Genomic DNA, 276,463 nt, shown 5'->3' with positions numbered 1-276,463 from the left:
CCATGAACCTCAGATACTGAGAGGAGAGTGAACAACTGTCCAGGAGTTAAAGTCAGCAGCAAACGCCAAAGTGTGTTGGAGCATTAATTGGCCCCACGGAGGGCCATTCCAGAGCAAGCCTCCCCATGGGTCTGTTAGAGCAGAGGGAAATATTTGACACAGTTATGATTTACAGTGATTAAAAATTTATTAGTGATTTAAGGTAGATCAAGAGGTGGAATTTTAGCAGCACTTAATCATTAACCAATTTAGAGGTTTGCAAAGTGATTTAACAAAATAATTGAACAGCTACTTAGCTACAGATTCGAAGATGGGAAGATTCACACTAATGTACTATAGAGTATTCCAAATCAATACATATACATATGGGCAAGAGCACATATCTCAAGATAATACGTAATACCTAAGGAAAGCATATAAGTGCGCATGCACACACCCCCACACACAGACAGAGGTCTTGGATTCCAGGAATCAGGAATTTCATAATAGCATATTAGCTATAATGCTCATAATTTCATAATGGCTCTAACGAGCCAACAGGTACTGCTTTTAACTCCTACGTGTACATGGACAAACAGCAGAATAAAACCTCCATAAATCTAATGTGTATATCACAAACACATAGGTGGAGGGGTGAGTGGGAGAGAGGCTAGCCTATATTCACAATTTCCCTTTCCCGAGTTTAGGATAAATACAATGCATCAGTGTTCCTCAAGGGGCAGTAGTTGAGGCTCGACTAGTCTGGCCTTCCAGTCCTCGAGGTATCAGCCTGAGCGGTGTCCCCACTCAGGGGAGATACTGGCCACAGCCCACTGCGATCCAGAAGAGCTCAAAGGGTCTTTACTAGAATCGCTACTTTTAGGATCTGAGAGAATTGACTTTTGTCAGATACTTTTCCACTCTGGACCAGCTCAGACAATGCAACGTTCCAGTACTTTCCCCTGGTTACACAAGCCCAGAACTTGCAAGGACTTGGGGTCCTGGTGTGCCCCAGCTCTGTGTCCACAACCATATGTTGTGAGTAGTGATGGATTGTAGTTATTATCTTCAAAGGGTAGGAGCCACGGGGACCAGGCACACTATTGTGTTCTGGTCTGTCGCTCTCCGCCTTTTCTTTCTTTCAGGGTACACCATTGTGTATCGTTCTGGTCCAGTGTGTTATTTTGTGGCTCAGGTGGGGAGGAAATCACGCCACGTACCAAGTGGCCTGGAAAGAGAGGGGGTTCCCCACCACAATCTGCCCTGTGACTAACGTTAATTTTCCTCGGCCGTAGAGCTGCTGTTTTGTTGCCTCTTGTCTCTATGCCTATAAACATGGAATGCCTCAGTCCAAGTAGAATTTGAGGGAGACTTTTTGTTTGGTTAGTTCCTCAGTGTTTTGTTAAATGTGGTTAAGTGGCATTATATACACGGGGATATTTTCACAGGAATGCAGTTTGTTTAGCCATCTTCCAAACTGCAATGTATAAGACAATATTTAACAAAAAGCATAATATAACAGCAGTCAGTAAGATCACGATAGGCTGTAACACCGGGTTTAGTATTCCAGTTGCTGTTGGAGACCATCCAAACAGGACTTCCCACCAGTGGTGTTCTTGTCCTCCTTTGACACTTTTTAACACTCAGTGTATTTCTTCAACATCTCTGTAGCCTGTGATAATAGTTTTTTATCCAGTCTCTCTTGTTCACTGTGGAAGGTTGATTAAATCCGGGTGGTGAAGGAGCTGTTTGATTATACTTAGACTCATTCTGATAGGTGTGGGCTGTAGCTGGTGATATATCATGTAATCAAAAGACAAATCATCATGAATAGTTATTGGTACAGAGAAAACAAAATCACAACCAACAATTATGAACAGGTTGCATACACATAAGTTCAGCTGATTGGTTATCACCCTCTACAACTACCTGAAAGGAGGTTTTAGAGAGATGGGAGCTGACCTCTTCTCCCTGGCGACAAGCGATAGGACAAGAGGAAATGGGTTCAAGTTATGTCAGGGCAGGTTTAGATTAGATGTTAGGAAGCATTTTTTCACTGAAAGGGTTATTAAACATTGGAATAAGCTGCCCAGAGAGGTGGTGGATTCACCATCCCTGGAGGTGTTTAAGAAAAGGGTAGATGAGGTGCTTAGGGACATGGTTTAGGAGTGGTGGTGTTTTTATCAGGGTAGGTTAATGGTTGGACTTGATGATCTTAAAGGTCCCTTCCAACCTCACTGATTCTATGATTCTATGATTCTATGATTTTTAGTAATCTTTCTACAGGGGGGGGATGTTGGAGTCCCTCCTGGCACCAGCTGTGGTGCAGCCGCGGAACCCTGGGGTGCTCCCCATGGGAAATGTTAAAGAAATAGAGACCAACGTTTTATCCCTGGTGCTATGGTTCCTCCTCCCATCCCGCGGCTGGGACTGTGCCCCCCTCAGTGCCCGACCCAGTGGGACAGGCTGGCACTGCTGGCACCCACCAACCTGGGGGGGTGGGGGTGTTGGGGGAGCTGGGTGGGCTGGAGAAAGGGAGGAAGCACCTCTTGAAACCAGCTCGGCCCTCTCCAGCCACAAAACCCTCCCCAGAGGCACCAGAGGGGACCCCCAGATCCTTGAAGGGCTGCCCCAGACACCCTCTGGCCTGCAAGAGTCCCCCCCAGGACCCCATAAGGGCAGCCCAGGACCCCTTACAGTCAGCCCGGTGGCATCCCAAATCTGGGTTCTTTACCTGCTGGGCAAGCCAGTAACACACAGAGCAGAGGTATTTCTAAGTTTATGCCATTAATCGCAGAAATGGGTGCTTGTCCCAAAACAGGAGCGCTCACACCTTAGTTCCAAAAGTCTCCACTTTTACACATTGATTATTACATATTCAAACAATTAATACATAGTCACTATTATTCCCTCTAATGATTGGGTAAATGAGTAAATGAGCGTGCAGACTCTGTCTTCTTTTTCCTTCTTTTTAATAGGTGGTATCATTTGGGGAGGTGGTCAATGAGCCGGTGGTCACCATCTCCCCCCGGACGGAACCACCTTTTACCTGCTTTTCCTCTGATCTTGGCAGTTCCAAGCGGGTTTCTGGGTTTGCTGACTAGGCCTACAGTTCGTCGCTCTCTTGATAGGAATACCCTGCTTACCAACAGTGCTACACTGTCTGCTGGGTAGTTCCTTAACTGAATCATAGAGAAATCGTGTCTACTAAATATTTCCCTATATTGAGATTAGGTAAATAACTAGCGTTGGGGCAGTATAGAGGACTTGAGCAGCAGCAGGTTTCCTTTGTTGCTTCAATTACAGTTTACATTTAATTATCCTGGTTTATGTCGATTTTACTACAACAATTCCCCCCCCTTGAGACTTACCCAAGTCTTTCTGTACTTCAGTGAGCCTCATTTCCTAATACACATACTAATACATAAGCTTGAGATGATTGCTTGATAACGATGCTCTTAAGACATCCAAACAAAACACAAACAAAAATCACTACAATCACAAAAATGATTGGGTTTCGCAATAGGCTTTGCAGCCATCTGGTCCGGGCAAACTCAAAGCCAAGCAAGATCTCGTTCAACCATCCGACTTCTATTGCCTCTTGTAGATTTCTGCCATCCAAGCAGGAGGCAAATTAATTTTTCCTATCTTCTCTTTTGACTGATTCCCTGTCCAATCCATACACCAAGGAGTAGATTGCACATAATGCCTTTCTCTGTGTTCAAATTCCCTGCTCCAAAGGAGAGTTTGCTGTCTTTGGTAAAGGCAGACATGCTGTAATTGAACCCATGTTAGGGATTTTACTACAGCACCAGGACACCGCAGCGGACACGCAGTGTCCTCAAGGGCCCGTCCAGCACAAACCAGGAAACCATAAAGGGACCCACAGCACCATCAGGGGAACCCCAGACCCGAAGATGCCTCTGTTTTGGGTAGCGCTTCCAGGAGATGCGGTTTCTCAGCCCCAGCCTGAGAAGCGAGCTGCACCAGCCAGTGAGAACCATGCTGTTGTGGGTTTGCAACCACCGGTCCCCATGTGCCACCCTGTTTGGGGTGTCAAACTCGGATTCCAAAGCCACAGGCACAGATGCCGGCAGCCAGCTGCCTGCTCGCAAGGACCCATGCGCCAGCGCCCCGTCTCAGAGCAGCTACGACATCCTTCTGGGGAAGGACGCCATGAAGAGAACCCGGAGATACACCAGCAACTGGAAAACTACATCCTGGAGCCCCTCTGCAAGCGCAGCACCAGCCGCTGCACTGGTGGCAGAACAATGAGCATCGCTTCCCGGCAACGGGGCGGCTGAGCCAGCAGTACCTCGCCATCTCCGCCACCGCCCTCCTGCCAGACCAGGCCTTCGCTGCCAGGGAAGGTGCCCTGGAGCATGGGCGCACCGTCCTGGTGCCAGAGAATCTGGTCCAGATTCTGTTTATGTGTCAGAACTTTGAGGTTTTTGAAGCCGTACGGAACAGCAGCAAGACTTGCAGCAGGAATCCACACGTGGAGCCCTTCTGTGGGGCAGCGGTGGTTTAAATCCACCTACGGGGCTTTTGGACCTGTATTTCAATACCGTGCTGGGTATTTTCCCCAAATTCCCACCTTTTGGCATCGCTTTGGCAGCACCTGCAGCGAGGAGCGGGCTTAGGGAGTAGGTGTGAACACACCGCCGCTTCTTTGATTTTCAGGTTTTTTTATGAACAAGTGATGAGGAGCAAAAGGAGAATGTGCTGTTAATGTTAATTACCTAATCTAACTCTACTAAACATGTTTATACTTAAGCTCCCGGGTTTCCTTGTTTTACCCAATTCCCTTTCCCAGGTGGGGAGGGCTCATCAGGTGATAGAATGACAATAAATTGTTATGGGTGTCTCCAGCCATAACAGCACCACCAACCAAGCGGAACAAGTTTTAATTGCTTAAATTATTTACGGCACAAACAGCAAGAGCAGTCCCAGAACTTTTACATTCACCAACCCAATTTAATAAGTTAAAGACATAAAATTTGCAGTTCATTGCATGCTGTTGATTGCATGCTCTTGATTGCAGAAGCAAGGGCAGTCACAATTATGCCATGGGGGGTGATGATGTTGTTGTTCCTCCTCCTCCTCCGATTGCGCTTCCTCCTCCTGGGAGGTGCCTTCTTCCTCCATGGTTGCCGGAAGCAGCTCTGTGGCATCCCATGGCAAGCTGAGCAGCTATCTGCCTCGCTGCGCCGGCTGCTCCCTGGCAGGCAGATGCGCTTGTGCTCCACGCCGTTCTCTCGTGGGCTTACAGCCATGCGCTGTGTGCCGTTGATCGTGGAAGCGAGGTCACTCGCACCTGTGCCATGAGGAGTGATGTTCCTCCTCCGCTGCTTGCGCTTTCTCCTCCTGGCAGGTGCCTTCCTCCTCCCTGGTGGCAGGGAGTGGCTCTGTGGCGTCCCATGCCAAAGTGGACGGCCATCTGCCTCACTGCTCTGGCTGTTCCCTGGCAGGCAGATGCGCTTGGGCTCCACGCCATCTTCTGGTGAGCTTATGGTCAGGCGCTCCATGCCTCTGATTATAATATCGAGGTCAGCCGCGCTTGTGTCATCTCCTGGTGAGCTTATGGTCAGGCGCTCCATGCCTCTGATTATAATATCGAGGTCATCCGCGCTTGTGCCATCAGGAGTGGTGTGCCGCCTCTGCTCATTGAGCTTCCTCCTCCTGGGATGAGCCTGCCTCCTCTGCGGTTGCGGGGAGTGGCTCTGCGGCGTTCCACACAAAGGTGGGCAGCCATGCGCCTCGCTGCTCCAGCTCCTCTTCCTTCCAAGCATGCTTGGCATCCGAGGGCCTGGAAGCTCGGCAAACTGTGGGCCAGCTGCAGGGACCCCTGCTTTTATAGGTCCCCAAGAACAGGCAGTGTGAGGTGGCTGATGACATCAGGAAGCCATTGTGATGTTGATTGGGACTGTGGCTGATGCGTGTGGCCAACTATGGTATGTTTGGGCGGGGGGGAGCTGTGGCCTGAAACATGCCCAAATGTGGGAAGAGGAGGAGGGTCGAGGGGGCCGAAAGCCTCTTTCCTGGGGCTCGCTCCTGCCCGCCATGTTGCTTGCCCGAGAGAAAGGCCACCCCTTGGGCATAGGGACCGCCTTCCAGCTCCCCTCATGAGCCCTGGGCTCCAGCTCTCTCCTCATCCCGTGGCTGGGGTCTCAACAACATGGTGGCAACAGTGTTCCAGGAGGGCTGGGGGTCCTCAGTGCCCTCCCACCGACCCAGTACCCTGCAAGTGGCAAAGCCCCCCGTGCTTGATAGTGGCTCTTCATCTGAAGTAGGTGTCTGGGTGGTAGTGCGACAGGCCGCCTTCCACAAGGTTGTGGCTGTCGCTGCCCATCTGGGGAAGGCAGGACAGCTCACCTTTGAAGAACCACAGAAGCATAGAGGTTGGTAGAGACGCTTGGAGGTCTTCAGTCCAAGCTTCTGCTCAGAGCAGCCACAGCTGGATCCCATTGCTTGGGACTTAGTTCAGTCATGTTTGGGTACCCTCAAGGACAGGCTTTACAACCCCTCTGGGCCCTTGTGCTGTGTCTGAGGAGCCTCATGGTGACAATCTTTTCCTTTTTGTCTAGCTGGGATTTCTTCTGGGCCTAGTGCCACTTGTTCAGCTGTAGTCACCAGTTGGGTCCACCACGAGCCTCCTCTTCTTGATGCAGACCAGAGGCAGCTCCCTCTGCCTGCCTCTTGTGTGCTCCTCACCATCCCAAAGGCTTTGAGCTGGGCCCACAGCAAGTCTTTTCTTGGGCTGTGGAAACCAGGAGGGGGACAGAAGAGTCCAGATGAAGTTTCCCAAGTGCCAAAGAAGAGAGGAGGCATTTCAATTGCATTTTCTGGTGTCGTTTAATTGTCTGGGTTTTTTTTTAATGGATTATTGCCCAGTCTTCTTCCATGTTGTCAGTCACTTCTGTTGCTCTTTTCCTTAAAATGTGTTCCTGTAAGGCACTGGGGCATTTGGATACAATGAAGGAAGTCTGTCCCTTTGTGTCCTTTGCCATTGATTTGTGAGGAGAAGAGCAAGGGGGAAGGAAGAGGAGGACAATCAGCAAACGGTTGCGGTAGCTCAAGAAATCCCTTAACTTGAAGCTGTTATCCAGCAACCTAATCAAACCAAGACCTCTTCCCATTGCAGTTTCTCTCATGAGACCTGTGCTGTGCTTTTTATCGTCTGGACTCTAAGTAGCTATAGATTTTATTAATATTTTTCCAGCTCCCCTGGTGATGAGTTTGCAAAGAGAGTGACAGTTCCCTGTTCATGCAGATTGATTTCTGAGGTGTATTGGGGTAAGGACAGTTTTCCAGCCTATTTGGAGCCAAGTGTTGAATCTGACTGGGGCCAGTAGGTGGAGGGAGGTCATTCTCCCCCTCTACTCTGCACTGGTGAGGCCACAACTGGAATAATGTGTCCAGTTCTGGGCTCCCCACTTCAAGAGAGATGGGGAACTACCGGAGCGAGTCCAGCGAAGGGCAACTAAGATGATTAAGGGATTGGAGCATCTCCCTTATGAGGAAAGGCTGAGAGAGCTGGGACTCTTTGGCCTGGAGAAGAGAAGGCTGAGGGGAGACCTTCTTATTGCTTCTAAGTATCTAAAGGGTGGGTTGAAGGAGGATGGAGCCAGACTCTTTTCAGTGGTTCCCAGTGACAGGGCAACGGGCACAAGTTGGAAGTTCCATTCAAATACAAGAAAAAACCTTCTTTAAGGTTAGGGTGATCGAGCACTGGATCAGGCTGCCCAGGGAGGTTGTGGAGTCCCCTTCTCTGGAGATCTTCAAGACCCGCCTGGATGCAGTCCTGAGTCATGTGCTCTAGGCAATCTTGCTTTAGCTGGGGAGCTGGACTAGATGATCTCTAGAGGTCCCTTCCAACTCTGAAAATTTCATGATTCCTGAAAACCAAACCTTACTCCTATCAGAAGAACACTAAAGCCTAAAACTAAGACCTAAAAGATGGCTAACGAAGACCTAAAACATACATGGGACTATCACCTAAGGGGGAAACGCTATTAAATACGATAACTATTTCTCTGCTGTTTGCTTCTTCTGGGTCTTTCTGGAGTGGGGGCGACCTCGTGGTGGTGGATCCTCTGCAGAGCTCAGGTGCTGCCCCCATGCTAGAGGTCGGTGGGGTTTTCTAAACAGAGTAAATTGACCTTGTTGGTGGTCTGAGATGACAGTTGCCCAGTTGCCAGCTGGAGGAGGTCACCATCTGGGCTTCTCTCGGCTTCACCTCCCTTTAAAAGTGCTGCTGGGGCCTTCCAATCGTCCCACAGGCGATGGCATTTCATGTGAGCGTTCCTCCCATTGACCTTCCCAAACACCCTGGAAGGGAGAAAACAAATGGGAATTTTTAATTTCTTTTTTTAGTTTCTTAGACCACGTTTCATTAGTTTTATTTTGTGAGTTTCTGCTGTGTTTTGCTGCGTGGTCCTACACAGTTTCTGCCGGTACCCCTGGCTGGGTGGGACCTTGCTGGTTAAACAAGAGAGATTGTTGGGGATTAAAATAGGAGAATTAACGGTGTGATTGCTTAAAATTATGGTGGATTGAAACTTGAGCAGCTTTGCTGGGCATGAGTGATGTTGCTTGGCACGAGTGACTGCAGCATGAAAGCCCTCGGGCTGCAAACCACAAAAAGGAACTTTAGTGGAACCTCTTCTTAGTGAAAATAGAGAAATGCTGGGATTCTTCCACAACCGGATGAAGCGGAGCAAGCCTGTAATTCGAGGAAAGGGCCTTGAAAGAGAGAGAGAAACCGTTCCAGCTGAAGTCAGCAGGAGACAGAGGAGACCCAAGTGCGGATTAGATGGGAGGAGGATGAAACTGCACGAGTAGAAACAATCCCCACTGCATTGTCGCTCCAATCAGCGCAGAGGAAAAGCGGCTATTAAAAATATTGCTGGGACAAAAAGTCGGTGCATGCAGAACACAGAGGTGCCTGAACACCTCAGGGAATAGACCTTCTAAGGCACTGGAAGACAAGCGACAGGGCACTCTCTTCGGAGATACCCAGCTCAGCTGGAACAAAGCCACTCTGGGGCAGAGACGGGGCTCTGGACTCTCCTTCCCAGTTGGAGGCTGAGGCTGGATACAGCCACACCGAGACTCCTCTCCCAGAGGAGGTGAGAAAGCAAAGGGGGTCTGGTCCGAACCTCGCGACTCAGCGGGAGGGTCTCCCCACGTCAGAAAACACAGAGGTTTGGGTTTAAAGTCAAACAAAACCGCCAAAATTCTGCGGGGCAGGGGGAACCCTCCAGCTGCCCTTAGCTCCGCTCCCCCTGGGCACCTTTGAAAGTTTCCATCGGTTTGAGCCCAAAGCAGCAGGTTTCAAGAAGAAAAACGACCAGCTAACCTTCCACACTCTCTGCAGGGAAACAGCCACATCGCCGGCGCCTCCACCCCAGCACGGAGAGTCATGGGGACAGCGGGAGGGACTGCCCGTGCTGCGGGGCGTCTTTTCACAACTCCTCTGCTTTTTCTTGGTGTTTTCCTTCGGCCCGAGCCGGTGCCTCTTCTTCGGGCTGCATGCAGCCTGTAAAGCAGACAGCCTTTAGTTATTTCTCCTTCTCCTCAGCAAGGGGGACAGCTAAAGTGAACAACTAGCTTGAAACATCCCCAAATGGCCACGGCAGTGAGGGATTTATTTTTGTGCTGGGTGTAACGCGTTCTGTCAGTGCCAGCCTGCCCTGCTGAACTCCTCTGAACACGAAACAGTTAAAAAAACACTGAAATTCAACAGGGAGGAGGGGGTGCAAAGACAGACCTTGAAAGAAAAACCGTATAATTCCTACTGTCCTCAGTGGAACAGCACTATCCTCCACAGAAGTCCGTACAATGGGTTTAAAGTGTAGAAGTACTGAGCACTGAAGTGACGTGGTTACCCAATTTCTACCACTAGAAAAAAAAAATAATTCTGTGAACCTAATTCCTGTTTCCTGGGAAGGAACATTTTGGCAACCCCTGTGCACAGCCGTGTGACAAGCAATTCCTTTTATGAAGCACTGGGATGTTACGGAACATCCCCGAAAATCATCATCAGCAAGTTTAACGCAAATGGGATTATTTCCAAGAGCCCGGGACGATAGCTTCATCGAGGAACGACATCTCGCACCAACCCCCGGCAGTTTTTCTACCTTCTCTTCAGCTTCTTCAACCTCCTCCTTGTTTCCCTTCAGCTTTTCTTCTGTCCATTCAGCTTGACCGTTTGCAAATGCGACACGTTTTTTCCAGGCGTAGTAGTATTCGACACACTGGGACACAGTCTTCGTCTGAATCTATTGGGAGAAAAACAGAAGTGATCGATGAGGGAAAGACTGCAGGAAAACATTTAGGGCACAGACCCACAACAAATCTGTCGAGTGCTGTTTGTCTGTCCCCCCTTGTCTCTGGTTCTCACAGCACAAAGAATGGGAGAGATCAAGCAGAAAATGAGCCTCCTTCTTCTGAAAGGGCTGTAAAGAAGCCATGGGAGGGCAGAATTGTACGTTTCACACTGGTGGTCCGCGGAACGTGTCAGTATTCTTTTAGTATTTCTGGTATTTTGCACCAGAGAGATGAAATATTCTGTGGTAATTACACATTAGGGCACATTATGTCTTGTACCAGTGTCTTTTTAGCGTGAAGCGCATCCCAAGAACAGGATTCCAACCCACTATTCAAAAGACGACTTTTCTGGGTTAAAACTCCCCTCCACGCTAACAACCCGAGACCCGCCTCGGTCTAACGGCTTTACCTTCTTCTGTATCAGGTGCAAATGCTTCTGTTGTACAGAAAAGGCCTCTTTAAACAACTGCTCCTCGAGAGGCGTCCAAGTGTCTGCCCCTGGGAAGAAACAGAGACGTGGAAACGATTAGACCACTCACCCTGTGCCAAAACCCCACCAGAACAGATTAAAAAGACTGTTTTCCCCAACCCAAAGAACACAGACCATCACTCGCACCTTTTTAAAAATCACTTCTTTCAATCAGAACAAAGGGAACGGCAGTACCCACTCGCATTCCCGGAGAAGGAACAAGCTCTGCTTCCAGTTTACCTGCATAATGATAATCAGCCAGGGGATGGGATTCAGGTCGCTGGGGTGCCCCAGACTGCAACATCTCCAGACCCTCCTGCGGGAGTTCAGACTTCGATTCCCCCTCAGGAGGGGCCAAAAGGTCAACTCTTCAGCCCACTGTGGGAAGACGGTGCTCAGTCGATGCTCAGCAACAGCGCGTCGGGGTCACCTCCCCACATGGGAGTTGATGGGAATATTTCCTCAATCCACACTGATGTGTTTTAAGAAACCAGAACCTGTGGACATCTCTGGGAACCAAGCTGTGGCACCCCACCAGCCACCACCTCCAGGAGAAGACTGCTCGCTGCTGGAGTCCTTTTGGGCTCGTCCCTGCTGCAGGCAGAGCCTCCTCGTGCAGATGCAGCAGACGCCGAGTCCTCTGCCGCAGCTCAGCGGTGTGAAATCCCTTCTTCAAAGAAGAGGGAGCAAAGCAGACCCGCTCGGGGCTTCACCGGGGTCAGGCTGGAGGCGTTTGCTCAGCAAGGAGCGCCCAGGGACGGTGCAGTTGTCAAGCACAGGACGTTTCTCCGGGGCAGACCTCGGGTTTTAGCGAATATTCCTTCATTCCCAGCACTGGGAGTAGGAGGACTTCTGTTCTCCAAATTGTCACAGAATTGACAAGAGACAAAACAAGCTCTTATTGATACATGGGGTCTGTCACCCCACGAGACCTTAACTCTGCCTCTTTAGCAAAGAGATTCGAGCCTGCAGAACAGAAAACTCAGGAGCGACTCCCAGCTCACCCCAGTAACAAAGGCTGTCCTAGACCGGTAGGAATTCAAAAACAGCTGCTTCTTACCAGAGCTTCATGCAGGCGGTGCAAGGCATGCTCGAGGTTGGCTCTTTCCCCCAGCACGATCTTGGAGCAGGTATCCGGGTTTGTTTCGATGTCTCCCCAGGGCTTCCACACCAGCGACGCTCCCTCTTCCTCCTCTTCCAAGCGGGATCTCTCCTGCAGGTCTGGGATCTCCGCCTGAAAGTTGCTGCTCATGTTGACGTATCTGAAATCGATAAGGCAGAGGAGGTGAGGAAGGCAAGTTGGGAACAGCACGATAGCACGCACCTGCTTCGAAGGAAGGGACGCGTCAGGTACGGCAGTTTTTTCTCAGCAGAGCATCACCAACTGCCCTCTAACAACTCCCACAGCCCCGTCTTGGCACCAACAGCATTACCGTGATGCCCTTCGAGCCCTTTTGTGCCCCATCAGGCAAGAAAATTGGGTATTTCTTCCTCAAAACCTGATCGAAATGGCAAGATCTACTACGAGACTGACGGCCAGCAGCAGAAGAGCTGTGACCGCAGGCCAAAATGAGCGTCAGAATGTTGTGTAGAACGCGGGAGTCCGGCAAACAGCATCATGAGGCCAGCCTGAGTGGCAAGCCCAGCCTGGACTAGCACTGGCCATTTCTGGCCAGCACGGGGGGATCCTCTGGCCAACAAAAACCCTCCGTTACCCTCAGCAGTGCTTTGGGGCAGTGGGAGAACTGGCCGAGGCATGGGGAGAAGGACAACAGCAACAATGAAGGCCGGCCGAGCCCCAGCACCAAACCAACATCACACCTGCTCCTCAGCCCTGTTTCCCCAGGGTTTGCGGTTATTCTGACCGTTGGGCCAGAACTCACGGCCCAACGTGGATTTTAGGGTTATCCTTCATCGGCCAAAACCCAAAGTCCCCGTCCATTCTGCCCGAAAGATAGATAAAAAAAAATCCGCTTAAGATAAAAATCATTCTGCTGAGACCATCCTTTAGCCTCACGGCACTCACCATCGCACACCACCCCCTATTCTCTTGGAATTTCCCTGCTTTCAATGAAATTGCTCACTGGACATGTAAGCTGTGGAGATAGACCCTCCGGATCTCCTGGCACAGCTGCCCCGCACCCTGCTCAGAGTCGGCCCCGCAGAGATTGAGCCGTTTGGGGCTTTTTCCAAGCCAAAGCCAGGAGCGGAGCAAAACCCCGGTGGGCTGTTTCCATCCCCTCTGCTACAATAGCAATCCCAAAGGAGAAAGGCACATCCTTTTTCACTTTTCCAGACTTTCATTGGAAGGCAGGAGCCTCTGAACAAAACAGTGCAATCACCGTCAACCACGCTCACATTCCTGCGTAGAGCTCACTGCCTGTCTAGCAGGGAAATCTCTGCCCCTCATTTAGCGGCAAAAGGTGGGAACTGGAGAAAAATCCCCAACGGGACATCAATCCCCGGCGTTATCATGATGCAGCCTGAAATAAGAGAGGTGGTTAAGATCCCTCCTCCTTTGAGCGGCTACGTGAATTGTCGGTTCTTTACCTCCACAGGGAACTTCTGGCCTTTTATTGTCATAGTGTGTGACCAGAACAAGCCCCGCCATTCCTCATTCCATCCTTAAAAGCCTTCAGTGTTTCACTCAGGTTACCTCCCTGTCCCGCTTCCGTCCCTCAACAATTCTTAGGAGGGAGACTCAGAAATTAGGTCTTGTGGTTCTCATTGAAACACCCATTAATTCATACAACCAAAAGCTAGGCAAATGAAAAGGCTATGTTAAATCTCAGCCCTGAGGGAAAAGAAATGTGCCTGACGAGGGGCTAAAAGGCGCTATGGCAGACCACCCCCCCCCCTCCAAACTGCAGTTTTCTCTAGAAAACTGATGAGTTTTCTTCCTCTGCGGCCTTAGCGAGGCTGTAGATTTTTCCACCCTGCAGGGAAAGAAACAATCCTCAGAAGCAGATGTTATTCTGCCTGCAAGGAAAGCTTTAAAATAGGCATTCTGCCTTTAAGAAAAGAAAAATAAAGGGAACATCTGAGTTGGTTTCTCCAGGAAAATAACACTTTGCACTTGCACAGCAAAGCAACGCTCATTAACCAATCTCATAAAGCTTCGCAGGCATTAAGAAACACCTGCGTGCACCCTGTAAGCACACGTGTAAAGAGGAATCGCCATTTCCACACCGCAACTATATCAAACCGCATTATTTCCCTCACAAGCCACGATGGAAACGGGCCACGCTCCCATTCCTCAGCTCACGACCTCTGGCAATGCCGGGATCATGCCGACCCTCAGCCGCTGCGGGCATCAGTTCTTCCAACCACCCGCTGCAGGGTCAGCGACAGGAATCTGGGAGCAGGAAGGGGATTGTACCACCCAGGCTCCCCAAAATCCCCCGCAGTTACGAGGAATGCAAATCTTAGGCTCCCCTAAGCCACCAGATTTCACATCGTGACCGCCACAGTAACACCAGAGCAGTTTTTAAGCAGCACTGACAGGGTTTAATCTCCGCACCTGAGAAAGTCCCTGTCCTGAGGGCTGCCGGTCCCCTCGGCCCAATGCAGGAGGCAGCAGCAAACCCCTGTGGAGAGGGCAAGAGGCGCTTGGAAGAGTGACATCCAGCTAATAACCAAAAAGCACTTAAACCAACCCCAAACTTTGGAGATATTTAGTCCCCGAGCCAGACGCAGCATGTTGCTCAGTAAGGCACACTTCCACAACTACCCTTAATTAACCGTGACCTCCAGAGCCTCATCTCTGAAGGCAAGAAAGTCGTTTAGTTGACTCTTGACGTCCCTTTCTGTCCCACAGGCAATGAGACACCAAGTATTTCCACTTGTGAGCGCAGTTCCCCTTCCACGGGCACCGAGCTCGCTCTGCAGCTTTGGATTGCCACCGACCTTCAATGTAACAAATTCTACCATTCTTCCACCCCTCTTTCTTGGGAAAAGACAGAGGGAACGAGACAACTCCAAACCGCTCTCTTTTATTTGATTTGCAGTGATCTGACAACCCCAGCCCTTCCCGCTGCCTTAGGCTTTGGGAAACAATTCAAGGGTCCTCAGCCACGAGTAAGGAACGAGATGGTCCTCAGCCACGAGTAAGGAACGAGATGGTCCTCAGCCACGAGTAAGGAACGAGATGGTATTCATGGGCGAATCAGTAGAAACAGCAGCCCCGATCATTAGGAGAAAGTCTCATTTTTCAGTCATGGATTTTCACAGGTTTTGTTTTCAGGCCACCCAAACAGGGCGCGCTTTTATAGCCATCAGCAATTAAGTTCTCTGTCCCCTCCAGAAAAGCCTTTTCCTAAAGGCGCTCTCCTTCCAAGGGCAGACCCACAAAAAGAAGCCCATACTGCCTAATCCATTTCACAGAGCATTTCAAATGCAAACAACAATTAAACAGGATGTATTTTCCCCGCTTCAGGGAAAGCCAGTAATACAGACCTTTGCAACATATTTAGCAAATCTATCATTTTAATGCCTTTGCATTTCCCACTCCCAGCTGGAGAGCAGGTTGCAAGGACTCATAACAAAAAACAAACCAACAGAACATATTCCTGTCTAGGGTGTAATTTTATGATAGAGAAGTTCCTGCAAAACAGAGGTGTTATGATTCTTAGGCCCTTAGGACCAGTTCCATGGGGCTTCGCTTGACCTGGAGCAGAACTCGAGGGCGTGAGGACAACGAGCCCCCTAAACAAAACCTAAAAAAAGGAAAAGTACAATAAGATTTGCTGTTCCTCACCCACAAAACCCTAACCACTACAACTGGCCCTTTCACAACCGTGCCTGATCGCAGAAGAAAACTGAAACATCCCAATTCCCGGTTCAAACACAAGGCGTGGAGCTGCCCAGACCCCACGTGTGGGCTGGGGAGACAGGACCTCTTCTTCTCAAAACCCGCAGGAAGAGAAAGGGCAGGAGTGTTTTCCTTAACACTCTGTTTGCTTAAACAACAGAGACACGACTTCTTTTGGATTGCCGGTGACAGTAACTGTCTGCAAAGCCCGTGCGAATACTACAGACGTCAGTAATGCAGCTCGGTTACAAATGCGCTAAGCTATAAAGCCACTCTGTAGAGATCTCTAAGTGTCCCGGGGAAGTGTTCGAATCTTACCCAGGAGCGCCCTTCTGGGGGGAAGAGAGGCTCAGGCCGCCGACGGGTACCTGAGGCCCGGGCAGGCTGTGAGGGACACCTCCTCCACTGGTTCACCACGGGGTCTTCCCTCGCCGTGCCATTGGCCAGGGCTGAGCCAATCAGCGGAGCCGGTGTTGGGCTGTCAGTCACAGCCATCCGGGGGCGGGGCCGAGGGGCCTGAGGAGGGGAGGGCCTGAGGGGGGGGAGGGGTGTGTGGGATATGTGGCTGTGAGTGCTGCTGGACTTTGAGCTGGAATTGCTTGCTGTGTAGGCGAATGGTGCCTTAATGTAATTTTGTGCATATAGGCAGGACCATGAGAGTGCTACTGTGCAGTCCCCAAGTTGGTGGGTGTCTGCTTTTCTGTGTGTTTGTGACTGACCTTTCTTGTTTCTTTGAGTCAGGAAAACCTTGATATGTACTCTGGATGGAAGAAAGAAATACAAAGAACTGAGAAAGACAGTTCTGGCAGTCAAAGGGGGAGTGCAGGTTAGTTCTGGTTTTAAATTGTCTCAACTGTCTTGTAGCTACAAGCCTTGTCTTAAATGAGTGAAACAAGTTGAATCACGGGGTATTTTTCATGCCTGCGCAATTCTGTATTGGAATCACGGAGTTTTCAGAGTTGGAAGGGACCTCTAGAGATCATCCAGTCCAACTCCCCTGCTAAAGCAGGATTGCCCAGAGCACATTACTCAGGACTGCATCCAGGCGGGTCTTGAAGATCTCCAGAGAAGGGGTCTCCAGAACCTCCCTTGGCAGCCTGTTCCAGGGCTCTGTCACCCTCACCGTAAAGAAGTTTTTCCGTGTATTTGAACGGAACTTCCTGTGTTCTAACTTGTGCCCATTACCCCTCGTCCTGTCACTGGGAACCATTGAAAAGAGTCTGGCTCCATCCTCCTTCAACCCACCCTTTGGATACTCATATGCCATAATAAGGTCTCCCCTCAGCCTTCTCTTCTCCAGGCTAAAGAGTCCCAGCTCTCTCAGCCTTTCCTCATACGGGAGATGCTTCAATCCCTTCATCATCTTAGTTGCCCTTCGCTGGACTCACTCCAGCAGTTCCCTGTCCCTCTTGAGCTGGGGAGCCCAAAACTGGACACAGTATTCCAGTTGTGGCCTCACCAGTGCAGAGTAGAGGGGGAGAATGACCTCCTTTGACCTACTGGCCACACTCTTCCCTATGCAGCCCAGGATTCCATTGGCCTTTTTGGCGACAAGGGCACATTGCTGGGTCATGGATAATTTACTGTCTACTAGGACCCCCAGATCCTTCTCCTCAGAGCTACTTCCCAGCAGGTCTGCCCCTAACCTATGCTGGTGCTTTACATTCTTCCTCCCCAGGTGCAGGACCTTGCACTTGGTTTTGTTGAACCTCATTAGGTTCTTCTCTGCCCAGCTCTCCAGTCTCTCCAGGTCACGCTGGATGGCAGCACGGCCCTCTGGGGTGTCAGCCACTCCACCCAGTTTGGTATCATCAGCAAACTTGCTGAGGATACACTCTGTCCCCTCATCCAGGTCATTAATGAATATATTAAACAAAATTGGACCGAGTATTGACCCCTGGGGGACACTACTGGTCACAGGCCTCCAACTAGACTCTGTGCCACTGATCACAACCCTCTGAGTTCTGCCCCGCAGCCAGCTCTCAATCCACCTCACTGTCACCTCATCTAGCCCATACTTCCTCAGCTTCCCAATGAGGATGTTGTGGGAGACAGTGTGAAAAGCCTTGCTAAAGTCAAGGTAGATGACATCTACGACTCTCCCCTCATCCAGCCAACCACTTATAACATCATAGAAAGCTATCAGATTGGCCAAGCATGATTTACCCTTGGTAGATCCATGTTGACCACTTCCAATAACTTCCTGTTCCTCAGCGTGTTTGGAGATGACATCCAGAATGAGTCGCTCCATTACTTTCCCAGGGACAGAGGTGAGACTAACTGGTCTGTAGTTCCCTGGGTCCTCCTTGCCTTTTTTGAAGATCGGAGTGATGTCAGCCTTCCTCCAGTCCTCAGGCACCTCTCCTTTTCCCCATGACCTTTCAAAGACGATGGAGAGTGGTCTAGCAATAACATCTGCCAGCTCTCTCAGCACTCGCGGGTGCATCTAGTCAGGGCCTATGCACTTATGAATGTCCAGCTTGGCCAAGTGGTCTTTGACCCGGTCCTCCTCAACTGAGGGAAAATCTTCCTCTCTCCAGACCTTCTCCTTTGCCTTCAGAGTATGGGATTTGTGAGGGACAGCTTTAGCAGTGAAGACCGAAGAAAAGAAGGCATTCAGGAACTCTGCCTTCTCTGTGTCTTCCACCACTAGGGCACCTGTCTCATTCACCAGTGGGCCTACATTTTCCATAATCTTCCTTTTTCTATTAATATACTGAAAGAATCTCTTCTTATTGTCTTTAACTGCAGTGGCCAAGCTGAGTTCTGATTGAGCTTTGGCCCTTCTCATTTTCCCCCTACATAGCTTTGTTATATCTTGATAGTCCTCATAAGTTGCCAACCCCCTTTTCCAGAGAATGTAAACTTTCCTTTTTTTCCTGAGGTCCAGCCAAAGCTCTCTATTTAGCCAGGCTGGTCTTCTTCCCCATCTGCTTGTTTTTCGAGACACGGGGATGGCCTTCTCCTGTGCTTCTAAGAGCACCTGCTTGAAGTATGCCCAGCCTTCCTGGGCACCTTTGCTCTTCAAAACTGCCTCCTGAGGGACACTCTCGACCATTCTCCTAAAGAGTCTAAAGTCTGCCCTTCAGAAATCCAAGGTGGCAGTTCTGCTGGCTCCCCGCCTTACTTCATCAAGCCACAGCCACTTTACCAGCCACAGGCATGGCCTCTGGGCCTGTCCTGTAGGGAGGTCAGAGCAGGTCTTCAGAAGAAATAGGGTGCTTTTCTAAAACGCTGGTGAGAGAGAGGGCAACAGCTGCTGTAGGCAGGTGGGAATCCACAGGGCCGGGCAGTGCCCCTGGGGATGAAGAACAGGGATGTTGGTGCAGGCGCAGCGTGACCACCGTCATGGCCTTGAGCAGCACGTCGGGAATTCTCGGGCCGCAAGGGGCGCGAGAGCAGCTCCTCCCGAGCGAGTGTGGAGATGGGCAGGGGAGAGGACAGGGCTGTTTGTTCTTGCTGTGAGCAGGGGACAGTGGGTGGAAGCTGCTCTGTGGACGTACAGTGTAGAGCTGCCATCTTGGTACTCGGTGGGAAGTCCCATGAGGAAGGAGGCTGCGTCAAGAAAGGCCATATGAACTCCATGTGTGCAGTGACAGAAACAGCTTCAGGGTGCTGAGGCCACCGCTAGTTGTGATTAAGGCGGTGAGTGAGATGGTCCTTGTGGGCGTTTTCTGAGTGGCTCAATGTCGTGGTTTAGGCCTTAATCCACTACTGGTGACCTGGGGAACCCAAGATGGGACCGACAGATGCTCCCCTCTACCCCTCTTCAAAGAGAGAGGCAGAGGAGGAAAAAGAGACTTAGGAGTTTAGAAGGAACTAAACTACTTTAATGAAATATTAATAATAAAATAAAAAGCAATAATGAAAAATATATACAAAACTGTATCAAGCTCCCGAGATGACAATCGCAACACCGGCTGGCACTGGGGCAGTCCCAGGCTGGACTCAGTGACGGACGGGAACTGGATTCCGGAAATGGATTACGGATGGGGATCACAGGCAGACGAACATAGTCCTCCTCAGACGTCGGCCATTGAAGGAAGAGCCCGTGACCCTTTGATCCCTCAGCTTTTATACTGAGCATGAGGTAGATGGGATGGAATACCCTGTTGATCAGTTTTGGGTCACCTGTTCTGTCCACTCCTCCCTACAGGTGGGACCCGACTATGCTTTTCCGCTTCTGACCCTCTGACAGGGCAAATAACAAAGTTGGTTGGCCTTGGCTGTTATAGCAATAAGTGTAAGCAGGAGCCTCTCTGCATACCGTGCCTGGGCATCAGCTATAAACAATTGGCCTTATCATTCTGAGAGAGTGAACTGTCTGCACAATATGCAGTTAACTTCAGGAGTTAGAAGAGGCCCCGCTAAGAAGCGAAGTAACTAAACAGAATTGGTTCTGTTTTACCTCAAACCAGGACACTCAGAATGGGGCACGACTGCTCATAGGGACAGAAAATGCTGTGGCAGTGGTTGAGCTGCTCAGATCTCGACAGTCCTACTCTTGTAGTTTTCCGTTCTCCTTAAAAGAGCGGGTGTGTGCTTTTTCACTTGTGCTGGGCAGTGATTAAAAAAGAAAAAAAAAACAAAAACTCTTGAAACTTCCTGTGAAATTAGGGGTGGCTGAGACACATCACATTTCTCACCTCTTTCACTAACTATGCTGCTTTCTCTGAAACTTGTTTGTATCCTTATTCTAAATGGTTTGGCTTCAGTGGAGCCAGGACACCCTAAGATCCAGTTTTGGGGCCAGTTGTCTCTTGTCAGGCAGAGGTGTCCACGTTGACATCTGTGAGTGATGGTTTGGAGGGGTTTCAGACCGGTGGTAATGACAGTATAATCGTCTGATTATTACTGGTTTAGTCTGAGGGTAGGAGGGAAACAAAGATTTGTGGAGGAAAAGATACTTTGTGTCAGCTGTCAGCTTTCTTTGCAACACAGTGTTTGTGGGTCGCTGACAAGAGGCTCCTGGAGGTGTTGGCTGAGATTCTGTAATGGGAAATCTTTTGTTCTGGGACTGAAGCCCAAATCGCCCTCTCATGGTGTGCGACTACGTAAGCTCTTCTTAAAAGGGAAGATCCTTGCGGTAGCGGGAGAGCCTGTTTGGCAGGTGTGGTAGTTTGGGGACAGAGTCGCATTGTGGGCTGGGCATTGGGGGGTGGGGGCTGTTTGTGCCCCGAGCCCTTGGCCCGGTGCTCACAGCTGGAACAGGCTCTGCAAAATCCTGCTGGAAGGAGCTAGATGAGGGACTTTTGGCTGAGCTGGGGGAGAGGAAGAACCCCTGGAGCGGCCTGGGGACCTGCGGCAAAGCTGCCTTCAAATCAGCTCTTCCCAGGAGGCACTGAGTGCTGTGGTTCTCCTTCAGGAAGCACGGTACGCACCAAGCACAGCCAGAGCTGTTGCTGTGCCAAGAGAAGACTTCCCGCCATGCTGGGGCTGATGGTGACAGTTCCCACCAGCTGTGCATCTCAGGCAGGTGCTGGTAAGATGCCACAGAGGGGGCAACCGCCTGGCTGTCACTTCTCTTGCAGGTTTAAGAGCAGAAGGGAGACAGGATGAGAGGGTGCATGAGGTGCAAAAGCTCATCAGACAGCTGGCGCAGTAATGATGAGAGCAGAAGGAGATGCAGGTGATGTGGCTGGGACAATGCTTCTGTGGTACCATCTGCCACACAAACACAGCGACAGCTGGAGCTGTTGGGATGTCATGGAGCGGGTGAGAAAGGTGCCTGGGAGAGGGCAGAGCCTGGGGAAGTGGGAGACAGAAATGGAGAGGGAGATGGAGGGGCAAAATCTTGGGGGTTGGCAGTAAGGGTGCTCCTGCTGTGCAGGTGCTTGTGAGGTCACTGGTGGCTGAGCAGGATTTAAGGCAGGAGAAGGCCCTGGTTTGTGCAGCTGCTTGTGCTGCCACAGCTGGGCGAGTAGGTGATAGTGTAGAAGGTCACACCTGGCTTGTTCATGTGCTTGTGCTGTCCCATGTGCCTGAAGAGGTGCCTGCCTGAGGGCAGGAGCAGGACCTGGCTTGCGCAGCTGCTTGTAATGTCATCTGTGTTTGAGTAGGTGTTAGGGCAGGAGAAGCCTCTGGCTCGTTGTTTCAGGAATTACGCAGCCGCCAGCGAGACTGTGGTAGGAATTATGTGTGTGCCACCCCAACAGGGCTCAGCCCCAGGTTGCCCCTCGCAGAAGATGAGTCGCCAGTTCGCTGAGTAACTCGGTGGTTTATTTACCCGACACACAGAGCAGTTCGAGCTGTTGCCTCCAGGGAGGGACCCCTACTGCAGATTGCGCACCCCAATTATACCCTTACAGACAGATTCCCCAGAAAATACCGCCCATCACCCAATGCCCAAGTGCAATCGCTTCATTCTGGTTGGTGGTCTCTTGATTTCTTATTGGTTTTCTGGGTTGCTGGGTGGCCGCCTTCTGAAGTTACCTCATTCTCTCAGAATTGTCTCCTTGCTCCTTTTGCAGAAGGAATCACTGATGTTCCCTTCCTCAGCTGGGGTCAAAGGCTTCTTTCCAGCAGTGTCATTTCTCCTTCCAGGAAAGCAGCTGGGCATGAGAATTGCCTTGCAACGTGTCCCATCGTCAGGCAGGACACTTGGACAGTGCCAGGGAGGGATCTCCTTTACCCCTGTGGAGGGAAGGGATTCAGCTGAGTCAATTGAGGCACCTCCTCTGGTGTTTTCAGTCCTGGGGACAGGAGGGGACTCGGTTCCCTCCCATGCACACTACATATACATCAAAGGAGGTGGGATTCCTCTTGCCTCAGCTCCGGTGTGCACAACACAGCCGCCCTGGTGGGAGCTCCTTGTCTGGGCTCTGCTGCTAATGACTGGAGGTGGAGGGCAGTGGTGAGCTGCTCAGACACAAACACCTGGTGACATGGGAGGTACTGAGTTGGTCCAGGGTACGTGCAGGTAACCGCAAGCTCTAAGGGAGCAACTCTGAGAGATGGAGCAACATCTGGGGTCATCTCCGTGGAGGTTGTTGGGAAATTCCTTTGTCCAACTGAGATGACAACAGATGCCAAAATTTAGAGCAACTGCACCTTTTGCTACTCATTATGTTCAGGGCTCCATCACGCATAACAGTCACTTGGAAGGACAAATGCCATAGCCTTCAAGAGACCTTCCCCCAACACCTTGCTCTATCTTTCCCCAACTTTTATTGCTGAGCACGACGTTCTATGGCGTGGGATATCCTTTTGGTCAGTTGGGGTCAGCTGTCCCGTCTGTGTCCTCTCCCAGCTTCTTGTCCACCCCCAGGCTAGTTACTGGTGGGTCAGCATGAGAGGCAGAGAAGGCCTTGCTGCTGTGCAAGCCCTGTTCATCAACAGCTAAAACTGCGTTGTGTTATCAGGACTGTTTTGGTCACGGATCCAAAACAGGGCACCATTTGGGCTGCTGTGGAGCAAACTAACTCCGTCCCAGGCAAAAGCAGTGCTGTAAAGCCCATCCTACTCCTGCCGCAGCAGCCACACGCAGCGGAGAGGAGTGTTGGAGCACGCTGGAGGGGCCGATGCACCCCAGAGGGCTTTGGTGCCCTCTCTCGTAACTTCGATGCACAGAAGTCTATGGGACTGGATGGGCTACACCCAAGAGTGCTGAAAGAGTTGGCAGACGTGCTCGCCAAACCGCTTTCCATGATTTACAGGAAGTCATGGCTAATTGGGGAGGTCCCAATGGACCGGAGGGTGGCAAATGTAACACCCATCTATAGGAAAGGCAAAAAGGAGGATCCAGGTAACTACAGACCTGTCAGTCTAACCTCGATACCAGGGAGGTTACCTCGAGTATTGTGTCCAGTTTTGGGCACCTCAATACAAGAGAGATACCGAGGTGCTGGAGGGAGTGCAGAGGAGGGCAACGAAGCTGGTGAAGGGCCTAGCAAACAAATCATACGAAGAGCGGTTGAAGGAGCTGGGTCTGTTTAGTTTGAGGAGGAGGAGGCTGAGGGGAGACCTCATCACTCTCTACAACTATTTGAAAGGGCACTGTAGAGAGGTTGGTGCTGGTCTCTTCTCACAGGTAATTAATGACAGAACAAGAGGGAATGGCTTCAAGCTCCAACAGGGTAGAGTTAGACTGAACATTAGGAAAGAATTTTTCACAGCAAGAGTGGTCGGGCATTGGAATAGACTGCCCAGGGAGGTGGTTGAGTCACCATCCCTGGATGTGTTTAAGAGACGTTTAGATGTGGTGTTGGGGGATATGGTGTAGGGGAGAACTTTGTAGAGTAGGGTAGATGGTTGGACTCGATGATCCCAAGGGTCTCTTCCAACCTAGACAATTCTGTGATTCTATGATTCTAAGCAGAAAAGCATAGAGGTGTCGCACCTGTGGGGAGGAGCGGGCAGGACAGGTGACCCAAAACTGACCAATGACGTATTCCATTCAAGGAAGCTGCTTTACACTGACTGGCAAAAATAATTTCAGAACTGTCTGAAAGTCTCTCGTAACAGTGGCTTTCCAGTTTCGCTAACTGGCAATACTAGGAAGCCTCTGCACTCCTACAAAAATGATACTCAAGTTCTGAATTAGTTTAGTTTTTAAGAGTTGTCTTCATATGTAGCATTCTTTTTGGCTATTTTATTCCTTTTTCTATGTGTGTTTATTTCATGCCTCTGTAAATTACTCTGTATTACACCCCACAAGTTTGAATGAACATTTCCAACTTTGTCAGCCCCAGCAGAAGCGGTCTCTTGAGCGAGGGGGTGGAATGTGGGAAAGTAACAGAAGATTGGTGAGGAGGACTGCTCAAGTGCCGCGCACCTGGGGTGCTGGACAACACATCTGTCACACTAATTGTTGTTCAGCCCCATGTGTGCTCTCAAGTGGAATATCCGCACTTAGATACCGTGAGCCTGGGATGGGCTCAGGGACACCTTATCTGGCATACAGGAGATCACTGCTTTGGTGTTGAAGAAGATCAAAGCGCACTGGAAAGCTATGCCTGCTTGAACCCTTGAAAAGCAGGCGAGAACAGCGAGTTGGAGCTCACGCTGCTGCTAACAAGGACTTTCTCCTGCCCTGTGGCGCCTGCATCCCCTGCTTGTGTCCCTCTGCCCGGGCGTTGCTGCGGAGACTCCCCGATTCGCGAGGTATTGAGATCACATTTGTTCTTTGTCTTTCATCCGTGGTCTTGTGGTCGTTCCTGCGTCCTGCCCGAGTCGGCTCACACAGAAGCCTTTTGATTGTATCCCTTTCCTTAACGTGTGACCAATGCTGTATTATTGATCATTTTTATTAATCTTTCCACGGGGGGGGGCGTTGCAGTCCCTCCTGGCACCAGCTGTGGTGCAGCCGCGGAACCCTGGGGTACCCCCCATGGGAAATGTTAAAGAAATAGAGACCAACGTTTTATCCCTGGTGCTGTGGTTCCTCCTCCCGTCCCGCGGCTGGGGCTGTGCCCCCCTCAGTGCCCGACCCAGTGGGACAGGCTGGCACTGCTGGCACCCACCAGCCTGGGGGGGTGGCTGTGTCAGGGGAGCTGGGTGGGCTGGAGAAAGGGAGGAAGCACCTCTTGAAACCAGCTGGTCCCTCTCCAGCCACAAAACCCTCCCCAGAGGCACCAGAGGGGACCCCCAGATCCTTGAAGGGCTGCCCCAGACTCCCTCTGGTCTGCAAGAGTCCCCCCCAGGACCCCATAAGCGCTGCCCAGGACCCCTTACGGACACCCCACTGTCCTCCCAAATCTGGGTTCTTTACCTGCTGGGCAAGCCAGTAAAACACACAGAGCAGAGGTATTTCTAAGTTTATGCCATTAATCGCAGAAATGGGTGCTTGTCCCAAAACGGGAGCGCTCACACCTTAGTTCCAAAAATCTCCACTTTTACACATTGATTATTACATATTCAAACAATTAATACATATTCACTGTCATTCCCTCTAATGATTGGTTGAGTTTTCTTTGCTTCCCACGTAAATGAGTGTGCAGACTCTGTCTTCTTTTTCCACTCTTATGTTTTTAATAAGTGGTATCGTTTGGGGAGGTGGTCAATGAGTCGGTGGTCACCATCTCCCCCCGGCCGGAACCACTTTTTACCTCCTTTTCCTCTGATCTTGGCAGTTCCAAGCGGGTTTCTGGGTTTGCTGACCAGGCCTACAGTTTGTCGCTCTCTTGATAGGAATGCCCTGCTTACCAACAGTGCTACACTGTCTGCTGGGTAGTTCCTTAACTGAATCATAGAGAAATCGTGTCTACTAATTATTTCTCTATTTTGAGATTAGGTAAATAAATAGAGTTGGGGCAGTATCTAGGGCTTGAGCAGCAGCAGGTTTCCTTTGTTGCTTCAATTACATTTTACATTTAATTTTCCTGGTTTATGTCGATTTTACTACAACAATTCCCCCCCTTTGAGACTTAGCCAAGTCTTTCTGTACTTCAGTGAGCCTCATTTCCTATCCCGTATCACTAATACATAAGGTTGAGATAATTGCTTGTTAACGATACTCTTAAGACATCTAAACAAAACACAAACAAAAATCACTACGATCACAAAAATGATTGGGTTTCACAATAGGCTTTGCAGCCATCCGGTCCGGGCAAACTCAAAGCCAAGCAAGATCTCGTTCAACCATCCGACTTCTATTGCCTCTCGTAGATTTCTGCCATCCAAGCAGGAGGCAAATTAATTTTTCCTATCTTCTCTTTTGACTGATTCCCTGTCCAATCCATACACCAAGGAGTAGATTGCACGTAATGCCATTCTCCGTGTTCCGCAGTCTTCCACACTGAAGGGAACTGCATTCCCCAAGGGAATCGATCACATGGTCCTGTTTGCTTAACCAATACAGGTTGCTGGGTCTCGTTAATATGCCAACACCAATTTTCAGAATCATTCCCCAGAACCTTCCATTTCCCTAATCCAAATCCCCTTTCCTTTTTCAAATTAAATCTTAATCTTCCAGTTCCATTCATGAAGATGGTTTCAAAGGTCCAATTCAAAGCGAGGGTTCAAATTCCCTGCTCCAAAGGAGAGTTTGCTGTCTTTGGTAAAGGCAGACATGCTGTAATTGAACCCATGTTGGGGATTTTACTACAGCACCAGGACACCACAGCGGACACAAGGGCCCGTCCAGCACAAACCAGGACACCATAAAGGGACCCACAGCACCATCAGGGGAACCCCAGACCTGAAGCAGCCTCTGTTTTAGGCAGCGCTTCCAGGAGATGCGGTTTCTCAGCCCCAGCCTGAGAAACGAGCTGCACAAGCCAGTGAGAACCATGCTGTTGTGAGTTTGTAACCGCCAGTCCCCATCTGCCACCCAGTTTGGGGTGCCAAACTCGGATTCCAAGGCCGCGGGCGCAGCCAGCTGCCTGCTCGCAAGGACCCATGCGCTAGCTCCCCGTCTCAGAGCAGCTACGACATCCTTTTGGGGAAGGATGCCATGGAGAGAACCCCGAGGTCCACCAGCAACTGGAAAACTACACCCTGGAGCCCCTCTGCAAGCGCAGCACCAGCCCCCGCACTGGTGGCAGAACAATGAGCATCGCTTCCCGGCCACGGGGCGGCTGAGCCGGTAGTACCTCGCCATCCCCATCCACCGTCCTGCTTCCAGACCAGGCCTTCGCTGCCCGGGAAAGTGCCCTGGAGCATCGGCATGCCATCCTGGTGCTGGAGAATCTGGTCCAGATTCTCTTTATGCGTCAGAACTTTGAGGGTTTGGAAGCCGTACGGAACAGCAGCAAGACTTGCATCAGGAATCCACACATGGAGCCCTTCTGTGGGGCAGCGGTGGTTTAAATCCACCTACGGGGCTTTTGGACCTGTATTTCAATACCGTGCCGGGTATTTTCCCCAAACTCCCGCGTCTTGGCATAGCTTTGGCAGTACCAGCAGCAAGGAGCGGGCTTAGGGAGGAGGTGTGAACACAATGCCGCTTCTTTGATTTTCAGGTTTTTTACGTACAAGTGATGAGGAGCAAAAGGAGAATGTGCTGTTAATGTTAATTACCTAATCTAACTCTACTAAACATGTTTATACTTCAGGTCCCGGGTTTCCTTGTTTTACCCAATTCCCTTTCCCAGGTGGGGAGGGCTCATCGGGTGATAGAATGATTGCCTAAATGAAAAAAATTATGGGTCTCTCCAACTATAACAGCACCACCAACCAAGTGGAACGAGTTTTAATTGCTTAAATGATTTACAGCACAAACAGCAAGAGCAGTCCCAGAACTTTTACATTCACCAACCCAATTTAGTAAGTTAAGGAGTAAACATATAAAATGTGTTGCTGTCGATTGCATGCTGTTGATCACATGCTGTTGATTGCAGATGCAAGAGCACTCGCATGCCGCGATTGAGAGACGGGGAGACAGCTTGATGCAAGCAAGGTTCCGATTTATTGCTCTTAGCGATAGTTTTTTATACAGTCATACTTAGTCGTGTCTTTTACTGATTGGTCTAAACACATAATTACCTTATGCATATTGCAAAAGCTAGGCTCATGATTGGTTAGTCGCCAGGCAAACAGTTATGCTTACTCTTCTCTTTTTCTCTGCTTCTCCCTCATTCTTCTTTATCACAAGCATCCCGTTTTTGTCTAACTGTCCCAACAAGGACATGCTGTCCTTGTTTCTGATTGGTGATTAACAACTCAGGTCAGCTCTTTTGCACTTTTCCAAGGCCTGTGGTCGAGTTCCATCTTGTCCGCTTCTGTCAGGCGCGTTATGCTAGATACATATCTCAAGTCACTTCCTACACTCGCACTCATGCCATGTATGGTGATGTTGCTCCTCCTCCTCCTCCTCCGATTGCGCTTCCTCCTCCTGGGAGGCGCCTTCCTCCTCCATGGTTGCCGGAAGCGGCTCTGTGGCATCCCATGCCAAGCTGAGCAGCTATCCGCCTCGCTGCGCCGGCTGCTCCCTGGCAGGCAGATGCGCTTGGGCTCCACGCCGTTCTCTCGTGGGCTTGAATTCTAGTCTCTTGAATTCTCTGTTTAGAAAACGCTTTAGTTGTGCTTATCTTTCAATTTGTTTTCTGGCAAAAACATTTCTTCCACGGTTATGCCTTGTGGGAGTTAAAGCTCATCGGTGGCAGCTTGTACGTGGCATACAGTTGAGGAGCGTGTTTTGGTTTAAGGGTAAATCTTATCAGTTTCGTTCTGTTCGTTCAAAACTCGGAAGAATCCCTCTTTGCCTTTGTGCCGCCCGGTCTCTAAGGAAAGCAGTGGGCGCTGGTGCAAAGGAGCTGTAACCTCCAGCTGCAGAGTGCGGTGGAGACGGGTGATGGGAGGCAGAGGGAGGCGAGTCCCAGGTGGCTGAGGAGAGACATGGTGGGGTTGGGGAGGTGTGGAGCCAGGGTGTCCCTGCTGTGTCAGACCTCCGGGGACAGCTTCTCTGACCAGTCCCACCTCGGGGGGCGGAGCCTCGTAAGCACAGACCCCGCCCCCTCTGCCCTTCCCCCCCCAATCATGGTACTTCCACCGGGGGGTGGGTCCAAGCGTGGCCCCGCCCCCTCCTCCTCCTTCCCCCCTCCCCCATTCGGGTGGGGGTCATGGGGTGGGGTATGGGATTGGGGGGGTGGGGGGTAATTTTTGGAGGTGTATTTGGGTGGGGGATGGGTTTTGGGGGTGGGGGATGTGCTTGCGGGGGATCACGGGTTTCCCTCCATGGGATTTTTTTTGCCCTGTTCCAAGACCCCTCCCCCTGCCCCCATCCTGGGCAGTCTGGAACGGCCAAATCCGTGTCCCGGGGGAGGGGAGGGGAGAGGGGGTGAAGGGCGGGGAGGGGGGAATGTGGGGCCGCTGAGGGGACGGGGAGGGGGGGAAATAGTAAAATAAAGTAAAATAAATAGAATAGGATAGAATAAAATAAAAGTATAATAAAGTAAAATAGAATTAAATTAAAGTAAAATAAAGAATAAAATGACATAGAATAAAATAACAAAGAAAAATAAAATACCATAAAATACGGTAAAAGAAAATACAATAAAGAAAATAAAATAAAGAAAAATAATGAATATAATAAAATAAAGAAAAAGAAAAAAATAAGTAAAATAAAGTAAAATAATGTAAAATAAAATTATACAAGAAAATAAGGTAAAAGAAAATAAAGTACAAGAAAATAAAGGAGAATAAAGTAAAATAATATAAAGTAAAAGAAAATAAAGTAAAACGTAAAATCAAATATAAAGTAAAATAAAGTAATAAAATAAAATAAAATAAAAGAAAGAAAAATAAAATTAATAGAGCAAAATAAAATAACATAAAATAAAATACCATAAAGGAAAAAACAAAATAAACGAAAGAGATAAAATAATACAATAGGATGAGATACAATAACGCAGCAGCACCCGCCCCACTCGTGGCACTACTTTTATTCTCGGCCACTGCAGTGATTGGGGGATTTGACAGGATGGACCTTCCAAGGTCCCCTCCCACCCAAACCAGTCTTTGGGTCCATGACTGGAAGTGTCTGAGGTCAGGTTGGATGGGGCTGCAACCAACCCCGTCTACTGGAACCCAAACCACCCAGAAATCCAATCCAAACTGTTCTTTGGGTCCGGTTGGAGGTGTTCAAGGTCAGGTTGGATGGAGCTGGGACCAACCTGGTCTACTGGAAGGTGTCCCTGCCAATGATGGGGAGGTTGGACTGGATGGACCTTCAAAGGTCCCCTTCAACACAAACCGTTCTGTGGGTCTATGACTGGAAGTGTCCAGCGTAAGGCTGGATGAGACTGGGACCAACCTTCTCTACTGGTTCCCAAACCTTCCAGCCCAAAAATCCAACTCAACCAACCCAAACCTTCTATGAGTCTGATTGGAGGGGTTCAAGGTCAGACTGGATGGGGCTGGGACCAACCTGGTCTGTTGGAACCCAAACCACCCAAAAATCCAACTCAACCAATGCAAACCATTCTGTGGGTCTGAGTGGATGTATCCAAGGTCCGGTTGGATGGGGCGTTGAGTAACCTGCTCTACTGGAAGATGTCCCTGCCAATGACAGGGGAGGTTGGACGAGATGGACCTTCAAATGTCCCCTCCAAGCCAAACCAGTCTGTGGGTCCATGACTGGAAGGTCCGAGGTCAGGCTGGTTGGGGCTTGGAGCATCCTGAGCTGCTTGAAGCTCTCCCTGCTAATGGCCACCCCACCAGAGGGCAGCAGGTTGGCGGTTGCCGTGTCACCACGGTCAGTCAATCAGCGATGAACATGTCACCCTGATGTCACAAGGGGTGCATGACACACCCACTCAGAGCAGGGGGTATAAAAGGGCCCACCGGGTGGTGGGTCCCACACTTTGGAGGAACGTCCATAAGACAACCTCCAACATGGCTGTTGCCACCAAGAACCGACCCACCAGCATGAGGCGGACCAAGATGGACTTCTGGGATGGGATGGAGCACACCTTTGCTATGTCCAGCGTCACCGCTGAAGGTACGGCCAACTGCAGCCACCTCTCCGGCAGCCAAGACTCAAGGGCTTGTCACCATTTTGGAGCCAGCCATGACACTTGGCGTCTGCCACTGCGTCGCGGCTCAAGGGGGAGATGTTTGGGGTGGACCTGAGAGCTGGTGGAGATGGGGCCTGACCTGGTTCTTCTTTGTTTTTTCAGAGCGAACGGCCGTCTGGGATGCAGTGGCTGGCTACATTCAAGACCAACTCCTGCTCCACAAGGTGGTGCAACACCCGCGTCCTCCTCATCCACCATGAGGGGTGGTGGGATCCCCCTGGGGCGTGGCCTGCTCTCACCCTTCAACTCCTCAGAAAACAGGAACCTCACCCCGTCGTCCCCCCTGACAGCCAAACGGGGCCTGTGCAATGTTGGTGTCACCTCTGGTAGGGCTGATCCTGGTCACTGGAGACCCCCTGGGATGTCCTTGTCCTGGTTCTGCCCAAACTCCAGTGCTGTTTTTTTCTCCTGAGGAGGGGAAGGACTCAACATCTCCTCCCCAAAGTTCTCCCCACCGCCCAGCTCATGCCTCCGAACAGTTGGAGAGGGCAGGATCCAGCCTGAAGCACCATCCCTGGATGGGGGAGGTCACTTCCAGATCTTCCCTCTGGCCAATCCTCACCCTCCCACCCTTCTCGTCCACTTGCAGGGCGTCCGAATTCCCACCCTCGGCTCCTTCAGCACTGTCCCCGAACGCGTCCAGGTCGGAGATGAAACCCTGACTATCCAGAAACCAGTGTTCCACCTGGCCAGGAACCTTGCCGTTGTCCACAACCTGATGGACAACAAGGACTACCTGCCCGGTAAGATGGCTGACTGCACGGTCATCTTCTCTGAAGCAACTCCAAAGTCCAAAAATTGAGTGGTTTGAGTTTTTTTGGGGCAATGCAATGATTGTGACGCACAAGCTGTAGGACACAGGCCACCGGGTGAGCATCTCCATCCTTCTGTGGTTTTTCCAGGCAACAAGGAGCTGGAGTCCCTCAAGTACTCCAAGGTGGCCGTGGCAGCCGCTGTGTCCCGGCAGAAAGTGGTGGACTGCATCCAAGGCACCACGACCCTCCTCTCACACTGCCTGGGGAAGGGGGAGAATGTGGCCCTCATCCTGAGGGAGGTGGGGGTGCTCCTCATTGAAGGCACGAAGGTGCGCATGAAGTTCTACCACGACTTTCTGGAGAGGCTGTCTGGGAAGGAGAACTTGAAGAAGGTTGCCTTCAAGGTGAGCGTTTCGGTTTCTCTGTGGCGCGTGCGGTCCCACGGCAGTGTTCCGGCACTGCTTGTGTGGGGTCCCTCAGGACACGTTCAGCCACTCGGTCCAGGTGAGAGTTATGGTCCTGCCAACACTTGCTGCCTCGAGCTCCTCCAACACTGAGTGCCTCAGCCATGTGGAGGATGTCCCGCCATCTTTGGCCTCCTCCAACATGGGGTGCTTCAACCACGTTGAAGATGTCCTGCCATCTTTGGCCTCCTCCAGTGTGGAGTGTTTCAACCACGTTGAGGGATGTCCTGCCATCTTTGGGCTCCTCCAACACTGAGACCCTCAACCACATTGAGGATGTCCTGCTGTCTTTGGCATCCTCCACTGTGGAGTGCTTCAACCACGTTGAGGATGTCCTGAATCTTTGTGTTCCTCCATTGCAGGTCCCCCATCTGCTGGACATGATTGTGTCCCCAGTGGTACCCGTGGCCTCACTGAGTTTCTCCGGCCATGTCATCCTCTTTCCCAAGTGAGTACGTTGGCGGCTGTAGCCGCTCTTTGATGCCAATGCCCAAGATAGCATCTCCTCCTTGTGCTACCATGGGTGTCCTCCTCTGGGGACACCAGGCGGCGACTCTTGATGATGTCCCCAGGCCGCAGTCACTCCCATAAGGCGGCTCTGAGGGGAAAGACAGAGGAATTTGGGTGACATTTCTTCTCGTGGTGGCCTGGACTTCTTTGCTGAGCGACTCCATTTCCCAGGCCTGTCCTTGGGGATGGGGTGTGGTAGACTTGGGAAGACAATGGCCTTCATGGCAATGCCATACCCTGCCTGCGGGCAGGTGGCCGCAGCAAGTGGCAAGTGCTGGTGGTGCCATGGGTCATGTGGGTGCCTTCTCCTTCTTTCCAGATTTGTGATGGAGTGTGTGCCCAAACACCCACCCAGGGCTCTCCTCAAGACCTCAAGACAAGTCCCTGGTGAGGACGAGCAGATGAGAAAAGACAGTTTGCCACCTCTTCAGCAAGGTGGGAAAGGTAAAGCAGCTCCCAGCTCCTCTCCATGGGACGGGCAACTAACTTATGCCATCTTGTGGGGAATTGGCTGACGCTGAGCGCCAAAAGGCTCCAACTTGTCCCAAAGCTTCAGGCCAACTCCTGAGGGCCTTTTGTCCTAACGATTCGTTGGCGTCACCAAAACAGAGCCCCGGGGTGGGATGTGCCCAAGGGTACGGTGGGAGGATGGTGGGCCAAGGCCTTCTCCCCCTCTTCCCCTCAGAAATGACACCTACCCCCAAAAAATTAGTCCCTGTCCCCTCCCCGGCATCACCCGGCTCCTCCTTCCTGACCATGATGATGAAATCAGAAATTGGAAATGGTGCTGGTGTTGGGGAGGACACGATGGGGCTGCGAGAGGGGCAGAATGTCCACCCCTCGGACATTTTGGGAAGAGGCCTGAGCACCCCCTGCGTCACAGCGATGCTCTTCTGAGGAGGTGTCTCCTTTCTGGTTCCAGTGGGGTTTCCTGGTTTTCCCTTTCCTGCTGGTTCCGAGCCTGACTCAAACCGAAACGTCACAGTTCAGGGAAATCTCAGGGCCACAGAAGAGGAAGAGGACAAGGTCTCTGGCCAGGTGAGGCTGAAGGCTCAGGGCGGGCGGCCGCACGGGGCCATTTTACCCGGAGAGGTGGGAGATGCCCCATCCCCGGAGACGTTCCAGGCCAGGTTGGATGGGGCTTTGAGCAACCTGATCTGGCTGAAGACCTCCCTGCTCATGGCATGGGTGTTGGACTACGTGGACCTTCAAAGGTCCCTTCCCACCCAAACCGTTCCATCAGCCTGACTGGAGGTGTTCAAGGTCAGGTTGGATGGGGCTGGAACCAACCTGGTCTACTGGAAGGTGGCCCTGCCGATGACGGCGGGGGATGTTGGACTACATGGACCTCTAAATGTCCCTTCCAACCCAAACCATTCCATGATTTTCTGACCCAGCAAGAGCCCATTCCCCAGCCCTGAACACTCCTTGGCCATCACCACCCAACAGTGGTGAAGGCAGCACCTGGAGGGGTGGGATGGGGCTGGCTGGGAACACCCCCGTTTCACAGGGCTGGTTGTTCTCCAGCTCTTCAGGAGAGCCCCAGCGTGGTCTGGGGACATGGGGACAGCTGTGTGTCAGATGAGGGTCCCGGCACAGGGGGTTTCCTCAGCCGACCTGCTGGTGGCTATGTGAGGAGGCACATGGCTCATGGGGAGGGGCAGAAAGCGGCCCCAAACCCATTGCATCCTCAGGTAGACCTCTCCCTTTGTGTCCTTCCAGGTGGCGGTTGGTGGTCCCAAGGGTCTCCTCCGCCACAAACCAGCCTGTGACCAGCCAACCCAAGGGCAAAGCCATGCCCAAAGGACAAGCACAGAAGCAGAGCCAAGAGCAGTCAGCAAAAACTCAGCACTACGGAGGAGGAAGAACAAGAGAAAGAGGAGGAGAAGGAGGAAGAGAAGGAGAAGGAGGAAGAGAAGGAGGAGAAAGAGGAGGACAAGGAAGAGGAGGAGGAGAAGGAGGAAGAGAAGGAGGAAGAGAAAGAGGAGAAAGAGGAGGAGAAGGAGAAGGACGAGGAGAAGAAGGAAGAGAAGAAGGAGGAAGAGAAGGAGAAGGAATAGTGGAGAAAAACCTCACCAAACGCGCAGCGCTGAAGGCGGTGAAGGCCAAGTCCTCCCATCCTCAGGAAGCCTCGGCCTTCATAACGCCTGTAATAGCTGTATTATCAGCAACGAGCTCCGAGTCAGCCTGCTCGAGGAGCCCACCTACGGGGCCCTCCAACGGCCACCACAGAGCCTGAGGCAGCAAAACCAGCAAAGCTGTCCCTCCATGGACACCCCTGGTTTGGTCCAGCCGGTGGGCGAGGGGACCACCTCCAGGCCATTGTCTGGCGCTGAAGACCACTTTGGTGCTCCCTTGGCCGTAGAGGCCACGGTTGGTCATCATGAAGGAGATGAATAAAGAGATGTTGTGAAAGAACATTGACCACCTCCCTCAACAAGCCTCCCCAACTCTTGGAGCACAGGGCAGAGGGCGGCTGCAACAAGGAGCTAGTGGTGGCAGTGATGCTGGCGGTTGGCAAAAGCACCTTCCCTGATGACCCCGACAGCTTTGCCTGCTCCACCTCCTTTAACAAAGTCCAGGACTTCTTGGAGCCTAGGGTGGAGGGTGACTGCTCCAAGGACTGCCTGGTGCAAGCAATGCTTGGAGATAATGACCCTTTCTGGGGAGTGCCAGACACCCCCTTGCAGGACCCCAAGGGGAAGCAGGGTGGGGTGGCGGCAGACCTTCCCACCTGGCTGACACCGAGTCCTTTGGAGACTTCCAAGAGGAGCTCTGCGGAGAGTTCAGAGAAGACTTTAAAGGACAGTCCTGTGAAGAGTCCCTGGAAGGATCCCCTGAAGGGTCCTCCAGAGAGTCCCCTGCTGAGAACCCTCCGTCACCTGCTGCCAAGAACCCTGGCCAGACCCCCGGCTGTCCCCCAGCACTGGCCACCCCGCATGGCCCAACTGTTGAAGGAGCCGCTGAGGAGGCAGCCCCGTGAGGTTTTGACCTGCTCGCTGCTGCCACCAGCCATTGTCTCCTGCCAGGCTGTGCCTAGATCGGGAGAGGTGGGTGGCAAGCAGGCCAAGCGCCCCACGCCACACGGCACCCCCAGGACTCAAGAGACCTCCCCATGGGACAACATCCCACCCAAGAAGAGGAAGAAGACGGTGGTGTGCCAGGTGGAAAAACACTCCAAACCCCTGTGGGAGGGGACACCGGAGCAGGACGGTGCCGCAGTGGGCAGCAGCAGGCAGCACATGGGCAGCAACAAGCAGAGGGCATCTGATGGCAACACCATGGCCACCAAGCGACCCAGAACCCTGAGGGATGCAGGGGGGCAAAGTGCCCCCCCCCCCCCAGCCGCTCTTCATGGGCTGATAGAGAAGGCATGGAGCACGGATCCCCACCGCATGTGACCCGCACTCACCCACTCCAGCCCCAGACCTCTCCCACATCTCTCTCTCTTTCTTAATTCATTAAAGGTTTGATGTTTGGTTCACAGTGTGTCTGCCTGCGGTCATTCCTGCAGTGGGAGGCGTGGGGGTGAACGCAGCCCATGCCACATGTGTTCATCTTACACTCCACCTCTTCATCTGAGTATATGAGGAATCCCCCGAGATTGTGGGTGGAGACTTTTAATCAGAAGCTTAATTCCCGGACTCAGGGCAAACAAGCTAGAAAGAGCTCTCAGAAATCTCTCCGCTACCATGGAAGGCACAGACAATGGCACAGCAGACGCCACTGTAGCCTTGCAACAGGAACACTCTTCTTTAGCTTTGAGAGCAGAAGAACATCATCTAGTATTCGATATGCTTACCCTGCAACAAGGAGGCAGATTTTCACTTTCTGAGCAGTTTCGTGCAAAAAATGTCAATGAGCATTTGCAAAAAATGTCAATGGAAACTCTTATTATTGTAATATTCTTGATCCTGTTACTAAGTTTTGTTTGGATTGTGATTAAGTGTTGCTTTGCCTTATGCCATAGAACCAAACGATCGAACACAGACAGTGATTAATCTCACGTTTGCCCCTCGCTTGGGAAAGTCCTCCTCCTCCTCCACCATCTCTCCCTTCACACCCAGCCATTTCGCACGTGTAGATGCCAGAGAGGCTCACAGCCTCTCCCTGCAGGGCTGTCACTCAACCACTGGATCACGCCATTACCCATGCCATCAGGCGGGGAGTGTGGCGACACGCACTTGGTACGACCTTGGGTATGGCATGGGACAGTGGAAAGCGCTTACATACCGTGCTTGCGCTGCTCACCGTAGCTGCACGGACCCACTCGCACACAGAAACTGGTGACCATCCCCGTAGAACTACTTGTGGATCACCAACCCTTTTGAGACACATCCAGCTGTGTACGTAAAGAACATGTCTTGGTCAACCAGTTGACCATAACAAGACTGAACAGAGAAGGGGCAATCCCATAAGAAAGGCACCCCAACGCTGACTCCGGGCAGCTCTTGTTGCCTGGTCCACAGCTACTGCCCAGCGAAGGAGATACCCTTACATTATGATGGAGAATATGAATAATCAACAGTTTCCCCGACTGTTGCTCAAAAGTGGGTAAGTTTAATTGTTAACACCGTTGTATGTTGCCTACATGGCAAGTGAGGTTTCCCCTTCTCACTTTCACTCATGCCTAGATTGTTTGAGCTCCGCTCAGTCTTAATTATATTGATTGTGAACTTATATTACTATAATAAGGTTATCAGACTTGGTCCATAGACCATTGCTGTTTTATCGCCCGATACCCAAAGAACCCTTGCTGTGTGACAGGCATCCACCTCTCTTGGAAGTCGCAAGCAGTAGCTCCCAGTGTTTGGCAAAGAAAGCTGGCAATGCCAGGGCAATCCCAGAGCACAGTGACACCTGGTCATTCAGGTTAAGCTGATGGGGAGAAGGACCAGAAAGCAGACTTTGGCCTCTTCAGGGATCTGCTTGATGCAGCACAGTGGGATAAAGCCCTGGAAGGAAGAGGGACCCAAGACAGCTGGCTTATATGCAAGGACGACCTCCACCAAGCTCAGGAGCGATGCGTCCTGACAAAGAGGGTGTCAGGCAAAAAACACCTGGAGGCCTGCATGGATGAACAAGGAGCTCCTGGACAATCTCAAACAGGAAAAGGGAGCCTGCAGAGGGTGGAAACAAGGCCAGGTAGCCTGGGAGGTATACAGAGAAATTGTCTGAGCAGCCAGGGATCAGGTTAGGCAAGCTAAAGCCCAGATAGAGGTAAATCTGGCCCAGGGTGTCAGGGGCAACAAGAAAGCCTTCTATAGGTATATATGGGAGGCGAAAGGAAGACTGGGGAAAACGTGGGCCCACTCCAGAAGGGAACGGGAGACCTGGCCACCCGGGACATGGAGAAGGCTGAGATACTCAACAACTTTCTTGCCTCAGTCTTCACTGAGAGGGGCTCTGATCACACTGCCCAAGTTGCAGAAGGCAAAGGCAGGGACTGGGAGAATGAGGAACCACCCACCGCAGGAGAAGACCAGGTTCGAGACCAGCTGAGGAACCTGAAGGTGCACAAGTCCATGGGACCTGATGAAATTCATCCATGGGTCCTGAGGAACTGGCAGATGGAGTTGCTAAGCCACTATCCATCATATTGGAGAAGTCGTGGCAGTGTGGTGAAGTTCCCACTGACTGGAAAAGGGGAAACATAACCCCCATTTTTAAAAAGGGTAGAAAAGAAGACCCGGGGAACTACAGGCTGGTCAGTCTCACCTCTGTGCCTGGCAAGATCATGGAGCAGATCCTCCTGGAAACTCTGCTAAGGCACACGGAAAATAAGGAGGTGATTGGTGACAGCCAACACGGCTCCACTAAGGGAAAATCCTGCCTGACAAATTTGGTGGCTTTCTATGACAGCGTTACAGCATTGGTGGATCAGGGGAGAGCAATACGTCATCTACCTGGACTTGTGCAAAGCATTTGACACTGTCCCACATGACATCCTTGTTTCAAAATGGGACAGACATGGATTTGACCAATGGACAGAGGATAAGGAACTGGATGGACAGTCACAATTCAAAGAGTTGCAGTCCACAGCTCCATGTCCAAGTAGCGAGCAGTGATGAGCGCTGTTCCTCAGGGGTCAGTACTGGGACTAGTACAGTTTAACATCTTTGTCAGTGACATGGATGGTGGGATCACATGAACCTTCAGCAAGTTTTACGACCACAGCAAGTTGTGTGGAGTGGACAACACACTGGAGGGCAGAGATGCCATCCAGAGGGACCTGGACAGGCTGGAGAGGTGGGCCTGTGCAAACCTCATGAAGTTCAACAAGGCCAAGTGCAAGGACCCGCACGACGGTCAGGGCAATTCAAGCACAAAGAGACACTGGGCAGAGAACGGATTGAGAGCAGCCCTGAGGAGAAGTACTTGGGGGTGTTGGTGGATGAGAAGCTCAGCACAAGCCAGCAATGGGCACTTACAGCCCAGAAGGCCAACCGCATCCTGGGCTGCATCAAAAGAATCATGGCCAGCAGATCAAGGGAGGTGATTCTGCCCCTCTACTCTGCTCTCATGAGACCCCACATGGACTCTTTGGAGACTTCAGCTTTGGAGCCCTAAACATGGACATCGACCTCTTGGAGCAAGTCCAGAGGAGGGCACGAAGATGATCCGAGGGCTGGAGCACCTCTCCTGTGAGGACACACTGAGAGAGTTGGGCTTGTTCAACCTGGGGAAGAGAAGGCTCCAGGGAGACCTTATAGCAGCCTTCCAGTATCTGAAGGGCGCCTACAAGAAGGCTGGAAAAGGACTTTTGACAAGGGCATGTACTGACAGGATGAGGGGGAATGGCTTCAAACTAGAAGAGGGGAGATTTAGACTAGATATTAGGAAGAAATTTTGCACTCTGAGGGTGGTGAGGCACTGGCCCAGGTTGCCCAGAGAAGCTGTGGCTGCCCCATCCCTGGAGGTGTTCAATGCCAGGTTGGATGGGGCTTTGAGCAACCTGGTCTAGTAGAAGGTGTCCCGGCCCATGGTAGGGAGTAGGAAGTACTTGATCTTTAAGGTTTCTCCAACCTAAACTGTTCTAAGATTCTCTGACGATAAGGAAGAGGCGAGACAAAAAGGAGGACGAGCCCCGGTGTGATAAACTCAGTATCGTTTGTTCACCAAACCTAAAAACTTACATTTCCACAAGAAGGCAACTGCTTAACAAGAGGTGGCAAGATGGCCAACATTTTACTGTGTAAACAAGATATGCATGATTGTGCAAGCAAGACTAAGCCGCAAGGTGAAGTTATGTAGACAAAGTATAATAAATTGTGAAAAAACTTGAAGGAAAGAAACCTTCACCCCAAGACCACTGGCAATACTAGTGTTTAAGATATTAATTTGTGTAATTTTAAAGGTGTTTGTTTAGTACTGCCAGAGTTTTAGAGATACCTATAGCACTTAGATAAATATTTTGAGAAAGTGTTAGATGAAGAATCCTTATAGAATTTACTAACTCTTTAGAAAAAGGGGGGGACTGAGTCAAAGATATAGTACTAATTAACTAGTAGTAATTCATAACCTAAAAGACAGGCCTGATAAAAAATGGACGAAGCAAGAAGTCTTGAGGCATTGCCAAGGACAGCTCCTGATAACGAATAAGAGAAGGCCTTGAAAGGCGGCTGAAACCAACCCTGCGGTCTGGACAGAGACAAAAAAAGGAAAAACTGAGTCTGCGTGGGGATGAAAGGTTACTTGAAGTGATGAAGAAGAATTTGCAGCCTTCATCCTCAAGACCCTCAGCGACCACCACCACAAAGCATTGCGCAAGCGCAGTTAGGAGGAGTTTATGAAAATGACTTCTTAAAGCTAATTTTAATACGAAGCGGGGATAGGTTATGCATATGTATAGCCGTATTAAGAGATCTTATGATTATGTAAAAAGTACCATATATATATTTGAGAAGGCCGCTGCATTGGGTGCGCGCCGTCGGTGGAGTGAGACTCCCGGGCCGCCCAGCGCTGTTTTGCTTGCTGCCGCTTGCTAATAAATACTCCAAATTTTAATTGACTCTGTCTCACGTCAATTTTGTGAGATCAACATATAACAACGGCCAAGCTGAGATTGGGGGGGGGGGGGCGGGGGGGGGAGTTTGCCCCATGGCTGTGATGAGGAGAGAAGGGGTGGGTGGGGAGTGGGGGGTGTGGTGTGGGGGTTTTTTGGGGGGTGGTGGTTTTTTGCCAGGCGCAGCTTTACCCAGTGGCTCGGGGAGGTGTTGGCATCAGGAAGCCTGTGCTAAAGCGGGGTGGGGGCCTCGCCGCAGTTGGTTAGCAGAGCCAAAGTGGTTACTAATGGTTATTAATGGTGCACTAATTACGCCCGTGTAACTGGGAAGCTCAGATGCCCCCTAACCACCCCCCCGCCAGTGCTTCTCTAGCCAGGCGAGCGCCGGGCGTCCCCCCCGCAGGAGAGGAGCGCACCTCCGGGGTGGGTGGAAGGGCGTCACCCAACGGGGAGAGGACCAAGATGTGGCTTGGGTGTCCCTTGGGGTGGCCAGGTGGCGGGGTAGGGCTGCCACGATGAGGGACACCCCCACGCCTTTCTCCATGGCTCCCACAGCTCTGCTCCCTCCCTCCCTCCCTCCCACCCATCCAGTGCCACCGGAGAGGTGGTGTCCCCCCTCCCGGGGTGGGCATGGGCTGGTGCCACCCCATCTAACACCTCAACGCACCAAAGCACCTCACTGGGGGAGGGACCCTGTGCCTGGTAGCCCCGTGCGCCCCAGCACTGTAAGGATGGGGCTGAGCCCCCACCACGGCCACCCTGTGCAAACCAAAGACCCCCACACAGGCCCCCCCACCCCCATTCCCCATGGCACTGCGAGGATGCACAGCCGAGGGGGACGGGGAGGGCTCTCTCCATCCCACAGCCTCCCCCTTCCTCCTCCCTCGCCTCCCGACGCTATCCCTTTCGTTGGACTAACACAGGCAGAGAGAGAGAGAAAGAGAGGTTTTATTATTCTTCTTTTTTTTTTTTAATTTTTTATTTCCTAAAAGCCACCGGTTTTTCATCCCAGGCATGGCCAGAGGAGCTCGCCCAGCGTTGAGGGGGGGAGGTTGGGCTGCAGCGCACAGCGCAGCGGCTCGTCAGTTTTTAGAATTAATGTAACCCTAACGAAACTAACGGCAATTTTTAAGTTTTGTAAGGATTTTAATTAATTATTTATTTATTTAATTTCAGAGGGGCCCGGGGCGGGAGGGGGACATTTGTTTTTTAGCAAAAGCCGGCTTTTCTAGAGGTTAAAGGAAAGGCTGTGCTCGGCTGTAAATGCTCCCCTCCAGCGTCCTGGATGGGGGGACGGATCTCCGAGGGGCCAGCTGTATCCTTGGAGGATTCCCCATTTGTCTCCGCAGACCCCGCGGTTTATATTTCCTGACTCGGTGAGGGTGCAGGATTATGCCCGAGTGGATTACACTGTCTGGGATATTTCCCTCTGGTGGTGCCATAGCGAAGTCTCTGTTGCCAATTTGTGATGTCCGGCACTCAACATCACGGGAATAGTGGTGGGATGGGACTCGGGGCATTTTGTTTGTTAAGGGCCATTTGGTTTTGGTTGTTCTGTGCCATCTGGAGATAAGCCCGGGCTGAGCTGTTTTGCAGCTCCCCCCAAGTTCTCTCTGCACAGCCAAGGCACGGCAGGGATGGAGCTGAGTGGGATGGCAGCTCCCTGCCTCTCACCTCTGGTGCTCTGAAACCGGCTTGGCTGGCTGCTCCCACACAGTGTGTTACTGGCTTGCCCAGCAGGTAAAGAACCCAGATTTGGGACGCCACTGGGGTGTCCGTAAGGGGTCCTGGGCGGCCCTTATGGGGTCCTGGGGGGGACTCTTGCAGGCCAGAGGGAGTCTGGGGCAGCCCTTCAAGGATCTGGGGGTCCCCTCTGGTGCCTCTGGGGAGGCTTTTGTGGCTGGAGAGGGCCGAGCTGGTTTCAAGAGGTGCTTCCTCCCTTTCTCCAGCCCACCCAGCTCCCCCGACACCACCACCACCACCCCCCCAGGTTGGTGGGTGCCCGCAGTGCCAGCCTGTCCCACTGGGTCGGGCACTGAGGGGGGCACAGCCCCAGCCGCGGGATGGCAGGATGAACCACAGCACCAGGGATAGAGACCAACATTTTATTTCTTTAACATTTCCCACGGCGGGCACCCCAGGGTTGCGCGGCTGCACCCTGCAGCCTGTGCTTGCTGGCCAACTCGCAGGACTGCAGCAGCCTGTTGAGGAGCAGCTTCTCTTCTCAGAGCTCCCTCTACGACATCCTGGAGGCCTGGCCCAGTGCAGCAACAGAGCTAGTGGTGCTCACACACTCAGGACACCCCCGCTCTCCCATGGCTGCTGGTGGAGCAGTGGGGAAACCGGGGCCGGTCCTGGGCCAGGAGCCTCCACGGGAGCTGCCAGCAGGGACCGAGAAAGAGTGGGTTCCCAGGCAGGGGACGGGACTGAGTGTGGAAGCATACGCTGTGGAGCTCTGAGCTGCTGCGTGGTGCCAGGTCTATCCAACGTCAGGCAGTACGTTCACAGGAGACGTCACCGCTGACAACTCTTCCGAGGCAGTGGGGCCATTTCTGTAGTCGTAGCCTGCCTGGAGAAAGAGCCCCACGGAGACAATAGTCTGCTGAGCAGCAAGGGAGCAGAGTCGCTGACTCTCAACCAAGGACTGAAGTACAGCAACACACTCTATTGCCTTCCCCCTTCGCCCGCTGCCTCCCACAGTTGAGAAGAAACCAACCAGGGAGCTCCAAATGAGGGGACCCCTCCCCCACTCCCCCAAATCTGCTCAACACCCCCAAACCTCCCTCAAGACACGGGACTCCTCCCACACACCTCCACTCCCCACACCGACAACCCTGCCTCCCCCCCAAAGCTCCAAAAAGCAGCAGTCCTTAGGGCAGACTCCTTAAGCTGACTCCACACCTACGGCTCCCCGTCGGCTCTGGGGGAGACAAGGGGGCCCCGGGGGTGTCCGTGGGCTTTAAGGGGGTCCCAGGGCTGCCCACGGGCTCCCAGCAATGCCCGTGCCCACCACCCACCCCCGCTTCAGGGGGCCCAGCGCTGACACCCCCCGACCCATCTCGGGGGTACCTGGGGGGACTCGGCCGTGGGCTGGAGGCGGACGAAGGGGGCACGGCCGGGCTGACCTGCCGGGGGGGGCTGAGAGCGGAGCCCAGAGTGGAGCCAAGCGCCCGGACAGGCCGGCCCCGGGCACCCTGCGCTGCGGCCGGGGCTGCCGCCACCTGCGGGGAGCGAGCGGGGGGTGAGGGGGCGGCAGCGGGGGACGGGGGGGGACGGGGGGACGGACGACGGGGGTCTGAATCGGCCCTGTTCTCCCTGGGGACCCCCCACTCGGCTCTGCCCCCCCCCAAAAGGCCCAGACCGCCCCCCGAGGCCCCCAGCCCGGTCCCGCCACCCTACAAACCCCCCCAACTGGCCCCGGAGACCTCCGTACCGCTCCTGCCGCCGCCGCCGCCGCCGCCGCCGCCGCCGCCGCCGCCGCCGCCGCCGCCGCCAGCCCACCCCGCTCCCGCCCCCGCCCCCCTCGGCCCCGGTCCCCCCGTCTCTCCCGGTACCGAACGCCGCAGCTCCCGACCGCCGACGCACACCGGAAACCTTCTCCTTCGCGTCCGCCCACCCGCGCATGCGCTGAGGGGCAGATCCGGGCCACGCCCCCCAACGTCGCCGCGGCAACGGCGGGCGAGAGGGGCGGGGCCGCGCCGAGGAGAACGAGGCCCCCTCAGCCCCGCACCACCGCTTCTTTCCGCCCCGGGCACTGCGAGGCCGAAACCAGCGCAGCCCTCCCCCAAATGCGCCGGGACCCCCCTAAACCAGCCCAATCCTCCGCAAAATGAGCCGGGACTCCCTGAAATCAGCTCAGCCCTCACCAAAATGAGCCACACATCCGTCTGCAGAGCTCCGCCAGCCCCTCCGGCGGACATCACGGGGGTGGGGGGAAAGAAAACAACCAGAAAGGTACTGAAAACAACGTGGAGACGGTGCTTAGAGATCCTTCTGAGAGGCAAAACCCGGCCTTTGTTCTCATTTTTGAACACGGGGTTTCGCAGTGCTTCGCGGGCAGTGGTTATCCAGGGGCATCAGCTATCCCGGGAAGCGAAAGTTCCCATCCCATGTGGCAAAAGTCCACTCGCATGAATAACTTAGACAAAACCAGCCCACAAAAGGGCAAGAGGCACCTTTGGTCACCCTTTGCTTGAAGCTTCGCTAAAACTGTATCCTCAGATTGGCCCTGTCCTGCAGTTTCTTTCCCAGAGTTTTGCCCCAAACCCACGCTTCTAGCCCCGCTCCCCAAGCCCTCCCTCGGGGCCCACCACCTTTCCCCAGCCCAGCCTGTCCTTAAAGCTTTTCTTTCCACACACAGCCCTTTCCACTCACCTCCCTCCGGGGCCTCCTCTCTCACAGGCACCTCACAGCCCTGCAAACCTCCTCTCCTTCACCTCTCCCACTCACGAAAACCCATTCCCCCCTCACAAACACCCATTCCCCTCACTCCCCCCTCACACGCTCACTCCCACACCCCCAACCCTTCCCCCCACCATTCTCCCCTCCCCCCTCGACCCTTCTCTTCTCTTCTCTTCTCTTCTCTTCTCTTCTCTTCTCTTCTCTTCTCTTCTCTTCTCTTCTCTTCTCTTCTCTTCTCTTCTCTTCTCTTCTCTTCTCTTCTCTTCTCTTCTCTTCTCTTCTCTCTCTCTTCTCTTCTCTTCTCTTCTTTCTTCTCCTACCCCTCTCTCTGCCCGTGGGCAGCCCTGGGACCCCTTTAAAGCCCACGGAGACCCCCGGGGCCCCCTTGTCTCCCCCAGAGCCGACGGGGGAGCCGTAGCTATGGAGTCAGCTTAAGGAGTCTGCCCTAAGGACTGCTGCTTTTTGGAGCGTTGGGGGAGGGGGAGGGTTGTCGGTGTGGGGAGTGGAGGTGTGTGGGTCCCTTCTGCCAAAGTGCAGTGAGAACCACGTTCACTGAACCCCCGTTCTACATGGACAGGGTCAGTTGGATGTATAGGACCAAGTTGTTGGAATAACCTCAGCTCTTTTATTAGCAATTCCAAGGCATTGGTATGTTGGTCAATCCATTCCCAGGATTTTCCCTTCCTGAGCAAATCATCAAGGGGCGAGCAATGATGGAAAGGCCAGGGGTGTGTTTACGCCAACAGCTTAAAGTTCCTAGAACTTGCTGTAACTCCTTCACACTGGGTGGATTCTGCCCCTGTTCTGTTTTTTTTAGGGTATCTTGAGGGACCGAAGCAGCTCCTTTAATCCACCAGAGCCCCGGGAATTGCACTTCCTGCGCCGGTCCTTGACACTTGGTGGGGAAAGGCCCCCGTTTCAGATCTGACCTTGGGGGATGAAACCAGGCTTGGGTCTAGTGGGAGGTGTCCCTGCCCATGGAGGGGGGTGGAACTCGATGATCTTCAAGGTCCCTTCCAACCCAAACTGTTCTGTGAGTCTGTGATGGTGTCTGTCCAGCTGATGAGCTCCCACCTGAGTTTCACTCGGCGGAAAGCAGCAGCCGGTGCTTGGGTACGCAAAGGCTTCTTTTACATTTTTCCTCTTCTTTGTTTCTTAACTTTTTCAACTCAAACCAAAGGTGTCGGAAAGGGCGGCCCCGTGGGCAGAGAAATCATTCCTCCCTGCGAGATGGGCTGTGGCACCACGGGGCCATCTCACCTGAAAGGAGGAAACCCACAGGTCACTCCTTTGGGCCAAAGAGTGGAAAAAATAGAAAAGAGAAACAGCAACAACAACACACACACAGACACACACACACACATAAATCCCAACCACCAAACCAGCCCCTCGCTGAAGGCGTAAGGTGGGAAATACTGCAACAACTGTATTTTTTGCAACAGCCCCACTTAAAAAATGCTGTAATGATTCATAATGACCCACCCAACTAAAACCAGGAGTAGCAGTGACCTACCCGTCAGCTTTTAGCATCTTGCTAACCAGCTTAAAGGCACCGGTGAGAAGAGTTTAGCCACAACCAGCTCGAAGGAGAAAAAGAGGATCTTGCTTTTAGGGGAACGGCTGTCTTTGCAGAAGGTAAGTGCCCCCGCGGCTCGACCGCCCCTTCAAACCTCGATTTCTCTGGCTCAGTTTTCTCTGTAACTGCTCCCACAGCACCGCGGATCCTGCAGCTTTCCCTAAATCGTAATAAAACCTTCCCTAAATCCGGCAGCCGGTTTCTGACGTCTCCAACGCCTCCGAGCATCGCATGGGGATCCCGCACGCCGCTGGTCCCCCGGGATTTCCAGGCTCTGACCCCTGGCTTGGCTCAGGTGCCCTCTTTTTTCACTCAGTTCCTCAAGTTTTAGGTAAAAGGGCACTGGGGCTGCGCCTGCCTGACCCCACAGACCTGTGCCAGAGGGGGGGTTGAAAGAAATGAATAAAAAAAATACTATATGAAAGATAACTAGAATCTCTTTGGATTTAATGTAATGCTAATTAACTATTGCAAATGGGCAAAAATATACCCCCAAGAATGTAGGGAGGAAGAAATGCTCAATTTCTGTTGTGCGCCGGCCCCTCCCTCCCCCCAGTCCCCTTTCTGAGCTCCCTGAGCACCCCACGGTCTGGCAGAGGGGACACGTGTGACACTGCTGTCCCCTCCCTCCTGCAACACAGAGCTCATTGCAATTACTTGCACAGAGAAACAACAAAAATTATATAAAAAAAAATAAATTTAAAAACCCAAATTAAAGAAAACAACAAAATTTAAACCGCCCAAATTTAATAACCCAAATTAAAAAAAAAAACAACAAAATTTAAAAACCAAAACATAGTTAAGTCATTAAATTTTTCAAACCCCCAAACCCACTAATTTCAGCCCTTTCCCCAGTCAGCTGGTTCCCGACCCCCACCCCAGGCAAATGGGCTTTCCCCCAAAAAACAGTGCTGCCCACTCCCCCGCGCCCCCAAAAAAAGCTCCACAGCCCCCTCCGCCTCCTCCCCACCCTCCCAAAGACACGGCAGCGGCGCAGTGAGACAAACGAGAGGTTTATTCCATTCTTTTTCCCATTACGTTCAATGGGCAACAAGAGAAAAAGGGCCGACAGTCCCGGCTCTGGCAGGGGGAACCCCTCAGTCCACAGTGACGCTCCACCGATGGGACCCACGCGACGGCGACAGGGATTTGTGTCATTTGTGTTCCACAGAATGAACCCAAAATAAATTAAAAAAACCCAATGAAACAAAAAAACTAAAACCAAACACAAAACCACACAAAGATTCAAAGTGATAACTAACACAGATTCGCTTGGGGGATTCCCCCACCCCCCACCCCCAGTTTGATTTACAACACGGAGCGTTTCCAAACTAGGTCATCGCTTACAATAAAATAAATATATTTCAGCATCTGCGCAACAAAAATAATTGCTGTATTTCTACATGTAGCGCACTGGGGGGGGGGGGGGGAATTAAAATAATTAAAAAAAACCCACCCTTTTTTATTACCTTTTTACATTACATACACACACACCCCGCTTAAGGATCTCTTTTATGCGTATCATTTTAGGAAACTTCTTTCGAGGGGCCCCCGGGGGACGTGAGGAGCTGTTTGAAGGCACCGAAGCGCACAGCAGCCCCCGTCCCGCCTCGCTGGGAAGGGGCTTTGCTGCCAACTAAAGCATTGCGGGTCACTGCAGGGATATCTCTTTTGATTCCTAAAGTGACTCCAGCAGCAGCTTTGAGAGGGATTTTTTCCTCCCGACTCCTCCCCGTAAAATTCTCCTCTGCACAGGGAAATATTAAATCCTCCCAAAATACGGAGCCGGCCGTGGGATCACGGGGCACGAAGGGGGGACAGGCGCAGCACTGTGTCCCACAGTCAGCCCGGGGGGTTACAGCCGCCTTTTAGGTGGCTCAGAGTCACGTTGTTAACCAAGGCCTCAGCTTTCATTTAATTCAAAATAAATACATAAATATATAAATAAATAAAAAATCTCACCCTGTAAGCAGCAAAAAGCCCCGAGCTTCGAATGCAGAAGAGGGCCGCGCCAGGGAAATCTGCTTTGCTTTTTAAGTAAGGACTTTTGGAGGCAGCCGCCAAGGTTTTGTGGCCCCCGGGGAGGGGGGAGATGCAGAGCCGGACTCAGCCCGCTCTGCCCCAAAACCGGCCGCGTTTTCCCTCCAGGGTGATTTTCTTCCTTTCTGTCTCTGCGAGAGTGATGCCCGGCCCGTGCCGAAAACAATCCCAGGCTCTGGCCCCTGTCCCGGCCAGGAGGGAGTGAAGCTCAGCCCCACTCCCTCCTTTTACAGAGAGCAAAACAAAATGGAAAAAAAAACCCAAATTGTCCTATATTAGAAGTGTATAATTCCATTTTAAGGGCAGGGCAGCAATAGGGCTGGTACCACAGCCCCCAGTCCCACAGCCACTGCGGGTCACCAGCGTAACGATTAAATTAAAGTTTCTTTTGGGAAGGGGGGAGAGACGGGGACTCTCCTGCGCCGGGACCTTTCCCCTCCGGGGAGGCAGAGCCGGAGCAGCGAGCACGGTCCTGCCCGGAGGGCAGCGTGGAGGGGACGCGCACGGGCATCCCGGAGGAACAGCAGCAAGGAAACCCGGCGCTGCACCTTTCCCTTCCTCCGAGCCTTTTTCTTTTCCTCTTTTTAAGGGCTCAACCAGTTTCTTCCCCCTGCGACTGTCACCGTGGGGCACTGGCACCAGCCGCTTTGCAAAACCCCATGCCGTAAAAGCCGCCTGATTTTGGCCCTGTTTGGGGATGCGCTGCTTCCATCCTTACAGAGCAAACTGATAGATGATTTGTTTTTCTCCCCCCTCCCCATTTAGCAAGAAGCACCAACGTGCCATTGTTGTTTTGGGTCGGTTTGCTGCAGAAAAAGGCTCCCGCAGGAGACGGGATAAGCCGATGGCAGGAGGGTCCCTGCACCCATCCCACCGCTGCTGGTGGAGGGCGGCAAGGGGACCTTTTCTTCGGGGTTGTCCTCTCCTCCCGGGCTCCGCAGCCCCACACCGCAGCCCAACGACCCCCCCGAGATGGGAAGAGAGCACGAGAACCATCTCTGCTCAACAGCTTCTTCCTGCAAAGGGGCAGGAAAAAGGAGGAGGAAAAGGCACCTTCCCACTTGCCTCCGGGCTCATCCCACCCTGCGAGAGAGACGCGGCTTTGCGAGGAGAGGGGAGGAGGAAAAAACACCACAGAGAGAGAGCCAGGGAAGGAAAAGGAAGGAAAGCGGAGGGGCAGCCCGGGGACACAGAGCCCCAGGTCTCGCCTGGCCGCTCCCGCCACCACCCGGCGGATTGGAGGGGTTTGATCTGAAGCGCTGCCTTATATTAATTTAACAGCCGGGGGAGGAGAAGGCGCCATTTCTGCCTTTTGCAGCTTCCAGGCTGACGGCAGAGCTGAAACAAGAAAAATAATTATAATAAAAACAAACAAACAAAAATTCCAAAAAAACCCCAATGTAAAACTGGAGCGCAGGGAGCAAATGCTTTTCCTTCGCCTCGGCCCAACCGCTCGGGCGCTCCGCGCTGCCCCGCCACGGAGGGCATCCCTCTCCTGCCAGGGAGAGACAGAAGGGCGAACTGAAGGCAGGACCCCAAACCAGACCCGAAAACCTGGTCGCGATGAAGAAGAAAGTGGAGAATGCGTCACACACAACAGAAACATTCAGAGTTTATTTTTGGGGAACAAGAAAAAAAAGAGAAACAGAAGAGGAGGAGTGAGATATTAAAAAAATAGCACTGAACGATGAAGCGGCAGCAGTCCCTCTACCGCTACAAAACGGCAACAACCCACACACGAACACACGGAGGCGGAACACCACCGAACTCCCACTGACTGTCATGTGCACCTCAGTTTGCTGCTCTGGAGAGAGGGAATGCCTGAAGCACACCAAGGACAGCTGAAACCATCGCCGTGGCTTAAAGGGGAATCCTCCAACTGGAAAACAAAATAAAAGCGGTTTCTGCCCATGTCTGCGTGGGCACATCCCTGTGTCACGTTCTCACGCCTCTCCTTCAAAGTCAAGATTCCTAAACATGAAAACTGGAGTTGGGGGGAGGGAGGAGAGAGAAAAGGAGGGAGAGCGTCATCAGTGGGGCTGTTGCCCCGCTCGTGGGACCGCGCCGGCAGAGAGGAGCTGGTTCGTGTGCCGCAGCCCTCGCCGCTTGCTCGGCATTGCCGGCAAAAAAAAAAAAAAAAGCCGTAGGCACGTGCCACCGCTCGCAAAGGAGCACGGCCACGTTCCCACGCGATCCTTTACCTCTTTCCTCCCCAGATTCAGACTGTTTCCGTGCTCATAGTGAGAGCCTTCCACACGGGTGTTTTTGATATCTCATCCGAGATATTAATCTCCGAAGGATCAGTCCTGCAATAAATATTTGAGACAGCAATCTGTGACTGTGGGAACTGACGCCACCCAGCGCATCAGCACCAGCAAGAGGAACGGGGGGGAGGAGAACCAAAGCTGCGCATAAGCACAGCGGGTTGGGCGGGAGGAGGAGGTTTGGAAGGCGAGCCGGAGAGCCGCAGAGCTACAGCTCTGTGCAAAGGCTCTGCACAGAATCCCAGACTGGTCAGGGCTGGAAGGGCCCTCTGGAGCTCACCCAGTCCCACCCCCGCCAGAGCAGGGGCACCTACAGCAGTGGCACAGGACACCTCCAGGCGGGTTTGGAATGGCTCCCGAGTGGGAGACTCCCCCACCTCTCTGGGCAGCCTGTGCCAGCGCTCTGCCGCCCCCACAGGAAAGATGTCCCTCCTCATGTTTAGGTGGAACTTCCAGTGCCCAAGTTTGTGCCCATTACCTCTTGTCCTGTCACTGGGCACCACTGAGAAAAGACTGTTCCCGTCCCCCTGGCGCCCCCCCCTTTAAGTATTGATAAGATCCCCCCTCAGTCTTCTATTCTCCAGACTAAAAAGCCCCAATTCCCTCAGCCTTTCCTCATAAGAAAGATGCTCCGGTCCCCTCATCATCTCCGTAGCCCTTTGCTGGGCCCTCTCCAGCAGTTCCCTCTCCTTCTTGACCTGGGGAGCCCAGAACTGGACACAGCGCTCCTGATGTGGCCTCACCAGGGCAGAGCAGAGGGGGAGGATGACCTCCCTCCACCTGCTGGCCACACTCTTCTTGATGCACCCCAGATGCCATTGGCTTTCTTGGCCACCAGGGCACACTGCTGGCTCATGGCCACCCTGTTGTCCCCCAGGACTCCCAGGTCCCTTTCACAGAGCTGCTCTCCAGCAGGTCAGCCCCCAACCTGTACTGGTGCAGGGGGTTATTCCCCCCCATATGCAGTACCCCACACTTGCTCTTGTTGAACTTCATGAGGTTCCTCTCCACCCAACTCTCCAGCCTGGCCAGGTCACACTGGATGGCGGCACAGCCTTGCGGTGTGTCAGCCACCCCTCCCAGTGCTGTGTCACCAGCAAACTCGCTGGTGGTACCCTCCATCCCTTCATCCAGGTCACTCATGAAGATATTGAACTCTTGCTGGTGTCTAGCCCTGGAGTGGGCTCCTTAAGCCACCGCGGGGACAGACCAGGCCTGCAGCTCCTCAGTTTACGGTAGACCCTCCTCCTTAAAAGTCACCCATGAAGCGTGTTTTAGGGGGTCAAACGTGAGTTGTGCAGCCATTCTGCTCGGAGCCAGAGCCTTGCCATCACCTCCTGCAGCCCTGCCCGTAAATTTGCTCTTCCCTCCAAGCTGAGTGCATGGCGCTGGGATGCTCAGCAAAGATAAACGTGGAGAAAATTCTGCCAACCCCCTTCAGGCTAATCTTGCCGGGGGTCCTGCTGCTTGGTGGGGCTTTACCTGTCGCTGCTTGGCTTTGGGATATCCGCGCTGCTGGTCTTGCCCAGCTGCAGCCGAACGGAGTTTGCAGCAGCAGCTTCCATCATCTCCTGGGAGTCCTGACATAAAAAGGGACAAATCAAAGTTCTCTGTCTATGATCGAAGTGGAGATAAACTAAACACCCAGCAAAACCCACGTGCTGCCCTCTCCTTCTGACCTTCTGTTAGCGCAGCCGGGGAAAGACCTTTCACTCCAAACATTTTGGGGGGGGGGGGGGGGTTAAAACCACCCTTATGAGCAACTCTTTCCATCATGATTATAATATTTATTATAGATGGCTCCTTTAAAAATTATACCGTTAGTCAAGTGTTAAGCTCACTGCTAATTTAGGAAAAAAAGATTATGATGCAGGATCCAGGCTGTCAGGATCTATTTCTATTAAGTTTGGATTTTCCCCCAGTATTTCAAGAGAAGCTGTGACAGAAAGAGTCAATCTCAGAGCCCGAGGGAGACACCCACCCCCGAGCACCCAGCAAGCATCACCTCTTCTTCTTTGCCTTCATTTTTGGCATCGGCCAACTTCTTCCTGCTTTCTGGCATAAGGTCATCCAAAAAGCTGAGCTCCCGCTTTGAGAAGCAGAAGTCCATCACTTTCCGGACAAACACGAGAGCCAAAACCTTCACAAAATAAGAGGGAAGAGGGGGTGAGGTGTGAGATGATGCTACGTCTCACTCCGATGCTGCAAACGTCCCGCTGCTGAGCGGCACCGGCTCTTACCATCATGGGAAAGATGATGGCAACACGGGACACCTTGATGGCCCAGAGCAGGACGAGGCAGATGAGCTGGATCACGGTGAAGAAATGCACCTTCCGCAAGGGAACGTGCCGCAGGTAGATGAAATCCGGCTGGTGTTTTGCCGGCATCCAAAAGAGCTTCAAGCGATCGAAGAACTGCAAAATAAAAGCGGAAAAGTTACCCCTTGGGGCTGCGGAAAGTTTCCGGCCCTGTTGGCACGTGGAAGGAGTTTTGCGTGCAGTGAGAAATCCTGGATCCCACTTTGTTCCTCCTGGGAGCAGCACCCGTTTTCCCTTTGCTCCATCTATAAACCAGTGTGTCCATGAGAGCTGCCCACCAAATTGCAATTATTCCATGTCCTTCTATTATAGAATCACAGAAGGGTTTAGGTTGGAAGGGACCTCGAAGATCATCCAGTCCCACCCCCTGCCCTGGGCAGGGACACCTCCCACCAGCCCAGGTTGCTCCAAGCCCCATCCAACCTGGCCTTGAACACCTCCAGGCATGGGGCAGCCACAGATTCTCAGGGCAACCTGCGCTGGTGCCTCACCACCCTCACAGGGAAAAATTTCTCCCTGATATCTCATCTCAATCTGCCCTCTGTCAGTGTCAAACCATCCCCCCTCGTCCCCTTGCTCCCCTCCCTCATCCAGAGTCGCTCCCCAACTCTCCTGGAGCCCCTTTAGGCACTGGACTCCCCAGAGACTTCTCTTCTCCAGGCTGAACGCCCCCAACTCTCCCAGCCTGTCCTCCCAGCAGAGGGGCTCCAGCCCTCGCAGCAGCTCCGGGGCCTCCTCTGGCCCCGCTCCACCAGGTCCATGTCTCTCCTGTGCTGCAGCCCCTGAGCTGGAGGCAGCACTGCAGGGGGTCTCCCCAGAGCAGAGCACAGCAGAGGGCACAATCCCCCCTCGCCCTGCCGGCCACACTGCTGATGCAGCCCAGGATGCAGTCGGCCTTCTGGGCTGCGATCGCGCATTGCCGGCTCACGGTGAGCTTCTCATCAGTCCGCACCCCCAGGTCCTTCTCCTCATACCATCTCCCCCTCCCCCTCCCTGTTCTTCTATAAAAGTATATGTTTAATATATTCTATTCTTCTGTTTGTTATTTGGCATTTCTCAGCCCACTCAATCCCCCAGTGAGGATTCCCACCGGCAGTAGAAATCGCCTTCGCTTTGCACTGAATTCCCCCATTTTCACCACACCAAACAGTGCCCTGTCCCAAACCGTGACGCAGAGCGCGCTGAACTTGCCTGGTCCTCCCGCCCTACGTACCTCCTGTGCCCCCACCAATCTTTTCATTATACAAAATACTTTCACTGCCTGCTTTTGGGGAGGTTTTCTCCCACACCACTGCTTTTTTCCTGCGTCTCTGGAGATGACACAGCAGGGAGCTGCACGCTGTAAGAGTCCGTACCTGAATCCCTCTGAGCGACGACACACCCATGTAGAGAAAGACACCATAAAGCACAGGCATGGGTATAAACTGAGAAATTAAAAAAAAAGAATGCAATAATTTATTTTTTTAATTGCTTTTTCAGTATTACTGCTCTCTTCTAGAGGCACTGCCTAAAATTGCCTAAAGCTTTCCAGTTTCCACAGGGTTAGAGATGTGTCACCTCTTAACCCGTAGAGGTTTTGTGCGTGCGAGTGAGTGAGTGAATGCACTGCTTTAGGCTGAGCTTCTGAGTTACGTTTCATTAGAATAATCCCGTTTTCCTGAAAGGTTGGAGGAAAATAGGTCATTTCACCCATGAAACTGTACGCCACGTTCTGTGACGGCAGAAGAACATTTCTACACATTTTTGTGGCAACACGCAAAAGCGAAGTGCCTCCTTTTAGCCTAGAGCTGAGGTGACTTTGTGGGAGGAGCACACAAGGAAGCCCACGGGGATGATTTTGGTGTGTTTAGCTACTGGGAACGGCTGTTGGGAGGCATTTGGGGGAGCCAATTGCATCCCATAAGGTGCTGCCTGCTTGAAAGAGAGCAGTGTACTGGTCTGAATCCGCTTCATCGTAACCCATAAACACAGGTGGGCCTGAGAGACACCTGGGAATTAAAGCAGTTGTCCTGCTCGCTTGTCTCGAGGACACCAAACTGGGGTGTGAAGGGCTGGAAAGGGTAACTAAGGCTGGTTCCCACCGTGGGCCAAGCCTCAAGGTTTGGGATCGCCTCCTCCTCTGCTCCACACCTACTCAGGCCTGGAGGGAGGGGATGGTTTTTGTCAAACCTCCAAAAAGCTCACGCTTGTTGGGCGTTTTGCATTTTCCTCTTACCTTTAACACCGAAGTGAAGAAGACAGAGCAGCCCATGAGCACAAAGATCATCAAGCCGGTGACTCTCTGCTCTCGTATCCCCAGAAACTTGGGTTGTTCTCCTGGAGCTGAGCAGCCAGACTCCACTTTGAGGCTATTCACGTGGGTGATGGACAGGACAGTCGCAGCCACAAACCAGGGCAGCCCCATCACGGAGCACACCCCGAGCATCACGGCCACCATGAAAAGGTCCAGGTGGTACCCGCATCCTTTCTGTGGGCAGCAAAACAAGGAACAGAGCATCCCACAGCACAAGAGCGATGACAACATCGCGACTCAGACTCAAACCCTACTTGGGCGCAAGTCACCCTCTTGAAAATTTAAGAGAAGAATTGGCAAAAATAAGGATGGATCCGGTCTTTGCGCAAGCACCTTGCATGAAAATCTGGCAGGGGTTCAGACCAAGTGGATTTGGGAGGTTTGTGCAATAGCTACTTCTCAAACAAACAAAAAGACTATTTTCATTCATAAAGAAAGTTCTACTGTTTGCAAGCAAGATGTGACCCTGAGTTATCCCTGGCAGTGCATCAAAACAGTTCGTTCCCCCAGCTCCTGCTGGCGTTTTGAAACAAAAACACGCTTCTGTAGTGCTTGAAAATTAATTTGTTCCTCCAAAAGATTGCTCATCTGAACTCCCCTCGTTTGCTCCCTGTGACATCACTAATCCAGCAGAGCATCCTGCCACACAGCCTGACATTGTCCCAAACCAACGCCTTCACAAAGCACTTGGCATAGGAGCTTCTCCCCACACCTGCAGCCCAGAGTGGGGTGGGGATGGGGTCAGCTCTTGCAGCCCCTTACCTTCAGCTTGTGCTCCTTCCTGTTGACAATGACAGACGTGATCTGCTGGTCCATGAATATCAAGATGGTGCAGAGCAGAGCTGGGATGGGCGCGGCCAACACCGTCCACCAAGGGTTGGGCCCTATGGGGTTGACCAACCACCCGCGGTCGTCTCTGGTAGGCTGCAACAAAGCCAAAACACACATCAGGATCAACTCCCAGCCCAGCCACTTCACTGGCTTTGATTTTCCTCTCCATCGCTGTGCCGCCTCATCTCCTGGCCCTGCCTTCGTGTCACCCTCTCCTACCGGGTTCAGCAGTGCCAGCGTCCTCATCGCAAGCACCTATAGATACTTCTGTAGGTATCAAGTTTTGGGGCTGGCTTCTTCTTTCCAGAAGGAAACGATGCACTCGGAGGTGGAAGAGGAGATGGTAACACCACCAGCATCTCCAGGCTCAGCCCTGTCCTGTCCCAGCATCACCTTGTGGCATCCCCAAGAGCTGAAAGTGGCTCCACACCAAAACACCCCATTACCTTGAACATGTGGGGGACGTGGAGCTTCGGCGACGGGATCCCAACCAGGAAGTCAATGAGCACTATGACGACGATGGTGAGGAAGACACCAAAGTCACTTACTGTGGACCGTACCTGGGGCAAGAAAGCAGAGCTGAAAGGGACAGCACAAACGGGGCCATATTGTGAGATGGAAAAGTTAAAGACATCAACAGCATTAAGGCTGGTTAACAAATTCCCACCACTCTGAGAAGATGCAGCCAAATCCCTCGGTTAGATACTGTTGCTGTGTTTGTACCTGCGAGATCTGGTGTCAGGCAATAAAAAAAGTTTAATTAGGTGGAAAAGGGTGGTTTAAATTCAAACCCTAAAAAAAAGCCAATAACTTAAAAAATAAGGAAACAGACATCTGCCACTACAGCTGCACTCACAGCTACAATGGGAATAAGGCACTGAAGCATCATTTACTCCTCAAAAGGAAGAAACAGTGTCTTTTGTGTCTTTTTCTATGGCAGTTCCTCATTTGAATCAACTTTCCCCTTGGGCACACCAGGTGAAAAAAAAACACAAACAAAAAAACAACAGACAACCAACTTTGGAAGACCCGATTTCCCACTGCCTGGGCAAAAAACTGCTCCGGGGCAGGTCGAGAGGCAGGTGGGAAACGCTACGATCGTTTTGCACTCCTGGAAATGAGTGAGGGACATCCAAGTTTGGCCTTCAAGGTCCAATATTTCCCAGTTTGACCAAGTGGTGGCAAACACTGCTTAGTGCTCCAGGAAAGCCATTTTGGGAAATGAGTGTGGAGACTGCTGCTGGCCACCATCTTCTACCTACTCTGGTCGGGAAGTAACGGCTGGTTTTAAACTTCTTCAATAAGCCCGACAGGACAAAGGTGGAGAAGAAGAGGATGCAGCACCAGAAGAGGACATCGGGCGTGTAGGGGCCATCGGGTCCACAGGCAGGTCCACGAAACTCTCCATGCAAATACCGACATTCCTGGGGAAACAGAGCATCAGGACACAAAGGTAGTGCACATGCGTCAAGGAAACCTCGGATAACTAGGGAGTTTGGAGGATCTTGCTCCAAGATCTGTGACCTCGGGACTGCTGCAGCTAGCGGAGATTTATATTTAACGATCAACAGCAGCTGAATAAGTGACACATGGAACTACACAGACAGCGGAGAGAGGAGATGTGATGGGACACCGTACCACAGACCTATGGCACATCCTCTGCTTGAACAGCAGGTAACCGTGGCTGAAGAAGACACCAGAGGGGAAGGAAACACTGGAAACTCTTGGGGACGGGGAAGGAGGGAACGGGGAAGGAGGGCTAAGACAACAGCGACAGGAAAGGAGAAGAGACAAATTGTCCCTTCCCAGGGTCGGGCTCACAGGACACGGCCAAGGGGGGTGAAGATGTCCATAAGAGCGTCCCACCCTGTGCCTGAGCTCTGCTTGCAGCAACAATGGCCCAAGGGGCTGCTCAGACATGCAAGTTTATGCACGTACCTTCAGACAGCGCTGAGTAAGAAAGCAAGGCCTGGAGTTACTAGGAACCAATTAAGGAAGCTAATTACAGCCTTCAAGCATGAACTGAAGTCCTCCAACTTCTCCAATAACCAAAGCACCCACTGAACCTTGCTCCCAGACAGAACCGCTGTCCTGAGGATAACAGTTATTGCCCACCATGTCGGGGATGAGGTGGACTCTCCTTCCCAGGCCCAAGGGGGTTAAACCCAAACCTTAGACTGAAGTAACAACTTTTCAGAGCAGCACTGGCACAGTTGGAAGCCCATCATCACCTGAAGGGCTCTGAGCTTTGCACCAGGCCAGTGCCCCTGGACCCCGCGGCCGCGACACGAGGAAGCAGTGACTCGGGGCACTTACAGTCACCGTGAGGTTCTCCCAGGTGATGCCAGACACATTGATCTTGTTGCTCTCCCAGAACTGCAGGGTTTCGTTGCTGGGATGGGTCGGTGCCTCACACTTACAGCTGGGAGGAGAGAAGCCAAGACGGGGGTGAGGGGAAGGCGATGGAGGTGCAGCCCTGAGCTCCTGCCAAGGGGCAGCGGCGTTTTAGGAGGAAGAAACCCACTAGGAGATGGTGAGGAAGTCCAGCTTGCTGTGCGTGTGCACAGGGTAGGTCACTCGCAGGTGACTCAGCTTCTCCAGAGCCTCGTAGATGAAGATGATGCAGATGAGGGAGGCGAAGGCTTCTTCGGTGAAGCGGGTGATGTAGCACACCAAAGAGCTAGCATCGGTGGCCACCAGCACTATGCAGAAGAAGGCGGTCCACAGCCCGATGCATGCCCGGAGAGAGAGATAGGAGAGCGCATAGTCCCTGGGAAAGCAAAAGAAAACGCAGGGTGGAGAGGGCAGCAAGAGGCTCCGAGCCGTGCCTTCCTTCGGGGAAAGTCGGCAGCAATTCAGGAGCGTGTCAAGGCTGCGGATGGTAAATGCAGTTTCCGCGTCCTACGACAGACAGCCTCGGGGCTGCGGCGCAGGGTGTGGGCCCGCAGGAGGAGAGGCCAATTATTTAATTATCCTTATTTAACAATTACCTTGTGTTAATGCCTAGGAGGCTAATTGAGGTCAGGTCCCTGTTGTGGAAGGTGGTATTCTCCCACATCACCCCAATGCCCTAACAGCGAAACCGGCTGGGTTTGCACCCAGTTACCTGCTGCCAGCAAGTTGGGGCTTCAGAATAAATTTAATTGCAATAAGGGGGGTTAATCTCCCATCACAGTTGCCACAACAAAAAGACTGTCATGGAAAATATCCATTTTGCCTGAAAAGCTCCTGCTTTCTCAAAAATCATCAAAACATTGGACCAGAAAACTCTTTGGATATGTGGGTAAAATATATTTCCACTTCCAGCAAAAATCATGCAAAAAAGTGCCCGAGTTTGTACTGAGAGGAAAGCAAATCTTCCCTCATTCCCAAACCAGAGTCATTTGTCTCATCTTCCCTGTGCAGTCCATCTCGGGCATCCACATCCTTGTGGTTTCTCCTCCTCCTGCTCTTTCACTTTAACCCTAAAAACCCCGAACCACCCATCCATCCTTCAGAGACCGAGGGCTCCTGCACCGTCACATACTAAAGCAGCAGCGCGTGATGTCTGTGACACAGAAGACAACTTAAATCTACCAACTACCACTAAGAAAAACATCCTTTCTCCATCCCTGCCTTCTTCCAAAGGCGCTCGCAGCACCTGGCCGCAGCAGCCAGCCTTACTTGCAGAATTTGTAGAGGATCTTCTCGAACACGAGGACGGGGCCGGTGCTGCCGAGGATGGTGAGAGGTTGGCCAGCAAAGAGGGAATACACCACGCCGGTCATGGATGCGCCCAGCAGCGACTCCATGGCACTCTGTCCGGGGAAGAGAGGCAGCAGTGAGTAATTAAATTATTAGGGGGAAAAACACAAGTGCAAATTCACTGCAGCAAGGACTTTTGCATTAGTTTTGTCCTCCCCTGTGCCACCCAACAGAGAGAGGTGCTCACTATGTGGCCGTCGGTCGCCTCCCCCAGCAGTCCCCCGAAGGTGATGATGGGGGACATGCAGGCACAGTAGAGGAACAGGAAGGACGCCAGACACTGCAGGCTCAGACCATCCCGAAAGTCACTCCAGAACCAGGGGGCTTTTCGTTTCACATCCCGGATCAAACCTCCAAAGAGCCTGGAGGAAGGAAAAAAAAAAATAAACCATTTTTGTGGAAGACCGCATTAAGTTTTCTTGGCTGAGGAAGGACAATCACAAGCACAGAGTAACTTCTGTTGCTAAAAAGAAGTCTCCTTCTCCCATTTTAGCCCCAGTAGAAACTGAGGCATACAAAAAACCCCTCCAACAAAAAGAAAAAGAGACCAAACCTGAGAGCCCGTCCCCTCTTATTGCAACAGTCCCTCACTTTGAGAAGCAGCAGAGCTCTACCTGGAGGTACTTACACATCTGCTTCCACCCCAAAGCAAGAAAACCTGTGTGCAACCATGCTGCGGCTGAGCCCAGCTGCCCAAACCTCCCACCCACCCAGCCCAGGGGACCAAGCTGGGAACCTGGAGCCCCTTCACTGACCCAGTTCACCCCAAAACTCTGCTAGAAGGGAGGTGCGCACTCAGATGTTAGGGGCAAACAGAAAAACACCCCACCAAACTATTTCAGTTCACACCTTCCTGTCCGCTCCAGTTCAGGACCGCTGTGTTTCTCCGGCTTGCTGTGAGAAGCGCTGTCATCGAGAGCTTCTGGCACCTTCCTTTTTTCCTGTTAAAATGGAAATAAGATAAAGATATGTCTTTGCAGCCACTGGCTTGTTTTGCTTTTTGGGCTGGGTACGTGACCTGTGAATTTGGGCCCCTGAGCAGCACCCCCAGCCGTGCTGCCCTCCTGCCCGTCCCCATCGTGCCTCCTTCTGCCGCAGCACCCACCTGCGAAGGGACGTTTTTCGGGGGCTCAATTCGGATGGAGGGATCCCACTCTCCTGGCGGCAAAACCATGACCTGATCCAGAAACTCATCGATGCCAGCCACCAGGTCAGCCCGGTTCTTGGCTTTATAGGCAACGTCGTGGAAAACCTGCCGTAGGAGACAACCTGGTGAGAGGATGACCCATCTCGGATGTCCTAACCAGTGCAATAAGCTCTTGGCTAAATGCAAGGTCATTTCCCCCAAATCGCTTGTTGGATTGAAATGGCAGGAAATATTCCCCCAAAGGAAAAATCTGTGCATCACAGTATTTGTAACCATCTCCACCAGGCTCCCGTCCCCCATGGCACACCACAGCCTTCTGCTTCAAGAGGAGAAGTTTCACTGGCCCTGGCAATGCCACCACTGGGGACAGCGTGCTGGGGACCCTGGGGAGAAGGATGAGGCACGGGCTGCAGCCCAGGTGGGATTTTAGCCTCCTGCAGGCAGCTAACAGGGACAGCAAACCCTCTTCCTCACTACTACAGAGACAGGGAGAGGTGAAGCCCCCAAAAAATGACCCAGAGATATCTCTTATCTCGTCACACCTCATCCGTCATGATAGTAGCCATGGACCTGCCGATCTCATGGTACTGATGGGCTTTTCCTCCTGGTCCAAGCAAAACAAACAGGAACCTAGGCAAGAAAACCAAAATGAGAGAGAAGAACATGGCCTCACTCAAAGGGCGCCCAAGGAAATCCCTGGGAGCTCCCAGCCCAGAGCGTGGCTCCAGGGGGGATGTGTAGGCTCACTGACTCCAGTGATGAATTTGAAACGCATCAAAACCAAATGCAAATTTGAGTTTGGGGCCAACTTTCATTAAAATTGGCCAATGGGTTTAAAAGCTCCAGCAGGGAAGGGAGAAATGAAAGCACGGAGATGTGGGTGGGAGAAACGTGCTTGCTCTCACTGGCTGTGTTCCCCTGGGACGCCCAACTGATGCGTGCAATTTGGTGTTTTGTTGTGGTGGTTATTTTTTAAATAAAAACTTTGCACTTCTCGTTCAGACCTCGTTGGGATGGGAACTTCCGTCATGCCCGAGAGGAGGACAGCCGGGCTCAGGCGGACAAATGCCACGATGGGCTGGCGAAGGAAATCCAGCTCTCCTACGAGCACGTTGCACGCTTCAGCCCCGGTGGGAATTTTCTTCATGAAGCGCAGCTCCGCCTGGGCACGACAAGGGATTTTCAGCCATTACCCCAAAAGCAAAGCCCACCGCACTCTGCAGAACACTCTGCAGCCAAGTTTGCAAGAGCAAATCTGGCCTAAAGGCATAAGAAAGCTACGAGTGTCTCACCTTGCTTAGATCCATCGCATGGCTGTCATGGTTCACCCCATTTTTAGCTTCTGCAGTGGTGGGAGATGGATGAGGAGTGAGTGTTTGGGTTGGGAGGAGAAAGAAAGACACTGAGAAAGACAGGCAAGGAGCAATCGGGACACTTCTCCTTTGCCGGGAGAAGTCTAATGGGGCCAAAGCCCTGCAGAAACCTTCACCTGGTGCCAAAGCCTGGCAGAAACCCTCACCGGGTACCAAACCCTGCAGGAACCCTCACCTGGCTTGCCGAGGGGATGCACGTCTAACTGCTTCTTGCTCATGTCAGCAAACGAGCAGACGATGGGGAGAAGGTTGTTTCTTTTCTTCTCGTTCTGATGGTGATGCTTCTTCAAAAGCACTTCTCGAACTTTCGCCCGCGTGCGCTCATCAAACTCCGTGGACTGCTCTTGCTGGCCCAGGATCATATCTGGAGATGGCAACGGGAAACGAAGCCATCAGAGCAGAAAGTCCCCAAGCCCCGACCCCTCAAGCCCCCGGCGAAGGCTGCGCCACGCAGGATACCCTAACGTGGGCTCAGCCTTGCTTAGCAAGACGTTTTAATGCAGTTCAGCCTTTGCAGCCAAAGGAAGAATTCTCTTTTGCTAAAAGCCATCATCAAAGTGCTTATTCATCACTCCGCTCAGATAATTATTCCCCATCCTAGATAATGTGATTTTTTTGCCAGATCTGGCGTTTCTAGACAGACTTTCTTGACTCGACACATGTCAACAAATTATAAGCAATCTCTAGCACAGACTTTCCCAGAGTTTCCTTTGCCCATCGACTGCAATTTGCCAAGCCCAGGGAGAAACGTGCTAAGAACGGCTCCGACTTCTCCAGCTCTTGCAAGGGCTGAATGGAGACCTGCCAGTCAAAGATAATTTCTCCAAAGCCGCTTTTTCAATTAACTTCAATTATCTTCCCCACAGAAATATGCTGCTTGGTCACCTGCCAGATAAACTCTGCCTTTAAAGCTCTTAAATCCTGGATGTTAAGGCAATAGGAAAAAAAAAAACCAAGAACGGGAAGAAACAGCTTGTAGTAAGTAGCTTATTTAAGGAGGTTCAGCTCTTAGGCAGACTCCGTGTTCCTGAGAGCAGCCTGCCAAGCCCTGACACTCCTTTCTGGCAAGAGAATATTCTCTAATCGCCTCTCTGACCCCACAAATTGCTTTCAAAAGGCTCCCATACTGGGAGAAAAAGCTGATGTGACTGTTGTACACCCAGTCTACATCCAAAAAGCAACCCACGATTTAAAAACACAGTGGAGGTTCTGGAAAAGGACGTGCCATTGGGGCAGGGTTTGATACAGGAGTGAAGGGCACCATGGCAAATTGAGCTCGGCCGTTCCCAGCGGGTCGCAGTGTGCTCAGTACCTGCGATCTCTTCGATGCTGTTGGCACAAACATCCAGCAGCACCATCCCGTTGCTGATGGAGCTCCGCAGCTCGAAGAGGCTGTGCAAGGACAGCGTGGCCACGTAGGGCTTGCTCCAGCGCTCGCCACCATCTTCCACGTCCTCCTCAAACTTCAGCCACCTGCGGACATCGGGCACGATCAGCCCCGTTGCAAGAAAACAGCCTCAGCTCTGCAACCCCTTTGGTGCAGCTACGGGGCGGCAAGAGGAGAAGGCTCCGCGCATCGGCACCTGCAGCTGCAAAGCTTCACGTCCCAGAGAGCGGAAGGCAGAGCCCACGGCCGCCACCGCAGCCAGCGGCAGGGATTTACCTTGCCGTTTCCTTCCACTCGGCATCTTCACCCGCCTTCAGGAAGATCTCATCCAGCTCAGTGAACAAGTGGTGGGGAACATGCTGCTCGTCCTCCTCGGTGCTGAGGATGAACTGCACCCGCTGGGATGGGGTGTCTGGGGGCAGAAGATAAATCCCGTTACCACACCTGCATTCGACCCGTCACGCTCATACGCAAAGTGGCCATCGATCGGCACCAGTTCAGCCCTAAATATTGGGCTGGCCCCTCTCCCCCGGGTCTGGCCGGGCTTGCACAGAGCCACGGAGAAGGAGAAGCATCTATTGCACCTCTGCATAAGGACGGGCCACTTTCCTTCCCCACGTTTCCATTTTTAATGGCAGGATCCCTCTAAGGAAGACCAGCCTCAATCCATTATGCCTTCAACTGCCTCCCAAATAATGCCACTTTCCCTCAGAAGAACAGCAAACCACACAAATCAGCCACACGGACCTGCTTGCAGAGGATCCCGGCACCCACACAGCCCCGAGAAGGCTCGTGAACGCTGCGGCGGGACTTACAGTGGTAGCCCTGCTCCATCGGGGCACAGTCCTTCTCCCGTTCCTTCTTCCGATGCTTCTGGCGGTGGGGTCGGTGGTGCCGGTGGCACCGGTGGCTTTGCCTCACCAGCGGCATCCGCACGCCCACGGACAGGGTGCGGTGGCCTGCGAAAAAAGCAGTGTTCACATCACTCTCGATATTGTGGAGACGGTTGACACCGCTGCCACGATTAAACCAGCACAGCCATCCCAGGAGGAAACACCAACTTCTCTTCATTTTAGTTTCACTGCATCCCTGAATGTCAGAGACATCCTTTTTTCCAAGCCTGTTTAACTTTGCAACAATAGAGCAACAACAAGCGATGGCTCCGGGTCACCTAAAAGTGCCCTGAAAATATCAACCCTTGTCTAAAATTCCAGCTTTGGCTGGACAACACTCAGACCTGCTCATTAAGCAGCGACAGAAGGTAATTATTTTTAAAATCTTTGTATGGCACAAGGCAACAAGAGGAGATCCAATCAGTCCTGTGATAATGAAGTCTGGAACAAAAAAAAAAAGAAAATCACAGCCCTGTGTCTGCAGCCATCAACTTATTCTCCTGACCTCTCCAAGCCAAGAGCAGCCTCTGAGAAAACAAGCTGGGAACTACCCAGCTCTGTGGCCAACGCTCACACCGCAGATGCCATGGGGGCTTTTTCCCCTCTGTCTAAAAGCCATAATATTAAAACAATGTGAAAATAACTGTGCTTGTTTATTTGCAGGTGATGCATACGCTGAGCACAGGACGCGGCAGGGAGTTAGCGTGACGGGAAAACGCGTGGGGCTGGTGGCACCTCTCCCGACTCACCTTCCAGCTCCTCCTTCTCATAGTGAATAGTGACAGCGGTGCTCGTTCTTCCCTGGTCAATCACCGCCTCCTCGTCGTGTCTCTGTTTAGTGAGGAGAAGAAGATACAAGTTGGGGCCGGGTGAGGAGAGCTCCCTTACGTCCTCCCAGTCATCACCCATCCCTGCGGCCACGCGAGCCCAAGAGCATCACACCTCTGTGTGTCTCCTCCTCCAGGCACAGCCCTAAAAACACGGACTTGGAGGTTTTTATTCCCATACCCAAATAAAACCACCTGTAATGTCACCTGTATTGTATATACCGTGAGTCTGGAAGGATTTACTAAAAGGGGAGACAGTTGAGTGTTTCAAACCAAAACCAAACCTCCTGCTTCGTTCTTGTGGTTCCTTTCAAAAAACTAAAATAGGGATTTCCAAACTGGGGGTGGGGTGGGGGAACCCAACCCCACACTTTTGAACACAGCCAGTTTCATTCTCCAAAAGTGATACCTGCAGGACTCACTAGATGGCACTTTGCCACAGGACATGGCCACCATCAACCTCCAAAGGCCCTCAAGAACCTGCAAGGGTGAAGCTTCGTCTTCAGCCCAACCAGGCTCGGGCTTCTCTTGCTGCAAGCCCGCTTTCCACACAAAACTGCGTTTTTCTCCTCAAAAGAAAAGCCAAAGGCTAACAGCTAATGCCCTCCTTGGCTGAAATACCACTGCCAGTGCTGCACGAAGAGCATCTGTGCCTTAAAAGCCAAAGGAGAATTACAGGCGTTCTCTTCTCCCCTTGTCCCTGGGCTGGGGAAGGGCATCACCGGGATCACCACACTCAAAGAAATAAAAACCCAACCACGTCTCACACTCGAGTCGCAACTGCAACTTTGAAAGGGCCTCCAGGAAACCCTTCTCTTTAGAGAAGAGCAAAACACCAGAAATCTGCTTTTTATCCCCCAAATCCCTGCTTCGACTGAATGGCATCACCTGCCGCCGCGCAGCAGCGACACTCGGGAAGCTCACACCTCCCGCTCACCAGCCAATTTAACGAGCAAAAGGAACAAACGTTCTCATCTGGGAATGAGCTTTTTCTGGCCCCCGAGTACTAATTTCAAAGCTGACTTGCTGTGACCTCCCCGCCACCTCCCGGCACTCGCCCGCGTCACCCGGCAGCCGGATTATGACGCGCCTGTGGCTTTCCCGTCCTCTCTCCCACGCCGATCTCCACCACCCTCCGTCCCTTCTTAGCAATGCGTCTACTCCCCTCCAGATTTACCGGAAAAAAAACTCAAAAACCCAAACCCCATCCTCAGAAAAGGCACGGGACAAAAGGGGCTTAATCAAATCGCTTTAAATGGCAATTTTAGTAAAATCATTACTTAAGTAAAACACCAATTTGAATTAAATCACAATTTAAGTAAAATCGCCACCGAAATAAAACCCCAATTTGAATTAAATCACTGTTTAAATTAAATCGCAACTTAGATACAATCACAATTGAAATAAAATCGCAATTTAAATACAACGGCGAGCTTGAGTGTGTTACAGGGGTGTCAGAGTGGGAATAAACGGAGCGATTTGGGCATCACAGCTCCCCAAATCCCCCCCGAGCAACATGGGGAAAGTCTGCTTCTCTCTCAGAAACCATTTTGGCTCCGTGCTCCCACCCACGATGCTAAACCTGCCCCCGGCAGGGCACAAAGCATCGTCCCCCCGCATCCTTCCCTGCTCTGGCGACATGCCAGTGGGATTTTGGGAAGTCTCCCCCCCTTTTTGGGGGATGCGCAGACCCTCGGCACAGCCCTCCCACCTGTAACTCTTCCAGAAGTGTCATTTTGGGACGCTCCTCCTGCTTCATCCTCAAGTCGGTCACTGGTTTTGGGGGATAACTGAGCCTCCAGATCAATCAGAGGACCAAACCCTCCGACTGCAGCCCAGTGACTCCCAGTCTGCACCATCTCCAGCACATAAACAGCGACCGTTGCTGGGATCGGAATGTTCAGGGTGACCCCGGCAGTTATTTAAAGCCATACACCCCAATACTGATCCCGCTTGGAAAACTTAGCGGATGGGGAGAAACCTGCTCTGTTTTGAGGAAAAACTATCCAGAATAGAGAAAAGGGGTGGAAACGCTGCATCTCGGCAGGGCAAAAGGTGTTACACAGTGTTTGGGTGTATTTGAAAGCCCAAACTGCCAAAAGACCACGTGAGGCACAAACCATTGGGGAAATGCCCGTTATGGGGCAGCCCTGATTTTCATCAACATTTCCTGCATCAAATCAGGGTGTTTCAGGGAGGTCTCCCTTCGGCACAGCCTCCGTCCCTTCGCTGCTTCCATAAACCCTCGTTAGCCAGACCAAGTCCTACGCCGTACGGAAATGTCCAGGGAAGCCCCATGTTTTACTCTCCTCGCTTCCGCCAGCTATCTCCAGCCCTACTTTATGTTCCGAGCGGAGCTAATCCCTCATTTCCAGCCTACAGATTCATTTGCTGTCATGAACTTCCTCCCCGGCGCTGCTCAGCACAAAGGTTGACAGCCCCGGCTCGCCCTGAAAGGCGACACGGGGTGTAAAATAACACAGCGAAGGAGGGTGACAATGAGGTCTAATCCGTTAAAATCCCATCGGGATCCAAGCTCAGATCTCTGCTGCTTTTTTATTATTTAGTATTAAAGCTTCAGGCGCAAATACAGGAGAAAGAAGCCAAGCGGGTCCGTGGCAAGACACTCCGAGAATCCCATCGCCCTTCCCCAGTTGTTGCAGCAGAAATCGCGGCAAACCTCGCACAGAGATGCCACCGAAGGAAACGGTGCCACTCAAAACCCTCTTTTTCCCGATTAAGACACCCAAATGGACTCAGAAAGGTTATTTCATTGAGGAAATCGCTGGAGGATTTAAGGATTTAATAAGTCTATGGGATCTGTGGATGCGTGGGCTTGGGATGGGACGGAGCAGGACGGAGAGATGCCTCCAGAAAGCGAATTATCCCATCCCAGGATGGGTACCAGCACTCACAGACACTTCGCCTTCCCTCTTTGTCCTTCTCCGCTGCTGCCAGGCGCCTGGAAAACATCAAATCATCGAAACTGGGCTGGGAAAGGGGATGGCAAGCTCACTTTTGACTTTCGGAGCAGAGAGTGTTGTTCCCTCTCAAGAAAACTTCTCCAAATTATTATTTTGCTGCAGGTTTTTTTTTGTCCCAGCAGGAGAGAGAGGGACTTTTGACTGTCCTGCCTCAGTTTACCTGTCTCAGTGCAACTCCTCCAGTTAGAAAGAAAAATCTTTCCCTGGGGAAGCTTTGGTGTAATTGAGGATGAGGAAAAGCACAAAGCAGAGGTTCAGGTCCGGCTTTGAGTCCTCCCGGTGCCAGGGGAGGCCAAAAGCATCGCACGAGCAGGCAAACTTCCCATCTCAGCCCCCTCATTCCGTCACTCACAAGCTGGACTGGCCACCAGCAGCAGGAGGGAGGATTGATGTAATTAATCTCGCGCAAAGTGTAATTAATAACACTGATCCCAGTGTTATAAGGGGATGAGGGGCCAAACTGGGGGAGCTGCTCTAGTGGTGGAGCAGGAGACCCCCCTCCTCGCCCCTCTCCATCTCCATCCTACCCAGACGAAGCCACCGGTCCTGTGGCTCCCTCCTTTGCTATCGTGGGGATCAGCACCATCCCCTGCAGGGACCCCTCCGGCTCCTGAGCCAGGATTTGGGCTGTGACGGGGACTGGACCCGGGAGAGGACACATCTCCAGAGCCCCAAAGTGGGGCTGTGAGGGGGGGACACACGCAGGTCACAGCTGAGCATCACCAGGACGTGACCGTCTTCCCTTGCTGGCAGAGACGCAAATTCCTCTCAGTCTTTCCCGTGAGCTGTAATTTCAGGGCAGATTAATTAATTCCCCACCTCTCGTTTGCCCCCGAGAGCACCTCCTGCAGCTGGGTCCCATGGGTGCAGCGGGGGGGCGGACAGGCCCTCCCCCGGGCCAAGGAGATGCAGAAAGAGGGGGGGACCACCCAGCCACCTCCTGCCTGCACCCCAACACCGGGCGCATCCGTGCAAGCGCCCGGTGGGACAATAGCTGAGGTGACCAGGTGGCATGGGGCTCTGTGGGGACAGTGGCCTTTGTCCCCCTGCTCTGAAGGGCCACAGCATCACCAGGGGGTCACATCGAGATGCGGAGGAGGGGGGGTCTGGTGGGGAGACCCCCAACAGGCATTGCCCAGGTGCCTTCCTCCCCTCCTCACATCCCTCCCGCACCCAACTTGGGTACCCCTCGCCTCCCCCTTTGAGCCCCCACCCCTCTGCCTTGCAGATGCCTTGCTGATGCCTTACACCCCCTTTCAGCGGCCTGCTGTCCCCCCTCCTTGCACACCCCCAGCACCCTATTTTAGACACCTACCACCCTCCTTACCCCCTCCAACCTTGCAGATGCCCTTCACTCCCCTTTCCATGGCCCTCACAGCCCCTTGCAGATGCTTTGCCTCCCCCATTCACCCCCACCCCCTGCTCCCAACATGTTTCCCCCCAGCCATGAGAAATGCCGCAGTGAGCAGCCATGGAGCATTCTCCAGCCACACCGTCGGCATGGCCCGCCCGGGGGTACCAGGCATCGCCCTCCCTGCCCTGGTGCCGCTGCCCCCCACCTGACAGCTGAGGATCCCATCAGCCCGTTGCTGCTGGTGGGCATGGCGGGGCTGGGGGGGAGATAATTGCTTGATAACGATACTCTTAAGACATCCAAACAAAACACAAACAAAAATCACTACGATCACAAAAATGAGTAGGTTTCACAATAGGCTTTGCAGCTGTCAGCTCAGGGCAAACTCAAAGCCATGCAAGATTTTGTTCAACCATCCGACTTCTATTGCCTCTCGTAGATTTCTGCCATCCAAGTAGAAAACAAATTAATTTTTCTTATTTTCTCTTTTGACTGATTCCCTGTCCAATCAATACACCAAGGAGGAGATCGCGTGTAATGCCATTCTCCGTGTTCTGCCGTCTTCCAAACTGAAGGGAACTGCATTCGAGAAAGTGCTCGAAAGCCCAGCAGTTATCGCCTCTGTTTTGGACCCGCGCTTCAAGGAGATGCAGTTTCTCAGCCCCAGCCTGAGAAGCGAGTTGCACCAGCCAGTGAGAACCACGCTGTTGTGGGTTTGCAACCACCAGTCCCCATCTGCCACCCAGTCTGGGGTGCCAAACTCAGATTCCAAAGCCACGGGCGCAGATGCTGGCAGCCAGCTGCCTGCTCGCAAGGACCCATGCGCCAGCGCCCCGTCTCAGAGTAGCTACGACATCCTTCTGGGGTAGGACCCGATGGAGAGCATGCCCGAGATCCACCAGCAACTGGAAAACTACATCCTGGAGCCCCTCTGCAAGCACAGCGCCAGCTGGTGGAAGAAGAACGAGCATCGCTTCCCGGCCGTGGGGCGGCTGAGCCGGCAGTACCTCGCCATCCCCGCCACCGCCCTCCTGCCAGACCAGGCCTTCGCTGCTGGGGAAAGCGCCCTGGAGCATTGGTGCACTGTCCTGGTGCCAGAGAATCTGGTCCAAATTCTGTTCTTGCATCCACATTCTGATTTTTTAGAATCAATGTGAAACAGCAACAAGACTTGGAACAGGAACTGGCACGTGGAGCCCTTCCCTGGGTCAGTGGGGGGTTAAATCGACCCGCGGGGTTTTGGACACCACAGTTAGATAGGGTGCCGGGTATTTTTCCCAAACTCCTGCCTTTTTGGCATCGCTTGGGCAGCACCGGCAGTGAGGAGCAGGCTTAGGGAAGAGGTGTGAACACGCCGATGCCTCTTCTGACTTTTAGGGTAGTTTTTTTATAAATACAAGTGATGGGAAACAAAAGGAGAATGTTCGTACCCGCTCTGCAAAGCGGGCGCTTTGGGGAAAGAAGTTTACCATAGCCCAGACCTGAAGATCAATACTTTAAAGACAAAACAGAACCAAAATACAGATTTGCTTCAACCGGGCGGGAATATTCAGCCACACAAAAAAAAAAAAAACAAAACCAAAAAAAAACAAAAAACAAAAAAACAAAAAAAAAAAACAAAAAAAAAAACCACAAAACCAAAGCCATGAAAATCAGGTGGCCTGGCAACGAAAAGTAAACCTTTTCTCCCTCCCGGTACACCGCCAGCAGAGACCAGCCCCCTTCTTTAGATGTCATTCCCTGAACTAACCCAACCACCATTGTCACTGCCAAACGCTGCGTTATTTGTGCAAACAAACACCGATGGGCGCTACAGCGCAGCACGAAAGGCCAACGCCGACTCTGGCAAATAACCAAGAGGCCTCGCAGACATCCAATGCCTTCACCCGCCCCAATCCTGCTGCCGGCTTTGTCATGGCAGTGCCGCTGCGCTCTCCAGTGGGAAAACCAACCCGGGAACAGCACTGTGTGGCGCAGGCCCAGGTTCTCCTTTGCTTCGCACCACCAACCGCACAGAACGGGTTTTGACGGCTTCGATTATTTCTGGCTCAAACCCAGCAAGAGCAGCCCCAGGACTTGAACGTTCAACAGCTCAATTTAATAAATTGAGGAGAACACATAAAAAAAAAACCTTACTCCTCTCAGAAGAACAACAAACCTTACTCCTATCAGAACAACACTAAAGCCTAAAACTAAGAGCTAAAAGATGCCTAACTAAGACCGAAAATCTACACATCACTATCACCTAAGGGGGAAACACTATTAAATACAATACCTTATTCTCTGCTGTTCTTATCTTCTGGGTCTTTCTGGAGCGGGGGTGACCTCGTGGTGGTGGACCCTCCGCAGAGCTCAGGCGCTGCTGGAGGCGAGAGATGGTGGGTGGGGTTTTCTTAGTGGTGGAAAGGGACCTGGTTGCTGGGCTGCACCGGCAGTTGCCCACTTGCCAACGGGAGGAGGTCACCCTCTGGGCTTCTGCCGGCTTCGCCGCCCTTTGAAGACGTCTCCAGGGCCTTCCGATCCTCCCGTGGGCGATGGTATTTCACATGCGCGTTCCTCCCGTTGACTGTCCCAAACACCCTGGAAGGGAAAAAACAAACGGGGATTTTTAACTCCTTTTCTAAGAAAAAAAAATTTGTTAGACGACGTTTCATTACTTCTAATTTTGTGAGTTTCTTGTGCGTTTTGCTGCGTGGTGCCACACAGTCTCTGCCGGTACCCCCGGCTGGGTGGGACCTCGTTGGTTAAACACGGCAGATCATTGGGGATTAAAATAGGAGAATTAACATCACGATGGATCAAAATCGGGTCGGACTGAAACTCGAGTGGCTCTGCGTGGCACGAGCAATGTCGCTTGGCACGAGTGACTGCAGCGCGGGAGAACTCGGGCCGCAAACCGCAAGAAGGAACTTCAGTGGAACCTTTTTCTCAGCCAAACAAAGGAGAAACGCTGGGATTCTCGCCCAAGGAGATGAACTGCCCCAGGCCTGTAATGGGAGGAAAGGGCCTTCAAAGAGAGAGAGAGAAACCGTTGTGGCTGCAGTCAGCGGGAGACGGAGGAGCCCCGAGTGCAGGGGAGACGGGAGGAGGATGGAACTGAGCAGGAACAATCCCGACAGGTTCGTTGCTCCAACAGGCGCAGAGGAAAAGCGGCTATTAAACAAATGGTCGTGACAACACGTGGCCATGTGCGGCATGGGACAGGTGCCCCAACACCTCAGGGAAGAGACCGTGAGGCGTTCAAAGGCACAGGAAAACACAGCGGTTTCAGCTAAAAGTCCAACAAAAGCAGCAGGTGGCGGCGGGACAGTGGGAATCCTCCAGCTGCCCTTAGTTCTGCTCCCCCCCAGCCATCTCGGAGAGTTTCCATCTGTTTGAGCCCAAAGCAGTGAGTTTCAAGAAGAAAAAGCGAGCAGCTCACCTTCCACACTGCCCGCAGGGAAACCCAGCTGCATCGCCTGCGCCTCCAACCCCGCGCGGAGCGTCCCCGGGATGGCGGGAGGGACTGCCTGTGCCACGGGGTGTCTTTTCGCTGCTCTTCTGCTTCTTGGTGGGCCCAAGCCGGCGCCTCTTCTTTGGGCTGCAACCAGCCTGTAAACCAGACAGCTTGTGCTCATTTCTCCTGCTCCTCAGCAAGGGGGACAGCTAAAGCGAAAAACTGGCTGGAAACATCCCCAAACGGCCCAGGCAGTGAGGGGTTTATTTGTGTGCTGGGTGGAACGCGTTCTATCAGCCCCAGCCTGCCCCGCTGAGCTCCTCCGAACGCTAAAACAGCCAAAACAATGCTGAAATTTGACGGGGAGGATGGGGTGCAAAGACAGATGGTGAAAGAAAAACCATATTATTTCTACTGTCCTCAGCAGAACAGTAGAATTACAGAGAACTGAAGTGACATGCTTACCCAGTGGCTGCCATCAAAAAAAAACCCTAAATAATATGTATTTCTGTGAGCCACATCTCTGCTTCCTGGCAAGGAACATTTTGGCAAGACCCACACAGAGGCGGATCACCGGCAGTTCCTGTGACGGAGCACTGGGACGTCATGAAACATCCCCGAAAATCATCAGAAGCAAGTTTAATGCGAAGGGGATTGTTTCCCAGAGCCCGAGACAATGCGTCCATGGGGCATCTCGCACCCACCCCCGGCAGTTCTCTTACCTTCTCTTCAGCCGCCTCCACCTCATCCGTGCCTCGCTGGAGCCTTTTGGCTGTCTGTCCTGGTCGGGTGGCGCCAAACCTGACGTGTTTTTTCCAGGTGTAGTAATATTCCACACACTGGGACACGGTCTTCGTCTGAATCTGTCAGGAAAAAAACAGAAGCGATCGATGAGGGAAATACTGCAGGAAAACACTGAAGGCACAGACCCACAACAAATCTATCCAGTGCTCTTTGTCTGTCCCCCCCTCTGTCTGCAGTCAGCAGACAATGAACAGGTGAGATCAGGCCGAAAACGAGCCCCCTTCTTCTGAAAGGGCCGTAAAGAAGCCTTGGGAGGGCAGAACTATACGTTATACGCTGATGGTCAGCGGAATGTGTCATTATTCTTTTAATATTTCCCATATTTTGTACCGGAGAGATTCAATTTCTTTGGTAATTACACATTAGGAAAATTATGTTTCGTACCGGTGTCTTTTTAGCATGAAGCTGCATCCCAAGGACAGGATTCCGACACGCCGTTCAAAAGATGACTTTTCTGGGTTAAAACTCCCCTCCACACTAACAACCCGCAACCCGCCTTGGTCTAACGGCTTTACCTTCTTCTGGATCAGGTGGAAATTCTTCTTATGCACATAAAAAGCCTCTTTAAACAACTGCTCCTCCAGGGGCGTCCAAGTGTCTGAGCCTGGGAAGAAACAGCCACGTGCAAATGATTAGACCACTCGCAGCCTACCTGAAATCCGCACAAGTTATTCATCACACATCCACATCTCTCCTCCTGTGGAAAGTGATTAGCCAATGCCGCAGGGAGTTCGTTAGCACGAGCAGTTATGGCTGCCAGCAGAGCTGCCGTGAAGCCGGCATGCAAAAGGAGGAGCGTACAGCAGCGTGGGGCATCACTGTACAGGACAGCAGTGGGCTGGAACACAGGGACAAGGCACTCCCCATGCCAAAAGACCCCCGGAACAGATTAAAACAACTATTTTCCCTGCCCCGAAGAACATGAACCGTTGCTCGCACGTTTTTAAAAATCACTTCTTTCAATCAGAACAAAGGGAACGGCAGTACCCGCTCGCATTCCTGGAGAAGCAACAAGCTCTGCTTCCACTTTACCTGCGTAATGATAATCAGCCAGGGGATGGGATTCAGGTCGCTGAGGTCGACTGCAACATCTCCAGACCCTCCTGCAGGAGTTCAGAGAACAAGACTTAGATTCCCCCTCAGGAGGGACCTCAACTCTTCAGCCCACTGTAGGAAGACGGTGCTCAGTCGATGCTCAGCAACAGCGCGTCGGGGTCACCTCCGCCCACGGCAGTCGATGGGAATATTTCCTCAATCCACACTGATGTGTTTTAAGAAACCAGAACCCGCGCAGATCTCCGGGGACCAAGCTGTGGCACCCCAACGGCCACTGCTTGCTGCTGGAGTCCTTCTGGGCTCGTCCCCGCTGCAGGCAGAGCTGCCTGCAGGAGTAGGAGGACTTCTATTCTCCAAATTGTCAGAATTGACAAGAGACAGAACAAGCTCTTATTGATACACAGGGTCTGTCATCCCACAAGACCTTAATGCAGACGGCGGCCAACAGGCAGCACGCAAGAACTCTGCCCCTTTAGCAAAGGGATTCGAGCCTGCGGAACAGAAAACTCAGGAGCGACTCCCAGCTCACCCCAGTAATTAAGTCTGTCCTACTCCAGCAGGAATTCGAAAATAGCTGCTTCTTACCAGGGCTTCATGCAGGCAGTGCAAGGCGTGCTCCAGGTTGCCTCTTCCCCCCGGCACCACATTGGAGCAGGCGAAATTGAGCAGATTTGTCACTAGAAATGCAACAAAAACCAACAGAAAGTCAGTTCCCATCAAGAAAGAGGAAAAGGTACGATACAAGGCCGAGGGCAAACAGAGCACACAGACTGGAGACCCAGAAAAGCCACTGCAAAAAAGGCAGGTTATCCACTATCGCTCTCTCTCCCTTCAGAGCAGCTTTGGGACCAGAAGCTCCAGAGACAGATCTCCCCTCTACCGAGGTCGCTGCAGTTGAGGTGGGACAGCTACAAACACCCCTGACCGTCTCTCCCAGAGGACGCGACTGAGAGTGCCACCAGTTATCTGTTCACTGTCCCATCAGATCTGAGCACCCTCAGGTGCTACCAGCCACGAAGGCAGTCAAGGAAAGGAGGGAGAGGGTCCCAACGGACAAACAGCTGCTGTGAAAACGTGCAGTTTTCGACCCTTAGTATCTCGGGGGGGAACTGACAAGAAAAGCGTTAAGAGAAACCTCTGTCCTTTGTTTCCAGGTTCGTTGCGATGTCTCCCCAGGGCTTCCACACTAGCGACGCTCCCTCCTCCTCCTCTTCCAACCGGGATCTGTCCTGCAGGTCTGGGATCTCGGCCTGAAAGTCGCTGCCAATGTTGACATGACTGAAATTGTTAAGGCAGAGGAGGTGAGAAAGCAGAGCTGGGAACAGCACGATAGCACGCACCCGCTTCGAAGGAGGGGACGTGTCAGGTACGGCAGTTATTTCCCAGCACAGCATCACCAACTGCCCTCTGACAACTCCCACAGCCCCTTCTCGCCACCAACAGCATTACCGTTCCACCACGTGAGCCCTTTTGCGCCCCATCGGGCAAGAAAATTGCCGCTTCCTTCCTCAAAAGCCTGAGCAAACTCGCAAAGTTCACTCCGAGACCGACAGCCAGCAGCAGAAGAGCTGCAACGGTGGGCCAAGACCACCGTCGGAATGTTGTGTAGAAGGCGGGAGGCCGGCAACCGGCATCATGAGGTCAGCCTGAGTGGCAAGCCCAGCCTGGGCTAGCTCTGGCCATTTCTGGCCAGCACAGGGGTATACTCCAGGCAAAAATAACCCTCCATGACCCTCCGCAGTGCTGTGGGGCAGTGGGAGAAGTGGCCGATCCACAGGGAGAAGGTCAACGGCAACAGCGACGGCTGGCAGAGCCCCGGCGCCGAACCAACCACGCACCCGCTCCTCAGCCCCCTTTCCCAGGGTCTGCGGTTATTCTGACCGCTGGGCCGGAGCTCACGGCCCAATGCGGATTTTAGAGTTGACCTTCATCGGCCTAAACACAAAGTCCCCGGCCATTCTGCCCAAAAGATATATGAAAAAACCCGCTCACGGTAAAAATCATCAAGACCATCCTTTAGCCTTCCTCGCCACCCTCATCATTGCACCACTCCCCATTCTCCCAGAACTTCCCTCTTTTCGGGGAAATCTCTCACTGGACACGGAAGGTGTGGAGATGGACCCTCCGGATCTCCTGGCACAGCTGCCCCTCACCTGGGTCACAGTCGGCCCCACAGGGATTGAGCCATTTCGGGCTTTTTCCAAGCCAAAGCCAGGAGCGGAGCAAAAGCCCGGTGGGCTGTTTCCATCCCCTCTGACACAAAAGCAATCCCAAAGGAGAAAGGCACATCCTTTTTCACTTTTCCAGACTTTCTTTGGAAGGCAGGAGTCTTTTAACAATATAGTTTAATCACAGTCAACGTTAGATCTGCACTCACATTCCCTCTGTAGAGCTCACTGCCTGTCTAGCTGGAAAATCTCTGCCGCTCAATTAGCCGCAAAAGATGGGAACTGGAGAAAAATCCCCAGCGGGACATCAATCCCCGGCGTTATCAGGATACAGCCTGAAATAAGAGAGGTGGTTAAGATCCCTTCTCCTTCCAGCGACTACGTGAATTGCACCCATTGACAAATATGTACAAATATTTGTTTCAAAGTTACAGACGTCACTTTTTAATTGCGACACCAAAAAGGAATGACCTGCATTAAAAGTTCCAGGAGCGTTTTCTTCCCATACCGTGCTGGAATTTCTGAAAAATCCTGTTTCCTGCACAGAAAATCGCATCATTTGTGGATAACAAATGGCAAACTCAGCGTTTGGGGAAGGTGAGCTCCAAAGTGCTGAGGATCCATCTCTCCATTCACAGGAGGAAGATAGCAAAGGCAGTCAAAGCTTCCCAGCACAGCATCCTTACTGCCTGCCTGTTCCTATAGCCCAGGAGATCCTCGGAGCCTTCCCACAGGGAAAGGGAGGAGGGGGCTGACCACTAAGGCCGGCTGGACTGGGTAACGATTGTCACCATATTCATTTCTTGCCAAAGAACAATAAGATTCATCCATCTAACAATATAGCAGGTCCCTTCCCTGCCATGGTTCCAGCGCTGGAGGAAAGGTGCCTCTCCCGAGGCTGCATTGGGATGGCAGTGCTGCACAGAAGGACAGAGATTTTTAAATCTCTTTTTTTCCTTCCAGGGAAAAACTTGCTTTCTCATTCAGTAAAGGACAAGCTCCCCAGGCCGGGCAGGAAGGCGGCACAGCCACAATTTACTTACAGAGAAAGGACCAGAGGGGTGTGCGGTCCCTGTGCCCAAGGAAAGCGGCCATTGCCAAAGCAGAGGGAAGGACGTGTCTCATCTTCAGCAGAGAGAACCGAGTCACAGACTCACTCTAAAAGAAAAAAGCATTAACCACAAAATTAGCTAATGGCTTCCCAAACCTAAACTCAGGGCCTGTCTCTGTGGTTATAATGCAGTAACGGTCTTAACAGGCAGGCAGCTCACCAGGAATGAGATGGAGAGTGACCCCCGTATTCCCCTGGAAACCCTTCGATGAGGCAAATCCCTGAACACCCTCCCAGATTGTCGGTTCTTTACCTCCACGAGGAACTTGTGGCCTTTTATTGTCATATTGGGTGACCAGAACAAGCCCTGCCATTCCTTATTCCAGCCTTAACAGCCTTCAGCGTTTCACTCCGGTCACCTCCCTGTCCCACTTCCGTCCCTGCACAGTTTTTAAGACGGCAACTGAGAAATTAGGACTTGTGGTTCCCATTGAAACACCCATTAATTCATACAACCAAAAGCTAGGCAAATGAAAAGGCCATGTTAAACCTCAGCCCCCCCCAGGGAAAAGAAATGCGCCTGACGAGGTGCTAAAAGGCACTCTGGCAAACCACCCCCCTCTCCAAACTGCAGTTTGCTCCAGGAAACTGACAAGTTTTCTTCCTCTGCGGCCTTAGCCAGGCTATAGAATTTTCCCACCCTGCAGGGAAAGAAACAATCCTCAAAAGCAGATGTCATTCTGCCTGCAAGGAAAGCTTTAAAATAGGCATTCTGCCTTTAAAAAAAGAAAAATAAAGGGAACATCTGAGCTGGTTTCTCCATGAAAATAACACTTTGCACTTGCGCAGCAAAGCAACGCTCATTAACCAATCTCGTAAATCTTCGCAGGCATTAAGAAACACTCCAAGTAACACACGTGTGCGCACCCTGTAAGCACACGTGCAAAGAGGAATCCCCGTTTACGCACCCCGGCTATATCAAACCGCACTATTTCCCTCACAAGCTGTGATGGAAATGGGCCACGCTCCCATTCCTCAGCTCCAGAGCTCTGTCGATGCCGGGATCATGCCGACCCTCAGCTGCTGCGGGCATCAGCTCTGCTAACACCCCGCTGACGGGTCAGCGACAGGAATCTGGGAGCAGGAAGGGGATTGTACCACCCAGGCTCCCCAAAATCCCCCGCACTTAAGAGGAATGCAAATCTCAGGCTCCCCTAAGCCAACACATTTCTCACTGTGACCGCCGCACTAACACCCAGAGCAGTTTTTAAGCAGCACACACTGGGTTTAACCTCTGCACTTGAGAAAGTCCCTGTCCTGAAGGCTGCCAGTCCCCTCGGCCCAATGCAGGAGGCAGCAGCAAACCCCTCCAGACAGGGCAAGAGGTGCTTGGAAGAGTGACATCCAGCTAATAACCAAAGAGCACTTAAACCAACCCCAAACTTTGGAGACATTTAGTCTCGGGCCGGCAGCAGCATGTTGCTCAGTAAGGCACGCTTCCACGACTCCCCTCAATTAACCGTCACCTCCAGAGCGCGACCTCTGAAGGTGAGAAGTTCCTTTAGGTTGACTCTTGACGTCCCTTTCCCTCCCACAGGCAACGAGACCCCAAGTATTGCCACTTGAGAGTGCGGTTCCCCTTCCACGGGCACCCAGCTCGCTCTGCACTTTTGGATTATCACCGACCTCTGCGCCAGCTCCACCAAGAAGCCAGGTGAGAGGCTCCGAATCACGTTACTAAAGATCCCAAGGCTTGACCTTGTTCCATTTATTTCTAAACCTTTGGCCCTGGATTAATGAGTTCATTGTTTTCAGGGCGTTCCAGACGTAAGCGCTGAGTACTGTTATTGGTGAATCCAGAACTGTCAACAGTGATAAAAAACAGAGTGCAGGAAGACAGTAAGGCCTCCGAGTCCCAAACTCAAATAACAGATGGCTAAAAGGGAAGGAGGAGCATACAGACATACTTGAATCCTGCTGAAAATAGTCAGCCACGGCCAACAGGAGCCGAGGAGGCAGTGGCCGTGGCCACCTGGCTCGGGGGAGCCGCGCAGCTCAGCACGTATTTCGAGAGCTTTTCAGAACAAGTAATAAAAGCTTGACAGCAGCAGGGAGTGCGGGAGTCGTGGCAGCAGTTGCATCGATAGGCAATCTGTGCAACACTTCCTAAAACAGGGGCTGCCCACAATCAGAAGTTGACTCTTTGGTACAAACTCCCTCCACACCAGTCATCACACAGGGGAAAAAAAACAACCAAGCTATTGTAGGGCTCAGTATTACCCATTTCTCTGCAGCTGGACAGAAATACACACTTCTGCGGCTTTTCCCACACTGGAAAATTCAAAGCACCCAAACAGGGCGCGCTTTTATAGCCATCAGCAATTAAGTTCTCTGTCCCCTCCAGAAAAGCCTTTTCCTAAAGGCGCTCTCCTCCCAAGGGCAGACCCACAAAAAGAAGCCCTCTCTGCTTAATCCATTTCACAGAGAATTTCAAATGCAAACAAGAATTAAACAGGACGTCTTTTCCCCGCTTCAGGAAAAGCCACTAATATAGACCTCGGCAACATATTTAGCAAATCTATCATTGTAATGCCTTTGCATTGCCCATTTCCACCTGGAGAGCAGGCTGAAAGGACTCTTATAAAAAAACCCAAACCAACCACAAAACATATTCCTGTCTAGGGGGTAATTTTATGAAACGATTTGAACACCTTAACGATTTGAACATCTTTTTACAGGTACAAGGCAACAAGAAACATTCTCGAGGTGAAAAAAAAACCAAACCACCTATTCACCTCTTTACCCCAAAGATCTTTTCACCACACGGATTCCACCACCAATACACAGCTGCTAAATATCCCCGGCTGCTGCCGATCCGTAAGAAACCCTTCAAAATACAAGAGAATGCCAAGTCTGGCGCGCTGACGGTGCTGCCAGGGCTGTGAGTCGGAGCCCCTAAGGACGGAGTCGCAGCCCCTGAGGTTGAAATCAGCCCCACACAGGCACAACCCGGGGTTTTAAGCCTCGCTACAAACCAGCCCCCCGCTTTTCAAGAAAAACAGGGAGATTCACCTCAAAATAAACCACGTTCTCGACGCCGAAGGGGCGCTGGTCCATGGCCGCCGCCGCCCTTAGGGCCAGTTCCATGGGGCTTCGCTTGACCTGGAGCAGAACTCGCGGGCGTGAGGACAACGAGCCCCCTACACAAAATCTGAAAAAAAGGAAAAGTTCAATAAGATTTGCTGTTACTCACCCACCAAAGCCTAACCACTACAACTGGCCCTTTCACAACCATGCCTGATCGCAGAAGAAAACTGAAATATCCCAATTCCCGCTTCAAACACAAGGCGTGGAGCTGCCCAGACCCTACGTGTGGGCTGGGAAGACAGGGGGCTCTACTCAAAACCCGCAGGAAGAGAAAGGGCAGGAGTGTTTTCCCAGCCCTGGAAGAGCTGTGGGGAGAAGGTGGGAGGGAGGAAAAGGCTGCCCAGGAGTGGGGTAGGGGGAAGGAGAGGGCTCCATCCATGGGGGAAACGCCCTTCCTGGCCACACAGGCGGCTGTGGGACCACCCTGGGGATGGATTTGGGGGCTCTCCCTGAGGGAAACACTGCTCCCAGCCATGCAGAAGGCTGTGGGACCACCCTGGGGATAAGTTTGGGGATGAGGGGGGATCTATCCCTGAGGGAATCACTGCTCCCAGCCATGCAGGAGGCTGTAGGGCAATGACAGAGATGGATTTGGGGGCTCTTCCTGAGGGAAATCCCATTCCCGGACACACAGGAGGCTGTGGGGCCGCCCAGGGGACAGATTTGGGGGCTCTCCCTGAGGAGAGCCTGTGGGGAGGAGGGAGGCGGGGGCCGCCCCAGGGCCGGGGCCACTCCTGGAAGGGGAGGGGGGGGATCTCCAGCCGCCCACGCGGGGCTGCCCGAAGCCTGAGGAGATGAAAAGAAGAGGAAAAAAAATTCCCTCCCCGCCATCGCCTCTCACAGCCCCGGCCCTCCCCGCCGCGCCTCATGGCGGCTGTGTGCGGTGTCACCTGAGCGGGGGGCGGGGGCTGAAGCAGGAAAAGGCGAGAGGGGGAGGGAAGGGCCATTTTGAATGGGAGGAGAGGGGAAGGGGGGGCGAAAGATGGGGGGAGGGGGAGGGGGAGGGGAGGAGAGAGGATGGTGGGGGGTGTGGGAGCGAGTGTGTGAGGGGAATAGGTGTTGTGTGAGGGGGGAGCGAGGGGGGAATGGGTTTTCGTGAGAGGGAGGTTTGCAGGGCTGTGAGGTGCCTGTGAGAGAGGAGGCCCCGGAGGGAGGTGAGTGGAAAGGGCTGTGTGTGGAAAGAAAAGCTTTAAGGACAGGCTGGGCTGGGGAAAGGTGGTGGGCCCCGAGGGAGGGCTTGGGGAGCGGGGCTAGAAGCGTGGGTTTGGGGCAAAACTCTGGGAAAGAAACTGCAGGACAGGGCCAATCTGAGTATACAGTTTTAGCGAAGCTTCAAGCAAAGGGTGACCAAAGGTGCCTCTTGTCCTTTTGTGGGCTGGTTTTGTCTGAGTTATTCATGCGAGTGGATTTTTGCCACACGGGATGGGAACGTTCGCTTCCCGGGATAGCTGATGCCCCTGGATAACCACTGCCCGCGAAGCACTGCGAAACCCCGTGTTCAAAAACGAGGATAAAGCCCGGGTTTTGCCTCTCAGAAGGATCTCTAAGCACCGTCTCCACGTTATTTTCAGTACCTTTCTGGTTGTTTTCTTTCCCCCCATCCCCGCGATGTCCGTCGGGGGGGCTGGCGGAGCTCTGCAGACGGCTGTCCGGCTCATTTTGGGGAAGGCTGGGCTGGTTTCGGGGGGTCCCGGCGCATTTGGGGAAGCGCTGGGCTGGTTTCGGCCTCGCACTGCCCGAGGCGGAGAGAAGCGGTGGTGCGGTGATGAGGGCGGGGGCGGTGCTGGGGGGCGTGGCCCGGGTTTGCCCTTCGGCGCATGCGCGGTGGGCGGACGCGAAGGGGAGCACTTCCGGTGTGCGTCAGCGGTCAGGAGCTGCGATGGTCGGTACCGGGGGAGACGGTACCCGGTCGGACCGGGGCCGAGGGGGGCGGGAGCGGGAGCGGGAGCGGGAGCGTGCGCGGGCGGGGCGGCGGCGGCGGCGGCGGCGGCGGCGGCGGCGGCAGCGGCGGCAGCGGCAGCGGCAGGAGCGGAGGTGTCCAGGGCCAGTTCGGGGGATTTGTGGGGTGTCGGGACCGGGCTGGGGGGCTCGGGGGGTGGGCTGGGCCTGTTTGGGGGGGGCAGAGCTGACTGGGGGGTCCCCGGAGGGAACAGGGCCGATTCAGGCCCCCCGTCCCCCGCTGCCCCCCCTCACCCCCCGCTCGCTCCCCGCAGGTGGCGGCAGCCCCGGCCGCAGCGCAGGGTGCCCGGGGCCGGCCTGGCCGGGCGCTTGGCTCCGCTCTGGGCTCCGCTCTCAGCTCCCCCTGGCCGGTCAGCCCGGCCGTGCCCCCTTGGCCCGCCTCCAGCCCACGGCGGAGCCCCCCCAGGTACCCCCGAGATGGGGTGGGGGGTGTCAGCGCTGGGCCCCCTGAAGCGGGGGTGGGTGGTGGGCACGGGCATTGCTGGGAGCCCGTGGGCAGCCCTGGGACCCCCTTAAAGCCCACGGAGAGCCCCGGGGCCCCCTTGTCTCCCCCAGAGCCGACGGGGAGCCGTAGGTGTGGAGTCAGCTTAAGGAGTCTGCCCTAAGGACTGCTGCTTTTTGGAGCTTTGGGGGGGAGGCAGGGTTGTCGGTGTGGGGAGTGGAGATGTGTGGGAGGAGTCCCGTGTCTTTGGGGAGCTTTGGGGGTGTTGGGCAGATTTGGGGGAGTGGGGGAGGGGTCCCCTCACTTGGAGCTCCCTGGTGACTGTGGGAGGCAGCGGGCGAAGGGGGAAGGCAATAGAGTGAGTTGCTGTACTTCAGTCCTTGGTTGAGAGTCAGCGACTCTGCTCCCTTGCTGCTCAGCAGACTATTAGCTCCGTGGGGCTGTTTCTCCAGGCAGGCTACGACTACAGAAACGGCCCCACTTCCTCGGAAGAGTTGTTAGCGGTGACATCTCCTGTGAACGTACTGCCTGACGTTGGATAGACCTGGCACCACGCAGCAGCTCAGAGCTCCACAGCGTATGCTTCCACACTCAGTTCCGTCCCCTACCTGGGAACCCACTCTTTCTCGGTCCCTGCTGGCAGCTCCTGTGGAGGCTCCTGGCCAAGGACCGGCCCCAGTTTCCCCACTGCCCCACCAGCAGCCATGGGAGAGCGGGGGTGTCCTGAGTGTGTGAGCACCACTGGCTCTGTTGCTGCACTGGGCCAGGCCTCCAGGAAGTGGTAGAGGGATCTCTGGGGAGAGGAGCTGCTCCTCAACAGGCTGCTGCAGTCCTCCGAGTTGGCCAGCGAGCACAGGCTGCAGGGGCTCTTGGGGTGGCCCTCGGGGGGCCCAGGAGCCCGGGGGGTGCCTGGACCAGAAGGAGGTGTCCCCACTGATAGGACCTATAGGCAGCAGAGGAGGGCAGGGGGACCTGGGGGCTTGGGGGGGGGGGCAGGGGGTAGAGAGAGGCATCACTGCTCAGATGGTATATGGTTGGCAGGGAGCCCAGTGGGTGCTGCCTCCTCGGTTGCCCTGCAGAGGAGGAGAGAGAAGAGAGCCCGCTATACCCTGTCTCCTCTATCGGGGCCCGTGGGCAGCACCCCCTCCTCAGCAGGCGGGCATGGCTGCCCAGCGCAGGCAGGGCAGGGCACAGGCTGAGGGTCTGGGGCAGGATCTGGGGGTCTCCCCCACACTCCCTGCTTCTCCTGTGTTGACTTGAGTTCCGTTCCTTCATCCGCTAGCTGAGAAGCTGCTGAGGGAGGGGACGGAGTCCTCCTCCCATCCCGCGGCTGGGGCTGTGCCCCCCTCAGTGCCCGACCCAGTGGGACAGGCTGGCACTGCGGGCACCCACCAACCTGGGGGGGTGGTGGTGTCGGGGGAGCTGGGTGGGCTGGAAAAAGGGAGGAAGCACCTCTTGAAACCAGCTCGGCCCTCTCCAGCCACAAAAGCCTCCCCAGAGGCACCAGAGGGGACCCCCAGATCCTTGAAAAACTGCCCCAGACTCCCTCTGGCCTGCAAGAGTCCCCCCCAGGACCCCTTACGGACACCCCAGTGGCGTCCCAAATCTGGGTTCTTTACCTGCTGGGCAAGCCAGTAACACACTGTGTGGGAGCAGCCAGCCAAGCCGGTTTCAGAGCACCAGAGGTGAGAGGCAGGGAGCTGCCATCCCACTCAGCTCCATCCCCGCCGTGCCGTGGCTGTGCAGAGAGAACTTGGGGGGAGCTGCAAAACAGCTCAGCCCGGGCTTATCTCCAGATGGCACAGAACAACCAAAACCAAATGGCCCTTAACAAACAAAATGCCCCGAGTCCCATCCCACCACTCTTCCCGTGACGTTGAGCGCCGGACATCACAAATTGGCAACAGAGACTTCGCTATGGCACCACCAGAGGGAAATATCCCAGACAGTGTAATCCACTCGGGCATAATCCTGCACCCTCACCGAGTCAGGAAATATAAACCGCGGGGTCTGGGGAGACAAATGGGGAATCCTCCAAGGATACAGCTGGCCCCTCGGAGATCCGTCCCCCCCATCCAGGACGCTGTACAGGGTGACTTCCCCGGGATGGAGCGACCTCACCTGAGAGAGAGAGGGTAAGTGACTAAGAAACACCCGTACGGTATAGGGCATGCGATTGAGTTTGTGACTGGTGCACTCTTCTAAGGCATTAATATCTAGCGCCCTTGTGGTTTGTGTTGGTACTTGTCGGGGGCATTTGTAGCTCGCAATAGTGGATCCCGCTAATTGCTTCTAAACCGCAATAGTGTAATCGCCATCGCGCACACAGAACTTGCAATAGTGACGTATTGGGCCCGTGACCGAAGTCCAAAGACATTATTAATTTGAACCTCTCAGTGAAGCCCTTTTTCCCGTTTCGTCACACTCCCCGAGCCACTGGGTAAAGCGACACCTGGCAAAAAAAACACCACCACCTCAAAAAAACCACCACCACCCCAAAAAAACCCCACACGGCACCCCCCACTCCCACCCACCCCTTCTCCCCCCATCAGAGCCATGGGGCAAACTCCCACCACCACCACCCCCCAATCCCAGCTCGGCTGTGAACCCCCCGAAGACACTGGAACGAGAGCAACGGAGAGCAAACTCAGGCTCGTGTGAGTTTGGTTTTTGATGTTGTCGTTGGGTGGGTTTTGGTTGGTTTTTTCACAGAACGCTTTGCAGTGTGGTGTCACAGCCCTCGGGGCCGGCGCTGGCACCGCCACCTCACCCCCGGTTCTCGTCCCTCGTCTTGCCCGAGGGCTTTCACCCCTTTCCTTGCTTGGTTTGGTTGTTTTTTTTTTTTCCTTTCTACCTTTCTTTTTTTTTATATTTGGGGTTTTTGTTTCCTTTTCCTTTTTTTTTCTCTTCCCCCCCCCTTTTTTCCTTTTCCCTTTTTTCCTTTTCCCTTTTTTCCTTTTCCCTTTTTTCCTTTTCCCTTTTTTCCTTTTCCCTTTTTTCCTTTTCCCTTTTTTCCTTTTCCCTTTTTTCCTTTTCCCTTTTTTCCTTTTCCCTTTTTTCCTTTTCCCTTTTTTCCTTTTCCCTTTTTTCCTTTTCCCTTTTTTCCTTTTCCCTTTTTTCCTTTTCCCTTTTTTCCTTTTCCCTTTTTTCCTTTTCCCTTTTTTCCTTTTCCCTTTTTTCCTTTTCCCTTTTTTCCTTTTCCCTTTTTTCCTTTTCCCTTTTTTCCTTTTCCCTTTTTTCCTTTTCCCTTTTTTCCTTTTCCCTTTTTTCCTTTTCCCTTTTTTCCTTTTCCCTTTTTTCCTTTTCCCTTTTTTCCTTTTCCCTTTTTTCCTTTTCCCTTTTTTCCTTTTCCCTTTTTTCCTTTTCCCTTTTTTCCTTTTCCCTTTTTTCCTTTTCCCTTTTTTCCTTTTCCCTTTTTTCCTTTTCCCTTTTTTCCTTTTCCCTTTTTTCTTTTTCCCCCTTTTTTCTTCCCCCCTTTTATCTCTTTTTCTCTTTGTTCTTCTTTCCCCTCTTTTTTTTTCTCCCCCCATTTTTTTCTTTTGCTTTTTTTCTTTTTCTCTCTTTAAGCATCGCTCAAGCTTTCTCCGAAGGAACGGCCCCTGGCTCTCAGCCAGCAGAAGGAGACTATGGAAGAGCTCTGGCACCCGTGGGATTGCTTTCCTTCTCCCGCCTCGCACTCAGTAGAGAGCGTGTTTTCCAAGTCTTTTTTTTTTTTTTATTAAGAAAATAAACAAAAATAATGCTCCAGCTGTCAGTTTTGTAAGGCACAAAAAATCTCTAAAAGGAACAGAAGCGCAATGTGCTGAGGTATGAAAGCCTGAGGTAGTTTTTGTGTGTGGATGTGTGTGTGTCATCGGGGGTTGGGGGTTGTGTGTGTGTTACTTTTGAAACTAAAAAAAAAAATTAATATTTTTGCTAGTGTTGGGTTTTTTTTTCCCCCAGCCCTGGGCTGACAACCTCTTGGAAATCTGTTTTCCCCCCTGCCCCTCTTACCCCCTTCTCTCCTTGCAACTGGGATCTTTCCGCAAAGCGTTTACGGCCGAGCACGGCCTTTCCTTTAACCTCTAGAAAAGCCGGCTTGTGCTAAAAAACAAACATCCCCCTCCCGCCCCCACCCCCTCTGAAATGAAATAAATAAATAAATAAATAAAAATTTAAAGTCCTTACAAAACTTAAAAATCACCATTTGTTTCGTTATCGTTACATTAATTCTAAAAACTGATGAGCCGCTGTGCTGTGCGCTGCAGCCCAACCTCCCCCCCTCAATGCTGGGCGAGCTCCTCTGGCCATGCCTGGGATGAAAACCGGTGGCTTTTAGGAAATAAAAAATTAAAAAAAAAAAAAGAATAATAAAACCTCTCTCTCTCTCTCTGCCTCTGTTAGTCCAACTAAAGGGACAGCGTCGGGAGGCGAGGGAGGAGGAAGGGGGAGGCTGTGGGATGGAGAGAGCCCTCCCCGTCCCCCTCGGCTGTGCATCCTCGCAGCGCCGCGGGGAATGGGGGTGGGGGGGGTCTGTGTGGGGGTCTTTGGTTTGCACAGGGTGGCCGTGGTGGGGGCTCAGCCCCATCCTTACAGTGCTGGGGAGCACGGGGCTACCAGGCACAGGGTCCCTCCCCCAGTGAGGTGCTTTGGTGCGTTGAGGTGTTAGATGGGGTGGCACAGCCCCTGCCCGCCCCGGGAGGGGGGACACCACCTCTCCGGTGGCACTGGATGGGTGGGAGGGAGGGAGGGAGGGAGGGAGCAGAGCTGTGGGAGCCATGGAGAAAGGCGTGGGGGTGTCCCTCATCATGGCAGCCCCCAGCAGCCCTACCCCGCCACCCGGCCACCCCAAGGGACACCCAAGCCCCATCTTGGTCCTCTCCCCGTTGGGTGACGCCCTTCCACCCACCCCGGAGGTGCGCTCCTCTCCTGCGGGGGGGACGCCCGGCGCTCGCCTGGCTAGAGAAGCACCGGGGGGGTGGGGTGGTTAGGGGGCATCTGAGCTTCCCCATTACACGGGCCTAATTACTGTGCTGTTGAAACCCCCACACCACATCCCCCACTCCCCACCCACCCATTCTCCCCCCATCACAGCCATGGGGCAAACTCCCACCACCACCACCCCCCAATCTCAGCTCGGCCGTGACCCCCCCGAGACACTGGAAAGAGCGCAACGGAGAGCGAGCTCAGGCTCGTGTGAGCTGCAGAGATTTCTCTTTGGGTTTTGATGTTGTCGTTGGGTGGGATTTGGTTGGGGTTTTTTCACAGAACACTTTGCAGTAGAGGACAAAAACGTGGTGTCGCAGCCCCCGGGGCCGCCGCTGGCACCGCCACCTCCCCCCACGGCCCCCCCCCCCCCTCCCCCGGCTCCTGTCCCTCCTCCTGCCCCGCGGCTGTTCCCACTTTCCTTCCTTGGTTTGTTTGTTTTTTTTTCTTTTCTACCTTTGTTTTTTAATATGTGGGGTTTTCTTCTTTCTCCCTTTTGTTTTTCGCTTCCCCCTCCTTTTTTCTCTTTTTTCCCTTTTTTTCTTTTTCCCTTTTTTTTGCCTTTTCCCCCTTTTTTCTGTTTCTCCTTTTCCCCGTTTTACTTTTTCTCTTTTTTTACTTTTTTCCTCTTTTTCCTCTTTGTTCTTTTTCCCTTTGTTTCTTTCCTTATCTCCCTTTTTTCTCTGTTTCTCCCTTTTCCCCCGTTTTCACTTTTCTTATTTTTTCACTTTTTTCCCCTTTTTTTCTCTTTTTTCCCCCTTTTTTTTTTCCCACTTCCCCCCCCTCCCCCCCCCGCTTTTTTTTTTTTCCTCTCTTTAAACAAGCTCTCTCCCGAAGGAGCGGCCCCTGGCTCTCTGCTGGCAGAAGGAGCCTACGGAAGAGCTCTGGCACTGACACGGGCAGGAACACCCACTCACACATCGCAACACAGCAGTTAGTTTGGCAACACCCCCACCCCCTGTCACAAGTGAGACCTGCTCAGACAAAAGGCTCCTGAGTGAGGGCACTGGGGCAGCCCCACCTTAGAAGCAGCAGAGGAGCAGAGCCGTCCGGAGCCATCAAGAGCACAGGAAGGGCTATTCAGGGCCTCATTGTCTGCGCCGAGTGACCGTCTGCTGAGAACCGCTCTGGCGGCTCAGAGCTCAGCCCCAGCAGCAGTCTGGAGCCAACGGGGAAAAGTACACTGGGAGGAAGACTGGCAGCCTTCCTCCACAACGCCCCGGAGAGAATGACCACAGTGCTGCCTATCCCCATCGCTTTTCCTACTCGGTTCTTTTTTTATTAGAAAATTAATAAAAAAACCTCCAACTCTCAGGTTTCCAAGGCATACAAAATCTCTAAAAGGGAGACACAAGCGTGAGGTGCTGAGGTACCCAAACCTGCCCACGTTAGTCCAACGAAAGGGAGAGCGTCAGGAGGCGAGGGAGGAGGAAGGGGGAGGCTGTGGGATGGAGAGAGCCCTCCCCGTACCCCTCGGCTGTGCATCCTCGCAGCGCCGCGGGCAATGGGGGGCTGTGTGTTTGGGGGGGTCTTTGGTTTGCTCCCCTGACCTGCTGGGGGTGTGGGAGGGGGGCTGGGGAGGGGGGGAGGGAGATGTCCGGCGGCGGGGTTACATTCATCGGGCGGTGCTGGGCGGCACGACAGGAGCATCACTTGCTGTGCTGCGAGGCCGGGGCTCCCGGAGCGTGTTTCTGCTCCTGCTGCTTCACCTGCTGGAGCATTTCCCTCATCTTGCGCTGTGCAGTCTTGGGGAGGAGAGGGGAAAAGCAAGAGGTGGGGGTCAGGGCACCGCTTCTCCCACCACCAACCACTCCCGAGCCCCCACTGAGCATCTCGCCGCTCCCAACTTGTCACTCTGGACAAGCTGTAATTAATTTCGTCGTGGTGGTGGTGGTGTGTGTTTGGGTTTTTTTTTGTTAATTTTTTGTTTTGTTTTGTTCTTTTTTTTTTTTTAACTTGTGCTTCACTCCTCGAGAGAGCCTGAATTTTTGGGGGGCCACCGTTCCGCTGAAGTGGACAGGAGACAAGGTTATGGAAGATGCACCCAGGTGGGATGTGGGTGGCCTTGCCGGCACCAGGGAGTCCATTCACACCCTGGGTGCTGCTCTGCACGGCATTCAAAACACCCATTTTTAGCTCAATGAAGCCAATCTTCAACTTCAGCGCTCGCACAGCCGGGGGGAGTTACCGAAACACCTTCAGTGCCTCTTGGGGGCACAGGGACCATCCAAAAGAAGAGCGGCAGGATGCTCAGGTGGTGCTGGGCTCAGCCACCCCACGCCTTTCCTCAGTGGACGAAAGCGGCCGGGGAATATCGGGTAAAGCCATGGCCAAACGGTACCTGACTGGCAAAGAAATGCCCAATGATTTTAACGATGACCTCCTCGTTCTCGTCCGGGGTTTGGTCTTGTGGCACAAGGACTTCCGCACTGGTTAAGATTTGCAGTTCGTTCACCTGGAGCAAATCACAAGAGGGTTTTGTTGTGGAAGAGCCAAAATCCTCTGCTGCAGCTGTCACCACAGCACCAGGCACCCTGTGTGGGCCCCCCTTCCTTGGGACCAACGAGAAACACCACCAGGACATGGGGGCTGAGGGTCAAGACGTTGCTGAAACCACTGTGCACCCGGGATTTGTCCCCCTGGGGTGGGCAGGGGTGATGGCTGATGCCCAACTCTGCATCCCCGGGGCACCACCACCTACAATCTTGACACCTTTGCCTATCACACGGCTGGCAGCGAAGGAAGGCACCTTGATGTGGGCTTCAAGCTTCACTTCTTCTTTCGCGTTAAAGAAGATTTCCTCTTTCAGCTTCCAAAATATTCACCCTTGGGCCTGGGGAGGAGACGGACAGGGAGGAAAACCATCAGGCAGCGCCCGTTCTGCCTCTCTATCCCCAAAGGAGACGATGTCCCCACGTCCAGCAGCATCAAAACCATTGTACCCAGCAAAGAGCTCCCCCGGCACTGAGGGAGGCCAAGCCAGGCTGGCAGCACCGTGGTGACCACAGGGACGCCCACGACTTGTCCCTTACTGTCCCTCCCACCCACAGCCCCCACCCAGAGCACCCTGAACTGAGCCTCGGACGGCCCCGTGATGATGACCATCCGCTCACTGCCCTCGGGACCTTCTGCCGGGGCGATCTGGGGAGGGATGGGGGAGAGGGAGCATGAGCGCGGCCTCCACTTCGGCAAGACCTTCCCTCTGTGGCATTTCCCCCCCAGTGCAGGGCAACCGCCCCATGCAGGAGCATCCCCTCCCACCCGAGCCGGGCTGATAACCGGGGTGCTGCAGACCTGGCCTTCTACTAATGACAGGCCGGAGAGGTGGGCCCATGCCAACCTCATCAAGTTCAACCAGGCCAAGTGCAATGTCCTGCTCCTGGGTCGGGGCAATCCCAAGCCCAAATCCAGGCTGGGCGGAGAATGGATGGAGAGCAGCCCTGGGGAGAAGGACCTGGGGGTGCCGATTGATGAGAAGCTCAACATGAGATGGCAACACATGATCACGAGATGTGGGGACTGAGGCAAAAGAAGGGTTAAGTGGGGTAGAACTAATCGGGAGGAATAAGCAGCTGCAGCACTGTTCTGGCAGACCACGAAGTTGTGTGAAGCTCCTCCCGAGATAAGGAGGTGCTGCTCACAGGGAAGAGAGATTCCCTTTTCGGTGGGAAGGTGATCTTTTGGAGTACGCGATGGTGTAAACAAGTACAGTAGGAAATTACTGCCTTGGTAGAAAGGTATGTAAAGAGCACGCTTGCTTAATACAGCGGATTCCGGTTTCGATCCTGCATATCGCAGTCCGCGCGTTCCCATCGCCACACGCCCCCTCCCCCGCGGGCCGCCCCCCGGCCCCGGCAGCGCCCCGCTCCGCCCGCCCGCCCCCGCCCTGGGCAGGAGCTCCCCGAGCCCGCGCCGCCCCACCGGAGCGCAGCGGGACGAGCAGCTGCAGCGCCCGGTGCCGCGGGGCCGGTTCCTGCGCGCCGTCACCCGCGGCGGGAGGAGCCGCACCGCGCCCGCGGGCACCGGCGGGGCTCGGCTCCGCTCGGATGGGGTCGGCTCCGCTCGGCGGGGGTCGGATGGGGTCGGCGGGGGTCGGATTTGTTCGGCCCATCACTGCCCCAGTGGTGGGAGGGGAGAAGGGAACCCCCCCTCTTTGCCAGCACCGCCTCCTCCCCACAGTGTCCCCCAAAGAAGGCTCTGAACTCGGGGCGATGCCAACGCGGGGGGGGACTGCAGTCTCTGCCCTCCCGCACCCACTCCGAGGGGATCTTCCGCTCTCGGACCATCTCCTGCTCCCGCTGCGGGGAGTTCCTGCTCTGGATGGATCCAGCCGGTTATGGAGGTACCGAGGGAAGTTGGACTCTCGCGTCCGCTACGGGGAGGTCAGAGCTGGGAAGCGCTCCGTACCCCGGCAGCAGCGGGGGGGGTCGAGCTGAGCAGGGAGGTGTTGGCCGGGCAGGAGGAACTGCTGCGCCGTCCCTGTCTCCCTCCAGAAGGACAGCGGCAAGAGAGGAGTGTGGGAGGAGGAGGTGGCGGGGGCAGAAGAGGAGGGGGAAGGGGAGCCGAACGCGGAGGAGCTGCGGGAGAAGAGCTGGACCATGGGGCTGTCCTGCCCCCCGCTGCCGGGCACGGGGGTCTGGGGGCACCGAGGGCTGGAGCTGTGCTCCGCAGGGCTGTGCTGGCCCCCAGGTGCGGTTTTAATGTTGAATTTCTCTGTAAATGACTGGCTTGTAGAAGGCAGGTGTAGATTTGGGGAGGGGGGAAGCAGGAGCTGTGGCCGTGGGGGGGTGCATGCAGCTGAGGGGGTGGAGCTGTGACCTTGCTGGGCAGGAAGGACCACGGACCCGTCCGTATCTGATCCCTGCAGCCCCCCCGGCTGTCCCCCTGCAGCTCTAGGGGAAGGGGCTGCCAGCGTCGGACAGGCGGCTCCTGCTCCTGCCCCCCTCCGGGGGAAACGGGTCACCGGGGCTGCGGGCAGAGCCCCTCCTGTGCTCCCCGGGGGCTCTCGGGACAACGCCAAGGTGCCGTCAGGGGCGACCTCCTCTTGCAGTAGCAGCGGGGGGGGCAATGCCGCCCGAACCAAGGTGCCTGCCTGTGTCAGGTTCTGCAGGCAGCCTGTGGGCAGGGACGGTGCCCGGAGGGGGCTGGGGGGACCCCGCGCTCTTCCCACATGCCCGCAGCAGGGCAAGCAGCCCCAGGACCCTCCAGCTCCCCACGAGCGCTGGGGGATGTGCCTGTCCCCACCATGGCACCGCTACGGGGAAACAACATCCAGTGAGACATTGCAACATGGCAAAATGCATAGCGAGAGTCGTAGCTGAGAGGCTCCTGAATGGTGACCCTGGGGCAGCTCTACCTTGGAAGTGGCAGAAAGCAGAGCCATCTGGAGCCATAGAGCAGCGGCTTTGGCAACCAGTTAAGGACAGTTGACCAAAACAATACAGTGATTAAAAAGGAGTCAACGACTCCCAGAGGATTCTGAAGGACCACCGAGAGACTATAATGCGCATACCGGGGTGGGTAGTAGCTTATGGTAATGAGTTCCCGGAAAAGTAATGAACATGTTAATCATTTCCCCGAAACCTTGTGAATGTGTATATATGGCATGTCTATAAGGTGTATAACTAACCCTTTACGGTGTGCGAGTTTGGAGGAGCGATCCCCCTTGCACCCAGCGCTGCAATAGACATAGCTGCTTTGTAACTCTGCGTGAGTTGTGGAGTTTGTTTCCGCACGTCAGCACTGCAGGGCTCAAGGATGGGGACAACCCCGTCCCCCGTCCCCCATCCCCCGTCCCCTGTCCCCTCCATTCTGCCCGCAGGGAGCAGCCCCAGGCAGGGATGCTGAGCACGGGGGTTTCTTGACAGGCCTGGGGCTGGCAGCGGTGACACGTGGCTGTAGGACATGTCCCACCCAGGCAGGGGTGCAACTCCTTCTGGGGGCAGCATGTCACTCAGAGCTGGGGGGGACTTGGATGGTCTCGGGCAGAGCGAGTGTTACCCCAGCCTGCCACCATGGCCCTTTGCAGCTCCGGTGGTACCTGGGCAGGGACGGGACGGGCTGGCCTGAGGCTGGAGCACCCCAGGGTGATGCCCCCCCACCACAGAGCATCCTCAGACCAATGGGCGCTGTGGGGATGGTGGGGCAGGGCTGGATAAAGGATGCGGGGCCAGGGCAGGGCCAGGGCCATCACCTGTAGCTGTAGCCAAGGGGAAGCCGAAGTCCTTTTGGGGTGGAGGTGGTGGAAGGAGTAGCGAGGGCGGCACTCGCTGTCGGACAGGTCCAGGTTGCAGTTCCAGCTGATGGTCACACTGATCACCCAGTCCTGCAGCAGGGACCAGCAGACCTCGCACAGTGCCAGCACGCTGCGGGCACAGCATCCCAACGGGCACGGCACCACCATGGTCACAGCATCTCCAGGGGCACGGCATCCCCATGGGTACAGCACCTACGTCCCTGCAGGCACAGAATCTCCACAGACATGGCAATCCCCCAGGCACAGCACCCCAGTGGGCATGGCAACCCCCACGGGCATGGCATCCCTGCGGGCACAGCATGTCCACGGGTGTGGCATCCCTGGGGGCATGGCAGCATCCCCCCGACCCACACTGCTCTCGCCCGGCCACGAGCACAGCCCCATCCTCGCCCTCCCCAGCAGGACGGGGCTGGGTTGCCACAGGCGTTGGGCCACAGGCCCTTGCCAGGGACGCCGTTGGCACTGCCTGCTGGCCCAAGAGTGCCCGGGAAGGGGCTTCCCAGAGGAGCTGGCCGGGCAGCAAGGAGCAGGTCCCAAAGGACGGGAAGACGCTGGGGACGGGCAGGGGGGCAGAGAGCGGGGGAAGGATGGAACAGCGTGGAGTGCCTCTCCTGGGGGGGACTTGTCTGCTCCCGCAGGTGCAGAGGGCAGGGAGGGCCCTGCGGGGACGCTGCGCTGCTCGGCCACCCGCCCCCCATCCCCGGCAGAGGCGGGAGGGAGTCCCGGGGAGGCGGCACTGCCTCGCTCCGGCCGCGCCTGCCGCCTGCTCCCCCCGCCCGGCTCGGCCCGGCTCTGCCCGCACGGCTGGCTGGATCGGCTGGGCTGGGCTGGGCTGGGCTGGGCCGGGCTCGGCTCGGCTCGAGTGGGCTGCGACCCTGCGGGCCCGGGCCGGGCCGTGCGGCGGGAGCCCCGGCGGAGCGGCGGGGCAGGTGTGGGCGCGGAGGGGGCCGGGGGTCCCGGTGGGTGCGTGCGGGGGCTGCGGGCAGGGGGCGTGTGGGCCTCGCTCCGCGGAGGCTGCGGAGGCCGCGGCGGGGCCCGAGGGCAGAAGCGCGGGGCCGGCGGGCCCGTGAGCGGGTCCCCGCGGGAGCGGGCAGCGGCGCAGCCGTCGGGCGTCCCCCGGGCGCGGCCCCGCCGCTGCCCGCTGCTGCCGGGGGTCTGGCGGGGCGGCCGTCGGCGGGCAGCGGGGGTGCGGAGAGGGGCCGGGCTGCGGCCGCTGGCTGCGCTCCCCCCGGTGCCGGCGGCGACGGGGACGGGGACGGGGAGGGGCCCGGGGAGAGGCGGGCTGGCGGCGGGGCAGAGGCTGCGGGGCTCCCCCGGGGCACAGGGTCGGGCCCGGGCCGGTGGAGACGCTCTCGGGCTGCGGCCGGGACAGACGAGGCACAGCCGGCGGCTCTGGCAGAGGAGACGGAGGCTCCGCTTCGATTGCCCGCTCCGTCCTGAGGCAGCATGGCGCCTGCAGCCTGTGCAAGCAGGCCGTGCCCGGCCCAGGGCAGAAGACCCCCGGGGGGCTCGTGCAGGGAGGTCCCGGAGGTGCCCCTGCCAAGCTGGCACAGGGAGGAGAGGCGGAGGGATGGAGGGCACCGCTGGACTCCCGCTCCTGCCAGGACAGGGAACCGCTGGCCACAACTGGCCCCGAGGAGCCCTGGCAAGGGGCCGTGCTCGGGGCTGCAGAGGAAGGCGAAAGACCCCCGGGGGCCCGTGCCAGTGTGCCCCGGGGGAAAAATTCCTTCCTGACCCCAAAAGTGGCGATCGGCTGTTCCCTGAGCACTCGAACAAGACCTTTTGCGAGGCCTCCAGGGCAGCGGTGGCTCCAGGGGACATGTGCACTGCCCAACCCCTCCTCTGCTTCCACTGGGGGCACCTCAGGGCCATCCCAGCATGGAAAACTGACATGGTTTTCTCTACCAAAACACTCTTTTTCTATGAAAATGTATCCTCCAGGGTCCACCCAAGACTCCTCCCAGGCAACTCCTCCAGGCTTTTGATCACTGCTTTAGGGACCTGAGCTCCCAGGAAGCAAACCCAGACTCGTCCAGGGAAGATACCCGAGATGATTTTTCTCCTTGGACAATGCTCCATCCTCTGGGATGCATCCGAGACTCCACCCAGGTATGCCTGTGAGTCTTTTTTTTCCAGTGTTTAAGTGACCTGTGATCCCGGGTAGCAACCCCAGAATCCTCCAGGGAAGATACCCAAGATGATTTTTCTCCTTGGAAAATGCTCCATTCTCTGGGATGCATCCAAGACTCCTCGCAATTATATGTCTGAGTGTTTTTTCTGGTGGTTTAGGGCCCTGTGATCCCAGGTAGCAAGCCCAGACTCCTCCAGGGAAGATACCCGAGATGATTTTTCTCTCTTGACAGTGGTCCATCCTACGGGATCTACCCAGAACTCCTCCCAGGCGTCTTCCGCAGAGTTTTCTGCAATGCTTTAGGGCCCTGTGATCCCGGGTAGCAACCCCAGACTCCTCTAGGGAAGATACCCGAGATGATTTTTCTCCTTGGACAAAGCTCCATCCTCTGGGAAGTATCCGAGACTCCTTGCAGGTATGTCCCTGAGTGTTTATTCCGGTGTTTTGGGGCCCTGTGATCCCGGGTAGCAACCCCAGACTCCTCCAGGGAAGATACCCGAAATGATTTTTCTCCTTGGACAATGCTCTATACTCTGGGATGCATCCGAGACTTGTCGCAGCTATGTCCCTGAGTCTTTTTTCTCACGGTTTATGGTTCTGTCATCCCGGGTAGCAACCCCAGACTCCTCCAGGGAAGACACCCAAGATGATTTTTCTCTCTTGACAGTGGTCCATCCTGCGGGATCTACCCAGAACTCCTCCCAGGCGTCTCCCACAGACATTTTTCCTGTGGTTTGGGTCCCTGTAATCCCGAGTAGCAACCCCAGAGTCCTCCAGGGATGATAACCCGAGATGATTTTTCTCCTTGGACAATGCTCCATCCTCTGGGAAGCATCCGAGACTCCTTGCAGGTATGTCCCTGAGTGTTTATTCCGGTGTTTTGGGGTACTGTGATCCCGGGTAGCAACCCCAGACTCCTCCAGGGAAGATACCCGAGATGATTTTTCTCCTTGGACAATGCTCCATCTTCTGGGATGCATCTGAGATTCCTCCCAGGCGTCTCCCACAGACATTTTTCCTGTGGTTTGGGTCCCTGTGATCCCGGTTAGCAACCCCAGACTCCTCCAGGGAAGATACCCGAGATGATTTTTCTCCTTGGACAATGCTCCATCCTCTGGGAAGCATCCGAGACTCCTTGCAGGTATGTCCCTGAGTCTTTATTCCGTTGGTTTAGCGCCCTGTGATCCCGGGTAGCAACCCCAGACTCCTCCAGGGAAGATACCCGAGATGATTTTTCTACTTGGACAATGCTCCATCTTCTGGGATGCATCTGAGATTCCTCCCAGGCGTCTCCCGCAGACATTTTTCCTGTGGTTTGGGTCCCTGTCATCCCAGGTAGCAACCCCAGACTCCTCCAGGGAAGATACCTGAGATGATTTTTGTAATTGGACAAAGCTCCATCTTCTGGGATGCATCCGAGACGTGTCGCAGCTATGTCCCTGAGTCTTTTTTCTTGCGGTTTAGGGTTCTGTCATCCCAGGTAGCAACCCCAGACTCCTCCAGGGAAGATAACCCGAGATGATTTTTCTCCTTGGACAATGCTCCATCCTCTGGGAAGCATCCGAGACTCCTTGCAGGTATGTCCCTGAGTGTTTATTCCGGTGTTTTGGGGCCCTGTGATCCCGGTTAGCAACCCCAGACTCCTCCAGGGAAGATACCCTAGATGATTTTTCTCCTTGGACAATGCTCCATCTTCTGGGATGCATCTGAGATTCCTCCCAGGTGTCTCCCGCAGACATTTTTCCTGTGGTTTTGGTCCCTGTAATCCCGGGTAGCAACCCCAGACTCCTCCAGGGAAGATACCCGAGATGATTTTTCTCCTTGGACAATGCTCCATCCTCTGGGATGCATCTGAGATTCCTCCCAGGCGTCTCCCACAGACATTTTTCCTGTGGTTTGGGTCCCTGTAATCCCAGGTAGCAACCCCAGACTCCTCCAGGGAAGATAACCCGAGATGATTTTTCTCCTTGGACAATGCTCCATCCTCTGGGAAGCATCCGAGACTCCTTGCAGGTATGTCCCTGAGTCTTTATTCCGGTGCTTTTGGGCCCTGTCATCCCGGGTAGCAACCCCAGACTCCTCCAGGGAAGATACCCGAGATGATTTTTCTCCTTGGACAATGCTCCATCCTCTGGGAAGCATCCGAGACTCCTTGCAGGTATGTCCCTGAGTCTTTATTCTGGTGTTTTCGGGCCCTGTGATCCCGGGTAGCAACCCCAGACTCCTCCAGGGAAGATACCCGAGATGATTTTTCTCCTTGGACAATGCTCCATCTTCTGGGATGCATCTGAGATTCCTCCCAGGCGTCTCCCACAGACATTTTTCCTGTGGTTTGGGTCCCTGTGATCCCGGTTAGCAACCCCAGACTCCTCCAGGGAAGATACCCGAGATGATTTTTCTCCTTGGACAATGCTCCATCCTCTGGGAAGCATCCGAGACTCCTTGCAGGTATGTCCCTGAGTCTTTATTCCGTTGGTTTAGCGCCCTGTGATCCCGGGTAGCAACCCCAGACTCCTCCAGGGAAGATACCCGAGATGATTTTTCTACTTGGACAATGCTCCATCTTCTGGGATGCATCTGAGATTCCTCCCAGGCGTCTCCCGCAGACATTTTTCCTGTGGTTTGGGTCCCTGTCATCCCAGGTAGCAACCCCAGACTCCTCCAGGGAAGATACCTGAGATGATTTTTGTAATTGGACAAAGCTCCATCTTCTGGGATGCATCCGAGACGTGTCGCAGCTATGTCCCTGAGTCTTTTTTCTTGCGGTTTAGGGTTCTGTCATCCCAGGTAGCAACCCCAGACTCCTCCAGGGAAGATAACCCGAGATGATTTTTCTCCTTGGACAATGCTCCATCCTCTGTGAAGCATCCGAGACTCCTTGCAGGTATGTCCCTGAGTGTTTATTCCGGTGTTTTGGGGCCCTGTGATCCCGGGTAGCAACCCCAGACTCCTCCAGGGAAGATACCCTAGATGATTTTTCTCCTTGGACAATGCTCCATCTTCTGGGATGCATCTGAGATTCCTCCCAGGTGTCTCCCGCAGACATTTTTCCTGTGGTTTTGGTCCCTGTAATCCCGGGTAGCAACCCCAGACTCCTCCAGGGAAGATACCCGAGATGATTTTTCTCCTTGGACAATGCTCCATCTTCTGGGATGCATCTGAGATTCCTCCCAGGCGTCTCCCACAGACATTTTTCCTGTGGTTTGGGTCCCTGTAATCCCGGGTAGCAACCCCAGAGTCCTCCAGGGATGATAACCCGATATGATTTTTCTCCTTGGACAATGCTCCATCCTCTGGGAAGCATCCGAGACTCCTTGCAGGTATGTCCCTGAGTCTTTATTCCGGTGTTTTAGGGCCCTGTGATCCCGGGTAGCAACCCCAGACTCCTCCAGGGAAGATACCCAAGTTGATTTTTCTCCTTGGACTATTGTCCATCCTGCGGGATGCACTCGAGACTCCTCCCAGCTCTGTTTCTGAGTGTTTTCTTCCGGTGGTTTAGCGCCCTGTGATCCCGGGTAGCAACCCCAGACTCCTCCAGGGAAGATACCCGAGATGATTTTTCTCCTTGGACAATGCTCCATCCTCTGGGAAGCATCCGAGACTCCTTGCAGCTTTGTCCCTGAGTGTTTATTCCGGTGGTTTTGGGCCCTGTGATCCTGGCTAGCAACCCCAGACTCCTCTAGGGAAGATACCCGAGATAATTTTTCTGCTTGGACAATGCTCCATCCTCTGGGAAGCATCCGAGACTCCTTGCAGGTATGTCCCTGAGTCTTTATTCCGGTGGTTTAGCGCCCTGTGATCCCGGGTAGCAACCCCAGACTCCTCCAGGGAAGATACCCGAGATGATTTTTCTCCTTGGACAATGCTCCATCCTCTGGGAAGCATCCGAGACTCCTTGCAGGTATGTCCCTGAGTCTTTATTCCGGTGGTTTAGCGCCCTGTGATCCCGGCTAGCAACCCCAGACTCCTCCAGGGAAGATACCCGAGATGATTTTTCTCCTTGGACAATGCTCCATCCTCTGGGAAGCATCCGAGACTCCTTGCAGGTATGTCCCTGAGTCTTTATTCCGGTGGTTTAGCGCCCTGTGATCCCGGGTAGCAACCCCAGACTCCTCCAGTGAAGATAACCGAGATGATTTTTCTCCTTGGACAATGCTCCATCTTCTGAGATGCATCTGAGATTCCTCCCAAGTGTCTCCCGCTGACATTTTTCCTGTGGTTTTGGTCCTTGTTATCCCGGGTAGCAACCCCAGACTACTCCAGGAAAGATACCCGGGATGATTTTTCTCCTTGGACAATGCTCTATACTCTGGGATGCATCCGAGACTTGTCGCAGCTATGTCCCTGAGTCTTTTTTCACGCGGTTTATGGTTCTGTCATCCCAGGTAGCAACCCCAGACTCCGCCAGGGAAGACACCCAAGATGATTTTTCTGTCTTGACAGTGGTCCATCCTGCGGGATCTACCCAGAACTCCTCCCAGGCATCTCCCGCAGAGTTTTCTCCAGTGCTTTAGGGCCCTGTGATCCCGGCTAGCAACCCCAGACTCCTCTAGGGAAGATACCCGAGATAATTTTTCTGCTTGGACAATGCTCCATCCTCTGGGAAGCATCCGAGACTCCTTGCAGGTATGTCCCTGAGTCTTTATTCCGGTGATTTGAGGCCCTGTAATCCCGGGTAGCAACGCCAGACTCCTCCAGGGAAGATACCCGAGATGATTTTTCTCCTTGGACAATGCTCCATCTTCTGGGACGCATCTGAGATTCCTCCCAGGCGTCTCCCGCAGACATTTTTCCTGTGGTTTGTGTCCCTGTAATCCCGGGTAGCAACCCCAGAGTCCTCCAGGGATGATAACCCGAGATGATTTTTCTCCTTGGACAATGCTCCATCCTCTGGGAAGCATCCGAGACTCCTTGCAGGTATGTCCCTGAGTGTTTATTCCGGTGGTTTAGCGCCCTGTGATCCCGGGTGGCAACCCCAGACTCCTCCAGGGAAGATACCCGAGATGATTTTTCTCCTTGGACAATGCTCCATCCTCTGTGAAGCATCCGAGACTCCTTGCAGGTATGTCCCTGAGTGTTTATTCCGGTGTTTTGGGGTACTGTGATCCCGGTTAGCAACCCCAGACTCCTCCGTGGAAGATACCCAAGTTGATTTTTCTCCTTGGACTATTGTCCATCCTGCGGGATGCACCCGAGACTCCTCCCAGCTCTGTTTCTGAGTGTTTTCTTCCGGTGGTTTAGCGCCCTGTGATCCCGGGTAGCAACCCCAGACTCCTCCAGGGAGGATACCCGAGATGATTTTTCTCCTTGGACAATGCTCCATCTTCTGGGATGCATCTGAGATTCCTCCCAAGTGTCTCCCGCAGACATTTTTCCTGTGGTTTTGGTCCCTGTAATCCCGGGTAGCAACCCCAGACTCCTCCAGGAAAGATACCCGGGATGATTTTTCTCCTTGGAGAATGCTCTATACTCTGGGATGCATCCGAGACTTGTCGCAGCTATGTCCCTGAGTCTTTTTCTCGCGGTTTTTGGTTCTGTCATCCCAGGTAGCAACCCCAGACTACTCCAGGGAAGACACCCAAGATGATTTTTCTCTCTTGACAGTGGTCCATCCTGCGGGATCTACCCATAACTCCTCCCAGGCATCTCCCGCAGAGTTTTCTCCAGTGCTTTAGGGCCCTGTGATCCCGGCTAGCAACCCCAGACTCCTCCAGGGAAGATACCCGAGATAATTTTTCTCCTTGGACAATGCTCCATCTTCTGGGATGCATCTGAGATTCCTCCCAGGCGTCTCCCACAGACATTTTTCCTGTGGTTTGGGTCCCTGTAATCCCAGGTAGCAACCCCAGACTCCTCCAGGGAAGATAACCCGAGATGATTTTTCTCCTTGGACAATGCTCCATCCTCTGGGAAGCATCCGAGACTCCTTGCAGGTATGTCCCTGAGTCTTTATTCCGGTGCTTTTGGGCCCTGTCATCCCGGGTAGCAACCCCAGACTCCTCTAGGGAAGATACCCGAGATAATTTTTCTCCTTGGACAATGCTCCATCCTCTGGGAAGCATCCGAGACTCCTTGCAGGTATGTCCCTGAGTGTTTATTCCGGTGTTTTCGGGCCCTGTGATCCCGGGTAGCAACCCCAGACTCCTCCAGGGAAGATACCCGAGATGATTTTTCTCCTTGGACAATGCTCCATCTTCTGGGATGCATCTGAGAGTCCTCCCAGGCGTCTGCCGCAGACATTTTTCCTGTGGTTTGGGTCCCTGTCATCCCAGGTAGCAACCCCAGAGTCCTCCAGGAAAGATACCCGAGATGATTTTTGTAATTGGACAAAGCTCCATATTCTGGGATGCATCCGAGACTTGTCGCAGCTATGTCCCCGAGTCTTTTTTCTCGCGGTTTAGGGTTCTGTCATCCCAGGTAGCAACCCCAGACTCCTCCAGGAAAGATACCCCAGATGATTTTTCTCCTTGGACAATGCTCTATACGCTGGGATGCATCCGAGACTTGTCGCAGCTATGTCCCTGAGTCTTTTTCTCGCGGTTTTTGGTTCTGTCATCCCAGGTAGCAACCGCAGACTACTCCAGGGAAGACACCCAAGATGATTTTTCTCTCTTGACAGTGGTCCATCCTGCGGGATCTACCCAGAACTCCTCCCAGGCATCTCCCGCAGAGTTTTCTCCAGTGCTTTAGGGCCCTGTGATCCCGGGTAGCAACCCCAGACTCCTCCAGGGAAGATACCCGAGATAATTTTTCTCCTTGGACAATGCTCCATCTTCTGGGATGCGTCTGAGATTCCTCCCAGGCGTCTCCCACAGACATTTTTCCTGTGGTTTGGGTCCCTGTAATCCCAGGTAGCAACCCCAGACTCCTCCAGGGAAGATAACCCGAGATGATTTTTCTCCTTGGACAATGCTCCATCCTCTGGGAAGCATGCGAGACGCCTTGCAGGTATGTCCCTGAGTGTTTATTCCGGTGTTTTCGGGCCCTGTGATCCCGGGTAGCAACCCCAGACTCCTCCAGGGAAGATACCCGAGATGATTTTTCTCCTTGGACAATGCTCCATCCTCTGGGAAGCATCCGAGACTCCTTGCAGGTATGTCCCTGAGTCTTTATTCCGGTGTTTTCGGGCCCTGTGATCCCGGGTAGCAACCCCAGACTCCTCCAGGGAAGATACCCGAGATGATTTTTCTCCTTGGACAATGCTCCATCTTCTGGGATGCATCTGAGAGTCCTCCCAGGCGTCTGCCGCAGACATTTTTCCTGTGGTTTGGGTCCCTGTCATCCCAGGTAGCAACCCCAGAGTCCTCCAGGGAAGATACCCGAGATGATTTTTGTAATTGGACAAAGCTCCATATTCTGGGATGCATCCGAGACTTGTCGCAGCTATGTCCCCGAGTCTTTTTTCTCGCGGTTTAGGGTTCTGTCATCCCAGGTAGCAACCCCAGACTCCTCCAGGGAAGATACCCCAGATGATTTTTCTCCTTGGACAATGCTCCATCCTCTGGGAAGCATCCGAGACTACTTGCAGGTATGTCCCTGAGTGTTTATTCCGGTGGTTTAGCGCCCTGTGATCCCGGGTAGCAACCCCAGACTCCTCCGTGGAAGATACCCAAGTTGATTTTTCTCCTTGGACTATTGTCCATCCTGCGGGATGCACCCGAGACTCCTCCCAGCTCTGTTTCTGAGTGTTTTCTTCCGGTGGTTTAGCGCCCTGTGATCCCGGGTAGCAACCCCAGACTCCTCCAGGGAGGATAACCCGAGATGATTTTTCTCCTTGGACAATGCTCCATCCTCTGGGAAGCATCCGAGACTCCTTGCAGGTATGTCCCTGAGTCTTTATTCCGGTGCTTTTGGGCCCTGTCATCCCGGGTAGCAACCCCAGACTCCTCTAGGGAAGATACCCGAGATGATTTTTCTCCTTGGACAATGCTCCATCCTCTGGGAAGCATCCGAGACTCCTTGCAGGTATGTCCCTGAGTCTTTATTCCGGTGGTTTAGCGCCCTGTGATCCCGGGTAGCAACCCCAGACTCCTCCAGTGAAGATAACCGAGATGATTTTTCTCCTTGGACAATGCTCCATCTTCTGAGATGCATCTGAGATTCCTCCCAAGTGTCTCCCGCTGACATTTTTCCTGTGGTTTTGGTCCTTGTTATCCCGGGTAGCAACCCCAGACTACTCCAGGAAAGATACCCGGGATGATTTTTCTCCTTGGACAATGCTCTATACTCTGGGATGCATCCGAGACTTGTCGCAGCTATGTCCCTGAGTCTTTTTTCACGCGGTTTATGGTTCTGTCATCCCAGGTAGCAACCCCAGACTCCGCCAGGGAAGACACCCAAGATGATTTTTCTGTCTTGACAGTGGTCCATCCTCCAGGATCTACCCAGAACTCCTCCCAGGCATCTCCCGCAGAGTTTTCTCCAGTGCTTTAGGGCCCAGTGACCCCGGCTAGCAACCCCAGACTCCTCTAGGGAAGATACCCGAGATAATTTTTCTGCTTGGACAATGCTCCATCCTCTGGGAAGCATCCGAGACTCCTTGCAGGTATGTCCCTGAGTCTTTATTCCGGTGATTTGAGGCCCTGTAATCCCGGGTAGCAACCCCAGACTCCTCCAGGGAAGATACCCGAGATGATTTTTCTCCTTGGACAATGCTCCATCTTCTGGGACGCATCTGAGATTCCTCCCAGGCGTCTCCCGCAGACATTTTTCCTGTGGTTTGGGTCCCTGTAATCCCGGGTAGCAACCCCAGACTCCTCCAGGGAAGATACCCGAGATGATTTTTCTCCTTGGACAATGCTCCATCCTCTGGGAAGCATCCGAGACTCCTTGCAGGTATGTCCCTGAGTGTTTATTCCGTTGTTTTGGGGTACTGTGATCCCGGTTAGCAACCCCAGACTCCTCCGTGGAAGATACCCAAGTTGATTTTTCTCCTTGGACTATTGTCCATCCTGCGGGATGCACCCGAGACTCCTCCCAGCTCTGTTTCTGAGTGTTTTCTTCCGGTGGTTTAGCGCCCTGTGATCCCGGGTAGCAACCCCAGACTCCTCCAGGGAGGATACCCGAGATGATTTTTCTCCTTGGACAATGCTCCATCTTCTGGGATGCATCTGAGATTCCTCCCAAGTGTCTCCCGCAGACATTTTTCCTGTTGTTTTGGTCCCTGTAATCCCGGCTAGCAACCCCAGACTCCTCCAGGAAAGATACCCGAGATAATTTTTCTGCTTGGACAATGCTCTATACTCTGGGATGCATCTGAGACTTGTCGCAGCTATGTCCCCGAGTCTTTTTTCTCGCGGTTTAGGGTTCTGTCATCCCAGGTAGCAACCCCAGACTCCTCCAGGGAAGATACCCCAGATGATTTTTCTCCTTGGACAATGCTCCATCCTCTGGGAAGCATCCGAGACTACTTGCAGGTATGTCCCTGAGTGTTTATTCCGGTGGTTTAGCGCCCTGTGATCCCGGGTAGCAACCCCAGACTCCTCCAGGGAAGATACCCGAGATGATTTTTCTCCTTGGACAATGCTCCATCCTCTGTGAAGCATCCGAGACTCCTTGCAGGTATGTCCCTGAGTGTTTATTCCGGTGTTTTGGGGCCCTGTGATCCCGGTTAGCAACCCCAGACTCCTCCGTGGAAGATACCCAAGTTGATTTTTCTCCTTGGACTATTGTCCATCCTGCGGGATGCACCCGAGACTCCTCCCAGCTCTCTTTCTGAGTGTTTTCTTCCGGTGGTTTAGCGCCCTGTGATCCCGGGTAGCAACCCCAGACTCCTCCAGGGAGGATAACCGAGATGATTTTTCTCCTTGGACAATGCTCCATCTTCTGGGATGCATCTGAGATTCCTCCCAAGTGTCTCCCGCAGACATTTTTCCTGTGGTTTTGGTCCCTGTAATCCCGGGTAGCAACCCCAGACTCCTCCAGGAAAGATACCCGGGATGATTTTTCTCCTTGGACAATGCTCTATACGCTGGGATGCATCCGAGACTTGTCGCAGCTATGTCCCTGAGTCTTTTTCTCGCGGTTTTTGGTTCTGTCATCCCAGGTAGCAACCCCAGACTACTCCAGGGAAGACACCCAAGATGATTTTTCTCTCTTGACAGTGGTCCATCCTGCGGGATCTACCCAGAACTCCTCCCAGGCATCTCCCGCAGAGTTTTCTCCAGTGCTTTAGGGCCCTGTGATCCCGGGTAGCAACCCCAGACTCCTCCAGGGAAGATACCCGAGATAATTTTTCTCCTTGGACAATGCTCCATCTTCTGGGATGCATCTGAGATTCCTCCCAGGCGTCTCCCACAGACATTTTTCCTGTGGTTTGGGTCCCTGTAATCCCAGGTAGCAACCCCAGACTCCTCCAGGGAAGATAACCCGAGATGATTTTTCTCCTTGGACAATGCTCCATCCTCTGGGAAGCATCCGAGACTCCTTGCAGGTATGTCCCTGAGTCTTTATTCCGGTGCTTTTGGGCCCTGTCATCCCGGGTAGGAAACCCAGACTCCTCTAGGGAAGATACCCGAGATAATTTTTCTGCTTGGACAATGCTCCATCCTCTGGGAAGCATGCGAGACGCCTTGCAGGTATGTCCCTTAGTGTTTATTCCGGTGTTTTCGGGCCCTGTGATCCCGGGTAGCAACCCCAGACTCCTCCAGGGAAGATACCCGAGATGATTTTTCTCCTTGGACAATGCTCCATCCTCTGGGAAGCATCCGAGACTCCTTGCAGGTATGTCCCTGAGTCTTTATTCCGGTGTTTTCGGGCCCTGTCATCCCGGGTAGCAACCCCAGACTCCTCCAGGGAAGATACCCGAGATGATTTTTCTCCTTGGACAATGCTCCATCTTCTGGGATGCATCTGAGATTCCTCCCAAGTGTCTCCCGCTGACATTTTTCCTGTGGTTTTGGTCCCTGTAATCCCGGGTAGCAACCCCAGACTCCTCCAGGAAAGATACCCGGGATGATTTTTCTCCTTGGACAATGCTCTATACTCTGGGATGCATCCGAGACTTGTCGCAGCTATGTCCCTGAGTCTTTTTTCTCGCGGTTTTTGGTTCTGTCATCCCAGGTAGCAACCCCAGACTACTCCAGGGAAGACACCCAAGATGATTTTTCTCTCTTGACAGTGGTCCATCCTGCGGGATCTACCCAGAACTCCTCCCAGGCATCTCCCGCAGAGTTTTCTCCAGTGCTTTAGGGCCCTGTGATCCCGGGTAGCAAACCCAGACTCCTCCAGGGAAGATACCCGAGATAATTTTTCTCCTTGGACAATGCTCCATCTTCTGGGATGCATCTGAGATTCCTCCCAGGCGTCTCCCACAGACATTTTTCCTGTGGTTTGGGTCCCTGTAATCCCAGGTAGCAACCCCAGACTCCTCCAGGGAAGATAACCCGAGATGATTTTTCTCCTTGGACAATGCTCCATCCTCTGGGAAGCATCCGAGACTCCTTGCAGGTATGTCCCTTAGTCTTTATTCCGGTGCTTTTGGGCCCTGTCATCCCGGGTAGGAAACCAAGACTCCTCTAGGGAAGATACCCGAGATAATTTTTCTGCTTGGACAATGCTCCATCCTCTGGGAAGCATGCGAGACGCCTTGCAGGTATGTCCCTTAGTGTTTATTCCGGTGTTTTCGGGCCCTGTGATCCCGGGTAGCAACCCCAGACTCCTCCAGGGAAGATACCCGAGATGATTTTTCTCCTTGGACAATGCTCCATCCTCTGGGAAGCATCCGAGACTCCTTGCAGGTATGTCCCTGAGTCTTTATTCCGGTGTTTTCGGGCCCTGTCATCCCGGGTAGCAACCCCAGACTCCTCCAGGGAAGATACCCGAGATGATTTTTCTCCTTGGACAATGCTCCATCTTCTGGGATGCATCTGAGATTCCTCCCAAGTGTCTCCCGCTGACATTTTTCCTGTGGTTTTGGTCCCTGTAATCCCGGGTAGCAACCCCAGACTCCTCCAGGAAAGATACCCGGGATGATTTTTCTCCTTGGACAATGCTCTATACTCTGGGATGCATCCGAGACTTGTCGCAGCTATGTCCCTGAGTCTTTTTTCTCGCGGTTTATGGTTCTGTCATCCCAGGTAGCAACCCCAGACTCCTCCAGGGAAGACACCCAAGATGATTTTTCTCTCTTGACAGTGGTCCATCCTGCGGGATCTACCCAGAACTCCTCCCAGGCATCTCCCGCAGAGTTTTCTCCAGTGCTTTAGGGCCCTGTGATCCCGGGTAGCAACCCCAGACTCCTCTAGGGAAGATACCCGAGATAATTTTTCTGCTTGGACAATGCTCCATCCTCTGGGAAGCATCGGAGACTCCTTGCAGGTATGTCCCTGAGTGTTTATTCCGGTGTTTTGGGGCCCTGTGATCCCGGGTAGCAACCCCAGACTCCTCCAGGGAAGATACCCGAGATGATTTTTCTCCTTGGACAATGCTCCATCTTCTGGAATGCATCTGAGATTCCTCCCAGGCGTCTCCCACAGACATTTTTCCTGTGGTTTGGGTCCCTGTAATCCCAGGTAGCAACCCCAGACTCCTCCAGGGAAGATAACCCGAGATGATTTTTCTCCTTGGACAATGCTCCATCCTCTGGGAAGCATCCGAGACTCCTTGCAGGTATGTCCCTGAGTGTTTATTCCGGTGGTTTAGCGCCCTGTGATCCCGGCTAGCAACCCGAGACTCCTCCAGGGAAGATACCCGAGATGATTTTTCTCCTTGGACAATGCTCCATCCTCTGTGAAGCATCCGAGACTCCTTGCAGGTATGTCCCTGAGTGTTTATTCCGGTGTTTTGGGGCCCTGTGATCCCGGTTAGCAACCCCAGACTCCTCCAGGGAAGATACCCTAGATGATTTTTCTCCTTGGACAATGCTCCATCTTCTGGGATGCATCTGAGATTCCTCCCAGGCGTCTCCCACAGACATTTTTCCTGTGGTTTGGGTCCCTGTAATCCCGGGTAGCAACCCCAGAGTCCTCCAGGGATGATAACCCGATATGATTTTTCTCCTTGGACAATGCTCCATCCTCTGGGAAGCATCCGAGACTCCTTGCAGGTATGTCCCTGAGTCTTTATTCCGGTGTTTTAGGGCCCTGTGATCCCGGGTAGCAACCCCAGACTCCTCCAGGGAAGATACCCAAGTTGATTTTTCTCCTTGGACTATTGTCCATCCTGCGGGATGCACTCGAGACTCCTCCCAGCTCTGTTTCTGAGTGTTTTCTTCCGGTGGTTTAGCGCCCTGTGATCCCGGGTAGCAACCCCAGACTCCTCCAGGGAAGATACCCGAGATGATTTTTCTCCTTGGACAATGCTCCATCCTCTGGGAAGCATCCGAGACTCCTTGCAGCTTTGTCCCTGAGTGTTTATTCCGGTGGTTTTGGGCCCTGTGATCCTGGCTAGCAACCCCAGACTCCTCTAGGGAAGATACCCGAGATAATTTTTCTGCTTGGACAATGCTCCATCCTCTGGGAAGCATCCGAGACTCCTTGCAGGTATGTCCCTGAGTCTTTATTCCGGTGGTTTAGCGCCCTGTGATCCCGGGTAGCAACCCCAGACTCCTCCAGGGAAGATACCCGAGATGATTTTTCTCCTTGGACAATGCTCCATCCTCTGGGAAGCATCCGAGACTCCTTGCAGGTATGTCCCTGAGTCTTTATTCCGGTGGTTTAGCGCCCTGTGATCCCGGGTAGCAACCCCAGACTCCTCCAGGGAAGATACCCGAGATAATTTTTCTCCTTGGACAATGCTCCATCCTCTGGGAAGCATCCGAGACTCCTTGCAGGTATGTCCCTGAGTCTTTATTCCGGTGTTTTCGGGCCCTGTGATCCCGGGTAGCAACCCCAGACTCCTCCGTGGAAGATACCCAAGTTGATTTTTCTCCTTGGACTATTGTCCATCCTGCGGGATGCACCCGAGACTCCTCCCAGCTCTCTTTCTGAGTGTTTTCTTCCGGTGGTTTAGCGCCCTGTGATCCCGGGTAGCAACCCCAGACTCCTCCAGGGAGGATAACCGAGATGATTTTTCTCCTTGGACAATGCTCCATCTTCTGGGATGCATCTGAGATTCCTCCCAAGTGTCTCCCGCAGACATTTTTCCTGTGGTTTTGGTCCCTGTAATCCCGGGTAGCAACCCCAGACTCCTCCAGGAAAGATACCCGGGATGATTTTTCTCCTTGGACAATGCTCTATACGCTGGGATGCATCCGAGACTTGTCGCAGCTATGTCCCTGAGTCTTTTTCTCGCGGTTTTTGGTTCTGTCATCCCAGGTAGCAACCCCAGACTACTCCAGGGAAGACACCCAAGATGATTTTTCTCTCTTGACAGTGGTCCATCCTGCGGGATCTACCCAGAACTCCTCCCAGGCATCTCCCGCAGAGTTTTCTCCAGTGCTTTAGGGCCCTGTGATCCCGGGTAGCAACCCCAGACTCCTCCAGGGAAGATACCCGAGATAATTTTTCTCCTTGGACAATGCTCCATCTTCTGGGATGCATCTGAGATTCCTCCCAGGCGTCTCCCACAGACATTTTTCCTGTGGTTTGGGTCCCTGTAATCCCAGGTAGCAACCCCAGACTCCTCCAGGGAAGATAACCCGAGATGATTTTTCTCCTTGGACAATGCTCCATCCTCTGGGAAGCATCCGAGACTCCTTGCAGGTATGTCCCTGAGTCTTTATTCCGGTGCTTTTGGGCCCTGTCATCCCGGGTAGGAAACCCAGACTCCTCTAGGGAAGATACCCGAGATAATTTTTCTGCTTGGACAATGCTCCATCCTCTGGGAAGCATGCGAGACGCCTTGCAGGTATGTCCCTTAGTGTTTATTCCGGTGTTTTCGGGCCCTGTGATCCCGGGTAGCAACCCCAGACTCCTCCAGGGAAGATACCCGAGATGATTTTTCTCCTTGGACAATGCTCCATCCTCTGGGAAGCATCCGAGACTCCTTGCAGGTATGTCCCTGAGTCTTTATTCCGGTGTTTTCGGGCCCTGTCATCCCGGGTAGCAACCCCAGACTCCTCCAGGGAAGATACCCGAGATGATTTTTCTCCTTGGACAATGCTCCATCTTCTGGGATGCATCTGAGATTCCTCCCAAGTGTCTCCCGCTGACATTTTTCCTGTGGTTTTGGTCCCTGTAATCCCGGGTAGCAACCCCAGACTCCTCCAGGAAAGATACCCGGGATGATTTTTCTCCTTGGACAATGCTCTATACTCTGGGATGCATCCGAGACTTGTCGCAGCTATGTCCCTGAGTCTTTTTTCTCGCGGTTTTTGGTTCTGTCATCCCAGGTAGCAACCCCAGACTACTCCAGGGAAGACACCCAAGATGATTTTTCTCTCTTGACAGTGGTCCATCCTGCGGGATCTACCCAGAACTCCTCCCAGGCATCTCCCGCAGAGTTTTCTCCAGTGCTTTAGGGCCCTGTGATCCCGGGTAGCAACCCCAGACTCCTCCAGGGAAGATACCCGGGATGATTTTTCTCCTTGGACAATGCTCCATCTTCTGGGGTGCATCTGAGATTCCTCCCAGGCGTCTCCCACAGACATTTTTCCTGTGGTTGGGGTCCCTGTAATCCCGGGTAGCAACCCCAGACTCCTCCAGGGAAGATAACCCGAGATGATTTTTCTCCTTGGACAATGCTCCATCCTCTGGGAAGCATCCGAGACTCCTTGCAGCTTTGTCCCTGAGTGATTATTCCTGTGCTTTTGGGCCCTGTAATCCCGGGTAGCAACCCCAGACTCCTCTAGGGAAGATACCCGAGATAGTTTTTCTGCTTGGACAATGCTCCATCCTCTGGGAAGCATCCGAGACTCCTTGCAGGTATGTCCCTGAGTCTTTATTCCGGTGGTTTAGCGCCCTGTGATCCCGGGTAGCAACCCCAGACTCCTCTAGGGAAGATACCCGAGATAATTTTTCTGCTTGGACAATGCTCCATCCTCTGGGAAGCATCCGAGACTCCTTGCAGGTATGTCCCTGAGTGTTTATTCCGGTGTTTTGGAGTCCTGTAATCCCTGCTAGCAACCCCAGACTCCTCCAGGGAAGATACCCGAGATGATTTTTCTCCTTGGACAATGCTCCATCCTCTGGGAAGCATCCGAGACTCCTTGCAGGTATGTCCCTGAGTCTTTATTCCGGTGGTTTAGCGCCCTGTGATCCCGGGTAGCAACCCCAGACTCCTCCAGGGAGGATACCCGAGATGATTTTTCTCCTTGGACAATGCTCCATCTTCTGGGATGCATCTGAGATTCCTCCCAAGTGTCTCCCGCTGACATTTTTCCTGTGGTTTTGGTCCCTGTAATCCCGGGTAGCAAGCCCAGACTCCTCCAGGAAAGATACCCGGGATGATTTTTCTCCTTGGACAATGCTCTATACTCTGGGATGCATCCAAGACTTGTCGCAGCTATGTCCCTGAGTCTTTTTCTCGCGGTTTATGGTTCTGTCATCCCAGGTAGCAACCCCAGACTCCTCCAGGGAAGACACCCAAGATGATTTTTCTCTCTTGACAGTGGTCCATCCTGCGGGATCTACGCAGAACTCCTCCCAGGCGTATCCCGCAGAGTTTTCTCCAGTGCTTTAGGGCCGTGTGATCCCGGCTAGCAACCCCAGACTCCTCTAGGGAAGATACCCAAGATAATTTTTCTGCTTGGACAATGCTCCATCCTCTGGGAAGCATCCGAGACTCCTTGCAGCTATGTCCCTGAGTATTTATTCCGGTGGTTTAGCGCCCTGTGATCCCGGGTAGCAACCCCAGACTCCTTCAGGGAAGATACCCGAGATGATTTTTCTCCTTGGACAATGCTCCATCTTCTGGGATGCATCTGAGATTCCTCCCAGGCGTCTCCCACAGACATTTTTCCTGTGGTTTGTGTCCCTGTAATCCCGGGTAGCAACCCCAGACTCCTCCAGGGAAGATACCCGAGATGATTTTTCTCCTTGGACAATGCTCCATCCTCTGGGAAGCATCCGAGACTCCTTGCAGGTATGTCCCTGAGTGTTTATTCCGGTGGTTTAGCGCCCTGTGATCCCGGGTAGCAACCCCAGACTCCTCCAGGGAAGATACCCGAGATGATTTTTCTCCTTGGACAATGCTCCATCCTCTGGGAAGCATCCGAGACTCCTTGCAGCTTTGTCCCTGAGTGTTTATTCCGGTGCTTTTGGTCCCTGTAATCCCGGGTAGCAACCCCAGACTCCTCCAGGGAAGATACCCGAGATGATTTTTCTCCTTGGACTATTGTCCATCCTGCGGGATGCACCCGAGACTCCTCCCAGCTCTGTTTCTGAGTGTTTTCTTCCGTTTTTTTCGGGTCCTGTCATCCCGGGATTCATCCGAGACTTGTCGCAGCTATGTCCCTGAGTCTTTTTCTCGCGGTTTATGGTTCTGTCATCCCAGGTAGCAACCCCAGACTCCTCTAGGGAAGATACCCGAGATAATTTTTCTGCTTGGACAATGCTCCATCCTCTGGGAAGCATCCGAGACTCCTTGCAGGTATGTCCCTGAGTCTTTATTCCGGTGGTTTAGCGCCCTGTGATCCCGGGCATCAACCCCAGACTCCTCCAGGGAAGATACCCGAGATGATTTTTCTCCTTGGACAATGCTCCATCCTCTGGGAAGCATCCGAGACTCCTTGCAGGTATGTACCTGAGTCTTTATTCCGGTGTTTTCGGGCCCTGTGATCCCGGGTAGCAACCCCAGACTCCTCCAGGGAAGATACCCGAGATGATTTTTCTCCTTGGACAATGCTCCATCTTCTGGGATGCATCTGAGATTCCTCCCAGGCGTCTCCCACAGACATTTTTCCTGTGGTTTGGGTCCCTGTAATCCCGGCTAGCAACCCCAGACTCCTCCAGGGAAGATAACCCGAGATGATTTTTCTCCTTGGACAATGCTCCATCCTCTGGGAAGCATCCGAGACTCCTTGCAGCTTTGTCCCTGAGTGTTTATTCCGGTGCTTTTGGGCCCTGTCATCCCGGGTAGCAACCCCAGACTCCTCTAGGGAAGATATCCGAGATGATTTTTCTCCTTGGACAATGCTCCATCCTCTGGGAAGCATCCGAGACTCCTTGCAGGTATGTCCCTGAGTCTTTATTCCGGTGGTTTAGCGCCCTGTGATCCCGGGTAGCAACCCCAGACTCCTCCAGGGAAGATACCCGAGATGATTTTTCTCCTTGGACAATGCTCCATCTTCTGGGATGCATCTGAGATTCCTCCCAGGCGTCTCCCACAGACATTTTTCCTGTGGTTTGGGTCCCTGTAATCCCGGCTAGCAACCCCAGACTCCTCCAGGGAAGATAAACCGAGATGATTTTTCTCCTTGGACAATGCTCCATCCTCTGGGAAGCATCCGAGACTCCTTGCAGCTTTGTCCCTGAGTGTTTAATCCGGTGCTATTGGGCCCTGTCATCCCGGGTAGCAACCCCAGACTCCTCTAGGGAAGATATCCGAGATGATTTTTCTCCTTGGACAATGCTCCATCCTCTGGGAAGCATCCGAGACTCCTTGCAGGTATGTCCCTGAGTCTTTATTCCGGTGGTTTAGCGCCCTGTGATCCCGGGTAGCAACCCCAGACTCCTCCAGGGAAGATACCCGGGATGATTTTTCTCCTTGCACAATGCTCTATACTCTGGGATGCATCCGAGACTTGTCGCAGCTATGTCCCTGAGTCTTTTTTCTCGCGGTTTATGGTTCTGTCATCCCAGGTAGCAACCCCAGACTCCTCCAGGGAAGACACCCAAGATGATTTTTCTGTCTTGACAGTGGTCCATCCTGCGGGATCTACCCAGAACTCCTCCCAGGAATCTCCCGCAGAGTTTTCTCCAGTGCTTTAGGGCCCTGTGATCCCGGGTAGCAACCCCAGACTCCTCTAGGGAAGATACCCGAGATAATTTTTCTGCTTGGACAATGCTCCATCCTCTGGGAAGCATCCGAGACTCCTTGCAGGTATGTCCCTGAGTGTTTATTCCGGTGTTTTGGGGCCCTGTGATCCCGGGTAGCAACCCCAGACTCCTCCAGGGAAGATACCCGGGATGATTTTTCTCCTTGGACAATGCTCCATCTTCTGGGATGCATCTGAGATTCCTCCCAGGCGTCTCCCACAGACATTTTTCCTGTGGTTGGGGTCCCTGTAATCCCGGGTAGCAACCCCAGACTCCTCCAGGGAAGATACCCGAGATAGTTTTTCTGCTTGGACAATGCTCCATCCTCTGGGAAGCATCCGAGACTCCTTGCAGGTATGTCCCTGAGTCTTTATTCCGGTGGTTTAGCGCCCTGTGATCCCGGGTAGCAACCCCAGACTCCTCTAGGGAAGATACCCGAGATAATTTTTCTGCTTGGACAATGCTCCATCCTCTGGGAAGCATCCGAGACTCCTTGCAGGTATGTCCCTGAGTGTTTATTCCGGTGTTTTGGGGTCCTGTAATCCCTGCTAGCAACCCCAGACTCCTCCAGGGAAGATACCCGAGATGATTTTTATCCTTGGACAATGCTCCATCCTCTGGGAAGCATCCGAGACTCCTTGCAGCTTTGTCCCTGAGTGTTTATTCCGGTGCTTTTGGTCCCTGTCATCCCGGCTAGCAACCCCAGACTCCTCCAGGGAAGATATCCGAGATGATTTTTCTCCTTGGACAATGCTCCATCCTCTGGGAAGCATCCGAGACTCCTTGCAGCTTTGTCCCTGAGTCTTTATTCCGGTGTTTTAGGGCCCTGTGATCCCGGGTAGCAACCCCAGACTCCTCCGTGGAAGATACCCAAGTTGATTTTTCTCCTTGGACTATTGTCCATCCTGCGGGATGCACCCGAGTCTCCTCCCAGCTCTGTTTCTGAGTGTTTTCTTCCGGTGGTTTAGCGCCCTGTGATCCCGGCTAGCAACCCCAGACTCCTCCAGGGAAGATACCCGAGATGATTTTTCTCCTTGGACAATGCTCCATCCTCTGGGAAGCATCCGAGACTCCTTGCAGGTATGTCCCTGAGTCTTTATTCCGGTGGTTTAGCGCCCTGTGATCCCGGGTAGCAACCCCAGACTCCTCCAGGGAGGATACCCGAGATGATTTTTCTCCTTGGACAATGCTCCATCTTCTGGGATGCATCTGAGATTCCTCCCAAGTGTCTCCCGCTGACATTTTTCCTGTGGTTTTGGTCCCTGTAATCCCGGGTAGCAAGCCCAGACTCCTCCAGGAAAGATACCCGGGATGATTTTTCTCCTTGGACAATGCTCTATACTCTGGGATGCATCCAAGACTTGTCGCAGCTATGTCCCTGAGTCTTTTTCTCGCGGTTTATGGTTCTGTCATCCCAGGTAGCAACCCCAGACTCCTCCAGGGAAGACACCCAAGATGATTTTTCTCTCTTGACAGTGGTCCATCCTGCGGGATCTACGCAGAACTCCTCCCAGGCGTATCCCGCAGAGTTTTCTCCAGTGCTTTAGGGCCGTGTGATCCCGGCTAGCAACCCCAGACTCCTCTAGGGAAGATACCCAAGATAATTTTTCTGCTTGGACAATGCTCCATCCTCTGGGAAGCATCCGAGACTCCTTGCAGCTATGTCCCTGAGTATTTATTCCGGTGGTTTAGCGCCCTGTGATCCCGGGTAGCAACCCCAGACTCCTCCAGGGAAGATACCCGAGATGATTTTTCTCCTTGGACAATGCTCCATCCTCTGGGAAGCATCCGAGACTCCTTGCAGGTATGTCCCTGAGTGTTTATTCCGGTGGTTTAGCGCCCTGTGATCCCGGGTAGCAACCCCAGACTCCTCCAGGGAAGATACCCGAGATGATTTTTCTCCTTGGACAATGCTCCATCCTCTGGGAAGCATCCGAGACTCCTTGCAGCTTTGTCCCTGAGTGTTTATTCCGGTGCTTTTGGTCCCTGTAATCCCGGGTAGCAACCCCAGACTCCTCCAGGGAAGATACCCGAGATGATTTTTCTCCTTGGACTATTGTCCATCCTGCGGGATGCACCCGAGACTCCTCCCAGCTCTGTTTCTGAGTGTTTTCTTCCGGTGGTTTAGCGCCCTGTGATCCCGGGTAGCAACCCCAGACTCCTCCAGGGAAGATATCCGAGATGATTTTTCTCCTTGGACAATGCTCCATCCTCTGGGAAGCATCCGAGACTCCTTGCAGCTTTGTCCCTGAGTGTTTATTCCGGTGCTTTTGGGCCCTGTCATCCCGGGTAGCAATCCCAGACTCCTCCGTGGAAGATACCCAAGTTGATTTTTCTCCTTGGACTATTGTCCATCCTGCGGGATGCACCCGAGACTCCTCCCAGCTCTGTTTCTGAGTGTGTTCTTCCGGTGGTTTAGCGCCCTGTGATCGCAGGTAGCAACCCCAGACTCCTCCAGGGAAGATACCCGAGATGATTTTTCTCCTTGGACAATGCTCCATCTTCTGGGATGCATCTGAGATTCCTCCCAGGCGTCTCCCACAGACATTTTTCCTGTGATTTGGGTCCCTGTAATCCCGGGTAGCAACCCCAGACTCCTCCAGGGAAGATAACCCGAGATGATTTTTCTCCTTGGACAATGCTCCATCCTCTGGGAAGCATCCAAGACTCCTTGCAGCTTTGTCCCTGAGTGTTTATTCCGGTGCTTTTGGGCCCTCTCATCCCGGGTAGCAACCCCAGACTCCTCCGTGGAAGATACCCAAGTTGATTTTTCTCCTTGGACTATTGTCCATCCTGCGGGATGCACCCGAGACTCCTCCCAGCTCTGTTTTCTTCCGGTGGTTTAGCGCCCTGTGATCCCAGGTAGCAACCCCAGACTCCTCCAGGGAAGACATCCGAGATGATTTTTCTCCTTGGACAATGCTCCATCCTCTGGGAAGCATCCGAGACTCCTTGCAGGTATGTCCCTGAGTGTTTATTCCGGTGTTTTCGGGCCCTGTGATCCTGGGTAGCAACCCCAGACTCCTCTAGGGAAGATACCCGAGATAATTTTTCTCCTTGGACAATGCTCCATCCTCTGGGAAGCATCCGAGACTCCTTGCAGGTATGTCCCTGAGTGTTTATTCCGGTGGTTTAGCGCCCTGTGATCCCGGGTAGCAACCCCAGACTCCTCCAGGGAAGATACCCGAGATAATTTTTCTGCTTGGACAATGCTCCATCTTCTGGGATGCATCTGAAATTCCTCCCAAGTGTCTCCCGCAGACATTTTTCCTGTGGTTTTGGTCCCTGTAATCCCGGGTAGCAACCCCAGACTCCTCCAGGAAAGATACCCGGGATGATTTTTCTCCTTGGACAATGCTCTATACTCTGGGATGCATCCGAGACTTGTCGCAGCTATGTCCCTGAGTCTTTTTTCTCACGGTTTATGGTTCTGTCATCGCAGGTAGCAACCCCAGACTCCTCCAGGGAAGACACCCAAGATGATTTTTCTCTCTTGACAGTGGTCCATCCTGCGGGATCTACCCAGAACTCCTCCCAGGCGTCTCCCGCAGAGTTTTCTCCAGTGCTTTAGGGCCCTGTGATCCCGGCTAGCAACCCCAGACTCCTCTAGGGAAGATACCCGAGATAATTTTTCTGCTTGGACAATGCTCCATCCTCTGGGAAGCATCCGAGACTCCTTGCAGGTATGTCCCTGAGTCTTTTTTCTCACGATTTATGGTTCTGTCATCCCAGGTAGCAACCCCAGCCTCCTCCAGGGAAGACACCCAAGATGATTTTTCTCTCTTGACAGTGGACCATCCTGCGGGATCTACCCAGAATTCCTGCCAGGCGTCTCCCGCAGAGTTTACTCCAGTGCTTTAGGGCCTTGTGATCCCGGGTAGCAACCCCAGACTCCTCCAGGGAAGATACCCGAGATGATTTTTCTCCTTGGACAATGCTCCATCCTCTGGGAAGCATCCGAGACTCCTTGCAGGTATGTCCATAGTCTTTAGTCCGGTGGTTTAGCGCCCTGTGATCCCGGGTAGCAACCCCAGACTCCTCCAGGGAAGATACCCGAGATAATTTTTCTGCTTGGACAATGCTCCATCCTCTGGGAAGCATCCGAGACTCCTTGCAGGTATGTCCCTGAGTGTTTATTCCGGTGGTTTAGCGCCCTGTGATCCCGGGTAGCAACCCCAGACTCCTCCAGGGAAGATACCCGAGATGATTTTTCTCCTTGGACAATGCTCCATCCTCTGGGATGCATCTGAGATTCCTCCCAGGCGTCTCCCACAGACATTTTTCCTGTGGTTTGTGTCCCTTTAATCCCGGGTAGCAACCCCAGACTCCTCCAGGGAAAATATCCGAGATGATTTTTCTCCTTGGACAATGCTCCATCCTCTGGGAAGCATCCGAGACTCCTTGCAGGTATGTCCCTGAGTGTTTATTCCGGTGGTTTAGCGCCCTGTGATCCTGGGTAGCAACCCCAGACTCCTCCAGGGAAGATACCCGAGATGATTTTTCTCCTTGGACAATGCTCCATCTTCTGGGATGCATCTGAGATTCCTCCCAGGCGTCTCCCACAGACATTTTTCCTGTGGTTTGTGTCCCTCTAATCCCGGGTAGCAACCCCAGACTCCTCCAGGGAAGATACCCGAGATGATTTTTCTCCTTGGACAATGCTCCATCCTCTGGGAAGCATCCGAGACTCCTTGCAGGTATGTCCCTGAGTGTTTAGTCCGGTGGTTTAGCGCCCTGTGATCCTGGGTAGCAACCCCAGACTGCTCCAGGAAACATACCCGAGATGATTTTTCTCCTTGGACAATGCTCCATCTTCTGGGATGCATCTGAGATTCCTCCCAGGCGTCTCCCACAGATATTTTTCCTGTGGTTTGTGTCCCTGTAATCCCGGGTAGCAACCCCAGACTCCTCCAGGGAAGATACCCGAGATGATTTTTCTCCTTGGACAATGCTCCATCTTCTGGGATGCATCTGAGATTCCTCCCAGGCGTCTCCCGCAGGCATTTTTCCTGTGGTTTGGGTGCCTGTAATCCCGGGTAGCAACCCCAGACTCCTCCAGGGAAGATACCCGAGATGATTTTTCTCCTTGGACAATGCTCCATCTTCTGGGATGCATCTGAGATTCCTCCCAGGCGTCTCCCGCAGAGATTTTTCTTGTCGTTTGGGTCCCTGTAATCCCGGGTAGCAACCCCAGACTCCTCCAGGGAAGATACCCGAGATAATTTTTCTGCTTGGACAATGCTCCATCCTTTGGGCAGCATCCGAGACTCCTTGCAGGTATGTCCCTGAGTCTTTTTTCTCACGATTTATGGTTCTGTCATCCCAGGTAGAAACCCCAGCCTCCTCCAGGGAAGACACCCAATATGATTTTTCTCTCTTGACAGTGGACCATCCTGCGGGATCTACCCAGAATTCCTGCCAGGCGTCTCCCGCAGAGTTTACTCCAGTGCTTTTGGGCCTTGTGATCCCGGGTAGCAACCCCAGACTCCTCCAGGGAAGATACCCGAGATGATTTTTCTCCTTGGACAATGCTCCATCCTCTGGGAAGCATCCGAGACTCCTTGCAGGTATGTCCATAGTCTTTAGTCCGGTGGTTTAGCGCCCTGTGATCCCGGGTAGCAACCCCAGACTCCTCCAGGAAAGATACCCGAGATGATTTTTCTCCTTGGACAATGCTCCATCCTCTGGGAAGCATCCGAGACTCCTTGGAGGTATGTCCCTGAGTGTTTATTCCGGTGTTTTCGGGCCCTGTGATCCTGGGTAGCAACCCCAGACTCCTCCAGGGAAGATACCCGAGATAATTTTTCTGCTTGGACTATGCTCCATCTTCTGGGATGCATCTGAAATTCCTCCCAAGTGTCTCCCGCAGACATTTTTCCTGTGGTTTTGGTCCCTGTAATCCCGGGTAGCAACCCCAGACTCCTCCAGGGAAGATACCCGAGATGATTTTTCTCCTTGGACAATGCTCCATCCTCTGGGAAGCATCCGAGACTCCTTGGAGGTATGTCCCTGAGTATTTATTCCGGTGCTTTTGCGCCCTGTGATCCCGGGTAGCAACCCCAGACTCCTCCAGGGAAGATACCCAAGTTGATTTTTCTCCTTGGACTATTGTCCATCCTGCAGGATGCACCCGAGACTCCTCCCAGCTCTGTTTCTGAGTGTTTTCTTCCAGTGGTTTAGCGCCCTGTGATCGCAGGTAGCAACCCCAGACTCCTCCAGGGAAGATACCCGAGATGATTTTTCTCCTTGGACAATGCTCCATCCTCTGGGAAGCATCCGAGACTCCTTGCAGGTATGTCCATAGTCTTTAGTCCGGTGGTTTAGCGCCCTGTGATCCCGGGTAGCAACCCCAGACTCCTCCAGGAAAGATACCCGAGATGATTTTTCTCCTTGGACAATGCTCCATCCTCTGGGAAGCATCCGAGACTCCTTGCAGGTATGTCCCTGAGTGTTTATTCCGGTGTTTTCGGGCCCTGTGATCCTGGGTAGCAACCCCAGACTCCTCCAGGTAAGATACCCGAGATAATTTTTCTGCTTGGACTATGCTCCATCTTCTGGGATGCATCTGAAATTCCTCCCAAGTGTCTCCCGCAGACATTTTTCCTGTGGTTTTGGTCCCTGTAATCCCGGGTAGCAACCCCAGACTCCTCCAGGGAAGATACCCGAGATGATTTTTCTCCTTGGACAATGCTCCATCCTCTGGGAAGCATCCGAGACTCCTTGGAGGTATGTCCCTGAGTATTTATTCCGGTGCTTTTGCGCCCTGTGATCCCGGGTAGCAACCCCAGACTCCTCCAGGAAAGATACCCGGGATGATTTTTCTCCTTGGACAATGCTCTATACTCTGGGATGCATCCGAGACTTGTCGCAGCTATGTCCCTGAGTCTTTTTTCTCGCGGTTTATGGTTCTGTCATCCCAGGTACCAACCCCAGACTCCTCCAGGGAAGACACCCAAGATGATTTTTCTCTCTTGACAGTGGTCCATCCTGCGGGATCTACCCAGAACTCCTCCCAGGCGTCTCCCGCAGAGTTTTCTCCAGTGCTTTAGGGCCCTGTGATCCCGGCTAGCAACCCCAGACTCCTCTAGGGAAGATACCCGAGATAATTTTTCTGCTTGGACAATGCTCCATCCTCTAGGAAGCATCCGAGACTCCTTGCAGGTATGTCCCTGAGTGTTTATTCCGGTGGTTTAGCGCCCTGTGATCCCGGGTAGCAACCCCAGACTCCTCCAGGGAAGATACCCGAGATGATTTTTCTCCTTAGACAATGCTCCATCCTCTGGGAAGCATCCGAGACTCCTTGCAGGTATGTCCCTGAGTGTTTATTCTGGTGTTTTGGGGCCCTGTGATCCCGGGTAGCAATCCCAGACTCCTCCAGGGAAGATACCCAAGTTGATTTTTCTCCTTGGACTATTGTCCATCCTGCGGGATGCACCCGAGACTCCTCCCAGCTCTGTTTTCTTCCGGTGGTTTAGCGCCCTGTGATCCCAGGTAGCAACCCCAGACTCCTCCAGGGAAGACATCCGAGATGATTTTTCTCCTTGGACAATGTTCCATCCTCTGGGAAGCATCCGAGACTCCTTGCAGGTATGTCCCTGAGTGTTTATTCCGGTGTTTTCGGGCCCTGTGATCCTGGGTAGCAACCCCAGACTCCTCCAGGGAAGATACCCGAGATGATTTTTCTCCTTGGACAATGCTCCATCTTCTGGGATGCATCTGAAATTCCTCCCAAGTGTCTCCCGCAGACATTTTTCCTGTGTTTTGTGTCCCTCTAATCCCGGGTAGCAACCCCAGACTCCTCTAGGGAAGATACCCGAGATAATTTTTCTGCTTGGACAATGCTCCATCCTCTGGGAAGCATCCGAGACTCCTTGCAGGTATGTCCCTGAGTGTTTATTCCGGTGGTTTAGCGCCCTGTGATCCCGGGTAGCAACCCCAGACTCCTCCAGGGAAGATACCCGAGATGATTTTTCTCCTTGGACAATGCTCCATCTTCTGGGATGCATCTGAGATTCCTCCCAGGCGTCTCCCACAGACATTTTTCCTGTGGTTTGTGTCCCTTTAATCCCGGGTAGCAACCCCAGACTCCTCCAGGGAAAATATCCGAGATGATTTTTCTCCTTGGACAATGCTCCATCCTCTGGGAAGCATCCGAGACTCCTTGCAGGTATGTCCCTGAGTGTTTATTCCGGTGGTTTAGCGCCCTGTGATCCCGGGTAGCAACCCCAGACTCCTCCAGGGAAGATACCCGAGATGATTTTTCTCCTTGGACAATGCTCCATCTTCTGGGATGCATCTGAGATTCCTCCCAGGCGTCTCCCACAGACATTTTTCCTGTGGTTTGTGTCCCTCTAATCCCGGGTAGCAACCCCAGACTCCTCCAGGGAAGATACCCGAGATGATTTTTCTCCTTGGACAATGCTCCATCCTCTGGGAAGCATCCGAGACTCCTTGCAGGTATGTCCCTGAGTGTTTAGTCCGGTGGTTTAGCGCCCTGTGATCCTGGGTAGCAACCCCAGACTGCTCCAGGAAACATACCCGAGATGATTTTTCTCCTTGGACAATGCTCCATCTTATGGGATGCATCTGAGATTCCTCCCAGGCGTCTCCCACAGATATTTTTCCTGTGGTTTGTGTCCCTGTAATCCCGGGTAGCAACCCCAGACTCCTCCAGGGAAGATACCCGAGATGATTTTTCTCCTTGGACAATGCTCCATCTTCTGGGATGCATCTGAGATTCCTCCCAGGCGTCTCCCGCAGGCATTTTTCCTGTGGTTTGGGTCCCTGTAATCCCGGGTAGCAACCCCAGACTCCTCCAGGGAAGATACCCGAGATGATTTTTCTCCTTGGACAATGCTCCATCTTCTGGGATGCATCTGAGATTCCTCCCAGGCGTCTCCCGCAGAGATTTTTCTTGTCGTTTGGGTCCCTGTAATCCCGGGTAGCAACCCCAGACTCCTCCAGGGAAGATACCCGAGATAATTTTTCTGCTTGGACAATGCTCCATCCTTTGGGCAGCATCCGAGACTCCTTGCAGGTATGTCCCTGAGTCTTTTTTCTCACGATTTATGGTTCTGTCATCCCAGGTAGAAACCCCAGCCTCCTCCAGGGAAGACACCCAATATGATTTTTCTCTCTTGACAGTGGACCATCCTGCGGGATCTACCCAGAATTCCTGCCAGGCGTCTCCCGCAGAGTTTACTCCAGTGCTTTAGGGCCTTGTGATCCCGGGTAGCAACCCCAGACTCCTCCAGGGAAGATACCCGAGATGATTTTTCTCCTTGGACAATGCTCCATCCTCTGGGAAGCATCCGAGACTCCTTGCAGGTATGTCCATAGTCTTTAGTCCGGTGGTTTAGCGCCCTGTGATCCCGGGTAGCAACCCCAGACTCCTCCAGGAAAGATACCCGAGATGATTTTTCTCCTTGGACAATGCTCCATCCTCTGGGAAGCATCCGAGACTCCTTGGAGGTATGTCCCTGAGTGTTTATTCCGGTGTTTTCGAGCCCTGTGATCCTGGGTAGCAACCCCAGACTCCTCCAGGGAAGATACCCGAGATAATTTTTCTGCTTGGACTATGCTCCATCTTCTGGGATGCATCTGAAATTCCTCCCAAGTGTCTCCCGCAGACATTTTTCCTGTGGTTTTGGTCCCTGTAATCCCGGGTAGCAACCCCAGACTCCTCCAGGGAAGATACCCGAGATGATTTTTCTCCTTGGACAATGCTCCATCCTCTGGGAAGCATCCGAGACTCCTTGGAGGTATGTCCCTGAGTATTTATTCCGGTGCTTTTGGGCCCTGTGATCCCGGGTAGCAACCCCAGACTCCTCCAGGGAAGATACCCAAGTTGATTTTTCTCCTTGGACTATTGTCCATCCTGCGGGATGCACCCGAGACTCCTCCCAGCTCTGTTTCTGAGTGTTTTCTTCCAGTGGTTTAGCGCCCTGTGATCGCAGGTAGCAACCCCAGACTCCTCCAGGGAAGATACCCGAGATGATTTTTCTCCTTGGACAATGCTCCATCCTCTGGGAAGCATCCGAGACTCCTTGCAGGTATGTCCATAGTCTTTAGTCCGGTGGTTTAGCGCCCTGTGATCCCGGGTAGCAACCCCAGACTCCTCCAGGAAAGATACCCGAGATGATTTTTCTCCTTGGACAATGCTCCATCCTCTGGGAAGCATCCGAGACTCCTTGCAGGTATGTCCCTGAGTGTTTATTCCGGTGTTTTCGGGCCCTGTGATCCTGGGTAGCAACCCCAGACTCCTCCAGGTAAGATACCCGAGATAATTTTTCTGCTTGGACTATGCTCCATCTTCTGGGATGCATCTGAAATTCCTCCCAAGTGTCTCCCGCAGACATTTTTCCTGTGGTTTTGGTCCCTGTAATCCCGGGTAGCAACCCCAGACTCCTCCAGGGAAGATACCCGGGATGATTTTTCTCCTTGGACAATGCTCTATACTCTGGGATGCATCCGAGACTTGTCGCAGCTATGTCCCTGAGTCTTTTTTCTCGCGGTTTATGGTTCTGTCATCCCAGGTAGCAACCCCAGACTCCTCCAGGGAAGACACCCAAGATGATTTTTCTCTCTTGACAGTGGTCCATCCTGCGGGATCTACCCAGAACTCCTCCCAGGCGTCTCCCGCAGAGTTTTCTCCAGTGCTTTAGGGCCCTGTGATCCCGGCTAGCAACCCCAGACTCCTCTAGGGAAGATACCCGAGATAATTTTTCTGCTTGGACAATGCTCCATCCTCTAGGAAGCATCCGAGACTCCTTGCAGGTATGTCCCTGAGTGTTTATTCCGGTGGTTTAGCGCCCTGTGATCCCGGGTAGCAACCCCAGACTCCTCCAGGGAAGATACCCGAGATGATTTTTCTCCTTAGACAATGCTCCATCCTCTGGGAAGCATCCGAGACTCCTTGCAGGTATGTCCCTGAGTGTTTATTCCGGTGGTTTAGCGCCCTGTGATCCCGGGTAGCAACCCCAGACTCCTCCAGGGAAGATACCCGAGATAATTTTTCTGCTTGAACAATGCTCCATCCTCTGGGAAGCATCCGAGACTCCTTGCAGGTATGTCCCTGAGTCTTTTTTCTCGCGGTTTATGGTTCTGTCATCCCAGGTAGCAACCCCAGCCTCCTCCAGGGAAGACACCCAATATGACTTTTCTCTCTTGACAGTGGACCATCCTGCGGGATCTACCCAGAATTCCTGCCAGGCGTCTCCCGCAGAGTTTACTCCAGTGCTTTAGGGCCTTGTGATCCCGGGTAGCAACCCCAGACTCCTCCAGGGAAGATACCCGAGATGATTTTTCTCCTTGGACAATGCTCCATCCTCTGGGAAGCATCCGAGACTCCTTGCAGGTATGTCCCTGAGTATTTATTCCGGTGCTTTTGGGCCCTGTGATCCCGGGTAGCAACCCCAGACTCCTCCAGGGAAGATACCCAAGTTGATTTTTCTCCTTGGACTATTGTCCATCCTGCGGGATGCACCCGAGACTCCTCCCAGCTCTGTTTCTGAGTGTTTTCTTCCAGTGGTTTAGCGCCCTGTGATCCCGGGTAGCAACCCCAGACTCCTCCAGGGAAGATACCCGAGATGATTTTTCTCCTTGGACAATGCTCCATCCTCTGGGAAGCATCCGAGACTCCTTGGAGGTATGTCCCTGAGTATTTATTCCGGTGCTTTTGGGCCCTGTGATCCCGGGTAGCAACCCCAGACTCCTCCAGGGAAGATACCCAAGTTGATTTTTCTCCTTGGACAATGCTCCATCCTCTGGGAAGCATCCGAGACTCCTTGCAGGTATGTCCCTGAGTCTTTATTCCGGTGTTTTCGGGCCCTGTGATCCTGAGTAGCAACCCCAGACTCCGCCAGGGAAGATACCTGAGTTAATTTTTCTGCTTGGACAATGCTCCATCTTCTGGGATGCATCTGAGATTCCTCCCAAGTGTCTCCCGCAGACATTTTTCCTGTGGTTTTGGTCCCTGTAATCCCAGGTAGCAACCCCAGACTCCTCCAGGAAAGATACCCGGGATTATTTTTCTCCTTGGACAATGCTCTATACTCTGGGATGCATCCGAGACTTGTCGCAGCTATGTCCCTGAGTCTTTTTTCTCACGGTTTATGGTTCTGTCATCCCAGGTAGCAACCCCAGACTCCTCCAGGGAAGACACCCAAGATGATTTTTCTCTCTTGACAGTGGTCCATCCTGCGGGATCTACCCAGAACTCGTCCCAGGCGTCTCCCGCAGAGTTTTCTCCAGTGCTTTAGGGCTGTGTGATCCCGGCTAGCAACCCCAGACTCCTCTAGGGAAGATACCCGAGATAATTTTTCTGCTTGGACAATGCTCCATCCTCTGGGAAGCATCCGAGACTCCTTGCAGGTATGTCCCTGAGTCTTTATTCCGGTGGTTTAGCGCCCTGTGATCCCGGGTAGCAACCCCAGACTCCTCCAGGGAAGATACCCGAGATGATTTTTCTCCTTGGACAATGCTCCATCTTCTGGGATGCATCTGAGATTCCTCCCAGGCGTCTCCCACAGACATTTTTCCTGTGGTTTGTGTCCCTGTAATCCTGGGTAGCAACCCCAGACTCCTCCAGGGAAGATACCCGAGATGATTTTTCTCCTTGGACAATGCTCCATCCTCTGGGAAGCATGCGAGACTCCTTGCAGGTATGTCCCTGAGTGTTTATTCCGGTGGTTTAGCGCCCTGTGATCCCGGGTAGCAACCCCAGACTCCTCCAGGGAAGATACCCGAGATGATTTTTCTCCTTGGACAATGCTCCATCTTCTGGGATGCATCTGAGATTCCTCCCAAGTGTCTCCCACAGACATTTTTCCTGTGGTTTTGGTCCCTGTAATCCCGGGTAGCAACCCCAGACTCCTCCAGGGAAGATACCCGAGATGATTTTTCTCCTTGGACAATGCTCTATACTGTGGGATGCATCCGAGACTTGTCGCAGCTATGTCCCTGAGTCTTTTTTCTCACGGTTTATGGTTCTGTCATCCCAGGTAGCAACCCCAGACTCCTCCAGGGAAGACACCCAAGATGATTTTTCTCTCTTGACAGTGGTCCATCCTGCGGGATCTACCCAGAACTCCTCCCAGGCGTCTCCCGTAGAGTTTTCTCCAGTGCTTTAGGGCCCTGTGATCCCGGGTAGCAACCCCAGACTCCTCTAGGGAAGATACCCGAGATAATTTTTCTGCTTGGACAATGCTCCATCCTCTGGGAAGCATCCGAGACTCCTTGCAGCTATGTCCCTGAGTGTTTATTCCGGTGGTTTAGCGCCCTGTGATCCCGGGTAGCAACCCCAGACTCCTCCAGGGAAGATACCCGAGATGATTTTTCTCCTTGGACAATGCTCCATCCTCTGGGAAGCATCCGAGACTCCTTGGAGGTATGTCCCTGAGTATTTATTCCGGTGCTTTTGGGCCCTGTGATCCCGGGTAGCAACCCCAGACTCCTCCAGGGAAGATACCCAAGTTGATTTTTCTCCTTGGACTATTGTCCATCCTGCGGGATGCACCCGAGACTCCTCCCAGCTCTGTTTCTGAGTGTTTTCTTCCAGTGGTTTAGCGCCCTGTGATCCCGGGTAGCAACCCCAGACTCCTCCAGGGAAGATACCCGAGATGATTTTTCTCCTTGGACAATGCTCTATACTGTGGGATGCATCCGAGACTTGTCGCAGCTATGTCCCTGAGTCTTTTTTCTCACGGTTTATGGTTCTGTCATCCCAGGTAGCAACCCCAGACTCCTCCAGGGAAGACACCCAAGATGATTTTTCTCTCTTGACAGTGGTCCATCCTGCGGGATGCACCCCAGAACTCCTCCCAGGCGTCTCCCGCAGAGTTTTCTCCAGTGCTTTTGGGCTGTGTGATCCCGGGTAGCAACCCCAGACTCCTCTAGGGAAGATACCCGAGATAATTTTTCTGCTTGGACAATGCTCCATCCTCTGGGAAGCATCCGAGACTCCTTGCAGCTATGTCCCTGAGTCTTTATTCCGGTGGTTTAGCGCCCTGTGATCCTGGGTAGCAACCCCAGACTCCTCTAGGGAAGATACCCGAGATAATTTTTCTGCTTGGATAATGCTCCATCCTCTGGGAAGCATCCGAGACTCCTTGCAGCTATGTCCCTGAGTCTTTATTCCGGTGGTTTAGCGCCCTGTGATCCCGGGTAGCAACCCCAGACTCCTCCAGGGAAGATACCCGAGATGATTTTTCTCCTTGGACAATGCTCCATCCTCTGGGAAGCATGCGAGACTCCTTGCAGGTATGTCCCTGAGTGTTTATTCCGGTGTTTTGGGGCCCTGTGATCCCGGGTAGCAACCCCAGACTCCTCCAGGGAAGATACCCGAGATGATTTTTCTCCTTGGACAATGCTCCATCTTCTGGGATGCATCTGAGATTCCTCCCAAGTGTCTCCCGCAGACATTTTTCCTGTGGTTTTGGTCCCTGTAATCCCGGGTAGCAACCCCAGACTCCTCCAGGGAAGATACCCGAGATGATTTTTCTCCTTGGACAATGCTCCATCCTCTGGGAAGCATCCGAGACTCCTTGCAGGTATGTTCCTGAGTGTTTATTCCGGTGTTTTGGGGCCCTGTGATCCTGGGTAGCAACCCCAGACTCCTCCGTGGAAGATACCCGAGATGATTTTTCTCCTTGGACAATGCTCCATCCTCTGGGAAGCATCCGAGACTCCTTGCATGTATGTCCCTGAGTGTTTATTCCGGTGGTTTAGCGCCCTGTGATCCCGGGTAGCAACCCCAGACTCCTCCAGGGAAGATATCCGAGATGATTTTTCTCCTTGGACAATGCTCCATCTTCTGGGATGCATCTGAGATTCCTCCCAAGTGTCTCCCGCAGACATTTTTCCTGTGGTTTTGGTCCCTGTAATCCCGGGTAGCAACCCCAGACTCCTCCAGGGAAGATACCCGAGATGATTTTTCTCTCTTGACAGTGGTCCATCCTGCGGGATCTACCCAGAACTCCTCCCAGGCGTCTCCCGCAGAGTTTTCTCCAGTGCTTTAGGGCCCTGTGATCCCGGCTAGCAACCCCAGACTCCTCTAGGGAAGATACCCGAGATGATTTTTCTCCTTGGACAATGCTCCATCCTCTGGGAAGCATGCGAGACTCCTTGCAGGTATGTCCCTGAGTCTTTAGTCCGGTGTTTTGGGGCCCTGTGATCCCGGGTAGCAACCCCAGACTCCTCCAGGGAAGATACCCGAGATGATTTTTCTCCTTGGACAATGCTCCATCTTCTGGGATGCATCTGAGATTCCTCCCAAGTGTCTCCCGCAGACATTTTTCCTGTGGTTTTGGTCCCTTTAATCCCGGGTAGCAACCCCAGACTCATCCAGGAAAGATACCCGGGATGATTTTTCTCCTTGGACAATGCTCTGTACTCTGGGAAGCATCCGAGACTCCTTGCAGCTATGTCCCTGAGTCTTTTTTCTCACGGTTTATGGTTCTGTCATCCCAGGTAGCAACCCCAGACTCCTCTAGGGAAGACACCCAATATGACTTTTCTCTCTTGACAGTGGACCATCCTGCGGGATCTACCCAGAATTCCTGCCAGGCGTCTCCCGCAGAGTTTACTCCAGTGCTTTAGGGCCTTGTGATCCCAGGTAGCAACCCCAGAATCCTCCAGGGAAGATAACCGAGATGATTTTTCTCCTTGGACAATGCTCCATCCTCTGGGAAGCATCCGAGACTCCTTGCAGGTATGTCCCTGAGTGTTTATTCCGGTCGTTTAGCGCCCTGTGATCCCGGGTAGCAACCCCAGACTCCTCCAGGGAAGATACCCGAGATGATTTTTCTCCTTGGACAATGCTCCATCTTCTGGGATGCATCTGAGATTCCTCCCAGGCGTCTCCCACAGACATTTTTCCTGTGGTTTGTGTCCCTGTAATCCCGGGTAGCAACCCCAGACTCCTCCAGGGAAGATATCCGAGATGATTTTTCTCCTTGGACAATGCTCCATCCTCTGGGAAGCATCCGAGACTCCTTGCAGGTATGTCCCTGAGTGTTTATTCCAGTGGTTTAGCGCCCTGTGATCCCGGGTAGCAACCCCAGACTCCTCCAGGGAAGATACCCGAGATGATTTTTCTCCTTGGACAATGCTCCATCTTCTGGCAAGCATCCGAGACCCCTTGCAGGTATGTCCCTGAGTGTTTATTCCGGTGCTTTTGGGCCCTGTCATCCCGGGTAGCAACCCCAGACTCCTCCAGGGAAGATACCCGAGATGATTTTTCTCCTTGGACAATGCTCCATCTTCTGGGATGCATCTGAGATTCCTCCCAAGTGTCTCCCGCAGACATTTTTCCTGTGGTTTTGGTCCCTGTAATCCCGGGTAGCAACCCCAGACTCCTCCAGGGAAGATACCCGAGATGATTTTTCTCCTTGGACAATGCTCTATACTGTGGGATGCATCCGAGACTCCTTGCAGCTATGTCCCTGAGTCTTTTTTCTCACGGTTTATGGTTCTGTCATCCCAGGTAGCAACCCCAGACTCCTCCAGGGAAGACACCCAAGATGATTTTTCTCTCTTGACAGTGGTCCATCCTGCGGGATCTACCCAGAACTCCTCCCAGACGTCTCCCGTAGAGTTTTCTCCAGTGCTTTAGGGCCCTGTGGTCCCGGCTAGGAACCCCAGACTCCTCTAGGGAAGATACCCGAGATAATTTTTCTGCTTGGACAATGCTCCATCCTCTGGGAAGCATCCGAGACTCCTTGCAGGTATGTCCCTGAGTCTTTATTCCGGTGGTTTAGCGCCCTGTGATCCCGGGTAGCAACCCCAGACTCCTCCAGGGAAGATATCCGAGATGATTTTTCTCCTTGGACAATGCTCCATCCTCTGGGAAGCATCCAAGACTCCTTGCAGGTATGTCCCTGAGTGTTTATTCCGGTCGTTTAGCGCCCTGTGATCCCGGGTAGCAACCCCAGACTCCTCCAGGGAAGATACCCGAGATGATTTTTCTCCTTGGACAATGCTCCATCCTCTGGGAAGCATCCGAGACTCCTTGCAGGTATGTCCCTGAGTGTTTATTCCGGTGGTTTAGCGCCCTGTGATCCCGGGTAGCAACCCCAGACTCCTCCAGGGAAGATACCCGAGATGATTTTTCTCCTTGGACAATGCTCCATCTTCTGGGATGCATCTGAGATTCCTCCCAGGCGTCTCCCACAGACATTTTTCCTGTGGTTTGTGTCCCTGTAATCCCGGGTAGCAACCCCAGACTCCTCCAGGGAAGATACCCGAGATGATTTTTCTCCTTGGACAATGCTCCATCTTCTGGGATGCATCTGAGATTCCTCCCAAGTGTCTCCCGCAGACATTTTTCCTGTGGTTTTGGTCCCTGTAATCCCGGGTAGCAACCCCAGACTCCTCCAGGGAAGATACCCGAGATGATTTTTCTCCTTGGACAATGCTCCATCTTCTGGGATGCATCTGAGATTCCTCCCAAGTGTCTCCCGCAGACATTTTTCCTGTGGTTTTGGTCCCTGTAATCCCAGGTAGCAACCCCAGACTCATCCAGGAAAGATACCCGGGATGATTTTTCTCCTTGGACAATGCTCTGTACTCTGGGATGCATCCGAGACTTGTCGCAGCTATGTCCCTGAGTCTTTTTTCTCACGGTTTATGGTTCTGTCATCCCAGGTAGCAACCCCAGACTCCTCCAGGGAAGACACCCAAGATGATTTTTCTCTCTTGACAGTGGTCCATCCTGCGGGATCTACCCAGAACTCCTCCCAGACGTCTCCCGTAGAGTTTTCTCCAGTGCTTTAGGGCCCTGTGGTCCCGGCTAGGAACCCCAGACTCCTCTAGGGAAGATACCCGAGATAATTTTTCTGCTTGGACAATGCTCCATCCTCTGGGAAGCATCCGAGACTCCTTGCAGGTATGTCCCTGAGTCTTTATTCCGGTCGTTTAGCGCCCTGTGATCCCGGGTGGCAACCCCAGACTCCTCCAGGGAAGATACCCGACATGATTTTTCTCCTTGGACAATGCTCCATCTTCTGGGATGCATCTGAGATTCCTCCCAGGCATCTCCCACAGACATTTTTCCTGTGGTTTGTGTCCCTGTAATCCCGGGTAGCAACCCCAGACTCCTCCAGGGAAGATACCCGAGATGATTTTTCTCCTTGGACAATGCTCCATCTTCTGGGATGCATCTGAGATTCCTCCCAAGTGTCTCCCGCAGACATTTTTCCTGTGGTTTTGGTCCCTTTAATCCCGGGTAGCAACCCCAGACTCATCCAGGAAAGATACCCGGGATGATTTTTCTCCTTGGACAATGCTCTATACTCTGGGATGCATCCGAGACTTGTCGCAGTTATGTCCCTGAGTCTGTTTTCTCGCGGTTTATGGTTCTGTCATCCCAGGTAGCAACCCCAGACTCCACCAGGGAAGACACCCAAGATGATTTTTCTCTCTTGACAGTGGTCCATCCTGCGGGATCTACCCAGAACTGCTCCCAGGCGTCTCCCGCAGAGTTTTCTCCAGTGCTTTAGGGCCCTGTGATCCCGGCTAGCAACCCCAGACTCCTCTAGGGAAGATACCCGAGATAATTTTTCTGCTTGGACAATGCTCCATCCTCTGGGAAGCATCCGAGACTCCTTGTAGGTATGTCCCTGAGTGTTTATTCCGGTGTTTTGGGGCCCTGTGATCCCGGGTAGCAACCCCAGACTCCTCCAGGGTAGATACCTGAGATGATTTTTCTCCTTGGACAAAGCTCCATCTTCTGGGATGCATATGAGATTCCTCCCAGGCATCTCCCACAGACATTTTTCCTGTGGTTTGGGTCCCTGTAATCCCGGGTAGCAACCCCAGACTCCTCCAGGGAAGATTCCCAAGGTGATTTTTCTCCTTGGACTATTGTCCTTCCTGCGGGATGCACCCGAGACTCCTCCCAGCTCTCTTCCTGAGTGCTTTCTTCCTGGGGTTTAGGGCCCTGTGATCCCGGGTAGCAACCCCAGACTCCTCCAGGGAAGATACCCAAGATGATTTTTCTCTCTTGACAGTGGTCCATACTGCGGGATCTACCCAGAACTCCTCCCAGGCGTGTCCCGCAATGTTTTCTCCAATGCTTTAGGGCCCTGTAATCCCGGGTAGCAACCCCAGACTCCTCCAGGGAAGATACCTGAGATGATTTTTCTCCTTGGACAATGTTCCATCCTCTGGGTTTCACCCGAGAATCCTTCCAGGCTTCTGTTGTTGTCTTTTGTCATGTATTTGAGGGACCTTAGATCCCTGGTAGGACCTCCAGACTCTCCAAAGGGAGATACCTGTGATGGTTTTTTCCCATTGGGAAGTTACCTATCATGTTTTTTCTCTTTTAGGCAAAGCTTTTTACCCCGCAATAAACCCATGGCTCCTTCCAGGCATCTCCCAGAGACTTTTGATCTCTGGTTGAGGGACCTGATATCACAGGTAGCTACCAAGACTCCTCCAAGGAAGCTTCCTTCTGTTTTGCCAATAGGTCTCTGTTCCTGGATCCATCCAACCCTCCCATTAGCGTTAGGTTAGGGTGTGCGTTCTGTATGAGAATCCCACAGCTCCAGGGACACGTGGCTGGAAAAAGGTATGTCGAGGAGGGAACGGCATTGCACCAACATCACTCCCTTGACACTGTGATGGTGTGCTCCCCCTCCCCGCCTTCCAACCTGACCTTTATCTCCCGTGACCCTGCCCAAGCACTAACACCCGTGGTGGTCACAATGGGCACGTGTACATGTGATGGCTGCCCCCGGCTCGATGTGGTTTCGGGGAAACACATAACACCACAGTAGCCAAGGGCTAACTTGAGCAGTGCTGGTACTGTGGCCAATATGCAGATATGACTATAGGTCAGTCATCTCACCCACATCAATACTGAACAGCCCAAGAGCCCTTTGAGCTCCCCTGCACGCCAGGATCTCCCCATGAGCGGGGACGCCTCTCAAGGTTACTCCTCGAGCTTCACAGATTCTTTGCCGCAACAGATCCTCAGTCAGTGACTAATAGCACGCGAAACTGTGAAATCTTAGCTAAGTGATAGAAAGGATTGATTGCACATATATAATCCCTTAGACATAAACCATTGACCCAGTCTGGGACCAGGATTGGATCCAGCCGCACCCAGACTCCTCTCTGAGAAGGAGGTTAGAAAGCAAGGGGCTCCTTTCCGAACCTCAGCCCAACAGGAGGGTCTCCCTGGCAGTTCTGCCTGACCCTGTCCTCCATGCAGGAAATAACCAAGTGTACCTTGCCATCGAGTCCTGCTAAAGCACTGTCGCATTTACTCTCAAACTTTGTTAAATCCCTGTTTTGTATCAATAAACGTGTCGCTGCTTCTCTCTACGAGTGAAGTGCATCACTCCATCCGCAACAGACACCTCTCTCCTCTGGGCCACCCGTGCTGCTGGGGACCTCAGCCTCAGCCCACGCTGCCATTAGCTGCCTGTCAGAGCGCTGCTACGGGATGGTGAAGGCAGGAACAGCTTTCCATCCTTGCTCCTTTTGTGTAGGAGCAGTCGCTGGATGTTTTCCATTTTGGAGCGGGGCTCTGGCGAGTGTGGGAGAGAGTGTTGGGAGCGTTACGGTGCAAGGAAAGCGCAGAGCCCCAGTGTTGGTCGGGCTGTGAAAGTGCTGCCAAGGGATAGTGAGGGCAAGCAGTCTAATATGACCGAACTGAATGAAACAATCCAGGAATTCTTTACTTACAGAATCTCACTTGGATACAGCCCACGCTGAGGGATGCTGGACTAAAGTCACACTCCTTTTCTTTGGAGGAATTCTGAAAGGAAAAGGAACCAAAGAACTGTTACACAATGTAAAATTCTATTGTACAGGAGAAGTTTATTTGTTTGCTTGCTTTAAGAACTAAAGGTGGTTTCAAACCCTAAAAATGCAAGGTAACCAAAGTACAGAACGAGATACCCGAGCTAAACAAAAGACATCTCTCTCGTCTGTGCTATCGCCTAGCAGCCAACTACTCCCCTCGATAAATATCACCGTCAGGAGGAGCCCAATTTGACCTCTCCCTGAATGGCAGCTGGACTGCACGCCAGGCGACTCTCCCCGTGGGCAGGGGTGACTCTCAAGGTTAGAGATTCCTTACCTGAGACTGAGAGCCTTCCTCACCCATGGCGGAGAGATGCCTTAGCTGCAGCAGATCCTCAGTAAGTGACTGAGAGCGTGCTGAATTAGTACTAATGAGACATTACTAATCCATGCAGCTACTCAATATTATTGCAAACATTGTATAGATAATTCCGTTAGACATAAGCTGTTCTCCAAGTCTGAGACCGGGGCTCCATAAGGAGTTTAGAAGGCAAGGGGATCCACTCTGAACCTCGTGACTCAATGGGAGGGTCTTCCTTACTCTTTGCGTCTCCAGTCTCTGTGTGAATCAGCCTAACCTGCTTCTAACTCAGTTTTCCTTTGTATGTTTTTTCCAAGCGGTAGGTAATCATAGAATGGTCTGGGTCGTCTTCAATTGGATCTGGTTGCTCAGAGCCCCATCCAACCTGACCTGGAATGTTTCCAGGTATGGGCCATCTCCCACCTCTTTGGGCAACCTGGGCCAGTGTCTCCCCACCCTCATCATCAAAAACCATAATCTTCCCAGATGCCCCATCCCTGCTTATTGCAGGGGGTTGGACTCAACAACCTCTAAAGGTCCCTTCCAACCCAAATGATTCTATGACACTGTGATTTCACTGATGTTTCCCTGTTGGCTTCTGTTCCGTCAGAAGCCCCTGGCTCATCTCCATAAGACTCCGAGTGTGCTGCACCCAGCACGTCTCAGACCAACAGGCTGAGGGTCCTCGCTGGCGCCCCGTCCCCCTGACCTTAGCATGTTCCCGCAGCTTGTCATGGGCAAGCCTGATCCTATCCCTGACCCCTTCAAGTCTGATCCTATCCCTGACCCCTTCAAGTCTAGTTTAAAGCTCTGCCAATGAGCCCCACTGGCTCCTGAGCAAAGACCCTCTTCCCCCTTTCAGAAAGCTCAATCCCATCTGACCCCAGCAGGCCTGGCACCATGGAGGCCTCCCTATTTGTGCAAAAAAACGAAAATTGTGGTGGTGACAGCAGCCATGGAGCCATGTATTAAGAGACCAGGTCCGTCTGTTCCTTCCAGTGTCGCTGCGCATAACTGGAAGGAGAGAGGAAAAATAGCCGGCGCTCCAGATTCCCCTACCACCCATCCCAAGGCCCTGAAGTCTCTCCGGATCGCCCTCAGACTACGCATTGTGGCTTCGTGGCCACCCACAGGGAAGAGCAGCGCTGGGCAATAGTCCGAGGGCCGTACCAGGCCGGGAAGTTTCCTAGTGACGTCCTTAACCCGGGCCCAGGGGGGCAGCAGACTTCCCCAAGAGGAGGGTCTGCCCGGCAGATCGGGTCCTCCGTTCCCGTCCCCGTCTCCGGGAGGGCAGAGCGTGGCTCCAGCGGCCCCTCTCTCTCTCGCTCACGCTCCCGACTGCTCCTCAGCCTTTCTCCTTCCCCCCCGGCTCTGCCGCCAGGCCGAGCGCACCGTCCCCCTGCTCCCCCCTCACGGCTGCTCTCCCCGCTGCCGCCCCTCAGCAGGGACAGGCCCCGCCTCGCCCTGCGGCCTGGCCGGCTGCGGGTTCTCCTGGGAGCTCCGCCTGGGCCGCCACATCCATCCTGCCGAGCGCAGCGGACACGGCTTTCTGCCGGCGGATGCCACAGCCGAGCTCCTTCCCGGAGGGCGACGGCCACCGACCGAGCTCACCTCTTGAGCCGGCAGGGCGGCGACGCCCGGCCGGGCCGCTGCCGCCCCACGCTCTGGCTGCTCGGTACAGGGCCGGGGGTGGCCGCGGCCCTGCGGGACGACACCCGCCGCTGCGCTGCGCTGCGCTCCGCCGCGGAGCGGGCCGGCCCCGGAGCGGCTCCCTCGGCCACCGGCCGCTCCCTCCGCTGCGGCGCGTTTGAGCCTCCCGCCGTTGCCCGGGCAACGCCCAGGTCTCGCCAGCGGCTGTGGCGAGAGGTACCGGCTGCCGCTCGGCTCCGCTCGGCAACACTCGGCCCCGCTCGGATCGGCTCGTCATCTCGCGGCCCCTCTCGGCCGGTCAGGGCCGTCCCCGAGCGCGGCGGCGGGGCCGGGCTGGCGCAGGGCGGGCAGAGGAGCGGCGGGCGGAGGGGCCGAGCCGCCCCGGGAGGCGGCCGCCGGGCGCTCCCCTCCTGCGCTGCCCCGAGGTCCCGGCCGGTCCGGGGCAGCCGCTCGGTGTCCCTCGGGTCCCCGCTGTCCGGGCGTCGGGGCAGCCCCGAGGCTGGGCTGGGCTGGGGCCGGCTCTGTCCCGGCGGCCATCCCCCCCTCCTGCCTGCCCCGGGCCCCGCCGCACGGGCTCTGTGCCGCACACACCGTCCCGTCCGTACCCGCCCTCTCCCCCGCTGGGAGGGCGGTGGGGCCACCGCGGGGCGGGCAGAGCCCTGCGGGGCTGCGCCCGGGAGTCACCGAGCGCCGCAGGTTGCCCGATGCGGAGCGAAAGGAGCCCGAGGGGCCGCCCAGAGCAGCCCCCGCAGCGCAGCGCAGCGGCACAGGCGGCGGCAGGAGGGGCAGCCCCCGGCCGGGGGAGCCCCCGTCGGGGCGGGTAAGTAGCACAGCCACGTCTGCGCAAGAGGAGCAACGCAGAAGCCTTTTCCCGCCCCGACTGCTCCCGCCAGCGAGCTCGGGGCCGGTGGCACTGACGGCGGCAGCCAGGAGCATCGGGCCCCGAGTCACCGGTGCCGACAGCACAGGCGCTGCTGGAGGCGTCCGCCTCTTCCCGCCCCGACGGGATGCCGAGGGCAAGAGCGGGAAGAGGCCCCCAGACGCAGCCCCGCTGCCTTGCTGCGGCTCCTCTGCTTCCAGTACCTTTCCCTTTCCTTCCACAAGGCCGCCGTATCTTCACCAATCTTGACCTTTTCATGCTGGGAAGCAGAGGCCCGGCTCATACTAGAAACCTCTGCTGCTTCTTGGAGGGAATGAGTGTTTTCTGCCGGGGTAAGACTGATTAAAGACTGATTAAAATAACACCAAGTTCCAAGTTGCTGCTTCTTTTATTAGAGTCCCATAGAACAGTTTTTCAAAGTCACATTGCCACTTTGTGACACGCAAGGATCAAAATCTTAAAGCTTGTTGCTCTTTTCCCCAAAACTCTAGGTTGTGCAGAAAAACACATTCCAACCCAACACCTTCAGTACATCAATTTGGAAACATAAACAAAGTAGCATTTCACTTAAAGCATTCACTAGCTGAGAGAAGCCATGTGAAAAGCAGAGTTACACAAGAAACAATACCACCAAACAGTCACACTACAAGTTTACCTTTCCACAACAATCAGTGCTTCCAGGTCAGTTCTTTCCACCAAAAAGATGCTGGAGTGGCAAAAAGATGATGCTGGGGAAACAACAACAAGAGCACGTTACACTGCCAGTCCTTCTCTGAGAATTGTAATGACAAGGCCATTTCTGGCCACCGGAAAGACACAACCCCAGCACAAAACAGACAGGGAAAGACTGAAAAAATAGAGACAACATAAAGAATAACTGGTGCACGGTGATGTTAATTTCAGTTTGCAATGGTGTCTTCAGGAGTGTTATGGTTTGAGAGACCCATAACAATTTGTTGTCATTTAGACAATCATTCTATCACCCGATGACCCCTCCCCACCTGGGAAAGGGAAATTGGGAAAAACAAGAAAACCCGAGAGCTGAAGTATAAACAGATTTAATAGAATAAGATTAGATAATTAACATTAACAGCACTAAAGAGCTGATATTGATCCCGACACCAATACAGAATATGCAAAGATTATACTCAGCCAATTCTATCAGTAGGAAGCTGTGCACTCCCAGCAGTGGACAGCTAATGTGGGACACTGCGAGCGCTACGGCTTCAGGAGGAAGGGAAGGCCTCAGGGCTCCGGCACCAGGGCACGAAGTTCTCAGGATGGCAGCCATCAAGGGAGAGAGAGACTTCGCAGCAAACTTTCTAATTTATAATGAGTGTGACGTTGATGGTATGAAATAATCCTGTTGGCCAGCTTGGGTCAAGTGCCCGGGTCTCGCTCCTCCTCATCCCTGCACCTGGCGAGCTCGAAAACGCTGAGACCTTGAGACCCACACACCATAGCTGGCTGTAAAGTAAATATTTTCACAAACTCAGACACTGGAGTCTTCTAGAAGTGCAGTTTTCCCAAGCATTAGAAGAGAAATTAGTCCTGTGTCTCTCAAACCAGGACATTCCACCCCTTATTTCATACCATATATATGACACACTCAAGTTACTGTTGTATTAGTCCTCTCATATATATACACACAAATATATAATCCTCTAAAGCTATAAACTATTCCTCTAAAAGGTCTATTAAGTTTTTTAGTTGAAAACTAGGAGTTCCATCTATCATAATAGTCTTTTAGGGTAAGAACCAGTGATGTGGCATTGTCTCAGTTGTCAGATTGGGACCAGGCCTCCATACAGGACAACAGACGTGTAGAGTTGGGCGCAGCAATATAACGTGTTGTGCTCACGGCTAGCATGTTCCCTGTCGCTGGACGCCATTCGATGGAGTTGGCTCCGGTTTCATTACCACCATGTTATCCTGAAAAACACTTATTGAACACTGTTAGTGTTATGTGACAATTAACACCACACATTTTAAAATTAAGGATTCTCGCCCCAAATCAAATCTCCTAACGGTGTACATCGAACTTCTCCATTTTCCTGCATCACCCACCAGGTATGCCCTGGTCCTTCAGCAAAAGCAACCCCACGAGTGGGCCTGCCTTTACCTGAGGCCGGGGTAACCCAGACTGTTTTCCCCAACATATTCTTTACATGCACCACAGGGACCTTGTCCCCTTCTACAGTAGGTAAAAGCTCTGACTGAGCCGGACCAGCTCGGCTGACAGTTCCCCTGGTGTTGACTAACCAGGTGGCTTTCGGTAAATGCTCATCCCACTTTTTAAATGTTCCAGCAGTCATTGCTTTCAAGGTAGTCTTCAGTAATCCATCACATCGTTCGACCTTCCCAGCAGCTGGTGCGTGGTAGGGGATATGATATATCCATTCAATACCATGTTCTTTAGCCCAGGCATCTATGAGATTATTTCAGAAGTGAGTCCCATTGTCCGACTCAATTCTCTCTGGAGTACCATGTCGCCACAACATTTGTCTTTCCAGGCCTAAAATAGTGCTACGGGCAGTGGCATGAGACACAGCATACGTTTCCAGCCAACCGGTGGTTGCTTCCACCATTGTAAGCACATAGCACTTTCCCTGGCGGGTTCGTGGAAGGGAAATATAGTCACTTTGCCAGGCCTCTCCATACTTATATTTCAGCCACTGTTCCCCGTACCATAAAGGTTTTGACCGTTTAGCTTGCTTAATTTCAGCACATGTTTCACATTCATAAATAACCTGTGATATATTATCCATAGTCAAATCCACCCCTCGGTCACGAGCCCATCTGTATGTTGCATCTCTTCCTTGATGACCTGAAGTGTCATGGGCCCACTGAGCTAAAAACAATTCACTATTACGTTGCCAATCCAAGTCTACTTGGGACACTTTAATTTTAGCAGCCTGATCCACCTGCTGGTTGATTTGTTGTTCCTCAGTGGCCCGACTCTTGGGTACATGGGCATCTACATGGCGTACCTTAACAGACAACTTTTCTAATCGGGCAGCAATATCTTGCCACAAATCAGCAGCCCAAATGGGTTTACCTCTGCGCTGCCAGTTACTCTTTTTCCACTCCTTTAACCATCCCCACAAGGCATGTGCCACCATCCATGAGTCAGTATAAAGATAAAGCACTGGCCACTTTTCTCGCTCGGCAATATTTAAAGCCAACTGGATGGCTTTCACTTCTGCAAACTGACTCGACTCACCCACTCCCTCAGCCGCTTCTGCAACTCGCCGAGTGGGACTCCATACAGCAGCTTTCCACCTTCACTGATTTCCTACAATACGACAAGATCCATCTGTGAATAGCGCATATTGCCTTTCATTTGCTGATAATTGATTATATGGTGGGGCTTCCTCAGCACGCACCACCCTCTCCTCTGGGGACCCGCCAAAATCTGTGCCTTGTGGCCAATCCGTGATCACCTCCAAAATTCCTGGACGATTAGGGTTCCCTATTCGAGCTCGCTGAGTAATTAGAGCGATCCATTTACTCCACGTCGCATCAGTGGCGTGATGTGTGGAAGGAGCCTTCCCTTTAAACATCCAGTTCAACACTGGCAACCGAGGCGCCGGGAGGAGCTGTGCTTCAGTACCAATTACCTCCGAAGCAGCTCCAACTCCTTCATATGCTGCCAATATCTCTTTCTCAGTAGTGGTATACTGAGCCTCGGATCCTCTATATGCTCGGCTCCAAAACCCACGGGGTCGGCCTCGAGTCTCTCCAGGTGCCCTTTGCCAGAGACTCCAGGTAGGGCCGTTCTCCCCTGCTGCAGTGTAGAGCCCATTTTTTACATCTGGTCCAGTCCGAACTGGCCCAAGGGCTACTGCATGGACAATTTCACGTTTAATTTGTTCAAAGGCTGATTGCTGCTCAGGGCCCCATTTAAAATCATTCTTCTTCCTCGTCACTTCATAGAGAGGGCTCACAATCTGACTGTAACCAGGAATATGCATTCTCCAGAAACCCACAACGCCTAAGAAGGTTTGTGTTTCCTTTTTGTTAGTAGGTGGTGACATAGCTGTTATTTTATTAATCACGTCCATTGGGATCTGACGACGCCCATCTTGCCCCTTAATTCCTAAAAACTGGATTTCTCACGCAGGCCCCTTGACCTTACCTCGTTTGATGGCAAAACCAGCTTCCAGAAGGATTTGGATGACCTTCTCCCCTTTCTCAAAAACTTCTTCTGCTGTACTACCCCATACAATGATGTCGTCAATGTATTGCAGGTGTTCTGGAGCTCCACCCTTCTCCAGTGCAGTCTGGAAGTCCAGTGCAGTCCATGGCAAACAGTAGGGCTGTGTTTCCACCCCTGGGGCAGTCGATTCCAGGTGTACTGTACGCCCCTCCAGGTGAAAGCAAACTGTGGCCTGCACTCTGCTGCTAAAGGAATAGAGAAAAAGGCATTAGCAATGTCCATTGTAGCATACCACTCAGCTTCCTTTGACTCCAGCTCATAATGAAGTTCTAACATATCTGGGACGGCAGCACTCAATGGTGGTGTGACTTCATTCAGGCCACGATAGTCTACCGTCAGTCTCCATTCCCCATTAGGCTTTCGTACTGGCCATATGGGACTGTTAAAGGGTGAACGAGTCCTACTGATCCCCCCTTGGCTTTCCAGCTGACGGATCAACTTCTGGATAGGGAGCAAAGAATCTTGATTAGTGAGATATTGTCGCCTATGCACCGTTGTAATAGCAACGGGCACCTTTTGTTCCTCAACCCTCAATAACCCCACAATAGAAGGGTCCTCTGACAGCCCAGGCAAAGTAGACAGTTGGATAACTTCCTCCATCTCCACCGCCGCTACACCAAACGCCCACCAGTACCCCCTCGGGTTCTTAAAATACCCTCTCCTGAAGTAATCAATGCCAAGAATGCATGGAGCACCTGGACCAGTCACAATGGGGAACTCTTCCCATTTATTCCCAGTTAGGCTCACTTTGGCCTCCAATACAGTCAGCTCTTGAGAACCCCCCGTCACTCCAACAATCGTGATGGGTTCTGCCCCTCTATGATTTGACGGCATTATGGTGCACTGTGCATCAGTGTCCACCAAGGCCCTATACTTTTGTGGTTCTGATGTGCCAGGCCATCGAATCCACACAGTCCAATAAACTCGATTATCCCCCTCCTCCTCCTGGCCGGAGGCAGGACACCTCTACTTTCGACTAGAGGGTCCCTCAGTGCCATCCCTGACAGCCACATGTCGTAAATCAGGTTCCGAAGCCCATCTGTGCTGTCTGGGGGACTGTCCACTGGAAACTGGAGCAGCATGTCTTCTGAAAGAATCCCTCCTTGGGGGTGTTTTACTCCGCAAGTCACGTACGCGTGTCTGTAATGCTGAAGTAGGTTTTCCATCCCACTGCTTCATGTTTTCCCCCCAATCACGCAAAGTAGCCCACAGAACACGTCGCGGTGTGCATCGTTTCCCTTGAACAGTTCTTTTAGGAAAACGTTTTTCCTTAACTGAGACACCAGCCTGGTCACACGACTTGTCCAACGCTGAAACACCGGCCCAGTCACGTAACCTGTCCAATGCTGAGACACCATCCTGTGGGGTAGAAAAAAGATTATGTGCATAATGCTGCATGTCAGTATCCACATCACCCACCGTCAGTGCCTCATCCTCTTTCCAACGAAAGAATGCCAATACATGAGCGTACGCTGCCGGTGCACTCAGTACCCACTTGTGCCAAATGGGTCCAGTAATTTTGAGTCCATCTGGATTTAATGATGCCTGCAGGTTGTCCAAATCAGTAAAAATCATCTCTCTCACAGCTATTTCCCTCAGATTCTGAACACCTCTCTCAATAGTTGTCCACTTGGATGGGCGGTATGGGATATCGTCCCTATAGGGATACCTGCTCCTCACACTTAACAGGAGTCGCCTCCAGAGGGTGAGGGATTCTGGCGGTCCTTCAAGAGCCCTGTCAATACCCGAATCTCTAGCTAATGGTCCCAGCCGCTTGGCTTCTCTACCATGTCAGTTCAAACTATCAGCTCCAGTATCCCAGCATTGGAGTAGCCAAGGAATCACTTGCTCGCCTTCCTGACGGCCATAATCCTTACGTATGTCATGCACCTCACTAAGGGTTAATGATCGAGTAGTCTCCTCTGTCACTTCGTTGTATGATGTCCCTGGTTGACCATTGCTGTCTGGCCCTACTGCACGTTTCCTCTTATGCACAGAGGTGACTGATACCGGCACCGACTGTGTCTGTAGCTCAGCTGCATCAGCCATCACCACGGTCAGAGTAGGTCTGGTCCTTGTTGCAGCTGCGGGTGCTGTCGTGGGAGGCGGTGGGGTCTGGATGGGATCAGTGTCTGTCACAGGGCCAGCAGGGGCTGCGCAGGGATGAGGTATGTCGCGGGGGCCATGCAGGCGCGATGTCCGTCGGGGGGGCTGGCGGGGTCTGTGCCGGTACGGTGTACAGCAGGGGGTCGGTGGGGACTGTCGTAGGAGCCAGCAGGATCTCAGCCTGCAGAGTCTGGATGGGATCACTGCCTGCCATAGAGGCTGGCGGCGGCTGTGGCTGGTAGGAGCCGGCGCGGTCTCTGCCGGACGTTTCCCTCTACTGCAGATCCAGACAATAAAACAGATCAAACCCTCAAAACTTAACAACCCAAGCACAACAATCAAAATATTCCAAGGGTATTCCAAACTCTCAAAAACTGTTACTATTGATGACATCAGTACCTACAAATTCTCAAGAGACATCCCCTCCTTTGCTAAATGGCCCGTAACATAACCCAAGGTATAATTATGCACAATGGTCAGCAAAGGACTCCCACCGTCCAGAGGTGGGTCTGACCGCTGTGATTCTCGAGATGTCATTACATAGGTGACAAATAACGGAAAGATTACAAACGACCCGATAACGTAGCAAAATACTGCCACACAAAATAACAAGGCAATGTTTTTGAATCCAAACTGAGAAACGATAAGTTGCCTTAAAGGAGAGAGAAACAGCAATGACCTCCCCCACAGCTCTGATAGCTCCTGACCTAAGTTTATACAAAGATAGCGGAGAACTCCGACCAGATTCCTTTGAAACCATTCCAACAGGGTCATAGTGACTTTTTAATGAATCCAATCAAATCTGTTTAAAACTTCAACCCTTCAGAATTCTCCAATTAAAACTTATGGTTCTCACAGCACTATTTAAATTAAGCGCAAAATATCACACTGAGTGCCAAACTTATTACAATACCACATTGGGCGCCAAATCTGTTATGGTTTGAGAGACCCATAACAATTTGTTGTCATTTAGACAATCATTCTATCACCCGATGACCCCTCCCCACCTGGGAAAGGGAAATCGGGAAAAACAAGAAAACCCGAGAGCTGAAGTATAAACAGATTTAATAGAATAAGATTAGATAATTAACATTAACAGCACTAAAGAACTGATATTGATCCCGACACCAATACAGAATATGCAAAGATTATACTCAGCCAATTCTATCAGTAGGAAGCTGTGCACTCCCAGCAGTGGACAGCAAATGTGGGACACTGCGAGTGCTACGGCTTCAGGAGGAAGGGAAGGCCTCAGGGCTCCGGCACCAGGGCACGAAGTTCTCAGGATGGCAGCCATCAAGGGAGAGAGAGAGAGCACTTCGCAGCAAACTTTCTAATTTATAATGAGTGTGACGTTGATGGTATGAAATAATCCTGTTGGCCAGCTTGGGTCAAGTGCCCGGGTCTCGCTCCTCCTCATCCCTGCACCTGGCGAGCTCGAAAACACTGAGACCTTGAGACCCACACACCATAGCTGGCTGTAAAGTAAATATTTTCACAAATTCAGACACTGGAGTCTTCTGAAAGTGCAGTTTTCCCAAGCATTAGAAGAGAAATTAGTCCTGTGTCTCTCAAACCAGGACACCTTTCGATGAGGCAAATCCCTTAACGCTCTCTCAAATTGTCGGTTCTTTACCTCCACGGGGAACTTGTGGCCTTTTATTGTCATAGTGTGTGACCAGAACAAGCCCAGCCATTCCTCATTCCATCCTTAAAAGCCTTCAGCATTTCACTCGGGTTACCTCCCTGTCCCGCTTCCGTCCCTCAACAATTCTTAGGAGGGAGACTCAGAAATTAGGTCTTGTGGTTCTCAGTGAAACACCCATTAATTCATACAACCAAAACCCAGCCAAATGAAAAGGCTATGTTAAATCTCAGCCCCGAGGGAAAAGAAATGTGCCCGACGAGGTGCTAAAAGGCGCTCTGGCAGACCTCCACCCCCCTCCAAACTGCAGTTTGCTCTTGAAATCTGATGAGTTTTCTTCCTCTGCGGCCTTAGCGAGGCTGTAGATTTTTCCACCCTGCAGGGAAAGAAACAATCCTCAAAAGCAGATGTTATTCTGCCTGCAAGGAAAGCTTTAAAATAGGCATTCTGCCTTTAACAAAAGAAAAATAAAGGGAACATCTGAGTTGGTTTCTCCAGGAAAATAACACTTTGCACTTGCACAGCAAAGCAACACTCATTAACCAATCTCATAAAGCTTCGCAGGCATTAAGAAACACCTGCGTGCACCCTGTAAGCACACGTGTAAAGAGGAATCGCCATTTCCACACCGCAACTATATCAAACCGCATTATTTCTCTCACAAGCCACGATGGAAACTGGCCACGCTCCCATTCCTCGACTCACGAGCTCCGGCAATGACGGGATCATGCCGACCCTCAGCCGCTGCGGGCATCAGTTCTTCCAACCACCCGCTGCAGGGTCAGCGACAGGAATCTAGGAGCAGGAAGGGGATTGTACTACCCAGGCTCCCCAAAATCCCCCGCAGTTACGAGGAATGCAAATCTTAGGCTCCCCTAAGCCACCAGATTTCACATCGTGACCGCCACAGTAACACCAGAGCAGTTTTTAAGCAGCACCGACAGGGTTTAACCTCCGCACCTGAGAAAGTCCCTGTCCTGAGGGCTGCCGGTCCCCTCGGCCCAACGCAGGAGGCAGCAGCAAACCCCTCCGGAGAGGGCAAGAGGCGCTTGGAAGAGTGACATCCAGCTAATAACCAAAAAGCACTTAAACCAACCCCAAACTTTGGAGATATTTAGGCCCCAAGCCAGACGCAGCATGTTGCTCAGTAAGGCACACTTCCACAACTACCCTTAATTAACTGTGACCTCCAGAGCCTCATCTCTGAAGGCGAGAAAGTCGTTTGGTTGACTCTTGATGTCCCTTTCTGTCCCACAGGCAATGAGACACCAAGTATTTCCACTTGAGAGCGCAGTTCCCCTTCCACGGGCACCGAGCTCACTCTGCAGCTCTGGATTACCACTGACCTTCAATGTAACAAATTCTACCATTCTTCCACCCCTCTTTCTTGGGAAAAGATAGAGGGAACGAGACGACTCCAAACCGCTCTCTTTTATTTGATTTGCTGTGATCTGACAACCCCAGCACTTCCCGCTGCCTTAGGCTTTGGGAAACAATTCAAGGGTCCTCAGCCACGAGTAAGGAACGAGCTGTTATTCATGGGCGAATCAGTAGACACACCAGCCCTGATCATTAGGAGAAAGTCTTATTTTTCAGTCATGGATTTTCACGGGTTTTGTTTTCAGGCCACCCAAACAGGGCGCGCTTTTATAGCCATCAGCAATTAAATTCTCTGTCCCCTCCAGAAAAGCCTTTTCCTAAAGGCGCTCTCCTTCCAAGGGCAGACCCACAAAAAGAAGCCCACTCTGCTTAATCCATTTCACAGAGAATTTCAAATGCAAACAACAATTAAACAGGATGTATTTTCCCTGCTTCAGGGAAAGCCAGTAATACAAACCTTTGCAACATATTTAGCAAATCTATCATTTTAATGCCTTTGCATTTCCCACTTCCAGCTGGAGAGCAGGTTGCAAGGACTCATAACAAAAAACAAACCAACAGAACATATTCCTGTCTAGGGTGTAATTTTATGATAGTGAAGTTCCTGCAAAACAGAGGTGTTATGATTGTTACCGACTTCTTCAGCCTTATCAATTTGAACATCTTTTTACAGGTACAAAAAAACGAGAAACATTTTTGAGGTACAAAATAACCCCACTTATTCACCTCTGTACCCCAAAGATCTTTTCATGACACGGATTCTGCCAACAATACACAGCTGCTAAATATCCCCGGCTGCTGCCAATCTGTAAAAAAAACCTCCAAAATACAAGAGAACGCTGAGCCCGGTGCGCTGATGGTGCTGCCAGGGCTGTGAGTCGGAGCTGGAAGAAGTCGCAGCCCCTGAGGTTGAAATCAGCCCCATGTTTAGGCACAACCCGGGGTTTTAAGCCTCGCTACAAACCAGACCCCCGCTTTTGAAAAAAACAGGGAGATTCACCTCAAAATGAACCACGTTCTCGATGCCGAAGGGGCGCTGGTCCATGGCCGCCGCCGCCCTTAGGGCCAGTTCCATAGGGCTTCGCTTGACCTGGAGCAGAACTCGCGGGCGTGAGGACAATGACTTCCCTAAACAAAACCTAAAAAAAGGAAAAGTTAAATAAGATTTACTTAAATAAATAAAATATAAATAAATAAATAAATAAATAAGTGACTGTCTGCAAAGCCCGTGCGAATACTACAGACGTCAGTAATGCAGCTCGGTTACAAATGCGCTAAGCTATAAAACCACTCTGTAGAGATCTCTAAGTGTCCCGGGGAAGTGTTCGAATCTTACCCAGGAGCGCCCTTCTGGGGGGAAGAGAGGCTCAGGCCGCCGACGGGTACCTGAGGCCCGGGCAGGCTGTGAGGGACACCTCCTCCACTGGTTCACCACGGGGTCTTCCCTCGCCGTGCCATTGGCCAGGGCTGAGCCAATCAGCGGAGCCGGTGTTGGGCTGTCAGTCACAGCCATCCGGGGGCGGGGCCGAGGGGCCTGAGGAGGGGAGGGCCTGAGGAGAGGGAGGGGTGTGGGTTGCAGCACCTTGAGTTGGAATTGCCTTTGTGTGTGAGAGGAGTCTGCTAATTTAATCTTGTGTGTATAGGCAGGGCCTTGAGAGTGCTACTGTGCTGGCCTCAAGTCTGTGGGTGTCTGCTTTTCTGTGTGTTTGTGACTGACCTTTCTTGTTTCTTTTAGTCAGGAAGATCTTGATATGTACTCTGGAGGGAAGAAAGAAATACAAAGAACTGAGAAAGACAGTGCTGCCAGTCAAAGGTTAGTTCTGGTTTTAAATTGTCTCAACTGTCTTCTAGCCATGAGCCTTGTTAGGAATTGTCGGGCCACAAGGGGCGCGAGAGCAGCCCCTCCTGAGCGAGCGTGGAGATGGGCAGGGGAGAGGACAGGGCTGTTTGTTCTTGCTGTGAGCAGGGGACAGTGGGTGGAAGCTGCTCTGTGGACATACAGTGAAGAGCTGCCATCATGGTACTCGGTGGGAAGTCCCACGAGGAAGGAGGCTGCGTCAAGAAAGGCCGTATGAACTGCATGTGTGCAGTGACAGAAACAGCTTCAGGGTGCCGAGGCCACCGCTAGTTGTGATTAAGGCAGTGAGTGAGATGGTCCTTGTGGGCGCTTTCCAAGTGCCTCGGAATGGGGCAGGACTGCTCGTAGGGACAGAAAATGCTGTGGCAGTGGTTGAGCTGCTCAGATCTCGACAGTCCTACTCTTGTGGTTTTTCGTTCTCCTTAAAAGAGTGGGTGTGTGCTTTTTCACTTGTGCTGGGCAGTGATTAAAAAAGAAAAAAAACAAAAACTCTTGAAACTTCCTGTGAAATTAGGGGTGGCTGAGACACATTACATTTCTCACCTCTTTCACTAACTATGCTGCTTTCTCTGAAACTTGTTTGTATCCTTATTCTAAATGGTTTGGCTTCAGTAGAGCCAGGACACCCTAAGATCCAGTTTTGGGGCCAGTTGTCTCTTGTCAGGCAGAGATGTCCACGTCAACATCGGTGAGTGATGGTTTGGAGATGTTTCAGACCGGTGGTAATGACAGTAGAAGATACTTTGTATTAGCTGTCATATACTTTGTATTATACATAGTATAACACTTTGTTATTATATTATATCATAATACTTTGTATTAGCTGTCAGCTTTCTTTGCAACACAGTGTTTGTGGGTCGCTGACAAGAGGCTCCTGGAGGTGTTGGCTGAGATTCTATAATGGGAATTCTTTTGTTCTGGGGCTGAAGTCCAAATCGCCCTCTCATGGTGTGCGACTACGTAAGCTCTTCTTAAAAGGGAAGATCCTTGCGGTAGCGGGAGAGCCTGTTTGGCAGGTGTAGTAGTTTGGGGACAGAGTCGCATTGTGGGCTGGGCCTTGGGGGGTGGGGGCTGTTTGTGCCCTGAGCCCTTGGCCCGGTGCTCACAGCTGGAACAGGCTCTGCAAAATCCTGCTGGAAGGAGCTAGATGAGGGACCTGTGGCCGAGCCGGGGGAGAGGAAGAACCCCTGGAGCGGCCTGGGGACCTGCGGCAAAGCTGCCTTCAAATCAGCTCTTCCCAGGAGGCACTGAGTGCTGTGGTTCTCCTTCAGGAAGCACGGTACGCACCAAGCACAGCCAGAGCTGTTGCTGTGCCAAGAGAAGACTTCCCGCCATGCTGGGACTGATGGTGACAGTTCCCACCAGCTGTGCATCTCAGGCAGGTGCTGGTAAGATGCCACAGAGGGGGCAACCGCCTGGCTGTCACTTCTCTTGCAGGTCTAAGAGCAGAAGAGAGGCAGGATGAGAGGGTGCATGAGGTGCAAAAGCTCATCAGACAGCTGGCGCAGTAACGATGAGAGCAGAAGGAGATGCAGGTGATGTGGCTGGGACAATGCTTCTGAGGTACCATCTGCCACACAAACACAGCGACAGCCGGAGATGTTGGGATGTCATGGAGCAGGTGAGAAAGGTGCCTGGGAGAGGGGAGAGCCTGGGGAAGTGGGAGACAGGGATGGAGGGGCAAAATCTTGGGGGTTGGCAGTAAGGGTGCTCCTGCTGTGCAGGTGCTTGTGAGATCACTGGTGGCTGAGCAGGATTTAAGGCAGGAGAAGGCCCTGGTTTGTGCAGCTGCTTGTGCTGCCACAGCTGGGCGAGTAGGTGATAGTGTAGAAGGTCACACCTGGCTTTTTCATGTGCTTGTGCTGTCCCATGTGTCTGAAGAGGTGCCTGCCTGAGAGCAGGAGCAGGATCTGGCTTGTGCAGCTGCTTGTAATGTCATCTGTGTTTGAGTAGGTGTTAGGGCAGGAGAAGCCTCTGGCTTGTTGTTTCAGGAATTACGCAGCCGCCAGCGAGACTGTGGTAGGAATTATGTGTGTGCCACCCCAACAGGGCTCAGCCCCATGTTGCCCCTCGCAGAAGACGAGTCGCCAGTCTGCTGAGTAACTCGGTGGTTTATTTACCCGACACGCAGAGCAGTTCAAGCTGTTGCCTCCAGGGAGGGACCCCTACTGCAGATTGCGCACCCCAATTATACCCTTACAGACAGATTCCCCAGAAAATACCGCCCATCACCCAATGCCCAAGTGCAATCGCTTCATTCTGGTTGGTGGTCTCTTGATTTCTTATTGGTTTTCTGGGTGGCCACCTTCTGAAGTTACCTCATTCTCTCAGAATTGTCTCCTTGCTCCTTTTTCAGAAGGAATCACTGATGTTCCCTTTCTCAGCCGGGGTCAAAGGCTTCTTTCCAGCAGTGTCATTTCTCCTTCCAGGAAAGCAGCTGGGCGTGAGAATTGTCTTGCCTTGTCCCATCGTTAGGCAGGACACTTGGACAGTGCCAGGGAGGGATCTCCTTTACCCCTGAGAAGGGAAGGGATTCAGCTGAGTCAATTGAGGCACCTCCTCTGGTGTTTTCAGTCCTGGGGACAGGAAGGAACTCGGTTCCCTCCCATGCACACTACATATACATCAAAGGAGGTGGGATTCCTCTTGCCTCAGCTCAGGTGTGCACAACACAGCCGCCCTGGTGGGAGCTCCTTGTCTGGGCTCTGCTGCTAATGACTGGAGGTGGAGGGCAGTGGTGAGCTGCTCAGACACAAACACCTGGTGACATGGGAGGTACTGAGTTGGTCCAGGGTACGTGCAGGGAACTGCAAGCTCTAAGGGAGCAACTCTGAGAGACGGGGCAACATCTAGGGGCATCTCCTTGGAGGTTGTTGGGAAATTCCTTTGTCCAACTGAGATGACAGCAGATGCCAAAATTTAGAGCAACTGCACCTTTTGCTACTCATTATGTTCAGGGCTCCATCACGCATAACAGTCACTTGGAAGGACAAACGCCATAGCCTTCAAGAGACCTTCCCCCAACACCTTGCTCTATCTTTCCCCAACTTTTATGGCTGAGCACGACGTCCTATGGTGTGAGATATCCCTTTGGTCAGTTGGGGTCAGCTGTCCCGTCTGTGTCCTCTCCCAGCTTCTTGCCCACCCCCAGGCTAGTTGCTGGTGGGTCAGCACGAGAGGCAGAGAAGGCCTTGCTGCTGTGCAAGCCCTGTTCAGCGACAGCTAAAACTGCGTTGTGTTATCAGGACTGTTTTGGTCACGGATCCAAAACAGGGCACCATTTAGGCTGCTGTGGAGCAAACTAACTCCGTCCCAGGCAAAAGCATTGCCGTAAAGCCCATCCTACTCCTGCCGCAGCAGCCACACGCAGCAGAGAGGAGTGTTGGAGCATGCTGGAGAGGCCGATGCATCCCAGAGGCATTCGATGCCCTCTCTTGTAACTGCCCAGCCGCAGCCCACCCCTAAACCCCACCTGCCCGGACGGGCTGCCAGCGGCAGAGACATACTGGTGCAGGGGGCAGTTGGGATTTTTGGGAAAGGACTGGGGAAAAAGGGGATCGCTGATTCCCAGGACAAGATGGGAAACCTATTTCCTCTCTACCCAGCTGTGCCCCCTCCCTGCAGGTGTCATAACACACCTTCACGTGACGCAGGCTGATGGCACAGGGAGGTCACCCCAGCAAAGCAGCATTGCCAGGACTTTCCGGCGAGGCCTGGGCACTGCTGAGGGGCTCCCTACTGCTTCCCTTCAGATCTGCTGCACAGCCAGGAGCGGGGTCGGGAGGCAGCGGGGCTGTGCTGGGGGACCCTTGCTGACAGGCAGAGCAGGAGCACGTCGGAGAGGAGTTTTGGGCAGGGAGCTGCAAAGAGCATCCCTTTTCCCTGAGCTGAGGGCAAGCAGCAAGCGCGAGGGAGGGCTGCTGCACTGTGGCCGTCAGCTTGGAGCTAAGCTGCTTGTTCCCCACGCATTCCCAAAGTGAGTGCGGTTCTTGTGCAGCCCTCGAGCGAGCGAGCGGGTGGCTTGCCAGCTCCTGCTTAGGAGCACGCGTTGTAGGGGCTCAACACTAGGCGTCGAGTCAGGGATCAGTCCTGAAGGGACTGCTTTCTGTTTAACTAATGCTGAGTTTGGGCTGCGTTTGTATTCTCCTGGAGTGACTGGACATCGTGATCGCATTTCTCGCAGCCAGCCTGCCGTCATTGCCAGCAGAGAGAACCAAGTGCAGATGGAGAGGACACAGAGAGGCAAGTTTTCTGGTGTTGGGGGGAGATTGCCAATAAAAGGCGTGCATGGCCCCAAAGGGAGAGGGATGCCACGCCTCACATGACAGCCAGGAGGACTAGTGCTGGGGAGCTGCAGAGGGTAGGGATCAGCCCTCTTCAAGCCTGTGTCATCATTTGCTTTCCAGGTTTAAGTTGCAGCCATGCAGGAGAGCCATCCCCTTTGGACACTGTGGCTGTAGGGACTCTGGAGGTCCCCAACACGTGCCATATGGTTTTCATGAGCTTGTTTGCCTCATCGCAGGCCTCTGAGTGGGGAAGACGGCAGATGCTGAGTGCACCCCGCATCACTTTGCCCTTACAGCAGACCTGAGGTGCCGTCCTCTCCCATCCTCCTGAAGGGGCTCAGGGCTCATCCCCCCTTGCCATGGGAAACGGCCCCACCTCCCCCGCTTCTTCTGCCAGCCTGGGAAGCTTTGATCCCAGATGCACACGGGAGGCCAACCTGCCCCGTGCTCATGCCGCCTCCTCCTGGTGTCTCTTTGCAGTGCGCTCCCCCCGTGTCCAGGCAGCTCCCCCAGGACCAAGGAGGTGGGCAGGCAGGAGCCAGCTCCTCCAGCCAGGCCCACCGTGGCCCTCCCATCCTCTGAAAACTGCAAGAGAGCACTGCAGGTACGTGCCCTGCCTTGCTTTAACTGCTGTGCTGTCTGAGACTCGGCAAAGGCCTCTTTGTGCAGAGAGCCATCCTGAAAGGATCCCTTGGCCTGCGTTCATTGTCACCTCCTTCAGATCTGCTTCACGACAAGGAAGGTGCTGCGTGCCCTTCCTGCCTTTTATTGCCCCCTGAGTGGTCAGGGAAACCTTACTGTGGACAGGGGCTATGGGAAATGTGCGAGTCCTTTCCAGGTGGTTGGCAGTGGAGGTCTTGGTCACTCTGCTGTGTTTTGCCAGGACTTGAGGAGCCTGGCATGACTCCACGGCCCCTGATCTGTCAGGGGCAAAGCGCTGCCGACCGAGCGGCTGAGGCAGGGGCACCAACACGGGTCAGAGCCAAAGGAAGCCCCTCCAGGAGCCAAGACTAATCCTGCCTCCTGCTGCATTTCCCTGCCCTCCAGGAGGTCAGGAGCTGTCTGCAGAGTGGGACGGGTTGAAGATGCCGTGACAGGAGCGGCAGGAACAAGCGAGGGCCGAATGGGGGGCGTGGGAAGCCTGGCCTGCAGGGGAGGACTGACAGCCGCCCCAGGTACAGGCAGCCATTGACAGCGCTGAGACAGCAGCCACCCTCTCTGTCGCGGCACTCGGGGTGGCAGGTCTGTGGGGGTGGGAGCACGACTGACCCCCAGCTGCAGGGCAGGGCTTTGCCTGCTCAGCCCCGTGCAGGAGAGGTGGGTGGCAGGGTGCGAGGGGCAAAGCAGCCGCCATCCGTGAGGACGGGCACGCGGTGCCGAGTCTCCCGGCTCCCAGGTCCCGCTGCAGGCTCCTTTCAGGAGGTCCTCTGGGAAAGGGCACCTCTGTTTGCTGTCTGGTTTGCTGAGAGCATCTCCTCCTTGGCAGGCACTCGGCACTGCAGGCACTTGGACTCCCCACCCTCCAGCCCAGCCCAGGAGAAAGGAGGTCAGCCAGAGGTGGAGGAAGGCTGGAAAGCCTCTCCCAGCAGAGGAGATGGCAGCAGCAGCCCAGCTGCAGAGACTCCAGCCTGAGTAAGTGTGCGCTGACTCGGGCCACAGCCTGGGGCAGTCGAGCAGCCATGACCCCGCAGAGATGCCCAGGGTGTCCCTGCGTCCTGGGGTTGTACAGGACACTCTCTGATGTCTCCTACGCATTGTGGCTTCGTGGCCACCCACAGGGAAGAGCAGCGCTGGGCAATAGTCCGAGGGCCGTACCAGGCCGGGAAGTTTCCTAGTGACGTCCTTAACCCGGGCCCGGGGGGGCAGCAGACTTCCCCAAGAGGAGGGTCTGCCCGGCAGATCGGGTCCTCTGTTCCCGTCCCCGTCTCCGGGAGGGCAGAGCGTGGCTCCAGCGGCCCCTCTCTCTCTCACTCACGCTCCCGGCTGCTCCTCAGCCTTTCTCCTTCCCCCCCGGCTCTGCCGCCAGGCCGAGCGCACCGTCCCCCTGCTCCCCCCTCACGGCTGCTCTCCCCGCTGCCGCCCCTCAGCAGGGACAGGCCCCGCCTCGCCCTGCGGCCTGGCCGGCTGCGGGTTCTCCTGGGAGCTCCGCCTGGGCCGCCACATCCATCCTGCCGAGCGCAGCGGACACGGCTTTCTGCCGGCGGATGCCACAGCCGAGCTCCTTCCCGGAGGGCGACGGCCACCGACCGAGCTCACCTCTTGAGCCGGCAGGGCGGCGACGCCCGGCCAGGCCCCTGCCGCCCCACGCTCTGGCTGCTCGGTACAGGGCCGGGGGTGGCTGCGGCCCTGCGGGACGACACCCGCCGCTGCGCTGCGCTCCGCCGCGGAGCGGGCCGGCCCCGGAGCGGCTCCCTCGGCCACCGGCCGCTCCCTCCGCTGCGGCGCGTTTGAGCCTCCCGCCGTTGCCCGGGCAACGCCCAGGTCTCGCCAGCGGCTGTGGCGAGAGGTACCGGCTGCCGCTCGGCTCCGCTCGGCAACACTCGGCCCCGCTCGGATCGGCTCGTCATCTCGCGGCCCCTCTCGGCCGGTCAGGGCCGTCCCCGAGCGCGGCGGCGGGGCCGGGCTGGCGCAGGGCGGGCAGAGGAGCGGCGGGCGGAGGGGCCGAGCCGCCCCGGGAGGCGGCCGCGGGGCGCTCCCCTCCTGCGCTGCCCCGAGGTCCCGGCCGGTCCGGGGCAGCCGCTCGGTGTCCCTCGGGTCCCCGCTGTCCGGGCGTCGGGGCAGCCCCGGGGCTGGGCTGGGCTGGGGCCGGCTCCGTCCCGGCGGCCATCCCCCCCTCCTGCCTGCCCCGGGCCCCGCCGCACGGGCTCTGTGCCGCACACACCGTCCCGTCCGTACCCGCCCTCTCCCCCGCTGGGAGGGCGGTGGGGCCACCGCGGGGCGGGCAGAGCCCTGTGGGGCTGCGCCCGGGAGTCACCGAGCGCCGCAGGTTGCCCGATGCGGAGCGAAAGGAGCCCGAGGGGCCGCCCAGAGCAGCCCCCGCAGCGCAGCGCAGCGCAGCGGCACAGGCGGCGGCAGGAGGGGCAGCCCCCGGCCGGGGGAGCCCCCGTCGGGGCGGGTAAGTAGCACAGCCACGTCTGCGCAAGAGGAGCAACGCAGAAGCCTTTTCCCGCCCCGACTGCTCCCGCCAGCGAGCTCGGGGCCGGTGGCACTGACGGCGGCAGCCAGGAGCATCGGGCCCCGAGTCACCGGTGCCGACAGCACAGGCGCCGCTGGAGGCGTCCGCCTCTTCCCGCCCCGACGGGATGCCGAGGGCAAGAGCGGGAAGAGGCCCCCAGACGCAGCCCCGCTGCCTTGCTGCGGCTCCTCTGCTTCCAGTACCTTTCCCTTTCCTTCCACAAGGCCGCCGTATCTTCACCAATCTTGACCTTTTCATGCTGGGAAGCAGAGGCCCGGCTCATACTAGAAACCTCTGCTGCTTCTTGGAGGGAATGAGTGTTTTCTGCCGGGGTAAGACTGATTAAAGACTGATTAAAATAACACCAAGTTCCAAGTTGCTGCTTCTTTTATTAGAGTCCCATAGAACAGTTTTTCAAAGCCACATTGCCACTTTGTGACACGCAAGGATCAAAATCTTAAAGCTTGTTGCTCTTTTCCCCAAAACTCTAGGTTGTGCAGAAAAACACATTCCAACCCAACACCTTCAGTACATCAATTTGGAAACATAAACAAAGTAGCATTTCACTTAAAGCATTCACTAGCTGAGAGAAGCCATGTGAAAAGCAGAGTTACACAAGAAACAATACCACCAAACAGTCACACTACAAGTTTACCTTTCCACAACAATCAGTGCTTCCAGGTCAGTTCTTTCCACCAAAAAGATGCTGGAGTGGCAAAAAGATGATGCTGGGGAAACAACAACAAGAGCACGTTACACTGCCAGTCCTTCTCTGAGAATTGTAATGACAAGGCCATTTCTGGCCACCAGAAAGACAAAACCCCAGCACAAAACAGACAGGGAAAGACTGAAAAAATAGAGACAACATAAAGAATAACTGGTGCACGGTGATGTTAATTTCAGTTTGCAATGGTGTCTTCAGGAGTGTTATGGTTTGAGAGACCCATAACAATTTGTTGTCATTTAGACAATCATTCTATCACCCGATGACCCCTCCCCACCTGGGAAAGGGAAATTGGGAAAAACAAGAAAACCCGAGAGATGAACTATAAACAGATTTAATAGAATAAGATTAGATAATTAACATTAACAGCACTAAAGAACTGATATTGATCCCGACACCAGTACAGAATATGCAAAGACTATACTCAGCCAATTCTATCAGTAGGAAGCTGTGCACTCCCAGCAGTGGACAGCTAATGTGGGACACTGCGAGCGCTACGGCTTCAGGAGGAAGGGAAGGCCTCAGGGCTCCGGCACCAGGGCACGAAGTTCTCAGGATGGCAGCCATCAAGGGAGAGAGAGAGAGCACTTCGCAGCAAACTTTCTAATTTATAATGAGTGTGACGTTGATGGTATGAAATAATCCTGTTGGCCAGCTTGGGTCAAGTGCCCGGGTCTCGCTCCTCCTCATCCCTGCACCTGGCTAGCTCGAAAACGCTGAGACCTTGAGACCCACACACCATAGCTGGCTGTAAAGTCAATATTTTCACAAATTCAGACACTGGAGTCTTCTGAAAGTGCACTTTTCCCAAGTGTTAGAAGAGAAATTAGTCCTGTGTCTCTCAAACCAGGACACCCGCCTACTTGTTTTTCGGCACATGGGAACAGCCTGCTCCTGTGCCTTTAAGACTTCTTTCTTGAAGTATGTCCATCCTTCCTGGACTCCTGTATCCATCAGGGCATCCTCCCAAGGGATTCTGTCTAGCAGTCTTCTGAATAGATTAAAATTTGCCCTCCAGAAATCTAAGGTGGCAGTTTTGTTAACCTTTCTCCTATATAATAGAGTAGATATTTTTTTTTAGAGTAGGTTTTTATTTTGAACTCCTTCGATATACATAAATGAATGCTCATTTATCAACACAGATTAAAATAAGGGCTTTTTCTCCATTTCAGTGCCTCACACCCACATTCACAGGTTTTAATGGTATTTAATCCCCCCATGAACTTCCAGACATTTTGGGGCTGTGACCCACCTCTTTTGGAGCGACCTCCGTGTGACCCTCCCCATCCCCCACTCACCTGCTCCTCCACCGCAGCACTGCCCCCCACCCCCCACCCCCGGTGACCTTGGGCTGCCCCAAATGACACCATCGCCCACTCTGACACACACAGAGCCCCACTCGCAGCCTCGAGTGCGGTTTCGGCCAGCTGGCGGCGCGGGGCACGCGGGAGTTGTAGTCCCCGTGCCATTCCCTTGGGGTGTGCATCCGCACGACGCCTCACGCCGTCCCCGCTGTACCGCGCTGCCCGGGGCAGAGCCGCTAGGGCTCGGGAGCAGAACGGGCGGAGCGTGGTGCCGGCGCGTGTTCGTGTGGTGTCTGTGGACGCAGAAACTCCCCCGTGCACCAGGGACCATTGTGCAACAGAAGCATTGGTGCTCACGGAACCCCCACCCTGCACCAGGGGCGATTGTGCAACACAACAGCGGGTGTGCACAGAGGCGCCCCGTGTACCAGGAACACTCGTGTGAGCCTGACTCCGGCACCGCTGCGTGGGACAACGCGGATCCACAGTGCAACTCGCACGTGCACAGAGCCCCGTGCTGGGCAGGGGGCAGATCTGGAGTAGGTTCCCCCCCCAAAAAAAACATGCAGAGGAAGGTTGGGGATCTGCAGAAACACCTTTTTTTTCTTTTTTTAAATAGGGAGAATACACCTCCCCACATGCTTCCAACCCCCCCTGCCACCACAGAGGCACTGGGGACAAGGATGCTTTGGGGGTCACCAGCCACCCAGGGGGGGCCACTCATCCTGTAGCAGCGGGTCAGGGTGTCCCCATGACCCTTTCCCGGTCCCTCAGGGGGGTGACACCCGTCGCAGGACCCCATCACAGCTCACGTGTGGTGTCGGCATCAGCTTGTCCGGCAGTGCAGAGCTCAGCATTGTGGCAGCTGAGGGCAAAGAGGCAGCCAACAGCCAGCAGTGCGACAGCTGCGCAGACACAGAACATGCTCCTGGTGCCTGTCTGATGGTTGCTGTCATGGAGAGCCAGTAGATCCAGACAGGCCAGTAAGTTCAAGGGGAGGCAAAACCAGTGCATCACCCCCAGGTCATCCTTCTCAGGCACTACTTTCCATCAGAGCAAACCAATGGCCGGGAAGTAGAGCCCACAGTAGAGTTCAATGAGGAGGAAGTTGAGGAAGGACTCAGCAGGGCTCCTGGCTGGGCTTGGTGGAGAAGGCAAGCATGAAAAGGCAGAAGACCAGGAGGCTGGCAAGGGAGAGGAGGTGGACAGGCTGGAGGTGGTACCTCTGGGAGATGGCCAGGTGATACAGTGGGAAGCTGATGCCCAAGGGAGTGCCATGGGGATCCAGGACAGGGGTCCAGAGGAAGATGAAGATGTAGATAACACTTTCAAAAGGAGTCTGGATGGCACCCAGGAGAAGGATGTGCCAGTTGGAGAGGAGGCACTTCAAACCATTGCCACAGGTTTTGGAGATAGCTCATTAATTCCCATAGTTTTCATTCCAATTTTTCATGGCAAAGACCCCTGACAGCACCGGGAGAGGGATGGAGACCATGAATAGAGCCACCAGGCTCAACCTACATGTCCCGCAGGAATGCTGGCACACCTCCAGGAGCCGGACAGGAGCAATGCCGGGGGATAAGGCCCAGGGCGGTGGCACTCCGAGCTGCTGAAGGCACCCAGGTCTGAGCTCTGCAGAGGCCGCTGGCACCGAGCTGTGCAGGAGGCATTGGCTCGGGCCTCCCAGGGGCTCTCTGAGGGGAGAGCAGGGGCTGACCCATGCCAGGCATGGCCACCTCGGAGCCATGGCACAACCAGTCCCAGCTGGTCCCAGCCGGTCACGGGCGTGGGCATCACCACGGCAACTGCCAGCGCTTTGTGATGGGGGCACCGCATCATGCCCAGCGGCCATTGTGACATGGGTGGCCACAGTGACCGTGGGGTATAGAAGGGGCCAGAGCCCTGGGGTGCCCACTCCCAGGAGAGCACCTGCCTCAGGAGGCAGCATCTCCCCTGGGTGCCCACGGCAGCTCTACGGCACAGGACGCCGAAGACGCCCATGGACAGAGAGGCGAATATGCCATCTCAGCCCAACAAGGGGCTGCCGAGCCTGCAGAAGAGGCGCCAGGTGAGGGATAGGGCAGGAGGGAGAGGCTGCTGGTGGGACGGGGCCACACTGAGCTGCCTTGGTGCCGAGGCCGGGCTGGATGGCACTCTGGGGGCCACTGTGCCAAGGCAGCCACCTCCATCCCATGCCTTCTCCTTCTTCTGCCCGCAGGTGGGCCAGAGGCCACCAACGCCAGCGCCGCAGGGCAGGCAGAGCCCGGCCTCGTCCCTCCACGGGGTCAGGCTGCCAGAGCTGCCCTGCCCAGAGAGCTTGCAGGCCGCTGGGAGTCGCCACGCACAGGTAGGGAACCTGCGAGAGACGGGGCTGAATGTTTTCCCGACCCTGGGGAGCTGCCAACGGGCAGGTGGGAGGTGCAGGAGAGGACAGGCGGGCTCGGCCCCTGTAGCAAGCTGGACCCCCTGTGCCATGCCCAGCAGGCTGCCTGGGCATGCCGGGGATGCTCCTGCAGGGACCAGCCCTCTCCCAGCCGGCTGTGGGAACAGGGCGGCAGCTGCCTGTGGGGCTGAGCGCTGCCCTGGGGGCTGGTGGGGGAGCCCGGCCACAGGAGCTCTTCCAGCTGTTACAAGGGGGGCAAGGGCCACCGTCTCACAGCCTCTCTCCTCAGCTTCTTTTGCAGACAGACAGCGTGGCACACATGGAGGCACTGCCCTGCAACCCGATGGTACTGCCCAGCATCGTGGAGAAACTGGAGACTCTGCCCGGGCGGGCAGCGGCACCCAGATACGCACCCGCAGCTCGGCTACCAGCAGCTGACAGCACCCGCTGCAGGCTGCCTGCTCTGCCAGCAGCACCCGCTGCACCTTCTGCCGGGGCATGGGACACGGCCAGCAACAGTGCAGCCATCAGACACCGACAGCCAGTCCCACCTCCTCGGGGCACCTGCGGTGAGCGGGGCAGACCTGCGAGGGTCAGGAGATTCAGGCCTGCCACGCAGAGCCCTGCGGCCTATACACCAGCTGTGAAGGGGACAGCTCCGTGCCTCACCAGTGAGGTCCCAGGCAAGGTTTTCCGTGGGAGCTGGAGTCACAGCCAGCAGGCAGTGGCACCGTGGGACTGGGCACGTAACAGGGCCCTGTCAATAACAGCAAGAACAGACGAGGTCCAGGTGTCAATGGGAGCAAGGCTCCTGCAGCTCAGCTCTCGCCTGATCCCCATGCATGGGGGGGACACTGATGCTGCCGTCAGGGGCCCTGCACCAGCTGCCCGGGGACAGCATATGAGGCCGGGGTGCTGGGGACACGCAGCGGAGCACAACCCAGCAATGTGGGCGATGTGGATCAGGTGCGACCTCTACAAGAGATCACCGGGGGTGCACCACCAGGCTTCTGCAGAGCATCTCGACATCCTATCCATCAAGATGCAGGCTCCGGAGGAGCTGGGGAGGAGCTTCCTGGCCCGCACCGGGCACAGTCTGGCCCAGCTCAGGAATGCCAGCCTGCAGTGTCAGCGGGACTGCCCAGAGGAAAAGGCCTTGGCCGAGGAGGAGTGTCAGAACGACAGGGACAAAGAGCTGACCCAGGGGGAAGACATCAACATCCCCAGCATCTGTGTCAACAACTCCTTGGTCCAGGAGCTCTTCCAGGATGCCCACTCTAGTCCTCAGGAGGGGCCTGGCTGGCCCAGCAGCATGGACACAGAGGGGACCGGAGACAGAGCTGGGGATCTGCAAAGTCCCAGCTATGGTCCCAGGGACATTGAACCAACAGCTTCTGGCCTGGCCGGAGCTCATGAGGAAGAGGGGCAGCACACACCTCTCGCTCCTGTGGCACAAGAGGAGGCAGAGGAGCCAGCTTCTGCCTTTGGCGAGCAGGCCCCAGCAGCAGAGGCAAAGAGCCGGGCAGCTGCCCCACACAACCCCGCAGGCTACGAGGCAGCACTGCAGGACGCAGCCTGGTGCATTGTGAGGGAGGTTGTGGCCAGCGCTGTGCTTGTATTCCAACAAGAACAGGCAGCAAGAACACCGGCAATACCTCAGGGCACCGAGGGTCCGGTGACCACAGAGGCTCATGGAGAGGACAGCACAGCTGTTGTCTCCCCGGCAGCGCAGGAGGATGAAGTGGCTGCTTCAGTGCTCCAAAACGCTCCGGCAGACGTTGGCGCACCCCACTTTGCCCCAGCAGAAGAGGCAGAGAGCCAGGCACCTGCCCCGCAGAGCCCCACAGCATATGAGGAGGCTCTGCAGAACGTTGCCTGGCACACTGTGCGGGAGGCCGTGGCCGGTGCTGTGCTTGTGATCCAGCAGGAGCAGGCACAGCGCGCGGATGCAGAGAGGGCTGCGAGAACACCTGCAGCACACCAAGACACCGAGCGTCTCTTGGCTGCAGAGCCTCACGTAGAGGCCAGCACAGCCCCTGTCGCCCCAGCTGCAGACGACCAGGGAGGTGCAGCAGCTTCTCCCGTGGCTCGGGAACCTCAGCACCAGGTGAGCCAGGCGCACGTGGCCAGCACCGGGCATCCTGAGTTGCCAAAGGCAGGCGCAGCGCCCGGGCTGTGTGTAGCAGGGAGATGCCTGGTGTCCTCCAGGTCTCCCGCTGACATCCCCTCCCTCCCCTACCTCTGCTCTTGCTCTTCCCCTGCAGGCGCTCTCCGAGCATCCAGGCAGCGCACAGCCCTCCTGCGGCTGCAGGGACGTGCCGGAGGATGTCCCAGGTAGGTCCCTGAGCCGAGGGCAGGCCTGGCTGGGTGCTGCTCATCCCGGCGAGCGGCACCCAGGGCAGGTCGGCAGCACTGCACACACGGGGACTGGCCGTGCTGTGGCCACCCCTCCCTGGGGAACCGCCTTGGTGGCAGGGGGCTGGCAGCGGCTTGCCCGTTGCCTGCCCAGCCCCTCACCTACAGCTCTCTGTTCCCCGCAGGCATCGTGGCCCTGCCACACACCCCGGCTCGACAGCGACGGCCCTCCTTCTTCAGGAGGGCGCTCAGGGCTCTGCGCAGGGCTTTCCGCTGTACCTGCATAGCGGGACAGAAAGAACGGTAGTGTCCTGCTGCCAGTGCCAGGCGGGTCCCCAGAGATGGCATCTGGCCCTGAGCCTGCACAGCATCCAGGCAACCGAAGGATGGGTGCATGGACAGCGCCCCAGACATTCATCTGCCCTGAGGACATCGTGCTGCCAGCCTCCGCTCGGCTATGGAGGCTTTCTGAGGCCAATAAAAGATGACAATTTTCCCCCAATGCTTGTCTGTGCCTGGCCCATCTCAGGAGAAAGATGGCTATAGACCAACACCCCCAGGTCCCTTTCTGCCAGGCAGCTTTCCAGCCACACTTCCCCAGGCCCGTAGCACTGCACGGGGTTGTCACCCAAGTGCAAGACCTGACACTTGGCCTTGTTGAAACTCATACCATTGCCTGCAGCCCAGCCAGCCAGCCTGTCCAGATCCCTCTGTAGAGCCTTCCTACCCACCACTAGATCAACATTCCCACCCAACTTGGTGTCCTCTACAAACTTAGCGAGGCTGCACTCGATCCCCTCCTCCACATCGTTGATAAAGACATTAAACAGAACCGGCCCCAGCACCGAGCCCTGGGGAGCTAGGAGAGCACCCACCCGCCTTGTGCCCACGCAGCCTTACTTTGCCAATAACGAAGATGTTGGAGAGCCTGGTAGCAAAGCTATTGCCATTGGCATCCTTCACGTGAACCACGTCGAATGACCCGGGGTGTCTCTCCCGGTTGGTGATCACTCCAGTATGGCCCAAGTTGGCACGGAATACAGGTGTGAGAAGAGCTGGCACCAGGAGCCATGGTGAAGGCCTTCCGCTTGGCTCCTTGAGGAGCACCACTGGAGAAGGGCAGCGACAGGGCCACACTGGCCCACGGAGCGGCCACCAGAGCACCTGGGGACACCTGTATGTCCCACAGGAACACTGGCACACTTCGAGGAGCCAAAGAGCTCTCTGGTCTCAAGACTCAAGCAACTCCTCCACCAGCTCATTGCTTTTACCTGGTGCCTGCTTGCTTTTGGAATCCCTCCAAGTCCCTATGCCAAACGCCTCCTACACGGGAGGAAACCCTGCTCCAGGTGGTTTCTTGGGAAACCACCCCTTTCCCAAGACTGCCACCACTGCTTCTTTATTTTAGAGAAAAGCTGTTTGGCATTTGTACTTAACTCCTGTACTGCTCTCCACAGTGGGGAACTGCCACATGGGATGCAAGACCCACCTGTGTCAAACTTGATGAAATCTGTGATCTTGCCTGTCTCCAGGTCAGTCTGGACCATATCATTCACCTTGAAGAGGGGGTCTGGATAGCGGATGGTGCGGGCATTGTGGGTGACCAGATGAGGGATTCCTTTGGTGCCCACGAAGATCTTCCTCACTTTGCACAGGTTGTACTGCAAACAGAACCCAACGCTGCTTAGCTGAGGCAGTGCAGCACCATGGACCAGGGGACTCTTGTCCCCTGTGGGAAACCTCAGCTGGTCCGAGGGATCAGAATTCAAGTTTAACATTGACCTTGAGCAGATATCCGTGTACCCTTGAAGAGACTGGGGAGTCCTGAGAAGAGCTGAGTAAAAAGATAAGGGTTGGCAAACATCCTGGCTCTGACCAGAGCATGAACAGCGTGTGATGGGAGAGCGTATCGGGCAAAAGTAGAATGCTGAATATATGCATAGATAAGCACCTGGGTAAAACAATATAAAAAAGCACTGCTTGTTAAATAAAGAAATTGGATTGCTGCAACTTGATGTCCAGTGTCGTGTCCGTCCCAACAACGACACCCCCTCATTTTGGGGAGGGCTGGGCTGGTTTCTTCGGCCTCGCAGTGCCCGGGGCGGAGGGAAGCGGTGGTGCGGGGCTGAGGGGCCCTCGTTCTCCTCGGCGCGGCCCCACCCCCCGCTGGGGGGCGTGGCCCGGGTCTGGCCCTCGGCGCATGCGCGGGTGGGCGGACGCGAAGGAGAACGTTTCCGGTGTGCGGCGGCGGTCGGTACCGGGGAAGACGGGGGGGCGGCGCGGAGGTGTCCAGGGCAGGTTCAGGGGGTTTGTGGGGTGGTGGGACCGGGCTGGGGGGGCGGCCTGGGCCTGTTTGGCGGGGACAGAGCCGAGTGGGGGGTCCCCGGGGAGGACAGGGCCGATTCAGGCTCCCCCGTCCCCCGCTGCCGCCCCCTCACCCCCCGCTCGCTCCTCGCAGGTGGCGGCAGCCCCGGCCGCAGCGCAGGGTGCCCGGGGCCGGCCTGGCCGGGCGCTTGGCTCCGCTCTGGGCTCCGCTCTCAGCCCCCCCCGGCAGGTCAGCCCGGCCGTGCCCCCTTCGCCCGCCTCCAGCCCACGGCCGAGCCCCCCCAGGTACCCCCGAGATGGGGTGGGGGGTGTCAGCGCTGGGCCCCCTGAAGCGGGGGTGGGTGGTGGGCACGGGCATTGCTGGGAGCCCGTGGGCAGCCCTGGGACCCCCTTAAAGCCCACGGACACCCCCGGGGCCCCCTTGTCTCCCCCAGAGCCGACGGGGAGCCGTAGCTGTGGAGTCAGCTTAAGGAGTCTGCCCTAAGGACTGCTGCTTTTTGGAGTGTTGGGGGAGGGGGAGGGTTGTCGGTGTGGGGAGTGGAGGTGTGTGGGAGGAGTCCCGTGTCGTGAGGGAGGTTTGGGGATGTTGGGCAGATTTGGGGGAGTGGGGGAGGGGTTCCCTCCTTTGGAGCTCCCTGGTTGGTTTCTTCCAAACTGTGGGAGGCAGCGGGCGAAGGGGGAAGGCAATAGAGTGGGTTGCTGTACTTCAGTCCTTGGTTGAGAGTCAGCGACTCTGCTCCCTTGCTGCTCAGCAGACTGTTAGCTCCGTGGGGCTGTTTCTCCAGGCAGGCTACGACTACAGAAACGGCCCCACTTCCTCGGAAGAGTTGTTAGCGGTGACGTCTCCTGGGAACGTACTGCCTGACGTTGGATAGACCTGGCACCATGCAGCAGCTCAGAGCCCCACAGCGTATGCTGCCGCTCTCAGTTGGCTCCATCAAATCCTCCGACCTGAGAATACCAAAGGTACAGAGTTGAAACGGGCCATTCCTCACCCGCTGAGTCAGATGAACCTTTTTGCGCCCAAGTCGGCTGGGGACTGCTCCTGCCTCGCCGCCTTCCGGCAGAGCATGGCTGTGAGCAGGGGAGCTCAACACACAGTGCTTGCTGATTGCAGCCTGCTCCCTCAGGGGAGCACCCGCAGCCGTGGGATGGGAGGAGGAAGGACAGCACGAGGGCTAGAGACAAACATTTTATTTCTTTAAGGTTTCACATAGGGGGTACCCCAGAGGGGTTCCTGGCCCCACACCCCACAGACGCTCAGTATTAGGGGCACTGTTGGTCTTCTGGGCCTGGTGCTGTCACCACTTGCAGGGCTGGCAGAAGCAGACACAGCTAGTGGCATCTCCACCAGCCCTTCAGGTAGCCCCACAGCCAGGCGCAGCCCTGCCGCAGGCACCTTCCTGCCCTGCACAGCCCTGGGTCTGCCTGGCCACACTCCCTGCCCGTGGTCTTGCAGGACTCCTCCGTCTTTGCCTTCAAGGCCTGGAAAGCACGGGTGATCTCCCGCACCCACTCCACCTTGTCCATGTCCATGGCTGGGGGCTTTCCGGGGGACAGGTGCTCATCTGTGGGCCTCTGTGTCCTGTCCATCCCCTGCCGGGGAACCCACTCTTTCTCGGTCCCTGCTGGCAGCTCCTGTGGAGACTCCTGGCTGAGGACCAGCCCCAGTTTCCCCACTGCCCCACCAGCAGCCATGGGAGAGCAGGGTTGTCCTGAGTGTGTGAGCACCACTGGCTCTGTTGCTGCACTGGGCCAGGGCTCCAGGAAGTTGTAGAGGGAGCTCTGGGAAGAGGAGCTGCTCCTCAACAGGCTGCTGCAGTCCTCCCAGTTGGCCAGCGAGCACAGGCTGCAGGGGCTCTTGCGGTGGCCCTTGGGGGGCCCAGGAGCCCGGGGGGTGCCTGGACCAGAAGGAGCTGTCCCCACTGCTAGGACCTATAGGCGGCAGAGGAGGGCAGGGGGACCTGGGGGCTTGGGGGGGGCAGGGGGTAGAGAGAGGCATCACTGCTCAGATGATATATGGTTGGCAGGGAGCCCAGTGGGTCCTGTGGGGCCCGGTGCTCCCTCCTCGCTGCCTCCTCGGTTGCCCTGCAGAGGAGGAGAGAGAAGAGACCCGCTGCACACCGTCTCCTCCGCTGGAGCCCGCGGGCAGCACCCCCTCCTCAGCAGGCGGGCAGAGCTGCCCAGCGCAGGCAGGGCAGGGCACGGGCTGAGGGTCTGGGGCAGGATCTGGGGGTCTCCCACACACTCCCTGCTTCTCCTGTGTCGACTTGAGCTCCCATCCTTCATCCGCTAGCTGAGAAGCTGCTGAGGGAGGGGACGGAGTGAGCGGCCGGCAGCCCCCGGCACAGCCCCGGCTCAGGGCTGCCGTGGGGTGTGGGCTGTTTGCATGGTGCTCGGTGCTGGGGCCACTCACCGCTCTGCTCTTCCGGCCAGGCTCTCGCATCCATCGTCCCTTGCTTTGGCTTCTTCCAGTCCCTCTGCAGGACCCCGGGAGCTGGGTGAGACGGGAGCAGCTCCCAGCCCCGTGCCGCAGCCCCCCACCTCACCCCACGCTGCGGCACAGTGCGGTGCAGCAGTCGCCTACCTGGAGCCGCTTGGTCCGTAGCACAGAAGAGGCCGCGCTGAGCCCCATCAAAAGCATCACGACCAGAGCCAGGTGAGCTGTGGGAGTGTCCTGGTTCCGGCAAGGATGGGGTTAATTTGCCCAAGGAGCCGGCAGAGGAGGCAAGTATTCCATACCACGTGACCCATGCCCAGCTATAAGAGGCGCTAGCCGGGGAGAGGGAGTCAGTCGCCACTCGGGGGTGGGGTGCGGTGCGGTGGTGTGGGCGTGGTCCGTGCGCTGTGCCTTAGTACTGTAATTGCGTTCTTATATTCCTTTACCGGTGTTATTGTTTTTCGTTCTTCTTCCCTTTGTCTGTTCTGTTAAATTATAATATTTCAACCCACGAGTTTTGCCCCTTTTCTGCGGATTTTTCCACAGCTGTGGGAGTCGAGCGAGCGCCTGCGTGGTTCTTTGTTGCTGCCTGAGGCCAAACCACGACAGGGAGGGATGTTGGAGTCCCTCCTCGCAGCAGCTGCGGTGCCACGCAACCCTGGGGTGCCCCCCATGGGAAATGTTAAAGAAATAAAATGTTGGTCTCTATCCCTGGTGCTGTGGTTCCTCCCCCCATCCCGTGGCTGGGGCTGTGCCCCCCTCAGTGCCCGACCCAGTGGGACAGGCTGGCACTGCGGGCACCCACCAACCTGGGGGGGGTGGTGGTGTCGGGGGAGCTGGGTGGGCTGGAGAAAGGGAGGAAGCACCTCTTGAAACCAGCTGGGCCCTCTCCAGCCACAAAACCCTCCCCAGAGGCACCAGAGGGGACCCCCAGATCCTTGAAGGGCTGCCCCAGACACCCTCTGGCCTGCAAGAGTCCCACCCAGGACCCCTTACAGACAGCCCAGTGGTGTCCCAAATCTGGGTTCTTTACCTGCTGGGCAAGCCAGTAACACACTGTGTGGGAGCAGCCAGCCAAGCCGGTTTCAGAGCACCAGAGGTGAGAGGCAGGGAGCTGCCATCCCACTCAGCTCCATCCCCGCCGTGCCTTGGCTGTGCAGAGAGAACTTTGGGGGGAGCTGCAAAACAGCTCAGCCCGGGCTTATCTCCAGATGGCACAGAACAACCAAAACCAAATGGCCCTTAACAATCAAAATGCCCCAAGTCCCATCCCACCACCCTTCCCGTGACGTTGAGCGCCGGACATCACAAATTGGCAACAGAGACTTCGCTATGGCACCACCAGAGGGAAATATCCCAGACAGTGTAATCCACTCGGGCATAATCCTGCACCCTCACCGAGTCAGGAAATATAAACCGCGGGGTCTGGGGAGACAAATGGGGAATCCTCCAAGGATACAGCTGGCCCCTCGGAGATCTGTCCCCCCCATCCAGGACGCTGTACAGGGTAACTTCCCCGGGATGGAGCGACCTCACCTGAGAGAGAGAGGGTAAGTGACTAAGAAACATCCGTACGGTATAGGGCATGCGATTGAGTTTGTGACTGGTGCACTCTTCTAAGGCATTAATATCTAGCGCCCTTGTGGTTTGTGTTGGTACTTGTCGGGGGCATTTGTAGCTCGCAATAGTGGATCCCGCTAATTGCTTCTAAACCGCAATAGTGTAATCGCCACCGCACACACAGAACTTGCAATAGTGACGTATTGGACCCGTGAGCGAAGTCCAAAGAAATTGTTAATTTGAACCTCTCAGTGAAGCCCTTTTTCCCATTTTCTCACAGTCCCTGAGCCACTGCGTAAAGCAACACCTGGCAAAAAACCCTCCACAACCCCAAAAAAACCCCACACCACATCCCCCACTCCCCACCCACCCCTTCTCCCCCCATCACAGCCATGGGGCAAACTCCCACCACCACCACCACCCCCCAATCCCAGCTTGGCCGTGACCCCCCCGAAACACTGGAAAGAGAGCAACGAAGAGCAAGCTCAGGCTCTTGTGAGCTGGAGAGATTTCTCTTTGGTTTTTGATGTTGTTGTCGTTGGGTGGGTTTTGGTTGGGTTTTTTCACAGAACAATTTGCAGTGTGGTGTCACAGCCCCTGGGGCCGGCGCTGGCCCCCTCACCCCCAGCTCTCGTCCCTCCTCTTGCCCGATGGCTTTCACCCCGTTCCTTGCTTGGTTGGGTTGTTTGTTTTTTTCCTTTCTACCTTTCTTTTTTTATATTTGGGCTTTTTGTTTCCTTTTCCTTTTTTTTTTCTCTTCCTCCCCCCTTTTTTCATTTTCCCTTTTTTTCCATTTCCCCCTTTTTTTTTCCCCCCCTTTTATCTCTTTTTCTCTTTGTTCTTCTTTCCCCTCTTTTTTTTTCTCCCCCCATTTTTTCTTTTGTTTTTTTTCTTTTTCTCTTTTTAAACATCTCTCAAGCTTTCTCCGAAGGAACGGCCCCTGGCTCTCAGCCAGCAGAAGGAGACTATGGAAGAGCTCTGGCACCCGTGGGATTGCTTTCCTTCTCCCGCCTCGCACTCAGTACCGAGCGTGTTTTCCAACTCTTTTTTTTTTTTTTTATTAAGAAAATAAACAAAAATAATGCTCCAGCTATCAGTTTTACAAGGCACACAAAATCTCTAAAAGGGAAACAGAAGCGCAATGTGCTGAGGTATGAAAACCTGAGGTAGTTTTTGTGTGTGGATGTGTGTGTGTCATCTGGGGTTGTTTTTTTTTTTTCCCCCAGCCCTGGGCTGACAACCTGTTGGAAATCTGGCTCTTCCCCCCTTCTCTCTTTGCAACCGGGATCTTTCCCCAAAGCATTTATATCCAAGCACGGCCATTCCTTTAACCTCTAGAAAAGCCGGCTTGTGCTAAAAAACAAACACCCCCTCCGCCCCTGCCACCACCCCCTCTGAAATTAAATAAATAAATAAATAAATAAATTCCTTACAAAACTTAAAAATCGCCGTTAGTTTCGTTAGCGTTACATTAATTCTAAAAACTGACGAGCCGCTGCGCTGTGCGCCGCAGCCCAACCTCCCCCCCTCAATGCTGGGCGAGCTCCTCTGGCCGTGCCTGGGATGAAAAACCGGTGGCTTTTAGGAAATAAAAAATTTAAAAAAAAAGAATAATAAAAACTCTCTTTCTCTGTCTCTCTACCTATGTTAGTCCAACTAAAGGGGTAGCGTCGGGAGGCAAGGGAGGGGGAGGCTGTGGGGTGGAGAGAGCCCTCCCCGTACCCCTCGGCTGTGCATCCTCACAGCGCCGCGGGGAATGGGGGGGTGGGGTGTGTTTGGGGGGTCTTTGGTTTGCACAGGGTGGCCGTGGTGGGGGCTCAGCCCCATCCTTACAGTGCTGGGGCGCACGGGGCTACCAGGCACAGGGTCCCTCCCCCAGTGAGGCGCTTTGGTGCGTTGAGGTGTTAGATGGGGTGGCACAGCCCCTGCCCACCCCGGGAGGGGGGACACCACCTCTCCGGTGGCACTGGATGGGTGGGAGTGAGGGAGGGAGCAGAGCTCTGGGAGCCATGGAGAAAGGCGTGGGGGTGTCCCTCATCGTGGCAGCCCCCAGCAGCCCTACCCCGCCACACGGCCACCCCAAGGGACACCCAAGCCCCATCTTGGTCCTCTCCCCGTTGGGTGACGCCCTTCCACCCACCCCAGAGGTGCGCTCCTCTCCTGCGGGGGGGACGCCCAGCGCTCGCCTGGCTAGAGAAGCACCGGGAGGGTTGGTTAGGGGGCATCTGAGCTTCCCCATTACACGGGCCTAATTACTGTGCCGTTAATAACCATTAATAACCACTTTGGCTCTGCTAACCAACTGCGGCGAGGCCCCCACCCCGCTTTAGCACAGGCTTCCTGATGCCAACACCTCTCCGAGCCACTGGGTAAAGCTGCGCCTGGCAAAAAACCACCACCCCCCAAAAAACCCCCACACCACATCCCCCACTCCCCACCCACCCCTTCTCCCCCCATCACAGCCATGGGGCAAACTCCCACCACCACCACCCCCAATCTCAGCTCGGCCATGACCCCCCCGAGACACTGGAAAGAGCGCAACGGAGAGCGAGCTCAGGCTCCTGTGAGCTGGAGAGATTTCTCTTTGGGTTTTGATGTTGTCGGTGGGTGGGATTTGGTTGTTTGTTTTTCACAGAACACTTTGCAGTAGAGGACAAAAACGTGGTGTCGCAGCCCCCGGGGCCGGCGCTGGCACCGCCACCTCCCCCCACCTCCCCCCCCCCCCCCCCCCCCCCCCCCCGGCTCCTGTCCCTCCTCCTGCCCCGCGGCTGTTCCCACTTTCCTTCCTTGGTTTGTTTGGTTTTTTTTTTCTTTTCTACCTTTGTTTTTTAATATGTGGGGTTTTTTCCGTTTTCCCTTTTTCTTTTTTCTCCCTTTTGTTTTTTGCTTCCCCCTCCTTTTTCCTCTTTTTCCCCTTTTTGCTTTTTCCCCCTTTTTTCTGTTTCCCCTTCCCCCCCTGTTTTTTTTTTCTCTCCCCCCCCCTTCCCCGTTTTTCTTTTTCATTTTTCCCCCTTTTTTTCTTTTTCATTTTTCCCCCTTTTTTTCTTTTTCCCCTTTTTTCTTTTCCCACTTTTTTTTTTTCCTTTCCCCCGCCTCCCTTTTTTCCCCCCCCCTCTTTTTAAACAAGCTCTCTCCCGAAGGAGCGGCCCCTGGCTCTCCGCTGGCAGAAGGAGCCTACGGAAGAGCTCTGGCACTGACACGGGCAGGAACACCCACTCCCACATCGCAACACAGCAGTTAGTTTGGCAACACCCCCACCCCCTGTCACAAGTGAGACCTGCACAGACAAAGGGCTCCTGAGTGAGGGCACTGGGGCAGCCCCACCTTAGAAGCAGCAGAGGAGCAGAGCCATCCGGAGCCATCAAGAGCACAGGAAGGGCTATTCAGGGCCTCATTGTCTGCGCCGAGTGACCGTCTGCTGAGAACCGCTCTGGCGGCTCAGAGCTCAGCCACAGCAGCAGTCTGGAGCCAACGGGGAAAAGTACACTGGGAGGAAGACTGGCAGCCTTCCTCCACAACGCCCCGGAGAGAATGACCACAGTGCTGCCTATCCCCATCGCTTTTCCAACTCGTTTCTTTCTTTATTAAAAAATTAATTAAAAAAAGATCTCCAACTCTCAGTTTTACAAGGCACACAAAATCTCTAAAAGGGAGACACAAGCGTGAGGTGCTGAGGTACCCAAACCTGCCCACGTTAGTCCAACGAAAGGGAGAGCGTCGGGAGGCGACGGAGGAGGAAGGGGGAGGCTGTGGGATGGAGAGAGCCCTCCCCGTACCCCTCGGCTGTGCATCCTCGCAGCGCCACGGGGAATGGGGCCTGTGTGTTTGGGGGGGGTCTTTGGTTTGCTCCCCTGAGCACCCTGGGGCTGGAGGAGGAGGATTTGGGAGGGGTGGATGTCCGGCGGCAGGGTTACATTCATCGCGTGGTGCTGGGCGGCACGGCGGGAGCCTCCCTTGCTGTGCTGCGAGGCCGGGGCTCCCGGAGCGTGTTTCTGCTCCTGCTGCTTCACCTGCTGGAGCATTTCCCTCATCTTGCGCTGTGCAGTCTTGGGGAGGAGAGGGGAAAAGCAAGAGGTGGGGGTCAGGGCACTGCTTCTCCCCCCACCACCCACCCCCGAGCCGCCACTGAGCATCTCGCTGCTCCCAACTTGTCACTCTGGACAAGCTGTAATTAATTTCAGGTTGTTTGGTTTGTTTTTTTTTTTAACTTGTGCTTCACTCCTCGAGAGAGCCTGAATTTTTGGGGGGAGTCGCCATCCTGCCAAAGTGGACAGGAGACAAGGTTATGGAAGATGCACCCAGGTGGGATGCGGGTAGCTTTGCCTGCACCGAGGAGTCCATTCACACCCTGGGTGCTGCTCTGCACAGCATCCAAAACACCCATTTTTAGCTCAATCAAGCCAATCTTCAATTTCAGCGCTCGCACAGCCGGGGGGAGCTACCGGTGCGAGCTACCGAAACACCTTCAGTGCCTCTTGGGGGCACAGGGACCACCCAAAAGAAGAGCAGCAGGTCGCTCGGGTGGTGCTGGGCTCAGCAAGCCCCACACCTTTCCTCGGTGGATGAAAGTGGATGGGGAAGATCGGGTAAAGCCACGGCCAAACCATACCTGAATGGCAAAGAAATGCCCAATGACTTTAACGATGACCTCCTCGTTCTTGTCCGGGGTTTGGTCTCGTGGCACAATGACTTCTGCACTGGTTAAGTTTTGCAGTTCGTTCACCTGGAGCAAACCACGAGAGGGTTTTGTTGTGGAAGAGCCAAAAACCTCCACTGCTGGTGTCACCACGGCACCAGGCACCCTGTGTGTCTCCCCCTTCCTTGGGACCAACGAGAACCACCACCAGGACATGGGGGCTGAGGGTCAAGACATCGCTGAGACCACTGAGCACCTGGTATTTGTCCCCCTGGGGTGGGCAGGGGTGACGGCTGATGCCCAACTCTGCGTCCCCGGGGCACCACCACCTACCGTTTTGCCACCTTTGTCTATCACACGGCCGGCAGTGAAGGAAGGCACCTTGATGTGGGCTTCAAGCTTCACTTCTTCTTTCGCATTAAAGAAGTTTTCCTCTTTCAGCTTCCCAAATATTCACCCCTGGGCCTGGGGAGGAGACGGACAGGAAGGAAAACCATCAGGCAGCGCCCGCTGTGCCTCTCCATCCCCAAAGGAGACGATGTCCCCACGTCCAGCAGCATCAAAACCACTGTACCGAGCAAAGAGCTCCCCCGGCGCTGAGGGAGGCCAAGCCAGGCTGGCAGCACAGTGGTGACCACAGGGACGCTCTCATCTTGTCCCTTAGTGTCCCCCCCACCCACAGCCCCCACCCAGCGCACCTTGAGCTGAGCCTCGGGCGGCCCCATGATGATGACCATCCGCTCACTGGCCTCGGGACCTTCTGACGGGGTGATCTGGGGAGGGATGGGGGAGAAGGAGCACGAGCACGGCCCCCACTTTGGCAAGACCTTCCCTCTGTGGCATTTCCCCCCCAGTGCAGGGCAACCCCCCCATGCAGGAGCATCCCCTCCCACCCGAGCCGGGGTGATAACCGGGGTGCTGCAGGCCTGGCCTTCTACTAACGACAGGCCGGAGAGGTGGGCACATGCCAACCTCATGAAGTTCAACCAGGCCCAGTGCAATGTCCTGCACCTGGGTCGGGGCAATCCCCAGCACAAATCCAGGCTGGGCGGAGAATGGATGGAGTGCAGCCCTGAGGAGAAGGACCTGGGGGTGCTGATTGATGGGAAGCTCAACATGAGCCGGCAACACGTGATCGCAGCCCAGAAAGCCATCCATATCCTGGGCTGCATCAGAAGAAGTGGGGACAGGGGGGAAAGCAGTAAGGGGTGCGTGCCAGCACCCCAACCCAAGTCAACCCAACCCAAAGCCTCGTCAACTCTTCCATGTCTCAAATCCATCAGAAACTTCCCCTGGCAGTAGACACAACTCTCTCCTGCTCTGCGTTCCAGCAAGTGCAACCAAATGCTACCTGCAAATCACCATTTCTCATGTGGAGAAGGAGCAGACCCAGCTCCCCTGCCCAGGCTGGACGACGCTCTCGCTCCCAGCCCTCTAGTTAAACCCGCTGCGCCGAGGTTGTGCTCCCTCTCACATTGAGCCCACACTCCCCGTGTCCACCCTCTGCTTCTGGCCACGGGCTGCTCCATGGGTCCTACACCAACATGTCCTCTCCTGCCCAGCCAGTCCTCAAGGCCAGCGTGGACACTGCACCTCCTCACTTCCCTCCCTTCACCAGGAGCCTCATTCCTTCTCCTCCATCCTTCCCAGGTCTCTACAGCTCCACAGTTGAAGCTACAGCCACCGGCCCTAGGTCCTGCTGAGGATGCAGTCAGAAATGACCACTCCAAAGTGTGAAACATAAAGTACTTGGGTAGAAGGAGCAGAGGCCTCACCAGGGTGGCTTCAAAAAGGTCCCACAAAGCTTTGGGGTGAAAGAGGTCCCACTAAACGCTGCCCTTTGGGACACCTGCCCAGCTCTTCTCCAGCATGCCAACAAACGCTCAACCAGACGCTTCCCCAAGGCCATGCTTGCTCGGGCAGTCGCCATGGGCAGAGCATCCTCCCGCACAGCCAGACCAACCGACCCTTCTCAGTGCCCTCCGGGGCCACCGCGCACACCACACTCACACGCCCCTCCGCACCACCAGCCTGGCACTCACCCTTCTCCTCCGACGGCTCTGCTGCTGGTGTTGCCAGGGGAAGAAAACAGCACAAGTAAACTTCAGACAACAGCACAAGTGAACTTCAGAACTCAGCTTGGCCACTGCTGTTAAAGACAATAAGAAGAGATTCTTTGAGTATATCAATAGAAAAAGGAAGACTAGGGAAAATGTAGGCCCACTGGCGAATGAGACAGGTGCCCTAGTGGTGGAAGACACAGAGAAGGCAGAGTTCCTGAATGCCGCCTTTTCTTCGGTCTTCACTGCTAAAGCTGTCCCTCACGAATCCCATACTCTGAAGGCAAAAGAGAAGGTCTGGAGAGAGGAAGATTTTCCCTCAGTTGAGGAGGACCGGGTCAGAGACCACTTGGCCAAGCTGGACATTCATAAGTCCATGGGCCCTGACGGGATGCAGCCGCGAGTGCTGAGAGAGCTGGCAGATGTTATTGCTGGACCACTCTCCATCGTCTTTGAACGGTCATGGAGAACAGGAGAGGTGTCTGAGGACTGGAGGAAGGCTGACATCACTCCAATCTTCAAAAAAGGCAAGAAGGAGGACCCAGGGAATTACAGACCAGTTAGTCTCACCTCTGTCCCTGGGAAGGTAATGGAGCGACTCATTCTGGATGTCATCTCCAAACATGTTGAGGAACAGCAAGTTATTGGAAGTGGTCAACATGGATTTACCAAGGGTAAATCATGCTTGACCAATCTGATAGCTTTCTATGATGTTATAACTGGTTGGCTGGATGAGGGGAGAGTCGTAGATGTCATCTACCTTGAATTTAGCAAGGCTTTTCACACTGTCTCCCATGACATCCTCATTAGGAAGCTGAGGAAGTATGGGCTAGATGAGGTGACAGTGAGGTGGATTGAGAGTTGGCTGCGGGACAGAACTCAGAGTCTAGTTGGAGGCCTGTAACCAGTGGTGTCCTCCAAGGGTCAAGACTTGGTCCAATTTTGTTTAATATATTCATTAATGACCTGGATGAGGAGACAGAGTGTACCCTCAGCAAGTTTGCTGATGATACCAAACTGGGTGGGGTGGCTGACACCCCAGAGGGCCGTGCTGTCATCCAGCATGACCTGGACAGGCTGGAGAGCTGGGCAGAGAAGAACCTAATGAGGTTCAACAAAAGCAAGTGCAAGGTCCTGCACCTGGGGAGGAAGAATGTAAAGCACCAGTATAGGTTAGGGGCAGACCTGCTGGGAAGTAGCTCTGAGGAGAAGGACCTGGGGGTTGTGGTAGACAGTAAATTATCCATGGCCCAGCAATGTGCCCTTGTTGCCAAAAAGGCCAATGGAATCCTGGGCTGCATAGGGAAGAGTGTGGCCAGTAGGTCGAGGGAGGTCATTCTCCCCCTCTACTCTGCACTGGTGAGGCCACAACTGGAATACTGTGTCCAGTTTTGGGCTCCCCAGTTCAAGAGGGACAGGGAACTGCTGGAGCGAGTCCAGCGAAGGGCAACTAAGGTGATGAAGGGATTGGAGCATCTCCCGTATGAGGAAAGGCTGAGAGCGCTGGGACTCTTTGGCCTGGAGAAGAGAAGGCTGAGGGGAGACCTTATTATGGCATATGAGTATCCAAAGGGTGGGTTGAAGGAGGATGGAGCCAGGCTCTTTTCAATGGTTCTCAGTGACAGGACGAGGGGCAATGGGCACAAGTTAGAACACAGGAAGTTCCGTTCAAATACACGGAAACACTTCTTTACGGTGAGGGTGACAGAGCACTGGCACAGGCTGCCCAGGGCGGGGGGAGTCCCCTTCTCTGGAGCTTTTCAAGACCCGCCTGGATGCAGTCCTGAGTCATGTGCTCTGGGCAATCCTGCTTTGGCAGGGGAGTTGGACTAGATGATCCCTAGAGGTCCCTTCCAACTCTGAAAACTCCGTGATTCCGTGATTCCATAGCGGAAACTGCTAAAACAGCATTAACTGCACGAGAGTCCAGGAGATCGGGCATCTCAGACTGAGTTCGTGGTTAAGGAAAGTTCAGAGTTACAAGATTGCCCTGATCCAACAAAATCTAACGCAGATGCTTCAAAACTTAAGCGACAGCCTCACTCTGATTTGCCAGGATTTTATGAATCACCTACAAAGAAGTCTAATACTGCAAGTTTCACAGGGGAAGGTACTATGTTAGCAGACTTTAATGAAGACACCCCTTTTTGATATGATCCACTTGAAAAATGGAGGCAAATAAAGCAAAAGGCACTGGAGAGTGGAGATACAGCATGTGGAAATGCAATAGCGTGTCCCGTCTGACGACGAACGGATCAGCCTAATGAGCACTCGCCTTTTCCTTATGAAGTAATTAAAGACTTGAGAGAAACTGTTATGCAAAATATACTCAAAGTTTGCTACAAGGAATATTTTGGGGGAATGAGTTAACACCCTATGATATTTGGCAAATTACACGTTTAATACTTACTCCTACGCAAATGGTATTATTTGAGTCAACGTGGAAATCTGCTTGCCAAGTGGCAGCCCTTGCAAGCAGCGAATGCTGCTGCGAAAGAGTCTTTGTTAACGCAGCTTGTTGTGGGAAATGCTAATTATGAATGTCAGTGTATTTTGCGTTCGTTACAAAATCCAACAATAGTCCAAATGATTGAGGCATGTCAAAGAATCAGTTCTAACTCTCATAACATGGAGATGTTGGCGACAACTTTTGCTGCAGCGGTGAAAGTACGAGGAAGTTGGTTTTTGTGTGGGCCGGCTACAGCCCAGCGGTTACTTTGGTCTTCAGAAGTGTGTCGTGTGAATCTGTCAGATCATTCAGAATCTGTGCATAACAGCATTCAAATGTTAAAGGAGGGGGTCAGAAAGTTGCAAATAGACAATGAATGGAATTGGTTGAACGATTTGTTATCTGGTTGGGGAATTACAGGATGGATAGCTGCAATTATTAAGACAGGATTAATGATATTGATCATAATTTTTTTTATAGCATTAATTGTTCCATGTTTATACTCTTGTCTGCAAAGGGCCCTGCAGAAGATGATAAACTCGGCGTTTCTAATTGAAAAACAAAAAAGGGGGAGATGTGGGGACTGAGGCAAAAGAAGGGTTAAGTGGGGTAGAACTAATAGGGAGGAATAAGCAGCTGCAGCACTGTTCTGGCAGACCACGAAGTTGTGTGAAGCTCCTCCCGAGATAAGGAGGTGCTGCTCACAGGGAAGAGAGATTCCCTTTTCGGTGGGAAGGTGATCTTTTGGAGTACGCGATGGTGTAAACAAGTACAGTAGGAAATTACTGCCTTGGTAGAAAGGTATGTAAAGAGCACGCTTGCTTAATACAGCGGATTCCGGTTTCGATCCTGCATATCGCAGTCCGCGCGTTCCCATCGCCACACGCCCCCTCCCCCGCGGGCCGCCCCCCGGCCCCGGCAGCGCCCCGCTCCGCCCGCCCGCCCCCGCCCTGGGCAGGAGCTCCCCGAGCCCGCGCCGCCCCGCCGGAGCGCAGCGGGACGAGCAGCTGCAGCGCCCGGTGCCGCGGGGCCGGTTCCTGCGCGCCGTCACCCGCGGCGGGAGGAGCCGCACCGCGCCCGCGGGCACCGGCGGGGCTCGGCTCCGCTCGGATGGGGTCGGATGGGGTCGGCCCATCACTGCCCCAGTGGTGGGAGGGGAGAAGGGAACCCCCCCTCTTTGCCAGCACCGCCTCCTCCCCACAGTGTCCCCCAGAGAAGGCTCTGAACTCGGGACGATGCCAACGCGGGGGGGGACTGCAGTCTCTGCCCTCCCGCACCCACTCCGAGGGGATCTTTCGCTCTCGGACCATCTCCTGCTCCCGCTGCGGGGAGTTCCTGCTCCGGATGGATCCAGCCGGTTATGGAGGTACCGAGGGAAGTTGGACTCTCGCGTCCGCTACGGGGAGGTCAGAGCTGGGAGGCGCTCCGTACCCCGGCAGCAGCGGGGGGGGTTGAGCTGAGCAGGGAGGTGTTGGCCGGGCAGGAGGAACTGCTGCGCTGTCCCTGTCTCCCTCCAGAAGGACAGCGGCAAGAGAGGAGTGTGGGAGGAGGAGGTGGCGGGGGCAGAAGAGGAGGGGGAAGGGGAGCCGAACGCGGAGGAGCTGCGGGAGAAGAGCTGGACCATGGGGCTGTCCTGCCCCCCGCTGCCGGGCACGGGGGGTCTGGGGGCACCGAGGGCTGGAGCTGTGCTCCGCAGGGCTGTGCTGGCCCCCAGGTGCGGTTTTAATGTTGAATTTCTGTAAATGACTGGCTTGTAGAAGGCAGGTGTAGATTTGGGGAGGGGGGAAGCAGGAGCTGTGGCCGTGGGGGGGTGCATGCAGCTGAGGGGGTGGAGCTGTGACCTTGCTGGGCAGGAAGGACCACGGACCCGTCCGTGTCTGACCCCTGCAGCCCCCCCGGCTGTCCCCCTGCAGCTCTAGGGGAAGGGGCTGCCAGCGTCGGACAGGCGGCTCCTGCTCCTGCCCCCCTCCGGGGGAAAAGGGTCCCCGGGGCTGCGGGCAGAGCCCCTCCTGTGCTCCCCGGGGGCTCTCGGGACAACGCCAAGGTGCCGTCAGGGGCGACCTCCTCTTGCAGTAGCAGCGGGGGGGGCAATGCCGCCCGAACCAAGGTGCCTGCCTGTGTCAGGTTCTGCAGGCAGCCTGTGGGCAGGGACGGTGCCCGGAGGGGGCTGGGGGGACCCCGCGCTCTTCCCACATGCCTGCAGCAGGGCAAGCAGCCCCAGGACCCTCCAGCTCCCCACGAGCGCTGGGGGATGTGCCTGTCCCCACCATGGCCCCGCTACGGGGAAACAACATCCAGTGAGACATTGCAACATGGCAAAATGCATAGCGAGAGTCGTAGCTGAGAGGCTCCTGAATGGTGACCCTGGGGCAGCTCTACCTTGGAAGTGGCAGAGGAGCAGAGCCATCTGGAGCCATAGAGCAGCGGCTTTGGCAACCAGATAAGGACAGTTGACCAAAACAATACAGTGATTAAAAAGGAGTCAACGACTCCCAGAGGATTCTGAAGGACCACCGAGAGACTATAATGCGCATACCGGGGTGGGTAGTAGCTTATGGTAATGAGTTCCCGGAAAAGTAATGAACATGTTAATCATTTCCCCGAAACCTTGTGAATGTGTATATATGGCATGTCTATAAGGTGTATAACTAACCCTTTACGGTGTGCGAGTTTGGAGGAGGGATCCCCCTTGCACCCAGCGCTGCAATAGACATAGCTGCTTTGTAACTCTGCGTGAGTTGTGGAGTTTGTTTCCACACGTCAGCACTGCAGGGCTCAAGGATGGGGACAACCCCCCCCCCGTCCCCCATCCCCCGTCCCCTGTCCCCTCCATTCTGCCCGCAGGGAGCAGCCCCAGGCAGGGATGCTGAGCACGGGGGTTTCTTGCCTGGGGCTGGCAGCGGTGACACGTGGCTGTAGGACATGTCCCACCCAGGCAGGGGTGCAACTCCTTCTGGGGGCAGCATGTCACTCAGAGCTGGGGGGGACTTGGATGGTCTCGGGCAGAGCGAGTGTTACCCCAGCCTGCCACCATGGCCCTTTGCAGCTCCGGTGGTACCTGGGCAGGGACGGGACGGGCTGGCCTGAGGCTGGAGCACCCCAGGGTGATGCCCCCCCACCACAGAGCATCCTCAGACCAATGGGCGCTGTGGGGATGGTGGGGCAGGGCTGGATGAGGGATGCGGGGCAGCGGGGCCAGGGCAGGGCCAGGGCCATCACCTGTAGCTGTAGCCAAGGGGAAGCCGAAGTCCTTTTGGGGTGGAGGTGGTGGAAGGAGTAGCGAGGGCGGCACTCGCTGTCGGACAGGTCCAGGTTGCAGTTCCAGCTGATGGTCACACTGATCACCCAGTCCTGCAGCAGGGACCAGCAGACCTCGCACAGTGCCAGCACGCTGCGGGCACAGCATCCCAACGGGCACGGCACCACCATGGTCACAGCATCTCCAGGGGCACGGCATCCCCATGGGTACAGCACCTACGTCCCTGCAGGCACAGAATCTCCACAGACATGGCAATCCCCCAGGCACAGCACCCCAGTGGGCATGGCAACCCCCACGGGCATGGCATCCCTGCGGGCACAGCATGTCCACGGGTATGGCATCCCTGGGGGCATGGCAGCATCCCCCCAACCCACACTGCTCTCGCCCGGCCAGGAGCACAGCCCCATCCTCGCCCTCCCCAGCAGGACGGGGCTGGGTTGCCACAGGCGTTGGGCCACAGGCCCTTGCCAGGGCCGCCGTTGGCACTGCCTGCTGGCCCAAGAGTGCCCGGGAAGGGGCTTCCCAGAGGAGCTGGCCGGGCAGCAAGGAGCAGGTCCCAAAGGACGGGAAGACGCTGGGGACGGGCAGGGGGGCAGAGAGCGGGGGAAGGATGGAACAGCGTGGAGTGCCTCTCCTGGGGGGGACTTGTCTGCTCCCGCAGGTGCAGAGGGCAGGGAGGGCCCTGCGGGGACGCTGCGCTGCTCGGCCACCCGCCCCCCATCCCCGGCAGAGGCGGGAGGGAGTCCCGGGGAGGCGGCACTGCCTCGCTCCGGCCGCGCCTGCCGCCTGCTCCCCCCGCCCGGCTCGGCCCGGCTCTGCCCGCACGGCTGGCTGGATCGGCTGGGCCGGCCTGCGCTCGGCTCGGCTCGGCTGGGCTCGGCTCGAGTGGGCTGCGGCCCTGCGGGCCCGGGCCGGGCCGTGCGGCGGGAGCCCCGGCGGAGCGGCGGGGCAGGTGTGGGCGCGGAGGGGGCCGGGGGTCCCGGTGGGTGCGTGCGGGGGCTGCGGACAGGGGGCGTGTGGGCCTCGCTCCGCGGAGGCTGCGGAGGCCGCGGCGGGGCCCGAGGGCAGAAGCGCGGGGCCGGCGGGCCCGGGAGCGGGTCCCCGCGGGAGCGGGCAGCGGCGCAGCCGTCGGGCGTCCCCCGGGCGCGGCCCCGCCCCTGCCCGCTGCTGCCGGGGGTCTGGCGGGGCGGCCGTCGGCGGGCAGCGGGGATGCGGAGAGGGGCCGGGCTGCGGCCGCTGGCTGCGCTCCCCCCGGTGCCGGCGGGGACGGGGACGGGGACGGGGACGGGCCCGGGGAGAGGCGGGCTGGCGGCGGGGCAGAGGCTGCGGGGCTCCCCCGGGGCACAGGGTCGGGCCCGGGCCGGTGGAGACGCTCTCGGGCTGCGGCCGGGACAGACGAGGCACAGCCGGCGGCTCTGGCAGAGGAGACGGAGGCTCCGCTTCGATTGCCCGCTCCGTCCTGAGGCAGCATTGCGCCTGCAGCCTGTGCAAGCAGGCCGTGCCCGGCACAGGGCAGAAGACCCCCGGGGGGCTCGTGCAGGGAGGTCCCGGAGGTGCCCCTGCCAAGCTGGCACAGGGAGGAGAGGCGGAGGGATGGAGGGCACCGCTGGACTCCCGCTCCTGCCAGGACAGGGAACCGCTGGCCACAACTGGCCCCGCCGAGCCCTGGCAAGGGGCTGTGCTCGGGGCTGCAGAGGAATGCGAAAAACTCCAGGGGGCCCGTGCCAGTGTGCCCCGGGAAAAAAATTTCCTTCTTGACCCCAAAAGTGGCGATCGGCTGTTCCCTGAGCACTCGAGCAAGACCTTTTGCCTGGCCCCCGGTGCAGCTGTGGCTCCAGGGGACACCAGCACTGCCCAACCCGTCCCCTGCTTCCACTGGGGGCACCTCAGGGGCGTCCCAGCATGGAAACCTGACATGGTTTTCTCTACCAAAACACTCTATCAAAATGTATCCCCCAGGGTCCCCCCAAGACTCCTGCCAGGGAACTCCTGCAGGCTTTTGATTGCTGCTTTAGGGACCTGAGCTCCCAGGAAGCAACCCCAGACTCCTCCAGGGAAGATACCCGACATGATTTTCCTCCTTGGATAATGCTCCATGCTCTGGGATGTACTCGAGACTCCACCCGGGTATGGCCCTGAATCTTTTTTTTCAGTGTTTTGGGGACCTGTGATCCCGGGTAGCAACCCCAGACTCCTCCGTGGAAGATACCCAATATGATTTTTCTCGTTGGACTATTGTCCATCCTGCGAGATGCACCCCAGACTCCTCCCAGCTCAGTTTCTGAGTCTTTTCTTCCTGTGGTATAAGGGCCTCGTGATCCTGGATGGCAACCCGAAACTCCTCCAGCGAAGATACCTAAGATGATTTTTCTCCTGGGACAATGCTTCTTCCTCTGGGATGCATTCAAGACTCCTCGCAGGTATGTTCCTCAGTCTTTTTTCCAGTGGTTTAGGGTCCTGTCATCCCGGGTAGCAACTCCAGACTCTTCCAGGGAAGATACCCAAGATGATTTTTCTCTTTGGACAATGCTCCATCCTCTGGGATTCACCCGAGCCTCCTTGCAGGTATGTCCCCGAGTCTTTTTTCCGGTGCTTTAGGGCCCTGTGATCCCGGGTAGCAGCCCCAGACTCCTCCAGGGAAAATACCCAAGATGATTTTTATCCTTGGGCAATGCTCCATCCTCTGGGATGCATCCGAGACTCCTTACAGTTAGGTCCCTGAGTCTTTATTCCGGTGGTTTGGGGACCTGTGATCCCGGGTAGCAGCCCCAGACTCCTCCAGGGAAGATACCCAGGATGATTTTTCTCTCTTGACAGTGGTCCATCCTGCGGGATCTACCCAGAACACCTCCCAGGTGTCTTCCGCAAAGTTTTCTCCAATACTTTAGGGCCCTGTAATCCCAGGTAGCAACCCCAGACTCCTCCAGGGAAGATACCTGAGATGATATTTCTCCTTGGGCAATGATCCATCCTCTGGGATGCATCCGAGATTCCTCCCAGGTGTCTTCCGCAGACATTATTCCTGTGGTTTGGGGTCCTGTGATCCCGGGTAGCAAGCCCAGACTCCTCCAGGGAAGATACCCGAGATGATTTTTCTCCTTGGACTATTGTCCATCCTGCAGGATGCACCCGAGACTCCTCCCAGCTCTGTTTCTGGATCTTTTCTTCCTGGGGTTTAGGGCCCTGTGATCCCGGGTAGCAACCCCAGACTCCTCCAGGGAAGATACCCAAGATGCTTTTTATCTCTTGACAGTGGTCCATCCTGCGGGATCTACCCAGAACTCCTCCCAGGCGTCTCCCGCAGAGTTTTCTGCAATGCTTTAGGGCCCTGTGATCCCGGGTAGCAACCCCAGACTCCTCCAGGGAAGATACCCGAGATGATTTTTCTCCTTGGACAATGCTCCATCCTCTGGGATTCACATGAGCCTCCATGCAGTTGTGTCCCCGAGTCTTTTTTCCGGTGATTTGGGGTCCTGTGATCCCGGGTAGAAACCCCAGACTCCTCCAGGGAAGATACCCAAGATGATTTTTCTCTCTTGACAGTGGTCCATCCTGCGGGATCTACCCAGAACTCCTCCCAGGCGTCTCCCGCAGAGTTTTCTCCAATGCTTTAGGGCCCTGTGATCCCGGGTAGCAACCCCAGACTCCTCCAGGGAAGATACCCAAGATGATTTGTATACTTGAGCAATGCTCCATCCTCTGGGGTGTATCCGAGACTCCTTGCAGTTATGTCCCTGAGTCTTTATTCCGGTGGTTTGGGGCCCTGTGATCCTGGGAAGCAACCCCAGACTCCTTCAGGGAAGATACCCGAGATGATTTTTCTCCTTGGGCAATGCTCTATCCTCTGGGATGCATCCGAGATTCCTCCCAGGTGTCTTCCGCAGACATTATTCCTGTGGTTTGGGGTCCTGTGATCCCGGGTAGCAACCCCAGACTCCTCCAGGGAAGATACCCGAGATGATTTTTCTCCTTGGACTATTGTCCATCCTGCAGGATGCACCCGAGACTCCTCCCAGCTCTGTTTCTGAATGTTTTCTTCCTGGGGTTTAGGGCCCTGTGATCCCAGGTAGCAACCCCAGACTCATCCAGGGAAGATACCCAAGATGCTTTTTCTCTCTTGACAGTGGTCCATCCTGCGGGATCTACCCAGAACTCCTCCCAGGCGTCTCCCGCAGAGTTTTCTGCAATGCTTTAGGGCCCTGTGATCCCGGGTAGCAACCCCAGACTCCTCCAGGGAAGATACCCAAGATGATTTTTCTCCTTGGACAATGCTCCATCCTCTGGGATTCACCAGAGACTCCTCGCAGGTATGTCCCCGAGTCTTTTTTCCGGTGATTTGGGGTCCTGTCATCCCAGGTAGCAACCCCAGACTCCTCCAGGGAAGATACCCAAGATGATTTGTATCCTTGAGCAATGCTCCATCCTCTGGGATGCATCTGAGATTCCTCCCAGGAGTCTCCTGCAGACATTTTTCCTGTGCTTTGCGGCACTGTAATCCCGGGTAGCAACCCCAGACTCCTCCAGGGAAGATACCCAAGATGATTTTTCTCCTTGGACAATGCTCCATCCTCTGGGATGCATCCGAGACTCCTTGCAGTTATGTCCCTGAGTCTTTATTCCGGTGGTTTGGGGCCCTGTGATCCTGGGAAGGAACCCCAGACTCCTCCAGGGAAGATACGCAAGATGCTTTTTCTCTCTTGACAGTGGTCCATCCTGCGGGATCTACCCAGAACTCCTCCCAGGCGTCTCCCGCAGAGTTTTCTGCAATGCTTTAGGGCCCTGTGATCCCGGGTAGCAACCCCAGACTCCTCCAGGGAAGATACCCAAGATGATTTGTATCCTTGAGCAATGCTCCATCCTCTGGGATGCATCTGAGATTCCTCCCAGGAGTCTCCCGCAGACATTTTGGGTTCAAGTTATGTCAGGGCAGGTTTAGATTGGATATTAGGAAGCATTTTTTCACTGAAAGGGTTATTAAACATTGGAATAAGCTGCCCAGAGAGGTGGTGGATTCAGCATCCATGGAGGTGTTTAAGAAAAGGGTAGATGAGGTGCTTAGGGACATGGTTTAGGAGTGGTGGCGTTTTTATCAGGGTAGGTTAATGGTTGGACTTCATGATCTTAAAGGTCCCTTCCAACCTCACTGATTCTATGATTCTATGATTCTATGATTTTTCCTGTGGTCTGGGGCCCTGTAATCCCGGGTAGCAATCCCAGACTCCTCCAGGGAAGATACCCGAGATGATTTTTCTCCTTGGACAATGCTCCATCCTCTGGGATTCACATGAGCCTCCATGCAGTTGTGTCCCCGAGTCTTTTTTTCGGTGATTTAGGACCCTGTGATCCCGGGTAGAAACCCCAGACTCCTCCAGGGAAGATACCCGAGATGATTTTTCTCTCTTGATAGTGGTCCATCCTGCGGGAGCTACCCAGAACTCCTCCTGGGCGTCTCCCGCAGAGTTTTCTGCAATGCTTTAGGGCCCTGTGATCCCGGGTAGCAACCCCAGACTCCTCCAGGGAAGATACCCGAGATGATTTTTCTCCTTGGACTATTGTCTATCCTGCAGGATGCACCCGAGACTCCTCCCAGCTCTGTTTCTGAGTGTTTTCTTCCTGGGGTTTAGGGCCCTGTGATCCCAGGTAGCAACCCCAGACTCCTCCAGGGAAGATACCCAAGATGATGTTTCTCTCTTGAGAGTGGTCCATCCTCTGGGATGCATCGGAGACTCCTTGCAGGTATGTCCCTGAGTCTTTATTCTGGTGGTTTGCGGTCCTCCGATTCCGGGTAGCAACCCCAGACTCCTCCAGGGAAGATACCCAAGATGATTATTCCTTGGACAATGCTCCATCCTCTGGGATTCACCCGAGACTCCTCGCAGTTATGTCCCCAAGTCTTTTTTCCGGTGGTTTGGGGTCCTGTCATCCCGGGTAGCAACCCCAGACTCCTCCAGGGAAGATACCCGAGATGATTTTTATCCTTGGACAATGCTCCGTCCTCTGCGATGCATCGGAGACTCCTTGCAGGTATGTCCCTGAGGCTTTATTCCGGTGGTTTGGGGTCCTCTGATACCGAGTAGCAACCCCAGACTCCTCCAGGGAAGATACCCAAGATGATTTTTCTCCTTGGCTAATGCTCCATCATCTGGGATGCATTTGAGATTCCTCCCACAGGTCTCCCGCAGACATTTTTCCTGTGGTTTGGGGCCCTGTAATCCCGGGTAGCAAACCCAGACTCCTCCAGGGAAGATACCCGAGATGATTTGTATCCTTGGGCAATGCTCCATCCTCTGGGATGCATCTGAGACTCCTTGCAGTTATGTCCCTGAGTCTTTACTGCGGTGGTCTGGAGCCCTGTGATCCCGGGTAGCAACCCCAGACTCCTCCAGGGAAGATACCCGAGATGATTTTTCTCCTTGGACTATTGTCCATCCTGCAGGATGCACCCGAGACTCCTCCCAGCTCTGTTTCTGAATGTTTTCTTCCTGGGGTTTAGGGCCCTGTGATCCCAGGTAGCAACCCCAGACTCCTCCAGGGAAGATACCCAAGATGATTTTTCTCTCTTGAAAGTGGTCCATCCTGCGGGATCTACCCAGAACTCCTCCCAGGCGTCTCCCGCAGAGTTTTCTGCAATGCTTTAGGGCCCTGTGATCCCGGGTAGCAACCCCAGACTCCTCCAGGGAAGATACCCAAGATGCTTTTTCTCTCTTGACAGTGGTCAATCCTCTGGGATGCATCGGAGACTCCTTGCAGGTATGTCCCTGAGTCTTTATTCTGGTGGTTTGCGGTCCTCTGATCCCGGGTAGCAACCCCAGACTCCTGCAGGGAAGATACCCAAAATGATTTTTATCCTTGGACACTGCTCCATCGTCTGGGATGCACCTTAGATTCCTCCCAGCCGTCTCCCGCAGACATGTTTCCTGTGGTTTGGGGCCCTGTAATCCCGGGTAGCAACCGCAGACTCCTCCAGGGAAGATACCTGAGATGATTTTTCTCCTTGGACTATTGTCCATCCTGCAGGATGCACCCGAGACTCCTCCCAGCTCTGTTTCTGAATGTTTTCTTCCTGGGGTTTAGGGCCCTGTGATCCCAGGTAGCAACCCCAGACTCCTCCAGGGAAGATGCCCAAGATGCTTTTTCTCTCTTGACAGTGGTCCATCCTCTGGGATGCATCGGATACTCCTTGCAGGTATTTCCCTGAGTCTTTATTCTGGTGGTTTGCGGTCCTCTAATCCCGGGTAGCAACCCCAGACTCCTCCTGGGTAGATACCCAAGATGATTTTTATCCTTGGACAATGCTCCATCCTCTGGGATTCACCCGAGACTCCTCGCAGGTATGTCCCTGAGGCTTTATTCCCGTGGTTTGGGGTCCTCTGATCCCGAGTAGCAACCCCAGAGTCCTCCAGGGAAGATACCCAAGATGCTTTTTCTCTCTTGACAGTGGTCCATCCTCTGGGATGCATCGGAGACTCCTTGCAGGTATGTCCCTGAGTCTTTATTCTGGTGGTTTGCAGTCCTCTGATCCCGGGTAGCAACCCCAGACTCCTCCAGGGAAGATACCCAAGATGATTTTTCTCCTTGGACAATGCTCCATCCTCTGGGATGCATCGGAGACTCCTTGCAGTTGTGTCCCCGAGTCTTTTTTTCGGTGATTTAGGACCCTGTCATCCCGGGTAGAAGCCCCAGACTCCTCCAGGGAAGATACCCAAGATGCTTTTTCTCTCTTGACAGTGGTCCATCCTGCGGGATCTACCCAGAACTCCTCCCAGGCGTCTCCTGCAGAGTTTTCTGCAATGCTTTAGGGCCCTGTGATCCCGGGTAGCAACCCCAGACTCCTCCAGGTAAGATACCTGAGATGATTTTTCTCCTTGGACTATTGTCCATCCTGCAGGATGCACCCGAGACTCCTCCCAGCTCTGTTTCTGAATGTTTTCTTCCTGGGGTTTAGGGCCCTGTGATCCCAGGTAGCAACCCCAGACTCCTCCAGGGAAGATACCCAAGATGCTTTTTCTCTCTTGACAGTGGTCCATCCTCTGGGATGCATCGGAGACTCCTTGCAGGTATGTCCCTGAGTCTTTATTCTGGTGGTTTGCAGTCCTCTGATCCCGGGTAGCAACCCCGGACTCCTCCAGGGAAGATACCCAAGATGATTTTTCTCCTTGGACAATGCTCCATCCTCTGGGATGCATCGGAGACTCCTTGCAGTTGTGTCCCCGAGTCTTTTTTTCGGTGATTTAGGACCCTGTCATCCCGGGTAGAAGCCCCAGACTCCTCCAGGGAAGATACCCAAGATGCTTTTTCTCTCTTGACAGTGGTCCATCCTGTGGGATCTACCCAGAACTCCTCCCAGGTGTCTCCCGCAGAGTTTTCTGCAATGCTTTAGGGCCCTGTGATCCCGGGTAGCAACCCCAGACTCCTCCAGGGAAGATACCCAAGATGCTTTTTCTCTCTTGACAGTGGTCAATCCTCTGGGATGCATCAGAAACTCCTTGCAGGTATGTCCCTGAGTCTTTATTCTGGTGGTTTGCGGTCCTCTGATCCCGGGTAGCAACCCCAGACTCCTCCAGGGAAGATACCCAAGATGATTTTTATCCTTGGACACTGCTCCATCGTCTGGGATGCACCTTAGATTCCTCCCAGCTGTCTCCCGCAGACATGTTTCCTGCGGTTTGGGGCCCTGTAATTCCGGGTAGCAACCCCAGACTCCTCCAGGGAAGATACCCAAGATGCTTTTTCTCTCTTGACAGTGGTCCATCCTCTGGGATGCATCGGAGACTCCTTGCAGGTATTTCCCTGAGTCTTTATTCTGGTGGTTTGCGGTCCTCTAATCCCGGGTAGCAACCCCAGACTCCTCCTGGGTAGATACCCAAGATAATTTTTATCCTTGGACAATGCTCCATCCTCTGGGATTCACCCGAGACTCCTCGCAGGTATGTCCCTGAGGCTTTATTCCCGTGGTTTGGGGTCCTCTGATTCCGAGTAGCAACCCCAGAGTCCTCCAGGGAAGATACCCAAGATGATTTTTCTCCTTGGGCAATGCTCCATAGTCTGGGATGCATCTGAGATTCCTCCCACAGGTCTCCCGCAGACATTTTTCCTGTGGTTTGGGGCCCTGTAATCCCGGGTAGCAAACCCAGACTCCTCCAGGGAAGATACCCGAGATGATTTTTATCCTTGGGCAATGCTCCATTCTGCAGGATGCACCCGAGACTCCTCCCAGCTCTGTTTCTGAATGTTTTCTTCCTGGAGTTTAGGGCCCTGTGATCCCAGGTAGCAACCCCAGACTCCTCCAGGGTAGATACCCAAGATGATTTGTATACTTGGACAATGCTCCATCCTCTGGGATTCACCCGAGACTCCTCGCAGGTATGTCCCCGAGTCTTTTTTCCGGTGATTTGGGGTCCTGTCATCCTGGGTAGCAACCCCAGACTCCTCCAGGGAAGATACCCAAGATGATTTGTATCCTTGGACAATGCTCCATCCTCTGGGATTCACATGAGCCTTTTTGCAGTTGTGTCCCCGAGTCTTTTTTTCGGTGATTTAGGACCCTGTGATCCCGGGTAGAAGCCCCAGACTCCTCCAGGGAAGATACCCAAGATGATTTTTCTCTCTTGACAGTGGTCCATCCTGCGGGATCTACCCAGAACTCCTCCCAGGCGTCTCCCGCAGAGTTTTCTGCAATGCTTTAGGGCCCTGTGATCCCAGGTAGCAAACCCAGACTCCTCCCCGGAAGATACCCAAGATGATTTTTCTCCTTGGACAATGCTCCATCCTCTGGGATTCACGTGAGCCTCCTTGCAGTTGTGTCCCCGAGTCTTTTTTTCGGTGATTTAGGACCCTGTGATCCCGGGTAGAAGCCCCAGACTCCTCCAGGGAAGATACCCAAGATGATTTTTCTCTCTTGACAGTGGTCCATCCTCTGGGATGCATCGGAGACTCCTTGCAGGTATGTCCCTGAGTCTTTATTCTGGTGGTTTGCAGTCCTCTGATCCCGGGTAGCAACCCCAGACTCCTCCAGGGAAGATACCCAAGATGATTTTTCTCCTTGGACAATGCTCCATCCTCTGGGATGCATCGGAGACTCCTTGCAGTTGTGTCCCCGAGTCTTTTTTTCGGTGATTTAGGACCCTGTGATCCCGGGTAGAAGCCCCAGACTCCTCCAGGGAAAATACCCAAGATGCTTTTTCTCTCTTGACAGTGGTCCATCCTGCGGGATCTACCCAGAACTCCTCCCAGGCGTCTCCCGCAGAGTTTTCTGCAATGCTTTAGGGCCCTGTGATCCCGGGTAGCAACCCCAGACTCCTCCAGGGAAGATACGCAAGATGATTTGTATCCTTGGGCAATGCTCCATCCTCTGGGATGCATCCGAGACTCCTTGCAGTTATGTCCCTGAGTCTTTATTCCGGTGGTCTGGGGCCCTGTGATCCCGGGTAGCAACCCCAGACTCCTCCAGGGAAGATACCTGAGATGATTTTTCCCCTTGGACTGTTGTCCATCCTGCAGGATGCACCCGAGACTCCTCCCAGCTCTGTTTCTGAATGTTTTCTTCCTGGGATTTAGCGCCCTGTGATCCCAGGTAGCAACCCCAGACTCCTCTAGGGAAGATACGCAAGATGCTTTTTCTCTCTTGAGAGTGGTCCATCCTCTGGGATGCATCGGAGACTCCTTGCAGGTATGTCCCTGAGTCTTTATTCGGTGGTTTGCGGTCCTCTGATCCCGGGTAGCAACCCCAGACTCCTCCAGGGAGGATACCCAAGATGATTTTTCTCCTTGGACGATGCTCCATCGTCTGGGATGCACCTTCGATTCCTCCCAGCCGTCTCCCGCAGACATTTTTCCGGTGGTTTGGGGCCCTGTAATCCTGGGTAGCAACCCCAGACTCCTCCAGGGAAGATACCCAAGATGATTTTTCTCTCTTGACAGTGGTCCATCCTGTGGGATCTACCCAGAACTCCTCCCAGGTGTCTCCCGCAGAGTTTTCTGCAATGCTTTAGGGCCCTGTGATCCTGGGTAGCAACCCCAGACTCCTCCAGGGAAGATACCCAAGATGATTTGTATCCTTGGACAATGCTCCATCCTCTGGGATGCATCGGAGACTCCTTGCAGGTATGTCCCTGAGTCTTTATTCTGGTGGTTTGCGGTCCTCTGATCCCGGGTAGCAACACCAGACTCCTCCAGGGAAGATACCCAAAATGATTTTTATCCTTGGACACTGCTCCATCGTCTGGGATGCATCTGAGATTCCTCCCAGCCGTCTCCCGCAGACATGTTTCCTGTGGTTTGGGGCCCTGTAATCCCGGGTAGCAACCGCAGACTCCTCCAGGGAAGATACCTGAGATGATTTTTCTCCTTGGACTATTGTCCATCCTGCAGGATGCACCCGAGACTCCTCCCAGCTCTGTTTCTGAATGTTTTCTTCCTGGGGTTTAGGGCCCTGTGATCCCAGGTAGCAACCCCAGACTCCTCCAGGGAAGATACCCGAGATGATTTTTCTCTCTTGACAGTGGTCCATCCTCTGGGATGCATCGGAGACTCCTTGCAGGTATGTCCCTGAGGCTTTATTCCCGTGGTTTGGGGTCCTCTGATCCCGAGTAGCAACCCCAGAGTCCTCCAGGGAAGATACCCAAGATGATTTTTCTCCTTGGGCAATGCTCCATCGTCTGGGATGCATCTGAGATTCCTCCCACAGGTCTCCCGCAGACATTTTTCCTGTGGTTTGGGGCCCTGTAATCCCGGGTAGCAAACCCAGACTCCTCCAGGGAAGATACCCAAGATGATTTTTATCCTTGGGCAATGCTCCATCCTCTGGGATGCATCTGAGAATCCTTTCAGTTATGGCCCTGAGTCTTTATTGCGGTGGTCTGGGGCCCTGTGATCCCGGGTAGCAATCCCAGACTCCTCCAGGGAAGATACCCAAGATGATTTTTCTCCTTGGACAATGCTCCATTCTGCAGGATGCACCCGAGACTCCTCCCAGCTCTGTTTCTGAATGTTTTCTTCCTGGAGTTTAGGGTCCTGTGATCCCAGGTAGCAACCCCAGACTCCTCCAGGTAAGATACCTGAGATGATTTTTCTCCTTGGACTATTGTCCATCCTGCAGGATGCACCCAAGACTCCTCCCAGCTCTGTTTCTGAATGTTTTCTTCCTGGGGTTTAGGGCCCTGTGATCCCAGGTAGCAACCCCAGACTCCTCCAGGGAAGATGCCCAAGATGCTTTTTCTCTCTTGACAGTGGTCCATCCTCTGGGATGCATCGGAGACTCCTTGCAGGTATGTCCCTGAGGCTTTATTCCCGTGGTTTGGGGTCCTCTGATCCCGAGTAGCAACCCCAGAGTCCACCAGGGAAGATACCCAAGATGATTTTTCTCCTTGGGCAATGCTCCATCGTCTGGGATGCATCTGAGATTCCTCCCACAGGTCTCCCGCAGACATTTTTCCTGTGGTTTGGGGCCCTGTAATCCCGGGTAGCAAACCCAGACTCCTCCAGGGAAGATACCCAAGATGATTTTTATCCTTGGGCAATGCTCCATCCTCTGGGATGCATCTGAGAATCCTTTCAGTTATGGCCCTGAGTCTTTATTGCGGTGGTCTGGGGCCCTGTGATCCCGGGTAGCAATCCCAGACTCCTCCAGGGAAGATACCCAAGATGATTTTTCTCCTTGGACAATGCTCCATTCTGCAGGATGCACCCGAGACTCCTCCCAGCTCTGTTTCTGAATGTTTTCTTCCTGGAGTTTAGGGTCCTGTGATCCCAGGTAGCAACCCCAGACTCCTCCAGGTAAGATACCTGAGATGATTTTTCTCCTTGGACTATTGTCCATCCTGCAGGATGCACCCAAGACTCCTCCCAGCTCTGTTTCTGAATGTTTTCTTCCTGGGGTTTAGGGCCCTGTGATCCCATGTAGCAACCCCAGACTCCTCCAGGGAAGATACCCAAGATGCTTTTTCTCTCTTGACAGTGGTCCATCCTCTGGGATGCATCGGAGACTCCTTGCAGGTATGTCCCTGAGTCTTTATTCTGGTGGTTTGCAGTCCTCTGATCCCGGGTAGCAACCCCAGACTCCTCCAGGGAAGATACCCAAGATGATTTTTCTCCTTGGTCAATGCTCCATCCTCTGGGATGCATCGGAGACTCCTTGCAGTTGTGTCCCCGAGTCTTTTTTTCGGTGATTTAGGACCCTGTCATCCCGGGTAGAAGCCCCAGACTCCTCCAGGGAAGATACCCAAGATGATTTTTATCCTTGGACAATGCTCCATCCTCTGGGATTCACCCGAGACTCCTCGCAGGTATGTCCCTGAGGCTTTATTCCCGTGGTTTGGGGTCCTCTGATCCCGAGTAGCAATCCCAGAGTCCTCCAGGGAAGATACCCAAGATGATTTTTCTCCTTGGGCAATGCTCCATCGTCTGGGATGCATCTGAGATTCCTCCCACAGGTCTCCCGCAGACATTTTTCCTGTGGTTTGGGGCCCTGTAATCCCGGGTAGCAACCCCAGACTCCTCCAGGGAAGATACCTGAGATGATTTTTCTCCTTGGACAATGCTCCATTCTGCAGGATGCACCCGAGACTCCTCCCAGCTCTGTTTCTGAATGTTTTCTTCCTGGAGTTTAGGGTCCTGTGATCCCAGGTAGCAACCCCAGACTCCTCCAGGTAAGATACCTGAGATGATTTTTCTCCTTGGACTATTGTCCATCCTGCAGGATGCACCCGAGACTCCTCCCAGCTCTGTTTCTGAATGTTTTCTTCCTGGGGTTTAGGGCCCTGTGATCCCAGGTAGCAACCCCAGACTCCTCCAGGGAAGATACCCAAGATGCTTTTTCTCTCTTGACAGTGGTCCATCCTCTGGGATGCATCGGAGACTCCTTGCAGGTATGTCCCTGAGTCTTTATTCTGGTGGTTTGCGGTCCTCTAATCCCGGGTAGCAACCCCAGACTCCTCCTGGGTAGATACCCAAGATGATTTTTATCCTTGGACAATGCTCCATCCTCTGGGATTCACCCGAGACTCCTCGCAGGTATGTCCCTGAGGCTTTATTCCCGTGGTTTGGGGTCCTCTGATCCCGAGTAGCAACCCCAGACTCCTCCAGGGAAGATACCTGAGATGATTTTTCTCCTTGGACAATGCTCCATTCTGCAGGATGCACCCGAGACTCCTCCCAGCTCTGTTTCTGAATGTTTTCTTCCTGGGGTTTAGGGCCCTGTGATCCCAGGTAGCAACCCCAGACTCCTCCAGGGAAGATACCCAAGATGCTTTTTCTCTCTTGACAGTGGTCCATCCTCTGGGATGCATCGGAGACTCCTTGCAGGTATGTCCCTGAGTCTTTATTCTGGTGGTTTGCAGTCCTCTGATCCCGGGTAGCAACCCCGGACTCCTCCAGGGAAGATACCCAAGATGATTTTTCTCCTTGGACAATGCTCCATCCTCTGGGATGCATCGGAGACTCCTTGCAGTTGTGTCCCCGAGTCTTTTTTTCGGTGATTTAGGACCCTGTCATCCCGGGTAGAAGCCCCAGACTCCTCCAGGGAAGATACCCAAGATGCTTTTTCTCTCTTGACAGTGGTCCATCCTGCGGGATCTACCCAGAACTCCTCCCAGGCGTCTCCTGCAGAGTTTTCTGCAATGCTTTAGGGCCCTGTGATCCCGGGTAGCAACCCCAGACTCCTCCGCAGAAGATACCCAAGATGATTTTTCTCCTTGGACAATGCTCCATCCTCTGGGATTCACGTGAGCCTCCTTGCAGTTGTGTCCCCGAGTCTTTTTTTCGGTGATTTAGGACCCTGTGATCCCAGGTAGAAACCCCAGACTCCTCCAGAACAGATAGCCGAGATGACTTTTCTCTCTTGACAGTGGTCCATCCTGCGGGATCTACCCAGAACTCCTCCCAGGCGTCTCCCGCAGAGTTTTCTGCAATGCTTTAGGGCCCTGTGATCCCGGGTAGCAACCCCAGACTCCTGCAGGTAAGATACCTGAGATGAATTTTCTCCTTGGACTATTGTCCATTCTGCAGGATGCACCCGAGACTCCTCCCAGCTCTGTTTCTGAATGTTTTCTTCCTGGGGTTTAGGGCCCTGTGATCCCAGGTAGCAACCCCAGACTCCTCCAGGGAAGATACCCAAGATGCTTTTTCTCTCTTGACAGTGGTCCATCCTCTGGGATGCATCGGAGACTCCTTGCAGGTATGTCCCTGAGTCTTTATTCTGGTGGTTTGCAGTCCTCTGATCCTGGGTAGCAACCCCAGACTCCTCCAGGGAAGATACCCAAGATGATTTTTCTCCTTGGACAATGCTCCATCCTCTGGGATGCATCGGAGACTCCTTGCAGTTGTGTCCCCGAGTCTTTTTTTGGTGATTTAGGACCCTGTCATCCCGGGTAGAAGCCCCAGACTCCTCCAGGGAAGATACCCAAGATGCTTTTTCTCTCTTGACAGTGGTCCATCCTGCGGGATCTACCCAGAACTCCTCCCAGGCGTCTCCTGCAGAGTTTTCTGCAATGCTTTAGGGCCCTGTGATCCCAGGTAGCAACCCCAGACTCCTCCCCAGAAGATACCCAAGATGATTTTTCTCCTTGGACAATGCTCCATCCTCTGGGATTCACGTGAGCCTCCTTGCAGTTGTGTCCCCGAGTCTTTTTTTCGGTGATTTAGGACCCTGTGATCCCAGGTAGAAACCCCAGACTCCTCCAGAACAGATAGCCGAGATGACTTTTCTCTCTTGATAGTGGTCCATCCTGCGGGATCTACCCAGAACTCCTCCCAGGCGTCTCCCGCAGAGTTTTCTGCAATGCTTTAGGGCCCTGTGATCCCGGGTAGCAACCCCAGACTCCTGCAGGTAAGATACCTGAGATGAATTTTCTCCTTGGACTATTGTCCATTCTGCAGGATGCACCCGAGACTCCTCCCAGCTCTGTTTCTGAATGTTTTCTTCCTGGGGTTTAGGGCCCTGTGATCCCAGGTAGCAACCCCAGACTCCTCCAGGGAAGATACCCAAGATGCTTTTTCTCTCTTGACAGTGGTCCATCCTCTGGGATGCATCGGAGACTCCTTGCAGGTATGTCCCTGAGTCTTTATTCTGGTGGTTTGCAGTCCTCTGATCCCGGGTAGCAACCCCAGACTCCTCCAGGGAAGATACCCAAGATGATTTTTCTCCTTGGACAATGCTCCATCCTCTGGGATGCATCGGAGACTCCTTGCAGTTGTGTCCCCGAGTCTTTTTTTCGGTGATTTAGGACCCTGTCATCCCGGGTAGAAGCCCCAGACTCCTCCAGGGAAGATACCCAAGATGCTTTTTCTCTCTTGACAGTGGTCCATCCTGTGGGATCTACCCAGAACTCCTCCCAGGTGTCTCCCGCAGAGTTTTCTCCAATGCTTTAGGGCCCTGTGATCCCGGGTAGCAACCCCAGACTCCTCCAGGGAAGATACCCAAGATGCTTTTTCTCTCTTGACAGTGGTCCATCCTCTGGGATGCATCGGAGACTCCTTGCAGGTATGTCCCTGAGTCTTTATTCTGGTGGTTTGCGGTCCTCTGATCCCAGGTAGCAACCCCAGACTCCTCCAGGGAAGATACCCAAGATGCTTTTTCTCTCTTGACAGTGGTCAATCCTCTGGGATGCATCGGAAACTCCTTGCAGGTATGTCCCTGAGTCTTTATTCTGGTGGTTTGTGGTCCTCTGATCCCGGGTAGCAACCCCAGACTCCTCCAGGGAAGATACCCAAGATGATTTTTCTCCTTGGACAATGCTCCATCGTCTGGGATGCACCTTAGATTCCTCCCAGCCGTCTCCCGCAGACACGTTTCCTGTGGTTTGGGGCCCTGTAATCCCGGGTAGCAACCGCAGACTCCTCCAGGGAAGATACCTGAGATGATTTTTCTCCTTGGACTATTGTCCATCCTGCAGGATGCACCCGAGACTCCTCCCAGCTCTGTTTCTGAATGTTTTCTTCCTGGGGTTTAGGGCCCTGTGATCCCAGGTAGCAACCCCAGACTCCTCCAGGGAAGATGCCCAAGATGCTTTTTCTCTCTTGACAGTGGTCCATCCTCTGGGATGCATCGGAGACTCCTTGCAGGTATGTCCCTGAGTCTTTATTCTGGTGGTTTGCGGTCCTCTAATCCCGGGTAGCAACCCCAGACTCCTCCAGGGAAGATACCCAAGATGATTTTTATCCTTGGACAATGCTCCATCCTCTGGGATTCACCCGAGACTCCTCGCAGGTATGTCCCTGAGGCTTTATTCCCGTGGTTTGGGGTCCTCTGATCCCGAGTAGCAACCCCAGACTCCTCCAGGGAAGATACCCAAGATGATTTTTCTCCTTGGACAATGCTCCATCCTCTGGGATGCATCGGAGACTCCTTGCAGTTGTGTCCCCGAGTCTTTTTTTCGGTGATTTAGGACCCTGTGATCCCGGGTAGAAGCCCCAGACTCCTCCAGGGAAGATACCCAAGATGCTTTTTCTCTCTTGACAGTGGTCCATCCTGCGGGATCTACCCAGAACTCCTCCCAGGCGTCTCCTGCAGAGTTTTCTGCAATGCTTTAGGGCCCTGTGATCCCAGGTAGCAACCCCAGACTCCTCCGCAGAAGATACCCAAGATGATTTTTCTCCTTGGACAATGCTCCATCCTCTGGGATTCACGTGAGCCTCCTTGCAGTTGTGTCCCCGAGTCTTTTTTCCGGTGATTTAGGACCCTGTGATCCCGGGTAGAAGCCCCAGACTCCTCCAGGGAAGATACCCAAGATGATTTTTCTCTCTTGACAGTGGTCCATCCTCTGGGATGCATCGGAGACTCCTTGCAGGTATGTCCCTGAGTCTTTATTCTGGTGGTTTGTGGTCCTCTGATCCCGGGTTTTCTCTCTTGACAGTGGTCCATCCTGCGGGATCTACCCAGAACTCCTCCCAGGCGTCTCCCGCAGAGTTTTCTGCAATGCTTTAGGGCCCTGTGATCCCGGGTAGCAACCCCAGACTCCTCCAGGGAAGATACGCAAGATGATTTGTATCCTTGAGCAATGCTCCATCCTCTGGGATGCATCCGAGACTCCTTGCAGTTATGTCCCTGAGTCTTTATTCCGGTGGTCTGGGGCACTGTGATCCCGGGTAGCAACCCCAGACTCCTCCAGGGAAGATACCTGAGATGAATTTTCTCCTTGGACTATTGTCCATTCTGCAGGATGCACCCGAGACTCCTCCCAGCTCTGTTTCTGAATGTTTTCTTCCTGGGGTTTAGGGCCCTGTTATCCCAGGTAGCAACCCCAGACTCCTCCAGGGAAGATACCCGAGATGATTTTTATCCTTGAGCAATGCTCCATCCTCTGGGATGCATCGGAGACTCCTTGCAGGTATGTCCCTGAGTCTTTATTCTGGTGGTTTGCAGTCCTCTGATCCCGGGTAGCAACCCCGGACTCCTCCAGGGAAGATACCCAAGATGATTTTTCTCCTTGGACAATGCTCCATCCTCTGGGATGCATCGGAGACTCCTTGCAGTTGTGTCCCCGAGTCTTTTTTTCGGTGATTTAGGAACCTGTGATCCCGGGTAGAAGCCCCAGACTCCTCCAGGGAAGATACCCAAGATGCTTTTTCTCTCTTGACAGTGGTCCATCCTGCGGGATCTACCCAGAACTCCTCCCAGGCGTCTCCTGCAGAGTTTTCTGCAATGCTTTAGGGCCCTGTGATCCCAGGTAGCAACCCCAGACTCCTGCAGGTAAGATACCTGAGATGATTTTTCTCCTTGGACTATTGTCCATCCTGCAGGATGCACCCGAGACTCCTCCCAGCTCTGTTTCTGAATGTTTTCTTCCTGGGGTTTAGGGCCCTGTGATCCCAGGTAGCAACCCCAGACTCCTCCAGGGAAGATACCCAAGATGCTTTTTCTCTCTTGACAGTGGTCCATCCTCTGGGATGCATCGGAGACTCCTTGCAGGTATGTCCCTGAGTCTTTATTCTGGTGGTTTGCAGTCCTCTGATCCTGGGTAGCAACCCCAGACTCCTCCAGGGAAGATACCCAAGATGATTTTTCTCCTTGGACAATGCTCCATCCTCTGGGATGCATCGGAGACTCCTTGCAGTTGTGTCCCCGAGTCTTTTTTTCGGTGATTTAGGACCCTGTCATCCCGGGTAGAAGCCCCAGACTCCTCCAGGGAAGATACCCAAGATGCTTTTTCTCTCTTGACAGTGGTCCATCCTGCGGGATCTACCCAGAACTCCTCCCAGGCGTCTCCTGCAGAGTTTTCTGCAATGCTTTAGGGCCCTGTGATCCCAGGTAGCAACCCCAGACTCCTCCCCAGAAGATACCCAAGATGATTTTTCTCCTTGGACAATGCTCCATCCTCTGGGATTCACGTGAGCCTCCTTGCAGTTGTGTCCCCGAGTCTTTTTTTCCGTGATTTAGGACCCTGTGATCCCGGGTAGAAACCCCAGACTCCTCCAGAACAGATAGCCGAGATGATTTTTCTCTCTTGATAGTGGTCCATCCTGCGGGATCTACCCAGAACTCCTCCCAGGCGTCTTCTGCAGAGTTTTCTGCAATGCTTTAGGGCCCTGTGATCCCGGGTAGCAACCCCAGACTCCTCCAGGGAAGATACCTGATATGAATTTTCTCCTTGGACTATTGTCCATTCTGCAGGATGCACCCGAGACTCCTCCCAGCTCTGTTTCTGAATGTTTTCTTCCTGGGGTTTAGGGCCCTGTGATCCCAGGTAGCAACCCCAGACTCCTCCAGGGAAGATACCCGAGATGATTTTTATCCTTGAGCAATGCTCCATCCTCTGGGATGCATCCGAGACTCCTTGCAGTTATGTCCCTGAGTCTTTATTCCGGTGGTCTGGGGCCCTGTGATCCCGGGTAGCAGCCCCAGACTCCTCCAGGGAAGATACCCAGGATGATTTTTCTCTCTTGACAGTGGTCCATCCTGCGGGATCTACCCAGAACTCCTCCCAGGCGTCTCCCGCAGAGTTTTCTGCACTGCTTTAGGGCCCTGTGATCCCGGGTAGCAACCCCAGACTCCTCCAGGGAAGATACCCGAGATGATTTTTCTCCTTGGACTATTGTCCATCCTGCAGTATGCACCCGAGACTCCTCCCAGCTCTGTTTCTGTATGTTTTCTTCCTGGAGTTTAGGGTCCTGTGATCCCAGGTAGCAACCCCAGACTCCTCCAGGGAAGATACCCAAGATGCTTTTTCTCTCTTGACAGTGGTCCATCCTCTGGGATGCATCGGAGACTCCTTGCAGGTATGTTTGTGAGTCTTTATTCTGGTGGTTTGCAGTCATCTGATCCCGGGTAGCAACCCCGGACTCCTCCAGGGAAGATACCCAAGATGATTTTTCTCCTTGGACAATGCTCCATCCTCTGGGATGCATCGGAGACTCCTTGCAGTTGTGTCCCCGAGTCTTTTTTTCGGTGATTTAGGACCCTGTGATCCCGGGTAGAAGCCCCAGACTCCTCCAGGGAAGATACCCAAGATGATTTTTCTCTCTTGACAGTGGTCCATCCTGCGGGATCTACCCAGAACTCCTCCCAGGCGTCTCCTGCAGAGTTTTCTGCAATGCTTTAGGGCCCTGTGATCCCAGGTAGCAACCCCAGACTCCTCCCCAGAAGATACCCAAGATGATTTTTCTCCTTGGACAATGCTCCATCCTCTGGGATGCATCGGAGACTCCTTGCAGTTGTGTCCCCGAGTCTTTTTTTCGGTGATTTAGGACCCTGTGATCCCGGGTAGAAGCCCCAGACTCCTCCAGGGAAGATACCCAAGATGATTTTTCTCTCTTGACAGTGGTCCATCCTCTGGGATGCATCGGAGACTCCTTGCAGGTATGTCCCTGAGTCTTTATTCTGGTGGTTTGTGGTCCTCTGATCCCGGGTAGCAACCCCAGACTCCTCCAGGGAAGATACCCAAGATGATTTTTCTCCTTGGACAATGCTCCATCCTCTGGGATGCATCGGAGACTCCTTGCAGTTGTGTCCCCGAGTCTTTTTTTCGGTGATTTAGGACCCTGTGATCCCGGATAGAAGCCCCAGACTCCTCCAGGGAAGATACCCAAGATGATTTTTCTCTCTTGACAGTGGTCCATCCTGCGGGATCTACCCAGAACTCCTCCCAGGCGTCTCCCGCAGAGTTTTCTGCAATGCTTTAGGGCCCTGTGATCCCGGGTAGCAACCCCAGACTCCTCCAGGGAAGATACGCAAGATGATTTGTATCCTTGAGCAATGCTCCATCCTCTGGGATGCATCCGAGACTCCTTGCAGTTATGTCCCTGAGTCTTTATTCCGGTGGTCTGGGGCACTGTGATCCCGGGTAGCAACCCCAGACTCCTCCAGGGAAGATACCTGAGATGAATTTTCTCCTTGGACTATTGTCCATTCTGCAGGATGCACCCGAGACTCCTCCCAGCTCTGTTTCTGAATGTTTTCTTCCTGGGGTTTAGGGCCCTGTGATCCCAGGTAGCAACCCCAGACTCCTCCAGGGAAGATACCCGAGATGATTTTTAACCTTGAGCAATGCTACATCCTCTGGGATGCATCCGAGACTCCTTGCAGTTATGTCCCTGAGTCTTTATTCCGGTGGTCTGGGGCCCTGTGATCCCGGGTAGCAGCCCCAGACTCCTCCAGGGAAGATACCCAGGATGATTTTTCTCTCTTGACAGTGGTCCATCCTGCGGGATCTACCCAGAACTCCTCCCAGGCGTCTCCCGCAGAGTTTTCTGCACTGCTTTAGGGCCCTGTGATCCCCTGTAGCAACCCCAGACTCCTCCAGGGAAGACACCCGAAATGATTTTTCTCCTTGGACTATTGTCCATCCTGCAGTATGCACCCGAGACTCCTCCCAGCTCTGTTTCTGTATGTTTTCTTCCTGGAGTTTAGGGTCCTGTGATCCCAGCTAGCAACCCCAGACTCCTCCAGGGAAGATACCCAAGATGCTTTTTCTCTCTTGACAGTGGTCCATCCTCTGGGATGCATCGGAGATTCCTTGCAGGTATGTTTCTGAGTCTTTATTTTGGTGGTTTGCAGTCATCTGATCCCGGGTAGCAACCCCGGACTCCTCCAGGGAAGATACCCAAGATGATTTTTCTCCTTGGACAATGCTCCATCCTCTGGGATGCATCGGAGACTCCTTGCAGTTGTGTCCCCGAGTCTTTTTTTCGGTGATTTAGGACCCTGTGATCCCGGGTAGAAGCCCCAGACTCCTCCAGGGAAGATACCCAAGATGATTTTTCTCTCTTGACAGTGGTCCATCCTGCGGGATCTACCCAGAACTCCTCCCAGGCGTCTCCTGCAGAGTTTTCTGCAATGCTTTAGGGCCCTGTGATCCCAGGTAGCAACCCCAGACTCCTCCCCAGAAGATACCCAAGATGATTTTTCTCCTTGGACAATGCTCCATCCTCTGGGATTCACGTGAGCCTCCTTGCAGTTGTGTCCCCGAGTCTTTTTTTCCGTGATTTAGGACCCTGTGATCCCGGGTAGAAACCCCAGACTCCTCCAGAACAGATAGCTGAGATGATTTTTCTCTCTTGATAGTGGTCCATCCTGCGGGATCTACCCAGAACTCCTCCCAGGCGTCTTCCGCAGAGTTTTCTGCAATGCTTTAGGGCCCTGTGATCCCGGGTAGCAACCCCAGACTCCTCCAGGGAAGATACCTGAGATGAATTTTCTCCTTGGACTATTGTCCATTCTGCAGGATGCACCCGAGACTCCTCCCAGCTCTGTTTCTGAATGTTTTCTTCCTGGAATTTAGCGCCCTGTGATCCCAGGTAGCAACCCCAGACTCCTCCAGGGAAGATACCCAAGATGCTTTTTCTCTCTTGAGAGTGGTCCATCCTCTGGGATGCATCGGAGACTCCTTGCAGGTATGTCCCTGAGTCTTTATTCGGTGGTTTGCGGTCCCCTCATCGCGGGTAGCATCCCAGACTCCTCCAGGGAGGATACCCAAGATGATTTTTCTCCTTGGACGATGCTCCATCGTCTGGGATGCACCTTTGATTCCTCCCAGCCGTCTCCCGCAGACATTTTTCTGGTGGTTTGGGGCCCTGTAATCCTGGGTAGCAACCCCAGACTCCTCCAGGGAAGATACCCAAGCTGATTTTTCTCTCTTGACAGTGGTCCATCCTGTGGGACCTACACAGAACTCCTCCCAGGTGTCTCCCGCAGAGTTTTCTGCAATGCTTTAGGGCCCTGTGATCCCGGGTAGCAACCCCAGACTCCTCCAGGGAAGATACCCGAGATGATTTTTCTCCTTGGACAATGCTCCATCCTCTGGGATGCATCCGAGATTCCTCGCAGGCGTCTTCCGCATACATTTTTCCGGTGGTTTGGGGTCCTGTCATCCCGGGTAGCAACCCCAGACTCCTCCAGGGAAGATACCCGAGATGAATTTTCTCCTTGGACTATTGTCCATCCTGCAGGATGCACCCGAGACTCCTCCCAGCTCTGTTTCTGAATGTTTTCTTCCTGGGGTTTAGGGCCCTGTGATCCCAGGTAGCAACCGCAGACTCCTCCAGGGAAGATACCCAAGATGATTTTTCTCCTTGGACAATGCTCCATCCTCTGGGATGCATCCGAGTTTCCTCCCAGGCATCTTCCGCAGACATTTTTCCTGTGGTTTGGGGCCTTGTGTTCCCCGGTAGAAACCCCAGACTCCTCCAGGGAAGATACCCAAGATGATTTTTCTCTCTTGACAGTGGTCCATCCTGCGGGATCTACCCAGAACTCCTCCCAGGCGTCTCCCGCAGAGATTTCTGCAATGCTTTAGGGCCCTGTGATCCCGGGTAGCAACCCCAGACTCCTCCAGGGAAGATACCCAAGATGATTTTTCTCTCTTGACAGTGGTCCATCCTCTGGGATGCATCGGAGACTCCTTGCAGGTATGTCCCTGAGTCTTTATTCTGGTGGTTTGCGGTCCTCTGATCCCGGGTAGCAACCCCAGACTCCTCCAGGGAAGATACCCAAGATGATTTTTCTCCTTGGACAATGCTCCATCCTCTGGGATGCATCGGAGACTCCTTGCAGTTGTGTCCCCGAGTCTTTTTTTCGGTGATTTAGGACCCTGTGATCCCGGGTAGAAGCCCCAGACTCCTCCAGGGAAGATACCCAAGATGCTTTTTCTCTCTTGACAGTGGTCCATCCTGCGGGATCTACCCAGAACTCCTCCCAGGCGTCTCCTGCAGAGTTTTCTGCAATGCTTTAGGGCCCTGTGATCCCAGGTAGCAACCCCAGACTCCTGCAGTTAAGATACCTGAGATGATTTTTCTCCTTGGACTATTGTCCATCCTGCAGGATGCACCCGAGACTCCTCCCAGCTCTGTTTCTGAATGTTTTCTTCCTGGGGTTTAGGGCCCTGTGATCCCAGGTAGCAACCCCAGACTCCTCCAGGGAAGATACCCAAGATGCTTTTTCTCTCTTGACAGTGGTCCATCCTCTGGGATGCATCGGAGACTCCTTGCAGGTATGTCCCTGAGTCTTTATTCTGGTGGTTTGCAGTCATCTGATCCCGGGTAGCAACCCCAGACTCCTCCAGGGAAGATACCCAAGATGATTTTTCTCCTTGGACAATGCTCCATCCTCTGGGATGCATCGGAGACTCCTTGCAGTTGTGTCCCCGACTCTTTTTTTCGGTGATTTAGGACCCTGTCATCCCGGGTAGAAGCCCCAGACTCCTCCAGGGAAGATACCCAAGATGCTTTTTCTCTCTTGACAGTGGTCCATCCTGCGGGATCTACCCAGAACTCCTCCCAGGCGTCTCCTGCAGAGTTTTCTGCAATGCTTTAGGGCCCTGTGATCCCAGGTAGCAACCCCAGACTCCTCCCCAGAAGATACCCAAGATGATTTTTCTCCTTGGACAATGCTCCATCCTCTGGGATTCACGTGAGCCTCCTTGCAGTTGTGTCCCCGAGTCTTTTTTTCCGTGATTTAGGACCCTGTGATCCCGGGTAGAAACCCCAGACTCCTCCAGAACAGATAGCTGAGATGATTTTTCTCTCTTGATAGTGGTCCATCCTGCGGGATCTACCCAGAACTCCTCCCAGGCGTCTTCCGCAGAGTTTTCTGCAATGCTTTAGGGCCCTGTGATCCCGGGTAGCAACCCCAGACTCCTCCGTGGAAGATACCTGAGATGAATTTTCTCCTTGGACTATTGTCCATTCTGCAGGATGCACCCGAGACTCCTCCCAGCTCTGTTTCTGAATGTTTTCTTCCTGGAATTTAGCGCCCTGTGATCCCAGGTAGCAACCCCAGACTCCTCCAGGGAAGATACCCAAGATGCTTTTTCTCTCTTGAGAGTGGTCCATCCTCTGGGATGCATCGGAGACTCCTTGCAGGTATGTCCCTGAGTCTTTATTCGGTGGTTTGCGGTCCTCTCATCCCGGGTAGCAACCCCAGACTCCTCCAGGGAGGATACCCAAGATGATTTTTCTCCTTGGACGATGCTCCATCGTCTGGGATGCACCTTTGATTCCTCCCAGCCGTCTCCCGCAGACATTTTTCTGGTGGTTTGGGGCCCTGTAATCCTGGGTAGCAACCCCAGACTCCTCCAGGGAAGATACCCAAGATGATTTTTCTCTCTTGACAGTGGTCCATCCTGTGGGACCTACACAGAACTCCTCCCAGGTGTCTCCCGCAGAGTTTTCTGCAATGCTTTAGGGCCCTGTGATCCCGGGTAGCAACCCCAGACTCCTCCAGGGAAGATACCCGAGATGATTTTTCTCCTTGGACAATGCTCCATCCTCTGGGATGCATCCGAGATTCCTCGCAGGCGTCTTCCGCATACATTTTTCCGGTGGTTTGGGGTCCTGTCATCCCGGGTAGCAACCCCAGACTCCTCCAGGGAAGATACCCGAGATGAATTTTCTCCTTGGACTATTGTCCATCCTGCAGGATGCACCCAAGACTCCTCCCAGCTCTGTTTCTGAATGTTTTCTTCCTGGGGTTTAGGGCCCTGTGATCCCAGGTAGCAACCGCAGACTCCTCCAGGGAAGATACCCAAGATGATTTTTCTCCTTGGACAATGCTCCATCCTCTGGGATGCATCCGAGTTTCCTCCCAGGCATCTTCCGCAGACATTTTTCCTGTGGTTTGGGGCCTTGTGTTCCCCGGTAGAAACCCCAGACTCCTCCAGGGAAGATACCCAAGATGATTTTTCTCTCTTGACAGTGGTCCATCCTGCGGGATCTACCCAGAACTCCTCCCAGGCGTCTCCCGCAGAGACTTCTGCAATGCTTTAGGGCCCTGTGATCCCGGGTAGCAACCCCAGACTCCTCCAGGGAAGATACCCAAGATGATTTTTCTCTCTTGACAGTGGTCCATCCTGTGGGATCTACCCAGAACTCCTCCCAGGTGTCTCCCGCAGAGTTTTCTCCAATGCTTTAGGGCCCTGTGATCCCGGGTAGCAACCCCAGACTCCTCCAGGGAAGATACCCAAGATGATTTTTCTCTCTTGACAGTGGTCCATCCTCTGGGATGCATCGGAGACTCCTTGCAGGTATGTCCCTGAGTCTTTATTCTGGTGGTTTGCGGTCCTCTGATCCCGGGTAGCAACCCCAGACTCCTCCAGGGAAGATACCCAAGATGATTTTTGTCCTTGGACAATGCTCCATCCTCTGGGATTCACCCGAGACTCTGCGCATGTATGTCCCCGAGTCTTTTATCCGGTGGTTTGGGGTCCTGTCATCCCGGGTAGCAACCCCAGACTCCTCCAGGGAAGATACCCGAGATGATTTTTCTCCTTGGACAATGCTCCATCCTCTGGGATGCATCGGAGACTCCTTGCAGGTATGTCCCTGAGTCTTTATTCTGGTGGCTTGCGGTCCTCTGATCCCGGGTAGCAACCCCAGACTCCTCCAGGGAAGAGACCCGAGATTATTTTTCTCCTTGGGCAATGCTCCATCCTCTGGGATGCATCCGAGATTCCTCCCAGGCATCTTGCGCAGACAGCATTCCTGTGGTTTGGGGCCCTGTGATCCCAGGTAGCAACCCCAGACTCCTCCAGGGAAGATACCCGAGATGATTTTTCTCCTTGGACAATGCTCCATCCTCTGGGATTCACATGAGCCTCCTTGCAGTTGTGTCCCCGAGTCTTTTTCTCGGTGATTTAGGGCCCTGTGATCCCGGGTAGCAACCCCAGACTCCTCCAGGGAAGATACCCGAGATGAATTTTCTCTCTTGACAGTGGTCCATCCTGCGGGATCTACCCAGAACTCCTCCCAGGCGTCTCCCGCAGAGTTTTCTCCAATGCTTTAGGGCCCTGTGATCCCGGGTAGCAACCCCAGACTCCTCCAGGGAAGATACCCAAGATGCTTTTTCTCTCTTGACAGTGGTCCATCCTGCGGGATCTACCCAGAACTCCTCCCAGGCGTCTCCCGCAGAGTTTTCTGCAATGCTTTAGGGCCCTGTGATCCCGGGTAGCAACCCCAGACTCCTCTAGGGAAGATACCCGAGATGAATTTTCTCCTTGGACTATTGTCCTTCCTGCAGGATGCATCCGAGACTCCTCCCAGCTCTGTTTCTGAATGTTTTCTTCCTGGGGTTTAGGGCCCTGTGATCCCAGGTAGCAACCCCAGACTCCTCCAGGGAAGATACCCAAGATGATTTTTTCTCTTTGGACAATGCTCCATCCTCTGGGATGCATCCGAGTTTCCTCCCAGGCGTCTTCTGCAGACATTTTTCCTGTGGTTTGGGGCCCTGTAATCCCGGGTAGCAACCCCAGACTCCTCCAGGGAAGATACCCGAGATGTTTTTTCTCCTTGGACAATGCTCCATCCTCTGGGATCTATCCGAGACTCCTCGCAGGTATGTCCCCGAGTTTTTTCTCCAATGTTTTAGAGCCCTGTGATCCAGGGTAGCAACCCCAGACTCCTCCAGGGAAGATACCCAAGATGATTTTTCTCGTTGGACAATCCTCCATCCTCTGGGATTCACATGACCCTACTTGCAGTTGTGTCCCCGAGTCTTTTTTTCGGTGATTTAGGACCCTGTGATCCCAGGTAGAAGCCCCAGACTCCTCCAGGGAAGATACCCGAGATGATTTTTCTCTCTTGATACTGGTCCATCCTGCGGGATCTACCCAGAACTCCTCCCAGGCGTCTTCCGCAGAGTTTTCTGCAATGCTTTAGGGCCCTGTGATCCCCTGTAGCAACCCCAGACTCCTCCAGGGAAGATACCCGAGATGAATTTTCTCCTTGGACTATTGTCCATCCTGCAGGATGCACCCGAGACTCCTCCCAGCTCTGTTTCTGAATGTTTTCTTCCAGGGGTTTAGGGCCCTGTGATCCCAGGTAGCAACCCCAGACTCCTCCAGGGAAGATACCCGAGATGATTTTTCTCCTTGGACAATGCTCCATCCTCTGGTATCTACCCGAGACTCCTGGCAGGTATGTCCCCGAGTCTTTTCTCCAATGCTTTAGGGCCCTGTGATCCCAGGTAGCAACTCCAGACTCCTCCAGGGAAGATACCTGAGATGATTTTTCTCCTTGGATTATTGTCCATCCTGCAGGATGCATCCGAGACTCCTCCCAGCTCTGTTTCTGAATGTTTTCTTCCTGGGTTTTAGGGCCCTGTGATCCCAGGTAGCAACCCCAGACTCCTCCAGGGAATTTACCCAAGATGCTTTTTCTCTCTTGACAGTGGTCCATCCTCTGGGATGCATCGGAGACTCCTTGCAGGTATGTCCCTGAGTGTTTATTCTGGTGGTTTGCGGTCCTCTCATTTCGGGTAGCAACCCCAGACTCCTCCAGGGTAGATACCCAAGATGATTTTTCTCTTTGGGCAATGCTCCATCGTCTGGGATTCACCCGAGACTCCTCGCAGGTATGTCCCCGAGTCTATTTTCCGGTTATTTGGGGTCCTGTCATCCCGGGTAGCAACCCCAGACTCCTCCAGGGAAGATACCCGAGATGATTTTTCTCCTTGGGCAATGCTCCATCGTCTGGGATGCATCTGAGATTCCTCCCAGAGGTCTCCCGCAAACATTTTTCCTGTGGTTTGGGTCCCTGTAATCCCGGGTAGCAAACCCAGACTCCTCCAGGGAAGATACCCGAGATGATTTTTATCCTTGGGCAATGCTCCATCCTCTGGGATGCATCTGAGACTCCTTTCAGTTATGGCCCTGAGTCTTTATTGCGGTGGTCTGGGGCCCTGTGATCCCGGGTAGCAATCCCAGACTCCTCCAGGGAAGATACCCAAGATGATTTGTATCCTTGGACAATGCTCCATCCTCTGGGATTCACATGAGCCTCCTTGCAGTTGTGTCCCCGAGTCTTTTTTTCGGTGATTTAGGACCCTGTGATCCCGGGTAGAAGCCCCAGACTCCTCCAGGGAAGATACCCAAGATGATTTTTCTCTCTTGACAGTGGTCCATCCTCTGGGATGCATCGGAGACTCCTTGCAGGTATGTCCCTGAGTCTTTATTCTGGTGGTTTGTGGTCCTCTGATCCCGGGTAGCAACCCCAGACTCCTCCAGGGAAGATACCCAAGATGATTTTTCTCCTTGGACAATGCTCCATCCTCTGGGATGCATCGGAGACTCCTTGCAGTTGTGTCCCCGAGTCTTTTTTTCGGTGATTTAGGACCTTGTCATCCCGGGTAGAAGCCCCAGACTCCTCCAGGGAAGATACCCGAGATGATTTTTATCGTTGGGCAATGCTCCATCCTCTGGGATGCATCTGAGACTCCTTTCAGTTATGGCCCTGAGTCTTTATTGCGGTGGTCTGGGGCCCTGTGATCCCGGGTAGCAACCCCAGACTCCTCCAGGGAAGATACCCGAGATGAATTTTCTCCTTGGACTATTGTCCATCCTGCAGGATGCACCCGAGACTCCTCCCACCTCTGTTTCTGAATGTTTTCTTCCTGGGGTTTAGGGCCCTGTGATCCCAGGTAGCAACCCCAGACTCCTCCAGGGAAGATACCCGAGATGATTTTTCTCCTTGGACAATGCTCCATCCTCTGCTATCTACCCGAGACTCCTGGCAGGTATGTCCCCGAGTCTTTTCTCCAATGCTTTAGGGCCCTGTGATCCCGGGTAGCAACCCCAGACTCCTCCAGGGAAGATACCCAAGATGAGTTTTCTCCTTCAACAATGCTACATCCTCTGGGATGCATCCGAGATTCCTCCCAGGCGTCTTCCGCATACATTTTTCCGGTGGTTTGGGGTCCTGTCATCCCGGGTAGCAACCCCAGACTCCTCCAGGGAAGATACCCAAGATGATTTGTATCCTTGGACAATGCTCCATCCTCTGGGATTCACATGAGCCTCCTTGCAGCTGTGTCCCCGAGTCTTTTTTTCCGTGATTTAGGACCCTGTGATCCCGAGTAGCAACCCCAGACTCCTCCAGGGAAGATACCCGAGATGATTTTTATCCTTGAGCAATGCTCCATCCTCTGGGATGCATCCGAGACTCCTTGCAGTTATGTCCCCGAGTCTTTATTCCGGTGGTCTGGGGCCCTGTGATCCCGGGTAGCAGCCCCAGACTCCTCCAGGGAAGATACCCAGGATGATTTTTCTCTCTTGACAGTGGTCCATCCTGCGGGATCTACCCAGAACTCCTCCCAGGCGTCTCCCGCAGAGTTTTCTGCACTGCTTTAGGGCCCTGTGATCCTGGGTAGCAACCCCAGACTCCTCCAGGGAAGATACCCGAGATGATTTTTCTCCTTGGACTATTGTCCATCCTGCAGTATGCACCCGAGACTCCTCCCAGCTCTGTTTCTGTATGTTTTCTTCCTGGAGTTTAGGGTCCTGTGATCCCAGCTAGCAACCCCAGACTCCTCCAGGGAAGATACCCAAGATGCTTTTTCTCTCTTGACAGTGGTCCATCCTCTGGGATGCATCGGAGACTCTTTGCAGGGTATGTTTCTGAGTCTTTATTTTGGTGGTTTGCAGTCATCTGATCCCGGGTAGCAACCCCGGACTCCTCCAGGGAAGATACCCAAGATGATTTTTCTCCTTGGACAATGCTCCATCCTCTGGGATGCATCGGAGACTCCTTGCAGTTGTGTCCCCGAGTCTTTTTTTCGGTGATTTAGGACCCTGTGATCCCGGGTAGAAGCCCCAGACTCCTCCAGGGAAGATACCCAAGATGATTTTTCTCTCTTGACAGTGGTCCATCCTCTGGGATGCATCGGAGACTCCTTGCAGGTATGTCCCTGAGTCTTTATTCTGGTGGTTTGTGGTCCTCTGATCCCGGGTAGCAACCCCAGACTCCTCCAGGGAAGATACCCAAGATGATTTTTCTCTCTTGACAGTGGTCCATCCTGCGGGATCTACCCAGAACTCCTCCCAGGCGTCTCCCGCAGAGTTTTCTGCAATGCTTTAGGGCCCTGTGATCCCGGGTAGCAACCCCAGACTCCTCCAGGGAAGATACGCAAGATGATTTGTATCCTTGAGCAATGCTCCATCCTCTGGGATGCATCCGAGACTCCTTGCAGTTATGTCCCTGAGTCTTTATTCCGGTGGTCTGGGGCCCTGTGATCCCGGGTAGCAACCCCAGACTCCTCCAGGGAAGATACCTGAGATGAATTTTCTCCTTGGACTATTGTCCATTCTGCAGGATGCACCCGAGACTCCTCCCAGCTCTGTTTCTGAATGTTTTCTTCCTGGGGTTTAGGGCCCTGTGATCCCAGGTAGCAACCCCAGACTCCTCCAGGGAAGATACCCGAGATGATTTTTAAACTTGAGCAATGCTCCATCCTCTGGGATGCATCCGAGACTCCTTGCAGTTATGTCCCTGAGTCTTTATTCCGGTGGTCTGGGGCCCTGTGATCCCGGGTAGGAGCCCCAGACTCCTCCAGGGAAGATACCCAGGATGATTTTTCTCTCTTGACAGTGGTCCATCCTGCGGGATCTACCCAGAACTCCTCCCAGGCGTCTCCCGCAGAGTTTTCTGCACTGCTTTAGGGCCCTGTGATCCCGGGTAGCAACCCCAGACTCCTCCAGGGAAGATACCTGAGATGATTTTTCTCCTTGGACTATTGTCCATCCTGCAGTATGCACCCGAGACTCCTCCCAGCTCTGTTTCTGTATGTTTTCTTCCTGGAGTTTAGGGTCCTGTGATCCCAGGTAGCAACCCCAGACTCCTCCAGGGAAGATACCCAAGATGCTTTGTCTCTCTTGACAGTGGTCCATCCTCTGGGATGCATCGGAGATTCCTTGCAGGTATGTTTCTGAGTCTTTATTTTGGTGGTTTGCAGTCATCTGATCCCGGGTAGAAGCCCCAGACTCCTCCAGGGAAGATACCCAAGATGATTTTTCTCCTTGGACAATGCTCCATCCTCTGGGATGCATCGGAGACTCCTTGCAGTTGTGTCCCCGAGTCTTTTTTTCGGTGATTTAGGACCCTGTGATCCCGGGTAGAAGCCCCAGACTCCTCCAGGGAAGATACCCAAGATGCTTTTTCTCTCTTGACAGTGGTCCATCCTGCGGGATCTACCCAGAACTCCTCCCAGGCGTCTCCTGCAGAGTTTTCTGCAATGCTTTAGGGCCCTGTGATCCCAGGTAGCAACCCCAGACTCCTGCAGTTAAGATACCTGAGATGATTTTTCTCCTTGGACTATTGTCCATCCTGCAGGATGCACCCGAGACTCCTCCCAGCTCTGTTTCTGAATGTTTTCTTCCTGGGGTTTAGGGCCCTGTGATCCCAGGTAGCAACCCCAGACTCCTCCAGGGAAGATACCCAAGATGCTTTTTCTCTCTTGACAGTGGTCCATCCTCTGGGATGCATCGGAGACTCCTTGCAGGTATGTCCCTGAGTCTTTATTCTGGTTGTTTGCAGTCCTCTGATCCCGGGTAGCAACCCCAGACTCCTCCAGGGAAGATACCCAAGATGATTTTTCTCCTTGGACAATGCTCCATCCTCTGGGATGCATCGGAGACTCCTTGCAGTTGTGTCCCCGAGTCATTTTTTCGGTGATTTAGGACCCTGTCATCCCGGGTAGAAGCCCCAGACTCCTCCAGGGAAGATACCCAAGATGCTTTTTCTCTCTTGACAGTGGTCCATCCTGCGGGATCTACCCAGAACTCCTCCCAGGCGTCTCCTGCAGAGTTTTCTGCAATGCTTTAGGGCCCTGTGATCCCAGGTAGCAACCCCAGACTCCTCCCCAGAAGATACCCAAGATGATTTTTCTCCTTGGACAATGCTCCATCCTCTGGGATTCACGTGAGCCTCCTTGCAGTTGTGTCCCCGAGTCTTTTTTTCCGTGATTTAGGACCCTGTGATCCCGGGTAGAAACCCCAGACTCCTCCAGAACAGATAGCTGAGATGATTTTTCTCTCTTGATAGTGGTCCATCCTGCGGGATCTACCCAGAACTCCTCCCAGGCGTCTTCCGCAGAGTTTTCTGCAATGCTTTAGGGCCCTGTGATCCCGGGTAGCAACCCCAGACTCCTCCAGGGAAGATACCTGAGATGAATTTTCTCCTTGGACTATTGTCCATTCTGCAGGATGCACCCGAGACTCCTCCCAGCTCTGTTTCTGAATGTTTTCTTCCTGGAATTTAGCGCCCTGTGATCCCAGGTAGCAACCCCAGACTCCTCCAGGGAAGATACCCAAAATGCTTTTTCTCTCTTGAGAGTGGTCCATCCTCTGGGATGCATCGGAGACTCCTTGCAGGTATGTCCCTGAGTCTTTATTCGGTGGTTTGCGGTCCCCTCATCCCGGGTAGCAACCCCAGACTCCTCCAGGGAGGATACCCAAGATGATTTTTCTCCTTGGACGATGCTCCATCGTCTGGGATGCACCTTTGATTCCTCCCAGCCGTCTCCCGCAGACATTTTTCTGTTGGTTTGGGGCCCTGTAATCCTGGGTAGCAACCCCAGACTCCTCCAGGGAAGATACCCAAGATGATTTTTCTCTCTTGACAGTGGTCCATCCTGTGGGACCTACACAGAACTCCTCCCAGGTGTCTCCCGCAGAGTTTTCTGCAATGCTTTAGGGCCCTGTGATCCCGGGTAGCAACCCCAGACTCCTCCAGGGAAGATACCCGAGATGATTTTTCTCCTTGGACAATGCTCCATCCTCTGGGATGCATCCGAGATTCCTCGCAGGCGTCTTCCGCATACATTTTTCCGGTGGTTTGGGGTCCTGTCATCCCGGGTAGCAACCCCAGACTCCTCCAGGGAAGATACCCGAGATGAATTTTCTCCTTGGACTATTGTCCATCCTGCAGGATGCACCCGAGACTCCTCCCAGCTCTGTTTCTGAATGTTTTCTTCCTGGGGTTTAGGGCCCTGTGATCCCAGGTAGCAACCGCAGACTCCTCCAGGGAAGATACCCAAGATGATTTTTCTCCTTGGACAATGCTCCATCCTCTGGGATGCATCCGAGTTTCCTCCCAGGCATCTTCCGCAGACATTTTTCCTGTGGTTTGGGGCCTTGTGTTCCCCGGTAGAAACCCCAGACTCCTCCAGGGAAGATACCCAAGATGATTTTTCTCTCTTGACAGTGGTCCATCCTGCGGGATCTACCCAGAACTCCTCCCAGGCGTCTCCCGCAGAGATTTCTGCAATGCTTTAGGGCCCTGTGATCCCGGGTAGCAACCCCAGACTCCTCCAGGGAAGATACCCAAGATGATTTTTCTCTCTTGACAGTGGTCCATCCTCTGGGATGCATCGGAGACTCCTTGCAGGTATGTCCCTGAGTCTTTATTCTGGTGGTTTGCGGTCCTCTGATCCCGGGTAGCAACCCCAGACTCCTCCAGGGAAGATACCCAAGATGATTTTTCTCCTTGGACAATGCTCCATCCTCTGGGATGCATCGGAGACTCCTTGCAGTTGTGTCCCCGAGTCTTTTTTTCGGTGATTTAGGACCCTGTGATCCCGGGTAGAAGCCCCAGACTCCTCCAGGGAAGATACCCAAGATGCTTTTTCTCTCTTGACAGTGGTCCATCCTGCGGGATCTACCCAGAACTCCTCCCAGGCGTCTCCTGCAGAGTTTTCTGCAATGCTTTAGGGCCCTGTGATCCCAGGTAGCAACCCCAGACTCCTGCAGTTAAGATACCTGAGATGATTTTTCTCCTTGGACTATTGTCCATCCTGCAGTATGCACCCGAGACTCCTCCCAGCTCTGTTTCTGAATGTTTTCTTCCTGGGGTTTAGGGCCCTGTGATCCCAGGTAGCAACCCCAGACTCCTCCAGGGAAGATACCCAAGATGCTTTTTCTCTCTTGACAGTGGTCCATCCTCTGGGATGCATCGGAGACTCCTTGCAGGTATGTCCCTGAGTCTTTATTCTGGTGGTTTGCAGTCCTCTGATCCCGGGTAGCAACCCCAGACTCCTCCAGGGAAGATACCCAAGATGATTTTTCTCCTTGGACAATGCTCCATCCTCTGGGATGCATCGGAGACTCCTTGCAGTTGTGTCCCCGACTCTTTTTTTCGGTGATTTAGGACCCTGTCATCCCGGGTAGAAGCCCCAGACTCCTCCAGGGAAGATACCCAAGATGCTTTTTCTCTCTTGACAGTGGTCCATCCTGCGGGATCTACCCAGAACTCCTCCCAGGCGTCTCCTGCAGAGTTTTCTGCAATGCTTTAGGGCCCTGTGATCCCAGGTAGCAACCCCAGACTCCTCCCCAGAAGATACCCAAGATGATTTTTCTCCTTGGACAATGCTCCATCCTCTGGGATTCACCCGAGACTCTGCGCATGTATGTCCCCGAGTCTTTTATCCGGTGGTTTGGGGTCCTGTCATCCCGGGTAGCAACCCCAGACTCCTCCAGGGAAGATACCCGAGATGATTTTTCTCCTTGGACAATGCTCCATCCTCTGGGATGCATCGGAGACTCCTTGCAGGTATGTCCCTGAGTCTTTATTCTGGTGGCTTGCGGTCCTCTGATCCCGGGTAGCAACCCCAGACTCCTCCAGGGAAGAGACCCGAGATGATTTTTCTCCTTGGACAATGCTCCATCCTCTGGGATTCACATGAGCCTCCTTGCAGTTGTGTCCCCGAGTCTTTTTCTCGGTGATTTAGGGCCCTGTGATCCCGGGTAGCAACCCCAGACTCCTCCAGGGAAGATACCCGAGATGAATTTTCTCCTTGGACTATTGTCCTTCCTGCAGGATGCATCCGAGACTCCTCCCAGCTCTGTTTCTGAATGTTTTCTTCCTGGGGTTTAGGGCCCTGTGATCCCAGGTAGCAACCCCAGACTCCTCCAGGGAAGATACCCAAGATGATTTTTTCTCTTTGGACAATGCTCCATCCTCTGGGATGCATCCGAGTTTCCTCCCAGGCGTCTTCTGCAGACATTTTTCCTGTGGTTTGGGGCCCTGTAATCCCGGGTAGCAACCCCAGACTCCTCCAGGGAAGATACCCGAGATGTTTTTTCTCCTTGGACAATGCTCCATCCTCTGGGATCTATCCGAGACTCCTCGCAGGTATGTCCCCGAGTTTTTTCTCCAATGTTTTAGGGCCCTGTGATCCCAGGTAGCAACCCCAGACTCCTCCAGGGAAGATACCCAAGATGATTTTTCTCCTTGGACAATCCTCCATCCTCTGGTATTCACATGACCCTCCTTGCAGTTGTTTCCCCGAGTCTTTTTTTCGGTGATTTAGGACCCTGTGATCCCAGGTAGAAGCCCCAGACTCCTCCAGGGAAGATACCCGAGATGATTTTTCTCTCTTGATACTGGTCCATCCTGCGGGATCTACCCAGAACTCCTCCCAGGCGTCTTCCGCAGAGTTTTCTGCAATGCTTTAGGGCCCTGTGATCCCCTGTAGCAACCCCAGACTCCTCCAGGGAAGATACCCGAGATGAATTTTCTCCTTGGACTATTGTCCATCCTGCAGGATGCACCCGAGACTCCTCCCAGCTCTGTTTCTGAATGTTTTCTTCCTGGGGTTTAGGGCCCTGTGATCCCAGGTAGCAACCCCAGACTCCTCCAGGGAAGATACCCGAGATGATTTTTCTCCTTGGACAATGCTCCATCCTCTGGTATCTACCCGAGACTCCTGGCAGGTATGTCCCCGAGTCTTTTCTCCAATGCTTTAGGGCCCTGTGATCCCAGGTAGCAACTCCAGACTCCTCCAGGGAAGATACCCGAGATGATTTTTAACCTTGAGCAATGCTCCATCCTCTGGGATGCATCCGAGACTCCTTGCAGTTATGTCCCTGAGTCTTTATTCCGGTGGTCTGGGGCCCTGTGATCCCGGGTAGGAGCCCCAGACTCCTCCAGGGAAGATACCCAGGATGATTTTTCTCTCTTGACAGTGGTCCATCCTGCGGGATCTACCCAGAACTCCTCCCAGGCGTCTCCCGCAGAGTTTTCTGCACTGCTTTAGGGCCCTGTGATCCCGGGTAGCAACCCCAGACTCCTCCAGGGAAGATACCTGAGATGATTTTTCTCCTTGGACTATTGTCCATCCTGCAGTATGCACCCGAGACTCCTCCCAGCTCTGTTTCTGTATGTTTTCTTCCTGGAGTTTAGGGTCCTGTGATCCCAGGTAGCAACCCCAGACTCCTCCAGGGAAGATACCCAAGATGCTTTGTCTCTCTTGACAGTGGTCCATCCTCTGGGATGCATCGGAGATTCCTTGCAGGTATGTTTCTGAGTCTTTATTTTGGTGGTTTGCAGTCATCTGATCCCGGGTAGCAACCCCGGACTCCTCCAGGGAAGATACCCAAGATGATTTTTCTCCTTGGACAATGCTCCATCCTCTGGGATGCATCGGAGACTCCTTGCAGTTGTGTCCCCGAGTCATTTTTTCGGTGATTTAGGACCCTGTGATCCCGGGTAGAAGCCCCAGACTCCTCCAGGGAAGATACCCAAGATGCTTTTTCTCTCTTGACAGTGGTCCATCCTGCGGGATCTACCCAGAACTCCTCCCAGGCGTCTCCTGCAGAGTTTTCTGCAATGCTTTAGGGCCCTGTGATCCCAGGTAGCAACCCCAGACTCCTGCAGTTAAGATACCTGAGATGATTTTTCTCCTTGGACTATTGTCCATCCTGCAGGATGCACCCGAGACTCCTCCCAGCTCTGTTTCTGAATGTTTTCTTCCTGGGGTTTAGGGCCCTGTGATCCCAGGTAGCAACCCCAGACTCCTCCAGGGAAGATACCCAAGATGCTTTTTCTCTCTTGACAGTGGTCCATCCTCTGGGATGCATCGGAGACTCCTTGCAGGTATGTCCCTGAGTCTTTATTCTGGTTGTTTGCAGTCCTCTGATCCCGGGTAGCAACCCCAGACTCCTCCAGGGAAGATACCCAAGATGATTTTTCTCCTTGGACAATGCTCCATCCTCTGGGATGCATCGGAGACTCCTTGCAGTTGTGTCCCCGAGTCTTTTTTTCGGTGATTTAGGACCCTGTCATCCCGGGTAGAAGCCCCAGACTCCTCCAGGGAAGATACCCAAGATGCTTTTTCTCTCTTGACAGTGGTCCATCCTGCGGGATCTACCCAGAACTCCTCCCAGGCGTCTCCTGCAGAGTTTTCTGCAATGCTTTAGGGCCCTGTGATCCCAGGTAGCAACCCCAGACTCCTCCCCAGAAGATACCCAAGATGATTTTTCTCCTTGGACAATGCTCCATCCTCTGGGATTCACGTGAGCCTCCTTGCAGTTGTGTCCCCGAGTCTTTTTTTCCGTGATTTAGGACCCTGTGATCCCGGGTAGAAACCCCAGACTCCTCCAGAACAGATAGCCGAGATGATTTTTCTCTCTTGATAGTGGTCCATCCTGCGGGATCTACCCAGAACTCCTCCCAGGCGTCTCCCGCAGAGTTTTCTGCAATGCTTTAGGGCCCTGTGACCCCGGGTAGCAACCCCAGACTCCTCCAGGGAAGATACCTGATATGAATTTTCTCCTTGGACTATTGTCCATTCTGCAGGATGCACCCGAGACTCCTCCCAGCTCTGTTTCTGAATGTTTTCTTCCTGGGGTTTAGGGCCCTGTGATCCCAGGTAGCAACCCCAGACTCCTCCAGGGAAGATACCCGAGATGATTTTTATCCTTGAGCAATGCTCCATCCTCTGGGATGCATCCGAGACTCCTTGCAGTTATGTCCCTGAGTCTTTATTCCGGTGGTCTGGGGCCCTGTGATCCCGGGTAGCAGCCCCAGACTCCTCCAGGGAAGATACCCAGGATGATTTTTCTCTCTTGACAGTGGTCCATCCTGCGGGATCTACCCAGAACTCCTCCCAGGCGTCTCCCGCAGAGTTTTCTGCACTGCTTTAGGGCCCTGTGATCCCGGGTAGCAACCCCAGACTCCTCCAGGGAAGATACCCGAGATGATTTTTCTCCTTGGACTATTGTCCATCCTGCAGTATGCACCCGAGACTCCTCCCAGCTCTGTTTCTGTATGTTTTCTTCCTGGAGTTTAGGGTCCTGTGATCCCAGGTAGCAACCCCAGACTCCTCCAGGGAAGATACCCAAGATGCTTTTTCTCTCTTGACAGTGGTCCATCCTCTGGGATGCATCGGAGACTCCTTGCAGGTATGTTTCTGAGTCTTTATTCTGGTGGTTTGCAGTCATCTGATCCCGGGTAGCAACCCCGGACTCCTCCAGGGAAGATACCCAAGATGATTTTTCTCCTTGGACAATGCTCCATCCTCTGGGATGCATCGGAGACTCCTTGCAGTTGTGTCCCCGAGTCTTTTTTTCGGTGATTTAGGACCCTGTGATCCCGGGTAGAAGCCCCAGACTCCTCCAGGGAAGATACCCAGGATGATTTTTCTCTCTTGACAGTGGTCCATCCTGCGGGATCTACCCAGAACTCCTCCCAGGCGTCTCCTGCAGAGTTTTCTGCAATGCTTTAGGGCCCTGTGATCCCAGGTAGCAACCCCAGACTCCTCCCCAGAAGATACCCAAGATGATTTTTCTCCTTGGACAATGCTCCATCCTCTGGGATTCACGTGAGCCTCCTTGGAGTTGTGTCCCCGAGTCTTTTTTTCGGTGATTTAGGACCCTGTGATCCCGGGTAGAAGCCCCAGACTCCTCCAGGGAAGATACCCAAGATGATTTTTCTCTCTTGACAGTGGTCCATCCTCTGGGATGCATCGGAGACTCCTTGCAGGTATGTCCCTGAGTCTTTATTCTGGTGGTTTGTGGTCCTCTGATCCCGGGTAGCAACCCCAGACTCCTCCAGGGAAGATACCCAAGATGATTTTTCTCCTTGGACAATGCTCCATCCTCTGGGATGCATCGGAGACTCCTTGCAGTTGTGTCCCCGAGTCTTTTTTTCGGTGATTTAGGACCCTGTGATCCCGGGTAGAAGCCCCAGACTCCTCCAGGGAAGATACCCAAGATGATTTTTCTCTCTTGACAGTGGTCCATCCTGCGGGATCTACCCAGAACTCCTCCCAGGCGTCTCCCGCAGAGTTTTCTGCAATGCTTTAGGGCCCTGTGATCCCGGGTAGCAACCCCAGACTCCTCCAGGGAAGATACGCAAGATGATTTGTATCCTTGAGCAATGCTCCATCCTCTGGGATGCATCGGAGACTCCTTGCAGGTATGTCCCTGAGTCTTTATTCCGGTGGTCTGGGGCACTGTGATCCCGGGTAGCAACCCCAGACTCCTCCAGGGAAGATACCTGAGATGAATTTTCTCCTTGGACTATTGTCCATTCTGCAGGATGCACCCGAGACTCCTCCCAGCTCTGTTTCTGAATGTTTTCTTCCTGGGGTTTAGGGCCCTGTGATCCCAGGTAGCAACCCCAGACTCCTCCAGGGAAGATACCCGAGATGATTTTTATCCTTGAGCAATGCTCCATCCTCTGGGATGCATCCGAGACTCCTTGCAGTTATGTCCCTGAGTCTTTATTCCGGTGGTCTGGGGCCCTGTGATCCCGGGTAGCAGCCCCAGACTCCTCCAGGGAAGATACCCAGGATGATTTTTCTCTCTTGACAGTGGTCCATCCTGCGGGATCTACCCAGAACTCCTCCCAGGCGTCTCCCGCAGAGTTTTCTGCACTGCTTTAGGGCCCTGTGATCCTGGGTAGCAACCCCAGACTCTTCCAGGGAAGATACCCGAGATGATTTTTCTCCTTGGACTATTGTCCATCCTGCAGTATGCACCCGAGACTCCTCCCAGCTCTGTTTCTGTATGTTTTCTTCCTGGAGTTTAGGGTCCTGTGATCCCAGGTAGCAACCCCAGACTCCTCCAGGGAAGATACCCAAGATGATTTTTCTCTCTTGACAGTGGTCCATCCTCTGGGATGCATCGGAGACTCCTTGCAGGTATGTCCCTGAGTCTTTATTCTGGTGGTTTGTGGTCCTCTGATCCCGGGTAGCAACCCCAGACTCCTCCAGGGAAGATACCCAAGATGATTTTTCTCCTTGGACAATGCTCCATCCTCTGGGATGCATCGGAGACTCCTTGCAGTTGTGTCCCCGAGTCTTTTTTTCGGTGATTTAGGACCCTGTGATCCCGGGTAGAAGCCCCAGACTCCTCCAGGGAAGATACCCAAGATGATTTTTCTCTCTTGACAGTGGTCCATCCTGCGGGATCTACCCAGAACTCCTCCCAGGCGTCTCCCGCAGAGTTTTCTGCAATGCTTTAGGGCCCTGTGATCGCGGGTATCAAACCCAGACTCCTCCAGGGAAGATACGCAAGATGATTTGTATCCTTGAGCAATGCTCCATCCTCTGGGATGCATCCGAGACTCCTTGCAGTTATGTCCCTGAGTCTTTATTCCGGTGGTCTGGGGCACTGTGATCCCGGGTAGCAACCCCAGACTCCTCCAGGGAAGATACCTGAGATGAATTTTCTCCTTGGACTATTGTCCATTCTGCAGGATGCACCCGAGACTCCTCCCAGCTCTGTTTCTGAATGTTTTCTTCCTGGGGTTTAGGGCCCTGTGATCCCAGGTAGCAACCCCAGACTCCTCCAGGGAAGATACCCGAGATGATTTTTAACCTTGAGCAATGCTACATCCTCTGGGATGCATCCGAGACTCCTTGCAGTTATGTCCCTGAGTCTTTATTCCGGTGGTCTGGGGCCCTGTGATCCCGGGTAGCAGCCCCAGACTCCTCCAGGGAAGATACCCAGGATGATTTTTCTCTCTTGACAGTGGTCCATCCTGCGGGATCTACCCAGAACTCCTCCCAGGCGTCTCCCGCAGAGTTTTCTGCACTGCTTTAGGGCCCTGTGATCCTGGGTAGCAACCCCAGACTCCTCCAGGGAAGATACCCGAGATGATTTTTCTCCTTGGACTATTGTCCATCCTGCAGTATGCACCCGAGACTCCTCCCAGCTCTGTTTCTGAATGTTTTCTTCCTGGAGTTTAGGGTCCTGTGATCCCAGCTAGCAACCCCAGACTCCTCCAGGGAAGATACCCAAGATGCTTTTTCTCTCTTGACAGTGGTCCATCCTCTGGGATGCATCGGAGATTCCTTGCAGGTATGTTTCTGAGTCTTTATTTTGGTGGTTTGCAGTCATCTGATCCCGGGTAGCAACCCCGGACTCCTCCAGGGAAGATACCCAAGATGATTTTTCTCCTTGGACAATGCTCCATCCTCTGGGATGCATCGGAGACTCCTTGCAGTTGTCTCCCCGAGTCTTTTTTTCGGTGATTTAGGACCCTGTGATCCCGGGTAGAAGCCCCAGACTCCTCCAGGGAAGATACCCAAGATGCTTTTTCTCTCTTGACAGTGGTCCATCCTGCGGGATCTACCCAGAACTCCTCCCAGGCGTCTCCTGCAGAGTTTTCTGCAATGCTTTAGGGCCCTGTGATCCCAGGTAGCAACCCCAGACTCCTCCCCAGAAGATACCCAAGATGATTTTTCTCCTTGGACAATGCTCCATCCTCTGGGATTCACGTGAGCCTCCTTGCAGTTGTGTCCCCGAGTCTTTTTTTCCGTGATTTAGGACCCTGTGATCCCGGGTAGAAACCCCAGACTCCTCCAGAACAGATAGCTGAGATGATTTTTCTCTCTTGATAGTGGTCCATCCTGCGGGATCTACCCAGAACTCCTCCCAGGCGTCTTCCGCAGAGTTTTCTGCAATGCTTAGGGCCCTGTGATCCCGGGTAGCAACCCCAGACTCCTCCAGGGAAGATACCTGAGATGAATTTTCTCCTTGGACTATTGTCCATTCTGCAGGATGCACCCGAGACTCCTCCCAGCTCTGTTTCTGAATGTTTTCTTCCTGGAATTTAGCGCCCTGTGATCCCAGGTAGCAACCCCAGACTCCTCCAGGGAAGATACCCAAGATGCTTTTTCTCTCTTGAGAGTGGTCCATCCTCTGGGATGCATCGGAGACTCCTTGCAGGTATGTCCCTGAGTCTTTATTCGGTGGTTTGCGGTCCCCTCATCCCGGGTAGCAACCCCAGACTCCTCCAGGGAGGATACCCAAGATGATTTTTCTCCTTGGACGATGCTCCATCGTCTGGGATGCACCTTTGATTCCTCCCAGCCGTCTCCCGCAGACATTTTTCTGGTGGTTTGGGGCCCTGTAATCCTGGGTAGCAACCCCAGACTCCTCCAGGGAAGATACCCAAGATGATTTTTCTCTCTTGACAGTGGTCCATCCTGTGGGACCTACACAGAACTCCTCCCAGGTGTCTCCCGCAGAGTTTTCTGCAATGCTTTAGGGCCCTGTGATCCCGGGTAGCAACCCCAGACTCCTCCAGGGAAGATACCCGAGATGATTTTTCTCCTTGGACAATGCTCCATCCTCTGGGATGCATCCGAGATTCCTCGCAGGCGTCTTCCGCATACATTTTTCCGGTGGTTTGGGGTCCTGTCATCCCGGGTAGCAACCCCAGACTCCTCCAGGGAAGATACCCGAGATGAATTTTCTCCTTGGACTATTGTCCATCCTGCAGGATGCACCCGAGACTCCTCCCAGCTCTGTTTCTGAATGTTTTCTTCCTGGGGTTTAGGGCCCTGTGATCCCAGGTAGCAACCGCAGACTCCTCCAGGGAAGATACCCAAGATGATTTTTCTCCTTGGACAATGCTCCATCCTCTGGGATGCATCCGAGTTTCCTCCCAGGCATCTTCCGCAGACATTTTTCCTGTGGTTTGGGGCCTTGTGTTCCCCGGTAGAAACCCCAGACTCCTCCAGGGAAGATACCCAAGATGATTTTTCTCTCTTGACAGTGGTCCATCCTGCGGGATCTACCCAGAACTCCTCCCAGGCGTCTCCCGTAGAGATTTCTGCAATGCTTTAGGGCCCTGTGATCCCGGGTAGCAACCCCAGACTCCTCCAGGGAAGATACCCAAGATGATTTTTCTCTCTTGACAGTGGTCCATCCTCTGGGATGCATCGGAGACTCCTTGCAGGTATGTCCCTGAGTCTTTATTCTGGTGGTTTGCGGTCCTCTGATCCCGGGTAGCAACCCCAGACTCCTCCAGGGAAGATACCCAAGATGATTTTTCTCCTTGGACAATGCTCCATCCTCTGGGATGCATCGGAGACTCCTTGCAGTTGTGTCCCCGAGTCTTTTTTTCGGTGATTTAGGACCCTGTGATCCCGGGTAGAAGCCCCAGACTCCTCCAGGGAAGATACCCAAGATGCTTTTTCTCTCTTGACAGTGGTCCATCCTGCGGGATCTACCCAGAACTCCTCCCAGGCGTCTCCTGCAGAGTTTTCTGCAATGCTTTAGGGCCCTGTGATCCCAGGTAGCAACCCCAGACTCCTGCAGTTAAGATACCTGAGATGATTTTTCTCCTTGGACTATTGTCCATCCTGCAGGATGCACCCGCGACTCCTCCCAGCTCTGTTTCTGAATGTTTTCTTCCTGGGGTTTAGGGCCCTGTGATCCCAGGTAGCAACCCCAGACTCCTCCAGGGAAGATACCCAAGATGCTTTGTCTCTCTTGACAGTGGTCCATCCTCTGGGATGCATCGGAGATTCCTTGCAGGTATGTTTCTGAGTCTTTATTTTGGTGGTTTGCAGTCATCTGATCCCGGGTAGAAGCCCCAGACTACTCCAGGGAAGATACCCAAGATGATTTTTCTCCTTGGACAATGCTCCATCCTCTGGGATGCATCGGAGACTCCTTGCAGTTGTGTCCCCGAGTCTTTTTTTCGGTGATTTAGGACCCTGTGATCCCGGGTAGAAGCCCCAGACTCCTCCAGGGAAGATACCCAAGATGCTTTTTCTCTCTTGACAGTGGTCCATCCTGCGGGATCTACCCAGAACTCCTCCCAGGCGTCTCCTGCAGAGTTTTCTGCAATGCTTTAGGGCCCTGTGATCCCAGGTAGCAACCCCAGACTCCTCCAGGGAAGATACCCAAGATGCTTTGTCTCTCTTGACAGTGGTCCATCCTCTGGGATGCATCGGAGATTCCTTGCAGGTATGTTTCTGAGTCTTTATTTTGGTGGTTTGAAGTCATCTGATCCCGGGTAGAAGCCCCAGACTCCTCCAGGGAAGATACCCAAGATGATTTTTCTCCTTGGACAATGCTCCATCCTCTGGGATGCATCGGAGACTCCTTGCAGTTGTGTCCCCGACTCTTTTTTTCGGTGATTTAGGACCCTGTCATCCCGGGTAGAAGCCCCAGACTCCTCCAGGGAAGATACCCAAGATGCTTTTTCTCTCTTGACAGTGGTCCATCCTGCGGGATCTACCCAGAACTCCTCCCAGGCGTCTCCTGCAGAGTTTTCTGCAATGCTTTAGGGCCCTGTGATCCCAGGTAGCAACCCCAGACTCCTGCAGTTAAGATACCTGAGATGATTTTTCTCCTTGGACTATTGTCCATCCTGCAGGATGCACCCGAGACTCCTCCCAGCTCTGTTTCTGAATGTTTTCTTCCTGGGGTTTAGGGCCCTGTGATCCCAGGTAGCAACCCCAGACTCCTCCAGGGAAGATACCCAAGATGCTTTTTCTCTCTTGACAGTGGTCCATCCTCTGGGATGCATCGGAGACTCCTTGCAGGTATGTCCCTGAGTCTTTATTCTGGTGGTTTGCAGTCATCTGATCCCGGGTAGCAACCCCAGACTCCTCCAGGGAAGATACCCAAGATGATTTTTCTCCTTGGACAATGCTCCATCCTCTGGGATGCATCGGAGACTCCTTGCAGTTGTGTCCCCGACTCTTTTTTTCGGTGATTTAGGACCCTGTCATCCCGGGTAGAAGCCCCAGACTCCTCCAGGGAAGATACCCAAGATGCTTTTTCTCTCTTGACAGTGGTCCATCCTGCGGGATCTACCCAGAACTCCTCCCAGGCGTCTCCTGCAGAGTTTTCTGCAATGCTTTAGGGCCCTGTGATCCCAGGTAGCAACCCCAGACTCCTCCCCAGAAGATACCCAAGATGATTTTTCTCCTTGGACAATGCTCCATCCTCTGGGATTCACGTGAGCCTCCTTGCAGTTGTGTCCCCGAGTCTTTTTTTCCGTGATTTAGGACCCTGTGATCCCGGGTAGAAACCCCAGACTCCTCCAGAACAGATAGCTGAGATGATTTTTCTCTCTTGATAGTGGTCCATCCTGCGGGATCTACCCAGAACTCCTCCCAGGCGTCTTCCGCAGAGTTTTCTGCAATGCTTTAGGGCCCTGTGATCCCGGGTAGCAACCCCAGACTCCTCCAGGGAAGATACCTGATATGAATTTTCTCCTTGGACTATTGTCCATTCTGCAGGATGCACCCGAGACTCCTCCCAGCTCTGTTTCTGAATGTTTTCTTCCTGGAATTTAGCGCCCTGTGATCCCAGGTAGCAACCCCAGACTCCTCCAGGGAAGATACCCAAGATGCTTTTTCTCTCTTGAGAGTGGTCCATCCTCTGGGATGCATCGGAGACTCCTTGCAGGTATGTCCCTGAGTCTTTATTCGGTGGTTTGCGGTCCTCTCATCCCGGGTAGCAACCCCAGACTCCTCCAGGGAGGATACCCAAGATGATTTTTCTCCTTGGACGATGCTCCATCGTCTGGGATGCACCTTTGATTCCTCCCAGCCGTCTCCCGCAGACATTTTTCTGGTGGTTTGGGGCCCTGTAATCCTGGGTAGCAACCCCAGACTCCTCCAGGGAAGATACCCAAGATGATTTTTCTCTCTTGACAGTGGTCCATCCTGTGGGACCTACACAGAACTCCTCCCAGGTGTCTCCCGCAGAGTTTTCTGCAATGCTTTAGGGCCCTGTGATCCCGGGTAGCAACCCCAGACTCCTCCAGGGAAGATACCCGAGATGATTTTTCTCCTTGGACAATGCTCCATCCTCTGGGATGCATCCGAGATTCCTCGCAGGCGTCTTCCGCATACATTTTTCCGGTGGTTTGGGGTCCTGTCATCCCGGGTAGCAACCCCAGACTCCTCCAGGGAAGATACCCGAGATGAATTTTCTCCTTGGACTATTGTCCATCCTGCAGGATGCACCCGAGACTCCTCCCAGCTCTGTTTCTGAATGTTTTCTTCCTGGGGTTTAGGGCCCTGTGATCCCAGGTAGCAACCGCAGACTCCTCCAGGGAAGATACCCAAGATGATTTTTCTCCTTGGACAATGCTCCATCCTCTGGGATGCATCCGAGTTTCCTCCGAGGCATCTTCCGCAGACATTTTTCCTGTGGTTTGGGGCCTTGTGTTCCCCGGTAGAAACCCCAGACTCCTCCATGGAAGATACCCAAGATGATTTTTCTCTCTTGACAGTGGTCCATCCTGCGGGATCTACCCAGAACTCCTCCCAGGCGTCACCCGCAGAGACTTCTGCAATGCTTTAGGGCCCTGTGATCCCGGGTAGCAACCCCAGACTCCTCCAGGGAAGATACCCAAGATGATTTTTCTCTCTTGACAGTGGTCCATCCTGTGGGATCTACCCAGAACTCCTCCCAGGTGTCTCCCGCAGAGTTTTCTCCAATGCTTTAGGGCCCTGTGATCCCGGGTAGCAACCCCAGACTCCTCCAGGGAAGATACCCAAGATGATTTTTCTCTCTTGACAGTGGTCCATCCTCTGGGATGCATCGGAGACTCCTTGCAGGTATGTCCCTGAGTCTTTATTCTGGTGGTTTGCGGTCCTCTGATCCCGGGTAGCAACCCCAGACTCCTCCAGGGAAGATACCCAAGATGATTTTTGTCCTTGGACAATGCTCCATCCTCTGGGATTCACCCGAGACTCTGCGCATGTATGTCCCCGAGTCTTTTATCCGGTGGTTTGGGGTCCTGTCATCCCGGGTAGCAACCCCAGACTCCTCCAGGGAAGATACCCGAGATGATTTTTCTCCTTGGACAATGCTCCATCCTCTGGGATGCATCGGAGACTCCTTGCAGGTATGTCCCTGAGTCTTTATTCTGGTGGCTTGCGGTCCTCTGATCCCGGGTAGCAACCCCAGACTCCTCCAGGGAAGAGACCCGAGATGATTTTTCTCCTTGGGCAATGCTCCATCCTCTGGGATGCATCCGAGATTCCTCCCAGGCATCTTGCGCAGACAGCATTCCTGTGGTTTGGGGCCCTGTGATCCCAGGTAGCAACCCCAGACTCCTCCAGGGAAGATACCCGAGATGATTTTTCTCCTTGGACAATGCTCCATCCTCTGGGATTCACATGAGCCTCCTTGCAGTTGTGTCCCCGAGTCTTTTTCTCGGTGATTTAGGGCCCTGTGATCCCGGGTAGCAACCCCAGACTCCTCCAGGGAAGATACCCGAGATGAATTTTCTCCTTGGACTATTGTCCTTCCTGCAGGATGCATCCGAGACTCCTCCCAGCTCTGTTTCTGAATGTTTTCTTCCTGGGGTTTAGGGCCCTGTGATCCCAGGTAGCAACCCCAGACTCCTCCAGGGAAGATACCCAAGATGATTTTTTCTCTTTGGACAATGCTCCATCCTCTGGGATGCATCCGAGTTTCCTCCCAGGCGTCTTCTGCAGACATTTTTCCTGTGGTTTGGGGCCCTGTAATCCCGGGTAGCAACCCCAGACTCCTCCAGGGAAGATACCCGAGATGTTTTTTCTCCTTGGACAATGCTCCATCCTCTGGGATCTATCCGAGACTCCTCGCAGGTATGTCCCCGAGTTTTTTCTCCAATGTTTTAGGGCCCTGTGATCCCGGGTAGCAACACCAGACTCCTCCAGGGAAGATACCCAAGATGATTTTTCTCCTTGGACAATGCTCCATCCTCTGGGATGCATCGGAGACTCCTTGCAGTTGTGTCCCCGAGTCTTTTTTTCGGTGATTTAGGACCTTGTCATCCCGGGTAGAAGCCCCAGACTCCTCCAGGGAAGATACCCGAGATGATTTTTATCCTTGGGCAATGCTCCATCCTCTGGGATGCATCTGAGACTCCTTTCAGTTATGGCCCTGAGTCTTTATTGCGGTGGTCTGGGGCCCTGTGATCCCGGGTAGCAACCCCAGACTCCTCCAGGGAAGATACCCGAGATGAATTTTCTCCTTGGACTATTGTCCATCCTGCAGGATGCACCCGAGACTCCTCCCACCTCTGTTTCTGAATGTTTTCTTCCTGGGGTTTAGGGCCCTGTGATCCCGGGTAGCAACCCCAGACTCCTCCAGGGAAGATACCCGAGATGATTTTTCTCCTTGGACAATGCTCCATCCTCTGCTATCTACCCGAGACTCCTGGCAGGTATGTCCCCGAGTCTTTTCTCCAATGCTTTAGGGCCCTGTGATCCCGGGTAGCAACCCCAGACTCCTCCAGGGAAGATACCCAAGATGAGTTTTCTCCTTCAACAATGCTACATCCTCTGGGATGCATCCGAGATTCCTCCCAGGCGTCTTCCGCATACATTTTTCCGGTGGTTTGGGGTCCTGTCATCCCGGGTAGCAACCCCAGACTCCTCCAGGGAAGATACCCAAGATGATTTGTATCCTTGGACAATGCTCCATCCTCTGGGATTCACATGAGCCTCCTTGCAGCTGTGTCCCCGAGTCTTTTTTTCCGTGATTTAGGACCCTGTGATCCCGAGTAGCAACCCCAGACTCCTCCAGGGAAGATACCCGAGATGATTTTTATCCTTGAGCAATGCTCCATCCTCTGGGATGCATCCGAGACTCCTTGCAGTTATGTCCCCGAGTCTTTATTCCGGTGGTCTGGGGCCCTGTGATCCCGGGTAGCAGCCCCAGACTCCTCCAGGGAAGATACCCAGGATGATTTTTCTCTCTTGACAGTGGTCCATCCTGCGGGATCTACCCAGAACTCCTCCCAGGCGTCTCCCGCAGAGTTTTCTGCACTGCTTTAGGGCCCTGTGATCCTGGGTAGCAACCCCAGACTCCTCCAGGGAAGATACCCGAGATGATTTTTCTCCTTGGACTATTGTCCATCCTGCAGTATGCACCCGAGACTCCTCCCAGCTCTGTTTCTGTATGTTTTCTTCCTGGAGTTTAGGGTCCTGTGATCCCAGGTAGCAACCCCAGACTCCTCCAGGGAAGATACCCAAGATGCTTTTTCTCTCTTGACAGTGGTCCATCCTCTGGGATGCATCGGAGACTCCTTGCAGGTATGTTTCTGAGTCTTTATTTTGGTGGTTTGCAGTCATCTGATCCCGGGTAGCAACCCCGGACTCCTCCAGGGAAGATACCCAAGATGATTTTTCTCCTTGGACAATGCTCCATCCTCTGGGATGCATCGGAGACTCCTTGCAGTTGTGTCCCCGAGTCTTTTTTTCGGTGATTTAGGACCCTGTGATCCCGGGTAGAAGCCCCAGACTCCTCCAGGGAAGATACCCAAGATGATTTTTCTCTCTTGACAGTGGTCCATCCTCTGGGATGCATCGGAGACTCCTTGCAGGTATGTCCCTGAGTCTTTATTCTGGTGGTTTGTGGTCCTCTGATCCCGGGTAGCAACCCCAGACTCCTCCAGGGAAGATACCCAAGATGATTTTTCTCTCTTGACAGTGGTCCATCCTGCGGGATCTACCCAGAACTCCTCCCAGGCGTCTCCCGCAGAGTTTTCTGCAATGCTTTAGGGCCCTGTGATCCCGGGTAGCAACCCCAGACTCCTCCAGGGAAGATACGCAAGATGATTTGTATCCTTGAGCAATGCTCCATCCTCTGGGATGCATCCGAGACTCCTTGCAGTTATGTCCCTGAGTCTTTATTCCGGTGGTCTGGGGCCCTGTGATCCCGGGTAGCAACCCCAGACTCCTCCAGGGAAGATACCTGAGATGAATTTTCTCCTTGGACTATTGTCCATTCTGCAGGATGCACCCGAGACTCCTCCCAGCTCTGTTTCTGAATGTTTTCTTCCTGGGGTTTAGGGCCCTGTGATCCCAGGTAGCAACCCCAGACTCCTCCAGGGAAGATACCCAAGATGATTTTTAACCTTGAGCAATGCTCCATCCTCTGGGATGCATCCGAGACTCCTTGCAGTTATGTCCCTGAGTCTTTATTCCGGTGGTCTGGGGCCCTGTGATCCCGGGTAGGAGCCCCAGACTCCTCCAGGGAAGATACCCAGGATGATTTTTCTCTCTTGACAGTGGTCCATCCTGCGGGATCTACCCAGAACTCCTCCCAGGCGTCTCCCGCAGAGTTTTCTGCACTGCTTTAGGGCCCTGTGATCCCGGGTAGCAACCCCAGACTCCTCCAGGGAAGATACCTGAGATGATTTTTCTCCTTGGACTATTGTCCATCCTGCAGTATGCACCCGAGACTCCTCCCAGCTCTGTTTCTGTATGTTTTCTTCCTGGAGTTTAGGGTCCTGTGATCCCAGGTAGCAACCCCAGACTCCTCCAGGGAAGATACCCAAGATGCTTTGTCTCTCTTGACAGTGGTCCATCCTCTGGGATGCATCGGAGATTCCTTGCAGGTATGTTTCTGAGTCTTTATTTTGGTGGTTTGAAGTCATCTGATCCCGGGTAGAAGCCCCAGACTCCTCCAGGGAAGATACCCAAGATGATTTTTCTCCTTGGACAATGCTCCATCCTCTGGGATGCATCGGAGACTCCTTGCAGTTGTGTCCCCGACTCTTTTTTTCGGTGATTTAGGACCCTGTCATCCCGGGTAGAAGCCCCAGACTCCTCCAGGGAAGATACCCAAGATGCTTTTTCTCTCTTGACAGTGGTCCATCCTGCGGGATCTACCCAGAACTCCTCCCAGGCGTCTCCTGCAGAGTTTTCTGCAATGCTTTAGGGCCCTGTGATCCCAGGTAGCAACCCCAGACTCCTGCAGTTAAGATACCTGAGATGATTTTTCTCCTTGGACTATTGTCCATCCTGCAGGATGCACCCGAGACTCCTCCCAGCTCTGTTTCTGAATGTTTTCTTCCTGGGGTTTAGGGCCCTGTGATCCCAGGTAGCAACCCCAGACTCCTCCAGGGAAGATACCCAAGATGCTTTTTCTCTCTTGACAGTGGTCCATCCTCTGGGATGCATCGGAGACTCCTTGCAGGTATGTCCCTGAGTCTTTATTCTGGTTGTTTGCAGTCCTCTGATCCCGGGTAGCAACCCCAGACTCCTCCAGGGAAGATACCCAAGATGATTTTTCTCCTTGGACAATGCTCCATCCTCTGGGATGCATCGGAGACTCCTTGCAGTTGTGTCCCCGAGTCTTTTTTTCGGTGATTTAGGACCCTGTCATCCCGGGTAGAAGCCCCAGACTCCTCCAGGGAAGATACCCAAGATGCTTTTTCTCTCTTGACAGTGGTCCATCCTGCGGGATCTACCCAGAACTCCTCCCAGGCGTCTCCTGCAGAGTTTTCTGCAATGCTTTAGGGCCCTGTGATCCCAGGTAGCAACCCCAGACTCCTGCAGTTAAGATACCTGAGATGATTTTTCTCCTTGGACTATTGTCCATCCTGCAGTATGCACCCGAGACTCCTCCCAGCTCTGTTTCTGAATGTTTTCTTCCTGGGGTTTAGGGCCCTGTGATCCCAGGTAGCAACCCCAGACTCCTCCAGGGAAGATACCCAAGATGCTTTTTCTCTCTTGACAGTGGTCCATCCTTTGGGATGCATCGGAGACTCCTTGCAGGTATGTCCCTGAGTCTTTATTCTGGTGGTTTGCAGTCCTCTGATCCCGGGTAGCAACCCCAGACTCCTCCAGGGAAGATACCCAAGATGATTTTTCTCCTTGGACAATGCTCCATCCTCTGGGATGCATCGGAGACTCCTTGCAGGTATGTCCCTGAGTCTTTATTCTGGTGGTTTGTGGTCCTCTGATCCCGGGTAGCAACCCCAGACTCCTCCAGGGAAGATACCCAAGATGCTTTTTCTCTCTTGACAGTGGTCCATCCTGCGGGATCTACCCAGAACTCCTCCCAGGCGTCTCCTGCAGAGTTTTCTGCAATGCTTTAGGGCCCTGTGATCCCAGGTAGCAACCCCAGACTCCTCCCCAGAAGATACCCAAGATGATTTTTCTCCTTGGACAATGCTCCATCCTCTGGGATTCACGTGAGCCTCCTTGCAGTTGTGTCCCCGAGTCTTTTTTTCCGTGATTTAGGACCCTGTGATCCCGGGTAGAAACCCCAGACTCCTCCAGAACAGATAGCTGAGATGATTTTTCTCTCTTGATAGTGGTCCATCCTGCGGGATCTACCCAGAACTCCTCCCAGGCGTCTTCCGCAGAGTTTTCTGCAATGCTTTAGGGCCCTGTGATCCCGGGTAGCAACCCCAGACTCCTCCAGGGAAGATACCTGAGATGAATTTTCTCCTTGGACTATTGTCCATTCTGCAGGATGCACCCGAGACTCCTCCCAGCTCTGTTTCTGAATGTTTTCTTCCTGGAATTTAGCGCCCTGTGATCCCAGGTAGCAACCCCAGACTCCTCCAGGGAAGATACCCAAGATGCTTTTTCTCTCTTGAGAGTGGTCTATCCTCTGGGATGCATCGGAGACTCCTTGCAGGTATGTCCCTGAGTCTTTATTCCGGTGGTCTGGGGCCCTGTGATCCCGGGTAGCAACCCCAGACTCCTCCAGGGAAGATACCTGAGATGAATTTTCTCCTTGGACTATTGTCCATTCTGCAGGATGCACCCGAGACTCCTCCCAGCTCTGTTTCTGTATGTTTTCTTCCTGGAGTTTAGGGTCCTGTGATCCCAGGTAGCAACCCCAGACTCCTCCAGGGAAGATACCCAAGATGCTTTTTCTCTCTTGACAGTGGTCCATCCTCTGGGATGCATCGGAGACTCCTTGCAGGTATGTTTCTGAGTCTTTATTTTGGTGGTTTGCAGTCATCTGATCCCGGGTAGCAACCCCGGACTCCTCCAGGGAAGATACCCAAGATGATTTTTCTCCTTGGACAATGCTCCATCCTCTGGGATGCATCGGAGACTCCTTGTAGTTGTGTCCCCGAGTCTTTTTTTCGGTGATTTAGGACCCTGTGATCCCGGGTAGAAGCCCCAGACTCCTCCAGGGAAGATACCCAAGATGATTTTTCTCTCTTGACAGTGGTCCATCCTCTGGGATGCATCGGAGACTCCTTGCAGGTATGTCCCTGAGTCTTTATTCTGGTGGTTTGTGGTCCTCTGATCCCGGGTAGCAACCCCAGACTCCTCCAGGGAAGATACCCAAGATGATTTTTCTCTCTTGACAGTGGTCCATCCTGCGGGATCTACCCAGAACTCCTCCCAGGCGTCTCCCGCAGAGTTTTCTGCAATGCTTTAGGGCCCTGTGATCCCGGGTAGCAACCCCAGACTCCTCCAGGGAAGATACGCAAGATGATTTGTATCCTTGAGCAATGCTCCATCCTCTGGGATGCATCCGAGACTCCTTGCAGTTATGTCCCTGAGTCTTTATTCCGGTGGTCTGGGGCCCTGTGATCCCGGGTAGCAACCCCAGACTCCTCCAGGGAAGATACCTGAGATGAATTTTCTCCTTGGACTATTGTCCATTCTGCAGGATGCACCCGAGACTCCTCCCAGCTCTGTTTCTGAATGTTTTCTTCCTGGGGTTTAGGGCCCTGTGATCCCAGGTAGCAACCCCAGACTCCTCCAGGGAAGATACCCAAGATGATTTTTAACCTTGAGCAATGCTCCATCCTCTGGGATGCATCCGAGACTCCTTGCAGTTATGTCCCTGAGTCTTTATTCCGGTGGTCTGGGGCCCTGTGATCCCGGGTAGGAGCCCCAGACTCCTCCAGGGAAGATACCCAGGATGATTTTTCTCTCTTGACAGTGGTCCATCCTGCGGGATCTACCCAGAACTCCTCCCAGGCGTCTCCCGCAGAGTTTTCTGCACTGCTTTAGGGCCCTGTGATCCCGGGTAGCAACCCCAGACTCCTCCAGGGAAGATACCTGAGATGATTTTTCTCCTTGGACTATTGTCCATCCTGCAGTATGCACCCGAGACTCCTCCCAGCTCTGTTTCTGTATGTTTTCTTCCTGGAGTTTAGGGTCCTGTGATCCCAGGTAGCAACCCCAGACTCCTCCAGGGAAGATACCCAAGATGCTTTGTCTCTCTTGACAGTGGTCCATCCTCTGGGATGCATCGGAGATTCCTTGCAGGTATGTTTCTGAGTCTTTATTTTGGTGGTTTGAAGTCATCTGATCCCGGGTAGAAGCCCCAGACTCCTCCAGGGAAGATACCCAAGATGATTTTTCTCCTTGGACAATGCTCCATCCTCTGGGATGCATCGGAGACTCCTTGCAGTTGTGTCCCCGACTCTTTTTTTCGGTGATTTAGGACCCTGTCATCCCGGGTAGAAGCCCCAGACTCCTCCAGGGAAGATACCCAAGATGCTTTTTCTCTCTTGACAGTGGTCCATCCTGCGGGATCTACCCAGAACTCCTCCCAGGCGTCTCCTGCAGAGTTTTCTGCAATGCTTTAGGGCCCTGTGATCCCAGGTAGCAACCCCAGACTCCTGCAGTTAAGATACCTGAGATGATTTTTCTCCTTGGACTATTGTCCATCCTGCAGGATGCACCCGAGACTCCTCCCAGCTCTGTTTCTGAATGTTTTCTTCCTGGGGTTTAGGGCCCTGTGATCCCAGGTAGCAACCCCAGACTCCTCCAGGGAAGATACCCAAGATGCTTTTTCTCTCTTGACAGTGGTCCATCCTCTGGGATGCATCGGAGACTCCTTGCAGGTATGTCCCTGAGTCTTTATTCTGGTTGTTTGCAGTCCTCTGATCCCGGGTAGCAACCCCAGACTCCTCCAGGGAAGATACCCAAGATGATTTTTCTCCTTGGACAATGCTCCATCCTCTGGGATGCATCGGAGACTCCTTGCAGTTGTGTCCCCGAGTCTTTTTTTCGGTGATTTAGGACCCTGTCATCCCGGGTAGAAGCCCCAGACTCCTCCAGGGAAGATACCCAAGATGCTTTTTCTCTCTTGACAGTGGTCCATCCTGCGGGATCTACCCAGAACTCCTCCCAGGCGTCTCCTGCAGAGTTTTCTGCAATGCTTTAGGGCCCTGTGATCCCAGGTAGCAACCCCAGACTCCTGCAGTTAAGATACCTGAGATGATTTTTCTCCTTGGACTATTGTCCATCCTGCAGTATGCACCCGAGACTCCTCCCAGCTCTGTTTCTGAATGTTTTCTTCCTGGGGTTTAGGGCCCTGTGATCCCAGGTAGCAACCCCAGACTCCTCCAGGGAAGATACCCAAGATGCTTTTTCTCTCTTGACAGTGGTCCATCCTTTGGGATGCATCGGAGACTCCTTGCAGGTATGTCCCTGAGTCTTTATTCTGGTGGTTTGCAGTCCTCTGATCCCGGGTAGCAACCCCAGACTCCTCCAGGGAAGATACCCAAGATGATTTTTCTCCTTGGACAATGCTCCATCCTCTGGGATGCATCGGAGACTCCTTGCAGGTATGTCCCTGAGTCTTTATTCTGGTGGTTTGTGGTCCTCTGATCCCGGGTAGCAACCCCAGACTCCTCCAGGGAAGATACCCAAGATGCTTTTTCTCTCTTGACAGTGGTCCATCCTGCGGGATCTACCCAGAACTCCTCCCAGGCGTCTCCTGCAGAGTTTTCTGCAATGCTTTAGGGCCCTGTGATCCCAGGTAGCAACCCCAGACTCCTCCCCAGAAGATACCCAAGATGATTTTTCTCCTTGGACAATGCTCCATCCTCTGGGATTCACGTGAGCCTCCTTGCAGTTGTGTCCCCGAGTCTTTTTTTCCGTGATTTAGGACCCTGTGATCCCGGGTAGAAACCCCAGACTCCTCCAGAACAGATAGCTGAGATGATTTTTCTCTCTTGATAGTGGTCCATCCTGCGGGATCTACCCAGAACTCCTCCCAGGCGTCTTCCGCAGAGTTTTCTGCAATGCTTTAGGGCCCTGTGATCCCGGGTAGCAACCCCAGACTCCTCCAGGGAAGATACCTGAGATGAATTTTCTCCTTGGACTATTGTCCATTCTGCAGGATGCACCCGAGACTCCTCCCAGCTCTGTTTCTGAATGTTTTCTTCCTGGAATTTAGCGCCCTGTGATCCCAGGTAGCAACCCCAGACTCCTCCAGGGAAGATACCCAAGATGCTTTTTCTCTCTTGAGAGTGGTCTATCCTCTGGGATGCATCGGAGACTCCTTGCAGGTATGTCCCTGAGTCTTTATTCGGTGGTTTGCGGTCCCCTCATCCCGGGTAGCAACCCCAGACTCCTCCAGGGAGGATACCCAAGATGATTTTTCTCCTTGGACGATGCTCCATCGTCTGGGATGCACCTTTGATTCCTCCCAGCCGTCTCCCGCAGACATTTTTCTGGTGGTTTGGGGCCCTGTAATCCTGGGTAGCAACCCCAGACTCCTCCAGGGAAGATACCCAAGATGATTTTTCTCTCTTGACAGTGGTCCATCCTGTGGGACCTACACAGAACTCCTCCCAGGTGTCTCCCGCAGAGTTTTCTGCAATGCTTTAGGGCCCTGTGATCCCGGGTAGCAACCCCAGACTCCTCCAGGGAAGATACCCGAGATGATTTTTCTCCTTGGACAATGCTCCATCCTCTGGGATGCATCCGAGATTCCTCGCAGGCGTCTTCCGCATACATTTTTCCGGTGGTTTGGGGTCCTGTCATCCCGGGTAGCAACCCCAGACTCCTCCAGGGAAGATACCCGAGATGAATTTTCTCCTTGGACTATTGTCCATCCTGCAGGATGCACCCGAGACTCCTCCCAGCTCTGTTTCTGAATGTTTTCTTCCTGGGGTTTAGGGCCCTGTGATCCCAGGTAGCAACCGCAGACTCCTCCAGGGAAGATACCCAAGATGATTTTTCTCCTTGGACAATGCTCCATCCTCTGGGATGCATCTGAGTTTCCTCCCAGGCATCTTCCGCAGACATTTTTCCTGTGGTTTGGGGCCTTGTGTTCCCCGGTAGAAACCCCAGACTCCTCCAGGGAAGATACCCAAGATGATTTTTCTCTCTTGACAGTGGTCCATCCTGCGGGATCTACCCAGAACTCCTCCCAGGCGTCTCCCGCAGAGATTTCTGCAATGCTTTAGGGCCCTGTGATCCCGGGTAGCAACCCCAGACTCCTCCAGGGAAGATACCCAAGATGATTTTTCTCTCTTGACAGTGGTCCATCCTCTGGGATGCATCGGAGACTCCTTGCAGGTATGTCCCTGAGTCTTTATTCTGGTGGTTTGCGGTCCTCTGATCCCGGGTAGCAACCCCAGACTCCTCCAGGGAAGATACCCAAGATGATTTTTCTCCTTGGACAATGCTCCATCCTCTGGGATGCATCGGAGACTCCTTGCAGTTGTGTCCCCGAGTCTTTTTTTCGGTGATTTAGGACCCTGTCATCCCGGGTAGAAGCCCCAGACTCCTCCAGGGAAGATACCCAAGATGCTTTTTCTCTCTTGACAGTGGTCCATCCTGCGGGATCTACCCAGAACTCCTCCCAGGCGTCTCCTGCAGAGTTTTCTGCAATGCTTTAGGGCCCTGTGATCCCAGGTAGCAACCCCAGACTCCTGCAGTTAAGATACCTGAGATGATTTTTCTCCTTGGACTATTGTCCATCCTGCAGTATGCACCCGAGACTCCTCCCAGCTCTGTTTCTGAATGTTTTCTTCCTGGGGTTTAGGGCCCTGTGATCCCAGGTAGCAACCCCAGACTCCTCCAGGGAAGATACCCAAGATGCTTTTTCTCTCTTGACAGTGGTCCATCCTCTGGGATGCATCGGAGACTCCTTGCAGGTATGTCCCTGAGTCTTTATTCTGGTGGTTTGCAGTCCTCTGATCCCGGGTAGCAACCCCAGACTCCTCCAGGGAAGATACCCAAGATGATTTTTCTCCTTGGACAATGCTTCATCCTCTGGGATGCATCGGAGACTCCTTGCAGTTGTGTCCCCGACTCTTTTTTTCGGTGATTTAGGACCCTGTCATCCCGGGTAGAAGCCCCAGACTCCTCCAGGGAAGATACCCAAGATGCTTTTTCTCTCTTGACAGTGGTCCATCCTGCGGGATCTACCCAGAACTCCTCCCAGGCGTCTCCTGCAGAGTTTTCTGCAATGCTTTAGGGCCCTGTGATCCCAGGTAGCAACCCCAGACTCCTCCCCAGAAGATACCCAAGATGATTTTTCTCCTTGGACAATGCTCCATCCTCTGGGATTCACGTGAGCCTCCTTGCAGTTGTGTCCCCGAGTCTTTTTTTCCGTGATTTAGGACCCTGTGATCCTGGGTAGAAACCCCAGACTCCTCCAGAACAGATAGCTGAGATGATTTTTCTCTCTTGATAGTGGTCCATCCTGCGGGATCTACCCAGAACTCCTCCCAGGCGTCTTCCGCAGAGTTTTCTGCAATGCTTTAGGGCCCTGTGATCCCGGGTAGCAACCCCAGACTCCTCCAGGGAAGATACCTGAGATGAATTTTCTCCTTGGACTATTGTCCATTCTGCAGGATGCACCCGAGACTCCTCCCAGCTCTGTTTCTGAATGTTTTCTTCCTGGAATTTAGCGCCCTGTGATCCCAGGTAGCAACCCCAGACTCCTCCAGGGAAGATACCCAAGATGCTTTTTCTCTCTTGAGAGTGGTCCATCCTCTGGGATGCATCGGAGACTCCTTGCAGGTATGTCCCTGAGTCTTTATTCGGTGGTTTGCGGTCCTCTCATCCCGGGTAGCAACCCCAGACTCCTCCAGGGAGGATACCCAAGATGATTTTTCTCCTTGGACGATGCTCCATCGTCTGGGATGCATCTTTGATTCCTCCCAGCCGTCTCCCGCAGACATTTTTCTGGTGGTTTGGGGCCCTGTAATCCTGGGTAGCAACCCCAGACTCCTCCAGGGAAGATACCCAAGCTGATTTTTCTCTCTTGACAGTGGTCCATCCTGTGGGACCTACACAGAACTCCTCCCAGGTGTCTCCCGCAGAGTTTTCTGCAATGCTTTAGGGCCCTGTGATCCCGGGTAGCAACCCCAGACTCCTCCAGGGAAGATACCCGAGATGATTTTTCTCCTTGGACAATGCTCCATCCTCTGGGATGCATCCGAGATTCCTCGCAGGCGTCTTCCGCATACATTTTTCCGGTGGTTTGGGGTCCTGTCATCCCGGGTAGCAACCCCAGACTCCTCCAGGGAAGATACCCGAGATGAATTTTCTCCTTGGACTATTGTCCATCCTGCAGGATGCACCCGAGACTCCTCCCAGCTCTGTTTCTGAATGTTTTCTTCCTGGGGTTTAGGGCCCTGTGATCCCAGGTAGCAACCGCAGACTCCTCCAGGGAAGATACCCAAGATGATTTTTCTCCTTGGACAATGCTCCATCCTCTGGGATGCATCCGAGTTTCCTCCGAGGCATCTTCCGCAGACATTTTTCCTGTGGTTTGGGGCCTTGTGTTCCCCGGTAGAAACCCCAGACTCCTCCAGGGAAGATACCCAAGATGATTTTTCTCTCTTGACAGTGGTCCATCCTGCGGGATCTACCCAGAACTCCTCCCAGGCGTCTCCCGCAGAGATTTCTGCAATGCTTTAGGGCCCTGTGATCCCGGGTAGCAACCCCAGACTCCTCCAGGGAAGATACCCAAGATGATTTTTCTCTCTTGACAGTGGTCCATCCTGTGGGATCTACCCAGAACTCCTCCCAGGTGTCTCCCGCAGAGTTTTCTCCAATGCTTTAGGGCCCTGTGATCCCGGGTAGCAACCCCAGACTCCTCCAGGGAAGATACCCAAGATGATTTTTCTCTCTTGACAGTGGTCCATCCTCTGGGATGCATCGGAGACTCCTTGCAGGTATGTCCCTGAGTCTTTATTCTGGTGGTTTGCGGTCCTCTGATCCCGGGTAGCAACCCCAGACTCCTCCAGGGAAGATACCCAAGATGATTTTTGTCCTTGGACAATGCTCCATCCTCTGGGATTCACCCGAGACTCTGCGCATGTATGTCCCCGAGTCTTTTATCCGGTGGTTTGGGGTCCTGTCATCCCGGGTAGCAACCCCAGACTCCTCCAGGGAAGATACCCGAGATGATTTTTCTCCTTGGACAATGCTCCATCCTCTGGGATGCATCGGAGACTCCTTGCAGGTATGTCCCTGAGTCTTTATTCTGGTGGCTTGCGGTCCTCTGATCCCGGGTAGCAACCCCAGACTCCTCCAGGGAAGAGACCCGAGATGATTTTTCTCCTTGGGCAATGCTCCATCCTCTGGGATGCATCCGAGATTCCTCCCAGGCATCTTGCGCAGACAGCATTCCTGTGGTTTGGGGCCCTGTGATCCCAGGTAGCAACCCCAGACTCCTCCAGGGAAGATACCCGAGATGATTTTTCTCCTTGGACAATGCTCCATCCTCTGGGATTCACATGAGCCTCCTTGCAGTTGTGTCCCCGAGTCTTTTTCTCGGTGATTTAGGGCCCTGTGATCCCGGGTAGCAACCCCAGACTCCTCCAGGGAAGATACCCGAGATGAATTTTCTCCTTGGACTATTGTCCTTCCTGCAGGATGCATCCGAGACTCCTCCCAGCTCTGTTTCTGAATGTTTTCTTCCTGGGGTTTAGGGCCCTGTGATCCCAGGTAGCAACCCCAGACTCCTCCAGGGAAGATACCCAAGATGATTTTTTCTCTTTGGACAATGCTCCATCCTCTGGGATGCATCCGAGTTTCCTCCCAGGCGTCTTCTGCAGACATTTTTCCTGTGGTTTGGGGCCTTGTGTTCCCCGGTAGAAACCCCAGACTCCTCCAGGGAAGATACCCAAGATGATTTTTCTCTCTTGACAGTGGTCCATCCTGCGGGATCTACCCAGAACTCCTCCCAGGCGTCTCCCGCAGAGATTTCTGCAATGCTTTAGGGCCCTGTGATCCCGGGTAGCAACCCCAGACTCCTCCAGGGAAGATACCCAAGATGATTTTTCTCTCTTGACAGTGGTCCATCCTCTGGGATGCATCGGAGACTCCTTGCAGGTATGTCCCTGAGTCTTTATTCTGGTGGTTTGCGGTCCTCTGATCCCGGGTAGCAACCCCAGACTCCTCCAGGGAAGATACCCAAGATGATTTTTCTCCTTGGACAATGCTCCATCCTCTGGGATGCATCGGAGACTCCTTGCAGTTGTGTCCCCGAGTCTTTTTTTCGGTGATTTAGGACCCTGTCATCCCGGGTAGAAGCCCCAGACTCCTCCAGGGAAGATACCCAAGATGCTTTTTCTCTCTTGACAGTGGTCCATCCTGCGGGATCTACCCAGAACTCCTCCCAGGCGTCTCCTGCAGAGTTTTCTGCAATGCTTTAGGGCCCTGTGATCCCAGGTAGCAACCCCAGACTCCTGCAGTTAAGATACCTGAGATGATTTTTCTCCTTGGACTATTGTCCATCCTGCAGTATGCACCCGAGACTCCTCCCAGCTCTGTTTCTGAATGTTTTCTTCCTGGGGTTTAGGGCCCTGTGATCCCAGGTAGCAACCCCAGACTCCTCCAGGGAAGATACCCAAGATGCTTTTTCTCTCTTGACAGTGGTCCATCCTCTGGGATGCATCGGAGACTCCTTGCAGGTATGTCCCTGAGTCTTTATTCTGGTGGTTTGCAGTCCTCTGATCCCGGGTAGCAACCCCAGACTCCTCCAGGGAAGATACCCAAGATGATTTTTCTCCTTGGACAATGCTCCATCCTCTGGGATGCATCGGAGACTCCTTGCAGTTGTGTCCCCGACTCTTTTTTTCGGTGATTTAGGACCCTGTCATCCCGGGTAGAAGCCCCAGACTCCTCCAGGGAAGATACCCAAGATGCTTTTTCTCTCTTGACAGTGGTCCATCCTGCGGGATCTACCCAGAACTCCTCCCAGGCGTCTCCTGCAGAGTTTTCTGCAATGCTTTAGGGCCCTGTGATCCCAGGTAGCAACCCCAGACTCCTCCCCAGAAGATACCCAAGATGATTTTTCTCCTTGGACAATGCTCCATCCTCTGGGATTCACGTGAGCCTCCTTGCAGTTGTGTCCCCGAGTCTTTTTTTCCGTGATTTAGGACCCTGTGATCCTGGGTAGAAACCCCAGACTCCTCCAGAACAGATAGCTGAGATGATTTTTCTCTCTTGATAGTGGTCCATCCTGCGGGATCTACCCAGAACTCCTCCCAGGCGTCTTCCGCAGAGTTTTCTGCAATGCTTTAGGGCCCTGTGATCCCGGGTAGCAACCCCAGACTCCTCCAGGGAAGATACCTGAGATGAATTTTCTCCTTGGACTATTGTCCATTCTGCAGGATGCACCCGAGACTCCTCCCAGCTCTGTTTCTGAATGTTTTCTTCCTGGAATTTAGCGCCCTGTGATCCCAGGTAGCAACCCCAGACTCCTCCAGGGAAGATACCCAAGATGCTTTTTCTCTCTTGAGAGTGGTCCATCCTCTGGGATGCATCGGAGACTCCTTGCAGGTATGTCCCTGAGTCTTTATTCGGTGGTTTGCGGTCCTCTCATCCCGGGTAGCAACCCCAGACTCCTCCAGGGAGGATACCCAAGATGATTTTTCTCCTTGGACGATGCTCCATCGTCTGGGATGCATCTTTGATTCCTCACAGCCGTCTCCCGCAGACATTTTTCTGGTGGTTTGGGGCCCTGTAATCCTGGGTAGCAACCCCAGACTCCTCCAGGGAAGATACCCAAGCTGATTTTTCTCTCTTGACAGTGGTCCATCCTGTGGGACCTACACAGAACTCCTCCCAGGTGTCTCCCGCAGAGTTTTCTGCAATGCTTTAGGGCCCTGTGATCCCGGGTAGCAACCCCAGACTCCTCCAGGGAAGATACCCGAGATGATTTTTCTCCTTGGACAATGCTCCATCCTCTGGGATGCATCCGAGATTCCTCGCAGGCGTCTTCCGCATACATTTTTCCGGTGGTTTGGGGTCCTGTCATCCCGGGTAGCAACCCCAGACTCCTCCAGGGAAGATACCCGAGATGAATTTTCTCCTTGGACTATTGTCCATCCTGCAGGATGCACCCGAGACTCCTCCCAGCTCTGTTTCTGAATGTTTTCTTCCTGGGGTTTAGGGCCCTGTGATCCCAGGTAGCAACCGCAGACTCCTCCAGGGAAGATACCCAAGATGATTTTTCTCCTTGGACAATGCTCCATCCTCTGGGATGCATCCGAGTTTCCTCCCAGGCATCTTCCGCAGACATTTTTCCTGTGGTTTGGGGCCTTGTGTTCCCCGGTAGAAACCCCAGACTCCTCCAGGGAAGATACCCAAGATGATTTTTCTCTCTTGACAGTGGTCCATCCTGCGGGATCTACCCAGAACTCCTCCCAGGCGTCTCCCGCAGAGATTTCTGCAATGCTTTAGGGCCCTGTGATCCCGGGTAGCAACCCCAGACTCCTCCAGGGAAGATACCCAAGATGATTTTTCTCTCTTGACAGTGGTCCATCCTGTGGGATCTACCCAGAACTCCTCCCAGGTGTCTCCCGCAGAGTTTTCTCCAATGCTTTAGGGCCCTGTGATCCCGGGTAGCAACCCCAGACTCCTCCAGGGAAGATACCCAAGGTGATTTTTCTCCTTGGACAATGCTCCATCCTCTGGGATGCATCGGAGACTCCTTGCAGTTGTGTCCCCGACTCTTTTTTTCGGTGATTTAGGACCCTGTCATCCCGGGTAGAAGCCCCAGACTCCTCCAGGGAAGATACCCAAGATGCTTTTTCTCTCTTGACAGTGGTCCATCCTGCGGGATCTACCCAGAACTCCTCCCAGGCGTCTCCTGCAGAGTTTTCTGCAATGCTTTAGGGCCCTGTGATCCCAGGTAGCAACCCCAGACTCCTCCCCAGAAGATACCCAAGATGATTTTTCTCCTTGGACAATGCTCCATCCTCTGGGATTCACGTGAGCCTCCTTGCAGTTGTGTCCCCGAGTCTTTTTTTCCGTGATTTAGGACCCTGTGATCCTGGGTAGAAACCCCAGACTCCTCCAGAACAGATAGCTGAGATGATTTTTCTCTCTTGATAGTGGTCCATCCTGCGGGATCTACCCAGAACTCCTCCCAGGCGTCTTCCGCAGAGTTTTCTGCAATGCTTTAGGGCCCTGTGATCCCGGGTAGCAACCCCAGACTCCTCCAGGGAAGATACCTGAGATGAATTTTCTCCTTGGACTATTGTCCATTCTGCAGGATGCACCCGAGACTCCTCCCAGCTCTGTTTCTGAATGTTTTCTTCCTGGAATTTAGCGCCCTGTGATCCCAGGTAGCAACCCCAGACTCCTCCAGGGAAGATACCCAAGATGCTTTTTCTCTCTTGAGAGTGGTCCATCCTCTGGGATGCATCGGAGACTCCTTGCAGGTATGTCCCTGAGTCTTTATTCGGTGGTTTGCGGTCCTCTCATCCCGGGTAGCAACCCCAGACTCCTCCAGGGAGGATACCCAAGATGATTTTTCTCCTTGGACGATGCTCCATCGTCTGGGATGCATCTTTGATTCCTCCCAGCCGTCTCCCGCAGACATTTTTCTGGTGGTTTGGGGCCCTGTAATCCTGGGTAGCAACCCCAGACTCCTCCAGGGAAGATACCCAAGCTGATTTTTCTCTCTTGACAGTGGTCCATCCTGTGGGACCTACACAGAACTCCTCCCAGGTGTCTCCCGCAGAGTTTTCTGCAATGCTTTAGGGCCCTGTGATCCCGGGTAGCAACCCCAGACTCCTCCAGGGAAGATACCCGAGATGATTTTTCTCCTTGGACAATGCTCCATCCTCTGGGATGCATCCGAGATTCCTCGCAGGCGTCTTCCGCATACATTTTTCCGGTGGTTTGGGGTCCTGTCATCCCGGGTAGCAACCCCAGACTCCTCCAGGGAAGATACCCGAGATGAATTTTCTCCTTGGACTATTGTCCATCCTGCAGGATGCACCCGAGACTCCTCCCAGCTCTGTTTCTGAATGTTTTCTTCCTGGGGTTTAGGGCCCTGTGATCCCAGGTAGCAACCGCAGACTCCTCCAGGGAAGATACCCAAGATGATTTTTCTCCTTGGACAATGCTCCATCCTCTGGGATGCATCCGAGTTTCCTCCGAGGCATCTTCCGCAGACATTTTTCCTGTGGTTTGGGGCCTTGTGTTCCCCGGTAGAAACCCCAGACTCCTCCAGGGAAGATACCCAAGATGATTTTTCTCTCTTGACAGTGGTCCATCCTGCGGGATCTACCCAGAACTCCTCCCAGGCGTCTCCCGCAGAGATTTCTGCAATGCTTTAGGGCCCTGTGATCCCGGGTAGCAACCCCAGACTCCTCCAGGGAAGATACCCAAGATGATTTTTCTCTCTTGACAGTGGTCCATCCTGTGGGATCTACCCAGAACTCCTCCCAGGTGTCTCCCGCAGAGTTTTCTCCAATGCTTTAGGGCCCTGTGATCCCGGGTAGCAACCCCAGACTCCTCCAGGGAAGATACCCAAGATGATTTTTCTCTCTTGACAGTGGTCCATCCTCTGGGATGCATCGGAGACTCCTTGCAGGTATGTCCCTGAGTCTTTATTCTGGTGGTTTGCGGTCCTCTGATCCCGGGTAGCAACCCCAGACTCCTCCAGGGAAGATACCCAAGATGATTTTTGTCCTTGGACAATGCTCCATCCTCTGGGATTCACCCGAGACTCTGCGCATGTATGTCCCCGAGTCTTTTATCCGGTGGTTTGGGGTCCTGTCATCCCGGGTAGCAACCCCAGACTCCTCCAGGGAAGATACCCGAGATGATTTTTCTCCTTGGACAATGCTCCATCCTCTGGGATGCATCGGAGACTCCTTGCAGGTATGTCCCTGAGTCTTTATTCTGGTGGCTTGCGGTCCTCTGATCCCGGGTAGCAACCCCAGACTCCTCCAGGGAAGATACCCAAGATGATTTTTCTCCTTGGGCAATGCTCCATCCTCTGGGATGCATCCGAGATTCCTCCCAGGCATCTTGCGCAGACAGCATTCCTGTGGTTTGGGGCCCTGTGATCCCAGGTAGCAACCCCAGACTCCTCCAGGGAAGATACCCGAGATGATTTTTCTCCTTGGACAATGCTCCATCCTCTGGGATTCACATGAGCCTCCTTGCAGTTGTGTCCCCGAGTCTTTTTCTCGGTGATTTAGGGCCCTGTGATCCCGGGTAGCAACCCCAGACTCCTCCAGGGAAGATACCCGAGATGAATTTTCTCCTTGGACTATTGTCCTTCCTGCAGGATGCATCCGAGACTCCTCCCAGCTCTGTTTCTGAATGTTTTCTTCCTGGGGTTTAGGGCCCTGTGATCCCAGGTAGCAACCCCAGACTCCTCCAGGGAAGATACCCAAGATGATTTTTTCTCTTTGGACAATGCTCCATCCTCTGGGATGCATCCGAGTTTCCTCCCAGGCGTCTTCTGCAGACATTTTTCCTGTGGTTTGGGGCCCTGTAATCCCGGGTAGCAACCCCAGACTCCTCCAGGGAAGATACCCGAGATGTTTTTTCTCCTTGGACAATGCTCCATCCTCTGGGATCTATCCGAGACTCCTCGCAGGTATGTCCCCGAGTTTTTTCTCCAATGTTTTAGGGCCCTGTGATCCCAGGTAGCAACCCCAGACTCCTCCAGGGAAGATACCCAAGATGATTTTTCTCCTTGGACAATCCTCCATCCTCTGGTATTCACATGACCCTCCTTGCAGTTGTTTCCCCGAGTCTTTTTTTCGGTGATTTAGGACCCTGTGATCCCAGGTAGAAGCCCCAGACTCCTCCAGGGAAGATACCCGAGATGATTTTTCTCTCTTGATACTGGTCCATCCTGCGGGATCTACCCAGAACTCCTCCCAGGCGTCTTCCGCAGAGTTTTCTGCAATGCTTTAGGGCCCTGTGATCCCCTGTAGCAACCCCAGACTCCTCCAGGGAAGATACCCGAGATGAATTTTCTCCTTGGACTATTGTCCATCCTGCAGGATGCACCCGAGACTCCTCCCAGCTCTGTTTCTGAATGTTTTCTTCCTGGGGTTTAGGGCCCTGTGATCCCAGGTAGCAACCCCAGACTCCTCCAGGGAAGATACCCGAGATGATTTTTCTCCTTGGACAATGCTCCATCCTCTGGTATCTACCCGAGACTCCTGGCAGGTATGTCCCCGAGTCTTTTCTCCAATGCTTTAGGGCCCTGTGATCCCAGGTAGCAACCCCAGACTCCTCCAGGGAATTTACCCAAGATGCTTTTTCTCTCTTGACAGTGGTCCATCCTCTGGGATGCATCGGAGACTCCTTGCAGGTATGTCCCTGAGTGTTTATTCTGGTGGTTTGCGGTCCTCTCATTTCGGGTAGCAACCCCAGACTCCTCCAGGGTAGATACCCAAGATGATTTTTCTCTTTGGGCAATGCTCCATCGTCTGGGGTTCACCCGAGACTCCTCGCAGGTATGTCCCCGAGTCTATTTTCCGGTTATTTGGGGTCCTGTCATCCCGGGTAGCAACCCCAGACTCCTCCAGGGAAGATACCCGAGATGATTTTTCTCCTTGGGCAATGCTCCATCGTCTGGGATGCATCTGAGATTCCTCCCAGAGGTCTCCCGCAAACATTTTTCCTGTGGTTTGGGTCCCTGTAATCCCGGGTAGCAAACCCAGACTCCTCCAGGGAAGATACCCGAGATGATTTTTATCCTTGGGCAATGCTCCATCCTCTGGGATGCATCTGAGACTCCTTTCAGTTATGGCCCTGAGTCTTTATTGCGGTGGTCTGGGGCCCTGTGATCCCGGGTAGCAATCCCAGACTCCTCCAGGGAAGATACCCAAGATGATTTGTATCCTTGGACAATGCTCCATCCTCTGGGATTCACATGAGCCTCCTTGCAGTTGTGTCCCCGAGTCTTTTTTTCGGTGATTTAGGACCCTGTGATCCCGGGTAGAAGCCCCAGACTCCTCCAGGGAAGATACCCAAGATGATTTTTCTCTCTTGACAGTGGTCCATCCTCTGGGATGCATCGGAGACTCCTTGCAGGTATGTCCCTGAGTCTTTATTCTGGTGGTTTGTGGTCCTCTGATCCCGGGTAGCAACCCCAGACTCCTCCAGGGAAGATACCCAAGATGATTTTTCTCCTTGGAGAATGCTCCATCCTCTGGGATGCATCGGAGACTCCTTGCAGTTGTGTCCCCGACTCTTTTTTTCGGTGATTTAGGACCTTGTCATCCCGGGTAGAAGCCCCAGACTCCTCCAGGGAAGATACCCGAGATGATTTTTATCCTTGGGCAATGCTCCATCCTCTGGGATGCATCTGAGACTCCTTTCAGTTATGGCCCTGAGTCTTTATTGCGGTGGTCTGGGGCCCTGTGATCCCGGGTAGCAACCCCAGACTCCTCCAGGGAAGATACCCGAGATGAATTTTCTCCTTGGACTATTGTCCATCCTGCAGGATGCACCCGAGACTCCTCCCACCTCTGTTTCTGAATGTTTTCTTCCTGGGGTTTAGGGCCCTGTGATCCCAGGTAGCAACCCCAGACTCCTCCAGGGAAGATACCCGAGATGATTTTTCTCCTTGGACAATGCTCCATCCTCTGCTATCTACCCGAGACTCCTGGCAGGTATGTCCCCGAGTCTTTTCTCCAATGCTTTAGGGCCCTGTGATCCCGGGTAGCAACCCCAGACTCCTCCAGGGAAGATACCCAAGATGAGTTTTCTCCTTCAACAATGCTACATCCTCTGGGATGCATCCGAGATTCCTCCCAGGCGTCTTCCGCATACATTTTTCCGGTGGTTTGGGGTCCTGTCATCCCGGGTAGCAACCCCAGACTCCTCCAGGGAAGATACCCAAGATGATTTGTATCCTTGGACAATGCTCCATCCTCTGGGATTCACATGAGCCTCCTTGCAGCTGTGTCCCCGAGTCTTTTTTTCCGTGATTTAGGACCCTGTGATCCCGAGTAGCAACCCCAGACTCCTCCAGGGAAGATACCCAAGATGCTTTTTCTCTCTTGACAGTGGTCCATCCTGCGGGATCTACCCAGAACTCCTCCCAGGCGTCTCCCGCAGAGTTTTCTGCAATGCTTTAGGGCCCTGTGATCCCGGGTAGCAACCCCAGACTCCTCTAGGGAAGATACCCGAGATGAATTTTCTCCTTGGACTATTGTCCTTCCTGCAGGATGCACCCGAGACTCCTCCCAGCTCTGTTTCTGAATGTTTTCTTCCTGGGGTTTAGGGGCCCTGTGATCCCGGGTAGCAACCCCAGACTCCTCCAGGGAAGATACCCAAGATGATTTTTTCTCTTTGGACAATGCTCCATCCTCTGGGATGCATCCGAGTTTCCTCCCAGGCGTCTTCTGCAGACATTTTTCCTGTGGTTTGGGGCCCTGTAATCCCGGGTAGCAACCCCAGACTCCTCCAGGGAAGATACCCGAGATGTTTTTTCTCCTTGGACAATGCTCCATCCTCTGGGATCTATCCGAGACTCCTCGCAGGTATGTCCCCGAGTCTTTTTTCCGGTTATTTGGGGTCCTGTCATCCCGGGTAGCAACTCCAGACTCCTCCAGGGAAGATACCCAAGATGATTTTTATCCTTGGACAATGCTCCATCCTCTGCGATGCATCGGAGACTCCTTGCAGGTATGTCCCTGAGGCTTTATTCCGGTGGTTTGGGGTCCTCTGATCCCGAGTAGCAACCCCAGACTCCTCCAGGGAAGATACCCAAGATGATTTTTCTCCTTGGGCAATGCTCCATCGTCTGGGATGCATCTGAGATTCCTCCCAGAGGTCTCCCGCAAACATTTTTCCTGTGGTTTGGGGCCCTGTAATCCCGGGTAGCAAACCCAGACTCCTCCAGGGAAGATACCCGAGATGATTTTTATCCTTGGGCAATGCTCCATCCTCTGGGATGCATCTGAGACTCCTTTCAGTTATGGCCCTGAGTCTTTATTGCGGTGGTCTGGGGCCCTGTGATCCCGGGTAGCAACCCCAGACTCCTCCAGGGAAGATACCCGAGATGAATTTTCTCCTTGGACTATTGTCCATCCTGCAGGATGCACCCGAGACTCCTCCCACCTCTGTTTCTGAATGTTTTCTTCCTGGGGTTTAGGGCCCTGTGATCCCAGGTAGCAACCCCAGACTCCTCCAGGGAAGATACCCGAGATGATTTTTCTCCTTGGACAATGCTCCATCCTCTGCTATCTACCCGAGACTCCTGGCAGGTATGTCCCCGAGTCTTTTCTCCAATGCTTTAGGGCCCTGTGATCCCGGGTAGCAACCCCAGACTCCTCCAGGGAAGATACCCAAGATGAGTTTTCTCCTTCAACAATGCTACATCCTCTGGGATGCATCCGAGATTCCTCCCAGGCGTCTTCCGCATACATTTTTCCGGTGGTTTGGGGTCCTGTCATCCCGGGTATCAACCCCAGACTCCTCCAGGGAAGATACCCAAGATGATTTTTCTCCTTGGACAATGCTCCATCCTCTGGGATTCACATGAGCCTCCTTGCAGCTGTGTCCCCGAGTCTTTTTTTCCGTGATTTAGGACCCTGTGATCCCGAGTAGCAACCCCAGACTCCTCCAGGGAAGATACCCAAGATGCTTTTTCTCTCTTGACAGTGGTCCATCCTGCGGGATCTACCCAGAACTCCTCCCAGGCGTCTCCCGCAGAGTTTTCTGCAATGCTTTAGGGCCCTGTGATCCCGGGTAGCAACCCCAGACTCCTCCAGGGAAGATACCCAAGGTGATTTTTCTCCTTGGACAATGCTCCATCCTCTGGGATTTACATGAGACTCCTTGCAGTTGTGTCCCCGAGTCTTTTTTTCGGTGATTTAGGACCCTGTCATCCCGGGTAGAAACCCCAGACTCCTCCAGGGAAGATACCCGAGATGATTTTTCTCTCTTGACAGTGGTCCATCCTGCGGGATCTACTCAGAACTCCTCCCAGGCGTCTCCCGCAGAGTTTTCTCCAGTGCTTTAGGGCCCTGTGATCCCAGGTAGCAACCCCAGACTCCTCCAGGGAAGATAACCGAGATGATTTTTCTCCTTGGACAATGCTCCATCCTCTGGGATGCATCCGAGATTCCTCCCAGGCGTCTCCCGCGGACATTTTTCCTGTGGTTTGTGGCCCTGTAATCCCGGGTAGCAACCCCAGACTCCTCCAGGGGAAGATACCCGAGATGATTTTTATCCTTGGACAATGCTCGATCCTCTGCGATGCATCAGAGACTCCTTGCAGGTATGTCCCTGAGTCTTTATTCCGGTGGTTTGGGGCCCTGTGATCCCGGGTAGCAACCCCAGACTCCTTCAGGAAAGATACCCGAGATGATTTTTCTCCTTGGACAATGCTCCATCTTCTGGGATGCATCCGAGATTCCTCCCAGGCGTCTCCCGTAGACATTTTTCCTATCGTTTGCGACCCTGTAATCCCGGGTAGCAACCCCAGACTCCTCCAGGGAAGATACCCAAGATGATTTTTCTCCTTGGACAATGCTCCATCTTCTGGGATTCACCCGAGATTCCTCCCAGTCGTGTCCCGCGGACATTTTTCCGTTAATTTAGGGCTTTGTAATCCCGGGTACCAACCCCAGACTCCTCCAGGGAAGATACCCGAGATGATTTTTCTCTCTTGACAGTGGCCCATCCTATGGGATCTTCCCAGAACTCCTCCCAGGGTTCTCCCGCAGACTTTTCTCCAGTGGTTTGGGCATCTGAAATCCCAGGTAGGCACCCCAGACTACTCCAGGGAAGATACCTGAGGTGATTTTTATCTTTGGACAATGCTCCATCCTCTGGGATGTATCCACGACTCCTTGCAGTTATGTCCCTGAGTCTTTATTCGGGTGGTTTGCGGCCCTGTGATCCCGGGAAGGAACCCCAGACTCCTCCAGGGAAAATACCTTTTTCTCCTTGGACTGTTGTTCATCCTGCGGGATGCATCTTACACTCCTCCTAGGCGTCTCCCACACAGTTTATCCTTTGGTTTATGAGCCTGTAATCCTGGGTACCAATCCCAGACTCCTCCAGGGAAGATAGCTGATATGATTTTTCTCCTTGGACAATGTTCCATCCTCTGGGTTTCACCCTAGACTCCTTCCAGTCTTCTGGTGTTGTCTTTTGTCATGTATTTTAGGGACCTCAGATCTCTGGTAGGATCTCCAGACTCTCCAAAGGGAGATAACTGTGATTTTTTTTTCTCATTGGGAAATGTTTTTTCTCTTTTAGGCAAAGCTTTTTACCCTGCAACAAACCCATGACTCCTCCCAGGCATCTCCCACAGACTTTTGATCTCTAGTTGAGGGACCTGATATCAGAGGTAGCTACCAAGACTCCTCCAAGGAAGCTTCCTTCTGTTTTGCCAATAGGTCTCTGTTCCTGGATCCATCCAACCCTCCCATTAGGGCTAGGTTAGGGTGTGTGTTCTGTATGAGAATCCCACAGCTCCAGGGACACGTGGCTGGAAAAGGTATGTCGAGGAAGGAACGGCATTGCACCAACATCACTCCCTTGACACTGTGATGGTGTGCTCCCCCTCCCCGCCTTCCAACCTGACCTTTATCTCCTGTGACCCTGCCCAAGCACTAACACCCGTGGTGGTCACAATGGGCACGTGTACTTGTGATGGCTGCCCCCGGCTCGATGTGGTTTCGGGGAAACACATAACACCACAGTAGCCAAGGGCTAACTTGAGCAGTGCTGGTACTGTGGCCAATATGCAGATATGAGTATAGGTCAATCATCTCACCCACATCAATAGTGAACAGCCCAAGAGCCCTTTGAGCTCCCCTGCACACCAGGATCTCCCCATGAGCGGGGACGCCTCTCAAGGTTACTCCTCGAGCTTCACAGATTCTTTGCCGCAACAGATCCTCGGTCAGTGACTAATATCACGCGAAACTGTGAAATCTTAGCTAAGTGATAGAAAGGATTGATTGCACATATATAATCCCTTAGACATAAACCGTTGACCCAGTCTGGGACCAGGATTGGATCCAGCCGCACCCAGACTCCTCTCTGAGAAGGAGGTTAGAAAGCAAGGGGCTCCTTTCCGAACCTCAGCCCAACAGGAGGGTCTCCCTGGCAGTTCTGCCTGACCCTGTCCTCCATGCAGGAAATAACCAAGTGTACCTTGCCATCGAATCCTGCTAAAGCACTGTCGCATTTACTCTCAAACTTTGTTAAATCCCTGTTTTGTATCAATAAACGTGTCGCTGCTTCTCTCTACGAGTGAAGTGCATCGCTCCATCCGCAACAGACACCTCTCTCCTCTGGGCCACCCGTGCTGCTGGGGACCTCAGCCTCAGCCCACGCTGCCATTAGCTGCCTGTCAAAGCGCTGCTGCGGGATGGTGAAGGCACGAACAGCTTTCCATCCTTGCTCCTTTTGTGTAGGAGCAGTCGCTGGATGTTTTCCATTTTGGAGCGGGGCTCTGGCGAGTGTGGGAGAGAGTGTTGGGAGCGTTACGGTGCAAGGAAAGCGCAGAGCCCCAGTGTTGGTCGGGCTGTGAAAGTGCTGCCAAGGGATAGTGAGGGCAAGCAGTCTAATATGACCGAATTGAATGAAACAATCCAGGAATTCTTTACTTACAGAATCTCACTTGGATACAGCCCACGCTAAGGGATGCTGGACTAAAGTCACACTCCTTTTCTTTGGAGGAATTCTGAAAGGAAAAGGAACCAAAGAACTGTTACACAATGTAAAATTCTATTGTACAGGAGAAGTTTATTTGTTTGCTTGCTTTAAGAACTAAAGGTGGTTTCAAACCCTAAAAATGCAAGGTAACCAAAGTACAGAACGAGATACCCGAGCTAAACAAAAGACATCTCTCTCGCCTGTGCTATCGCCTAGCAGCCAACTACTCCCCTCGATAAATATCACCGTCAGGAGGAGCCCAATTTGACCTCTCCCTGAATGGCAGCTGGACTGCACGCCAGGCGACTCTCCCCGTGGGCAGGGGCGACTCTCAAGGTTAGAGATTCCTTACCTGAGACTGAGAGCCTTCCTCACCCATGGCGGAGAGATGCCTTAGCTGCGGCAGATCCTCAGTAAGTGACTGAGAGCGTGCTGAATTAGTACTAATGAGACATTACTAATCCATGCAGCTACTCAATATTATTGCAAACATTGTATAGATAATTCCGTTAGACATAAGCTGTTCTCCAAGTGTGAGACCGGGGCTCCATAAGGAGTTTAGAAGGCAAGGGGATCCACTCTGAACCTCGTGACTCAATGGGAGGGTCTTCCTTACTCTTTGCGTCTCCAGTCTCTGTGTGAATCAGCCTAACCTGCTTCTAACTCAGTTTTCCTTTGTATGTTTCTTCCAAGCGGTAATTAATCATAGAATGATCTGGGTCGTCTTCAATTGGATCTGGTTGCTCAGAGCCCCATCCAACCTGACCTGGAATGTTTCCAGGTATGGGCCATCTCCCACCTCTTTGGGCAACCTGGGCCAGTGTCTCCCCACCCTCATCATCAAAAAATATAATCTTCCCAGATGCCCCATCCCTGCTTATTGCAGGGGGTTGGACTCAACAACCTCTAAAGGTCCCTTCCAACCCAAATGATTCTATGACACTGTGATTTCACTGATGTTTCCCTGTTGGCTTCTGTTCTGTCAGAAGCCCCTGGCTCATCTCCATAAGACTCCGAGTGTGCTGCACCCAGCACGTCTCAGACCAACAGGCTGAGGGTCCTCGCTGGCGCCCCGTCCCCCTGACCTTAGCATGTTCCCGCAGCTTGTCATGGGCAAGCCTGATCCTATCCCTGACCCCTTCAAGCCTGATCCTGTCCCTGACCCCTTCAAGTCTAGTTTAAAGCTCTGCCAATGAGCCCCACTGGCTCCTGAGCAAAGACCCTCTTCCCCCTTTCAGAAAGCTCAATCCCATCTGACCCCAGCAGGCCTGGCACCATGGAGGCCTCCCTATTTGTGCAAAAAAACGAAAATTGTGGTGGTGACAGCAGCCATGGAGCCATGTATTAAGAGACAAGGTCCGTCTGTTCCTTCCAGTGTCGCTGCGCATAACTGGAAGGAGAGAGGAAAAATAGCCAGCGCTCCAGATTCCCTTACCACCCATCCCAAGGCCCTGAAGTCTCTCCGGATCGCCCTCGGACTACACATTGTGGCCTCGTGGCCACCCACAGGGAAGAGCAGCGCTGGGCAATAGTCCGAGGGCCGTACCAGGCCGGGAAGTTTCCTAGTGACGTCCTTAACCCGGGCCCGGGGGGGCAGCAGACTTCCCCAAGAGGAGGGTCTGCCCGGCAGATCGGGTCCTCTGTTCCCGTCTCCGGGAGGGCAGAGCGTGGCTCCAGCGGCCCCTCTCTCTCTCGCTCACGCTCCCGACTGCTCCTCAGCCTTTCTCCTTCCCCCCCGGCTCTGCCGCCAGGCCGAGTGCACCGTCCCCCTGCTCCCCCCTCACGCTGCGCTGCTCTCCGCCGCGGAGCGGGCCGGCCCCGGAGCGGCTCCCTCGGCCACCGGCCGCTCCCTCCGCTGCGGCGCGTTTGAGCCTCCCGCCGTTGCCCGGGCAACGCCCAGGTCTCGCCAGCGGCTGTGGCGAGAGGTACCGGCTGCCGCTCGGCTCCGCTCGGCAACACTCGGCCCCGCTCGGATCGGCTCGTCATCTCGCGGCCCCTCTCGGCCGGTCAGGGCCGTCCCCGAGCGCGGCGGCGGGGCCGGGCTGGCGCAGGGCGGGCAGAGGAGCGGCGGGCGGAGGGGCCGAGCCGCCCCGGGAGGCGGCCGCGGGGCGCTCCCCTCCTGCGCTCCCCCGAGGTCCCGGCCGGTCCGGGGCAGCCGCTCGGTGTCCCTCGGGTCCCCGCTGTCCGGGCGTCGGGGCAGCCCCGGGGCTGGGCTGGGCTGGGGCCGGCTCCGTCCCGGCGGCCATCCCCCCCTCCTGCCTGCCCCGGGCCCCGCCGCACGGGCTCTGTGCCGCACACACCGTCCCGTCCGTACCCGCCCTCTCCCCCGCTGGGAGGGCGGTGGGGCCACCGCGGGGCGGGCAGAGCCCTGTGGGGCTGCGCCCGGGAGTCACCGAGCGCCGCAGGTTGCCCGATGCGGAGCGAAAGGAGCCCGAGGGGCCGCCCAGAGCAGCCCCCGCAGCGCAGCGCAGCGCAGCGGCACAGGCGGCGGCAGGAGGGGCAGCCCCCGGCCGGGGGAGCCCCCGTCGGGGCGGGTAAGTAGCACAGCCACGTCTGCGCAAGAGGAGCAACGCAGAAGCCTTTTCCCGCCCCGACTGCTCCCGCCAGCGAGCTCGGGGCCGGTGGCACTGACGGCGGCAGCCAGGAGCATCGGGCCCCGAGTCACCGGTGCCGACAGCACAGGCGCCGCTGGAGGCGTCCGCCTCTTCCCGCCCCGACGGGATGCCGAGGGCAAGAGCGGGAAGAGGCCCCCAGACGCAGCCCCGCTGCCTTGCTGCGGCTCCTCTGCTTCCACTACCTTTCCCTTTCCTTCCACAAGGCCGCCGTATCTTCACCAATCTTGACTTTTTTCATGCTGGGAAGCAGAGGCCCGGCTCATACTAGAAACCTCTGCTGCTTCTTGGAGGGAATGAGTGTTTTCTGCCGGGGTAAGACTGATTAAAGACTGATTAAAATAACACCAAGTTCCAAGTTGCTGCTTCTTTTATTAGAATCCCATAGAACAGTTTTTCAAAGCCACATTGCCACTTTGTGACACGCAAGGATCAAAATCTTAAAGCTTGTTGCTCTTTTCCCCAAAACTCTAGGCTGTGCAGAAAAACACATTCCAACCCAACACCTTCAGTACATCAATTTGGAAACATAAACAAAGTAGCATTTCACTTAAAGCATTCACTAGCTGAGACCAGCAATGTGAAAAGCAGAGTTACACAAGAAACAATACCACCAAACAGTCACACTACAAGTTTACCTTTCCACAACAATCAGTGCTTCCAGGTCAGTTATTTCCACCAAAAAGATGCTGGAGTGGCAAAAAGATGATGCTGGGGAAAAAACAACAAGAGCACGTTACACTGCCAGTCCTTCTCTGAGAATTGTAATGACAAGGCCATTTCTGGCCACCAGAAAGACAAAACCCCAGCACAAAACAGACAGGGAAAGACTGAAAAAATAGAGACAACATAAAGAATAACTGGTGCACGGTGATGTTAATTTCAGTTTGCAATGGTGTCTTCAGGAGTGTTATGGTTTGAGAGACCCATAACAATTTGTTGTCATTTAGACAATCATTCTATCACCCGATGACCCCTCCCCACCTGGGAAAGGGAAATCGGGAAAAACAAGAAAACCCGAGAGCTGAAGTATAAACAGATTTAATAGAATAAGATTAGATAATTAACATTAACAGCACTAAAGAACTGATATTGATCCCAACACCAGTACAGAATATGCAAAGATTATACTCAGCCAATTCTATCAGTAGGAAGCTGTGCACTCCCAGCAGTGGACAGCTAATGTGGGACACTGCGAGCGCTACGGCTTCAGGAGGAAGGGAAGGGCTCAGGGCTCCGGCACCAGGGCACGAAGTTCTCAGGATGGCAGCCATCAAGGGAGAGAGAGAGAGCACTTCGCAGCAAACTTTCTAATTTATAATGAGTGTGACGTTGATGGTATGAAATAATCCTGTTGGCCAGCTTGGGTCAAGTGCCCGGGTCTCGCTCCTCCTCATCCCTGCACCTGGCGAGCTCGAAAACACTGAGACCTTGAGACCCACACACCATAGCTGGCTGTAAAGTAAATATTTTCACAAATTCAGACACTGGAGTCTTCTGAAAGTGCAGTTTTCCCAAGCATTAGAAGAGAAATTAGTCCTGTGTCTCTCAAACCAGGACACCTTTCGATGAGGCAAATCCCTTAACGCTCTCTCAAATTGTCGGTTCTTTACCTCCACAGGGAACTTGTGGCCTTTTATTGTCATAGTGTGTGACCAGAACAAGCCCGGCCATTCCTCATTCCATCCTTAAAAGCCTTCAGCATTTCACTCGGGTTACCTCCCTGTCCCGCTTCCGTCCCTCAACAATTCTTAGGAGGGAGACTCAGAAATTAGGTCTTGTGGTTCTCATTGAAACACCCATTAATTCATACAACCAAAACCCAGCCAAATGAAAAGGCTATGTTAAATCTCAGCCCCGAGGGAAAAGAAATGTGCCCGACGAGGGGCTAAAAGGCGCTCTGGCAGACCTCCACCCCCCTCCAAACTGCAGTTTGCTCTTGAAAACTGATGAGTTTTCTTCCTCTGCGGCCTTAGCGAGGCTGTAGATTTTTCCACCCTGCAGGGAAAGAAACAATCCTCAAAAGCAGATGTTACTCTGCCTGCAAGGAAAGCTTTAAAATAGTCATTCTGCCTTTAAGAAAAGAAAAATAAAGGGAACATCTGAGTTGGTTTCTCCATGAAAATAACACTTTGCACTTGCACAGCAAAGCAACGCTCATTAACCAATCTCATAAAGCTTCGCAGGCATTAAGAAACACCTGCGTGCACCCTGTAAGCACACGTGTAAAGAGGAATCGCCATTTCCACACCGCAACTATATCAAACCGCATTATTTCTCTCACAAGCCACGATGGAAACGGGCCACGCTCCCATTCCTCGACTCACGAGCTCCGGCAATGACGGGATCATGCCGACCCTCAGCCGCTGCGGGCATCAGTTCTTCCAATCACCCGCTGCAGGGTCAGTGACAGGAATCTGGGAGCAGGAAGGGGATTGTACCACCCAGGCTCCCCAAAATCCCCCACAGTTACGAGGAATGCAAATCTTAGGCTCCCCTAAGCCACCAGATTTCACATCGTGACCGCCACAGTAACACCAGAGCAGTTTTTAAGCAGCACCGACAGGGTTCAACCTCCGCACCTGAGAAAGTCCCTGTCCTGAGGGCTGCCGGTCCCCTCGGCCCAACGCAGGAGGCAGCAGCAAACCCCTCCGGAGAGGGCAAGAGGCGCTTGGAAGAGTGACATCCAGCTAATAACCAAAAAGCACTTAAACCAACCCCAAACTTTGGAGATATTTAGGCCCCGAGCCAGACGCAGCATGTTGCTCAGTAAGGCACACTTCCACAACTACCCTTAATTAACTGTGACCTCCAGAGCCTCATCTCTGAAGGTGAGAAAGTCGTTTGGTTGACTCTTGATGTCCCTTTCTGTCCCACAGGCAATGAGACACCAAGTATTTCCACTTGAGAGCGCAGTTCCCCTTCCACGGGCACCGAGCTCGCTCTACAGCTTTGGATTACCACCGACCTTCAACGTAACAAATTCTACCATTCTTCCACCCCTCTTTCTTGGGAAAAGATAGAGGGAACGAGACAACTCCAAACTGCTCTCTTTTATTTGATTTGCAGTGATCTGACAACCCCAGCACTTCCCGCTGCCTTAGGCTTTGGGAAACAATTCAAGGGTCCTCAGCCACGAGTAAGGAACGAGCTGTTATTCATGGGCGAATCAGTAGACACACCAGCCCTGATCATTAGGAGAAAGTCTTATTTTTCAGTCATGGATTTTCACGGGTTTTGTTTTCAGGCCACCCAAACAGGGCGCGCTTTTATAGCCATCAGCAATTAAATTCTCTGTCCCCTCCAGAAAAGCCTTTTCCTAAAGGCGCTCTCCTTCCAAGGGCAGACCCACAAAAAGAAGCCCACACTGCTTAATCCATTTCACAGAGAATTTCAAATGCAAACAACAATTAAACAGGATGTATTTTCCCCGCTTCAGGGAAAGCCAGTAATACAAACCTTTGCAACATATTTAGCAAATCTATCATTTTAATGCCTTTGCATTTCCCACTTCCAGCTGGAGAGCAGGTTGCAAGGACTCATAACAAAAAACAAACCAACAGAACATATTCCTGTCTAGGGTGTAATTTTATGATAGTGAAGTTCCTGCAAAACAGAGGTGTTATGATTGTTACCGACTTCTTCAGCCTTATCGATTTGAACATCTTTTTACAGGTACAAAGAAACAAGAAACATTTTTGAGGTACAAAATAACCCCACTTATTCACCTCTGTACCCCAAAGATCTTTTCATGACACAGATTGTGCCACCAATACACAGCTGCTAAATATCCCCGGCTGCTGCCGATCTGTAAAGAAACCTCCAAAATACAAGAGAACGCTGAGCCCGGTGCGGTGACAGCGCAGCCAGGGCTGTGAGTCGGAGCTGGAAGAAGTCGCAGCCCCTGAGGTTGAAATCAGCCCCACGTTTAGGCACAACCCGGGGTTTTAAGCCCCATTACAAACCAGACCCCCGCTTTTGAAAAAAACAGGGAGATTCACCTCGAAATGAACCACGTTCTCGATGCCAAAGGGGCACTGGTCCATGGCCGCCGCCGCCCTTAGGGCCAGTTCCATGGGGCTTCGCTTGACCTGGAGCAGAACTCGAGGGCGTGAGGACAATGACTTCCCTAAACAAAACCTAAAAAAAGGAAAAGTTAAATAAGATTTACTTAAATAAATAAAATATAAATAAATAAATAAATAAATAAGTGACTGTCTGCAAAGCCCGTGCGAATACTACAGACGTCAGTAATGCAGCTCGGTTACAAATGCGCTAAGCTATAAAACCACTCTGTAGAGATCTCTAAGTGTCCCGGGGAAGTGTTCGAATCTTACCCAGGAGCGCCCTTCTGGGGGGAAGAGAGGCTCAGGCCGCCGACGGGTACCTGAGGCCCGGGCAGGCTGTGAGGGTCACCTCCTCCACTGGTTCACCACGGGGTCTTCCCTCGCGTGCCATTGGCCAGGGCTGAGCCAATCAGCGGAGCCGGTGTTGGGCTGTCAGTCACAGCCATCCGGGGGCGGGGCCGAGGGGCCTGAGAAGAAGAGGGCCTGAGGAGAGGGAGGGGTGTGGGTTGTAGCACCTTGAGTTGGAATTGCCTTTGTGTGTGAGAGAGGAGTCTGTTAATTTAATCTTGTGTGTATAGGCAGGGCCTTGAGAGTGCTACTGTGCTGGCCTCAAGTCTGTGGGTGTCTGCTTTTCTGTGTGTTTGTGACTGACCTTTCTTGTTTCTTTGAGTCAGGAAGATCTTGATATGTACTCCGGAGGGAAGAAAGAAATACAAAGAACTGAGAAAGACAGTGCTGCCAGTCAAAGGTTGGTTCTGGTTTTAAATTGTCTCAACTCTCTTCTAGCCACAAGCCTTGTTAGGAATTTTCGGGCCGCAAGGGGCGCGTGAGCAGCCCCTCCTGAGCGAGTGTGGAGACGGGCAGGGGAGAGGACAGGGCTGTTTGTTCTTGCTGTGAGCAGGGGACAGTGGGTGGAAGCTGCTCTATGGACATACAGTGAAGAGCTGCCATCATGGTACTCGGTGGGAAGTCCCACGAGGAAGGAGGCTGCGTCAAGAAAGGCCGTATGAACTGCATGTGTGCAGTGACAGAAACAGCTTCAGGGTGCCGAGGCCACCGCTAGTTGTGATTAAGGCAGTGAGTGAGATGGTCCTTGTGGGCGCTTTCCAAGTGCCTCGGAATGGGGCAGGACTGCTCGTAGGGACAGAAAATGCTGTGGCAGTGGTTGAGCTGCTCAGATCTCGACAGTCCTACTCTTGTGGTTTTTCGTTCTCCTTAAAAGAGTGGGTGTGTGCTTTTTCACTTGTGCTGGGCAGTGATTAAAAAAGAAAAAAAACAAAAACTCTTGAAACTTCCTGTGAAATTAGGGGTGGCTGAGACACATTACATTTCTCACCTCTTTCACTAACTATGCTGCTTTCTCTGAAACTTGTTTGTATCCTTATTCTAAATGGTTTGGCTTCAGTAGAGCCAGGACACCCTAAGATCCAGTTTTGGGGCCAGTTGTCTCTTGTCAGGCAGAGATGTCCACGTCAACATCGGTGAGTGATGGTTTGGAGATGTTTCAGACCGGTGGTAATGACAGTAGAAGATACTTTGTATTAGCTGTCATATACTTTGTATTATACATAGTATAACACTTTGTTATTATATTATATCATAATACTTTGTATTAGCTGTCAGCTTTCTTTGCAACACAGTGTTTGTGGGTCGCTGACAAGAGGCTCCTGGAGGTGTTGGCTGAGATTCTATAATGGGAATTCTTTTGTTCTGGGGCTGAAGTCCAAATCGCCCTCTCATGGTGTGCGACTACGTAAGCTCTTCTTAAAAGGGAAGATCCTTGCGGTAGCGGGAGAGCCTGTTTGGCAGGTGTAGTAGTTTGGGGACAGAGTCGCATTGTGGGCTGGGCCTTGGGGGGTGGGGGCTGTTTGTGCCCTGAGCCCTTGGCCCGGTGCTCACAGCTGGAACAGGCTCTGCAAAATCCTGCTGGAAGGAGCTAGATGAGGGACCTGTGGCCGAGCCGGGGGAGAGGAAGAACCCCTGGAGCGGCCTGGGGACCTGCGGCAAAGCTGCCTTCAAATCAGCTCTTCCCAGGAGGCACTGAGTGCTGTGGTTCTCCTTCAGGAAGCACGGTACGCACCAAGCACAGCCAGAGCTGTTGCTGTGCCAAGAGAAGACTTCCCGCCATGCTGGGACTGATGGTGACAGTTCCCACCAGCTGTGCATCTCAGGCAGGTGCTGGTAAGATGCCACAGAGGGGGCAACCGCCTGGCTGTCACTTCTCTTGCAGGTCTAAGAGCAGAAGAGAGGCAGGATGAGAGGGTGCATGAGGTGCAAAAGCTCATCAGACAGCTGGCGCAGTAACGATGAGAGCAGAAGGAGATGCAGGTGATGTGGCTGGGACAATGCTTCTGAGGTACCATCTGCCACACAAACACAGCGACAGCCGGAGATGTTGGGATGTCATGGAGCAGGTGAGAAAGGTGCCTGGGAGAGGGGAGAGCCTGGGGAAGTGGGAGACAGGGATGGAGGGGCAAAATCTTGGGGGTTGGCAGTAAGGGTGCTCCTGCTGTGCAGGTGCTTGTGAGATCACTGGTGGCTGAGCAGGATTTAAGGCAGGAGAAGGCCCTGGTTTGTGCAGCTGCTTGTGCTGCCACAGCTGGGCGAGTAGGTGATAGTGTAGAAGGTCACACCTGGCTTTTTCATGTGCTTGTGCTGTCCCATGTGTCTGAAGAGGTGCCTGCCTGAGAGCAGGAGCAGGATCTGGCTTGTGCAGCTGCTTGTAATGTCATCTGTGTTTGAGTAGGTGTTAGGGCAGGAGAAGCCTCTGGCTTGTTGTTTCAGGAATTACGCAGCCGCCAGCGAGACTGTGGTAGGAATTATGTGTGTGCCACCCCAACAGGGCTCAGCCCCATGTTGCCCCTCGCAGAAGACGAGTCGCCAGTCTGCTGAGTAACTCGGTGGTTTATTTACCCGACACGCAGAGCAGTTCAAGCTGTTGCCTCCAGGGAGGGACCCCTACTGCAGATTGCGCACCCCAATTATACCCTTACAGACAGATTCCCCAGAAAATACCGCCCATCACCCAATGCCCAAGTGCAATCGCTTCATTCTGGTTGGTGGTCTCTTGATTTCTTATTGGTTTTCTGGGTGGCCACCTTCTGAAGTTACCTCATTCTCTCAGAATTGTCTCCTTGCTCCTTTTTCAGAAGGAATCACTGATGTTCCCTTTCTCAGCCGGGGTCAAAGGCTTCTTTCCAGCAGTGTCATTTCTCCTTCCAGGAAAGCAGCTGGGCGTGAGAATTGTCTTGCCTTGTCCCATCGTTAGGCAGGACACTTGGACAGTGCCAGGGAGGGATCTCCTTTACCCCTGAGAAGGGAAGGGATTCAGCTGAGTCAATTGAGGCACCTCCTCTGGTGTTTTCAGTCCTGGGGACAGGAAGGAACTCGGTTCCCTCCCATGCACACTACATATACATCAAAGGAGGTGGGATTCCTCTTGCCTCAGCTCAGGTGTGCACAACACAGCCGCCCTGGTGGGAGCTCCTTGTCTGGGCTCTGCTGCTAATGACTGGAGGTGGAGGGCAGTGGTGAGCTGCTCAGACACAAACACCTGGTGACATGGGAGGTACTGAGTTGGTCCAGGGTACGTGCAGGGAACTGCAAGCTCTAAGGGAGCAACTCTGAGAGACGGGGCAACATCTAGGGGCATCTCCTTGGAGGTTGTTGGGAAATTCCTTTGTCCAACTGAGATGACAGCAGATGCCAAAATTTAGAGCAACTGCACCTTTTGCTACTCATTATGTTCAGGGCTCCATCACGCATAACAGTCACTTGGAAGGACAAACGCCATAGCCTTCAAGAGACCTTCCCCCAACACCTTGCTCTATCTTTCCCCAACTTTTATTGCTGAGCACGACGTCCTATGGTGTGAGATATCCCTTTGGTCAGTTGGGGTCAGCTGTCCCGTCTGTGTCCTCTCCCAGCTTCTTGCCCACCCCCAGGCTAGTTGCTGGTGGGTCAGCACGAGAGGCAGAGAAGGCCTTGCTGCTGTGCAAGCCCTGTTCAGCGACAGCTAAAACTGCGTTGTGTTATCAGGACTGTTTTGGTCACGGATCCAAAACAGGGCACCATTTAGGCTGCTGTGGAGCAAACTAACTCCGTCCCAGGCAAAAGCATTGCCGTAAAGCCCATCCTACTCCTGCCGCAGCAGCCACACGCAGCAGAGAGGAGTGTTGGAGCATGCTGGAGAGGCCGATGCATCCCAGAGGCATTCGATGCCCTCTCTTGTAACTGCCCAGCCGCAGCCCACCCCTAAACCCCACCTGCCCGGACGGGCTGCCAGCGGCAGAGACATACTGGTGCAGGGGGCAGTTGGGATTTTTGGGAAAGGACTGGGGAAAAAGGGGATCGCTGATTCCCAGGACAAGATGGGAAACCTATTTCCTCTCTACCCAGCTGTGCCCCCTCCCTGCAGGTGTCATAACACACCTTCACGTGACGCAGGCTGATGGCACAGGGAGGTCACCCCAGCAAAGCAGCATTGCCAGGACTTTCCGGCGAGGCCTGGGCACTGCTGAGGGGCTCCCTACTGCTTCCCTTCAGATCTGCTGCACAGCCAGGAGCGGGGTCGGGAGGCAGCGGGGCTGTGCTGGGGGACCCTTGCTGACAGGCAGAGCAGGAGCACATCGGAGAGGAGTTTTGGGCAGGGAGCTGCAAAGAGCATCCCTTTTCCCTGAGCTGAGGGCAAGCAGCAAGCGCGAGGGAGGGCTGCTGCACTGTGGCCGTCAGCTTGGAGCTAAGCTGCTTGTTCCCCACGCATTCCCAAAGTGAGTGCGGTTCTTGTGCAGCCCTCGAGCGAGCGAGCGGGTGGCTTGCCAGCTCCTGCTTAGGAGCACGCGTTGTAGGGGCTCAACACTAGGCGTCGAGTCAGGGATCAGTCCTGAAGGGACTGCTTTCTGTTTAACTAATGCTGAGTTTGGGCTGCGTTTGTATTCTCCTGGAGTGACTGGACATCGTGATCGCATTTCTCGCAGCCAGCCTGCCGTCATTGCCAGCAGAGAGAACCAAGTGCAGATGGAGAGGACACAGAGAGGCAAGTTTTCTGGTGTTGGGGGGAGATTGCCAATAAAAGGCGTGCATGGCCCCAAAGGGAGAGGGATGCCACGCCTCACATGACAGCCAGGAGGACTAGTGCTGGGGAGCTGCAGAGGGTAGGGATCAGCCCTCTTCAAGCCTGTGTCATCATTTGCTTTCCAGGTTTAAGTTGCAGCCATGCAGGAGAGCCATCCCCTTTGGACACTGTGGCTGTAGGGACTCTGGAGGTCCCCAACACGTGCCATATGGTTTTCATGAGCTTGTTTGCCTCATCGCAGGCCTCTGAGTGGGGAAGACGGCAGATGCTGAGTGCACCCCGCATCACTTTGCCCTTACAGCAGACCTGAGGTGCCGTCCTCTCCCATCCTCCTGAAGGGGCTCAGGGCTCATCCCCCCTTGCCATGGGAAACGGCCCCACCTCCCCCGCTTCTTCTGCCAGCCTGGGAAGCTTTGATCCCAGATGCACACGGGAGGCCAACCTGCCCCGTGCTCATGCCGCCTCCTCCTGGTGTCTCTTTGCAGTGCGCTCCCCCCGTGTCCAGGCAGCTCCCCCAGGACCAAGGAGGCGGGCAGGCAGGAGCCAGCTCCTCCAGCCAGGCCCACCGTGGCCCTCCCATCCTCTGAAAACTGCAAGAGAGCACTGCAGGTACGTGCCCTGCCTTGCTTTAACTGCTGTGCTGTCTGAGACTCGGCAAAGGCCTCTTTGTGCAGAGAGCCATCCTGAAAGGATCCCTTGGCCTGCGTTCATTGTCACCTCCTTCAGATCTGCTTCACGACAAGGAAGGTGCTGCATGCCCTTCCTGCCTTTTATTGCCCCCTGAGTGGTCAGGGAAACCTTACTGTGGACAGGGGCTATGGGAAATGTGCGAGTCCTTTCCAGGTGGTTGGCAGTGGAGGTCTTGGTCACTCTGCTGTGTTTTGCCAGGACTTGAGGAGCCTGGCATGACTCCACGGCCCCTGATCTGTCAGGGGCAAAGCGCTGCCGACCGAGCGGCTGAGGCAGGGGCACCAACACGGGTCAGAGCCAAAGGAAGCCCCTCCAGGAGCCAAGACTAATCCTGCCTCCTGCTGCATTTCCCTGCCCTCCAGGAGGTCAGGAGCTGTCTGCAGAGTGGGACAGGTTGAAGATGCCGTGACAGGAGCGGCAGGAACAAGCGAGGGCCGAATGGGGGGCGTGGGAAGCCTGGCCTGCAGGGGAGGACTGACAGCCGCCCCAGGTACAGGCAGCCATTGACAGCGCTGAGACAGCAGCCACCCTCTCTGTCGCGGCACTCGGGGTGGCAGGTCTGTGGGGGTGGGAGCACGACTGACCCCCAGCTGCAGGGCAGGGCTTTGCCTGCTCAGCCCCGTGCAGGAGAGGTGGGTGGCAGGGTGCGAGGGGCAAAGCAGCCGCCATCCGTGAGGACGGGCACGCGGTGCCGAGTCTCCCGGCTCCCAGGTCCCGCTGCAGGCTCCTTTCAGGAGGTCCTCTGGGAAAGGGCACCTCTGTTTGCTGTCTGGTTTGCTGAGAGCATCTCCTCCTTGGCAGGCACTCGGCACTGCAGGCACTTGGACTCCCCACCCTCCAGCCCAGCCCAGGAGAAAGGAGGTCAGCCAGAGGTGGAGGAAGGCTGGAAAGCCTCTCCCAGCAGAGGAGATGGCAGCAGCAGCCCAGCTGCAGAGACTCCAGCCTGAGTAAGTGTGCGCTGACTCGGGCCACAGCCTGGGGCAGTCGAGCAGCCATGACCCCGCAGAGATGCCCAGGGTGTCCCTGCGTCCTGGGGTTGTACAGGACACTCTCTGATGTCTCCTACGCATTGTGGCTTCGTGGCCACCCACAGGGAAGAGCAGCGCTGGGCAATAGTCCGAGGGCCGTACCAGGCCGGGAAGTTTCCTAGTGACGTCCTTAACCCGGGCCCGGGGGGGCAGCAGACTTCCCCAAGAGGAGGGTCTGCCCGGCAGATCGGGTCCTCTGTTCCCGTCCCCGTCTCCGGGAGGGCAGAGCGTGGCTCCAGCGGCCCCTCTCTCTCTCGCTCACGCTCCCGGCTGCTCCTCAGCCTTTCTCCTTCCCCCCCGGCTCTGCCGCCAGGCCCAGCGCACCGTCCCCCTGCTCCCCCCTCACGGCTGCTCTCCCCGCTGCCGCCCCTCAGCAGGGACAGGCCCCGCCTCGCCCTGCGGCCTGGCCGGCTGCGGGTTCTCCTGGGAGCTCCGCCTGGGCCGCCACATCCATCCTGCCGAGCGCAGCGGACACGGCTTTCTGCCGGCGGATGCCACAGCCGAGCTCCTTCCCGGAGGGCGACGGCCACCGACCGAGCTCACCTCTTGAGCCGGCAGGGTGGCGACGCCCAGCCAGGCCCCTGCCGCCCCACGCTCTGGCTGCTCGGTACAGGGCCGGGGGTGGCTGCGGCCCTGCGGGACGACACCCGCCGCTGCGCTGCGCTCCGCCGCGGAGCGGGCCGGCCCCGGAGCGGCTCCCTCGGCCACCGGCCGCTCCCTCCGCTGCGGCGTGTTTGAGCCTCCCGCCGTTGCCCGGGCAACGCCCAGGTCTCGCCAGCGGCTGTGGCGAGAGGTACCGGCTGCCGCTCGGCTCCGCTCGGCAACACTCGGCCCCGCTCGGATCGGCTCGTCATCTCGCGGCCCCTCTCGGCCGGTCAGGGCCGTCCCCGAGCGCGGCGGCGGGGCCGGGCTGGCGCAGGGCGGGCAGAGGAGCGGCGGGCGGAGGGGCCGAGCCGCCCCGGGAGGCGGCCGCGGGGCGCTCCCCTCCTGCGCTGCCCCGAGGTCCCGGCCGGTCCGGGGCAGCCGCTCGGTGTCCCTCGGGTCCCCGCTGTCCGGGCGTCGGGGCAGCCCCGGGGCTGGGCTGGGCTGGGGCCGGCTCCGTCCCGGCGGCCATCCCCCCCTCCTGCCTGCCCCGGGCCCCGCCGCACGGGCTCTGTGCCGCACACACCGTCCCGTCCGTACCCGCCCTCTCCCCCGCTGGGAGGGCGGTGGGGCCACCGCGGGGCGGGCAGAGCCCTGTGGGGCTGCGCCCGGGAGTCACCGAGCGCCGCAGGTTGCCCGATGCGGAGCGAAAGGAGCCCGAGGGGCCGCCCAGAGCAGCCCCCGCAGCGCAGCGCAGCGGCACAGGCGGCGGCAGGAGGGGCAGCCCCCGGCCGGGGGAGCCCCCGTTGGGGCGGGTAAGTAGCACAGCCACGTCTGCGCAAGAGGAGCAACGCAGAAGCCTTTTCCCGCCCCGACTGCTCCCGCCAGCGAGCTCGGGGCCGGTGGCACTGACGGCGGCAGCCAGGAGCATCGGGCCCCGAGTCACCGGTGCCGACAGCACAGGCGCCGCTGGAGGCGTCCGCCTCTTCCCGCCCCGACGGGATGCCGAGGGCAAGAGCGGGAAGAGGCCCCCAGACGCAGCCCCGCTGCCTTGCTGCGGCTCCTCTGCTTCCACTACCTTTCCCTTTCCTTCCACAAGGCCGCCGTATCTTCACCAATCTTGACCTTTTCATGCTGGGAAGCAGAGGCCCGGCTCATACTAGAAACCTCTGCTGCTTCTTGGAGGGAATGAGTGTTTTCTGCCGGGGTAAGACTGATTAAAGACTGATTAAAATAACACCAAGTTCCAAGTTGCTGCTTCTTTTATTAGAATCCCATAGAACAGTTTTTCAAAGCCACATTGCCACTTTGTGACACGCAAGGATCAAAATCTTAAAGCTTGTTGCTCTTTTCCCCAAAACTCTAGGCTGTGCAGAAAAACACATTCCAACCCAACACCTTCAGTACATCAATTTGGAAACATAAACAAAGTAGCATTTCACTTAAAGCATTCACTAGCTGAGACCAGCAATGTGAAAAGCAGAGTTACACAAGAAACAATACCACCAAACAGTCACACTACAAGTTTACCTTTCCACAACAATCAGTGCTTCCAGGTCAGTTATTTCCACCAAAAAGATGCTGGAGTGGCAAAAAGATGATGCTGGGGAAACAACAACAAGAGCACGTTACACTGCCAGTCCTTCTCTGAGAATTGTAATGACAAGGCCATTTCTGGCCACCAGAAAGACAAAACCCCAGCACAAAACAGACAGGGAAAGACTGAAAAAATAGAGACAACATAAAGAATAACTGGTGCACGGTGATGTTAATTTCAGTTTGCAATGGTGTCTTCAGGAGTGTTATGGTTTGAGAGACCCATAACAATTTGTTGTCATTTAGACAATCATTCTATCACCTGATGACCCCTCCCCACCTGGGAAAGGGAAATTGGGAAAAACAAGAAAACCCGAGAGATGAACTATAAACAGATTTAATAGAATAAGATTAGATAATTAACATTAACAGCACTAAAGAACTGATATTGATCCCGACACCAACACAGAATATGCAAAGACTATACTCAGCCAATTCTATCAGTAGGAAGCTGTGCACTCCCAGCAGTGGACAGCAAATGTGGGACACTGCGAGCGCTACGGCTTCAGGAGGAAGGGAAGGGCTCAGGGCTCCGGCACCAGGGCACGAAGTTCTCAGGATGGCAGCCATCAAGGGAGAGAGAGCACTTCGCAGCAAACTTTCTAATTTATAATGAGTGTGACGTTGATGGTATGAAATAATCCTGTTGGCCAGCTTGGGTCAAGTGCCCGGGTCTCGCTCCTCCTCATCCCTGCACCTGGCGAGCTCGAAAACACTGAGACCTTGAGACCCACACACCATAGCTGGCTGTAAAGTCAATATTTTCACAAATTCAGACACTGGAGTCTTCTGAAAGTGCAGTTTTCCCAAGTGTTAGAAGAGAAATTAGTCCTGTGTCTCTCAAACCAGGACACCCGCCTACTTGTTTTTCGGCACATGGGAACAGCCTGCTCCTGTGCCTTTAAGACTTCTTTCTTGAAGTATGTCCATCCTTCCTGGACTCCTGTATCCATCAGGGCATCCTCCCAAGGGATTCTGTCTAGCAGTCTTCTGAATAGATTAAAATTTGCCCTCCAGAAATCTAAGGTGGCAGTTTTGTTAACCTTTCTCCTATATAATAGAGTAGATATTTTTTTTTAGAGTAGGTTTTTATTTTGAACTCCTTCGATATACATAAATGAATGCTCATTTATCAACACAGATTAAAATAAGGGCTTTTTCTCCATTTCAGTGCCTCACACCCACATTCACAGGTTTTAATGGTATTTAATCCCCCCATGAACTTCCAGACATTTTGGGGCTGTGACCCACCTCTTTTGGAGCGACCTCCGTGTGACCCTCCCCATCCCCCACTCACCTGCTCCTCCACCGCAGCACTGCCCCCCACCCCCCACCCCCGGTGACCTTGGGCTGCCCCAAATGACACCATCGCCCACTCTGACACACACAGAGCCCCACTCGCAGCCTCGAGTGCGGTTTCGGCCAGCTGGCGGCGCGGGGCACGCGGGAGTTGTAGTCCCTGTGCCATTCCCTTGGGGTGCGCATCCACACAACGACTCACGCCATCCCCGCTGTACCGCGCTGCCCGGGGCAGAGCCGCTAGGGCTCGGGAGCAGAACGGGCGGAGCGTGGTGCCGGCGCGTGTTCGTGTGGTGTCTGTGGACGCAGAAACTCCCCCGTGCACCAGGGACCATTGTGCAACAGAAGCATTGGTGCTCACGGAACCCCCACCCTGCACCAGGGGCGATTGTGCAACACAACAGCGGGTGTGCACAGAGGCGCCCCGTGTACCAGGAACACTCGTGTGAGCCTGACTCCGGCACCGCTGTGCGGGACAACGCGGATCCACAGTGCAACTCGCACGTGCACAGAGCCCCGTGCTGGGCAGGGGGCAGATCTGGAGTAGGTTCCCCCCCAAAAAAAAACATGCAGAGGAAGGTTGGGGATCTGCAGAAACACCTTTTTTTTCTTTTTTTAAATAGGGAGAATACACCTCCCCACATGCTTCCAACC

General features: G+C 53.9%; 1 protein-coding gene across 1 annotated transcript; it reads right to left on the bottom strand.

Moving 5' to 3' along the window:
* Window positions 1-51,014: 51,014 nt before the first annotated feature.
* On the bottom strand, window positions 51,015-170,328 carry LOC309682468 (electroneutral sodium bicarbonate exchanger 1-like; the record flags this gene model as incomplete). The annotated part of the gene is made up of 22 exons (XM_082496558.1): window positions 51,015-51,092; window positions 53,072-53,200; window positions 53,301-53,474; window positions 54,734-54,802; window positions 55,594-55,845; window positions 56,434-56,595; window positions 56,949-57,062; window positions 57,765-57,926; window positions 58,819-58,924; window positions 59,027-59,272; window positions 60,166-60,299; window positions 60,434-60,608; window positions 61,096-61,187; window positions 61,352-61,498; window positions 61,936-62,023; window positions 62,398-62,549; window positions 62,976-63,130; window positions 64,079-64,239; window positions 64,430-64,565; window positions 64,969-65,112; window positions 65,796-65,877; window positions 170,299-170,328. The coding sequence occupies 22 exons, from the start codon at window positions 170,326-170,328 to the stop codon at window positions 51,015-51,017; spliced, it is 2,988 nt and encodes a 995-aa protein (XP_082352684.1).
* Between the last annotated feature and the right edge of the window lie 106,135 nt (window positions 170,329-276,463).

This window comes from Vanellus vanellus (genome assembly GCF_965231255.1).
Source record: "Vanellus vanellus genome assembly, chromosome: 29".
NCBI classification, from domain to species: domain Eukaryota; kingdom Metazoa; phylum Chordata; class Aves; order Charadriiformes; family Charadriidae; genus Vanellus; species Vanellus vanellus.
This window is presented reverse-complemented; position numbering and strand designations above follow the sequence as displayed.